The sequence below is a fragment of the Astyanax mexicanus genome, chromosome 1 (assembly GCF_023375975.1).
Source record: "Astyanax mexicanus isolate ESR-SI-001 chromosome 1, AstMex3_surface, whole genome shotgun sequence".
Classification (NCBI taxonomy): domain Eukaryota; kingdom Metazoa; phylum Chordata; class Actinopteri; order Characiformes; family Acestrorhamphidae; genus Astyanax; species Astyanax mexicanus.
Window position 1 is genome coordinate 11,226,849 of NC_064408.1, and position 222,161 is coordinate 11,449,009.

The following is a 222,161-nucleotide window of genomic DNA, read 5'->3' on the forward strand; positions in this document are numbered from 1 at the left end:
AGTATTCTTCAGTTCCCACTGTAAAATAACATTCCTGGTTCTGGAACCTACTTTTGTTGGTGGAAACACAGCAAATGGTTAAATATTACGTTTGCAAACCGTAACGTTGCTAGAAAAGCGCTTATAGTGCGACTGGATTTAACTCCAGCAGCATCCCGTGCCCAATGATGGCTCTGATGGCTCAGGGGATAAAGGATTTCCTCAGTCTGTTCATTGAGCAGCTCTGTGACAACAATCTGTTAAACTGAACACACTCCACAGCTTTATAATATGCCTGTCTTTGCCTTTCTTAGCAGCATATGAGCAGTTACTTTAAAGAGCTCATAGTTGATGAGTGTTAGTGCACAGAACAAGAGTCATACTGTGTTTATAAAGATTAGAAATGTTATTCAGCTTATAAGAAGCTTTAGACTTTACTGATATTTACTGATAAGGGTTTGAGCCCTGAGGTGTCACAACATTTGCACCGGGCCACACTGATGATTTAGATGTTTTATTAATTTTAAAAAACAATACTAATACCAAAAATAATGACTTAAAAAAAGTGTAGTTAAATGTTTCAGCCTTATCAATAACAATACTCACTTCTTCTGCTGCTTTCCTTTTCTTTGAGCTCAATTGCTTTTCCTATATAAGAGAAACAAAACATTAGTTATATGTGAAATAAGAAAATCTGGTTTTAGGTTAGTTTTTAGAGATGATTTAAAAATTCACTTTCATTTTTTTTCACCAAACAATCAATAGCAATAATTAATTAGCTTAACTTTTATTTGTGTCCAAAACTGTAATTTATATTGTGTTATCTTGGTAAACAGGAATATAAAAAAAATCATGAAAAGAGCAAACATTTACTTGGTTCATGCCTTGGGTTTCCACACATTGACTTATTTGAGGCCTCTGGAAAAGATAGAAACATTGGAAATTTTTTTATATTCTTACTTTATATTTATCCTATATACTTTGGAGACGGGATACTTTTTTGGACTCAAGTTATACACTGCCATGCCAAAAGTCATGGGACAGATGTGGCCCGCGAGCATGAAACAGCTGTCCCGTGAGGTTTTTTGAACTATAATGAACTATAATAAACGTTTTTCTGCCTGTGCTTGTCATCTTCTCATAATTGCGTTTTGTCCCGGCAGTGTCCCAATTCACTAGCTTGGTTTGATCCCGTGTGACAAGCGGTGTGTTTATTTATTTATTCCTTTCTTCTTCTTGGGTTTACCTGCTTTGAGATCAACTGTTCTGCAATTGGGTTCAACAACCCTCTGGGCTGGAGAGCTACTAGTCTGTAGCTACTACACTTCATTTTACAAAACAGATTTTTTTGTGGCAGCCAAACTTAATTGACGACCCCTGGTGTATGTCATTGGGAATGCCCACCCGTGCATAAATTGAACATTTGCCATCACGCTCATGGTAAGATGACATGAATTATAGGAGCTGGAGTGAGGCCTGATGGAGTGGGTGCCAGATAGATGGAACAATTATTTTCCAAAGTTATGTAGGTATTTGTTCTGGGAATGCGCAATAGAAGACATTATCATATTTTTGGAAAAATGCTATGTAATGAAATGACAGGGTGACTACATTTTCATTATTGATCTTGGCATTGACTGTGATGCCTCCACACACAGATTTATTGGGATTTCTGTAAATGAAATGCATTACATCTGTTACCTACTACTTCTGTTTATATAGCTCAAAAAATATTGCTCATATCAATATACTTTTATCTTTAACTTAAAATGCAGTTCCCATCCCGTGATTTTTGGCCTGTGAGTGCTTAAGGTTTCTTTTAGGTTGACTACTAGTTAGGTGTGGCAAACTGCAATATCACAAAAATGAACAATAAGAACAAACTCTTACTTTGATGATGCCCTGTGTTCTCATATATTAATTCATCTGATGCTCCTAAAAAAGACAGAAACATTGGAAATAAACTTAAATCAAACTGTTTCATTCATCTAATCAAAGAGGTTTTGACATCTGACACTTGGAACATCACCTACTTTTGCATGAGTGCCGTATACAGTAGAGTAAAACCACAAGCAAAGTGAGAACAGCAGCTCCTCCTCCTGCTAAGAAGAGCCACTTCTTTAAAAGAACACTGTCGTCATGGGGAGCTGAAACTGCAAAACACAACATGCGAATACAGAAAGCTTTGAAGATGGAGAATACAATTCATGCAGACATGTAGAGCACAGTCACAATATCTGCAATATGACGCTCCTCAAAGTGTGATAAATTCCTAAAAACGTACACAGTTCGAGTGCTCCACCTACGCATCTGATGCAAAATGTAAAATAAAAATATATAAAGCATGTTGCAGTTTTTCACAGTCACTTTGATGCATATCTCAAATCAGAACTGCTATGTGCCAATATGACTGTCACAGTTTAGCCCATGTCTGTCTTGTGTTTCTGCCCCTCTGTTTTCCTGTCATGTGTTCCCAGCCATGTGCTTTTGTTGTGTTTTTGTACCTGTCTCCACCCTAGCTCCGCCCCAGCCCTGCCCTAGCAATTAGTGTTCTCACCTGTGTCTTGTCTGTAACCCCGCCCCCTTGTCATCCAAGGAGGATCCAAGGTGTTTCTCACTCTCCTCGTGTATTTAAGCCCCTCTGTTTGAATGTGCAGTGTCCAGTCTTTTGTATCTGTGTCATCTGTATTTGCATGTACCAGTTTTGTAGTTTGTGTTCCTAGAATCTGTTTCTTCAGTCCAGGTCTGTTTTGTTAAGTAAGTGTGCCTAGTTTCTTAATTTTTTATTCTTAGTGTTGTTCTAGTTTTTCTGCTTTTTGTTTGTTGAGTTAAGCTTTTGTTCTTAGTTTTCTTAGTTCTTAGTTTTTTTGCGCTACCCGTATGTTTTCAGTTTTTTCATTTATCTTGTTTATTAATTAAAAATTTAAATTATATATCTGCACTTACGTCCATCCCTTCCTCATTCGTGACAATGACACGTTATAGCACGAACCTTGAGTGCATTATTGCAATTATACCAAAGTTCCATTATCACTGTTTATTAAAAGATTTTGAGTGCCAATATTACATGTTATAGCACGAACCTCAAGTGTATTATTGCAAATATACACTATTAAATATATTGTGATCTGCATAACCGAAGCAATTGATAATTTGGCAAACAGCAGAGAGTTGTATGAAATAAGTAGCTTTTTATATGAAATAAATGAGAAATGGCTTCTGTGATGTGCACTAGTGACTAGATTGGACAACTGGTTTTGAGAAATTCAATTCTGACGTAAGAAACGCTCCAAAGTGACAGGAAAAACTCAAGTAGATACAAGAAATACAAAAAGTAACATATTTGCTTAGTAAAAAATATTTAAAGCTGTGCGAAAGTGTCAGCGCACCTGCTACAGGTGTTGCCTGCACAGTGGAGCTGGGGGAGAAGCTGTTCACACTTCTTGTGTTGATACTAACTGAGGGAAAAGCAATGAGTTTTACAGCTCAATAAACAACACAAATTTTACCAGGTCTAATCAACATATATACACCAGCAACACAACTACCTATATGAAGAACTGTAAACAATTCTGGAAATGCAAACCTTTCTCTTACTAAAAATCAAATACGCCTGTTTTCAGGTTACATCCACTATATTTTACACATTATGTTATGCACAGACCACAAGTTACAGTCTTATTAAAGAAGAAAATTGAGGTGCTATCAAATAAATCCTCTGATTTCTTGAAAAACACTTTCCACAGTATTAATCATGTAAGTTTTGAATTATATTACTTTAGAAATTTGCAGTAAAGGAATGACCAATTTAAATAAATTGCCTGTTTGGTTGTATATAGATCAGAATTTAGACTCCTATAAAATAATAAAATCAAAGGGTTATCATATCACACCACTATATTTGTAAACATCTCATTCTCATGTATTGAAGGTATGTGTTTCAAGTAATATTACTGTAGAATTTTGGAGTAATGGGAGTTCAAACTTGGGAAAAATGTCTATTTGGTTTTGCATAAACCAGATTTTGGAGTCTTATAAAACAAGTCAATCAAACGGTTATAAAATGACACCATTAAATTCTTGAAGAAGTCTTTCTATACTATTAAATACATAAGTATCAAGTGATAATACTGTAGAATATTAAAGTAATGGGAAATCAAACCTGGGAAAAATGTCTGTTTGGTTTTGCACAAACAAGATTTTAGAGTCTTATAAAACCTGCATATTAAACGATTATTAAATGACATCATTTGATTTTTGAAGAAGCTTTTTCATACTATTAGTGGTATAAGTATCAAGTAATATAACTCTAGCATTTGGGAGTAATGAGAGGTCAAACTTGTGAAAAATGTCTATTTGGTTTTGCATAAACCAGATTTTGGAGTCTTACAAAACCAGCAAATCAAACGATTACTAAATGACATCATTGAATTCTTGAAGAATCCTTTATATAATGTTATTGTTATAGGTATCAAGTAATATAACTGTAACATTTCGGAGTAATGGGAGGTCAAACTTGGGAAAAATGTCCATTCGGTTTGGCACAAACCAGAATTTAGAGTCTTATAAAACTAGCAAATTAAACAGTTATCAAATAACACCATTACATTTTTAAAGAAGATTTTCTATACTATTATTGCTATGAGTATAATGGGATATTACTGTAGCATTTTGGAGTAATGGGAGGTCAAACTTGGGAAAAATGCCCATTTGGTTTTGCATAAACCAGAATTTGAAGTCTTATAAAACCAGCAAATAAAACAAGTATCAAATGACACCATTAAATCCTAGAAAAAGCCTTTCTATACTATTATTGCTATAAGTATCAAGTAATAATACTGTAGCATTTTGGAGTAATGGGAAGTCAGAATTGGGAAAAAGTCAATTTGGTTTCACACAAACAAGATTTTAGAGTCTAATAAAACCTGCGTATCAAAAGGTTATCAAATGACACCATTAAATTTGTGAAGAAGCCTTTATATACTGTTATTGCTATAGGTATCAAGTAATAATACTGTAGCATTTTGGAGTAATGGGAAGTCAGAAGTGGGAAAAATGTCCATTTGGTTTCGCACAAACAAGATTTTAGAGTCTCATAAAACCTGCGTATTAAAAAGTTATCATATTATACCATTACATTTTTGAAGAAGCCTTTATATACTATTATTGCTGTAAGTATTAAGTAATGTTACTTTAGCATTTTGGAGTAATGGGAGGTCAACATTTGGGAAAAATGTCTATTTGGTTTAGTATAAACCAGAATTTGGAGTCTTATAAAACCAACAAATCAAACTGTTATCAAATGACACCATGAAATCCTAAAATAAGGCTTCATATACTATTGCTGCTTTAAGTATTAAGTGACATTACTGTAGCATTTTGGAGAAATGGAAACTCAAACTTGGGAAAAATGTCAATTTGGTTTTGCATAAACCAGATTTTGGAGTCTTATAAAACCAGCAACTCAAACTGTTATTAAATGACAGCATTAAATCCTAGAAGACATCTTTCTATACTATTAAAAATATAAGTATCAAGTAAAATTAATATAACATTTTGGAGTAATAGGCAGTCAAACTTAAGAAAAGTGTCCATTTGTTTTTGCATAAACCAGAATTTGACGTATTTAATTATTGTTAATTTTTGGGGGGCATCACAAAGTATTTATGCTTAGGGCACCCAAATGGGCCCTGAATGTTCAGTATCTCTTACCTAAGACCATTTCCTGATAAGCGATGCTGCAGTTGATCCCGTTAAACAGTTCACAGCGGTACAGACCCAGATCAGATTTATTCACTTTATGGAGGAGGATGGAGAAGTTTCCAGATGTTGAGAGTTTAGGGAACGGGTTAATTCGTCCCCCTCTGTTATTCCAGAACATTACTACACCCTGCAGACTGATCTCCAGTAGATTATCCTCTGTTATATTTTTATAACTCCACACTGCTGCTATATCTGCAGTCAGATCTGACCCGAGGAGGCTTGAGTTGAAGTTACAGGGCAGCAGAACATCAGACTGCAGATCAGTAGAGATGTTGATGCGGTTTACGAGTTCATTTCTGCAGGTATTTTCACCTGTAGTGAAACAGAAAAGTGTATCTGTCAGCCCACCGACTCCACATTGTCTTTTTTTGCATATCTTTTTTTTTTTATTAAGTTTAACATCCTCCCACAGCTATTTACAATCTAACTATCCTACAGAATAAATGGGAACAATAATTTAGCTTTGTAGCAGAGGTGTGTGGGTCAAAATAAAATCATAATATTGCTCAAATAGGTTTCTAACTATAATACCATTTTAAAAAAGAACTATCTTTATAAAGTGTTTATACATAATTTATATAGGACTATTAATGGTTATTATTATGTTATAAATACATTCATAAACTACTTTATAAACAATGTATAAGGTTAACGTATTTAAATTATTATTTTAGCACATTTTTAGGATTTGCTCCGTTTATTTTGGCCTAATTAAATTCCAAATGTTTTATTTTTTACAGTTACACAGGCATTCATTTATATATATATATATATATATATATATATAATATAATCTGAATTTATTGTGTGCTTCTGCTACTGTATTTTTTATTAATATTTAAATGTATGCCTGTGTTACTGTGAAAATAAAATATTTTGAATTTGATTATACTAGAATAAATAGAGCAAAACCTAACTTTTTTAACATTTAGCCAAATAAATACATTATATACAATATATATATTTGGCTAAATGTTAAAACAAAAATATCAAAATTAAGTCACGGAAGTCACTGGGTTATATATTTTACCAACTCTTACATTTCCAAATATATATATGGTCTTGTAGATTTTTTTTCTTTGTCTTAGTGACTAAAATCGTCATATTGTGTGACATGAATGTTATTGTATATTAAATAAAAAACGAGAATAATGTAATAATGTAAGTCAATTCATTCTAATTCTTTATCATTACTATATAAAAGCTGTAATAGCATTTCCAAATATGTTACCTTTTGCAATATTTTTTATTATCTACCCACATAGGAAGACGTTTAATCGAATTCCTTCAACTTTAAATTATTTTGGTAATATCTTGTTATAAAAGTGCCCAAATTCTTGTAACCTTTGCTGGCACTATTACTCATATGTCACATTAAAGAGTTTATAATAAATAACCCAAATCCTTTTTTTTTTTATTATTCTGAATGTCACACCATATGAAATGGTGTCACGCCATATGATAAATCACACCACACAACAATCTGTACGCAAAAATCTGTATTAGCTGCATATAGCAAACATACAAACTTGGTTTGGCAAGTGACTGAAATCGTTTTCAGTTACAGCAGAATCACAAACTTTTTGAAGAACAAGTGAATTCTACTTAACGTGAACTTTTATGTTTAATGCATCATTTCTTTTTAAAATGAGAGAGCAAAACAATGATCGATCAGAAAGCTGATGATGTATTGTTAAAAAGAGTGTGCCACTAAACATTGTGATACATTTGGCTTCTACTTAAAGAAACAAACAGAAGAACCATGTTTATAATATATGGCTTTTCTGGTTTTGTGCTGAAGCTGGATGTTCAGGTGTGCTACAGTGGACTGCAGCTGCGTCAGATAGAACTTTTCCTTGCGTTCAGGAGTAAGTTAGTCTGAGTAAGTGAGTGAATCTGCATGAATAAGTGAGTGTTGCAGTATAAATATATTGCATTTGTAAATAATATACTATAAAAATGTGTTAAACGAATGAAACTTTTTGAACAATATCATCACAGTTTTTAACATATAACACATCTATAATTTACATATATTTGACACACTGGACCAAAAAAAGGCCACTTCATGTCAACATATATATATATATATGCATCATAAAATATATCACAAAATTCATGTCCGTATTCTTCGGCATAAACGGCAGCAGCAAAGACTTTTAACCATGGCCTGCACATTAGTACATAGATATTAGAGACTATGAAGGGACTCATATGTAATTAGGTAGTTTAGTAGACAAAAACGCTAGCTCAAGAGATGCTCCCATGACACAGAAGATGTTAAGCTGTAGCTGTTCTCTACATTGCGGTGCTTTAGCGAGAATGTCTGGTTAAATAAAAGCTCACTTTAAAATTCAAGCACTTTAGAAAATGTCAGTTTTCCCTCAGCAAAAAATGTCTTCATGCTCAGAAAAGATAAAAATACTCAGGAAATAAATTATTATATAAAACTAAATATAATTATGAATGTAAAACCAATGTAGAAACATCACTTTTCTGTTTCTAGAATGAAATAAAATAACTTTCCCCTTATTTTGCACATTATACATATTTCTTAAAAAGGTATTTTTACCACTAAATGATACAAAATAAGACAAAACTGACAACCATAATTAAAACTACATTGTAAACCAACACACATACTCAGATATTAGTAACTTACCATTAGTACGTAGAAAGTTCCACACAGAAAGGCACAGTATCCAATATTTAATGGCACAGAGCATCATTTTTCATGTAAAGCCGTGAAGATTAGAGATCATTAACAGCAGACAGAATAAGGTGGACTTCAGCTCGAGTCTGTGCCACAACTAAACTGAAACCACAACTACAAACTGAACCACTTCCTGAGACTTTTAACTGCTGGGGTGCGTTTCTAATGATGTGCATGTGAACGGTAGTGTTTTACCTTTTACACAGTGGAAAACTAAAGCCTGTTTTAGGGTTTGTGCACATCAGCTGCTGCAAAGAACAAAGAGTGTGCACTGTGCTTATCTTACTATTGTTTTATTTAGCTTCTATCTTTATAAATAAGTGGACCCCTGACTGAGGTTAGATGGGCTGTGGGTAGGAAATGTCTCGCTAAAAGATTCAGTGGAAAGTCTGTGGTTTCACGTGATCATATTAAATGTGCTAAATGAAAATAAAACAAAGAACAAGCTGAACAAAGAATGAATAATGTGGAGGATTGATTTGCACTGAAAAAATATATATTTATTGGCTCAACTTAACTCAGTCAAGTCATCATTTTGCTTTGAGTCGGTTAAGTTGTAAATATATAGAATTTTATTAGAAGTTTATTCAAAACTAAAGGAAAAACTTAAATCAGCTTCAGTGGCTTCCAAAAGTATTCATACCCATATACACGAATACTTTTGCACATCACACCTTTCAGATATTTTATTTGATAAAAAACTTCACTTCACACTTACGCAATACTTTGTGTTTGTCTATCACTTAAAACCTGAATAAAATAAAAGGTAAAATAAAAAGTTTGTGGTTGTAAAGTGACAAAATGAAATCTATATGAACAAACACTGAATAACTAGCCTGGGTCATGTGTAGTTCACTATAAAATCACATTTTTTTTCATTGGCTCAACAAGAATGTTTTCAGGTCTCTGAACTCATTTTATTGAGTTGTACTGGCCGGTAAGTTTACTCAACCTGATAATATTAGTTCTCCTGACTAAAACACAAAATCACTTTTTAGAGTGTACAAAATTAAATACTCATTAATTACATACTTGTATTTAAAAGTGCAGTTATGAATATAACTTAATTTTAGGAAATTGATCTACACCCTTCACTCCTCCCACTTACCCTATCTACATAAACCCTCTCTACCTGCGTGTCAAACTACTTTGCACCCACCTCTTCTCGTTGGGGTGCTTACCAGCAAAGCTGCCCTGAACTCCTACCACCCCCCTCCCCCGTTTCTATTTTAGTTCAAGGGCGTGAGAAATACTAGCAAAATAAAGACATATGATGAAGCTGTAAAGTTAACTAGTTAACCAGCAGCAGTTAGGTTGCTGAACTTTAGTGATTCACTGCCATAGCGTTATATCTATACTGGGTGCAGTATAGAGGGGAACAAAAGAGAAATGCCATTGGGCCTTGGTCTGTGATCTGTTTCATGTTTTTTCAGTCTAGGTTAGGGTGACCAGACGTCCTCTTTTTCCCAGACATGTCCTACTTTTGAGACCAAAAAAATGTCCGGGGGGAATTTCAAAATCATCCGGGATTTTGTTTGACTGCCCACAGTACAGTGCATTGTGATTAAAATTGCCACGGCGTATCATAAGCGAAAGCACATGTGTGTCTGCCGGTTCTACTTTCTACTTCTACCTTTCCTCTGCGGGGTACGTTCAGACCAAGAGAGCAGGCTTTTGACGGAGGAAACGAGGGACAGACTGAGCAGAAATGTGTAGCAGGTAGTAACGTTAGTAAAGTTAGGATTACACAGGGACTTTGAGGTGATGGAGGTAACGTTAGCTCTATTATATGAAAATGATGAGCAGTGGCTGATAAAAATAGCAAACGGTGAAGAATGAGAAGTGTTGGATGAGCAGCAAGTGTGTATTTTAGGCTACATCATTTAATTTTAGATATTTAGGTTAAAGGTGTACTGAAAGGCTGCATAGTTTGAGTTTTGTAGTCTATTTGCTGTGGATCAACATGTTTTAAAAAACACTAAAACAAGTGAAATAACAGATTTTAAAACTGATAAATGATCAGTTAACTTAAAAAGTAAGTGTAAAAAATATAAAAGTAATATTAGCAAAAGGTATGCCCACACTGAATAACACTGTCCTGCATTTTTTCAGTAATTCCCCTGATTCCATCACACCTTATTCAGATAATTAGCTCATTAACAGCCCATTATTGAGGTATTGTGAGTGTTTAAAAAGGAAAATAGGCCTCCAGGATATTTACTTTGCTAAGGGATAATTCAGTGTTTAGGTTGTTTCTTGGTTTTGTCACAAGAGGGCAGTAACATCGCTCTGTTCACTCTCAGTAAGAATGGTGAGAATGATGTAAATAAAAATAAAGGAAGCATGTGGTGCTGTTTTATTGGTTCTTTTGGTTTCTTTTTAGCGGTTCTGTTTGTTTCTTCATTATGCACGTACAGATTGAGTACAGTATCTGTATTTGCTCTGTCAAAAAATAATATATGTGATATAAAACTTAGTGGCCTAACCAAAGTCCTAAGCCTTATTAAGACTAGGACATAAAAAGGGCAACCAGGTGTAATAACCTATAAATATAGCTTAATTACAGTCTTAAACCGATTTAATTTTATTAAGCATTTGGTTACAGCTGCTAAAGTTAAAATAATGAGATACTAAACTTTCTCAGAGGTAAATTAACGTTTTATTTAACATATTATTGTATTTTTCGCACTATAAGGAGCATTGGATTAGAGCGCACTATCAATAAGTGTCTATTTTCTGGTCTATTTTCATACATAATGCACACTGGATTATAAGGCAATAGTAAGGAACAGGGGCGTCATCGTGTTTTAAGCTACACAGATTTCTATCCTGAAAACTGTTTATTTGGGTGAGTAAACAGCTTCAGTTTATTTACAGTAAGCTTAGATTTGCAGATTTCCTCTAAAGCTGGGTGCAGCAGCATTAGCATTAGCAGCTAACCGCTTGCACTAGTGATGGTTAGCATTAGTAAATGCTGCCTGAAAGCGCTACACTGAGGAACCCTGAGTGTTCCAGTAAGCTATTGTAACGCTAATACTGTTCCAGCCACGGTGCTGGAGAAACTTTACTGAAACTCCTGTATAACTCTATACTTCAGCAAAGTAGCTTTATTGCTCCTTAATACCTGACTGGTAGATTTTATATATACAAGGCGCAGTGGATTATAAGGCGCGCTGTCCATTTTTGGGGAAATTTAAGGATTTTAAGTGCACCTTATAGGGCAAAAAAATACAGTATAGTTTATTTTACACTTTGTATTTGAAATAATTAAGTAGAAATCATTTGATGCATAGTTCTTTACAGCATTGCATGTTTTTTTTTGCCAATTCCAACCTTAATTTTTGATGTTGGTCTGTTGCTAAACCCTCTTTTGCTCACAACTCTGGGTTTTAACCAGAACCCTGTATTTTAAAGCCCTAAATTGAAGCCTAACATGAGGCTCAGGACCTAGCATTGTCCCTCAATATGGCAGTTCTAGCTGATATGGTAAATTCCTCAAAGTAGCACCACTTGTGTTACAGCTGTGCTGAACTCATCAAGAGTTAATTACTTGAATTATTTGCCTCTTAATGTTGTGAAGAGGTAGAGTTGCTATACAGTGAATAGCTCTATTTGAGTAATGTTTTAATCCATATTATGGCAAAAACTACTCAATTAAAAAAAGAAAAAAAAAAATACTTAAAAAAAACTTTGAAATTTATTCTCATTTGCAGTCGCAAAGACCATCAAAAACCTCATGATGAAACTGGCTCTCATCAGGACTGCCCCAGAAAAGGAAGAGCAAGAGTGTCCTCTGTTGTACAAATAAGATTATCAGAGTTTCCAGGTTCAGAAACCCCAAGTTAACAGCTCCCTAAATGTATTTTGGTTTGTTTAACACTTTTAAGTTACTACATGATTCCTTATGTGTTCCTTATATTAGGCCAGGGGTCTCAAAGTTCCGGCCCGCGACGCGGTTTCATACGGCCCCTCACGGGTTAACAAAATAAACATACATCTGGCCCGCAATTCAATTTAATTATTTATGCTTTATTATGTTCGTTTTCATATTTTATCTTAACTTGTATTTTGGTGTGTGTGTGTGTTTTTTTTTTTGTTTTTTTTTTGCTTACGCTGCGTTGCCTGCTTTAGTAGTCTTCAGTAGCCTTCAACAGTCTAACCTTGCAGCCGTGGTGTGTCCACTAAACTCCGTAGTTATAAACATCCTGAGGTTAGCAGCGCGCTAACTGACCTGTTTATAATGTAATCCGAGCAGCGACTCCGTGACACTGCTCTAAACTGCTGCTGTTAGCTGCTTGGGCTGAAAGATGAACTGTAGAGAGCTGTATTATCCGGTTAGTGGGGTTATTTTATTTCATACACAGAAGAACTTAAAATTTTTTTAAAAACGCTCCAGACTGGCTCAGCTGAGCCCTGTAGCCCGTGGCTGGGCTGCAGCTCTGACTAAGCAAAGACTGCGGGCTTGTGGTGCTGCAGCTGCAGCTCCGACTAGTGGTTGGATGAGGAACTGCTAAATCTGAGGAAATGCTAAATCTGTCACAGCTCACAATTTTTGATTTTATATTTATTAAGCCTTATTTCAGTATCAAACGTTTTGATCAAAGTTAATATAACTTATAAATTAAAAGGATTTATGTTAATAGAGCAACAAGCAACCATTTTTCCATGCAACTGTAATATTTGATTGAATAAATAGTATATTGAGAGTTATTTAACATTAAGGAGTAATTACATTCATTTTGTATTACATCTGGTTACATTTTCTTATATTTATAAGTTACATCTGGCCCTCAGAGGACAGCCAATATGCCAATGTGGCCCTCGGCAAAAATGAGTTTGAGACCCCTGTATTAGGCCCTTTTACAGGGCATTGTTAAGAATTTACTGTGAACATTTAAGGACATGGGAGTAAATATGAATCAACAGCTCACCAACAAAGAGCAGTTAGAGTCTTTTTATTTATCAGTATCTATTAACACTGTAACACACCTAAAAGACATAGTTGCATAGTATAATTTTACACTGACCTTTTATGTACAGACATCTTTATCACATATGTTAACTAAAATAAATCCCCATCAGAGTTCTGATTAAGGAACCTGTTCAGTCTAGTTCCTCTGAGTGTTGGTGCTCTTTTTCTTTTTCTTGACGATGGCGTAGACTGGAGCATCAGGTGAAATACCTAGGAAATGAAAAGATAAAAAGACACCAGGATGTGAGTAAAGTAAAGTAATAAGTATTATAATCACTTCATTTTTTTAATTAATTAATTAATCAGTTAATTTTACCTTCTTCTTCTTTGGCATGGTTGTTTGTTTCTGTCTGAATAAATGTGTCGTATATAGGATTATCCAGTGTATATTCTGTTTGGAAAAAAAAAAAACATACAGAAGAACAATTAGGGCTCTATCTTACACCCTGTGCCACACATGTCAAGATGCTCATTGCTATCTTACACCCCGCCAGCAGTCTGTTTTCACACCTTACACGTGCATCCTTTAAATAGTGACAGAGTTTATAATTAAATCTACACTGATGGTCTGGTGGTCTGGAAATGAGGTGTGTTCATAGTACATTTCTGGTGTATTGCTATCTTGGCAGTGGAAAACAGGTGCCCCCCTGACTGATTAAAACCCTGACAACAGTCAATAAGCAGCCGCTCATTTCTCTCTTGGCAACACAGACGCATTACATATATATCCACAATCGTTACACACACACACGAGGACATTCTGCAGTGTACAAACTATTAACCATCAAACTTTTCCTTTAACAAAAAACAAAATATAAAATAAAATAACATTGCTGTTCTTGTGAATGACAGTTTCCTCTGCCAAGACGCACAGAAGCACTGCGCCATTAAAATACCAATCCGCCAAAGTCAGAGCGCATCTGGCTCTTAAAGGGAATTGCTAGTGAGATGCTGATTAGTTTATTTCGAGTTACACCCAAAACACACCCTTGATTAATTAAGAGAATTAGTACATGATATTTGTGTGCTTCGTGCTGCGCAAGCCAAACTTTTCCAGTCGTTATGATAGCAAAGACACACTGATCACTGATCACACACAGATCACTAAAATAGCACCCAATGTCAGTTAATATACATAAAAAGCTCTCCTGGATTAAACAGTGCAGCTGCCTATTCACCTATTCATTTGAGCAACAAACAATAAATGTGCCACTGGGTGCATATAAAATACAACTCTGTGAAGAGTCTTTACGATGGAAGGATGCCCCTCTCCTCCCTCATTACTGTAAATGCTTCATAGCACTAAGAACTTTGTTAAATAAATCTTTAAATATACTGTATATTTTTTTAATTCAAAGTTGTATCATTTCGCCCAAGAATTTTGTTTAAAAACAAAAAAAAACACAAAAAAATACCCTTTAATATTGTAATATTATTTGTAGGCCTATGTTGCACACCACTTGTATTTACATGTAATAAAGGTTTGGATTTAGGAACAATCCCTGGAAATGTTTATTTGTATTTATTTGTATTTAACTGTATGTATAATATAGAGGATAGACATACAAATATAAAAGCCTAATAAAATATTAATGTTAATGTATAATTTTGGATAATATATGAAAAACTGTCTGGATTGTCCCTTTGTGGAGTTATGTATATAACTTAATTTGGAAGATTGATCCACGCCCTTACTCCTCCCACTTTCCACTCTATATAAACCGTCACTTCCTCTCTACCTGCGCGTCGCACAACTTCGCACCCACCAGTCCAAGGGCGTGGGAAATTCTAGTGAAAAGCCTGTTATTACTGTGTCACGCTGAGTTTTTATCTCATATTTTGATGATAAAACACATCATATTGATGTGTAAATGTTACTAGTCCCGCTTTAGTATTGGGATGCTATTAGACATGCTATCAACACTCCACTCCTACTGCAAAATCTGTAGAGAATATTTGAGCTCCGTGGGATGGATTATCACACAACACCATTAGGAACCTCTAAAACTCCATGCTGAGATGTCTGACATGTTACATTACACACTACTACTGTATGTAGTTTGAATATTTTATATTGAAAAAAAATTATATATATATATATATATATAGATAGATAGATAAACATAAATTAAATAAATAATTTAACAATACATTCACTAAATAAATTCACCATTTTATTTTATGTTTAACTTTGTTTAAAAAAAAAAAAAAAACCTAGAATTACGTTTTTTTTTTTTTTGGGGGGGGGGGGGGGGTAAATGCTGTAAAATATTTATATACTTTAAAAACAAGGGTTTCTTCCAGATTTTCCAGATTTGCATTTCATGTGTATTTTAGTTTAGACAGCAACAGATATTTGTTAACAAACTACCTGGAGAAGTTGGGCTTAGCTCTGTGAATTTGGTTTAGTTTAAGTTTAGTTTACATGCCTAACAACTGATTAGATTAAAAATTCAGAAGATGGTCGTACAATTAACTTCACAATTTGTAAAAGATGAGTTCTTGTTAGAAAAATAAACACAAAAAGTATACTCGGAACTACCAATATGTCCCATTTAATTTAAATATCAGATATTCTGTTGATTTTTTAAAGCAAGCAACAATCGATATTGGACTCAGAAAATTACTCCTATATTTAAAATGAAATTCTGCGCTTCATCTTCTCACATGTATTTTTACTTTTACACTCAACCTGCTGAAATTTACATCAACAAAACTGTGTAAATCTCTGGTTACTTACGGCATTCGGTGTGCTCTGTGTGGGAGTGATGTAACGTACTGCACACACCCGTCTCTACCCGGGTATTTATGTTTCCTGCAAATAAAAGTAAAGAATAAAAAAATCACTCAAATAATAAATACATTACATAGTTTCTACATAAGTTTTAAATCGGTTCTCTTCACTTATAACACTGTACTGATGTTTCTATCCTAAAAAAGTAAAAAAATATCTTATTGAATAAACTGTCAATTTTGTGAAAAGACATTTAAGTGGTCAATATTTAATATCTAAATGTCTAAATTTATATTTAAATGTATATTAAATTTGTTTCCTTACAGGATAAATGTTTTGAAATGTATTTTGTAATTTGTGAGAGTATATTTGAGTGTGTATATATATAAAATACAATATCTTAATTTTGTCACTGTTACAAAAAAATTTATATCTTAACATTTTAACATGTCTGTTTATGATGTAGTTGGTAACTGTCTGTTGTTTTTTACATTGTGTCCAAATTTCATGATGAATGGACGAATAGAAATGCTCCAAAATTTCTTAAATCTTTTTACATTTAAAGTTAAGACGTTTTTTTCTTCTCTAATAGTAAAGGTTAGATTTTGGAGATACAGGTTTATATTCTCTGACAGTGATATATATATATATTTTTTGTAATTTCTAAATCAACAATTGAATTGAATTCTTTAGGAAGTTGTTTTAAGGAATTGTATTGCCATCGGCAGTGGTAGGTAGTAACTAGTTGTATGTACTTTTGTATGTTCTGTACTGCAGTTTTATTTTTCTAAGTATTTTTACATATACTTTTTACAATACTATACTATTACTAATACGTAATGTAAATGGATTTTCAGTTTAAACGTTTTTAGTTTTAATGTTGATATTTAATATTGAATATTTTAAATACTTTACATGCAAACAAATAAGAATGTTTGGTTGATTGTTGAAAAAACTTTTCTCCTTATTCACTTTATTTATTTATTTTCCTTTTTTTACTTTCAATAAACATCACATCGTTCATATTTTTGGTTTTGCGCGTTTGTCTGGTTGGTGTACTTTTCTCACCCATCTCCCCTCATTTAATTTTAGATCAAACTGCCAACTGACTTTTATACTTTTATAAAAGCCACTTTATCACCTTGGAAAGCAACGGCCTTCATCTAAGTACCTGTAGAGTCTAAACTGACGGCACTGTGTGGGTTTACCATTAAATAAACCCAATAATTTATATTTAAACAAGCACAATTTAATTTCATTATCAACAGACTTCAATTTAATATTAAGAGTCAGTTAAAAGGCTAGTTTATGACTTTTGTACTATCTGAATAAAGTGTAACCTATGAGTAACTTATTACATAGGTACTTTTTAAATTATTTTTTTAAATGATTTTTACTTGATTTATTGTTTAACAAGAATACTTTACAATATGGGCTACATTAACTAACAGTATTTACAACAAAATGCCTCAGCTTCTTCAGTGCACCATTTTTAATTAATGTCTCAGTTTATTATTATTTACCACAATTTTGAGCCACTAAAATTGAGCAATGTCTTTACTATAGTGTCAATAATTATATAATTGTAATAGTTATTTAACAATGCTTATTACTGTTGTTATACTGTTATTTGATTAACATTTTTGTATTTGAATTTAGGTTCAGGTTTGTCATTTCAACTCCTTTAAATAATCAAGAAACTAATAATTATATTTTTAAAATTCTGGATACATAATGTCTTACACTAATCAGTTTTTCTACAACAGAAACATAAAGGAAATTCTGCACTAAGTTACTGTATGTTATAAAATTTTAGATTCAGTTATCTTTACTGTGTAAACCACAGGTTATTTTAGTTAATGCAAAAAAAGATCATAAACTTATACTTCCAGAATGAAAGATAAGCAGAAATAATATAGGAAAAAATCTTCAGACTCACGTTTTGAGCAGAACCAAATGACTATCAGTAAGCTAAGCAGAACGATTCCTCCTCCTAGAGCTGCTGCTGTGATCAGCACTGTTTTTAAATCATCAGCTTTAGAATGATCTCTAGAATCTGGAGTAAAGTTATATTAATATTATTATACATGTGGTTTGATATTTAACAATAACTTCTGTAAACTTTTAACTTTACACTGTACTTACTTAAATGCAGCTCCTGATAAGCAACTCTGCAGTTGGTCCTGTTAAACAGTTCACAGCGGTACAGACCCAGATCAGATTTATTCACTTTATGGAGGAGGATGGAGAAGTTTCCAGATGTTGAGAGTTTAGGGAACGGGTTAATTCGTCCCCCTCTGTTCTTCCAGAACATTACTACACCCTGCAGACTGATCTCCAGTAGATTATCCTCTGTTAAATTTATATAACTCCACACTGCTGCTATATCTGCAGTCAGATCTGATCCGAGGAGACTCGAGTTGAAATTACAGGGCAGCAGAACATCAGACTGCAGTGGAGTGGAGATGTTAATCCTGCTGATAAGCTCATTTCTGCATGAGGTTTCAGCTGCAATTAAAAAATAGAGGTTTGTAATTGAGAAGAAGGTTTGAGGTTATAAAGAAAAAAACATTATCCATAAATACTCGTAAATCTACAAGTATAATCCAGCTCAAATCAAAGCTCAAAGAATACCTACTCACCTCTAACACAGTTAAAAACTAGCTGAATCCACACATGAAACAGGAACATGAAGCAGCTGAAGGCCATTTCTGCATCTGTATCTGCTGTCGGCTGGAAGATAATGACAATGTGGCGTAATGCAGCTCTTCTCCTCCTAACCACTTCCTGAATTTTGCTGCATTGTAAAGTCAGGCCACCTCTGGCCAAATTATGTACTTTGATGTTTTCTAAGAGTGAGTATCCTCTATAGACAGCATATGTCTATACATTTATACATTTAACAAATGTATGTTAAATGTACAGTGAATAAACAGATTTACAGCAGGGCAGGGCTTCCTTTGCCTACCAGTCATTTTATATTGAATGAGCTTTCCAGTGTGCTCAATCTTAGGTAGGTAGGTAGGTCGGTCGGTCGGTCGGTAGGTAGGTAGATAGAGAATATTTTCTATGGACATCATTTGAATGTTCAACACAGATTTTAAAATAATGTCCCAAAAGCTTTTATTGCGGATTCTTTGTGGACGTCTTTTAAATGACTATACTTGAAGTTGCAAAAACTTTGATTACAGATTCTCTGTGGACATTTTTTAAACATTTGAGATGGTTGTCAAAATTATGTCTATTTTAAACATCTTTTGAACATTACATGTAAATGTCCAACTGTTTTTTAATTCCTAATTAACTTGCAATTACATGTGGAGCAGAGAGGCATTTAAAATACTCTCATTTAAAATTTTAATTGCGGATTCTCTGTTGGCGTCTTTTAAACCTTCAACACGAATGTCAAAATGGCATCCTTTTAAAACCGTCTTTTAAACGACTATTATTGATGTTGCAAAGACTTTGATTACAGATTGTCTGTGGATCATTTTTAAACACTTGAGATGAATGTCAAAATTATGTCTATTTAAAACGTCATTTAAACATTCTCTGTAGATGTCCAATGAATAGAATAATATAGTTGCATGCCATTGACTATAAACAGGCTATAAACCGCACAAGAACAATAATGGAATAAGCAAGAAAGGCATGACTACATTCTGCAATGCAGCAGATATTAATACAGTATGAAGTAGTGCCAGTCACATACAAAGTGTTTAACATATAGTCTCAAACCTGTATTTTATACACATTTATATATACAGTATAAAAGCACCACATATGTCTTCTATAAAATTTTACATGAGACTTAAGATCTAAACTCAGATAAGAGCTTAGCAGGTGCATCAGTGAGCAGTCTAACACCTCAATCACACCTTCTGCGTTACTGTGCCTCTTCACACTTCTAGCGCATTCATTCTCATCTGCAGCACAGCAGTATTTACTCGCTCACTCGCTCGCTCGTTAGTTAGTTTGGCTGTTGTGTGAAAGGTTGAAAGGGTAACATTATAGAGTGCACTCCTTCAAACAAACATGCAATGTGTTCTTCATGAATTACTGCACTGAAGCATAACAGTGTTTTACTCTACTGTAAAACCCTGTATCAATATAAATGACAACCCAGCTAACAGAGAATAAATATAAAAAGCTTACCAACATTTAGAAAAGTTTCCAGGAAGGTTAACATTCTAAGAACATTTAGAAAACGTGATTTTGACAGATTAAATGTTTTAAGAAAATCTGCGAATCACAGATAAGAGACAAATAATGAGTTTCTCACATATATTACCGTATTTTTCCTACTATAAGGTGCACTTAAAATTCTTAAATTTTCCCAAAAATTGTCAGAGTGCCTTTTAATCCGGTGCACCTTTTGTATGAATTTTACCAGTCAGGGTGTAAAGAGCAGTAAAGTCACTCCACTGAAGTACAGTGTTATACGGGAGTTTCAGTTTAGTTTGGTAGCCTGCTAACCATATCTAGCACTGCTGGAGCAGAATTAGCATTAGAATCACTTTAAACCTTTTCCAGACTAATAGATCTCTCATATAATTATTTTATTTCTCATTTGTTCCTGAATCTCTTTGAATATTGGCATGATGTCTAGTTTTGAGTATCTTTTGGTGTACTTTGCTTTGTTAGGCCGATTTTATTTAAGTGATTTCTTAATGGAAACAAGTGTGGCAGTAATCAGGACTGGGTGTGGCTAGGGAAACTGTATTTAGGTGTGATAAACCACAGATAAGTTATGTTTTAACACTTTTTTGCACTTTTTCCCCCCTTAATAAATAAAAATCTTCATTTAAAAACTGCATTTTGTGTTGCCTTGTGTTGTCTTTTTTATTTAAAATTGTTGGATGATCAGAAACATTTAAGAGTGACAAGCATTAAAAAAATAATAAATTATTGTAAATTGTGGTTTTAGACCACAATAATTTATTGTGGTGACGGACAGTTCTTCTCCAGCAAGATGTACACCAACAATTTGTCCTCTTTTGAACTCTGGTATGTCACCCATAATGTTGTGTGCATTGCAATATTTTGAGTAAAACTGTGCTCTTACCCTGCTAATTGAACCTTCACACTCTGCTCTTACTGGTGCAATAATGTGCAATTAATGAAGATTGGTCACCAGGCTGGTCCAATTTAGCCATGACACCTCCCACACTAAAATGATGACAGGTGTTTCAGTTTTATTGTCCAACCCCGGTATTTATGTATTTGTGAAAAATAAGACAAACCTTAATTCATTCACTTCTTTTCTAAGTAAAAACACTTATTTAATCATTTAAAGCTATAATGATAAAATCATTGTGTAAAGGCTTTTTTTTTTTTGCTGTGATACAAAGATATATGCCTTCGATCTTCACCAGTCACTGGTGTCAGTTGTACCCGCACTGATGTGTAGACGTTTTACAGGGCAGGTGCAAAGCCAGAAGAATGCCCACATCCCCTGCTGCACCAGGTGCAGCAAAAAGTGTGAAACAGGATTCACACCGTCTGCTGCAGCGAGAGTTGACAAAAGACAATACGCTTAAAAATGCTGTTATAATCGTGATTTAAAATCCTACATTAAAATAAAAGCTTTATTTTACTGTAGGATTTTAAATCACGATTATAACAACATTTTTAAGAAGAACGCATGCAGATTAAATGAATCTTAATGGACATCAGTTGCATTTGCTCCTCTGTATAGGTTAAGTTCATATCTTGTGCAGGATTTTGATTTTAAATATAATATAATACAATATACAGTTGCAAGAAGAATCTTTATCTGAACCCTTTGGGATTACTTGGATTTCTGCATAAATTGGTCATTAAATGTGTTCTGATCTTCATCTAAGTCACAACAACAGACAAACACAGTCTGCTTAAACTAATACCACACACAAAAAAATATATATGTTTACATGGTTTTATTAAACACAACATGTTAACATTCCCAGTGCAGAGGGAAAAAGTGTGTGACCCTCTAGACTGATGGCTTTTCTAAGAGCTAATTGGAGGCAGGATGTGATGAGATTGGATGTGTTGGTTAAACCTGCCCTGCCCTATATAAAAAATGCACACCAGTTTTGAGTTATTTAATTTAAAGCATTATTTAAAATAAATAAAAATGTATATAAAATCAACCATACAGTGAAATATTCCTAAACTGGCAGAGGTGATAGCCAAGGAAAGTCTCTTTCAAATGGTAGTAGAACCGTTGTGGTCTCATGGGCCAATCATGAGTAATTTAAAAGCATTGCTTGATGTGAATCATGCCTCGCCCAAAAGAGCTCTCAGAAGACCTACATTCAAGAATTGTTGACATGCATGTTGTGTAGTGGGAACCACTTAGAAAAAAGAGGTATACTTAAAGTTCTATTTTACTTAAAGTTCATTTTATTAAGCAAACTTCAGTAAATTAAATATTTCTCTTAGGTGCACTCCAGTTTATTAACAATTGCACAGTATAAACTCATCTCACAAAGGGTTTTAAGGAGTCATTTGTTATTTTTCAGAAGATTTTTGAAGATTATTCTACCCTCAGCAGTGTAGGTCTTCCTTGGCCTACCAGTCCCTTTATGATTCAAGAGCTCACTATGTAAACTTTTTGATCGCTAAAAGAACCCTTCGTAAAATCCCAAAGTAGTAAAAGCTGTGCAATCCATATGCATCGACGAAGTAAATCTAAAGGTACCACTTTAAAATAAGATGACCTTTATAAAGGGTTTATAAATGGTTTACAATTAGTTTATTAATGGGAACTAATTAGATTGTAATAATCAGTTATAACACATACGTAGAAAGGGCAACAATGACCTGTTGTTTGCCAAATAGTAAACCCACAGCCATCTATACTGTTGCTCTTTCTATGTATGTGTTATAACTGATTATTAATCATTTTAAGGCATTTACAACCTAATTAGTAACATTAATAAACTAATTGTAAACCAGTTATATATTACTAATTAGTAACCATTAATAAACTAATTGTAAACCATTTATAAACCCTTTATAAAGGTAGTCTTATTTTAAAGTGGTACAAATCTAAATATAAAATACCTTTATTAAAACACAAAGTACATAAAATGTACCAATGCATTGTGGTCTTTCATTGTGAAAAAACTATATTTTATCACAACAATATTCTACATTTAATGTATTAGAATAGTTAAATACTAAAGTATATTTTCTCTTTATACCTGAATCTTTACTTAATTAATTTGTGTTTCAGTATACTTTAAAAACAGTACTCTATATATTCAGCTGTGCTAATTTATTACTGGTAATATACTTTTAAAGAAATGTATACCTAAATGTGACTTTTTTATGATAAAACTATACTTTTACAGAATGCACTACTAAGATTTCATTTTTGCACATTGAAGATTACTAGGTGTCTCTAATATTATATTTGATCATTAGTTTGATCCGAAATACACCTTTAACTGTACTCTAACTACTTAATTACACTGAATTTATAGTGTGTTAACTAATATAAACACAATCACAAACACAAACACAGTGTCATAATCAGACATGCTCAGCATTAAGAACATATTTATTTTCTTTAGAAATCACCACAATTAAACAGTCTATATATAAACATGGTCATTTTAGCTACAATATGAAGAACTGCACAAATCATTTATTGTACTAAGCTATGACAAATTAGAACAGATAGAGTAGGAATTTACTTTTAGAAGATATTTACTGTGGATTAAACATCAACTGTGGGTTTAAAACCTGTGTTGTGCTAAACATTAAGTGAATATTTATATACAATATAAACTAAAGCATTTACAAATTACTTTGGTTGATTAAAGGAAAATCGATACATAAAAGTAGCAAAATAACCTTCAGTGTCCCCAGTAAACAGAAAATATTATAAGAACATTTAGCAGTGATCTGATAAGGTTCCTGGAATGTAAGCCTGTAATGTTACAGAAATAATGTTCCAGGAATGTTCTGAAAACCTTTTGTTAATGTTATTAGAACTTTTCTCATATAATGTTCCCAGGTAGATGAATACCAACGTTTAAAAATGTTAAATAAAAGAAAATGTAACAGATTAATGTTTGCGGAACATTAATTGTAATGTTCAGAAAATGTTCTACTACCCAAAAATTGTTAGCTGGGTTGTTTCTTCTTCAAAAGAAAATGGAGCATAACCCTAACGGAGCTGTAAAACAGGCCAATTCCAAATCCCCAAAACTGTTACATCACAGTCTTCATTCAGCCCAAAACCCTGAGAGAGTTAAATCAAAGTCCTTATACAGCTCTGGGGAAAAAAAAATAAGAGACCACTTAAAAATTATAAGTATCTTTGATTTTACCAAATTGAAAAGCTCTGGAATATAATCAAGAGGATCACAAGCCATCAAACCAAGCTGAACTGCACCAGTAGTATAAGGCATAAAGTTATCCAAAAGCAGTGTGTAAGACTGGTGGAGGAGAACATGCCAAGATTCATGAAAACTGTGATTAAAAAACAGGGTTATTCCACCAAATATTGATTTCTGAACTGTTATTTCAGCCATTTCTCATTTTCTGCAAATACATGCTCCAAATGAAAATATTTTTATTTGGAATTTGGAAGAAATGTTGTCTGTAGTTTATAGAATAAAACAACAATGTTTATTTTACTCAAACATAAACCTATAAATAGCAAAATCAGAGAAACTGATTCAGAAACTGAAGTGATCTCTTATTTTTTTCCAGAGCAGTTGGCAGTTCTATTCACTCTTTGAAACACAGCCAGGGAGTTTCCAGTCATGAAAGATCAGCCTCTGATCCATTTTACTAAGAAGAGACCAAACTACTGAACCTGGATTATTGCTTCAGAAACATATCTTACATCACTGAAGAAATGTACCAAAAAAAACATGAACGAATGCACAAAAGCGAGATTTTTTATTTTGTTTTGGCTACTGCGCTTGCACAGATCTCTGCAACAAAAAGATTTCCCACTAGCACAGCAACGCTACACTGCTCTCAGCACAACCTTCAAGCTGATAGACTACAGGAAATGGGTAAAAATGCTAGGTAACAAAACACTGTGCAGAGAAATCAGCAACATTCCAGGTAAAACTTTGCAACTGTGGAGCAACTTGTTGGCATGAATCCATCAATATATATATATATGGAGCTCCATTTGTCCTCTGTTCTTGATTGGCTGAAGATCAGGACATCACACACCTGATGAGAAAAAATATATATAGATATAAATAGAAGATAACTACAAGTTGAGCAGCCTTACCACATGAATACTGTATTTTTAACTATATTTATTGTATATATTATTTCTGTGGTTATTTACCATCTTTCTTATGGTTGTCCGTCTTTCTTATTGTTGTCTAGCAGTGTGTAGAGGACGGTGGTATATACTGAGTAATCATCTGCTTCTTCTAGAGCAACAGACACAGACACACACAAATCAGAAATATTGCACACTCCCATTAGCATAGATATGTTCACAAGTACTGTTGCTGTTGAAATAGACTGTTGGCAGACTGTAAATAACAATGAGCATAGAGATTCTTTTGCAAAGTGTAAGATAGAGAGCTAAGATTTACATTTGTATTAAAATCTATAATCATTATAAGTGGTGTAGTGAAGCATTGTAACATTGAGATGCATCGCGATTGAAAAACAATGTAACAATGTGCATCCACTTTCTGTTTATTATAAAATTTCATGCAGTCACATTGTTCCAGCAGGTGCAGGCCGGAGAGCCAGTGGGCGTAAGCAAAGAACGGAGCATATATCAATAATTTTAGACTTTGTTTTGTCAATATTTTTCTTATTTTAACACTTTGTGATTTTAATGAGCTAAATTTGCTATATAAAACACTCACATTTTAAATTAACAACTTACAAATTGCAGATAAAAAAGTCATATTTTCAAATGTTCAGATTTTAAGAAATCAGAAAAAATCTAATTCAAATTATGCAAAAATGCAATTTTAGGACAAAGGCGAGAAATTCAGTAGTTACATTTGAATTGATGTATCTAAAAATGTAAATATCAAAACTTGGATCTTAATGAAAGGATCAGGGGTGGGTTTCCCGAAAACGATCAATCTTAGCGAATAACGAACGAACTAACGAATGACGTGAGTAAAGAACGAGCCAGTTCTGCGAGTGTTTCCCAAAGAGCTTCGCAACGCGAAAATTAACGAACGAGGTTAAAGAACGTCTTTGTTGACTCCTCCCCCAAAACAGCGCACTCAATCGATCCACAAATATCGATTCAACATTGCCAATATGCAGTATTTATTCACTATTACACCCTAAAAACGTAGAAATGTGTTGTAATCATCAATATTATACATATTCTGAAATTTAAATTACAAAAGGATGTACTTTGGCATTAATAAAATACTCCTAAAGATACATATGACTAAATAAATACTCGAAAATCTAATCTATTAAAAAAAATTAAACTTTTTTACTTTTTTAAAACTATTATTGTTAATATATATACATATATATTAATATATATTATACTAATATTATTAATAGTAATTTGGCGAGTAATATTAATTTATTATTATAATTATTAATAATAATATAAAAAATATAATATATAAAAAATATAAAAATAATATAATAATACATATACGTATGTTATATATATTATACCAACATGAGTATGCTCATCCAAATCACCATCTCAGTTGGGTTTAGGTCAGGGGATTGTTAAGGCCATGCACCTTTTTGTTTACTAGATAATTCCATATGCGTCAATTAATAGTTTTCATGGTTTTAATATTAATCCACAATGTAAAAAAAAAAAAAAAAAAAAAACATTGAATGAGACGTGTCCAACTTTTGACTGGTATTTATATATTTGTGAGCTGACACACCCCAGAGTTTGCCCAGATGAACGGCCACAATGTTGGTTAGAATCACCTGATTAAGGAATAATATTAAATATTACCTGCACATTCACCGATACCCTTTACAATATGCGTAGGTGTGATTAAAGACACCGCAGGCGTCCCCTGCACTGGACCTACAGTACCAGGGATTTTCCCAATAGCATGGAAATATATAATGTTGTGCTGTAATTCCCGGTCTGGTGGGAATTGTGTATATTTGCGTGTATTCCACAGTAACAGCCTGATTACAGAATCCACGGACTTGGTGACTTTGCAGCTTTGCTTAGACCGTGAGCATCATCTGCAGGAATCTGGATTTTAATAATGGGTTTGCCCAGTTAGACTACAAGCCACAGACAAATTGGCATTTTATATGGCATTATATGGCAATATAATATAATATAATATAATATAATATAATATAATATAATATAATATAACTCATTCACTCACTTACTCACTCGTCAACCGCTTTATCCGTTTAGGGTCGCGGGGGGGCTGGAGTCTATACCAGCCGGCTATACACCCTGGAAAGGCCGCCAATCCGTCGCAGGGCAGACAGACACAGACAGACACACAGACACATCCACTCACACACTCATACCTAAGGGTCAGTTTTTAATTTTTATCCGACATCCAATTAGGTCTTTGGACTGTGGGAGGAAACCGGAGCACCCGCAGACACGGGGAATATTATAATATAATATAATGTAATGTAATATAATATGATATAATATAATATAATATAATATAATTAATAGTAATATAATATAATTGCTTCAACCACGGAAATGAACATTTTTCTCCCTTAAAATTGGCGGTCCCTGGTGTTTAAGGTGCTGAACTGCAAGTAGAGATCCCCTAAAGAAGCTCTCTAAAAATAACGACTGGGTGAGGGCACTCGTTAATCTGCGAGCGAGTTTACGCAGTACTTTAGTTACGCACGGGTTTGGGAAACACTCTTTAATTAACGATCAATCTTAAGTACGAGTTAACGAATTTCTTAGCATTACGAAGCTTTCGGGAAACCCACCCCAGATCCTTTAATTTATTTATTTTTTAATCTGAAAATGAATACATCTATGTTTTTCTACAGTTTTCATCAACAGTTTGGGCTGGAAATTAATTACTTCACTATTAGCCAGTTTGTAGGTTTCTTAAGATTATTTGGTGCATGTTGTGAGGTCCACAGGTGTGAAAACACATTTATTAATTAGCAGTAAGACATTGTAGAAGTAAGACACTATAAATGCCCAGAAATCAGCATTATTCTTCAGGTTTTCAAAGGGTGGGAGGGTTTAGGACCACCATCTCATGTATACCAGCTGTCCCTGAGTAAGTGAACACATTCCTGCACAAAAAAAAATAACCAAGACTTTAGTGCATAAAAATACTTGGAAAGAAGATTCAGACTCACGTTTAGCACAGTAGTAAATGATAATGACCAAACCGAGCAGCACAGTTCCTCCTCCTCCTACTGCTCCTGCTGTGACCAGCCAGCCCACTGAACCAGCAGCAGCAGCAGCCTCTTCAAGTCCTGAAATACAGGAATATTAGTACTACCTAATTACGCTAACCTGACATAAGTCATGGGACAGTAAGTAATACTGTGTCCTGACTGTGACATGTCCCTTGGAAGCTAATTAATGCTGCACTAACCTGTGGAATATGTGTGTGGGGTCTCCTGCATTAAATGTGGATTTTCACCTTTTCATGAGCACGTAGACCAGTGTTCAGCCACACTCACAAGATAACACCTCACAACAATGTGGACATTTCTAAGTCGTCCCCTGAAGTAACACTATCCCATGACTTTTGGCATGTCAGTGTATTTAACCCTTTCCATTTCAGTATTGCCAAACAGCATCATGTTTTAGGTCACATTTCAGAATTACTGACTCTGAAAGCTGTATATTTATATATATATATATATATATATATATATATATATATATATATATTTACTTATTATTATTATTATTATTTTTTTTTTTAAGGTTTTCAGTGACCTAAACCATTATGCACTTTAAGAGCCTGAAGCTTAAAAGCTGCCAAAAGTATTTTAGTCTGCATTCTAAATACATTTGCCTTACTCTTAATAAACTTCAATAATTTAAAGCTGTAATTTATAAAGTACAGTTTTGGAGGTTGTGAAATTTGCTGTTATAAACCCAGACATTTTAAAATACCTTTTAAAATTTAAATGGAAAAAGCCAGTTGACAAATTTTCAGATAAAAAAAAAAAAACAATTTGATCAATTCAAAATCAAAATCTAATTTTGAAAACTGCAATTTTGGGTTAAAGGTGAAAAATACAGTAGATACATTTCGAATTATGTATCTAACATGAACAATTTATATATTTTTATATATGCTTTTTTTATCTCAAAACTGTATGGATCTGAATTTTCTGAATCTGAAAATCAAAATATCTGATATTTTTATCTGAAAATTAAAGGGTCTGAATTGTTTAAATCCAACAATAAAAAGATATTTTAAATGTGAAAATGAAAGTATCTGCTATTTTTTTAATCTGAAAGTATATAAAAAAATGCTAAATCTAAAATAAAAAGGATTTAAAATTTTAAAATCTGAAATTCAAAAAGGTATATTTTTTTCAAATCTAAAAATATACAGATTTAATTATTTTAAAGTGTATTTTTTTTAACAGCACATTTCACTACCTCACACATAAACAAGCATTGTTAAAATTATTATTTTTTTTAAATTACACCATTAAATGTCAGGTAAATTAAATATATAATATGTATTATATATATTAAAATATATATATTACATTAAATATATTAGGCAGATATATAATACGTCAGATTTAAGCTCCATATTTAGGTGCTCTAACTGTAGTTGTAAACAAACACTGCTTTGGATAAATAAAAAAATGATGCAAACAGATCCTTTACAGAAAACAGACATAAAAACACTGCATTATAACACTGAATTTCAATTTAACACTACTAAAAATATATATATATTTTAGTAAAGTATAATCCACAGACTTACTAAGATATATCTCCTGATAAGCAAAGCAGTTGATCCCTTTAAACAAGTCACAGTGGTACAGACCCAGATCAGATTTATTCACTTTATGGAGGAGGATGGAGAAGTTTCCAGATGTTGAGAGTTTAGGGAACGGGTTAATTCGTCCCCCTCTGTTATTCCAGAACATTACTACACCCTGCAGACTGATCTCCACCAGACTATCTTCTGTTATATTTTTATAACTCCACACTGCTGCTATATCTGCAGTCAGGTCTGATCCGAGGAGGCTTGAGTTGAAGTTACAGGGCAGCAGAACATCAGACTGCAGATTGGTGGAGATGTTGATGCTGCTAATAAGCTCATTTCTGCATGATGTTTCAGCTGCAATTAAAGAGGAAATGTTGGAATTCACAATTGTGTTTAAATAAAAATATCCTTATTTTTTCTATTTTATGGAGAAACAATTCAACTGAATTTTAGCTGCGGAACAAATTAAGGAATTAATAAATTACTGGTATGGATGGATGGATAGATAGATAGATACTTTATTGATCCCCGAGGGAAAATTCTAGATATTCTAGAAATTCTGGTACAGTTTTAAAAGATCACTGTAATGGAGAACATTCAGTAACAAAAGCTGTAAATACTGTATATCTACTAGACTAGATCAATTTATTCACCTAAACATTACAATACTATTATAGAAGATGCCAGAGGTTATTTTCAGGAGATTCTAGACTACTTAAATATGTCTTAAAGAGTAACTACACTCTAATACAGTTTACATTAATAGCTGAAATATGTTGCTCTGTAAAAAGTAAATGTACCACCATGCATACATGCTTAACAATTAGATGCAAATATTAAATGAGTTTAGATATTTGAACACAAATTTAATAATAAATTAAATAAATAAAATATATAAGTATATATAAAATATAAAGAAAGGTTAAATAAAATTAAAAATGTACTGTAAAGTATTCATACCCCTTGAACTTTTTCACATTTTGTCACTTTATAACCACAAACTTAAATTTATTTTATTTAAATTTTAAGTGATAAATCTCAGTAAAATAAATTGTGTGGTTGTAACGTGACAAAATGTGAGAAAGTTCAAGGGGTATGAATACTTTTGCAAGCCACTGTACATTTTTAGAGACAAACCCCAAAGCACTAACATATGTAATTGCAGCGAATGGTGGCTCTACTAATTAATGATATGGGGGGTGAAAACAGTTTGCACGTCACACTATTGAAAACCAGGTATTATTTTCATTTCACTTCACACTTATGCAATGTTGTGTTTGTCTCAATAAAATACATTTAAGTTTGTGGATGTAAGGTGACAAAATGTGGAAAAAATTCTAGGGGTATAAATACTTTTGCATACCACTGTATGTTCTTTATTTTTTTAAGTCAAAGCAGACACTGATTTTAGTAAACATCTTTTCATTTATTATTTATTATCTGTTCTGGGGCTTTTATAATGAGACTCAAAATGGCAGACTAGCCATAATGGCTAACAGTTAACAGGTGATGCTAATTGTTTTCTGAGCTAAATTACTGGCTGTTGTTTGATACTGGATGGATGGGGGACTGTGCAGGTTAGTTTCTGTGGTTTAATTAACAGAAGGATTCAATAGTAGGATTGGTGTGTGTGATGTTAGCCTTGATGCTACCTGTTTTCTGAGTTCCTGAGTTCAGCCCTTTTTTCAGTTTGGAGTGATTTGGTTAATCTATTTTATATGTACACTACTGGTCAAAAGTTTGGGGTCACTCAAACAATTTTGTGTTTTCCATGAAAAGTCACACTTATTCACCACCATACGTTGTGAAATGAATAGAAAATAGAGTCAAGACATTGACAAGGTTAGAAATAATGATTTGTATTTGAAATAACATTGTTTTTACATCAAACTTTGCTTTCATCAAAGAATCCTCCATTTGCAGCAATTACAGCATTGCACACCTTTGGCATTCTAGCTGTTAATTTGTTGAGGTAAGCTGGAGAAATTGCACCCCACGCTTCTAGAAGCAGCTCCCACAAGTTGGATTGGTTGGATGGGCACTTCTGGCGTACCATACGGTCAAGCTGCTCCCACAACAGCTCAATGGGGTTCAGATCTGGTGACTGCGCTGGCCACTCCATTACCAATAGAATACCAGCTGCCTGCTTCTGCTGTAAATAGTTCTTGCACAATTTGGAGGTGTGTTTAGGGTCATTGTCCTGTTGTAGGACGAAATTGGCTCCGATCAGGCGCTGTCCACTGGGTATGGCATGGCGTTGCAAAATGGAGTGATAGCCTTCCTTATTCAGAATCCCTTTTACCCTGTACAAATCTCCCACCTTACCAGCACCAAAGCAACCCCAGACCATCACATTACCTCCACCATGCTTAACAGATGGCGTCAGGCATTCTTCCAGCATCTATTAATTTGTTCTGCATCTCACAAACGTTCTTCTTTGTGATCCAAACACCTCAAACTTGGATTCATCCGTCCACAACACTTTTTTCCAGTCTTCCTCTGTCCAATGTCTGTGTTCTTTTGCCCATCTTAATCTTTTTCTTTTATTAGCCAGTCTCAGATATGGCTTTTTCTTTGCCCTGAAGCCCAAAATCCCGCAGCCGCCTCTTCACTGTAGATGTTGACACTGGTGTTTTGCGGGTACTATTTAATGAAGATGCCAGTTGGGGACCTGTGAGGCGTCTGTTTCTCAAACTAGAGACTCTAATGTACTTATCTTCTTGCTTAGTTGTGCAACGCGGCCTCCCACTTCTTTTTCTACTCTGGTTAGAGCCTGTTTGTGCTGTCCTCTGAAGGGAGTAGTACACACCGTTGTAGGAAATATTCAATTTCTTAGCAATTTCTCGCATGGAATAGCCTTCATTTCTAAGAACAAGAATAGACTGTCGAGTTTCAGATGAAAGTTCTCTTTTTCTGGCCATTTTGAGCGTTTAATTGACCCCACAAATGTGATGCTCCAGAAACTCAATCTGCTCAAAGGAAGGTCAGTTTTGTAGCTTCTGTAATGAGCTAGACTGTTTTCAGGTGTGTGAACATGATTGCACAAGGGTTTTCTAATCATCAATTAGCCTTCTGAGCCAATGAGCAAACACATTGTACCATTACCATTAACACTGGAGTGATAGTTGCTGGAAATGGGCCTCTATACACCTATGTAGATATTGCACCAAAACCACATTTGCAGCTTTCATTTACCACATTAGCAATGTACAGAGTGTATTTGTCTAAAGTTAGGACTAGTTTAAAGTTATCTTCATTGAAAAGTACAGTGCTTTTCCTTCAAAAATAAGGACGTTTCAATGTGACCCCAAACTTTTGAACGGTAGTATATATATATATATGTGTGTGTGTGTGTGTGTGTGTTTAATTATGGGTAAAGGTTGTGGATCCATTGTGTTTGTAAAATTGTGGGCCCTGTTTCAGTAATCTATAGCGCACCGGTCAATTGCACATCACACCTCTGGATTTAGAGCATTTGGTATCACAAGGACGCAAAAAGCACACCTTGTGCAGCTTGAACTGTGTAAAAGGCATGTACTAATTCTCCTAATAAATGTTTTGGCGCGCTTGTATTTTAACAGCATGGTGCTTTGAGCAGAGGATACAGACATGTGTGTTCACGCTGTGAAGGAACACCAGCAGATCATTTAAGGGAACAGTGATGTTATTTTATTCTTTATTCTTTTTATTGTGTAGGTACGGACAAGTGAAGATTGTCTGTTGTCTAGGTTTAAATCGGTCAGTGGAGCGCCTGTATTTTCTGCCAGAAATGTACCTGAACACACCTCACTTCCAGACCATCACACCCATCAGTGTAGATATATTCCTAAACTCTGACACTATTTTAATGGCGTGGGCTCAAGGCATGAAAACAGACTGTTGGCAGGGTGAAAGATAGAAATAAGCATTGTGATGCACTTTGTGCAGGCAGGGCCCTGTGTGTACTGAACTTCTCTTGTGTGTATTTTCACTCTCTCACAGTTTCACATGCACCCCCAACCTTCACTAGGTTATATGCTCCTATATATGCTCCTCTTACACATAAACAATTTATAGGGGCTGTAATATCTTAATCTAACTAAGGCAATGAAGTTGAGGATTCCATTTCGCTTCCTTTCTGAGACCAACAACATAAATTCCACTGGTCACTTCCACTAGCCTCTCTGCAGAGCATCTACCCCTACAGAGTCCACAGGAGAGCTGCCTCCATCCTTAAAGGCTTCACCTGGCCACGGCACGGACTGTTCACACTCCTGCCTTCAGGCCGAAGGAACAGAAGTGTGAAATGCAAGATCACTAGGTTAAAGAACTTGTTCTTCCCCATTGCCATCAGACTCTAAAACCGTCTTCAGAACTAAGCAGAGGTGGAAAAAGTACTGAAAAATTGTAATTAAGTAAAAGTACCCTGACTTTGCTAAAATTCTACTTAAGTAAAAGTAAAAGTACCCATCTAAAAATCTACTCGAGTAAAAGTAAAAAGTACTCAATTTAAAATTTACTTTGAGTAAAAGTTACATAGTTACTTTTAATTATTTGATGTAAAAAAGTACAAATCATACATTAAATATTTTTAATGAACTATTATTCCACGTAATAATTTGGACCTTTCAGGCAGGATTTGTTCAGACCACCCAAAAACATTTTCAAAAACAAGTGGTATAGGTTTCTATGATCCATTTTTTTTCTTTACTGTTAAAAAGGTATGTTCATATATGTGACTATAAACCGTATTTTTATAGTTTTATAGTTATAGTTAGTGCTGTGCGTTAACTGCTATTTACATGTTTTTTTTTACATCCAAGCAGATTGTTTAATGTTCCCAATAAAAAGTTAAAAACATGAAATCATACAAAAAACTGTTGGTCGGCGCATGCGCAGTGCCATAATGAAGCACATATCGATGGGTAGCAAAACTCGACAGAACACTGGTTCCCCCGAGCCCCGCAGACAGACCCCAGGCTACACAGCTGATTTACACAGCGTCTCTCCCGCTAACCGTAATAAACACTGCATGGATCAGCTGCACTGCCATGGAGAACAAAACTATTTTTTTTTTAATTCAGACAATTCGTTTTTTTCCCCCCCAGCATTTCATTATTTACTCAGCAATGTGGAGTCTTCCAGTGTAGCGAAGTAAATTACTTGTGTCAAAATGTACTTGAGTAAAAGTAAAATTACCTATTTTAAAAACTACTTTAAAAATTACAAATTACGCATAAAATCTACTCAGTTACAGTAATGTGAGTAAATGTAATTCATTACTTTCCACCTCTGGAAATAACTCAGCACTTTACTGTCTACACGTTTACATTCCACTGTCATTTCTCTGTGGCACAAGTTCACTTTACTGTAGTAAATGTTTATAACTGCACTACTGAGCTTTTTGCACTTTTGTGTAGATAAGTCATGTTCTTGCTTGTAAATAATATCCATATCATGTATTGCAGCGATCATGATGTCAGATTAACAGCAATTTAATATTTATATTTAGTTAGTTTATTATTTCTTGCTTTATTGTATTTTTAACTTTATGTGGTATCCTTAGCGAGTAGCAAATAAAGAATTTCACTGTATAAGGAAACTAGTTTTCTTACTTTGCAGATGTTACAGTTACATATTTCTGCACCTTATTCTCACCACACACTTATTAGTTCAAAAACAAGGCAATTCAGAGACCCCTCATTTATGGTCCTAAGACCAAGATCAGACTCGAGTTCTACAACATTAAGAGTTTTTACTTACCTCTGATTCCGGATAAAACAAGGTGTATCCACACAGTTAAGAATATGAAGCAGTTTGAGGCCATTTCTACATCAGTTTCTTCCAGACTAACTCTGCTCAGCTACCTGCTGTAAGATAATGCCACCCACAATATGCTTCTCTTCACACTTAGTCACTTCCTGACATGGTTAGAAGTGGAGATGCTATTATTACTACTGATAAAAGATTATTATTTCTTCTAATAAAAGACTTGCAACTACCTTAACCGACAATAAAAAAAACATTTAAAAAATTCAGATTCCCTTTGTAATTCCTGAATTTAGACAGCTTGTTTAAATTTACCTTAAATTGAACCTACATCACCTACCTACCTTATATCAATAAAGGACCATTGCTGGTGAGATGGGTCTTTCTGAGAAGAGGCATATAACAGGCATATAACAGCCTCTAGCACTGAGCTGTGGACCAGTAAAACTGGGTTTTCTTGAGTCATAGAGCTTAAACAAGTACAAGCCCTGTTCCAAAATGTTGGGACACATCTGTGTTATATCTGAATAAATGTAAAAGAGAAACATCTCACATATCCACACTTTATCCTCAATAGAGCATAGAACATACTTCAGATGTAGAAAATGAGAGGAGTTATAGCTGTAGAATAAAGTGGCCAATCAATTCCTTTTTTGTGCCTTTTTTCTTGTCGGAGGCTGGAACATGATACATGCGCGCATTGAGCTTGACACGCCCACAAGCGACCAGTGATGTCAGTAACGCGTTACTTAGTAAGGCGTTACTCTAATCTGACCCTTTTTTTTCAGTAACGAGTAATCTAACGCGTTACTATTTCCAATCCAGTAATCAGATTAAAGTTACTTATTTAAGTCACTGTGCGTTACTCTCTCTCTCTCTCTCTCTCTCTCTCTCTCTCTCTCTCTCTCTCTCTCTCTCTCTCTCCACCTCATCTCCTCCACACACACACACACACACACACACACACACACACACACACACACACACACACACACACACCGCTCCCTTACCCATTCCCCTCCGCTCTTCCCCAATCACACGCGTCTCGCTTTCTCCCCTGTCTATGGCAAGCCAAATGGGTCAGAATTCGTCCGGGTCTGACGGCGCTTAAAGCGTGCGTAATACTTAAAAAACGCCGTCCAAAACGCCGTGCAGGGCTTACTTTTACGCCTTGGAACAAATGCGAGGCGCCGCCAGGCGTTTAAGAGCGTGTGGCGGCGCCAGGCGCTTACATAATATGGCAAGCCAACTAAGCCAAAACGTGTGGGAAAGAAACGCCTCCACGCGTAAAAATATGACGTGTCCACACGTAAAAAAATCACATGTTGACAGATAAAGACGTTATCTTTTTACGTGTACAGACGTAATCTTTTTACGTGTGGAGGCGTAAATTTATGCCGTCTGTACATCACGTGCTTTTTTTCACCTGTACAGACGTGGATATATTACGTGTACAGACGTAAAAAATTAACGTCTTGGGATTTACTGTCCATCTCAAAAAGCCGCAGTTGCAATATGCAGCCTGTAGATGGCAACATTTACTGAGCTGTAGAAGCAGTCTTAATATGCCTGTACAACACCTCATATCTGCTAGGACAGATTAAAATGTGGATAAACAATTATTTTTAATGCCACAGTGCCCTACTCAGGGAACATAACATTCCCTACATTAACACACAAGAAATATAACTATTATTGCTAGGTGTAAGACAGATCCCACAGGGAAAGTCATATTAAGTCAAGTCGTATTATAGCGGCACAATTAACACTAAAGCAAGGCTGTTATTAAAAATGTTAGGTCTAAAAAAAAAATTAAAAAAATGAACTACAATCAATATAAACACAATATTTCAGTCCTAACTGTCCACACTTAAAGTCTTAACTTTTAAAATGTTATACTTTTAAATTGTAATTTTGCTTTTTTAAGCCCTACTAAACAACATTCGGTGTTCAGCCACTGAATTTAGTAAATTTAGAGTCACAATTTCTCTGTATCTTTTATTAGTTTCTTTTACATTTTTATTGTCCTAAAGCAAATCAAAATGACAAAATAACCATAGATTATTGTGCAGATGACTAGTACTACAAAAACTAATAATAATAATAATAATAATAATAACAATAATATGACTAATATATATACTATGAATTGCATTTTAATAAAATAGACATCCAAAGTATACAATACAAATAATGCTATATTCAAATATAGCTTTTTTAAACTGTTTTAGCATTCTCTGTTTTATAGATGTGAAGTGTTTTTATTGTTTTTTTTTCGTTTTGAGAGGATGGCGAGGAACCCGTATGTAATTTACTGTAATTTACCTTGTCAGTATGTGCTCAGCATCTGATTGAACATGATCTGACATTGCAAGCCTTGTGCAGTCAGCAAAAACTGTTCTACAATTCAACAGAAAATTTTGCAGAGCCATGATTGCACTGACCTAAAGGCAGGGTAAACACTATGGATATAAAATGGCGGGGGTTACATCATGTGAAATAGGGGGTACATCATAGACACATGATTACAACGTTTCAGTTATGTGGACCTTGCGTGCAGAGTGTGTATGAGTATGTATGGGGCTATGTCACGGTACGTAGACACTGCGTTGTAACCCACGTAAGCGTCTTATGAATATGGAATACAATACGTTGCATGACATCATGTGTTGTCAGGCTGCCTTATTACAATGCAAATGTATGCATAGGCGCGTTTACCGATTGGATGTTAGATGCCAAAACGTGTATACACGAACAGTTTTACCGCCTGTACACGTGATTTTTTTACGTGTGGACACGTCATATTTTTACGCGTGGAGGCGTTTCTTTCCCACACGTTTTGGCTTAGTTGGCTTGCCATATTATGTAAGCGCCTGGCGCCGCCACACGCTCTTAAACGCCTGGCGGCGCCTCGCGTTTGTTCCAAGGCGTAAAAGTAAGCCCTGCACGGCGTTTTGGACGGCGTTTTTTAAGTATTACGCACGCTTTAAGCGCCATCAGACCCAGGCGAATTCTGACCCATTTGGCTTGCCATACCTGTCTCTCTCGCGCTCGGCGTGTCTTTAGTTTCCGCCCGTTTTCGTTTTCCGCCCACTATCTCTTTATAAAGGGAAGAAAAGTTCCGGTGCTTCAAATGAACACTGTCAGAATTAAATCCTTCTCAGTAGGTCCGGACCCAGACCGCAGTCTGCAAATATGTGATCCCTGGTCTAGACCATATACACGGTTCTGTTTTATAAAACCACTCCTTGCTGCCCTGCAGAGAACAACAAGTTCAATGTTCAGTTTTACAGTGTTAAATATATCAGGTCAAAAAAGACTTTCTTTATGTTATATATTTTTTATAAAAACAAGTATTTATGTTTAGTAAAATCAAGAAAGACCATATTTTATTTTTTATAAAAAAAATATTTATGTTAAGTTAATTTTTTTATTTTTATAAAAAAAAAAACTTATTTTTTTTAGGAAATAGTTCAACTTAATAGAGATAAATTGTTGCTGTTAAAAATGCATTTTCCAATAAAGGGAGTATTGGCAAAACTGGTTATAATGTTTATGTTAAGGCGGCGGGAGGTGGTGTCTGCAGCTGCTGAAAGTAACTAATAAAGTAACTTGTAAAGTAACTTAGTTACTTTTAAAATCAAGTAATCCATAAAGTAACTAAGTTACTTTTTAAAAGAGTAATCAGTAATCAGTAATCGGATTACTTTTTCAAAGTAACTATACCATCACTGCAAGCGACAAACGCTGGGCGACACAAGCGACTCGACGCGTTCCAGTGTGAACGCAGAGTAAGTTGTATTTGCTTGCTGCATATAAAACTGTTCTTCAACCACCATTGTCTGCAGTAGCTAAGAAAAGAAAAGCCTCAGAACAATTAGTCAATCAGGAAAAGCAACCGTGTCTTTGTCAAATTGTGAAATAATATTCATAGCCTCGCCCACCTTGGCTTAGGACTGCCCACAGGCAGAGCTGAAGCAGGGCTGCAGCAGAGTTGACACTGTCTCATCAGCTAAAGAGATTACAGCTATGTTTACACCAGCCTGTTAACGTTAGCTACTTTGTGCAAATAATTATAGGTTTATCTCTGAAAAAATGTTGTCCTTTGGTTTTAGAGCTGTAAAATTGACTATAGGGGGAAGGCTGGTAGACATTCTCTGCTGCAGTGCTGTTAGCCAATCAGGGGCTATATGTGGGCATGTATGAATATTCATGAGCAAGAGCCCAAATCCTGTTTTTCTTCAGAGATCTCTCATTCAGTGATCTAAAGCAGGGCTAAATAGAAATACCTGAACACTTTCTTTCACAATAAATGGCTTACATGGCATTCATTCATACTAGAGACCATAACTGCTAACCACGCTAAGCGCTAGATCTTTTGTCGTTAAGAGGTAAGTATTATCAGACTGTAGTCAGAACTCTCAGGGTTCCCCAGTGTAGCGCTGTCGGACAGCATTTACTAGCGCTAACCATGGCTATTCTATAGTGAAAATCTGGAAATTTAAGCTTACTGTCAATAAAGGGAAGCACTTTATGTAGCCTAGAGAGAAATTTGTGTAGATTAACATCCAGCGCTCGTTTGACTTTTAAAGAAAATGTTTTTATTTTCAAGAATTACAGATTTGGAACCTTTACTTAGCTTAGCTTTACAGAGACCTGCTGAATTAGAAGGAAAATATGGTGACACCCCTGTTCCTTACTAGTGTGCATTATAATCTAATGCGCATTATAATCAGGTGCACTTTATGTATGAAAATAGACATTCATTAATAGTGCACCTTATATGGTGCTCCTTATCTTGCAAAAAATACGGTATTCATTCTTATTTAAGAGGAGATACAGTTTTCTAGACAACATATATTAAGGTGAATGCATTTAAGGAAGTTTGTGCCACCTCAGACTTTTATATAAATTATATAAATGATTATTCACAAAGTTGTCCAGAAAGTTGTTGTAACGGAGAGGAGGTGGCCGGATGCAATTGTAAGAGGGTTTTATTTTCCATACGGCAAAATAAACAAAGAACAAAACACTAGGGAGAAATATAAAGAAAAGGAAACTAAAACAAAACACTATGAAACAGAGAAGAACTAGAAGACTGAAACAAACAAAAAATAACAAACCAAGAACAAACTACATAAAGCAAACCTGGAACTCTGTAGACAATAGCACAGATGAACATCTAGACATGAATTCACAGGACAGCATGAACCAAAAAGCGCATCACAGAACAGAGGAGCACACGGGGTATTTATACACAGGCACACACTAGGGACACCTGTGGAGGTAATGAGGGGGGCGGAGTTACAAATGAGACAGGGGTTACAGATGACAAGGCGGGGCTAAGGCGGAGACAGGACCAAAACACAGTAGCACATGGCTGGGAAACATGACAGGTAAACAAAACAAGAGAACAGAGGACAGGAGCAGGAAGGAACCAAAAAGGAAAGACACTGGACAGACACAGGCTAAGGTGTAACAGTTGTGTCTTCTCATGAATGAAAAAAGAAAAGTATATATCTGTGTAATCTTTCCTCTAACACAGTCTGCTCTGCTTCAAAACACATTCCAAATCACACTCTGATATAATAAAGGGATGTAGATTGGCAAGAACTGAAACGATGTCTTTATGTCTTCGAATTTGAGTTCATTTTTGAGGTGATTTTCCATTAAAGTAGTGCAAATCACTGAATCAACTGGAATCAACAATGAGTGGGTTTGGAAAGACAATAAATAGTATGTTGTTTCCCTCTACAGTCCAGAGTGGGTAATTACCTGATTTTTTCCCCTCCCATAAATGAATGTAAATAATAATAATAATGATAATAATAATAAAATTTGACCACTTGCTGTTTTATAATAATGACACACTGTAGTTCTGTACCTGTTTCTCTGTATGAACCACCACCGAGCAGATATTATTATTATTTGGGTGATGGGTCATTATTTTCTGCACTGCAGTGATTAGCACTGAGCATGGTGGTGGTGCACCACAACACATTAGTGTGTCTATTTAATGTAATTGCTGCCATTTTTAGGAATTTTAGGAACTTATTGGCAACTTTCATCATCATTACCGTTGATCTAACATAAAACTGTATTTTTTCGCACTGGATTATATAGCACAATATCAATAAATGCCTATTTTCCTAAATATTTTCATACATATGGTGCCTCGGACTATAAGGCATATTTTATGCATCACTAGCAACTAGTAGTAAGGAACAGGGGCCTTGCCATGTTTTCCTTCTAATTCAGCAGGTCTCGCCGCTGGGTGGTGGGATCTGTAAAGCTTAGCTAAGTTAAGTAAACAAAACTGTAATTCTAAAAAAAAAAAAAAAGAACATTTCAGACGAGTCAAACCAGAACTGGATGTTAATCTACACAGATTTCTCTCCTGAAAACAGTTTTAGGTGAGTAAAGTGGTTAATTTATTTATAATAGAGCTTAGATGTACAGATTTCCACTAAAGCTAAACTAAAGCTGGAGCATTAGCGGCTAACCGCTAGCGGCTACCCGACAACGCTACACTGAGGAATCCTGAGTGTTCAGGTAAGCCAGGGTGATATTAGTTAGCAGTTCGTCCCACATAGCTTGTTTTAACACGTTAAACACGCAGACTACAGTCTGATATTCTCACCACTGAACAGCAAAAGAGCTAGCGCTCACCGCAGTTAGCGGCTAATGCTAATACTGCACCAGCAATGCTAGCTGGGGTTAGCTGCAGGCTACAGTCTGATAATACTCACCTCTGAAGGAGAAAAGAGCTAATGCTTCACATTGTTAGCAGCTAATGCTAACGCTGATGGAGAACTAAACTGAAACTCTTGTGTAACGCTGCACTTTAATGGAGGAGCTTTTCTGCTCCTTAATACCTTACAGGTAAAATTCATACATAAGGCGCAGTGGATTATAAGGCGCACTGGCGATTTTTGGGAAAATTAAAGGATTTTAAGTGATTCTTATAGTGCGAAAAATACAGTACTCAAACATTTAGATTGACAACATAAACATCATAGAGGTAAATGTTAAGTGTTAAAAATGTGTTTTCAGTACCTGCCTAGGGCAGCTTTGGAAAGCTGATTGACAGTTAAATCAAAGAGCCAAACTGTGTTCAGTGTAATTTTAAATAGTATATATATATATATTTAATATTTTACTAAACAACTTACATCTAATACACACAGTTAGTAAGTTAACACTGGCTCACTATATACAAGGAATGGCCTAATTTAAAGTTTTTAACCAAACTTAACCTGTTTTTTTGTTGTTTTTTTGCCATTTTATGTTGAATATTATATACAGATTTGCATACATCATTTTGCATCTTTTCATAAATGTTGTCTTACTTTTGAAAGAAAATAATAAATAAATAATAATATTTAAATTATTTGATGCAGTTTCATTAATTATTTTTTTTTTTTTTTGCATAAATTAAAATGTCTTACTTTTGAAAAAAATATATATATTTATTGAACATTTTTAACATCCCAGGAGACACACATTAACGAAGCACAATATGACTTTAATAAATAAGTAAGTAAATTAGTCCAGTACAGTATTTAAGTACAACATTTCTCAGGATTTCATTAATTAAATTTGTTTCACTTTTTTTGCATAAACTAAATAGTCTTACTTTTGAAAGAAAAAGCAATTACAAGACCACAATAAAAAATATTTAGTTAACTTTTTAACATCCCTGCAGACAAAACCAAAAGGCACATCATTTCCTTGGCAAATATTAATTGCATGCCTTCTATTTAGAGATACCTTTAAATGTTTAATTGATGCTAACAAAAATACATCTCAGTCAGAACTTGTTTTATAGAACCCGGCTGGATCTGTTTTCTCCCAGTTCAGTAAACTGCTCTTCTGTCTTTATTGACGATGGCGTAGACTGTAGTATTAGAAGAATTTCCTAAGAAAGAAAAAGATGAAGAGAAACTGAGATCTGAGAAACATCATCACATGTACTTTACTTACTTAATTTAGCTCACACTTATTCTCACCTTCCTCTTTTTCTGCACGGCTGTTTGTTTCATATATTGGATTTTGAAGTGTGTATACTGATTGGAGAAAAAAAAAAACACACAAAAATAATATAATTAAACAAATGCTTTAGACCCAGGCAACACTCTTATGGACATAGACTAATTTAAGTCCATCTTACTGCCACATGGGCCCCCAAATCCCCATGTGAGTGTACAACCATCACTGGCATCCATATATGGGGTTAACATATAACCCGTGAATAAAACAAACTGGCTCCCATTAAGGCTCACCATAAAGGCCCCGCATGGGTATGGTATCTAGGTAATCAGAAGATATGGCCTGGGTTATACATTTACTCTGGTCAGATGCCATTAAACAAAGGTGAACTGCTTACATTTTTGAGTGGCATAAGGTCACCCAAAAGCAGTGTGTAAGACTGGTGGAGGAGAACATGCCAAGATGCATTAAAGCTGTGATTGAAAATCTACCAAATATTGACTTTTAAACTCCTCCGGAGTTAACATTAGTATAGCTGTTTCTTTTAGAAAGGTTGTCCATCTCTGAAAAAAAAAATAAGAGAGCACTTCAGTTTCTGAATCAGTTTCTCCGTTTTTGCTATTTATAGGTTTATGTTTGAGTAAAATGAACAGTGTTGTTCTAAACTATAAACTACAGACAACATTTCTCCCAAATTCCAAATAAAAATATTGTCATTTACCGCATTTATTCGCAGAAAATGAGAAATGGCTGAAATAACAAAAAAGATGCAGAGCTTTCAGACCTCAAACAATGCAAAGAAAACAAGTTCATTTTCATAAAGTTTTAAGAGTTCAGAAATCAATATTTGGTGGAATAACCCTGTTTTTTTAATCACAGTTTTCATGCATCTTGGCATGTTCTCCTTCACCAGTCTTACACACTGCTTTTGGATAACTTTATGCCTTTACTCCTGGTGCAAAAAAATCAAGCAGTTCAGCTTGGTTTGATGGCTTGTGATCATCCATCTTCCTCTTGATTATATACGTATATATATATATATATATATATATATATATATATATATATATATATATATATATATATAGTAAAATCAGAGAAACTAATAATTTTTATGTGGTACAAAGTCTGTGGGGACAAGGTACCTCCACTAAAAATGTATCATTAATGTATCAATATAACAATAAAATAATTTAACACTTTAAAATTACTTTAAAATAAAGTATGAATATAAAGTATGTTTTTGGATATACAGTTTTGGGGCTGAAGGTCAGTTTATTATTATATTTAAGTTCAATACAGTCAAATGCATGAGTTTTAAAGTTTACAGTGAAAGATTTTAAATTTTAGAGCAACAAGACATCAGGAACTGTCCAGATACTTACGGTCTGAAGTGTGATCTGGGTTGTTATTATGTAAATTATTGCAGGCAATCTCCTCACGAGTATTTTTGTTACCTGCAAAATAAAATTAAAGAATATGCGAAAAATATATATAAATTTAGTTTTAAAAAATATTCTAGTTCCAGTCCCATATTACTATACTAACATTATTTAAAATAAAGAATGCTTAGGGTCATTGTCTTGCTGCATGGCCCACAATGAGAAATCAAACCAATCGAACGTAATAACAAATATTAGACTTGTTTATTGTTTATTAAACGGACCCGGATTGCATATCTGTGAATGGTAAAAGTTTGTGACCTATATTTTCAGTATGTGGTAGGCAAACGGGGTCAAATAGGGTCATACACAGAAAATCCGGCAGTATAAAGGGTAAGGCAAAAGAGAATTTAAAATTACAAAAAATAAATCAGCAATGGAAAAAGAAACAATCAAGAGGGCAAGGCTACAATTGGTAGTGATACACAAAAACGAGTCAGTAAGGGTGCTTTCACACCGTGGTCTGAACCAAGGTTCATTTGTTTGCTACATTTTATATATTTGGTCTGCCTATTTTTGTTTTCACACTGCAGTTTAGGGAGCGCACCAAAGACCTTTGTGTGATACTCCTACATCCTTTCATCATCACTTACGCATCAATGTGTTTTCCTTGACTTGACGCTGATTAGTTTTAGAAGGACATGCGTCTGACGTTGGCGTGTTGACAATTCAGCGGGTGGTTCATTCGGCGGGAAGCCTTTCCAGGATAAGGATAAAATGAATGAACAGTTTCATTTCGTCTCCATATTAGTGCTGCTATTGTGGTTTTTATACGAGCAGCAGCAACTTTAGGCACAGGTTAGTTCAAATTCTCTAGGTTAGTTTAAATTCGCCCAACGAACGTGCTTGTCCTGAAGCAACTGTATCCACGGCTCATTTTTCTTGCTTTTCCTGGATAATTTTCTTCTTCTGCTGCCGTTGTTGAGGAACGCCTGCTCAGCTTCCTGTAATTGGTCCAAAAGTTTGAACCTTGCAGTGACCTGACCATGGTTCAGAAGATTCGGACCGAGACCACCTCTCTTGGTCGGACAAAACCTGGTCCTAGTTCGCGGCCCCTTTCACACCTGCTACTTTTATTTGGACCAAACTGAAAAGTCAGAAAGTCCGGACCAAACGAGGCAGATGTGAAAGCACCCTAACAAAGGCAAAAAAGGAAACGTATTGTAGAAGAGCTGGCTAACTATATTTAATAATCAGCTATGAACAGGGACAACTGAGAGGTATTTATACTACACAGACCAGGTGTAGACAATTAGAAGCTGGGAGAGCAGGAACGACATAGCGTCACCTGATCAGCAGAGTCAGGAAAGTCCGGTGTGAGTGCATGCTGGGAATTGGAGTCTTTGCTGTGTGATTCAGAATCCAGAGCAGGCAGACTGACAGCATCAGGACTGACACTTTTTAATACATATAAAAAATTAATAATCTGAACTAAAGATTTTTAGTTGGCACAACTGTCTGTAGTTTTCCTCAAAACTTAAAAAATCTAATTCAAATGCCTTGAAATTTTTCGTTTTATATGCATTTTTACAGTGTGGGAAGAAAAGAATAATGGAAGTTATTGAAAGTAATATAACACCAGTTACTGTAATACTTTTACAACTCACAGACATGTAATATTGGATTATGTTCTTCAATAAATAAATGATTAAGTCTAATATATTGTCTCTTTTCTTTTATTTGGTGCTTCTCATGTTCTTTTAGGACTTTTAAGAAGTTTAAGGCCAAAGTTATGCAGAAATATAAAACATTAAAACAGGTTCACAACATTTCGAGCACCACTGTGACCAGAGTTTATGAGTTAGTCATCTGATACATGTGCTGTTTGGTGTAAACCACAAGCTCTTCAGTTCAAGTTCAAGATAGAACAACAACTTCTGCTTTCGCAGAAGCACCATAATGAAAAGAAAACAGAAACAAGATATGAACAAAAACACAGACTTACGTTTTGAGCAGAACCAAGTGATAATCAGCAGACTAATCAGCACAATTCCTCCTCCTAGAGCTGCTGCTGCTGTGATCAGCGCTGTTGATAAACCTACAGCAGCAGAATGTCCTGCAGACATCTTACTCAGATATATCTCCTGATAACCGATTCTGCAGTTGATCCCGTTAAACAGTTCACAGCGGTACAGACCCAGATAAGATTTATTCACTTTATGGAGGAGGATGGAGAAGTTTCCAGATGTTGAGAGTTTGGGGAACGGATTAATTCGGCCATCTCTGTTATTCCAGAACCTTACTCCACTCTTCAGACTGATCTCCACCAGATTATCTTCTGTTTTATTTCTATAACTCCACACTGCTGCTATATCTGCAGTCAGGTCTGACCCGAGGAGGCTTGAGTTGAAGTTACAGGGCAGCAGAACATCAGACTGCAGATCAGCTGTGATGTTGATGCTTCTGATAAGCTCATTTCTGCATGAGGTTTCAGCTGCAGTGGAGTAGAGCAGAGGTTATGGCGTTGTATAGCAGAATATGTGAAACGGGTTGAGGTTTGAGGTTGTATACAGCATAATAATCGTAACCTTCCTAAAAAAATATACTTTTTTTGCCTAAATGATATCGTCATGGTGTTGCATGGTCCCCTGTGGTAAAATCTCCTACACCTAAAATCTCTTCTAGAGAGAGAGAAAGACAGAAATACAGGGATAGAGAGAGAGAAAATGAGTGAAAAGGATTAAAAAAGAGTGATAAAGAGAAACAGAAAGAGAGAGGGAGAGAGAGCAAGTTTGAGAAAGAGAGATTGAGAGTGTTACACTTTAGCCTGTGTCTGTCTTACGTTTTTCCTTTTTTTGGTCCTTCCTGCTCCTGTCCTCTGTTCTCTCGTTTTGTTTACATCCCCATGTGCTTCACATGGCTCTGTTTTGTGTTTGGTCTTGTCTCTGCCTTAGCCTCACCCTGTCATTTATAACCCCGCCCCCTCGTTACTGCCACAGGTATCTCTTGTCTGTGCCTGCACATATACCCCATGTGTTCCTTTGTTCTCGGTTGTGCTTTTTTTTGTTTGTCTTTATGTAAGCTCTAGGCTTTGTATTTTGTCCCTGTCTTGGTATACCCAGACTTTTGTTTGATTTCTCTTCCTGCTGTTTTGTGTAAGTTAATTTCTGTTTTTTTTTTGTAGTTTATGTTTCTTTGTTTGCTTATTTTGCTTGTTTTATAGTCTTTGTTTCAGAAGCCTTAGTGTTTATTTTACTTACCTAGTGTTTGTTCTTTGTTTATTATTTGATTAGATATGGAAAATGAATGAGACCTACATTTTGTATCCTGCCTCCACCATGCTAAAGCGTGAGAAATAGTTTGAGGGAGAGAGAGAGATAAAAAAGAGAGAGAGAAGAGAGTGAGAGTGACAGAGAGAGCTTTAATAAAAGTTAAAGAGGGAGGTAAAGCGAAAGAGGTAAAGTGATGTACCACCAAAGCGCAAAAAGGGGGAAAATGTTTCCAGTACATTCAACAGGTATTAAACTAGCTGTGACCATTTCGGACAGCCAGTCCTGCCTCCAAGAATCTTAGACCAGTAGTTCGCAAACTTTTTAGAGCACAGAACACTTGCATCACACACATGCTTATTTATACACAGTAAGCTAGACAGGTAATCCACACATATACAGTACGTCATATCTTTCACCAGTATATTTGTTGTGTGGAGCTTTATGTTATGGTAAGTTGTTTGATTGATTATTGTTTTCTGGTTAATACAGTATTCTCACTAAAACATCTCAGATTGATTTAGACATAGAAAAAAAGAGTGCCAATCAGTGAACTATACTGTTTACTACCTTATTAAGATATATAACAAAAAGTTATTTAAAGTGAAGATTAACATTCCTCTATATGTGTAAATCAAGAGAAGTGAATGTGATACACAGTGTTTGTATGAAATTTTATATTATGCTGTGGACACAAAAAAGACTTACATCAACTATAAGTCTAAACATGCTACTAAAGACTATATATAACCAATAACTACCTTCCACTACCAGATCAGGAGAATCTCTCGCTATCTTTAATAAACTCCTGAAGACAGAGCTCTTCAAAGAGAACTTACTCTCCTAACACCTCTAACAAACTAACTAATTCTAACCTCATCTCCTTCTTCCTCTTCTCTACTCCTCTATCCCATTATTTCCCTCTGACCTCCTTAAGGCCCTATCTATAGATGCTTTATTTTTAACTTCTATTATTTTTGTACTTAACCTCTTCTATTATTTGCACTTCAATATTGTAAGTCGCTTTGGACAAAAGCGTCTGCCAAATGTAATGTAATGTAATGTAATGTAATGTAATGTAAAATAACCACTCACCTCTAACACAGGCTACAACTAGATGTATCCACACAGTTAAAAACATAAAGCAGTTCAAGGCCATTTCTGCATCTGTCACTTCCAGACTAACGCGCTCTGCTGTCTGCTGGAAACGAATGAAACCCACATGATGCTGTTTTTACCTTTAGCTACTTCCTGTAAAAGCTGCTGGCTAAAGTAAGCCCAGCACTTGCCAGTCAACAGACTATATGGTCTACAAGGTATAGGTATATATGTAGATCATATATTATGATTAACTGCCAGGCCTAAATGTTGATACCTCTGTGTTGGCTGTGTGCTCTATACGGTTCAGCCCACAGCATTTATTTTCTCCATCTAGATTTCTATGATTATTTTAGATTTACATTGTATTTAAATTAAATCAAAATGAGGATTAATGCAAATCTATTTTATTCACCTGAATTTGAAGTTAGACTTATTGTGCAAAGCAACTGATAAGACAAAAAAAAACATCAATTACATTGACTCACAGTTAAGACTTTAGGATTAGACTTATATTAATATATATATTTATGTGGTGATTTCTAATTAAAAAATGTGAGAGGAAGGGACAGAGAAATAGCAATATCATTTACACTCAAAAGTTGCATTACCTTATGTAGTCTTTGTACAATGTACAGTGGCATGAAAAAGTATTTGCCCCTTACAGATTTCTTTTGTTTTTCCATTTTTATCATACCTACGGCTTTCCGATTATCAAGCAAATAAATTTGTAAATTAACTGCGATTAATCACACTATTTGGAAAGCTGAATTCAATTCCACTAACCATAGTTAGGTCTGATTACTGCCAGACCTGCAGAATCAAGAAATAATTTAAATAAAACCTGTCTGACAACATGAAGCAGATAAAATATGTCAAAAAGCAACATATCATGCCCCGATCTAAAGAAATTAAAAAACAGATGAGAAAACAAATTCATTGATCATCTATCAAACTGGAAAATGTTCCGAACTCTTCTTAATCTTTGGGACTCCAGAGAACCACAGTGAGAGCTATTATTCACAAATGGAGAAAAAATGGAACACTGGTGAACCTTCCCAGGAGTGACCAGCCAACCAAAATTACTCCAAAAGGGCATGAACAACTCATCCAGGAGGTCCCAAAACAACCCAGAACAACATTTAAAGACATGCAGGTCTCACTCGCCTCAGTTAAGCTCAAGTGTTAATGATTCAATAATAAGAAAGGGGTTGAAAATGGAATCAATGGGAGAATTCCAAGATAAAAAAAACACTGCTGAACAAAAAGAACACAACAGCCTAGAACAATCTCCAGAAGTTTGGGTAAATATTCTGTTGACTGACGTGACAAAAGTGGAACCTTTTGGAAGGAGTGTGTCCCATTACATCTGGTGTAAAACTCATACTGAACATCATACTAAACGTAAAACATGGTGGTGGTAGTGTGTTGGTCTGGGGCTGCTTTGCTGCTTCAGGGCCTGGAGAACTTGCTGTAATAGATGGAACCTGCTTACCAGACAATACTGAAGGAGAATGTCCGGCCATCTGTTTGTGAACTCAAGCTCAGGTGTACTTGGGTTCTGCAGCAGGACAATGACCCAAAGCACACAAACAAGAAGTGCACCTCTAAACCGCTTTAAAAAACTAAATGAAGGTTTTTTAGTGGCCTAGTCAAAACTTATGTTTTCCTGTAACGTTTAAAGCTTTGTAAAGGTTTTAGCATGACAGTATATATATATATATATATATATATATATATATATATATATATATATATATATATATATACTTGAAATGAGAAATGGCATACGCAGGAAGGATATACTTGTACTACACATATTAATATAGTAGGAACTAAACACCACCATTATTATCATATATGAGGAGCAACTTGACTTGCAACAACATTAAATGCAACTGGTTTCACATGTCTTATCAGTTTGAAAGTGCTCTAGTTTCCAGTCACAAGTGATGACAAATGATATGCACATTTCTATACACAACACAAAAGCACTTTTATAAAGCATACGTGAGGAAACTAACACCCCGATCACACAGTCTGCATAGCAGGGCCTCTTCACACCTTAAATACATTCATTCTCAGCTGCAGCAGAGCAGCACTTTTTACTTTGGTTGGTTAATGTGTGAAATGTTGAAACGTAGGCTATATAATGATGCTCCATGGTATTTTTCAGAAGTGTCAGTGTGTCTTCAACTTGTTTTTGCATACTACAATTGAGAAGTTTCAGTTTTTTAACGGTGAACTTTCTGTCCCCGTACTTCCACTTATGTTATTGGTGTCAAAATGAAATTAGTCGTGATTCTAGGAACAATAACTTCCAGCGGTTAAGTTAATTCTACAATGCTAGAAAGATTTCACCTTCCTCTGTAGATCTGCTTTTCTTTGTTGGATGTGAACACAAAGCACGCTTCTAAGCCTTCAAACCTCTACACTGTAAATCCTAATAAGTTAAAGGCATACTTTCGCTAGGATTTCCTTGATTATTGAACTTTTTAAAGAAGTGAAATTACAGCTTGAAACTCACTGCAGCGCTGCATTGAGGTGTAATAGGAGGAATAGCAGTCATTTCGTGTCTGTACCGGAGCTCCTCTGAGCTCAAACCAGGCTCTGTAAGTTTTCCTAGGCGGCTGCGACCAACGCTCTCGAGAACTGCGCCTCTTTCAAAAACTGCGACCTGCTTTCCGACCTGTATGTAGTTCTAACAGTTCTACAAGAACTACAAAAACCCGCGATTTGGAGTTGGTTAGTTCTTTACAGAAGCTAAGTAGTAGTGATGAGCACAGCAGCTCTTTTAGATGAACTGAATCATTAGAATCCGTTCACTAAAAAGATTAATTCAAAATATTTGTTCTTTCGAATGATTCTTTTGGGCTGTTCGTTTGTGCTGTACTGGAGAAGACCAGTGAGTTCAGATTGAACCAGATAAAGACAGATTATAAGTAAATCAGTGGGTATTTCTGCTTTGTAAGGATCTTAAAATGTTAATAAGAGAGTTAAAAGGTTATTAAATCAACCAGAGTGTAAATATGTGATATATAAGTTTAGGGCTGGGCGATATGGAAAAAAATCTTATCACGATGTAGTTTTCCATATCAGCCGATATCGATATGTATCACGATATAAATCAAATCACTTTCTGTTACACTTAAAGGTTTCCTTTTACTCATAAGTGACAGAATAATGACAGAGTTATGGCTAAGCTCACTAGCAGGCTCAGAGCCTTGTGGACAGACACTAGGATGTTCACAACTTGCCAGGTGGGCACAAGGTGCTCAGACAGCATTTAAATTATTTTTTAAAAGTCATTATACATCCACACAGGTCCGGAACCAACCCACATGTTTGGCCCTTAAAACAAGTACAAGGGGACAAATATATAAACTATAAAAAAATTCAGACCCTTTACATAATATGTCTGTTTAAATTAAATTGCAATAGCACTTGGATTTTTAATAAAATTATATTTAATCAAAGGATTATTCCCCTCCCTGAATGCAGGCAACGACATAAAGCAAAATACAAGAGTATATCACAGTGTTCATTTTGACAGGTGATTTTGATACAATTTAGTCTTAGTCTTTTGACTAAAATCTATAATAGTTTTAGTTACATTTTAGTTTAATCAAGTTTTAGTCGAGGAAAACAAACATTTTAGTATAGTTTTAGTTTAATATATTTTGGTCATATAAAAAGTATGTATTACATATGTTTTACTGTTTTTATTTTATATTTGTTGTTATTTTGAGATTATTTACTGCTAATGTTTATTAAAATAATAGCCTTTTTAAATTTAAATTATGCTAACATTTAAATATTTTAAAGCAAGTGACCTGTAATGGAGGTGGGACAAATAAAATCAAGTTTCTGAAATGATTCACTTCTACTGCAGTACAGATTTATACTAACATTACTGGCTTTCAGTAGACTAGACGTACATTACTGAACAAATGTATTTAAATCTCATCCAGTTCAGTAACAGCAATGTTTAGCTCCGTTGAAATACAGCTACACAGATTATATAATCTTTTGAATTTAGTAAAATATACATATAGTTTTTAACATCTGTTAAAAACTAAATAGGGGAGAGCGGGGTAATGTGAGACATCGGGTAATGTGAGACACCCCTTGTATCATGGCAACTGAACACAATTGTGGTCATGTGACCATTATGTTGTCAAGTCCCTCCCATTTCCCACTACTAGGAAGAGGAAGTTGTTGCTGGTGCTGTTAAGTTTTGTTTTTTTCACAAAAAGGTGTTTTATGCATTAAAAAGTAAATTTTCTTGCTTTGAACTTAATCAACTATTTTATCAAAGTAAATTGATTCAGGTAGAAAAACTAATATCATACATGCTTATGAACTTTCAACATATCAAACCATGTGATTGATGCTAGTTGAAGATTAGCCTGATTTGCTAGAGATTATGTTTTTTTCTAAAATGGTAGCCGTGGGGTTAAGTGAGACAAATGCTGTGGGGTAAAGTGAAACACCGTCCCAGCCAATTGGACTTAGAATCATTGTGCAGGTAGGCTAGAGTGTGATTACATTGATAAGAGATTACATGACTATATGATTCTGTAGGTTAACTTTCCAAAAGCAAAATCTATACTAATGAATACTGTACTTTTTAGGAAAAGAGTGGTTTGGCAGATTCTTAGCACGTCAACATCTCTCTGTATGAACTCCTGAGGCAACATCCCTGCGAAGGGCTACAACTTTCAATAAAACAACAGTGAGGGAGTTCTTCGAAAATCTCACTGTAGTAATGGACTGGTGACAGAATCAATTCTTTAGCTGCATAAGTTTTATGGAGACTTTACCTGTAATTTTTGGCTTTGATTTCAATAAGGTTCTTCCCTTGTCTCTCATCTTTAATAGACACGCATTTGTTACAACATTTAATGTTAATGGTAGTTTAAAAGTGGAAAACATAAGTGGAACAGCATCCCCCCAACTGGTTCACTTTACCCCCTTAATTTCTCTGGTCTGTCTTAGTTTACCCCTGAGTTGGGGTAAAGTGAGACACAAGACCACTTTTTTTAAAACAAACATATTTTCATTGCCCTTTGTCTTGAAGACATTCTGATAACTTTAATAGCTAGGAAACATCCTGAATTAATTGGAAAAAAAATTAATTTTACTTATATATCATTGTAGCTCAGCTAGCAAGGGGCAAATGTAAAAATTGGCTCACATTACCCCGCTCTCCCCTACACAAAGTAATCACTGTATAAACAGAGACAGAGGGGAAAACTGCCCTCAGGGTTTTCTAACAGAACCAGTGAGGGTTAGGAAAAAAAGGGAAAGTGCTGCTTTTCTGTGTGTTTATGTACTAACCCCTCACTCCTGCTGAAGTTAAAGTTAATTTACACGGAAAGTGGATTAACACGGCTAAGGTGCGTTACCCACGGGAAACGCTGGGCTGCCTGATCTTGTGCTGCGCCTGTTCACAGCGCTACTTAAACGGGAAATAGAAAATAAAATTTATTGAATCCTATCGTCCGGCTTATCATATTTATCACGATATATAATTTCCTCAATAACTATCAATATCGTTTTATCGCCCAGCACTATATAAGTTGAGTTAAAGTGTTTGTTTTAACTGCTAAAGCTGTAGGCTAGCAGGCGGAAGCTAGCAGCGATTAGCATTTGCGATTAGCATTAGCGATCAGGTTAAATGTGTAAATATATCATGTTAACTGTAAAAATATGGCTGTTTGTAAGCTTAGCTTGCAGTAAGTTGCCCTTAAACTGAAATATACATTTTAGTCTGGGGCTTCTAAAAGCTTTTACTGATACTGTGCTTTTGTTTTAATATTATTTCATGCTGTGCTTGTTTGGTGGTGAGGGCTAAACAGGACATGAAAGATTTCAGGTGTACAAGTTTTCTAAGAGATTAAATATAATGGAATTTATTTGGGGGGGATTTTTTTATATAAAATGTTTACACACTAAATTATAATATATTTATGTTTGTTACGTGTGCCGCCATTTTGCCCGTGCAGCACTGGTGACGTCACGAGGTTGGTTGGTTGAAGATCCCAGGTACAGAGTTAGTGGAAAAGAGCTTGTTCTTTGTGGAGATTATGGATGAAGACGAAGCTGAACTAGGCTAACATGGAGCATTTACTCAGAGATCTTTCCTGTATAAACCTGAGCAGAACTTTTCAGATGCTTTTCTGAGAGCGAGACGTTTTGGAGGTGTCAATTCTCTCTCTATGTGAAGTCCGTGCAGAAACCCTGCAGCCCGTCCACAGCAGGTACTGTCATCCCGTTAACTAGCTTGTTTAAATACATTTAGCTATTTAGCATGTAAAGTCCAGAGTTCATTAAGACTGAATGAAACAAACATGATTTAACTGGATATTGAAACAGGCGCTGTTTGGTTGATAAACCGTTCAGTTTGGAAGTTAGAAGGCTTGCTGATTAGCTAGCTTCATCTAGTTAGCGTTAGCTAGTTAGCTAGTGTTGGCTAGCTATGGTAAGATAGCTAGCTAAGTAGCTAACGCTAGTGTTCACTAGCTATGTTATTTTTTAATTGTCAGTTTATCTAGACTTTCGGTAAGTTACCTCTCGCTGCTCAGATGGTCTGTACATCCCAGCTGTTCAGAGGAAAAAATTAAAACGGAGGAAAAAAGCCTCGGACTTCAGCTTATTTGTCCGGCACTAATGCTCCTGACTCAAATACCCTCTCCTCCATATAGTCCTGGTCTAGAAAGTGCTCGCTACTAACCCCTAGCATTGCAGCTAACTGGAGGATTCTCACGCTTTTTACTTTCTGATGGAAAAAGTAGCTTACATGCAGGTGGATTTTCCACTATTTATATAGTACAAAACAGTCTACTGTATATATGTAAAAAGAATTATATATAATTTCGTGGTCACGACAGTGCTGTATAAATTTATTTCACTCTGCAACTGTAGGGGGGCCCACGAGCACAAAATCTCATTCCTACCAAGTGGAGCTTTAAATCTACTCAAATCATTTGAGGTAATTTTTATAACATATCTACTGCCCAAAACATGTTTGCTGTAGAAAAATAAAAATATACAGGTACTTTTACTTTGCTTTGTTTAGAAAAATACTTTATTCTACTTAAGTGAATGATGCAAGCCAGGGGTGTCCAAACTACGGCCCGCGGGCCATTTGTGGCCCGTTTCCTTTTTTGGAGCGGCCCTCGCGGTATTTTATAAATAGAATGAAAGTTGGCCCGCTGTTAAGCAGGTTTTTATAATGTGAGATTCAAATTTTGAACGCTAGGCGTCAGAATCGGGCCAAAGAGTCGGAGAGGGTGCGCATTTCTAGCGCAGAAAAACGGGCCAAAGAGTCTAAAAGCGGAGAGGGTGCGCATTTCTAGCGCAGAAAAACGGACCAAAGAGTCTAAAAACGGAGAGAGTGTGCATTTCTAGTGCAGAAAAACGAGGCAAAGAGTCTAAAAGCGGAGAGAATGCGCATTTCTAGCGCATAAAAACGGACCAAAGAGTCTAAAAGCGGAGAGAGTGTGCATTTCTAGCGCAGAAAAACGGGCCAAAAAGTCTAAAAGCGGAGAGAGTGTGCATTTCTAGCGCAGAAAAACGAGGCAAAGAGTCTAAAAGCGGAGAGAGTGTGCATTTCTAGTGCAGAAAAACGAGGCAAAGAGTCTAAAAGTGGAGAGAGTGCGCATTTCTAGCGCATAAAAACGGACCAAAGATGGTGAGTAAATGAAATAATCAGGAAAAAGGTATTATTTAAAGTGGTATATTTGATTATTTGTTTTATTACAGAGTGTGGCCCGTGACTTCAAATATATTTCTCCTTCTGGACCCCAACAAAAAAAGGTTTGGACACCCCGGATGCAAGTGATTAATGAGGATGTTCTGCCAGGTCTCTCAGTGCTGAAACAGGACTTGTTCAGGTGTCTTCTTCACTGCTATCTCTTATTTCTCACCCAGTTTACGTACAGTGAGTCTTCTTGTTTAGGACCTATAGGGAGAAAACAAAGAGAGAAAGAGAGAGAGAAAGAGAGAGAGAGAGAGTATACTTAGTGTGGATTAACAATGTTTCTTTATTCGTAACGTTTTAAGTGAGTTATGTGAGCTATGTAACCATACACATAAGCCCTACACACACCTAACCACCACCAGGGGATAACCTCCCTGAAATCAACTTTTGCAATTTGGGATGTCTGGTGAGTGTAGTAACAAACCAGTGGTCATAATATTGTGGCTTGACTCTGTATGCTTCTATTGAACCCTTTGAAATACTCACTGCTCCCTCTGCTGGTCCACTTCAGTTTTCTAATCTCACTGTCATTTTCTGTAACATAAACCAAGAGTGAAAGAGTAACACAGCCACTGCCTAACAATATGAGCAAATTATATACATCTAATTAAATATACAGCACATATTCCATGTCCAAAAATGTTTAGACATTTGCTCAAATGTTCTTTTCAACTTATATGCAAATAAGAGGCCACTTAAAAATGATGAGTTTCTTTGATTTTACCAAATTGAAAACCTCTGGAATATAATCAGAAGGAAGATGGACGATCACAAGCCATCAAACCAAACTGAACTGCTTGAATCTTTGAACCAGGAGTAAAGGCATAAAGTTATACAAAAGCAGTGTGTAAGACTGGTGGAGGAGAACATGATGCCAAGATGCATGAAAACTGTGATTAAAAAACAGGGTTATTCCACCAAATATAGATTTCTGAGCTTTTAAAAGTTTATGAATATGAACTTGTTTTCTTTGCTTTATTTGAGGAAAAAAGAGAAAGTGTTCTTTATAGAAGCTACATCTATTAGGAAGGAAGTGGTGCCTGGACACTTTTGAACATATTTTTGCAATGACAATCAGATTGTATCATGGACAGGCAGTTATTTAGATAAAAGTATGGTCTCTGTACCGTAAACAGGCTCTTCTTTTCGGCGTCTTTTGTCTAAAACATAGATGATGAAAAAGACATGGTGGTAATTTTGGTAGAAAAGATTTTTAAAAAAGTGGAAAAATGTATAAAATGAGCATGAAATAAGACTTACTTTTATGAAAGTAAGTGTTCACATATAAAGGGCCTTCCGAATATCCTGAAAAAAAAAAGGGTAGGACGTCAATGGGACAAAAGTACAGTACTGTGCAAAAGTCTTTGAAAATGTTATTTTACTCAACAGTATGAGATTTCCTTGCAGTCAAAACACAATATGTTATTACAATTGTCATTATCATCAATAAAAAATGTATTTTGTCAACTGAGCTAACCATGCTGTTAGACCATCATCAATACTATCAATAATCTTACTTAAGACACTTGACCATAACAAGATACACTATATAGCACAAAAAAGTATTTGTTCTTCTGCCTTTGTACGCATAGGAATTTGAGTGAGATCCCATTTTTAATCCATAGGGTTTAATATGATGTTGGACCACCCTTTGCATCTACAAGCTTCATGTTTTTGGGAAGGCTTTCCACAAGGTTTAGGAGTGTATTATGGGAACTTTTGACCATTCTTCCAGATGGGCGTTTGTGAGGCCAGACACTGGTGTTGTTGGATGAGAGGATCTGGCTCACAGTCTCAAATGTTATTCATTTCCAAGCTATAAACTTGTTCATCCATGTCTTTATGAACCTTGCTTGAGTCATCCCCAAACTGTTCTTGCAAGAAATTGTCCAAAATCTTTTGGTATTCTGAGGCATTAATAGTTAATATTACTGAAACTAAGGAGACTGGAAACAACCCTATACCATAATCCCCCCTCAACCAAACTTTACACTTGACACGAGTATTGTTCCCCTGGCAACTGCCAAACACAGAATTACCCAGACAGAGAAGCATGATTCATTAATGCATTACCTTTGGCAATACAGTATATTGTTTTGTTATTTATTAACAATGTATAAGCAGTTTTGATGGTTTCTTCCTTCAAATCTGCCACTGTTGGCTTCAGACTGTTTACAGGTAGTCTAATATTTTAAGTATGGCTTGATTTTCTATTATTGATACTGTAAAGCTCCTTTGTGAAAGCACAATACAGCAAAAAAAATCATTTAATTTGACCTTTTAAGGTACTGGATTTATCATAAAGATATCCATTATGAATAAATGAAATTTACTTACTCCTTCTGCACTGTGTACAGAACAAACACACCAACAGCAGGAGGACAGTGACTGCAGCTCCAAGGAAGTAATACCAGTACTGTATTGAGCTGTGTACCTCAGAGACTGAAAAAACATGAAAAAAAGAGTATTTCAGAGATCACAGAGATCATGCAGTGCAGAGAACAACACAAGAACAACTCCAGTGTAAGTCTTTCTTACATTCACTCAGATTTTTAATTGATTGCAGACAGTATGAACCCAAGAAATGTTGTGGTTTGTCTGCTTAACATAATTGAATGTGTTAAATGACATCTATTTCTGCATTCCAGACATATTTTGGAAATGTATAATGAGAGCTTCAGCTCCGTGCGCCGCCATAACTGAAAATAACAGACATATCAGTGTTCTGAAGTCTCACACTTTGAGTGTGTGACACACGAACCTCAGCGAGTTCACACGCTCACACGCCACACATGGTGTTTCTCACGCTTGCCAATCCATCGGCTGTATATTATAATGTACTCTCGTTAAGCCAATCAGAATATAGATCGCTCTGTTGTTAGGCAGACCTAGTCAAAGAGGGTGGCGTTTCTGCCAGAGTGCTGCACTATGCTCTATGTATATATATGTCTATGTCATATCAGTTCAGTAATGGCGGTGCTCGGAGCTGAAGCTCACATTATAGGATGTAAACAGTGTTTTTAATAAAACTCTTGTGCACTTTTTAAGTTATTAATGCCTCGTTTTAAATGTCAGGGCTCTCCGGATTCTAGCAAGGAGGTATGGAGCTACTTTGAGCCTGGATAATGGTGGAAAAAGTGATCTATCGGGGGGAATTATGCCCCGTGTCACCCAGTCTGAAGGGTGTTTGGACAAACTGTTAAAATTTCTGAACGCTCTGGGAGAACAGAGGTGTGGTTTTTATCAAAGGTAAGTACTTTTTTATCATGTTTTACTACAACAAAAATCCACTTTACACCGGAGTTCTCCTTGAAGTGGTAAAAACTGCTTCCAACATTTTTTTATATATTTATATATGAAATGAAGTAAATCAGCCAAAATATTAAATATCCTGGGTTCATACTGTCTGAAATCAAATATCAGTCAGTGTCCCAAATTTTCCTTGTAAGCCAGTAAAAGCACAAATAAATAGAAGGCATATTTTTTTTCATTGTTTTTCTCACCTGTGCTCAAATATATCTCCTGATAAGCGATGCTGCAGTTGGTCCCATTATACAGTTCACAGCGGTACAGACCCAGATCAGACCGCTGAACGTTACGGAGGAGGATGGAGAAGTTTCCAGATCTTGAGATATTGGGGAACGGATTAATACATCCACCTGTGTTCCTGCAGGACTTCACATCACTCTGTAGCTTGATCTTCACCAGATCATCTACTGTTAAATTCCTGTGACTCCACACTGCTGCTATATCTGCAGTCTCATTTGCTCCAAAGACGGGTAGTGTGAAGTTACAGGGCAGCAGAACATCAGACTGCAGATCAGTGGTGATGTTGATGCTGGTTATTGGATGACTCGCACATGATGTTACACCTGGAAAAAGCCAAAAGACATATTTTATCATTTATTAGCCAATCAAACATAAAACACCATACACTGACAGGGTAAACGTCATGAAACATAAAAAAATAGTATTATGTCCCATGACTTTTGCCACGTCCTATTGTCCACTGCAGGAGGTAATGCAAATTCCCAAAATGGTACTCATGAACTTGATCTTTTTCAGCATTTTGACCATTTCTCATTTTCTGTTTAAAAAAATGCTGTAAATGAAAGTAGTCAGTTATTCAGTTAATTTGAGTTCTGTGTGGGTATGAAGGCCTGAGATTTTCTAAGTTTATATTAATACATATATATATATATATATATAAATAGTTGTTTTATTCAATAAACTACAGGCAAGATTTCTCACAAATTCCAAATAGAAATATTGTCATTTAGAGCATTTATTTGCAGAAAATGAGAAATGGCTGAAATCACCAAATAACAAAACAGATACAGAGCTTTCAGACCTCAAATAATGCAAAAAAAAACAAGTTCATATTTATAAAGTTTTCAGAAAGGGTTCAGAAATCAATATTTGGTGGAAAAACCCTGGTTTTTAATCACAGTTTTCATGCATTTTGGCATGTTCTCCTCCACCAGTCTTACACACTGCTTTTGGATAACTTTATGCCTTTACTCCTGGTGCAAAAATTCAAAGCAGGTCAGCTTGGTTTGACGGCTTATGATCATCCATCTTCCTCTTCATTATATTCCTGAGGTTTTCAATTTGGTAAAAAAAAAAAAAAAAAAAAAAAAAAATATATATATATATATATATATATATATATATATATATATATATATATATATATATATATATGTGTGTGTGTGTGTGTGGCTAACATGTCTATGTCACTGTATTTTGATTAGTAATCTTAATAGTAGTGTTTATATATATTTATTTTGGTCTAATGCTCTCTCTATATATATAAACACTAATTGTAATGTTATGCTTGATCAGTGTATGCCAAACATGGAAATTAAATAATTATTAGTAAATATTAGTATGTATGCACATAAATAATGTCATATCCCTACTAGAACATTAATACAAAGCAATCTCAACACACAGATTAAAAAAACATCCCTGAGATACAAATAAGTCAGCGACCAGATGTTTACAAAGTAACCAGGTGTTAGAAACAAGGCGAAGGTTACAGTGTAAACGTTGCAGCCAAGAAACCGGAAAACGCTGTCGCAGGTTATCATTAATACACAATTATTCACTCACCTGTCACTGGAATCCATAGGAGCATCCCCAGCATCCCAAATTCACACAGCATCGTCCCTCAGCTTTCATTTAGGAGTGGCTATTGTTTAAAATACTGTAGGAAGTGAAACTGAGGCAGGGTCTTATTGTGCATAGGAGATGCTGATCATTGATTTCCTGTAAGAGAGGTGTTGTCTGGGGGCTGATAAAGGAAATCCTGTGATGCAGCTAAACCTGCAATTCTGCTGCAATGCAAATGCAGTCAGATGTCCTGACAGAGCATCACATCACCTACATAACTTACATAGCTTACTTAAATCTGCTATATATATATATATATATATATATATATATATATATATATATATATATATATATATATATATATATATATATATATATATACAGTGAGTCCAAGAAGTATTTGATCCCTTGCTGATTTTCTTTGTTTGCCCACTAATAAAGACACTATCCTTCTGCACTTTTAATGGTAGATATATTCTAACATGGAGAGACAGAATATCAAGACAAAAATCCAGAATATAATTTTAAAGAATATATTTTAATTAATTTGTATTTCAATGAGGAAAATAAGTATTTGATCCCTCAAGCCTTTGTTTACAAGCACAGCGGTGAGACGTTTGTTGTAGTTAACCACAAGTTTAGCACACACACCAGGGGGAATTTTGGCCCACTCTTCTTTGCAGATCCTCAATAAATCATGAAGGTTGGTGGGCTGTCGCTGTCAGCTCCCTCCATAGATTTTCGATCGGATTGAGGTCTGTTGACTGGCTGGGCCACTCCATGACCTTAATGTGATTTTTCTTGAGCCAATCCTTTGTTGCCTTTGCTGTATGTTTAGGGTCTTTATCATGTTGGAAGACCCAACCACGGCCCATTTTCAGATCCCTGGCAGAGGGGAGGAGGTTGTCCCTCAGGATTGTGCGGTACATGGCTCCATCCATCTTCCCAGTGATGCGGTGAAGTAGCCCTGTACCCTTGGCAGAGAAACACCCCCAAAACATTATGCTTCCACCTCCATGCTTGACGGTGGGCACAGTGTTCTTGGGGTCATAGGCAGCATTTTTCTTCCTCCACACATGGCGGGTGGAGTTGAGGCCAAAAAGTTCAATTTTGGTCTCGTCTGACCACAAAACCTTCTCCCAATAACTTGGTTCATCTTTCAAATGATCATTGGCATACTTGAGGCGCGCCTCCACATGTGCTCTCTTCAGCAGGGGTACCTTTCGGGCACTGCAGGATGTGATTCCATTGTTGCGCAAAGTGTTGCCAATTGTTTCCTTGCAAACTGTGGTCCCAGCTGCCTTCAGGTCATTTGCTAACTCCTGCCGAGTGGTTGCAGGACGATTTCTGACCGTTCTCAGCCACCCCACGAGGCGAAATCTTCTTTGGAGCACCGGGCCGAGGTCTGTTGATTGTCATGTTATACTCTTTAAACTTTCTGATAATTGCACCAATAGTTGTTACTTTCACATCCAACACCTTACTAATCTTTTTGTAGCCCATTCCAGCTTTGTGAAGGTCAACAATTCTGACTCTGAGGTCCTGTGACAGCTCTTTGGTTTTACCCATGTTGGAGACTTGAAATCTGTGTGATCTGTCTGATTCTGTGGACAGGTGTTTTTCACACAAGTGATTAGTGAGAACAGGTGGCTTCAGGTCAGGTAACAAGTTGATTGGGAGTGTCTAACTGGTCTGTAAAAGCCAGAACTGCTAATGAATACTAAGGGATCAAATACTTATTTCACTCCATGAAATACAAATCAATTAATATATATTCCTTAGATTTATTTTCTGGATTTTCTTTTTAATATTCTGTCTCTCCATGTAAGAATACATCTACCATTAAAACTATAGAATGATCATGTCTTTATTAGTGGGCCAACGAAGAAAATCAGCGATCAAATACTTCTTGGACTCACTGTATATACAGATCTGGAAAAATTAAGAGACCACTTTAAATTTTCTGATTTTGCTATTTATAGGTTTATGTTTGAGTAAAATGACCATTGTTGTTTTATTCTATAAACTACAGACAACATTTCTCCCAAATTCCAAATAAAAATGCTGTCATTTAGAGCATTTATTTGCAGAAAATGAGAAATAAAATAAAAGAGAGAATGCAGAGCTTTCAGACCTCAAATAATGCAAAAAAAAAAGGTTCATATTAATTTCATTTGGAAACAAAGGTACTCAAGTTTTAACTCTGTAAGAGTTCAAACACCAATATTTGGTGGAATATTTTTTGGTGGAAAATTTAGTAAATCACTTAATATGGGGGGCATGTCTTTTGGAGTTTAAAGGAGACTTTAGATATTTGATATCAATAATTTATCACAAATATTGATATCATGTCGCACCCCTAGTATATATCCCGGTATACATACTGGTATATTGACTCAGTGGTAAGAGCACCGGGTTATTGATGACAGGCTTGTGGGTTCAATACCGAGGTTCAGCAAACTGCCATTAAGAAAGGCCACCTAACCCTTAGTGCTCCCTGGATGCTGCACTGCAATGGTTGCCCACCACTCAGTGTGTGTGTGTGTGTGTGTGTGTGTGTGTGTGTGTGTGTGTGTGTGTGTGTGTGGGTATGTGTGTGGGTGTGTGTGTGTGTGGGTGTGTGTGTGTGGGTGTGTGTGTGTGGGTATGTGTGTGTGTGTGTGTGTGTGTGTGTGGGGGTGTGTTTCTTTACTGCACAGATGGGTTAAGGGCCACGTTCCATCTGTGCATCGAGCTCAAATAAGATGAATATGGTTATTTTGTCTTGCTCTCTCTTGTCTTGTCAATATTAGTATTGTAAAAAAACAAACAAAAAAAACAAATAGTAACTAATTCTGTGAATTAAATGTATTCTTTTATATAACATATTATAATATAATAACAGTCACAACCAGTGTATCTTTATCACTATGTTAGTTTTCCACACAGACAAAGACAAAGCTTTGAGACAAAAGACTTTGAAATGTGTTGCAATCATTGTAACTGAATAGAATAACCGACACTTTCTTTAGAATAACCTTAAATGTTGAATGTTGAAACCACCTAAAATGTTGAAACTAGGATGTTCCAGCAGGAGACTGACCTGCAATTTTTTTATTATTATTATTATTAGGGCATGTGACGCTGCCTCGCCGAACCCCGAGGTCAGGGACACGAAGTCAGCGGGTAGGTAGTGACCAAGGGAAAAAAATGCAGTGGATCCAGCAGTTCAAATGGTGAGCTTTTATTTACATTGCGTGTGAAAAAAAAATCAAACAAAAACGGAAAATAAACGCAGTTAAAATTCCTGACTAGTTTCAGAACAGGTAAATAAACCAAGGCCGCAAGGCCATAGGTTCAAAACTCGGTACCAGCTCGACCTGCACCTGTGCCCCCTCTCAGCATCAGGTCAGTCATTACTGAGCCAGCCTCCCCAACCAAAGCTTACCCAGTCCCTCTTAATCAATTAGCCCCGCCCCTAATTTAATGGATCACACCATTTCTAGATCTACTGGGGAAAATAGCTAGGCTTCAGAGGTTCCAAACATAACAGACATGAAATTATAACTATTTACATAAGGCCTTAATAAAAAGAACGATTTTACAATTGTCGACATGAACATATATCAATGCTAACATTACTTTTTGATGTATTATCTTTTAGGGATTACTCTACCCTTTACCCCTCCCTGAGGTAGCCGAGGGCCCTTCAGCTTGCCCCAGAGACAAAAAAAAGGTATAAAAAGGTAAGTATAACAGGTGTTACAAATAGTTGTAACAGGTAAGTAATACAGGTAAGTATCAATAGGTATAAAAAGTAAGTAATACAGGTAAGTATCTACGCTGTAGATATCTACAGGGCAGTCAACCCCAAACTTCTGCTGTAATCTGCCCCGCCCCCGCCCATTGTGCTGTTTTTTTTTTCCGGAAGCAGTTCCCATGTGTTAACCCTTGTGTGGTGTTCGGGTCTGTTGGACCCGTTTTCATTTTTCATCAAATGATACTAAAAAAATATTTTTTCTAACTCAAACTCATTGGCATTGGCTCATTTTTTGTGAAAAACATATATCAAAACACATTTTCGATAAACACACACTGTACACCACCCCCCGCCCCCCCCCCCCCCCCCCCCACACATTTATATTACACAAAGTATGTTTGGCCAAGGGCTAATAAACATTGCTTCATTTGTAAATTTGAAACTAAACAAATTTTCTACTCATATCTGGAGTTTAATTCATTTTCTTTTACATTTTATTAAAAAACTAATAAAAAAAAAAGAGTAGCACTTTCAGAAAGAAATGTAACATAAGAAAGGTAAAGGTATATTGCTTGCAATTTAGGTGAAGTGAGCATGTGTAAAGCATTTTAATGTAAAATTGCTTAATTTTGCTGAATTAAATACAAGTAACAAAGTAAACGAGTAACAAAAATATGAACACCACACAGGGGTTAAGAATGTGATCTGGTCTTAATCCGACCCAGCTATCAAATATACTTTTTTAATTGAGCTTAACGGCTGATGAGGTGCAGATTAATCTGATATATTAGCCAGAAAGTATACTGCTGTGAACAAATGTTGATTTTGCTGCTGCTCCATGTTGTTTACAGACTAAGAGTGCGATACTGTGCAGCGTTCATTGTCTCACTGAAAACACTGTGTTTTACAGTGCAGCGGCAATTTTTCAGTGTTCTGTATTAAAGCAGCTTCACACTGCACAGATATATACACTAAAACACAGAATATTCTATCTATATTTACTTTCTTCTAGTTTCTTCTATCCAATTTATCATGCATTATTTATTCCAGAGCCCCATGTTGGCTTTATCTCCCCTCAAACATACAAGTATATACTAGTATTTTAATTTACACTTTTTGCATTTTTACATGTTTGCATTTTATGTCTCTTACATTAATTCTATTGTTTACATTTTATTATCCACTATAAAAACTTGTGTTCTAAAAAGCACAATTGTGATTAATCCCAATTTTCCGGTGGGAGGAAACACGAGGAGAACCAGATAGGGATTTGAACCCAAGACTCCAATGATGGGAGACGAACAACTAAGCCACCATGCTGCTCAGTGATGAGTGTATAAAGCAGGCATATGCAGAATCAAGACATGAGTACGGTAATACAAAGTGAAGTACCTATAAGAAGTCCATAGTTCTTTACTAGAAAAGGCTTATAGACAGTAGAGGGAGCCATTACACCATAATTTACAAGCTGAATTTGATTTTTTTTAAGTAAAAATGCATAATAATACATATTTATCATAGAAAAATATAAATTCAATCTAAGTCAATCTAAGACTTCTGTACATTCTAATCCAGAGGTTTTCAGTCCTGAGGCCCCATTTCCGATGCTCTGGTGCACCAGATGTTCTCAGGACATTTGTTGATAATGTGGTTTAAAGACAAGTTTCTGATTCCCCTTTTAGACAGACACACAATACTACTGTATATCAGCCAGACTGGGACTTAGAATCAGTGCCCTGATGGTTATACTGGTGATACTGGTACGGAAGTCCCATTACACGTTGTCTCCTGTGTGCTGCTCTGGCTTATCCAAGAACTTTCCCCTGGTGTAGATTTCATTTTCATACACAACTTCTGAAAAACAAAATATTAAGAAGTATTAGTATTCAGTCTAAATTGATACTGACATATCCTCTGCTGTCCTTTGCTTACGCCCACTGGCTCTCCAACCTGCAGCTGGTGATCAAACAATGCGACTTTTTCTGTTCTCAATGCTGTAGAGAAGAAAAAAGGAAAAAAAGAACTGTGGGTATTTACCGTCTTTGCTTTGGCAGTGCTGTAGTGTGGAATACACTGTGTCGATCGGACGATCAGATGTACGTCCTAAAAAATCAGACGAAAATATGTTGTACAACCTAATCATATTTTAGTATTTTCATAGTTTTAGTCTACAGCATTAGTATACACTCTCTGTCCATATGTTTACATATGTAGATACTGTAAACATGAACCTACTGGCACCCTGATGTCTAATACCAGTTGTATACCAGGCTAGAGGGTTATAAATCGCCCTATATAGAGTTGTGAAGATGGGGACAAAATGTGGTGGGGTGGTGATCATCCAACATCCTAATATCCTCCTAATCCTAATATCCTTGATTCCAGAAGAAACAGTGAATGAGCAGGTGTCCCATTACTTTTGTCCATACAGTGTAAATTATCCAAAAGAGCGCATTTGCAAATCTAAGTAAATATAATGCATTTAAATTAGAGCTGCACTATATGTCGTTTAAGCATCGTCAGATTGTGGGATGTTACTTAAGGCAATTATACACATCAAACAGGTCATGTTGCAATATTTTGTTTCTTGACACAAGAAGTAGATACACACTGCTGTCTCTGTGTCTGTGTGAGTGACAGCCTGCTGCTGCCTGAGAAGCACGAAGGGGAGGGGGAGCGCGAGGAGGGAGGGGCAGGAGTAAACACGAGGTAACTGAATGGCCTTCATTCACATGGTTGGGCACATTCTTGTAAACGCACGTGTTGAAAGCTGTGCACCTCAGTCCAGCACAGTTTTGCAGATATTTCCATTACAGCTGAATTCACACTTTTAATCCCAGAAAAATGCTCTTAAATACCTTAAAAAGCATTTTAAATGCCTGATTAAAGGGACGATTACTGTTGTTTTGCTGTTTTTCTCTGTTTCCCTGCATTGTTTAATATTGTGATATATATATATATATATATATATATATATATATGCTGTATAGTCGAAAAAAGAACATTTACAATGTCATTTTTTCCAATGTCGTGCAGCCCTAATTTCAATTGAATATTATCAGCATACAGTCCATAATAATGTATTTGGAAGTAATGTATTTGGAATGAAACAAAAACAAGTGTGTGGATATTTACCCTCTCTGCTTTGGCTGTGCTGTTCTCTGTCAGGAATATTCTCATATATTGGAGGATCACGTCTATTTCCTGGAAGATCAGACAACATATAAAATTTAGTCGTAATTTCATTAATCATCTTTATTCCACAGGATCAACACAAGTTGATGCACACTAGCACATACAAAACTCTAATCTGGTCTAATCTGATTGCTTAGACTTTCATATAAAAGTAAGATCAATATCTATTCACATTGTGGGTGGTAATGCCCTTTGTTAAATCAACATCACTCACATGATAACACCTCAGAACATATACAGGTGTGGGCGTTTCCAAACCACTTGCTGAGGTAACTCTTCATGACTTTCGGCATGCCAGTGTAATTAATGTATCATAAATAAAACTAAAGTCATATTATAAAGACCCATATCTACGGTCCAGCAGTCTAAAGCGCTGCCACTATGATTGGGAGATCGCTGGTTCGAATCCCAGTTATGCAGCTTGCCATTAGCTGCCCGAGCCCTGAGAGAGCACAATTGGCTTTGCTCTCTTTGGGTGGGTAGATGGTGCGCTTTCCCCTCATCTCACCAAAGGGTGATGTTGATCAGCACAAGACATCTGTGAGCTGCTGTATCAGAACCGAGTCGCTGCACTTTCCTCTGAGTGCACTGTGATGCTACTCGGTAATGCTGCATCAACAGCAGTTTAAAAAGAGGCGGAGTCTAACTTCACATGTATTGGAGGAGGCATGTAAAAGTCTGCACCCTACTTGTGTTGTGGTGTCATTGAATAGCAGCTCAATGAATGGGACAATCTTTAAAAAAAAAAAAAAAACCTGGATCTACTAAATAGAAACTTTACAGAAAAGCAAAGAAAACGGTGATTTCTATTTCTGTTGGATCATTATTTGTGAAATTAGAATACTATATAAAGATGATGAGATCAGTCAGAAACAATAGCCAATGTTTTTTTATGTGGTCAGTTTCTGACCGCCAGATGCGGTGGGTGAGATATTTTGGTTGACAGACTATTCTTACACCAGCAGTGGCACTGAGCTGTTTAAAAAAGGTCCCCGACAAAAACCACTGTTCCTCATACACTAAACCCACCAACACTTCTCTACGGAACTTAAAAAGTATTTTAATCTGCATCCTGTATATCTGAATTCTCCTGTTTTTGATAATCTTTAATATTTAAATAAATGTAAGGTTGTGGAATTTGCATTTGAATAAAATACACACAAAAAAATCTAAATTCGAATATACAGGGGTTGGACAATGAAACCGAAACACCTGGTTTTAGACTACAATAATTTATTGTGGTGACGGACAGTTCTGGTGGAAACAGGAGAGTTGAGGTGCACATTGAATTCTGCCGTGATTTGATCAGCCGTGGTTTTATGTTTTTTGGATACAATCCGGGTTAACACCCGAACATCCCTTTCAGACAGCTTCCTCTTACAGCGTCCACAGTTAATCCTGTTGGATGTGGTTGGTCTTTCTTGGTGGTATTGGCTGACATTACCCTGGATACCGTGGCTCTTGATGTATCACAAAGACTTGCTGTCTTGGTCACAGATAAGCCAGCAAGACGTGCACCAACAATTTGTCCTCTTTTGAACTCTGGTATGTCACCCATAATGTTGTGTGCATTGCAGTATTTTGAGTAAAACTGTGCTCTTACCCTGCTAATTGAACCTTCACACTCTGCTCTTACTGGTGCAATAATGTGCAATTAATGAAGATTGGCCACCAGGCTGCTCCAATTTAGCCATGAAACCTCCCACACTAAAATGACAGGTGTTTCATTTTCATTGTCCAAACCTTGTGTATACCAGATATTTCAACTCTGGCCTACATTTGTATTAAATTTTAAATAAATACATTTAAATGAATGGATGTGAAGTTGTTATGGTAACACATTATTTGGATGGTGTGTTATAGATGCCTCATAGAAGCTCAACTAACCCTACACCCAACTCTAACCCAAACTTTAATCTTAACTTTTTTTAAGGCTAAGTTTAGGCTTAGATTTAGGGTTTAGGTTAAGATTTGGGTTAGGGCTGGGTTTTAGGGTTGATTTATGGTTAAAGAGCCACTAAACAATAAACTATTTTTTTTTCCAATAATAGCTGAAATGTGTTGCTTTCAAGTGATGAGACATACTAGTTATTTGTTCCTAACCTTTAAAAAACGCTTTCATTGTGGTCATTTCTGCCTCTGCAGAATCCTCTCAGGTTTAGCTGTGCTATAGGCGTGTATGATGTGTCCGTGTACTTTGATATGCAGACACATTACAATATGCAAATCATTACATTAATAATAGCGTCCCCTTGCTGACGTCCAATCATCTGCATCTCACCGCTATCAGAGGCAGTCTGCTGCTGTTGCAGCTCAGCCAATCAGCTCTCCCACCTGCCCCGCCTCTAAACCCATACATCACCCAGTGCTCCTCCCATTTTTAGCCTTTTTTCAGATTTAAGCTGAAGGTGGAGTCATCTGTGAGGCATCTATAATGGACCATCCAAATGAAGTAATATTGGTGTTTCCACAGCAGAATTCAGCACCTTGTTTAAAAAAGCTCTGTACATTTATTTATAAACTCTAATATCATAATTATAATACTCATAATTTTCTAATTATTTTTTTTTTATCAAATTAATTTGCAATATGTAAACAGCAATCTCAACACACCTGTAAATTCAAATATTTTGTATATATTGTATATATATATTATTTATATATATTATATTTTGTAATATATTATTTTTATATACTATTAATATTTTCAACAGTATAATTATGTATATATATTGTAAGTGACATGTAATTCTATATTTTCCATATTTCTATTTCTATATTATTTATGGTTTTCTGCTACTGTGAGGGTCTATGAAATAAAAAAAATGTAAAAGTAAAACATTTTATAAATGTATTTTGGTATGCAGACACAAGGTGTTTGTCCTAATGAAACATTGTTTTGTGGACAGTTGGGATTAGAATGGATTTTTTTTTTTTTTTTTTTTTTAAATATGAAGCCTTGTGTTAGAATAAAGGAAATCACTGCATTCCAGCATGAAAAAAAAAATCAGTACAATCCCATCTATGAAACATGGTGGTGGTTGAATCATGGATTTGGGCCTGTTATCTTTGACTGCCATTATCTTTCAAGCACCATCACACACACACACACACACACACACACTGTATCACACAAGTATCTGTGCAGCTACCACACTGCATCTTCACACTTCTCATGGTTAAACTCACCACAAACACCTCCAGTCCTCGAACGCCCAGTTCCTGAAACACCCAGAATAACCTGCAGTCACAGCTTTGTTTATCACATTATCTAAATGTTTTTGAGGTTGAGCAAATAAAAAGCATTAAATATAGAAAAGATGATGATAGATGTATCTCAGCAACGAGCAATAAACAATAAACAGACTGATAAAGGTATTGGTAACAGTATTTAGTTGTCAGTAGTCACTGCTTTAACCCTCCTGTTAAATGTTCAGTTATAAATTTATAAGGAACAGCAGTAATGTTGCCAGGTCAAACTGTAGATAGAAAATAATATGTTTAAGTTTTATATGATTTATATGATAATGATAGGATTTAATTATCAGAATTTTTTATTATTTTGGCTATTTATTTTATTCATTCATATTTACACCTTTTATTAACCAGAGTGAACAAATGTACTGAAAATTGTTATTTAATAAAAAAACTTGGTTGACCTAGAGTTGTAGTTGAATTGATCATATTGACTGTTCTTTTTCTGTTTTCATTTTACATATATTATTATTTTTAATAACTGTGAAATAGTGGAGACAATATGAGAAATATATATATATATATAAAATATATATATATATATATATTATATATATATATATATATGTGTGTGTGTGTGTGTGTGTTTTAATTAACACAGCAACAAGTGTCTTCAGTTCCTTTGAAAATAAAACAGTATGAAGGATGTGATGCCAATGATGTCAAAAGTTATTTTCTTTAAGGGGCGGGGCTATTTCAAGATGACAGGGTGTACAGGATATTTCTGGACAAATACAAAAAGCTTATTAAGCTTATTAAAAGGCTATAAAAATAGCTAAATAAATTATTGAAATGTCAAAATTGTTAAATAAAATCTTCAAAATGTTAAGTTTTGTTTAACTCTTAACTTCAATATTATGAGGCACAACAGACACGACCAAAAAAAAGCCTCACATACAAAAAACTGTAAAATATAGAAAGTTTCTTTATAATAACGTTATACATTATATTTATCTACGTATACATTAAATATGAATGTGCTCCAGCTCTACAGTCATAGCTGAGGCTACAGTATACTGTATTATCTTCTTTTAGCTTTTTGGCACACTCCCTAAAACCTGAATCTGAATAAAATATTGATAATTATCTATTAAGATATATTCCAAATAGCCAGAACATTAGAACCACCTGCCCAATATTGAGTAGGTCCCTTTTATGCCACCACAACAGATTTTGGACAGGCACGGACTCCATGAGGTGATCTGTGGTCATTTTTAATGAGACTGATGTTAGCAGCACTTCACCTGTCAGTGTTCCTAATATTATGGCTGATTGGTGTAAATTGTACATGTAGCATTTTATTAAGTTGTTCCTCGTTATCTTCTTACTTTTTATTCTTGCCATAAAATAAAAAAAATTAATTACCCCACAGCTTTTATGGTAGAATCACGAGAAGTTGCAGTATCAAAGGACCTTTACCCGGTTAGGTTTCTTGTGCTTTTTGGAGCGATACATCGTATGATTTTTGTATAGCCAATGTTTTAATCTCTGACATTTCCTCGTAAGGATCCCTTCAGAAGTGTCAACAAACTTTTGTCAAAAAATTCAAACAGCTCTTTAGATCACAATTTTTTTGTAAAAAACACAAAAATCAGTATAATGACAACTCAGAGACGTTTCAGATGATATGCTTGTCGGACCTAAACAATTTATGCTTTTTGTAAAATTAAAGTACATTTTCTTCCCATAGAAATTAATGGGGTTCCCAACATTCCATCCCACGCACCAACTCAGTCTGTGCACCTAACACCTTCTCTATGCGTCGCTCCTCAGTACTGTCTGTGTATGGAGGAGCTGCTGGATAAACCAGCTATTGGGTAGCTTTCTCACCCATCTTTAACCAAAGGTTTTTAGACACTCCTCTATCAGCCAAAACATCAGCATTCCACCATTTACCAAAAGTTTTTGAGCTTTAGCATTTATCTAAAAGTTTTTGGACATTCTTCTATTATTTTGGATATTTTTCTATGGACATTCTTCTGTTAGCCCAATCATTGGCATTTCAAAATTTAGCCAAACATTTTTGGACTTTAGCATTTAGCTTTAGCATTTAACCAAAATTTAACAACCATTTTTTTCCAACATTATTAGCACACTTTTCCAAGCCAACTTAAAGTTTGTTCACTTGAAGTTTGTTCACAGTTGGAACTTTCCTTTCTAATTAAAAAAATTAATTGAATTAATAATTGTTAATAAACCCATTTAGTAGTAGTTAATTTGGGTATAATTAAATACAACACAGAAGCTTCACAAAGCTCCAGTATTAGTTGTGTAAATACGGCAGATTAAATAATAAAATATGCTGAAAGAAGACTCACGTTTTTTCCTGATGTAGAAGAGTAATATTATGAGCAGAAGAAGAACTGCTCCTCCTGATGTTCCTGCTATGATGGAGGTCTGGTAGAAATAAGGACTAACAGTAGAAAGACCTGCAGAATAAAAAATAATAACTTAAAAAATATATCAAATATATACTTAACACATATTTTGTCAATCGAAAACACAACTAATGCTCTCAAACACATTAAGAAGACAAGAAATTCATGAAATGAATGAAAATGCAAAAACGAACCAAGTTGGATTTCCTGATAAGCGATTCTACAGGTTCCGTTGAACAGTTCACAGCGGTACAGACCCAGATCAGATTTATTCACTTTATGGAGGAGGATGGAGAAGTTTCCAGATGTTGAGAGTTTAGGGAATGTCTTAATTCGTCCCCCTCTGTTCTTCCAGAACATTACTCCAGTCTTCAGACTGATCTCCACCAGACTATCTTCTGTTATATTTTTATAAATCCACACTGCTGCTATATCTGCAGTCAGATCTGAACCGAGGAGGCTTGAGTTGAAGTTACAGGGCAGCAGAACATCAGACTGCAGTTCAGTGGAGATGTTGATCCTAGAATCATGCTGCCCAGAACATGTTGAATTCCCTGGATAAAAAAAAAAATCACCATTTAAAATCAAATCATTCACAAGCCAGATTACTATACAACTAGGGCAGCAACAATTAATCAACATAATCATCCAGGTGTTGACTCGGAATTTCAAGTAATAAATTTGTGAGTGTAATGCAGTTCTTAAGTTGCACCTATTGCTGACACAGATGTGCAAATGCACGCTCAAACACAGCGTGTCTATTCTCTGTTTAGATGTAGTGCCAGTAGAATAAGACTCTCTAGAGCAGATAAATAACCATGAACCTAATGGCAGTGTAACTGTGTTCTCTGGAATGATGGAGCTCCATCCAGTACTTTTGGGATGAGGTGCAATGCAATCAAATCCTCACAGCAATTCTCCAATTCTCATCTAGTATAAAGCCCTCGTAGATACACTTATATTAAAAAAGCAGATAAAATCTTTTAAAAATCTATCATTTCAAAAGAAACAATGAATGAAGAATGTGTCCCAATACTTCTGTCCTATATATAGCCACAACATTAAGATCACTCATATACAGTACTGTGCAAATGTTTTAGGCACCTGTGGGAATTTCAGTAAAGGAAGTGTCTTATCTGTGGAGGAAGTGTTTTTTTTTTAGCTCAGTAAAACACTTACTTAGCATTACAATAAATACAAACAGCAGTTTTACAAAAAGCAGAGCTTTAACAGCCCTGTTTTCCTTAAAACATCCCCTAATCTCTCCTCCTCATCTGAGTTTAATAGAGTTATTTCTAGTTCTCATCATATTAATCAACACCTGGTTTGGTAAATTGGTAAATTTGGTAAATCAGGTGAGCTGCTGACGGAACTGAACATATATAAACACATGCTGGCTGAGGAGCATCCAGGAGAAATCTGGAATCTCTACACTTTGTTCTTCAGCTCGGCTCACAGGAATATAACATACTTAGATAAAAAATGAGACATTCTTGTTATGTTTTACAGTCTGTATGTTTATTTGCAAATCATATGTGGTCCTTTTTTCAGGTAAAAACACTCATATTGCTGAGATAAATGAATTAATATGATTTGCTTTGGTGCCTAAAACTTTTGCACAGTACTGTATACGATTTAAATATATGCACAATAATTTAAGGTATAAAGCATGGACACACCTTCTCATTCAGTGTTTTAATTTATTATATATATATATATATATATTTGATATTGTATTTGATCCCTTGCTGATTTTCTTTGTTTGCCCACTAATAAAGACACTATCCTTCTGCACTTTTAATGGTAGATATATTCTAACATGGAGAGACAGAATATCAAGACAAAAATCCAGAATATAATTTTAAAGAATATATTTTAATTAATTTGTATTTCAATGAGGAAAATAAGTATTTGATCCCTCTTGCCAAACACACTCAATACTTAGTGGCAAAGCCTTTGTTTGCAAGCACAGCGGTGAGACGTTTGTTGTAGTTAACCACAAGTTTAGCACACACACCAGGGGGAATTTTGGCCCACTCTTCTTTGCAGATCCTCTCTAAATCATGAAGGTTGGTGAGCTGTCGCTTGGCAACTCTGACCTTCAGCTCCCTCCATAGATTTTCGATCGGATTGAGGTCTGGCGACTGGCTGGGCCACTCCATGACCTTAATGTGATTTTTCTTGAGCCAATCCTTTGTTGCCTTTGCTGTATGTTTAGGGTCATTATCATGTTGGAAGACCCAACCACGGCCCATTTTCAGATCCCTGGCAGAGGGGAGGAGGTTGTCCCTCAGGATTGTGCGGTACATGGCTCCATCCATCTTCCCAGTGATGCGGTGAAGTAGCCCTGTACCCTTGGCAGAGAAACACCCCCAAAACATTATGCTTCCACCTCCATGCTTGACGGTGGGCACAGTGTTCTTGGGGTCATAGGCAGCATTTTTCTTCCTCCACACATGGCGGGTGGAGTTGAGGCCAAAAAGTTCAATTTTGGTCTCGTCTGACCACAAAACCTTCTCCCAATAACTTGGTTCATCTTTCAAATGATCATTGGCATACTTGAGGCGCGCCCCCACATGTGCTCTCTTCAGCAGGGGTACCTTTCGGGCACTGCAGGATGTGAATCCATTGTTGCGCAAAGTGTTGCCAATTGTTTCCTTGCAAACTGTGGTCCCAGCTGCCTTCAGGTCATTTGCTAACTCCTGCCGAGTGGTTGCAGGACGATTTCTGACCGTTCTCAGCATCATTGCCACCCCACGAGGCGAAATCTTCTTTGGAGCACCGGGCCGAGGTCTGTTGATTGTCATGTTATACTCTTTAAACTTTCTGATAATTGCACCAATAGTTGTTACTTTCACATCCAACACCTTACTAATCTTTTTGTAGCCCATTCCAGCTTTGTGAAGGTCAACAATTCTGACTCTGAGGTCCTGTGACAGCTCTTTGGTTTTACCCATGTTGGAGACTTGAAATCTGTGTGATCTGTCTGATTCTGTGGACAGGTGTTTTTCACACAAGTGATTAGTGAGAACAGGTGGCTTCAGGTCAGGTAACAAGTTGATTGGGAGTGTCTAACTGGTCTGTAAAAGCCAGAACTGCTAATGAATACTAAGGGATCAAATACTTATTTCACTCCATGAAATACAAATCAATTAATATATATTCCTTAGATTTATTTTCTGGATTTTCTTTTTAATATTCTGTCTCTCCATGTAAGAATACATCTACCATTAAAAGTATAGAATGATCATGTCTTTATTAGTGGGCCAACGAAGAAAATCAGCAAGGGATCAAATACTTCTTGGACTCACTGTATATATATATATATATATATATATATATATATATATATATATATATATATATATTATCCAGCCTATGAAGGAACACATAAGGGGAAACATGTAGTAACTCAAAAAATAACTAAACCCCCAGATTTTTTTTCTGACTCCACCCTCAGCTCAAATTTAAAATATGCTAAAAATAAAGGAAGGGGTAGTTTGAGAGGGGCACTGAGTGATGTATGGGTTTAGAGGCAGGGCAGGAGTGAGAGAGAGCTGATTGGCTGAGCTGCAGCAGCAGCATTGTGCCTCTGATAGCAGTGAGATGCAGAGGGTTGGACGTCAGCAGGGACTGGAGGGTATTATTGATTATCTGATCTGCATATTGTGATGTGTCTGCTTACAAAAGTACATGGACACATCAGAGGCAGAAATGACCATGTTTATAAAATTGTAATCAGGACTGGTATGTTTCATTACTTCAAAAAAAAAAGAAACATATTTCAACTATTAATGGAAAAAATATATTTTAGGGTTTAGTCCCTCTTTAAAGGTGTTGTTAAGGTAAAACATGCATTGAAACAGCAACAGCAGCCTCACCAACTAAAAGCAAAAAATGATCAGTAAATCTGATTAGTTGATAGCTATAAACGTTATTAGTTGCAACCTTACAGGAAACATTGTCTATTTGGAGTGGGAAATAAAAAAGGACGTTTCTCCTCAAGATTTATTTAATTATTAATGTTTTAAAATGATGTATTATAGCTGCTTAATATGATGAAAATAACATGTAATTTGACCAATTTTTACTTTTTTGTTTAATATATAGAGAATGTATTTAAAAATACAGTTCCAGGCAAAAGTTTGGACACACCTTAAATACACCTCAGTATTTTTTCATTATACTAAAAAATAATCCAAGCTATGAAGAAAAACATATGGAATTAATCAGTATACAAAAATGTATTAAACCAGTATATATTTTTATATTTTATATTCTTCTAAATAGGCACCTCTTGCTTAGATAGAGACAGTTTTGCAGATCTCTGCTGGATTTTCTCAGTCAGCTTTATGAGGTAGAGTCACCTGGAATTCAGGCTTTCAGTTAACAGCTGTGCTGAACGTATCAAGAGTTAATTACTTGAATGTCTTGTCTTTTAATAAAGTGTTTAAGAGCATCAGTTGTAAAGTAGTGAAGAGGTAGAGTTACAGGTATACAGTGAATAGTGAATATTTAAATAATGTTCTAATCCATATTCTGGGAAGAACTGCAACATATTGTATAAAACAGATCGAGGTTTTTATGAGATCACTGGTGATATTTGTAATTTTGTATTATAGTATACTTCATTACAGTATTTTTAGCCTCGTTAATTAAATGATTAGCTTGCATATTGGTTCAACAAAGAAAATACAAAAATCATCTCAAAGCATATCAGTCCATACCAGCTTATTTTGTATATAATATGTGTATTTTATATCTTCTAGAAGTAACTGGTGTTACATTATTAAACTTGTAAGAAATCAGAATTCATATTACCAATATCACTGATTTAAGCAGTTTGAGTAGTTGCACAACATCCTCATACCTCTAATGAGGCAGCGATTTAACAAAATCCTTCATTTTAACTGGTGCTACAGTCAGTGAAAGATGTTCAGAGGTTTTAATTACATAATTATAATAAAAAACACTGGGCAATATTAAATTTTCTGGATTTACTGAAATGCAATTCCCACTCTAAAGGGAAAAGAGCCCACAATCAACATAATACAGAATTGTAAGGAGTTTCACTCATTTACTCACCATGGACCAACACCAGGCAATGCCACCACAGCACCAACACGGTGAGGAACATCAGCAGCAGCTTAGAAGGCACCACCATTGTGTGTTTAACCACCACTCCTATCACCAGCGTGTGAAAAACAACCGGAGGAACTGCACCAGAGCAGAAATCATAGATCACTTCCTGAAAAGATCTGTGAAACCACAGAGGCCCAAGGCGTGTAGCCAGGAAGCTCAAGATACACAAATATATGAGTGCATTTTAAAAAGTGAGATTATCATTGAAAAGTTACTTTATTTCAATAATTCAGTTCAAAATGTGAAACTTATACATTATATAGCTGTATTAAACACAGAGTGATCTGCACAGTTTGTGTTGCTCACCCTCTAGTCCTCCATCGCTGCCCACAGGATGCTGTTAGCTGTATAATTCTGGTTGTTGGGTGGCACGGTGGCTTATTGGTTAGCACGTTTGCCTCCCAGCACTGGGGTCTTGGGTTCATATCCCTCTCTGGGTGGAGTTTCCATGTTCTCCCTGTGTCTGAGTGAGTTTCCTCTGGTTTCCTCCCACAGTCCAAAAACATGGAGATCAGGTAAATTGAATACTCTAAATTGCCCAGAAAATTGAATAATCTAAATTGATCTGGTGTGTATGTGTACGTAAGTTTGTGTGTGTGTGTAAGTGTTGGTGTAAATGTATGCATGACTGTGCCCAGATATGGACTGGCACTCTGTCCTGGGTAAATGCTGTAGTGCCCGATGCAGTCCTCGAGGTGGACGGTCGTTTCTGGTTGAGAGTACGCTGTGCGCTATTGGCTGCTGCTTCTCACCAGTGTGAGGATGAGTGCTGATGTGTAATGTGCTTAAGTGTAAAAACGTGTAAACTGTAAAGCGTCCTTGGGTTGAACTTCATTCATACTCTCAGTGCAGCAGAGACAATATATTAGTGTTTAAAAACTCCAGCAGCACTGCTACTGTATCTAATCCACTTACTGTACCAGCACAACACACACTAACACCTCATACACCACCACCACCATGCTAATCAATGTTAATCACTGCAGTGCTGAGAATAATAATAACCCACCACCCAAATATTAATAATTTTAATAATAGCTGCTATGTGGTGTTTTTTCTTTCGTGTAGGGTTTTGAATATTGCAGAACAGAAAGAAGGAAGGGAGGAGGATAATAATATACTATACTATATCTGGTATCAAAATGACTCATAGAAATCACCACTAGGAATTACAACTAAAGGGAATGTTTCTGTGCAACTAAACAAGTTAGGAACTTGTATTTGCTCTAACTATGCAAGAACAACACTGGTACCATAGAATTCTTCAAGAGCAATGAACAGAAAAGAAAAAGCCACCAAACCCCCCCCCCCCCCCCCATTTCCTCTCGAAAGAAACAGCAGAAGAGACAACGATGTTAACTTTCAGAAAGGTGGAGCGCTAATCCACTTTATTGATTGGTCTGAACTTTTTTTATTGTAATTGGCTGCTTAAGAGACATTGTGCGATACAAACATTGCGTTTCAACATCATGGGATACACGGGTTATTTCAAGTCTCGATTCTGAAAGGACAAAAGAAGAAAAATAAAACTGCAAGGTGTCGGACTGAAAGAAAAAGAAAAGACTAAATGATGCAATGATCGACTTTCATTTTCTTAAGATTCAAGTTTTCACCACCTTTTTTTTTGTCAACGCCATTGTAAACACTTTGCATCCCATTAAAACAGGATGAATAACATCGATGTTGAAAATGATTAAAAAAAAAATCTCAACATGAGCTTTTTTTTCCATTTCAGAAGTGAAATTAAATATATCAAAACGAAAAAAAAAAAAAAAAAAGCAGACAGGTTTTGTTTCTGGAGCGAAGCGAACGCAGAGAGGAAACCCAAACAAGCTTATGCTTTGAAAAACATCTGCTTTAAGTGTCTATAGCTGCTGTGATTACTGTGATTATTGTGATTACTGTGATTATTGATAGATCTTTGCCAGAGAACATACAGCTGGGTTGTACTTTCTTTTTTCCTGTGCCGATAACTACAACTGAGAGAGCACTAGCTGTTCATTACGATGTAAAATGTAAGATGTACAAGTGAAGCAGCGTCACTATGAATAGCCTTACTGTACCATAGATCAGAGCAAAGATCAGGTGATGTGTGAAACAAGCCCAGAAAATCAGCGGCAAGATTCATTTAACATAAAATAAAACGTATTTCTGAAGCGAGAAAAAGTCTGAGAAGAGTTATTGCAGCAACGTGAGTGAAATTGAACCTCTGCACAAGCTTGAATAACTTAGATTACAGGTAGTACGCTTTTAATCACCGTCAAAAGTTACTAAGCCACAAAAAAATAACAAAGAAAAAAAGTGCAACAACGGTGCAGAGGTGCATCCAACTGATGTTCGTTTGGTTTTTCCTTTCGTTTGGGTAGACGTGTCCGAGCGGAAGAGGGGAGGCAGTCAGCATGTTCATCATCAGCGAGAGAAAGAAAAAAAAACTAAACGAAATACAAAACAAAAAACAGCAGAATTTCTTTCAACAGAACGAATGAAAGAATGAACTGAAGCTGTAGACGAAAGTCACAGTTTGTTTGATTTCCACCCCAACATGAAGGAGACCAACTGCCCTCTCCAAAACAACACCAATTCCTCTAGGAAGGAGGGGAGGGAGAAAAAAACAACAAAAAAAACAAACAAACAAAACAAAACAAAAAACAGCAGAACATTTCGCACTTGTTAGCAACCACACAGAGCAACACACCAAAGCAGTTCAGGAAAGAAAAGAAAAGATTTAAAGAGAAAAAAAAAAAAAAAAGACGCCACGGCCAGTTCCACCACTGGCCACCGCTCAGCACAGGAGAAAAAAAAATACATAGAACTTTGAAGGAACTTTAAAAGAAACATTCAGCTTATATTTCTTCTTTCACTGGAAAAAAAAAAACGAAAAAACAAAACAAAAAACATACGGCTCCAACACCAGTGTTCTCAACTTGTTCACATGAACCCAAAAGGAGATGGTGTCTCTTCTTCTTCCGTAAACTTCAGCTTTTATTTTCCTGCAGGACTGAAAAAAAAAAAAAACTTTTTTCAAAACATATTTCAAAGCTTATGCACTGAAGCACCTCCATACAGATACGCCTGGTTCTCCAAAAACGTCTGGTGTTTCCAAAACGTCTGGTTGCCAAAAAAACACCTGGGATTTCCAAAAAAAAAAAAAAAACGTCTGGTTTCCAAAAACGTTCCCCCTCTCTTTTATCCACTGGTGACTCTGTCTCTGAAGGCTGTGGTCAGTCGGTGCGTCGACCGCCTCGACTTAAGTTCAAGTTCATCCTGTTTCTGCTGCCGCCGCCACCAACAACGTGGGTCGCTGCACATTTTTCACATTAAGAGAAAAAACTTAAAAATAAAGGAACGTCCACGTAATCTCAAACCAGCAGGGTCTGATTTTAAAAAGTGACGTTAAAACGCGGAGGAGAATCGAAGAGTCGAAGAGAAAAGTAGAAGAAGAAGAAGAAAAAATAACACACTGCAAAAGGTTACTCTATTTACATACACTGATTTTTTTTCTTTTTTAAAGACAAAAAAAAAGTATTTCTTTACAGAAATCGAACAGAAATTTAAGCAAACGAGTCCTTTTAAAGTGTTCTTTACATTGCAAGTTCTTCATCCTTTTATTTTTTTCGCTTTTTAACATTTTGTAAAAGTTCCTCGCGTCCACCGACAGGCGACATAAAGCTTCTGGAGCTTTCCTCCGTTACAAAGTTTTCTCCTGAAGACTCCTAAAGCCTGTGGGTGGCCCCCTCGCAGCGCTCTCTCTCTCTCTTTCTCTATATATCTCTCTTTCTCTCTCTGAACACCAGAGAGCGCTGAAGCACCAGAAACGAGTCCTCCTTCCCAGCGAATCCCCCACACCAGAGTGGCAGTGAGAGGGACCTGTAGAACTGGGAAGGTGGGGGCGCTGATGGGAGGGACACTTTTACTGGTGTGACCCCTAAGGACCAGGGAGGGGGGAGGGGGGCTGGAGGGAGATGGGAGTCGGCCGCCAGGCTCAGTCGTCGCTGTCCGACAGGGTTTCGTACTGTTCCGAGAGCAGAGGCTGCTCCCAGGCTCTGGCCGGACCCACGGGTGCGGTGCCGCCCCCTGGCTGCTGCTGCTGGGACTGCATGGAGGGAGACGGGCAGGCCATGGAGGTGGGCGGGGTGCTACTCAACATCTGCATAGTCAAAGGGTTATAGGGGAACTGCATGGAACCTGAAATTGAGAGAATAAAGAGGAAAAAAATAAATTAAAATGGAGGAAAAAAAAGGTAATTTAAACTGAACTGAACCTGAACTTGGATTTCTGCTGCCTAAACTATACAAACTTTGCGTTTACTTTATTTTAGGCAAGATAGAGTTAAGGATACAATCTGTGCTTAGAAGAACACTGACTGAATTGCACATGTCATTACACACAGTGTATTTAGTTAAACTGGATGTAGGATAGGACATTTTAAATAAAAATCATCAGCTTGGGACAGGTTTAAATTGTACTTTGTAAAAATCTGTTTCTATTAATATATTTTAACTGCAACTGCATGTTTTTCCCACCGAGTTGTTGGAGTAGCTTCACTAAATCGTACACTGTATGGAATGAGGGGGTTTTCATAATATTCCTGGCCATATTACTACTACTATAACAGTGACAACAACTACAACAACTTCTAAAACAACTACAACTGCAACTACAACTACAACCACAAAACTATACCATTACAACATTAAAGTGCAGAATATTTAGTGCATGCATAACACAAAGACACACCTGCCCACCTTCAACTAACTTTGAGTATGAAAATAAATGAATGACTATTTTTTTTAAATGCTGGTACTAGCTTATATTGTTGGGAGGGAGACAGTAATAATAGTGGTTTAGGTCTGGTAGCACTTTACAATACTTTACAATATATATTATAAAATAATAATATATAATTACAGTGTAGTTTTGGTGTTTTAGAATAGGAATATTTTAAAATATAACGAGTTACTGAGTTTAACTAAGCTGAGGAAGCAAGTGTGTGTGTGTGAGAGAGAGAGAGAGAGAGGGGGCAGAGAGCGAGAGAGACAGAGGGAGAGAGGGAGGCAGAGAGAGAGAGCAATGCTGTGTTGACAAAATTTGGAGGAAAGTGAAGCTTGCTGGATTAGTGTCTGTGCTAAGCGGCCCTAATTCAGCATCGAAAAACAGCGCAACAGTCAGATCGGCCACAAACACACTCACACGACCATATGCGTACTTTACAACATGGAATCAAACAAGCCTATTAGAGATCAATATGTGTGTCCGTTACACCGAATGCATACAGTAACAGTACAAAAATACTCAATAGACAATACCTATATTTATTAAAAAAATAATTACAAGTTTTAGTGTACGATATGATATGGCACACCCTCAGTGTCGAGATAAATATTGTATTTTGTGTAAATTGTATATATTTAAAAATAATGTTTTGTCATATATTTGTCCTAGTTTAGCTAAATCAGTACAGCTCACCTGTGGATGAAGGCCGGTCCTCCCAGGCCCAGCTCGGGGCCTGCCTGTGGTACTCCCCCTCTGAATGAACCGAGGACACAGAGGACGGCCGCTCCCCGCCCGGGTACACCTGCCCTGGGTTGGGGGACTTGGACTTCCTGCTGCTGGCTTTGCTCTGGAGCTTCTGCTTTCCAGCTGTGGGGGGAGACATGCATATCTCAGTATCAGTGCAGGTACTTATAACTCTCAGAACAAGATGTTATACTGTGTCATGAATGTATGATGATCCTGTGCTTATATATAAAGAGCAACACCAGTAAAATCTGGCAGCTGGTTGCCCTAAAAAGCCGCCACTGAAGCTAAGATACCATCAGTGATGTGGTGATGAGGTAGGCAGGTAGGTGAGTGAGTAATGAGGTGCATTTCCTTACAATATCTACCTGTGTTGGGGGAAGGATTGGCCTCCTGTCTCCCCTCGCCAACACCCCCAACTCCAGCTGAGCTGCCTCCCATTCCCCCTCCAGACTGGGACTGTTGCGTCTGCTCCTCCGGCCTCTCCTCCATGTTCCCCATCAGAGCCTTGCGGATGATGTCCTCCAGACCCAGGTTACTGGCCGGGTCACTGAACGAGTGGTTCCTGGGGTTCACATTACCTGTAGAGGGTGATACACAAAAGTAGGTGGAACTTAGGCCATGTAGATCAATGATAATTCTATTGCAAGGGTAATGGTAGGGTGTGGAAGCAGAATGGGGTGGGTGATATGGCCCTAAAATATTATCACGATATTTTATGGCATGATACTGAATTTAAAAAACATATATTTCAAGAAAAGACTACTGCAACAATATTAAAATTAAAATGTAAATTTAGTATTGCATACAATATGATATGGCACACTCCTAACTGAGATATTAAAAAAAAAATACAATAATTTTCATCAGATTTGTAACAGAAGTCAATGATCCAGAACGTCATGATACTAATAATGCACTCCAAATATCTCCATATATCCAGGATTAAAGTAAAAATGAATGATATATAGCAGATATATCATGGGTAATGAGAACAGTGAATTTTACTTTAGCTAAAAACAGTATATAAAAAATAGTAGTACCCTGATGTAATAAATAGTGGTGGGTAATATGGCACAATATTTTTGGGTAATATCGAGGCACATGTGGGAAAATTTCTGCTATGTGGGAACATTTTTACTTCAGCATTAAGTATTTATAACAGGATCACCTGAGAAACTAATCCCACCTGGATAGGTCTAAGGTTCCCATTCTACCTTAAATGGTGCAACATACCAGAGGAGGCTGCAGCATTTAAGATGGAAAGGAAAAATAATAGAAAATAAAAGTTAAAAAAAAAGCTCATTTTAGCTCCCCATGAGAGAGTAATTAAGGAATGGATAATGAACTTCGGCGCTCCTCTGCTATAGCTATATCTGTATCAAGGTGCATTAAAGGTTGTCCTAATTCCTAGAAGGAGGATTTCACCAACTCTGTTCTAAGGGGAAGGGATATATTCCAAAACAAGAGGTAGAGGTATTATAGAAAAACAGGATATGGCCTAAGTGTAAGCATACACATGTGCATAAAGATTGCTTGTGTTTAATGAACTGTGCAAAATATGTGTCATATAAATAATCTAACCAGCAGCATACTCAAGACATTTGTACTTACTTGAAGTTGTTACAGCTGGTATATTGAATATCTCTGTGCCTGGCTGTGCATTACCTGGGAAGAAGAAAAAGAGGAATACAAAGTGTTAATACAACATTTTTAGAGTTTACAGTTAAAGTTCTCATCTTTTATCATTTATACATTTTGCAGGGGGTCTCTAGTAAGAGTGAATGCTTTGTTAGCTGTTTTTGTGCTCATGTTTTAGGCTGTTTTGAGTGGATAGGGAAGAACTACAGGATTTCGGCTCTTATTCATGTATATTCACGGCATTCACTGCCCCTGATTGGCTAAATATCACAATTAACACTGTGACACTCCGAGCATGGTAAGCCGAGGTGGGTGAGGCCATAAATCCCATTTTATGGTTTGACATCAGTCTGAACGAGAGCTACTGCAAACCATCACTGATCATCAGTAAATTTTACATTTCATTTGTAAATCAAGGGAGCAGAGTCTGGAGGAAGAGTGGAGAGACACACAGTCCAAGCTGCTTGAGGCCTAGTGTGAAGTTTCCACCAATCAGTGATGGTTTGGAGAGACATGTCATCTGCTGGTGTTGATCCACTGTGTTTTATTATCAAGTCTAAAGTCAGTGCAGTTTTTTCCCACAAAATCTTACAGCACTTCATGCTTCCCTCTGATGACAACTTTTATGGAGATGAGGATTTTCATTGGCTGTAAGCCATAATCATATCCACCAACAATAAAAGAAATAAACACTTAAAATATTATATATATATATAATATTTTTTTTTTACGATGCACTAGTATATATAAAAATAAATAGACAATGTGGCTTATTAGCATTTAATGTTAGAGATGGTAAGAAGCATTGGAATGTAATACAAGATAATAGACAATACATCTTAATATGGCTTAATAATTATTTATCTTATCAGCCAGACAGACAGAGAGATCCTTACCAACTTCAGACTTGCGAAAGATCTCCTGCTTTTTGGACATCACCATGGGGGAGGTGCTCTCCAGCTTGGTGAAGAAGGAGGGCAGATAGCTGCCGCTGCCCGGGGAGCGTGAGTCCGTCCTGACACCAGAGAAAGGGCACATGGTTAAGGGGTGGAGGGTTAAACATCAGCATGTTGAATCAGGCGGCGTGGGGAATATTTGGGTGCCAGTCAAGTTTCCACTGGAGGTGTAGATACTAGAAGTGATGGATGAGTTTGAGATTACATAGATCACATGCTAAATGCTGTCCTCCTGATCTAGAGCCAGGGTGGGGTGAACCACAAGCAGCTGCTAGAGGGGTTACTCTCTTAGCTCACACACATACTTACTGTACCAGTCAAAAGTTTGGACACACATCTTCTGATTCAATGTGCTTTTCTTTCTTTTTATGATTTTTAACATTGCAAATGTAATATTGAGGTCTATATGGAGACTCTTGGTGAGATTTTAATCTCTGTGTCTTCATGAGGGAGAATCACCTGGAATAGTTTTCTCAGCGTCTTGAAGGAAGGAGTTCCTGGAGGTGCTGAACAATAGTTGCTGCTTTTTTTCTTCAAGCTGTGAAGCTCCAGCTCATTCAAAATCACCTCAAATCACCATCTCAGTTCATCAGGTTTAGATCAGGGGATTAATGTGGAGGATAAATATATATATATTTTTTTTTTTTACTGTTTACTACATAATTCCACAAGTGTCCCTTAATTGCTTTCATGTCTTTAATATTAATCTACAATGTAGAAAATAAATTAAATAAATAAATAAAGAGAAACTCTGAATGAGGTGTGTGCAAACTTTTGACTGGTACTGCACACATATGCCAAAAGTCATGGGACAGCAGTTTGTGCACTGATTGTGAAGTGTAACTTCACAGTGTGCAGTTTAGGAACACCAGGTTAGGCAACACCTGAATAAGCTGTGAGGTGTTATCTTGTGAGTGAGGTTGAACACTGGTCAGTGTGCTCATGGCAAGGCCACGTGAAATATGAAAGATGGAGTGAGGCCTAATAGTGTCATGGTGTCAGATGGACAGGATATTCCATTTCTGAAGTTTGTCACGTGTGTACTTGGTATATGTATGAGGCTACGTTCACATTTCCAGGCTGAAGTGACTTAAATCAGATTTTTTTGCTCAATGTGGCTCAGATCTGATTTTTTCATGGCTGTGTAAATGTGTCAAATCAGATTTTTTAAAATCAGACTTGAGTCACTTTCATATATGGTGCTAAATCGGACACGTATCCGATCCATGAATGTGAACGGTCAAATCTTTCACACATGCACCACATGCTTCTCTCTCATACCCACAACACATCTCTTGGTGCAGCTGTGCAGCTATAGCTGCAAAAACAGCAAAAGCAAACCACCTGGTCCTTTTTTCACCTCCTCAACCTGAGCATGAACTTCAGATCAGCTGTTTACTCTCCACTCCAGCAAAAGATGCTCCACATATGAGCTGCTAACTCATCCATTACCCTTTATAAAGCTACGAGTCGTCTCTCAAATATGAGTTTTTTTTGTTGGTGAAGAAGGCGACGTTTATACAGGTATCAATGTGAGCATGTGAGGCGATTTAGAGACAGATTCGTTCACATTACACACAGATACAGATCACTTACATTTGTGTTTGTGAACCGTCAATCTGACCTGATTTAAGCAATGTGGCTTCTAATATGAATATAGCCATAGAAGGCTAATATTACCACCCACAGTGGGCAGCACAATAGATGATAATGATCAGGACTGGCTGCGTCTTGCTCTGATAGAAATCACATTCACAATCAATCTAGGCGCGTTCTTTGGCTAGCTTCTGTCCTATGACATTTAGTAAGTTAATGTGTATTTATATAGTTATTTAAACATGAACACAGGTGTATAAACATACCTCTGCTCGGAGAGCTCCTGTTCACGTCTCTGGCCCTGGATCAGGCTGCTCTCCGGTTTCTCCAGGCCGGAGTAGCTCTGAGGTGGGGAGATGGGCTCATAGCTCTCCACCCCTCGACCTCCTACCCCACCAGCACGCTCTGGAGACTTCCCTGGCCTGAGGAACACACAGAAATCAGGTTTTAAACACACCAAACTGAAGACATCTAAGCTATTTGATATCATATGATATTGAAAAACTATATGGACACTGTTACTTCTGAAATCAAGTCTGTTGTCTTTGGACTTGATAATAAAACACAGTGGACCAACATCAGCAGATGACATGTCTCTCCAAACCATCACTGATCATCAGTATATTTTACATTTCATTTGTAAATCAAGGGAGCAGAGTCTGGAGGAAGAGTGGAGAGACACACAGTCCAAACTGCTTGAGGTCTAGTGTGAAGTTTCCACCAATCAGTGATGGTTTGGAGAGACATGTCATCTGCTGGTGTTGATCCACTGTGCACAGTGCAGTTTTGTTTTCCCACAAAATCTTACAGCACTTCATGCTTCCCTCTGCTGACAACTTTTATGAAGATGCAGATTTCATTTTCCAGCAGGACTTGGCACACTGCTCACACTGTAGCCAAAAGTACCAATTGGTCTTATATAATATTAACATTTTCTGAGACACTGATTTATGGGGTCTTCTTTGGCTGTAAGCCATACTTATCAATAATAAAAGAAATAAACACTTAAAATAGATTACTCTGTGTGTAATTACTGAATTACTGACACAAAGTAACTTTTTAAAGACATTAACATTTTTTGGGATGCACTAGTATGTAAAAAAAAGAACAACTGTGTAAGAATGTCCGTATACCTGGATCTCGGCTTGTCGGAGGCGTTCTCAGGAGACACTCGGCTGGGTGGTTTCTGATGGTGTGAGGAGGGTACGGGGTTCTCTGGGCTGTAGCGGTTCGGTCCTTTGGACCGCCCCATGGAGCCTCCTCCTCCACTAGAGCTTTGGAATGTAGAGGAAATTGAAGTGGAGGAGGAGGAAGAGGAAGGCAGTGCACTGGATGGAGGAGGGTCCTGGTTCCTGGCAAAGTCCTGCGTGATGATATGCTGTGAGAGAAACAAGCAGGTCATCAATAAACAGGACGATACTTACTGCAAGAATTAAAGCATTAAATATAAGGGCAAAAAAAAATATTTTAAATTATGTCAAAAGGGGAAAAACAAAAATAAATAAACATGTGATCTGAATGTGTCTCAGGTGTTCATTACTAGTACTTTTCATGCCTAAATGATGGTAAAAAAAATTGCAGTAACTAAAATAAAATGTATTAATAAACAATACAAATTAAACTCCAAGGTAAAATTAAGGTTGCTTTTTAACCAATACATTTCCATGATTTTTTCTAATTTTCATGACTACATGATTTTTAAAACATCAGTGCAGACATGGACAATAAAACCAAAAATTAACCAAAACTATAATCGAAATTGATATGATATAGTAGGCCTACAACGAATCTGATCAACATAGACACACAAAGTTTAATATTAAAATGCATGTCAGATCCTAAGAGCTCCACTGTGTAGGTTTAAATTACTGAATTAACTCTGAGCTGATGTATTTTTAGCTCAAAATAGATTTTCTCCATCGATAAACTGATGCAAAAAGATTTGTAGACCAAATTTCCATGACTTTTCCGAAACTTTCTGGGTATCTTTAATTTCCAAAACAAATTACACGACTTTTCCAGGTTTTTCATGAACGTACGAACCCTGTAAAATCTAATATGTTCTAAACTGCATGTAAGATTGGATTATGACTGCAGACAGTGTGTGCCTACCGAGATGTGGTCAGCCAGGGTCATGACACGGTGTGTCTGGGTGGAAGTAGGTGGCTGTGATGTCGCCGGTCCAGATTCCATCGGTGATCTGTACCGACCCATATCGAACCCTCTAACAGGACCTGGAACAGAGGTAGACAGAGAGACTTGATACAGGGTTCAGCATACACGCCCCTCAATTATCATAGCACCCACATTCAAAAGTAAAAGCTGGTGGCTTCACACGACTGGTTGTGCTGTATACATGAGTCCTTCAGTTATTGTGGCTTTCACCTTTCACATGACTGATCGGCAACACAGTGCTATTTGAAGAATTGCACGATTTTACACCATAAGAAATCACCAACTCATCTGGCTGCTCTCCAAAAACATGTTTTCTCGCGAGAACACACTAGAAATAAATGCACACAAGAACAAGCAATACCATGCCAGAGAATCTCTAGAGAGGAGAATACCCACTTGAAGTGAGTCCAAAATTAATGGGTTCATATGGAGCGATTGAGCAAAAAATCTGAGTTTATGAATGTCTGATCATTTTTTATTTTACTGAAATGTGTACTTATAACCTCAACACATATTTTTTGTAGATGTAATTTTAGCTCACCAACCACTCAGCAAGCAGTAATTTAGGCACTTTTTCTGCATAAAATCTGTTTTTAAAAACAAAAAAAGGAAATATACAGGAAATACACAATATACATTACTCTATTCTTTAAAATGAAATGAATATTCAAAAGAGGTACTTAGTCTTATTAGTTTAAATAAGAAATTTTAGCTTTTAGTTTCATTTACCCACTCACTTGCGAGTTCCCTCTAGCGTAACAAGCATTTCTATATATAATTAGGGAAAAAGAATGTTTAGATCACAATCTACATGAACGGCTCATGCAATGCAGAAGATGCGTTTTGGACCCATAGTTCTCTCTTTCTATGTGATTCCACTGGCTGTAGGTAGCCACAGCAGCTCTTGACTCAACTAAACTCTGGGCAATCAATGTAAAACTGTCTGGGGTAAAACCGTGCAGTGTGAATTAGGCATTAGTGCACTGAGGTATTGTTCACAGGGTTGTGGGTTTAATACCCATATCTGGTATGCTGCCACCGTTGGGCTCCTAAGCAAGACTGTAAACCTGGAGCAGAGAGTTTCAGGAGCACCATAGCATGACTGACACTGTGCTCTAATCAGTTCTTGCAAAAACAAGATTTTGCCCGATGGTTTAATATCAATATAACAGTATAACTCACAGAGCAATAATGTTCTATGAAAGGAGTGGTTTTTTTTTTTTTTTTATACCTGGGGCAGGCTGAGAGCTCTTCTCTGGAGGGAAGGCTCCATCACTTTTCTCCTCTCTCTGTGCTGGAGAACTGGCTGGACTGATCACCTCGATAGCACTACTACCTTGTGCCTCATAGCGGCTTGAGGGCACTGAAAGAAAGAGAAGCAAAGCAAAGTGTAAGAAATAAAAAGAAAAGACTTCAGAACAGGTCAGGTCAAATAAAATAGTGGATCACAAATATATGCAACAGCACTTATTTTTAATCAAATTTCTAATTTTTTCCTCTCCAATTTAGCTAGGCCAGTGGTCCCACCCATTCAGCTGCTACTCAGCTTTGCGTCTATACGCAAACTGAACTTTGTATTTGAACGAAATATCACCAAATCAATGTTAGTTCCTTAATTAGTTGGTTAAAGTTACTTACAGCTGCCAGAGGAGTCTGAGCTCTGCGATCCCCTCACCCGGGAGTCCTTGTCAGAGGCAATCTGGCGCGTGATGATAACATCGATGAAGCTGGCTGCGGTGATGGTGGTTTTGCCGTGGGTGCGTAGTTCCTCCTCTATGCGGGACTTTGTGGGCGCGGCTTTGTCTTTGTCACTCGTGCTCCCGCCGTCTGGGTACATAGGAAGGTTCTGCTTCCCCCCTGGAAGTGGCATGGCTCCGAAGGGGGACTGCATGGAGCGGCGCTCGGCCTCCTGCTGCTCGGCTGCTGCCCGTCGGGCCGCGCTGATGTCGCTTTCCCGCGGGCCGGCGCTCTCGTGCTTATTGTCCTTCACCTTGGCCACGTCCATCTGAGGGGCGGAGGCGGCGGCGTCCACCAGGGCGGCCAGAGCGTCCGCGGCAGTGTTGTAGCGAGAGTTGGCCTGGGCTGCGGCCGCTGCGGAGGGCATCTGCCTGCTCAGATACCAAAAGAAGAGCTTGAGTTAAAATATGTAACAAAATAATGAAAATCAATAAATTGAGAAAATAAATAATTAGAAGTTCAAGATAATGCTTGCATAGTGCAAAACTTACATCAGCGGAGTGATCACACTTTTGGTGCCTTGGAAGATGCTGGGCCTCTGCTGGACGACACCCTCCTGTGTCCTCATCGAAGGGGAGGGGGAACGCAGGAAACCACGGCTGCCGGGCCTGCCGGGCTGCTCTGCAGCTAAGAGAGGAACACATACAATTAATTATATATTAAACCATTAATAAATCTATTCCACTACTGTCAGACTTGAAACACACAATGTCACAATAAAACAAAGCTAAACTACACATATATTTGTGTTTTGCGCCATATCAGCAACATATTGGCTATTTTATGGCATAGACAATGTTTGTGACTTGAGCATCACAGACTTAAAGAAGCACTAGGTAGGATTCTCTTAGTAAAATTACAGCTTGAAACTCACTGCAGCGCTGCATTGAGGTGTAATAGGAGGAATAGCGGTGCTCTCGTGTCTGTGCCGGAGCTCCTCTGAGCTCAAACCAGACTAAATTTTCTGAGGCGGCCGCGACCAACGCTCACGAGAACTGCGACCTGCTTTCCGACCTTTAGTTCTAACAGTTCTACAAGGACTACTGGTTCATTCTTTACAACCTAACATACAGACACTCTGGCAGAGGCTGGAAAGAGGCTGAATATGTCTGTGAAACCCAGAAAACGAGAAAGAGAAACTAATCCGCCTGAAACATTTATTACACTCTACAACTTTAGGGGGAGCCCACGAGCACAAAATCTCAATCCTACCTAGTGGAGCTTTAAATCAGTGTCTTTATATGAAGGACTTCCAGAAAATTAAGCATTTTAGCTGAAAGAACCTTTCCAAATAGTTCTTTCATATTTGTAACCCTTATTTCTGGTGGTTAAAAGTGCAGGGCAGTCTATTAAGATGTGTTTAATAGTTTGAGGAGTTTCACAGAACAGTCAGGCTGGAGTCTGTTCACCAACCAGGAGGTGGCGGTGGGTAAGTGCAGTATGTCTAATTCAGCACCTAGTCATGTTCGTCTGATCATGTTCGTCTGAAGGAAGCTCATATTGCACTTAATATATATGTAACGGGGGATATTCAGTCAATACAGTCACACAAGCGACAAAAGAATCCCACAAATGTAAGTATTTCCCTTGTTAGAAATTAAGAAATTATATATAACCATTGTTTAATGTGTATTAATTGTTTTAATGGTTTAATGCCATTTTCTTTATAACAAGCAAGAAAAAACGCTTGCAGTTCATCTCAGTAGCTAGTAAGCTGGCTAACTTTACTGTTCCATCTTAAATGGTCCAACAGATGGCAGAGGCTGTAGCATTTAAGGTGGAATGTTAAAATGTAAAAAAAAAAAAAAAAAAAAAAAAAAGAAGGAAAGCTAATAAAAGCTAATTTTCGCTCCCCATCACAGAAAAATTAGCAGCTAGGTTGCTGAACTTTAACTTTCCACTGTTATAGTTGTATATCTATATCACGTGCTTGAAGTGTTTTCCCAATTCTTAGGGGGGAGTATTACAAACTCAAAAATAAGGGGTAAGGATACGAAAGAGAAATGGGACTAGGCCATAGAGAATCTATAATAATAAAAGTCTTACCTCCACGCAGGTATTCATTACGCTCGCGCTCCCTCTCTCGCTCCCTCTCTCGTTCCCACTCTCTCTCCCTCTGCTCCCTCTCTCGCTCCTTCTCCCTCTCTTTCTCCCGCTCTCTGTGCTCACGATCCCTCTCTCGCTCTCGTTCTCGCTCCCTCTCGCGCTCCCGCTCTACGCTGGCTACCAAATGGCTGGGATGTCCTGTGAGAAAGAAACACACACGCATGCAGACAGACAGACAGACAAGAACATAGGAGGTGGTCATTAACACTCTTCCTACACAACTTGCAATAGGAACCAAAGGATTGAGTGTGGTTAAGTCAAGCTGGAAAAACAGTATTATGTAGCAGTAAGCACTGATCAACACCCACTTGGCTGTAGTACAACAAGGGCCCGTGTGAAAGAGGAGTTTAGTAGCTGAAACAGGCAAGAAGACAGACAAGAAGAGCACTGCCGCCAATTCATATAAATATACCCTTTAATAAATTGGCAGTTAGCGATTCTGTAAATTTCTTATTTTGAAATATCAGAAATGTGTACTAAAATAATTACTGTTGTTTAAACTACCTTTGCTATACTAGAATTATTATTAATTCCTACACTAAAACTATTGGTTACAACAAACTGTGATGGCATGTGATCATAATTACTCAAATGACTTTTCAAATATCTAGTCTTAGATTAGGGTGGAGCAATTTTTAAACAGGATGCAGAGAAAATTCCTTAACCAGTAAGAGCCCAGACCCACTTCTGAGATGAAATAAGCAGCTCATTCATGATTTTCTGGCTTGGGACAGATGACTAAATATTTTAGGGGCAAAATCCTGATGTAACATAAACGATGGAATGCACAAAGCAATCCAGACTGTTCTCATACAGAGTTCCCCAATGGTGGAACAAACTACCTTCCACTACCAGATCAGGAGAATCTCTCACTATCTTTAATAAACTCCTGAAGACAGAGCTCTTCAAAGAGCACTTACTCTCCTAACACCTCTAACTAACTACCTTCTACTACCAGATCAGGAGAATCTCTCGCTATCTTTAAGAGACTCCTGAAGACAGAGCTCTTCAAAGAGCTCTTACTCTCCTAACACCTCTAACTAACTACCTTCTACTACCAGATCAGGAGAATCTCTCACTATCTTTAATAAACTCCTGAAGACAGAGCTCTTCAAAGAGCACTTACTCTCCTAACACCTCTAACTAACTACCTTCTACTACCAGATCAGGAGAATCTCTCACTATCTTTAATAAACTCCTGAAGACAGAGCTCTTCAAAGAGCACTTACTCTCCTAACACCTCTAACTAACTACCTTCTACTACCAGATCAGGAGAATCTCTCACTATCTTTAATAAACTCCTGAAGACAGAGCTCTTCAAAGAGCACTTACTCTCCTAACACCCCTAACAAACTAACTACTTCTAACCTCATTCCCTGTTCCCCTTCCTCCTTTCTTCTTCTTCTTCTTCTATCCCATTATGACCCTTTTGGCCTCCTTTAGGCCCTGCTAAGGGTTTTTACTTTTCGCCATTTACTGTTCTGTCCTCTATTGCTTATATAACTCTTCATTTTATAAACGTAAAAAATCATCAGCCAAATGCAATTTAATGCAATGTAAACTATTTACATAGTTGGAACAAAGCTGTAGAAGCAGACCATTGGCTCTTTTGGGTTAAGATCAGTGACACTGGGCAGCATTATTATTATATGTGAATTATAGGAGTCTGATAGTGGGTGACAGATGGATCAACATTACATTTCTGAAGTTGTGCACGCATTTAACACTCTAATCTAGTGTCAGTAGTCAGTGACCCATTCTTTAAGGGGAAAAAAAAAATGAAAAATATGGTTGATACTGATTGATATCTGTATCTGCAAATACCTAAACTTGGAGTATCGTGCCAGACATGAGAATGTGACATTGTGCCACCCCTAACATCTACATAAAGTAATGCAACAATGTAAAAAAAAAAAAAAAAAGCATAATTAAAATTATCAGTGAGGAGATCAATGTTGGCCAAAAATATTGACCACCAGTTAGCATATCGAATCGTCTACTAATATCAACTCGTACACCAAATTTTACATCAAGACCACACCATAACAACACAGTATCTTTCATCAAAATATAACAGTGAAACACTGACCATAAACCAAAAACGTAAAGCTATAGGTGAAGCAGGCAGTGATCTTATCATAATCAGAAAGCAGCAATCAAACCCACATCCAACCCTTCTACCACCACCATCACCATGATTATTAAACAGCAGCAAAATCCCCCACACAGACTAAAGTTGCAGTTAGTCTACAGTTTTTTTTTTTTCTTTTAGGGACTGCACTTTCCCGCACCAGTAAAGATTTCAGTGTCTTTACATACTGTAAAACAAGTCATAAAAATAACTATAAACTTGTGAGTACATGGTTTTTTTTTTAGCAGATACTTCAGGTCTTTCAAACCTGTGTCAACAGTCTACATACAGTAGCAGTCAAAAGTTTGAACACTTTCATTCAATTATTTAATTTGTTCATCCATTCATTCATTTTTCCTGCACTGTAAATGAATACTGAAGTCTATATCCAGACTATTAAGGAAACATAAGTTACTACATGATTACTTAAGTGTTAAACCAACCTCCTATGTGGGGAGCTGTTAACTTGCGGTTTCTGAGGCTTGTAACTCTGATGAACTTATCCTGTACAACAGAGGTAACTCTTGCTCTTCCTTTCCTTGGGCGGTACTGATGAGAGCCAGTTCCATCATTAGGTTTTTGATTGACTTTGCGACTGAACTTCATTTGCTAAAGCAATTTTTTTACTTAGTTGAGGAGTTTTTACCATAATATGGATTAGAACATCCTCAAATAGAGTTTTTCAGTGTATACCAACTCTACCTTTAGTATAAATCTGCAATGGCAAAAATGTTTAAATAATAGTTTAAGGTGTGTCCAAAAATGTCACTGGTACTGTACATGTTAAGAACATGCTGCTGCTAATTTTCCAACTAAAATTTCAATATTATAATAAAAGAATTGATTTTAGCCACGTGTTTGGGAGGTGATGGCAAAGCATAAATCGAGTAGCCACTCCCATCTCAATCATTTGCAGCATGCCCAGATATAGTTATAGATATTCTAATAGTTAAAATACATTACTTCCCCCCAAATAAAACAAATTCTGTCCAAACTTAACAAAAGCTTAAGAAAGGAAATGATCTATTTTTTTTTTACCCAAGAAGCTGAGGTGGTTGGAAACTGCAAGGCAGGCTTCAAGAACAGGTAAAGGTGGGCAAGAGCAGCAGGGAAAGGTGGGGGGGCAGAGCAGAAGGAGCAGGCGGAAAGTGACCTACGGGAGGCGCTACACACACAGCAGAGGAAATTCAGGAAGGGACAGGGTGGTTGGGAGTATGGGGGGAGGGGTCCTCACCTGGAGATATGGAGGCGGGGTTGAAAACCCTAGGAGGAAAAGGGGGCTGAGGTCCGGGGATGTACGTGATGCGGTCCAGGGTGGGGGAACCTGTTCCCCCGGGGTGAGGCAACAGGATGGTGGGAGGCATCTGGGCTAGATCAATTATACCTTTTACAGACAGAAGCAAAGGGCCAGAGGGTGAGCAACCACAACCAGGATCACTGTTAACTTCTACTCAAGAGCCAACACCCTCGAATGAGCACAGCAGCTGCCTGGACTAGAGACAGGCTTTTTAATTTGTAGTGATTTTTTTTCCCTTTTTTTTAATACAAATTACAGAAATCAGTTAGGGCTGAAAGCTGATCAACTGTAGCACTTAGCTTAGCTTCATTGCTATTAATATTAATACAAAATGAAGATTAGTAAGTTGTAGCATATGGTTAGATATGGTGCAGTGTGGAATAGTGGTTTAGGCAACAGGACTTGAGCCGAAAGCGACAATCAAATCCCCATTTGAGTAACTGCACCAGCATTTTACATCATATTCTTTATTCTTTACTACAACCCAAATCTGAAAAAGTTAAGACAGTATAGAAAATGCAAATAAAAAAGCACAGTGTTGTGTTGTTTGTGTCATGTTTAGTTTGGTCAACTTCATTTCATTTGTTAATTTATATTCATTTCTGCATTTCAGGCCTCAAACACATTCAGAGAAACATAGGAACAGAGCAATTAAAGGGCAATTAAGAGCAATTAAACCTCTTTAAGCACTACAATATGTCTTTTAGATGCATTTTTTAACAATGCAAAACAGGGTACTACGAAGCTAGGCTTAGCCCGTCTACAATACAGAATGTGTGAAGAGTTTTAAAAAGGCCTTAAAACGTGTTTACTGTAAGAACGATACAAAATAACACCCTAAACAGTTAATTGCTTGGCCTCCTCAGTACTAAAATATCTTATGAGAAGTATCGTGAGAAGGAATGGAAGTGTTTAATAATTGGAAATGCTTTACTGTCCTAGTTTTTATTTGCAATATGTTGCAAGCTTAAAATGCAGAAATGAAATCACAATCAACACGTATTTTTCGCACTATAAAAGAGCACTTAAAATCCTAATTTTTTTTCCCAAAATCATCAAGGCACCTTATAATCTGGTGCGCCTTGTGTATGAATTTTTCCAGTCAGATATTAAGGAGCAGTAAAGCCACTCTGATGAAGTACAGAGTTCTACAGGAGCTTGCTTCTCACCCCGGCTAGCATTGCTGGAGCAGCATTAGCATTATGTGCTAGATAGCTCTTTCGCTGTTCAGAGGCGAGTATATCGGACTGTAGCTTGCTGCTAACGACAGCTAGCACTGCTGGAGCAGCATTAGCATCACCTGCTAACTGCACTAAGCACTTGTAAGCTCTTTCATCAATCAGAAATATGTGTAGATTAAAATAAAACATGGCTTACAATCCAGTGCGCCTTGTGTATGAAAATAGAACAGAAAATAGACATTTATTGATAGTGCGCCTTATTATACGGTGCACCTTATAGTGCAAAAAATACAGTAAATATTTTATTATATCTTTTCACGGGACAGTTTTACCAAATATTTCCAACATAACTTCTCAAAAAAACTTAATATAATTCACTTTTATTGCCAGTATTTTAGACATTAATATCTGTGTGTTGAGTTATTTTAATGACACAGCAAATTTACACTGTTAAACAAGCTGATTACCTAAGCTGATACTACTTTACATTTTTGTTTCAATGTGTCATATCTTCAGTGTTGTCCCATTAAAAAAATATAATAAAATATTTACAAAAATGTGAGAAGTATATTCACTTCTGTAGGATACTGTATATTAAAGAAAGTTGACCAGACAAAACATGAAACTCTTCTTTGATTCATACTCTCTCTATACAATTAATGTCTAAAATATCAAAATAAGAAACACTGCATTCTTTTGCTGTATTTTTTATACTGTCTTAGATTTTCTTGGCATATGTTTGGTGTTGTATTTACATAATAATTTGATCAACTGTCACTGACATGCTAAATAACTTAACAAAACTATATATAAATAATATATAATTTTAATAATAAAAATTCTTTATGCTTTTAGGAGTGAATGCCAGTAAAGCCTGGAATGGCAGCTGATAAGGAGGAGCAGCCTCAGCCCTGGATTCAGAAACCAATTCCAATTTTTTTTTCTTTCTTTTTTGGTTCTTAGGGTCATTTGCTTCTGATCGTCTGGAAAAGGTTGCCACTAGTTCACACGAGCACAAGGTCTACAAACTACACCAATACATTTAAACGTGGAGCGTCCCCCTCACCTCTGGCTCCGGGAGGGTACGGGATGGCGAGCTGCTGCTGCTCCCGAGGCGAGAGCCCCCTCGCCATGTCGGGCCGTGGGATGACCTGCATCTGCTGGGAGGTGATGTAGTCGTTGAGGATGGTCTGCCGCGTGTTCTCCATGGTGTAGAGCTGGTAGGTGTTGGGGTAACCGGTGGGAGACGGCTGGCGCTGGAACATGTACGCTGCAGCTGGAGGAGGAGGAGAGCAGGAGAGGTTAACTGATACGGCTCTGTTGTTCTTTTCAATGACGTCAATGGAGAGAAACTCTGTCCAGCAGGATACTGTGATTATTCATGTGCCACATCTCATCACATTTAGTGATGCTAGCAAGATAATCATCATAGCTTTAAAATGCATCGCTACAGAAACAGCAGACACTCCAGGAAGATATCATCTTTCCATCTCACGCTTTGTGACGTCTTTAGTACAGTTCTTGCCTCACGTTTGTACCTATTCTTTATATTTTAATCACAGCACTCGAGCACCAACAGCTTATGAATTTCCATTTCCATTTCCATTCATAGTTCCACTGGGTTAAGTGCTGCTTACCTGGGTCAAGCAAGCGATGGTGCAGGGCGAGGTTGGGGTCTAGATGAGGGGGTAAGTGGGCTCGGTACACCTCTCCAGGCCCCACAGGCCTATGATGAGGGTCGAACGGGCTGTGCGAGGCCATCGGGTCGCCTCCGGAGACGGGAGACTTGGCTGGAACGCTGTCTCTCTGGGTCGGGGTCAGAGTGCTCTTCCTCTCATGAGATACAGGTTTGCCTGATGTTATCCCTCCTAAAAAAAAACAAAGCAAAAAGAAGATTAATAGCAGTGTCACCAGGGAAAAAAAAACATTATTAAATATGATCTTATGGGATAAAAAATATCGAAATATACTGCCTGGCCAAAAAAGAAAAGAAAAAAGATCTCATTCATATTTGGTTGGAGTGTCTTTAGCTTTGATTGCAGCACTCATTCACTGTGGCATTGTTTCAATAAGCTTCTGCAACGTTACAAGATTTACTTTTTCACTGCACAAAGTCTTCTCCAGCACATGTCAAAGATTCTCAGTGAGGTTAAGGTCTGGACTTTGTGGTGAACTCTCTCAATCCATGTGTTAAAATGATGATCTCATGCTCCCTGAATCACTCTTTCACAATTCCAGCCCCATGAATCCTGACATTGTTATCTTGGAATATGGCCGTTTTTATCAGGTCAGAAAAAATCCATTGATGGAATAACCTGGTCTATATTCAGTATATTGAGGTAGTCAGCTGACCTCATTCTTTCAACACATACTGTTGCTGAACCTAAACCTGCAGAACAACTGCAGCATCAACCTCACATCATTTACTTACTTACAACCAGGTGGAGACTTTTTTTTTTTGGCAGGGCAGTTTATATATCGTTCATCACTCAGCTCAAATGCACCTAATGCATATTTGGCAACTGAAATTGTTCAATCAAAAAATGCAACAATAACTGAAAAGGCTAAATTATTTATATTAAACAATGACATATATATGTATATAATATAATAAAATATATATAGTTTATTTTCAGCAGCGATGGCTGGCCCAACTCCTCCTCACTCCCCTGCTGCTGATCAGAGCGCTGCTGTACACAGTGCTGGCAGAGAGTGAGGGGGTGAAAATTGCACTGCTAAATTAAAACTGTGATTAGCATAGAACTACTGAGGTAAATCTATGACTAGAAGCAGACTGATGTAGACAAATGTAATGAATAAGACTGCACTGCTGAGGTAAATGTGTGAAATGTGGGGCAAACACACATTTTCTAATTAATTTAATGGTTTCAAAAATTGGTTTAAAAAAAAAAAATCACTGTATTCAATCTTCGGCCAAATGTACCATTTTGCTTGGATCCAGACACAATTTTACTTAGGTGCATCTTTAAAAGGAATGATATTAACGGCATAAAAGAAGCGAATGAAAAAAGTAAAGTATAAACTAGCTGAAGTCCATGAGAAAACTGGCATACCCTCCTGTGCCCGCAGCAAAGGCGATCCCCTGGAGATAGAGCTGGTGGCGTAGTTGGGGGTCCTGCGTGCATTGGCGTCCTCGTACATGCCAGGGCTGAGTTGTGACTTGTTGGCCTCCTGGTGTGTGGAGCGCAGCACTGAAGTGGAGTTGACTACGGATGTGTGGCGCACACGCTCCCGCTCCGAGGCCTTGGCGTCCTCGTACTTCATGCGCTCGCGTTCAACCGCCTCCATGGCGGGGTGCGGCAGCTTCCCCGGGCTGGTGAGGAGGGACTTTACGTTGTGTTTGATGGCCGACTGGTTCACAGCGCTGCTGTCATACTTCAGAGGGATGCCCTGGGGGAGTACACACAGAGGAAGAGCTGAGTGAAACTGTGCTGTGGTCCACAAACAATTACGTATGACTTTGGAAAACAGTTGCCTGTTTAACTATTTCTCCATTATCCTTATTTGGAAAACTTTTACATTAAAAAACTTTATTTAGCCATATATGGGCATTAAAAGCATTTATACCAACAAAAATGATTAACCACAGTTTTCTTCTTTCCGAATTTAACAGAAAAGGCTTATAGGACTAACTAGTAATTTATTTTCTGTAGTAAATGATAAAATGATCAGGACGTATCATTAGATATTAAGATAACATGTCTAGTTAAAGGACGGCTCTCGTCAGAAGTGCTTCTGCCAGTACGTTCCTATTTGGACTGTGGAGTGCATTATGGTATCTGTGTTTGTTTTGCCCCATTACTCCACCTGCTGCTCATTCCCCAAGAGTATTTTCATCCCAGACGTGGCCAGTACACAACAGTGATCAAACGGTGCTGCAGCATGGAAGCTAGCAAGCATGGCTGGTTCAATTAAACCTTATCTGCTACACAGCCTAAAAAGCCTCAGCATGTCTCAAAAAAGCTCAGTCATTAAAGAACGAATTTAACAAAAGTGCATATTGGCAGTGAGTTCTAATGGTGGAAAAGACTTAAAGCTCAAAAAGACTACAAGGCCGACCAAGAGCTGGCTACTTTTCTCCTGAACAGGTGTTTAAATTAATAAAAAAATTGAGTGTTCACATTTATATCAGTGGGCTGTGTGCAGCTGGGATAACAAGGTGGAGGGTACCCGAGACGGCTAGATAGGTTAGCTGAAACAGCTGATAGGTGGGTCTGATTAAGGTCGGAACACATTTTAACCACAAACAGTTCAAGAACTAATATGGGTCTCAGTGTGGTCGGTTGGTTCAAGATGACACCTGCTGAAACCCTCGTAGGCAGTGAGAGGAAAGGAACCCAAACCATACAATATGGAACTGCATAATTTTCTTACATCACATTAAGAATTAAGAAATTTTAGGCTTTTACCTGGGTAATAGATCCCTCCAGGACCGGGGTCTTGCGGCTATCCTGCATCTCTTTACGTGGGATCTCATGAATGGAGCGACCCATCTCTTTAATGGTGTTAACGCCCTCATAGGGCTTGCCCTTGGTAATTCCCCCCTCAAATGAACGGATGGGTGGGCTCTCCCTCTTAATCTGCTTGCCATACTTTGCTTCATCAAAAGCTTCAGATGATGTTCTTGGTGTTCCTGAAAGGAGAAGGACAAAAACAAAAATTAAATTGGACGATTAAGACAAAAAATGTGTATTCTGTGCACTGTAGTAGAAATATTAAATCAATTAAATTAAACCGATAAATTTCCATGTTTTTTTTTTATGACTTTTACATGCCTTCAAGGCAAATTTTCATGAACATATGATTTTTAAAACATCATTGCAGACATGGACAATAAAATCAAAAATCAACTAAAATTACAATCAAAATTGATATAATATAGTAGGTCTAAAATGAATCTGATAAAATGTTGACACACAACCTTTAATAATAAATCCTGAGAGCTCCATTTTATATGGCTAAATTGGTGAATTAAAAAAACACTGACGTATTTGACTCAAAATAGATTTTCTCTATTGATAAACTGAAACAGAAAGATTTGTAGACCAAATTTCCATGACTTCCATTTATTTTTCCAAAGCTTATCCAGGCCTGAAAAAAATTTAAATTCCATGACATTTCCAGGTTTTTCATGCTGTACAAACCCTGTATTTTAGAATATATGATAATGGTTTGGATGGTCTCGACACCCACATTTTCCCCAACATACATACATGGTGGAGTCTATTCAGTGCAATTCTACTCGACAACGAAGGACAACACTGATGAGGGGTTTTAACAGGGTTTCTACCAGATGATCAGAGAGCAAAGGAACAAACCTTGCATGATGGATCCTCCGAGAATGGGCCGGTCTTTAGAATCTGCCAGTGGGCTGTCTCTGGGTTGTGCTCTACTGATCAAACCTAAAAATAAAAATGAACACACAAAATATCAGATTACTACACATTCACAACCAATATCACTGTAAAGTACCAGCCCAACAACCACTAAGAACCATCTTTACCTTCATAAGGTGCAGAATCCCGTACAGGGTGACCTCTATCCATCATGTCATAAGTGCGCTTGAGCTCTTGACTCGTCCTTGGGCTCCTAGTACCTTCTCTGGGGTTCTTAATGGCTATGGACAAAAAAAAAAACACATTATTTTAGTCTTTTAGAGGTTGCAGTGTGAAATGTATGCATTCCCTGCTGCTACATATATTTTTCTGCCATTTTAATCAGCACTTTCACTGGCCATTTGTGACGAGTGGACGAGTGCAAACTTTTGTGGAATTCAGCCACAGCATTCTGAAATATAGAGCTTTTAGCTGATGCTCCCAATAGGCTTATAATACTAGTAATAGGGTCATAGCATTGCTCATGTAAAGAAATCACTATTTTATACCAATAACAAGCTCAAAGTAGCTCTACACTTCATCAGTAGAATTCTGACGGCCTTGACATTTAAAGTGAGGTGCTAAAAAGCTTTAAACATTCACAGAGTTTATTAAAAATTAGGGCTGCATCGATTAGTCGATATAATCGACAATTTGGGTTATTTAAAATTGTGGACTACAAATTTAATTGTCGAATAATCATTAATTTCAAACAGTCCTGCCTTACATAAAGTGCTGGGGACAGAAGTGCAATGGGAGATGGATAAATGGCTCACTTAAACAGTTTACACTGAACTTAATCTGTCTCTCCAAAAGTGCCCAAACACAACAGATTACATATTTACTCACTAAATATCAGTGCTTTTCACATTTAAACATCTAGACATTTAAAATTGCCTTTTTAAATCTAATGTTCAGCTGCTTCTATCATTTTTAGAGATGGAAGACATGGTCGAAATAATCATTGACTTAACGACTAATCGAAAAAAAAAATATTCATCAGATTAGTCGACTACCAAAATAATCATTAGTTGCAGCTCTATTAAAAACACTGTTTATACACACAGTACCTTCAGGTAGTTCTATGGCCGCAGCCATCTCTCAAAACTAAGTTACGATAACTTGAGTGAACGATTGAATATGGTAACAGATTGCAAAATTGATTATGTGGAAAACAATGAATTTCAGCTGTAATATTTCTCTATATTTCTCTATAATATTAATGCATTCTTGTTAATGTTGTAAAAATTGTGATTGTAGTAATGCTATGCCCCTATCACTAGCATCACAAGCCTGTAGGGAGCGTCAGCTAAAAGCTCTGTATTTCAGAATGCTGGTAGTGAACAGAGGTGGACTATTAAACAAAAGATAATTTTCATTATCATGTTTCACTACAACCCAGATCACCAGATCCCTCCTTAAAGAACACACATCAGATCAGAGAAAGCAGTATCTCACCATCATAGGAGATGAGATGGCCGCTCTTGCTCTCATAGATGACGTGTCCCTTGGACATTGCCTCTGCCCGGCTCTTCTCCGGGCTGGACAGGTCCTCAGCGGCCAGTTTAGCGATGATGCTGGACTGGGGCAGAGCAGGAGTGCCCTGAACACAGGAAATGACAAAAGAGGGCAGAAACATTATCAAAAAGAACAAACTGAAGAAATTAAATCACTGAAGACACTAATAAAAAACTATTACTTTTATAGCTTTAGAATTTCAGGCCTATAATTTTTCTATAATGAACCAAAAGCAGTTTAAACTTCACTTTAATTATTTTACAATTATTTCCTTGATTTTGTTCACAATAAGCTCATTTTAATGAATACCAATTATTTTTCATTTATGTTATTCAGCCTCATTAATAACAAAGTATATGTACATGTGTAATGGAGCCTCCTCTGAAGGGAAGTCCCTCTGGGCCTTTTCCCGTGGGGCCTCTGGCCAGATCCTGGATGGCAGGCATTGGTGCTCCTGGAGAAGAGAGGACAGATAAATAAACAGATAGAATAAATAAACAGTTGTTGACATATAACTGCATATTCAGCCAAAAGCACATTTAGCCAAGCCCAATAATTCCACTCTATTCACAATAAATCCACTCTATTTAATAAAGGGTAAAACCATTCTAACCAACAAATATGCTAAAACATAATTAGGAATATATTCTTTCTTATGTAAAGCTCACATTTTATAAATATATACAGTACTAGTCGAAAGTTACACACCTCTTCTCATTCAATGCATTGGTTTCTTTTTAAGATTTTTTACATTGTAAATTTAACATTGAAGACATAAAAAATATACAGAAACAAAAAAAGAATGCGTTTTATACTTTAGATTCTTCTAAGTATCACATTTCTCTTTGAGGACAGATCTGCACACTCTTGGTATTTTAATCTCAGTTTCTTCATGAGGGAGAGTCACCTGGAATAGTTTTCTCAGCGTCTTAAAGGAAGGAGTTTCTGGAGGTGCTGATTAAACAATAGTTGCTGCTTTTCCTTCACGCTGTGAAGCTCCAGCTCATCCCAATTAAATTACCTCAAATAACCATCTCAGTTCATCAGGTTTAGATCAAGGGATTAATGTGGATTTCTTTTATTTTTTACTGTTTACTACAAAATTCCATATGTGTCCCTTAATTGTTTTTATGTCATTAATATAAATCTACAATGTAGAACATTAAATAATGAAGAATAAATTCTTTTTGACTGTACTGTATATGTTTTTTTGTCTGACAGGAAAGATATCCAACTCTCTCATAAGTGCTACTGATAATTAGGTATCTGAACAGAAACGCACAGTGCCTCTCTGAGAGGGTAGAAGCTGATCTGATGGGAGGGTAAAGAGGGAACAGGTCAGAGCTTTTACAGATTGATTTGTGGCGGCTCATTTTAGTCAGCTCTCTGTCACCAGCGTGGCGTTTCTCTCAGGCGGGTGTGAACACAGCTCAGCACGCATAAACGGCTCTTTAGCTAACTCACACCTGGGATGTGGAGAGGATGAGCGCTCATATCAAAGTAATGATTCTGTGCTGTGTTTTAACACGACCGTATCGATTTTTCTGATGCAGTACAGATTAATATATAACAGAGTGTGACTCTGTGTGTGACTCTGTCTCACCTCTGACCACTCCGGGCTCGTAATGCGCTCTGGAGAGCAGCCCTTCAGCCTGACCCGTCTGCCCACGTGGAGAACACTCCTCTTGCTTTATGTAGGACACTGTAAAAACAAGAGAGAGACTCAGTACTTTAACAAAATTAACTACTAGTGGTTAATTAATGTCTTTTTAGATGGCTTTAAACATCATATTATGGTTCCAGAGATTTTTTTAGCTCTAAATAGACAGACATATCTTTATTTTGAGAGATTTTCTTATTTTATTAGTTAAACAATGATGAACTAAATAATATTTAACGACTTTGTCATATCTGTAAATGTTTGTAACTAACAATATTAAATGGCATCAGGCAATATTATGGCATCAAAACAGGGTCAAATGTTTTGAGAACCAAAGGAAAACGAGAGGATTATTATTTATATCAAGAACTTAAAATTTTTTGTTTGTAAACAAAATATTTAATATTAAATAGAGAATTTAATATCCGTTTTGTGTTTTTCCTTCATAACAAATCTGCTTTTGGGAAAACACAAAACGGAATATTAAATTCTCTATTTAACATTAAAAAATTTGTTTACAAACATGATTTTGAAATTCTTATCAATTAAAAAAATCCTCTCATTTTCAAATTAAAATTTCTTAGTTATGGATTATAATTTGGTTCTCAAAACATTTGACCCTATTTTTTACAATATTAGCTAATAATAGTAACAGTGATAAAACTTAGATCATTAAAATCACTACAACGTTTACATTTTGTACCGATAAACATTTGTAACCAGTCAATATTTAAACGTTTTCATTGTCTTTGACAATTTATGTTTATCACAGCCTACATTCAAATCAATAAAAAAAAATCTGAATTTAGAAATACAAGTTGATTAAATTACTGTCCAGGATCGTAGCTGTTGGTGTTCAGACAAAGATTATTTCTAGTATCGTGAAAACCATACCATATACCAGTGTAAAATTAACAAAATTAACAAACACAGCGCAGAGTCAGTGCATAAATACACATAATGCATAAAGCAATGTTTAGATCTAGTACAAAATTATTAGTACAATGAATTTCCTTTACTGTTCAAGCACAATTTAATTTTATTGCCCACCAAAATTTCTAATATCCAACAGATCAGGACTGTGGTGAATAGTATATGTTTATACTTCCCTACATCCAATCACAATCAGATTCACTCTATCTGGATGGAGAGATTTATCTGGATAGGGGTTTTATTGAACGATGAGAAGCCGGAATGAAAACCAGCTGAAATTAAATAGGAGTAACAAAGCTATTTTTATTTAAATGTAAGGAGTAGAAAGTTCAGATAATTGTGTGAAAATGTAAGAAGTAGAAGTAAAAAGTTGTCTGAAAATAAAATAACTACTCTAGTAGTAAAGTATAGATAACCAACATTTCTACTTAAGTAAGGAAGCCTTAAGGGAAAAAGCATTTGTACTTCATTACTCGACACCTAGGATTATATCCAAAATGAAAAAGGACCTTGTTATGTAATTTATTACAATATCCATAAAATACTGTTACACTGCCCAGTTCCACCATACCCCACCTCCTTCCCTCTCCCACTGCTTCTCTTACCAGGCTTGGAAGGGTCCTGTTGTCTTGGCAGGCCGAGTGAGATGGATCCTCCAGCGCTCTTGGCCCCCTCTGCCCCATAAACAGCGTGCGTGTGGGGGGGCAGATACGTGCCCGGTGTTCCCTATAGGAAGGGGAACAGCCAGGAATCAGAATACCAGGAAAACACCAGCACGCCCTGCCCCTCTGACACCGGAGAGGACGGCGATCCTGCAGCTGTACTAATACTCTAATACTGGAATGAGCTATTTGATATCTGCTGTCGGCAACAGCAATGGTGAAATCAAATGCATAAAAAGTCACACTTGGGTAGAAGTTATCTAATGTTTAGCCTTAGCTTTAGTAGACTGCCCATATAGACTGTATCCAGATTTATTTCTGAACAGATAAATTAGATTGGAAAAGTATATATTTCCCACACAACCAACATATAAATCTAAAAGCTATAGAATGTTTATTAGATGGACTGTACGTTCACACAGAGCGCTCTGGGAGCGGTAGCAGTGCGAACGAGGTAAAGCGAGAGGCAAAAAGTTCAACATAGGCCTGTCCCGATAACTATGTTATCAACTTATCGTACGATATATATATTTTTTTCAATCGTGATCATTTTTGCCGATGTCGATAACAGCCATTGGGTTTTCGCGTAGGTTTGTTCACATGAGAATGAACCTCTTGTCTAGGCGAAGACAAATCTGTCAGACAGCGACATCTATTGGTTAATCAGTGTAGTGCATGAAAAGCTTATGCACCAGTGACTGTGCCTCCACACACACTCAGAGCGGGAAGACTGTGTGTGTGTTTGTGTGGAGATGTGGAGATGTGTTAGCTTGCGAACGTATTCGAGGCCAATAGGGCTTTCTCAAAACTAAACAGCTTTAGAGGATGTTTAGAAGGTTTAGAGTGGTCCAGTAGTCCGAAGGACTAGGTACCACAGTTCCGGTGATTTTTTTTATAAAGGTCTGTTTAATATTTGGTGCCATTTTCTCAGAACACACTATATATTGTGATCTATAGTGCACAAATAAACATGGAACTGTTTATACATTAAAAAAAAAGAACCCAGTGCAAAACCATGGTTGATGGTTGATGAGCTGGTTGATGACCAGCTCTCCTTCACGCACCTTGTGGCCTCGGTTGCTCGATCCTGCCGCTTCACGCTTTATAACATCAGAAAAATTAGACCGTTTCTGACGCAACAGGCCACCCAACTGTTGGTACAAGCAGTCGTCATCTCACGACTCGACTACTGCAATGCCCTGCTAACTGGCCTCCCGGCCTGTGTAGTAAAACCACTCCAAATGATCCAGAACGCAGCAGCACGTCTGATCTTCAACAAGCCAAAACGGGCACATATCACCCCACTGCTCATTGAGCTCCATTGGCTACCAGTTGATGCTCGCATCAAATTAAAAGCTCTTACAATCTCCTACAAGGTGATGAACAGCTCCTTCCTACCTGCACTCACTCCTAAAGACTTACGCTACCTCCCGGCCGCTGCGCTCCTCCAATGAACGTTGCCTCGCTTTACCAAACAAACAATCACACAAAGCAATCCAGACTGTTCTCATACAGAGTTCCCCAATGGTGGAACAAACTACCTTCTACTACCAGATCAGGAGAATCTCTCACTATCTTTAATAAACTCCTGAAGACAGAGCTCTTCAAAGAGCACTTACTCTCCTAACACCTCTAACTATCTACCTTCTACTACCAGATCAGGAGAATCTCTCACTATCTTTAATAAACTCCTGAAGACAGAGCTCTTCAAAGAGCACTTACTCTCCTAACACCTCTAACTAACTACCTTCTACTACCAGATCAGGAGAATCTCTCACTATCTTTAATAAACTCCTGAAGACAGAGCTCTTCAAAGAGCACTTACTCTCCTAACATCTCTAACAACAAACTAACTACTTCTAACCTCATTTTCGTTCTTCCCCTCCTTCACTTTTCTATCCCCTTACTTCCCTTCAACCTCCTTTAAGCCCTATCTAAACAATGTTTTACCTTTAACTTCTATTATTTTTGTACTTGATTATTGTTTTGGACAAAAGCGTCTGCCAAATGTAATGTAATTGTAATTGTAAAAAAAAAAACATTAAACCATTAAATTTACATACCTGCAAAATTGATCCTCCCTGGATGAAGGCGGGCTTGTCAGTGGGTTTGGAGGTGGGAATGAGGGGGGGTGGAGATGGAATGTTGGCCGGTCTGTGGCGGGAGAATGTCATGCGCATTCCATCTGGAAGGGTCTGAACCACCTGGTTAGGAGCCGGCTGCAGGACTGCGGAAAGAAGATTTTGGGTGTCTAGTAGTTGTGCACAAATATTTGCGGACCAATTGCTGAGTAGCATCACAGCACACTCAGAGGAAAGCGCAGCGACAGATACATCAGCTCACAGATGCCTTGTGCTGATCTACATCACCCTAAGAGTGATGAGGGAAAAGGGCGCCATCTACTGTACCCACCCAGAGAGAGCAAGACCAATTGCGCTCTCTCAGGGCTCTGGCAGCTGATGGCAAGCTGTATGACCGGGATTCGAACCAGCAATCTCAGAATCAAGTGGTAGAGCTTTACACCGCTGGACCACTCGGCGCCTCCACAAACCAAAATTATGCATTTTATTCCAATATTGCAATAAAAAAAAATGACAGGTAAAAATAACCACTTATTTTATTTAAATCATATTAATAATTAAATACTCTATACACAAAGAGCAGTAAGCAATAATAAACTGATCAGAGATTTTGGTTGTTGTTAATATAGACAGCATCACTGCCAAAATTGCAATCTTCAAAATGGCAACTTCACAGAAAAAAGTAAAAACCTTTATTGAAAGTACAGCAGTGCTTTATTCCATAAAAAATGGGATTATTATGGAATAGTTCCTCCCTAGAAACTTAAGGTTTTTTGCTGTGAAAAGTATGATCATCTCTGCTGCAGAGAAGCCAACATTGATCCAAGAACATTTGAAAAGTTCAGAGCCAGAACCACTTTTTAATATTTTATATGGAGCAATACCATATATCTATTTCAGCAAAGTTTACACAAGCACAGAAAACAGTATCATAAAAGTGTCAGAAGTGCAAAAAGGGGTCAGGGGGCAGGTTGGAAAAAGGGGTCAGGGGGCAGGTTATGGCACACACTGAACTGAACGCACCCCGGCTCTTCCATTCACAAGGCTGAATACAGGTGAGACCCAGGTATAACTTCTAAAAGCTTCTGAACTACACTAAAAGCATCCAGCACCATTTCTCCATTTGCCTTATCCACTGCATGAGATCTGGTGCATCATAGGCTCTGATGAAATATTGAGACGTGAACTCTTGCACAGTGCAAAAAGCACCAATCACAATGGGATGACTGGGTATGAAGTGCGTGGAGATAATGGTATGCATACTACAGACTACAGAGCGTGTTAAATGTAATCAACAGCAGTGCATTATATAAGCGAGGGTGGATATTTTTACACAGTAAGCTCATGTGTAATGAATCAATTACACAAAACAGAAGCGTAGACCATTCCTGAGCCATCATAACACACTTTAATGGAGGGTCAAACATTGACTATGACGCACATCGAATGCTCCAACAGCAGTAAATAAGTAATTGGGCAGTTAATCAAAAATGAACATGATTGATTACTGACCCCAGATGCAGTATATCAGCCAAGACATGTTCGGTATCTCTGATGTGTTTTATTGGGGTTTATTGCTTCTCAGTGGGAGAAGCCAGGCTGATGTTGCTAACAAACACTAGCCTCATCAGTGGCCTTGAACTGTCTTTTAAAGGAGAACTCCGGTGTGAAATAGACTTGGGGTTTAGTGAAACATTATAACGAGTACAAACTTTTGTTAAATAGCCCACCTCAATTTACCCTGAGCATTCTGATATACAACACTTTTAGCCGATGCTCCCAACAGGCTTACAATGCTAGTGATAGGGGCATAGCATTGCCCATGCAAAGAAATGGCTATTTTTACACAATTAACAAACTCAAAGTAGCGCCACACTTCATTAATAAAATTCACTAAGAACTTTAAAAGTGCACATGTAGTTTCATCTCCGGGTGCAAAATTTATTCAGTGGAAATGCATGAATATTAAAGGGATATTTCCAGCAACAGCAATTATGACTCAATTTTCAGATGGTGGCGGTCGAAGAACTACCTGAATGTACTGTATTTACAGGTGCATTTTAAATATCAGCTGGTGTTAATCCGCAGTGTTATATCAAGTCTAAAGTCAGTGCAGTGTTTTCCTGGAAAATCTTACAGCACTTCATGCTTCCCTCTGCTACTGACAACTTTTATGGAGATGCGGATTTCATTTTCCAGCAGGACTTGGCAAACTGCACACACTGTAGCCAAAAGTACCAATCGGTCTTATATAATATTCTAATTTTCTGAGACACTGATTTTTGGGTTTTCATTTGCTGTAATTCACAACCAACAATAAAATAAATAAATGTTTAAAATAGATCACTCTGTGTTTAATACATCTATACAATATATGATTTTCCCATTTTAAACTGAATAACTAAAATAACCTTGAACCTTTGAACCTTACTAAAATTATTATTATTTTTTTGAGAAGCACTAGTTTAAACAGTATTGTTAATAAAATACATGGGCATTTTCAGAGCTCTCAGTGCCTCATTTTAAATATCAGGACAATCAGAATTCTACCAATGAAGTGTGGAGCTACTTTGAGCTTGTTAATGGTGTACAAATGGTGTACACACTAGCATTGTAAGCCTGTTGGGAGCATTGGTTAAAAGCGCTGTATTTCAGAATGCTTGGGATGAATGAAAATGGGATATTGTACAAACGTTCATACTCGTTATCATATTTTACTACAACTTAAGCCCATTTTAAACCAGATTTCTTCTTTAAAGTTCAACTGTTCAATCGTGCCTGATCATATTGGCTTGTTTGGATCAATGAAACAGGACCAGACTTTTCCATTTGCAGGCTTATCTACTTTCTTTCCAGCTGAATTTAGTTTTGTGAGGGGAGTTTCCAGGTCCTACAGAAGGCTGATAAGGGAAACAGGTCATGGGTTTCATGTTTTCATGTGGAAACCCATGACGGCTCAAGGCTTTCCTTCTGGAGAACAGGCTCAGTCACCTGGCACTGGAAATAGCAACAGTGAAACATGCAAATGGTTGGACAGCAGAGAGTTCCCAGTTCTCTGTCTGTGTGTGTGTGTGTGTGTGTGTGTGTGTGTGTGTGTGTGTGTGGGAGTGTTTTCCAAGATGGTTGCTGAGACAGTTACAGATAGGAAAATCATGCAGTCATTAGTCCATGATGAGCGGACCTCAGCTGCTCAATTATTAACTTTCATTTAATCCACATCCCTTGTACTACTACCGTACACTGTGGTAAAACATTACCCAAGTCCGCCCCAGACCATACAGTTCAGATTAATCAGAGATCAGTATTAACGTTAAGAGACCGGACACACATCTCTAAACATTAAACAGACTGCTGTAGTTATTGACCGATTATTAAACAGCATCTACGCCCACTGACACATCATTGAAAAACAGCCTTTGAACCTGCTTCTAAATATAAGCATGCAAACTAATATTTATCATTTAACTCTACTGTATTGTACTGGAAAGGTATCTTACAATACAACAGAGCTAATGCTAAAACCTCCAAACTATAACACAACAGTACTGACATACACCTCCCCCTAACTAGTAAAAGCATAACATGCAGAAAGCTTCGAAACACTACTAAAAACAACAGGGTTGTAAAAGGCTTGTAAAACTACACCTGACAATTCCCTCCCCATCAAGTTCACAAAATTAATATTTATATAAATACTACAAATTACATAAAACATACAAATAACGTAAAATACAGTGAAATACAGCGTTTCCTCTAATGTTAGGATTTTTTTTTAAAGAGGTGGCATGCCCACACTCCTCCTCTGGGCCCCTATGAAGGAATGAGCCAATGGGGAGCTGAAAAATGTCAGGTTTAAGTTAATTTTTATTCTCTTTTTACATAAACTAAATGACAAAAGGGTTAATTTCTTAGCATTGCTTTAACCTTGTTGTTTTTTTTTAAAGGTAAAGAAATTAAATGAAACCTTGTGTTCGGTATTTAGCATTTATTTTTGTTTTGATTGGAACAAAAAATTATTTCAGTGCATCCCTGATATATACAATCTAACAGAGCAGTACATTAAGGTAACATCTGACTGCTGTAGTAGATTCATTTAACTGTGTAACTTTGTAAGAAATATTTATAGAAAATATTTGATTACAGATCAGTCCACAATTTCCATACTATTCCTGTTATTTATTCAAGCTATAAGCTAATTGTAATACACTAAGACATATATACAATTGGGAACCATCAAGTAACCTACAAATGCATCTAAAAAAATTAGAATATCATTGAAAAGTTTATTTTAGTTTATTTTAGTTTACTTTATTTCAGTAATTCAGTTCAAAATGTGAAACTCATATATTATATAGATGTATTAAACACAGAGTGATCTATTTTAAGCGTTTATTTCTTTTATGGTTGATGATTATGGCTTACAGCCAATGAAACCCCAAAAATCAGTGTCTCAGAAAATCAGAATATTATAACATAAGAACAATTGGCACTTTTAGTGTCAGCAGAAGGAAGTATGAAGAGCTGTAAGATTTAGTGGGAAAACAAAACTGCACTGACTTTAGACTTAATGATAAAACACAGTGGATCAACACCAGCAGATGACATTTCTCTGCAAACCATCACTGATTGGTGGAAACTTCACACTCAAACCTCAAGCAGTTTGGACTGTGTGTCTCTCCACTCTTCCTCCAGACTCTGATCCCTTGATTTACAAATGAAATGTAAAATTTACTGATGATCAGTGATGGTTTTGAGAGTCGTGTAATCTGCTGGTGTTGATCCACTGTGTTTTATTATTAAGTCTAAATGCACCTGTAGTATGACGAGGAGTCTTCAATCAGGTTTGTGAAAACAGACACAATTAAAACAGATGACAGATGAATCAAACACTGAAACACAAACTGATGACCCCTGCTATATGATAACTGGTGAGATGGGTAGTGAAGGTGAGGGGAGCTGTTGTTACCTGGTGGGATGCTGTAGCGTGAGGGGTTGTTGGGATCTGGTTGGGGTGAGGCTTTGCTGGGCTCTCTTGGAGACAGCCTGTAGGGTGATCCTGGCCTGCCTGCTGCACCATGAGGCTCCTGCTCCACCGGCTTCATGTCGTAAGGTATGTAGGCAAACGGTTTACCTGAGGGAATGGAACAGAAGCCAAATAAGACAAAAGACAAATCACAAAATCAAGCACACAAACATGTGTACATATTATACATGTAATATCTATATATATTTACCATCAGCAGCCTCACCGCTAAACCGAAACAGTTCAAAGCCAGCACAAGCTTTAGCACTCAGCGACTCGAATACAGGGTGAGAAAGGCTTTGCGTGAATAATCAAGCACTTTGGCTAATGGTCATCACTATGAGAGCCTGCCCCAATGTTCCCTTTGCTTGACCGCCCCTGTCTGCCTCTTTAAAACGGCTGCGTTTCACTGTCTGTCTTATTTTTGCTCAGGGCCCTCGTGTTCTGAACTTAAAGACCTAGAAAGACTTAGAAAGTCCTTACTCTATTAGACTGTTGAGCCAGATAGAGAGACAGAGAGAGACATGCACTCCTCTCCCCCAAAGGAGTCTGGGAAAGAAGAGCGACAACACACACTCTAAGCATTCTACGGCAACGTGTGAGTGTGTAGAGGGCTGAATACAGTCCCAAAGGAAAGGTACTACGGACAACAAATGCAACATGTTCCAGATCTGTGGGTGTGTGTTGCGTAGAATGTCTGGGAAAAAATGGCTTCATAACTCTTCTATTACTTTTTTTTTTTTTTTTACATTTTTTTAAACAGATTAGAAAAACAAACTTTCCTTCTCTCACCGTCAAAACAGAAGACAGACAGACATGATGCAGAGAAAACATCTAATCGGTAAAAGAATGCAGAGTACCAGCTTTAGACACCAACTCAGCCCTTTGCTATTCATTACCAATCCATCTTCCACCTTATCCTCCTAATCTGTTTCTCTATTACACTATTAAAACATATTCCCATTACTCTCCCTATTTGGTGCTTGGACCCATTTGATCACAATTTAAGGTGTTGACAGATGATTAGCTCCTAATCAGTGCTGAATTTATCCCAAATATGTCCGTTCAAAACTTGCAAAACATACAAAACTTTTAAAACCATAACTGACTCATTCTTGACCCACTTGCCTTTCTTTACTTTCCATTTTTTCTTACTATTTAATCAAATTCACCCCATACTGCTTTGACCCCAAGTTAAAAAAAAAGAAAAACAACAGCAGACTTTACTGAAATTACCTGCTTCACATTTAATACATAAAAAACTAAGCTTTTTTACAACCAAGTATTCAGACATGAAACCCGTTTGCAGAAAAACCTTTAGGCACTTTATCATAAAAAATGTGGTGCTCTAGTACAATGAATAAAGTAATTTTGGTTTGAAATTATTTAGCAAATATGCAAATACAACTTATGTCTAAAAATCCTTTTGAAGCCTTGCAGAATCTTCTCACTATATTTACTTTCTTGCTCTCGCGCCAGACTGCTCTGACCAATCAGATGAAACAATGTGTTCACGTGGTTTATTGGCGTTTAGGTTTGTGCCTGTGTGAAACCAAATCAAACAGTGGGAGAAACGCTCCAAATAAACTCATCAACTGATCCGTACCATAAAAACCAACTACAGGTGTGAAAACTGCCTGCCCTAACAGACAGTCTGTCCTTCCCTGTGCTTAAACAACAGTGTCTTCTCTTCTTATATGGTTTGAAAACACTAGATGTTCAAACATTGCAGTGAGGATTTAGGATCAGGTGCTCATAACGGATGACTTGGATTCATTAACAACAAACACTTACCATCCCGATCCAGTACGGGGCTACGGGTGCTGAAGCGAGGACGGCGGTCTGCATCACCAGCCTCCTGCCGCTGGTTGTCCTCCAGGTGGGCAGACTCATGCACAGCTTTGATCTGGTGCTGGAACATGGCAAAGCCACTTAGAGGAGCTCCCACAGGGACCCCGGCTGGCCCGAAAGGACCAGACACCTGCAAAGGGAGAATAATACAATTACAACCTAAGAAGACCTCAAAAGCAGTGATAGAATACAAGAATAAAAAGCAAAGAAGGTTTAAGAGCTCTGAGATCTCAGAACAACTGAGGATACGTTCACACAGCATATGTGACACAGATGTGTTATCTGTGTATCACTGTAAATGGCAAAACAGATTTTTTTTTTTATTTAGTATTTATCTAAATTATTTTTTTTATTAATTTTTTTTTTTTTTTTTTTTACCAATTTTAGCTAGGCCAATGGTTCCACCCATTCAGCAGCTACTTAGCTGTATATCCCTCCCATCACTGGTGATGCCACAACACAAGGAGAGTGAAGAAAAGGACATTCCTCCATCGACACATGATGCAGCATTTCCGAGTAGCATCACCGTGTGCTAGGAGGAAAGCGCAGTGACTCGGTTCTCATACATCAGCTCACAGAAGCAGCCTTGTACTGATCGACATCACTCTTTGGAGTGATGTGGGGAGAAAGCACCATCTACACACCCAGAGAGAGCAAGGCTAATTGTGCTCTTTCAGGGCTCCGGCAGCTGATGGCAAGCTGCATGATCAGGATTCGAACCTGCAATCTTCCAAACATAGTAGCAGTGCTTTAGAACATGAATGACATTTTTTATTCTAAGTCTTGGATGAAGGAGATGAAAATGTGTGAGGTGATGAGAAAAGGGACCACAGCAGTGAGGAAAGTCTTCAGTGGTGGGATTACAGCCACATAAAAGATAAAATGTCCTCATAACAGGTTTTAGGGTGAAGACTGATCTGTTTCTCTAATGAAATGGCAGATCGCAGCCAGAAGAAATGTCATAGGAAGTGCCAAAGTAAAGGAAAATGAAATTAAAAAGTTATTTTTTTTAAAGAAACACAAACTAAAGAAGTGAAAGAACTTTAATGTGGATCTGTTATAGGTCACATTAAATACTATTTTAAAATCTGGTTTCATGAGAAAATCACATTTTGGCCACTTTTACCTGCTGTGTGAACATAACCACAATAGAAACAGAAACAATTTAATACTGTGCACTAAGAAACGTATATAAGCATTGTCAATCATCAGCATTATTAGCAAGATACCGAAAAACACAAGATTGTGCCCCAAGCTGACCCTCAATCTTAATTATATACTGTACTCACGTATAATCATAATCAAACATTAAAAAAACATGTGAAGAACATTTGAGAGGAAATGAGTGCCACAACTGTACCACACAAACAGCCAATCAGGGCCCACTTTGCACAGAGCTAAATCACAGAGGCCTCCGCTTGCCGTAACCACACCACATAAGCACCTCTGACACGGACGCTGAAGTTCTGGATGAAGCTGCAGCCACAGAGCACTGCTGAACAGAATTCTCACACTTCTTAGAGGCAAAGCACCACATGAAGCAGGCTTGAAAGTCTCACACATATACTTTTTGGTCATGTTTTTGATGTTGTTTTCACACGTGGAAGTATTTGATCATGTATGATCGTCTACAGTTTTAAAACCAAGGCTCTGAGAGACGTTAAAAAACAAACACTCAGAATAACCACATACAGCTCTGTACAAAATAAGAGATCACTTCAGTTACTGAATCAGTTTCTCTGATTTTGCTATATATAGGTTTATGTTTGAGTAAAATCAACATTGTTGTTTTATTCTCTAAACTACAAATTCCAAATAAAAATATTGTCATTTAGAGCATTTTTTTTTTTGCAGAAAATGAGAAATGGCTGAAATAACAAAAAAAAATTCATAGCTTTCAGACCTCAAATAATGCAAAGAAAACATGTTCGTATTCATAAAGTTTTAAGAGTTCAGAAATCAATATTTGGTGAAATAACCCTGTTTTTTATCACAGTTTTCATGCAGCTTGGCATGTTCTCCTCCACCAGTCTTACACACTGCTTTCGGATAACTTCATGCCTTTACTCCTGGTGCAAAAAATCAAGAAGTTCAGTTTGGTTTGATGGCTTGTGATCATCGATCTTCCTCTTGATTATATTCCAGAGGTTTTCAATTTGGTAAAATCAAAGAAACTCATCATTTTTAAGTTCTCCCTTATTTCTTTTCCAGAACTGTATGTGAAAACGAGCACTTGTATTTTAAGCCTTTAAGTTAGCTGTTAGCTGAGCTGTGGAGAAAAATACAGCAGAACAATCTGCAGCTGCTTTAAAATGCATACCAATGTCAGATTTTCCAGCATAGACATGCAAATAATATCCGATAATCCGATAAATTCTATAAGGGCCTGTCAGAAAACATTAATGCTTTAATGAGAGTGGTGCTTTGCAACCAAGACAGTGTTCAATCAATTGAATGCAAGCTCTGAAGAATTCAGCAATTAGCCAGAATTTCAGATGGACAGACTGATTTAAATCACTTCAGATCACAGATTTTGATTTCAGCAGCTTTTGATCCAGGTTTATCATTTGCTTTTTTTTTATTGGCAGAGGTGGCCTTAAGCGTGGCCTGGACTCACGTAGCGTGGCAGCTGAGCTGAGGGAGACCGGCTCTGGGCCCTGGCTCCGGCTCCGAGCCTCTCCCAGTCCCTGGGCCTGAGGCTGGATAAGGAGGGGTATCTGCTAGATAAGTAGGAGATGGAGCTAGGGGGACTGACCATGGGAGGGATGTTGGCGGCCCGCTGATGGAGCTGCTGTACGCTGAGATGGGCCTGCTTGGCTGAGGAGACAACCACTGAGCTGGGACCTCCGAGCATTGATGGCTTATCCATAGAAAAGATCCTATGGGAGAGAAAAGAGAGACAGAGAGAGACACAGTGTGAGTTTGATCAGACAGTATTGATCCACTGCACTTGACACTAAGCTGTAGAAAAGTATCCCCAAAAGAATGGGATGCTGGACCAATCACTCTTTAGCCCAGTGTTTCTCAATGTTCAGTCCTGGAGGCACCCAGTCCTACTACATATTTGCTTTAACGACACATTTGCTTTAAATCTGAAAGTACTGGTTAATGAACTAAAGTCAACATGCTCAGTGCCTAGCTAAAACTAGAGGGATATAAAACTCCCCCTGCAAATAATACCATAATATTACATACAGTAATAGCAGCTAATCAATTTATAACCAATCTATTCCATCAAGGCCAAATTAAACACCAAACACAGGGCTGTGGAGAAGTGCAACTGTGTTTTCTATCGTGATGGAGCTCCATTTAGTACCTATGCTGTAACTTTTGGGAAGAAGAGTAACATAATTTCAATTCTTTGTACGTGCTGTACATATACAGTATTGACGATACACATACTTGATTATGTCCTAGGCCTGTCATGATAATTATATGATTGACTTTTCGTACAAAAAATAAACGTGAGCATAATATTTGATAATGGTGATATATATATATATATATATATATTGTCTATTGTGTTTATTTGTATGTTTATTCACATATGTAACAGCACTGAACCATATTTTGACAGTTATGCAATACCAGACCAGTGCTTTAATAACTGTGACTCCATACGCACAGTGTGCACAGACTGCAGTATATTTTTTCAATCTATGTTTAAATAAAACATTGAATAATACTGCTTTATGACATTCTAATATTATGTCTGTGAAATTTTATATTCTTCTTATTGCAAAAATTCTTGAGATAATATATATCGCCCACAAAAATATCTTATTGTGACAGGCCTAGTAGCTGACCTTGCTAATGCTTGTGGCATGTAATAATAAATAACTCACAAGTGTTACATTCCAAATGCAAGTGGAGACACCTCCATAAACAGTCCATAACCTTGATTGTGGATGAAACATCTGTATCGACAAACTTACATATAGTCTTATCTATAGACTACGAAGTCTATGAGGGTTCAGGTTCTGATATCAATACAAACATTTCCAATACAAAACTGTAAACTCTTTAAGTCAGCTTTAATGTAACGACAACCAAAGACTCAGCTACTCCTGCTTTGGTACTAGACCTGATGCAACTCGCCAATGTTATCAACAACTTTGATTAGGGAAATACGCTGATTTGCATAAAGTGCAGTAATGTGTTGCAAAGATTAATCAAGTAGATTATTTAACTATTCGAGAAAATAATCTGTAAATCAATTTAGAAAATAACTGTCAGGTGCAGCCTTATTTCGAATCATTATATTATTCCTGATGTCACTGTCTAATAAAGGCAAGCTTTTGCCTTTACAAAACTTCCAAAAGACATCAAAGTGCATACGAGGCTTATTCGGAAACTGGTCAGCAGCATTTCCAACAATCTTATTTATTTATTGTACCTATAATTGTACAAATGGTACAATGGGGAACAGACAAACGTGATTTAAACGTGACGTAGGATAGGTCACAACCACTTACGGCAACTCTATTGTTAGACAGGCAGCACACAATGCTCCCAAACTGCCAGTTTGTGCAGTCCAACATCATCAGTTCTGCTTCAAATAGGAACAAATGCACTCCCTCACCTCTGTCGGTCTGGCTCGGCCTCCACGTCCTCGTCAGCGCTGCACGTGGCACTCGAGTCGTTATCAGAGTGAGCCTGTTCTCCTTGTTTCTCTGCTTTCTCCCTGGTTTCCGGCTCCATCTTCACCTCAATCTCTCCTCTCTCCCCAGCTGCCGCTGCCACCGCCATTCCACCGGCCATTTCAGCGTCCTGTGGCTCGCTTTTGGGGTGAACCTGACCCTCGAAGGCAGGCCGCGCCCGCTCTTCCTGGTTAGTGCCATCGCTTGCCGCTCCTCCTTCTGGACTCTTCTCCAGCTTGACCTGAAGATCACCGTAAGGAGGCTCCTGGGCTTTGGTTTCCGCACTGTTGCTTTTGGAGGCGGCAGGGTCCTGCTCGGAGGCGCCGTCCCCAGAACCGGAGTTGGGCAGCGGGTCAGAGGGTTTGGAAGGGTCGGCCTGAGAGGGAGATGGAGCGCTCTCCGTGTCTGAGCTGTTGTCTGCACCTGGTTCAAAAGAGAGAGAGAGATACAGAGAGATCATCAGATCATCATCTTGTTAACAGAATCAGGCACCCAATGCTCTCCAGTACCTATAGTACTATTACTGGAATTGGATTAGATTTATATGTGAAGGTGTGATGTGATTATTCTCACAGTGCATCAGATTTGAGTCATGTCTGTGAGGTTTTATGGACTGTGTGCTCGCACGTGAGCTCGCATTTTAGCTGAGCCAGTTATCCCACCCAATCGCTAGGACTCGCCCTAACAAATTCAAGGCTTTAAACACTAGGAGACACAGGACAAGAGCCTCATCTAATGCATGTGAAATCATTTGTCATTTGGCTCATTTTGAACTGCCACCAATGCAGAAACATCATATTCAGAGGAAAGCACTGGATCCCCAGTTCTAAAGCTAAAGCCAACAAAAGCCTGTGCAGGCAAACATCAATTATGAAAATATTAGTGTATGTTCTTGTTCCTATTCCTTACCATACAAGACATACAGAATAATGCATTTGAAATTATGAAAAGTGATGCATTATCCAGAATCCAGATACATTGTCTATTTAGCTTGAAGCATTTGTGCTTCCATCCTTATACAAAGTACATTTCAGTCCTTAGGTCAATTGATGCTTATGCACTGATTCTGATGTGCACCTAGCCAGAAATTTTAAGTTAAACTACAAAGCGACATAGACAAACTATTAAAGCCTGCACTGTAGACTAGGGGTGGGCGATATGGCCCTAAAATAATATCATGATATTTTGTGGTGTTTTCATGGCGATAATTATACTCTTTGCGATATGACAAACACAGAATTAAAAAAGAAAAAAAAATGTAAGAATGCACTACTGCAACAAAATGAAAATTAAAGTTTATTATTGCATATGATATGATATGGAAAACCCCTAACTGAGATATTAAAAAAATATGAGAATTTTATCAAGATTTGTAACAGAAGTTAAATGTTCCAAATGTCATGATACTAATAAGGCACTCCAAATGTCTCCATATATCCAGGATTAAAGTCAAATAAATGATACTCGACAGATATAATCGGTCTCTAGTAGATGTATAGTGGGAAATTAATTTTTGCTAAAAACAGAAAAAAGTAGTCCCCTGATGTGATAATTAGGGGTGGGTGATATGGCACAATATTTTTGGTTCACCATATAAAAAAAATGTTGGTAGCCTACGATACAATCTGGCACACCACTACTCTAGACTGAATGGTTTTTCCTCACTTCCTTCTTTCCTACATTTTACTCCTATATTGATAACAAACTGTGATGTCCAAACAGTGGTGTGTAAATCCCTACTAGACTCAAACGTACATTTAAAATGTCAGAAATCAAACACTAAACCTGCTCAAACAGCCTTGATTTCCTCTCTCAGGCAGCAGCAGAGTGAGCTGGAAGCTTGATCCATGGCTAACTCGCTGTACTTTAAGGGTGAACACACAGAGCAACCGCCCAAGAGAGAGAGACAGAGCAAAGCGAGAGCGTGAGAGCAAGACAAAGGAGGAAAGAAAAAAAAAGAAGCTGGATTTAACACAGGAAAAGCCCCAAGCTACTTCCTCTCTCCATAAAAACCCACTGCCTCCACATAGAGGTCCATTAGAACAGTCAAAACACAACAGCCCTTCCTCGCTCTGGCTTACGTCAAACCGCTCCACAGCAGGACCCGCCAGGGCATTCAGGGACGAGCGAGGACAGGGAGAGATGGAGAGATAGATAGAAAGAGAGAAGAAGACACAGGAAGAATAAGAAGAGAGCACTACACAGTCATGACGCGGACGCCAAGTGGTCCAGAGGGCTAAGTGCTGCTGCCACTATGATCAGGAGATCGCTAGTTCAAATCCTGTTCATGTAGCTTGCCATCGGCTACCGGAGCCCTAGGAGAGCACAACTGGCCTTGCTCTCTCTGGGTGGGTAGATGGCGCTCTCTCCCCTTATTACTCAAAAGGGTGATGTCAATCAGCACAAGGCTTCTGTGAGCTGATGTATCGGAAAGAAGTCGCTGCGCTTTCTCAGAGTGTGTTTTTGATGCTACTCGATAATGATGAATCAGCAGCAGTTTGACAAGAGACGGTGGCTGACTTCACATGAAATGGAGCAGGCATGTGCTAGTCTTCATCCTCCTGGTGTGTTGGGGCAGTACTAGTGATGGGAGGGGGAGTCCTATTGAGTAGGATGGGTAATTGGCTGTGTAAATTGGGGAGAAAAAAAAAATATGTATATATAAAAAAAAAATGACATGACACATACACGAGCTGCAGTACTAACAAGAGCGCTAGGGGGCAGTACAGCCACTCAGCAGCTCCTAAATAGCTAAAAGTTTTGAAGAAAGGCTGGTGGCTTTTGTTTGATGCACCATTTCTGCTGTGGAAAGTGCAAGCCTCTAGTAACACGCACACCACAGAGATGTAAACAGGTACTTTCAAGATTTATCAAGATTCCTACATGAATACGTGAGCAAACAGCAAGTATACCCCAAGCCTCAGAAAGGTCCAAACTGATGGGCTGAACGAGTAAACAAAAACACTGGACAGAAGCAGTGAGCCGGTAAAGAGATGTGAAGCAGTAGGAGGGGGAGAAAGGAAAGAGAGCTGAGAGGGATGAAGGGAGGGCATCATACCAGATCAAACGAGTTGTGGCGGCACTCGGCGTTCCTTACAGCGCACTTTCTTGAGTCTTCAAAGCCAAAGAACACTTATATAAGAGAGAGCCTGGCACTCAGAATTAGTCCAGATCCTTTTTCTCTTTCTCGCTTTCGCGCTGGCTGACTGGCTCGCTCGCTCTCGACCTCCCTCCTCATTTGATCCTCTCTCGCGCTCATTAGAAGTACAGACAGTAGCAGTAGTGGCCTTGACCTCCCTGGCTTTGTGATTATGACTGGGGTCTCTTTCAGCTCTTATCAAACATTTTGCCATGAAGCAGGTCAGCACTGCCTTTATAAGATTCTACACTGGTAAAAATGAAGATTCTTCGAATGGAAAAGCCACGGTAACAGAGTTAAGGTTTTTTCCAAAACTTGATTTTTTTCTAAACCCAGGAGCGTTTGCTCCACACATTTAAAACATTTGGTTGAGCCTAAAAATGTTTTTCGAATCCAGGGGCAGTCCAAAATATTGATTTCTGGTCCTCCAGAAATCTGCAAGGGATTCAGGGTTCCCTTCAAATTAAGAAAACTCTAGTTTGAGCCAGTCCAGGTGTGGGAGAAGGTGTTGGACTGAGTTAGCGGTGACGTTAACAGCTGGGCTCAGCAGGGTTGGAGCCACAGTGCTAACAGACACAGGAAAGCCAGACTCAGCAGTGTTGGAGCAGGTTAACCACTATGCTAACAACCAGGCTCAACACAGTTGGAGCCATCATGCTTACAGACACAGCAAAGCCAGACTCAGGAAAGTGGAAGTGGGTTAATCAATGCTAACAGCTGGGTTCTGCAGGGTTGGAGCTTCCATGCTTATAGACACAGCAAAACCAGACTCAGCAGGGTTGGAGCGGGTTAACCACTATGCTAACAGCCAGACTCAGCAGGGTAGGAGGTACAATGCTAACAGACACAGCTTTTGACCAGCACAGTTTGACCAGCACAGCAGTCTGGTCAAATTGCTCTATTGTACAAGTCTTTATGTTTCGCAGCCACTTCAAACACCTACTGGCAGAAATCGCATAAATCTCCTTTTTGCAAATTTAGGCCAATAGTCCAACAGTATTTTTACATGTGAATATTTCTGTGCTCACCTTCGCTGTCATCTGGGTTCTCCTCATCATCGTCAGCCGAAGCCGTGGCTACACTGTCGCTCTGTGATGCGTCCCGTTCACGTAACCGCCTGGTCACCTAGAAACACAAACATTATATTTAAAAACATGAACAGCTGAATTTCAAAGTTAGAATGTAATGGGAATAAACTGGGGATCACCCAAGCCCATATGGATTGATCATTGACCAGGAAGTCTGAAGCTGCTCACCTGCTTGTGCTGCTGCAGCAGGTTGTCCAGGTTGTGGCGTCTCTTGTAGTTGAAGTAGAAGTTCTTGCACTGAGCCTCACTCTTGGTTCCTACCATCTTAGCAATGGCCGGCCAGTTACGCCCATGTTCCACCAGTCCTGCAGAGTGAGAGAAACGAGTGAGTGAGGTAAGTGTGACTGGGGGTTACGAGCGTGACGCTTTGCATTTGTGCGCTACTCACTCGGAAAAAGAGTGAAGACAAGGGGGGGAAGGAAAAAGTGGGATGACAGAACGACTGGTAATGCTTTAAAACCTGACTTCCACGGAACTGGATCGTATCCTTGCTCTACTTTAGCTTTGTGAGAGCGCGTACGTTGACGTGATTTCCATAATCCCCAGCTAAAACTGGACCACTCCGCCACTAAATCCAGCTGAAGCAACCTCTACTACATGCCGAGGATATAAGCCCAGTGAAGACTGACGAACAGCCTGCACAAAGCCAACCCTACAGTATATAATCTAAACCTATACCGTGCCACTTTCTCTCTCGCTTTACTTTATCTCTTTAAGTCTGAAACCTTATGGACAGCAGTCATTTTTGAGACCCCTCTCAAGGGCCACTATAATGACAGTAATCCTCCAATCAGATGGCTGTTGATGTACTTGCTAACTTAAGGGATTTGAGAAGCGTAGCAAGTAAAAGAAAAAAAGGCTGATTAGCTTGATGATTATATAAAGCTCTGAAAAAAAGTAACCACTTAGAAATGAGTTTCTTTGATTTTGCCAAATTGAAAATGAATGATCACAAGTCATCAAAATTTTTGCACAAGGAGTGGCATAAAGTTATCCAAAAGCAGTGTGTAAGACTGGTGGAGGAAAACATGCCAAGATGCATGAAAACTGTGATTAAAAACCAGGATTATTCCACCAAATATTGTTAAATATCTTAAAACTTTATAAATATGAACTTGTTTTCTTTGCATTATTTGAGGTCTGAAAGCTCTGCATCTTTTTTGTTATTTCAGCCATTTCTCATTTTCTGCAAATAAATGCTCTAAATGATATTTTATCTAGAATTTGGGAGTAATGTTTTCTGTAGTTTATAGAATAAAAACTATGTTTATTTTACTCAAACATATATCTATAAATAGTAAAATCAGAAAAACTGATTCAGAAACTGAAGTGATCTCTTAATTTTTTTTCAGAGCTGTATATAAAGCCCGTTGGTTCTCCACCAGAGAAACAGTTAAAAAAAAGTAAGCAGTTAAAATATATTGCGAAGTTGCTCAAACCAACAACACACTGAAACAGCTGAACTAACATCAAATAAAGGAAAGAACCACAATGTGGTGGCATAGTGAGCTTGTGAATCCAGTGTGAGTCTTCAGCTTGCTTGACTGAAGTAGCATTTATAATAACTTGTGCCCTGTCCAGAGAGCACTCCTGCCTTGTGCCCATTACCTTTAGGATCTATACTCATCACAGCCCTGATGTGGATGAGAAGGTGGATTAATATATAATTGCATATCAATAAAGGCTCAAACGTGCAGGGCAGGGTGCCTACATGACAAGAGTGTTGAGAAACACTGATTTATACTATATGCACAGAAATACTGAGACAGCTGCTCAACAAACAGTATTAAAATATGAGTTTATCCTGTTTCTGTTAGGAAATAACTGTCTCTACTGTCCAGAGAAGTCTTTTGACTGCTGGATGACTTACACACCGCCTCATCCCCAATTCATCACAATTTTTACATAAAGATATTGGAAGACTTCTCTAAAGGGACTAGACCAACTATGCGTTTGCTGACAGATGTGTGACTAATGGGTGCAACTTAAAGGAGAACTTCGGTGTAAAATGGACTTTTGTGGTCATTTCAGTATTTCAGCATGAAAGCATGCATTTGTAATGTGTGTCAGCTTCCTGAATCATTACTACATCTCTGCCCTTTGTAAGAAACCAAAACCGTGTGATTATTATAGGTGTATTAAACACCTTTTCTTAGTGTAAATAAATGCACTGGGCACCGGCTGATACACCAGGAGTGTGTATGTATATATATATATATATATATATATATATATATACACATACATATATATATATATATATGTCTATGTTATTATCAGCACAGTGATGGCGGCGCTCGGAGCTGAAAGCAAGAGTTATGGGATGTAAACAGTATTTGTTAATAAGCTTCTTGTGCACTTTTTAAGTTATGCCCCAAAGCGGCTATTATAAAAAGTGCTGGGCATAAAGCACTTGACCTTAGAAAGCTGTAGTAGAACGGAGGTGTGCTATTCAACAAAGGTAAGTACTTTTCATCATGTTTTACTACAACAAAAGTCTATTTTACACCGAGTTCTCCTTTAAAGTAGCTAATCACATTCATTACAAGGAGTGTCCACGAACATATGGATATACAGTGCATGTTCTGCATATCTGTTTTTTTTTTTGTTTTTTTTTTAAACTTAATAAATGATAATCATCAACGCTGTGCTCCCATTATCAACCTCTGACAGTGGAACCCTCTCTATAGAGACTTCCTTGTCTGCTGTGGAACACAGCCTGCAGCTACAACACCAACATGTGCACATCCACATCACACACACACAGACAGACAGATGCATGCATGTGTAACACACACACGCAAACGCATACACAAAACCCAGTCTTCCCCACTTCCTCTCTCTTGGCAGCTTCACACTTCTCCTTTGTTACACAGCGGACAGAAAAAGAACAAAAAGATAGAGGAAGGAAACGGATGACCACAGTCTGCCCTCAGAGCAGCACTGTCAACCAGCATACACCGTGCTAAGCCCTGGAGGAAGCACTCTGTATGTGTGTGTGTGTGCCTGCATGTGTGTGTGGTTGTGTGTCTAAAGAGGCTTTACAAGAGATGGATATTGTAGCCTTTCAGCAAGGTCCTATAATAGAGAGAGTACTATACTTAAAACTTAAAAGTCTGGACAGCAGACAATCAGTCAAAATGAACTAAAATCATACCTAGATTGAAGGTGTGAGTGCATCAGGCTGCTCACTAACCTCGAACCTCGATGTTTCCTTCATACATGCATCAAAAATAAGAGGTCTTGAATCCAAAACTTTTCTTGGTTGTTTTATCTTTACTATGAACTTAGCAAAACACAAAACAAAAGATGGATTCCTAACTAAATAAAGTTACATTCCTGTTACAGTTACATGACGGTCAAAAGACTGTGATGCTCCTGGCTCGAGGCTCCTGAAGCCTTCTATGCGTCAGTACGCTTTTATAGTGGAGTTAGGAGCCAATCAGATTACAGCATCACATTAAAGCAATAACAAAAACTACACATACTCACATGCTAGAAATAGAACTAAAATTTCTGTTAAATGTTAACTAAGTATTACATATACACATCTACAAAAACCAAACTTTAAGCAAAACAAAGAAATGGCTCTAACAGAAGGGAAGGAGTAATCTTGTAAGTGTGTGTGTGTATGTGTGCGCACAGCGCAGGTTAGCATGGCTGCAGATGTTACACCTCACTGGGTTAAGGTTAGAGCTTGCAGAAGGTTGTGGGTAGACATGAGGAGGTATATACTCAAAGAAAGTGTGTGTGTGTGTGTGTGCGTAAGTGTGCGTGTACAAGAGAGAGAGATTATGGCTGGGTGAGTTAGATTACTGCTGTAATTTCTGCTGCCTTAACTTAGAAGAAACAAGAACCTGTTAGCATCATTCATACCACCAGTATTGAGCTGTGGAGCGGGGGAACTGTGTTCTCTGGAATTATGGTGCATCATCCAATACTTCTGGGTGGAGTTAGGGAGTAGGACGGTCTGCCTAATCAACAAACTCCAGACCTCACTAATATTTATGTTGTTGAATGCAGTCAAATCCTCACAGCAATGCTTCAAATTCTGGAAGAAAGCCTTCCCTGGATAGTAGAGACAGTAACTCCAACATAAGCATAGGACAAACTAATTAAATATCCTTGATTTTAGAAGAAACAATCAATAAACATGTGTCCCAATAGTTTTGTCAATATAGTGTATATGTTAATTTAATATATGTCAATATACATTAATGCACATGGAAATCTTATGTCATTTAGACATCTTCATTTAATCTAATCACCACATGCACTGTATTGCAAAAAGATACCAAATACAAATCAACAAATGCCTAAGCGTAAGTAAAGAGTTCTTGAACTGTAAGAACTTGCATCAAAAACAATCTCAAATGGAACACGTTTTAATTGGGCCAAATTTAGGTCTAATAAGGAATCATCCACAATGATATGTATATCAATCAACTCCTGGAGTTTTATCCTCCTCCATCTCCAGGAGAACACAAACCAGCCCAGCCCATGCCAGCCCAGCAGAGTGCGCCAACACCTCAGAATCATGTACAGATATCAATTTCCTCAAAAAAGCAAGCGTAACAACCAAAACAGACCTAAATAAAGTAATATGCATACAATTTTGGGCACCCCTGATCAATCTAAAAGATCCATAACTGTGAATAGTTCAGCGATTCAAGGATGAAATGATCTCCAAAAGGCATCAGGCTAAATATGATTATTCAAGACTTTTTAAGTGGCAAGGAAAAGAAAAGAAGCACCGGGCAATAGTTGGGAAACCCCAAGTAACTTGTTCATAATCATTAGGAACTAGGGATATTGTATCGTATGCAATAGTATACTTAACATTTTTAAATATCGTGAACGATATCATACTCTGAAATATCATACCATATCATCCACCACCACTAATTATCACATCAGGGTACTACTTTTTCCACACTGTTCTCATTTCCCATTATATATCTACTAGAGACAGATTATATCTGTCCAGTATCATTTATTTTACTTTTATTCCGGATATATGGAGATATTTGGAGTGCATTATTATTAGTATCATGACATTCTGGATCGTTGACTTCTGTCACAAATATGATTAATATCTTAAATATCTCAGTTAGGGGTGTGTCATATGTCATATCATATGTAATAAATCAATTTTAATATGAATTATATTGAATTAGTGTTTTTAATTCAGTGTTTCGTCACATTGCAAAGAGTATCGTTATCACGAAAATACCATGAAATATTGTGATATTATTTTAGGACCATATCGCTCACTACAATTAGGAACACCATAATGATACTATAAATACCAACATGATACCTCACAACCTCCATAAAAGACCTTTAAGAGGTAAAAGATTTTGCCAAACCCTCATAGTACCCTAACCTAATTAACATTAAGAAACAGAAAACAGAACAGCAATACAAACTAACTCTCACAGAAGTATTAAATACTTTAAAGATATTTAGCTGTCTACTAATAGAATATACAAGATGCTATCTTAAGAAAAAAAATAGTATGTTACTGAGTACTTAAAATTACTTCAGTCTCTTTTCATTCTTTGTCATTCATCAGGGGTGTTTAAAGGTTTGTATGCCACTGTGTCACCACAAAAATACTACTGTATCCTTACTCCAAACAATATACTCTCTCAAACCCTAACTCACACAGAAACATAGCTAACACCTTAATTAATCCTAATTAATCCCTTTATTTAATCTGTCTGAGCTGACCGTGTCCTTCACTTCTTCCAAAAGCCCACGAAGACAATCTCTCACACTCAGGGATGATGTGATTCACAGCTCAACAGCTTGCTGAATATTGTATTATAATAAGTTTAGCTGGTTTAGCTACACTGTCATCAGCTGCACAGCTGTCCTTGAGAAGCTATAGTGCTTCATAACAATGTCACATGATTTATTGACATGGTTTTACTATGTGATGTGGTGCAAGAAAATGGGCAATAGTTTTGACAGTTAGGGCGCCACCTAGTGGGACACCACTGCCATAATGATTTGGCATGTGACGGTTCACATTCGCAAATGTAAGTGATCTGTATCTGTGTGTAATGTGAACAAATCTGTCCCTGAAACGCCTCACATGTGAACATTAATACCTGTATAAATTTCGCCTTCTTCACAAACAATAAAAAAACCTCATATTAGAGAGACGACTCGTAGCTTTATAAAGCGTTAGCAGCTCATATGTGGAGCCTCTTTTGCTGGAGTGGAGAGTAAACAGCTGGTCTGAAGTTCATGCTCAGGTCGAGGAGGTGAAAAAAGGCCAGGTGGTTTGCTTTTGCTGTTTTTGCAGCTATAGCTGCACAGCTGCACCAAGAGATGTGTGGGTGAGAGAGAAGCATGCATAGCGCGATGTAGCGCCTGCGTAAAAGCAAAAAGATGCATGAATTCCGGTTCCATTTGACCGCTTACATTCATGCTGCATGTCCATGAATCGGATACATTTTCGATTTAGGACCACATATGAAAGTAACTCAAATCTGATTTGGGGGGAAAAAATAAAACGGATTTGGCACGTTCACACAGCCATGAAAAAATCAGATCTGGGCAACATTGAGCAAAAAAGCATATTTGAGTCACTTCAGCCTGGTTATGTAATCATAGCCTATGATACTATTGAAGACATTTTGCCTTTAAGCCTTTAATCTAGGATGTCAATCAGCCAGCCACCATGGCTATTATTTGCAGTGGTGTCGTAAATGACAAACTTGGACTTCTACAGACTGGATCCATATCCTCATTAGCAACATATCCAAGTTCTGTTTGTTATCCAACAAGATAAGGCCAACTTCAGCTGGCATTTTTCAGCAGGATAATGCTGGGATTTCCAGGAATGTCTTCATCAGATTGCAATACTTTCTCGGTCTAACCCTTGGTCACCACTGCTTACAGTGTAGAGCAGGATCTACAGGCCCAGCTGCAACATCTCTGGGATAATGTGCTGCAGGATGCCATAGAGAACTTGTATACCTCCAAGCCAAGCCAATATATCTCATCTTGTATCCAGGATTGAGCCCAGTTTTCCCACAATGTACTTATACTTTTACTCTAATACGGTAATCACTCAAATGTATAATCATTATATTCACAAAAAATGGTTTTTATTCCATTCCAACAATAATATAACAAAGTAAAAATAAGTAAAAAATGTAGAAAAATGCATCAGCCATGCAAAAGTTTAAAACACACAACATTACAAAGGCTGTAAAACCGTCAGAATATTGCAATGCCAATCTGATCATATCGCCCAGCCCTATGCTGATCTGATTATGCTCTAAAGAGATCATGGAAAGTCAGCACAAGCACCCAAAAACTATTAGAGCTTATCAAGAGTTTCCATCCCAAATAAGACTATATTTAAAAGCAGCTGAGCTGAGCTTCTGCCACTTAAACCACAGAAGAGCAGCAGGAGCTTCAGAAGTGCTTTATTTAATTATAGATTAGAACGAAACTGTCCTGCACTTTAGCTTCACTTTAGTGCACCAGCAATACATGCACCCACAACACACACTAACACACACACACAAATACACACTTACAAAAACAGGCAAAACGTTTACAGCACACACACATTTACACTTAAACAGTGGGTAAGATAGAAGATAGAGATCAGACAGAAAGAAAGGAGCAGAGGTTTTATGAGAGAGAGAAAAAAGAGAGCTAGAGAGAGATATGGACAGAGGAAGAGAAGGAAAATATAAAGTTAGCAAGCCAAGAGAGGAAAAGAAAGAGAGAAAAGTGGAAAAAAAAAAGTGAACTAAACGATCAGTCCTACCTTTTTTGGCGACCTCCATCTCCTCCTCGGTCCAGCGAGAAGTCTCTCCAGCCTCGACGGATCCTGCAGGAACACACACGCGCACTGTCAGCGTGACGGAGCTAGAGCGAGAGCGCCCGCTTGCGCGAGAGAGCGCGAGAGCCTGACCGCGCACCTTCCCTCTCTCACGCTCTTTAATCTAATAAAGTGTTTACATTCAGCGACTGCTCCCCCCACCCCCCACCTCATATCCTCCTCTACGTCTTACCCTCCTCCCTTCTTTATCCTCTCTTTCTCCTGCTCTCTCTCTCTCACTTTCCCCTACCCGCACTCGCTCACTCTCTCGGCCGTTCCTTTTGCTCTGTCTCTCTTTCCGTTCCTTTCATGCTCTTTCAGCGAGACCACCCCCCCTCCAGTCAGCTGATATGAGGCTAGACGGGAGTACACAAGCACCTCCCCCTTAACTCAAACTCTGGCAGGCAGGCAGACGCGCACACACACACACACACACACACACACACACTCGCGCAGCCAGTGTGTGTAATAACAGTAGCTAAGCTTCACTTTTTCATCGGAGCAACACTGCAGCTGCCCCTCCCTTCTTAATTTCCACTCAGCAACAGAGAGATAAAGAGAGAGAGAGAGAGAGAGAGAGAGAGAGAGAAAGAACAAGACAGACAGAAAAGAGAGAGAGACAGACAGGCAGCAACAGTGAGAGAGAGAGAGAGAGAGAGAGAGACAGGCAAAAAAGCAAAAGAAAAGTGAGAGAGAGACAGAAAATGCAGCAAGCAAGAGAGAGAATGACAATTAGAAAAAAAGACAAATAGCAAGCAAGCAACAGAGTAAGAAACAAACAGGCAATGGTAAGAGAAAGAGTGGAAGAGAATCAGAGAAATTTAAATAAAAGTATGAGAGACATGAAAGAGAAAATGTGAAAAAGACAAGTGTGTTAGTAAAAAATACAGAAAAGCAGAGAGAAAGCAGATAGAGAGAGAATGGGGAAAATAAAAATTGAGGAAAAAAGAAAGAAGAATAAAGAGAGAAAAAGAGCAATACAGAGGAAGATAGAAATGGGTGCAAGAGAAAGTGTGTTTAGAGATGGAAGAGAGACAGGTTAAAAAGAAGAAAGTAAGAAAAATAAGTGAAACAGAGAGGGAAAGAGAAAAAAAACAAGAAAGAGAGATGAGAAAGACAGCTAAAGCAGAGAAAAATATAGAGAAATTAACAGAATGAGAGACAAAAAAGGAGAGAAAAAAAGAAAAGGAAAGAGAGAGAGAGAGGTAAGGCAAGTTTAAAGTAATGAAAGGAAGGGAGGGGGGCACTTGAGTGTGACCAAACATTTGGACAAATATAGAACAGAGCGAACCTTTGACATTCACGCAAGCGTGTGTGTGTGTGTGTGTGTGTGTGTGTGTGTGTGTGTGTGTGTGTAATGTTTAGATGTCTGTACAGAATGTCTCAACTAAGGCAGCTCTAATAAATGCCTCTCTGCTGACCTACGGGCTACTGTGCGAGTTTCCCTCTGACCTCTGGACAGCCAAGAGTGTGTGTGTATGCTTGCGTGAGTGTATGCTTGTGTGTGGTTGTGCTTGTGTGTGCATATGTGTGTGTGTGTGTGTGTCACACAAACCCACTCTTACGTAATATTAAAGAGGTGCTTCTAATGAATGCGCTCAGCTACTTTAAGTTGCAGCCATTGCTGACCCACAGCCAATACAATAGGACTCTCTGTACTAGATAAACAAACATGAACTTATTGGCTCAATGCCCAACACCAGACATGAACTACAGTATTGAGCTGTGAAACAGTGGAACCCCGTTCCCTGGAAAGGAGGTCTTGATCTATTCAAGACTTTTGAGATAAGTGGGGGGGTTGGGGATGAGAGTGGGGTGACTATAGTTTAAAATCTTGACTGCACTAATGTATTTGTCACTGAATACAATCAAGTCCTTACAGTCATCCCTCAAAATATACGTTCACATTATCAGGCTGAAGTTACTCAAATCAGATTATTTTTGCTCAATGTGGATCAGATCTGATTTTTTTATGGCTGTGTAAACATGCCAAATCCGTTTTTTTTTTCTTCAAATCAGATTTGAGTCACTTTCGTTTGTGGTCTTAAATCTGAATGGTCCTAAAATGTGAATGATCAAATCGGAATTCATGCGTCTTTTTGATTTTACGCATGCACTACGTGCTTCTCTCTCGTACCCACAATGCATCTCTTGGTGCAGCTGTGCAGCTATAGCTGCAAAAACAGCAAAAGCAAACCACCTGGTCTTTTTTTACCTCCTCAACCTGAGCTTGTACTTCAGACCAGCTGTTTACTCTCTACTTCAGCAAAAGATACTCCACATATGAGCTGCTAACTCATCGATTTCCCTTTATAAAGCTACGAGTCATCTCTCTAATATGACTGTTTTTTTTTACTGTTGGTAAAGAAGGCAACGTTCATACACGTATCAATGTGCGCATGTGAGGCTTTTCAGGGACAGATTTGATCACATTACACACAGACACAGATCACTTAGATTTGTGAATGTGAATCGTCAAGATAGCCAAATCTGATCTGAGCAAAAAATCGTATTTGAGCAATGTGGCTTGTAATGTGAACGTAGCCTAAAATAAGAGAAGTAAAATAGAGAGGAAAGTGAAGGAAATAGAACGATCATAAGAAGAGAATAAAAAAAGAAAAAAAAAAACTGAACCTAAAAAATCTAGAGACAGTTACTCCAACAAAAGCAGGATAAACTCCTCAATAATAGGACTGCATGATATATAGTTTAAGCATCATTGCAGGAGGTGCGATGTAACTTCATGTCATGTTGGAATGTTTTAGATCTTGACACAAGAAGTAGATACACAGCGATGTCTCTGTGTGTGTGTGTGAGTGACAGGCTGCTGTTGCCTGAGAAGCACGAGGGGGAGGGGGGCATGAGGGAGAGGTGGGCAGGAGTAAACACGAGGTAACCGCATGTCCTCCATCCACATGGTTGGGCACATGCTTGTAAACGTGCCTGTTGAAAGCTGTGCACCTCAGTCCAGCACAGTTTTACAGTACAGATATTTCCAATTACATCTGAATTCAGGCTTTTAATCCCAGAAGAATGCTCTTATTTACCTTTTAAAAAGCCATTTAAATGCCTGATTAAAGGGCTGATTACTGTTGTTTTTCTGTTTTATTCGAGTTTTGAGTGCTTGGTGCTGACTGCATTGTTTAATAGCACAATATATATCGTCGAGAAAATGCCATTTGCAATGTAAAATTTTTCCAGTATCATGCAGCCCTACTCAATAGCTTTACTTTTGATAGAACTAGTGAAAGAGCAGGTATCCCAAGACTTTTGTCCATCCTGTCTATGTCACCCAAAAGGCTGTAACACAACATACACACTATAGTCAAGGTGCTGTGTGTGTACACATTTACACATACACACATTCACAGAAATACCCCCATAACTTCTTTCTCTCCTCCAGTGACCTCTGGATCTCTTATAAAGTAACACGCAAACATGACTAGAGCTGAAATCCAAGGGTTGGCGCGTGGCCAACTGGGTGAGACAAGCAGATGGCATCAGACCACATCCTCTCACACAGAGCGGGCATGACACAAATCCATCTCCCTCACACACACAAACACACACACACACACACATATATGCACACAGGTTGAGGTATAATGGAGTTTTAGACCAGTCCGATTACAGCACAGAGGGAGGTGGGTCACTGTGGTGAGGTCAGTACAGGCCGAGGCGGGGGGGGGGGGGGGGTGGGGGGGGACTGTGGATTATAATCAGGCCCAACAGTGACCTAAACTGGCCTTTACATGAGATAATCCATAAAAAAAAAATGGTGGAAAATTATTAAATAAATAAACTCTATAATACAAGACTCAAGATTCATAATCCAAAGCATTATTTTAGTGCTGTTTTACCCTACTGACCAAAATAACCTAAATCAGATGTTTCCTACTAAACATACACAAGGCCTTTTTTTTTTTTTTTTTACTGTTACTGTGGTCAAATGATCCAATTCTGTATTCATCTGTCCAAAGCAGATTGTTCCAGAACTCCTGTTCTTTGTCTAGATGTCCTTTAGTGAACTTTATTCTTGCCCTGATTTTTATTTATTTTTTGACAGAAAGGGTTTCCTTCTTGCAAACCACCGCCATGAAAATCAAACTTCTATTCTCATCTCTCAGAAGAACAATAGGATAAAACTATAATTGTCATTTACACTGCTATATCTTGTTATTCTGCGATGTGTATATATTTACTGCAATATTAAAAATAATTATTATAAATAATAGACAATTTGGATTTTTGTCTTTGTTCTCCACATTGCAAACCTAAATCACAGGGCCTTACATTTTAGATCTACATCAACAATAAAAAAATAAATAAAATAAAATAAAAAAAACTCCATGTCATGATATTTATAATGCACCCAGCGTATCCTAGATGAAAGAAAGTGGACTGAGCAGATATAATATTAGATGCTTCAAAGAAAATGAGATCAGAGCATTTTTTTTTCCTTTTGCACCAAGAAAAGCTAAAAAGTGGTAACATTTAATAGACATGTACAGATGCATCTCAAAAAATTAGAACATCATTGAAAAGTTACTTTATTTCAGTAAATAAGTTCAAAATGTGAAACTCATATATCATATAGATGTATTACACACACAGAGTGATCTATTTTAAGCGTTTATTTTTACAGCCAAAATCAGAAAATGAGATTATTATATAAGTCCATTTGGTACTTTTGGCTTCAGTGTGGGCAGTGTGCCAAGTCCTGCTGGAAAATGAAATCTGCATCTCCATTAAAGTTGTCAGCAGAGGGAAGCATGAAGTGCTGTAAGATTTTGTGGGAAAACAAAACTGCACTGACTTTAGACTTGATAATAAAACACAGTGGATCAACACCAGCAGATGACATGTCTCTCCAAACCATCACTGACCATCAGTACATTTTACATTTCATTTGTAAATTAAGGGATCAGAGTCTGGAGGAAGAGTGGAGAGACACACAGTCCAAACTGCTTGAGGTCTAGTGTGAAGTTTCCACCAATCAGTGATGGTTTGGAGAGACATGTCATCTGCTGGTGTTGATCCACTGCGATGTGTCAGGTCCAAAGCCGGTCAATAAAATCTTACAGCACTTCATGCTTCCCTCTGCTGACAACTTTTATGGAGATGGATTTCATTTTCCAGCAGGACTTGGAACACTGCTAATTTTTGGGTTTTTAATCGGCTGTAAGACATCTACATATGAGTTTCACATTTTGAACAGAATTACTGAAATAAAGTCACTTTTCAATTATATTAAAATGCGCCTGTATTGTATGGTTTAGCTAATGCTAATCTTGGTGACTGAATTGGCTTTTGTGCTAACCGTATCCCAGTCACACAATTCTAAACTACATTCAGTCTTGCTGCTACAGCAAACTTCTGAAGGTGAGTAATTGTCATCCACTGGTGGTCAGGAGGCATGAAACAGAACAACTGCCAGCATGGCCAGGTCAGACCGACCTAGCAAGTTCAGCCTATCAGCACATATCAGACAGACCATGTGCTGTGTAAAGAAGTTTCCAACAATATCACCACAGGACCTACAGGTATCTCCCACCACCGCTGATATGGATGTTCTACCATCAGAGCAGGCCTAAACAATATGGCAAACCATTTAAAACCAATATAAAGACAATATAAAAGCCACAGAAACCTACCAAAGAACCTACAAACTGCACACATTCAACTTGTCTAAACCATAATAAGAGCACTGCTGATAGAATGAGACACTCTGGAGCTTCTGTGCTTGAGCCCAAGGTCACAATATCCAACACACACCATCAGCTAGAATCATTTAAAGCTCCAGTTTGACACTGTAGTGAATTGGAACTGCATTCCTTGGAGTGACAGAGCTCAATCCAATTCTGTTGAGATGAGTTTTAGAGAAATTGTGATCTGTACTAATAAGATCACTGACTTTGAATATTTTGAATCTTGACACAAGAAGTAGATACACAGCGATGTCTATGTGTCTGTGTAAGTGACAGGCTGCTGGTGCCTAAGAAGCGAGAGGGGGTTGGGGGGCACAGGAGTAAACATGACGTAACCGCATGGCTTCCATCCACATGGTTGGGCACGTGCTTGTAAACGTGCCTGTCGAAAGATGGCACCTCACTCCAGCCCAGTTTTGCAGTGCAAATATTTTCAGTTACAGCTGAATTCATACTTTTAATACCAGAAAACGCTCTTATTTACCTTTTAAAAAGCCATTTAAATGCCTGATTAAAGGGCTGATTACTGTTGTTTTGCTGGTTTATTCAGGTTTTGAGTGCTCAGCGCTGACTGCATTGTTTAATAGCACAATATATATTGTTGAATAAATGCCATTTGCAATGTAATATGTTTCCAATATCGTGCAGCCCTACTCAATAGCTTTAATTTGATAGAACTAGTGAAAGAGCAGGTGTCCCAAGACTTTTGCCCATCCTGTCTATGTCACCCAAAAGGCTGCAACACCACATATACACTATAATCAAGGTGCTGTGTGAGTACACATTAACACACACACATTCACAGAAATATCCGTATAACTTCTTTCTGTCCTCCAGTGACCTCTGGATCTCTTATAAAGTAACACGCAAACGCATGAGATCACTGACTTGTAAAACATTTTAAATATCACATCTGCAGCATTGTTCAAAATGCCTGAGGCTAAATAAAGCTAATGTTACACTGCAACACACATAAACAAGATAACTGCATGCCTAGGACCAATTCAGTGAGAGAGAGTGAAAGAGAGAGAGAGGGAGAGAGACGGGGAGAGAGAGAGACAGAGAAAAAGAAGGAGTCAGCGAGTTTACCTGCCTCCCATTACCATCCCCATGACAACTGCCTCCACCTAAGACATGCTCCGTCACCGCGGCAACGTACAAACTCCAAGCAGACTCTGCACTGCTGATAGACTGAGAGCAGGAAGAGATAGAAGGCGTTCGGAGAGCGGACGTACGCATAAAGCAGAGAGGATGTTCGAGGCTTGTGTTGAGACGGAGTGAAGTGAAGGAGGGAGGAGCTGAGAGAAAAGAGGACGGACAGAGAAAAGCCTGAAATGTCAGAGGACCCGGCTGAGGCCAGCAGTCCTGATGGATCTAACAGACATGTTCCTGAAAGAGCAGAACGAAGTGGAAGGGGAAAAAAAAATTCTATGTAAACAGCTCTTCTTTCGTTTCCTTGGCTGTAAAAATCTCAGCTCAGAAGTGGGTCAGCGCGCAGAGCCTCGGCTCAAACCGAGCTCGTGTTTGTTTTGTCTCGTCCTCTGCGTTTTCTCATTTCCCAAAGTTTAACAGCTGGATCGTCCAAACACTCTGATTTAACTCATTCAGAAGACATAGAAAAGGACTTGGGAAATCATCGAAAATGGATATAAACCAAAAATCAGAATTGGACTGAGATAAATTAAATTTTTATCCTCATCATGCTATCATTATCAAGTTTAAATTATTTAATCACTGAGAAATGGCTGCAAAATCATCAAGAATAGCAGATAACTTCATGCTGCTCTTAATGCTGCAGACTGTGCTAAAGTAACATAATGAGGCTAAAAAAGCAGAGCAAGGTAGAGGTCCACAGTGAACACACACACCAGACTTCAGACTTCTACTTCTTAACCTGAGATTAAAAAAAAAAGTGGCTAAACATATTTAAGACCACCCACTCTATTCAACATGATCTAGTCCACGTTGGTTACATCCTTACTGTCTAAATTTATATTCTGGACCCTTAAAATCATACTACAGCATGTGGAGTCACATGACTCTGAAATGTCCAATCTTTAACATGGAGCAAAGCAACATGGGGGAGAGCTTTAACACAGGGTATTCTAAGCAAGTCAAGCAGATTATATTATTGTATATTAACCACAATCAAAATAAGTTGTTTATATGTTTATAAAATTATGATACTGATAAAGATCAAATTGCGATACACTAGCAAGAATCATTCTGCTGATACACTACTGTGTAATCCAGCAAAGCCAATAATTCAGCTATTCAATAACTTAACAACCAAAACTCATATTTTCAAAGATATACACATTTAAACAAAACAAAAAAAACAAGCCTTCCAAACTCCAAGTTTAAATACCTAAAAGCAACAATTTAAAAATCCAACATCCAGAAAATGAAAATCTCGCAATTCAAGCAATCCAAAAATATGCAGTCCAACAATGTGTGTTTGTAGGTGAACACACCTCGTGCTTGGGCATCCATTGGGGTCACAGGAGCGAGTTTAGCCACCTCTCGTGCAGGCTTCTGCACCGGCTCAGGTTTGGGAGGAGGGACAGGTTCAGGCAAAGCTGACAAAGAGAAAGAAAGAAAATTTTACATGAATAGAAACACATTCTTAACTTTCACTGTAAACATATTTAATTCCATGTCTGTGAACAAGTTCACAATATATCAAACTGCATCAAAACTGAGGTACATGGTTATGGTTGTCAGCAAAACTATGCTATATGGTTATGCAAAAGTCCCGTTACTTTTGTATGGATCATTGTATGGACAGCCACAATTTTTTAAAGTTTAGCAGCCATAAACTTTTAAACACAAATTTGAACAGATTTTCAGCAATTCCAGATGATTTTGCTGTGTAAAAAATTTGTTATATTGAACGGAATTATACATTTTAGTGTGTCAGACCGCAATAAACACCTATTTAATTGGCATAGAAAATATTTATATTACATGGAAATTCTAAACAGGTGCATTAAAAAAATTATATCACTGAAAAGTTACTTAATTTCAGTAATCCAGTTCAAAATGTGAAAGTCCTGCTGGAAAATGAAATCCAATGAAATCTCCAAACCATCACTGATTGTGGAAACTTCACACTAGACCCCAAGCAGTTTGGACTGTGTGTCTCTCCACTCTTCCTCCAGACTCTGCTCCCTTGATTTACAAATGAAATGTAAAATGTACTGATGGTCAGTGATGGTTTGGAGAAACATGTCATCTGCTGGTGTTGATCCACTGTGTTTTATTATCAAGTCTAAAGGCAGTGCAGTGTTTTACTGAAAAATCTTACAGCACTTCATGCTTCCCTCTGCTAACACAACGTTTATGGAGATGCAGATTTCATTTTCCAGCAGGATTTGGCACACTGCCCACACTGCTAAAAATACCAATTGGTCTTATATAATAGAATAATTTTCTGATAGACTGATTTTTGGGTTTTCATTGGCTGTAAGCCATAATCATCAACAATAAAATAAATAACCACTTAAAATAGATCACTCTGTGTTTAATACATCTATATAATATATGAGTTTCAAATTTTGAACTGAAGGTGAGTGACTGTCATCTACTATTTAACCGCCCTGGTGTTCAGGAAGTATGAAACAGAACAACTAGCAGTTAAATAAAGTAATGTTTCAATGATATTGTAATTTATTGGGATGTACCTGTAATATTTAAACACATTTCCCAAAACTAAGACATCTGTAACTTAAATGTATTTAAATGCATTACCTGGTTCAGGTGGAGGGGGCGGCGGCTCCTCTGCAGCCGTGGCAGCTGCCTCGTTGGCCATGGAGCGGGTGGTGATGCGGCCTTTGCGGCGGCCCTGGCTGTTGGCGGTCTTGCGGCCCCGTGGCGTGCTCTGCTCTTTGCCCTCCTCGTCCTCCCCCTCACACTTCTCTTTGTCTTTACCAATGTCCCTGAATAAAGCACACAGCCCACAATTAACACTCACACACACTTACTAATGTTTGCCTTCAGTTTAACACTCTAACACGGGTAACAAAAATACAGTAAAAAAGTTAGTTCATTTCAAGCCCAAGCTAAAGTTTATAGGCTCTATTTTACCAACATAAAGCGCTGCTTATGTTTTTGGAAACACCTTCTCTTTTTAATAAAGACAAGAGAGTCTTTGTTTAGAATTTACCACTGCGTATCGCAGAGTTTTGGAATGTCGCCTGAAGCCTATTTGGGCTAAAATCTATCTTTAAAGCCTAGATCATAAGCTATGTGCGGTCCCAAGCACTGATGTAACTGATACCAGGAAATATGAATGTGAACTTAAAACACGCTGATGGGATTAAGCAGCAGGTCTGGTCCACAAATTTGGCTTTATACAGAAAATGACATAACAGATTTGTCCGCATGTTTCTCTATAATTCCTAGACCGTTTCATTGATTAATTCCAGCCGTATTTCTGGAAGCATATGCCTGAATTTATTAATAGATCCACAAACTAACAGTATATCTTCACCAAACATAAAAGCTCAAAAGCATAAAATATTCTAAGTCTAGTGGCTTTGAGAAGTTACAATGGCATAATTAGACTGAGAAAAAAGAAATAAGCAGCTTCATTTCCTTCTCACATTAAGGTTATTGATGTGGGAATACTAGAGGCAACAACAGTAAAGCTGCTTAAAAATAAATCACACATTTCTTCTCAGAGATCTGTAAGCTTACACTGCCTTCCATTTAAACTCAGATGTAGGAATTTCTTAACAGGGGTGTGCCATATCACATTATACTCTATAATATTTCCAACAATTTAAAATCTCATGATCGCAAAAATATCCTGAAACATAGTGATATTATTTTAGGGCCATCTCCAGCTAGGGGTGCGTCATATCATATTGTATACAATAATATTGCCAAATAAACATTTTAGATAATTTTGTTGCAGAAGTGTATTCTTAAAATTATTATTTTGTCATATCACCAAAAAATGTATTATTGCAAAAATACACTGAAATATTTTGATATTATTTAAGGGCCTAAGACTAGAATTTTATATATATAATATAATACAGTTTATCATCACTTCTATCTGTGTGTCCCTTAGATTTTTTGTTGTTTAAATGCACAAAAAGCTAAATAACAGTGTTATCAACTGTAATCTATAAAAAAAAGGCAATCTGGAAAAAACATCAAAAGCAGGGCAATTTTTTGTCACAAAACACTGATAAATAAAAGTGTAACTGATACAAAAAAGCAGAATAAATGATCATGCTTATAGCTAAATAAATCATGTTTGCAGTCTGTAAACCATTTGTTCTTAAATCATTACTAGTTAAATCTTAGGGTATGAAGTCAACATTTAGGGTTATTCCATATATTACTATATCTTTCCCATCAGGACATTACAATAAAAAGACAAAAAATACAAATATTACAAAATAAATATGATAAAATGTGTGTGTAGCCAATACACAACAATGAATATATTAATAATTCAACTATTCTGACAGGCACAATAGATGTAAAATAGTATGATTGGTAATAAAGGTACTTTCCTCAATCAGATAAAGTACATACATATTAATTGCTTACTTATATATAAAAATCCTTGCCTCTCCAAAACAACTACTTTACACAAGGAGAAAAAAAACTATATTATTTTAAAGAGAAGTCAATGTGAAGATTTTAAACAGTCTGGTGGGCTTCTATTGGCCAATTTGTCCCTAATTTAATAAAAATGACTGATTCCAAGTCAAAAAATGAGGCTAATCTTTGCATGACAGCGGCACAAATGTCAGCATAATAACAAATTTCCCATAGTACTCACTTTGAGTCCTCTTTTTCATCTTTCTCCTCCTCTTCCTTCTTCTCGTCGTCCTCTTTCTTCTCCGATTTCTCCAACTTGTCCTCCTCGTTTTTGTCTTCTGACTTGTCTTCTTGTGAGGGTCGGGTTATCTGCTTTAAAAACAGAAAAGAAGAAACTTTTATAGTCTACTATATAAAAGAAATGTATAACTGTACAAATATCATATTAAGACATGGCACATAATTCACGTTCTAGGAGAGCAGTGCAGGGTGAAGGAACACGTACACTGTGTGACGCTGATATTTTAAGTACCAAATGTCAGGCTGTTCCAAGTAGACTAGAAGACCTTCTGATGGACCCTGTTTGTCCTGATCTGTGGTCAGTGCCACATAGCTAAAATCAAAAATACAAAAATACTAAATACTAAAAGAACTTAAAAATTAGTCGCATTACAGAAATTGTCAGCTGATCTTTAGCGCCAGATATCTAAATAATGGTTTAACTCTAAACAAGGTAGAATTTGTTGACCTCCCTCTCTCTCGCTCGCTCTCTCCCTGTCTCTCTCTCTCTCACACGAGTTAAATCTACCCAAACACTACACTTCCCTTTTAAGGAAACATAAACGCTAGAGCGAGCAATTTTCCCCTGCCTTTGAAAGAATGTGCTTTGACACAAGCAGAAAACCAAAGACAAGAATCTCCTAGCTGAAAAAAGGGCAAAAAATAAAAGGCAACCTGTGCTGACCTAGATCAGGCATGGTTCTGCGCTTCAAAGCAACCAGAATGGAAATGATCCAGTATTAGACTTAATCTTGTTGTAGGGAAAGCTTGCCAGTGCATCTCCGGCCTTATCACCCAGCGCCCAGCAGGTCTTAAAGCAGCAGTCCTCAAGATATTCTCTTTTAAACTGAAAGCAGTAGAATGGTGCGGAGTGGTGAGAGGACACAATATTGTAATAAATGGTGTCAATGTGCTTCTGCAACCATCCCTGCATAGCCAAACATATTTATGATAAAAACAGAGTGGTTTGGTAAGTTTTTTTCAGGAGTTCTTCTCTAGTTCTAGTAAACTAGAACTGAAAAGATCTATCAAGCTAAGAGAGAGTGGGACCCAAAGGCCCAATCCTATTTCTCTTTTGTACCCCTACCTCCTGTTTTCTAGTGTAATCCTTCCCCTTGAAAAAGAGTTACAAAGAAAAGGGTGAAATTATCCCCCTAAGAATTGGGACAATCCTTTCCTCTTTACCTGACACAGATTTACAGATATATAAAGAAGAGCTGAAATTTAGCATTTATTAACTTTTTTTTCCACCTGCTGTAGCCTTTGCTGTCTGTTGCACAAAATAAGGTGGACCAAGAGAGTTAAATAGCTAATCAGTTGAATTACTAACTAGATTTTCACGCTTGTTAGCGTAAAACATTGAAACAACACATTAAGTTATGGAAAGATTGTGGTTATCACACTTTTGAACAAGGATAATATTTAAATTTGTGGGTTTCTTTTATTGCTTCTGAAAAATCTGTTTGAACGATCATGTAGCCCCAACACATCCCCAACCTAAACCTGCAGAAAACAAGAAGCGGGACATCCTACCTCTAAGAGTGCACACGAAAAACAGATGGGATGGGCTAAGTGGTACGACCAAAGGGTGAAAGTCCTTTGCTCTAAAAGAAAACTGTACCACAATGCACCACCTGCTCAGTGCAGTAACACATTTCCACCAGATGTGTCCTAAAATAAAAAGCCTAATCATACAAACTGTCATTTTTAAGTGGCAGGATCAATGAGCTTTCCCATCATTGGTCGGTTTGTTGATCAGAAAAAAATGAAATTAATGGATCACAAACACATATGGCAGGCTCATTAATACCCAATAAATATGTAGAAACAATGAGTGACCTGAGGTTATTCAGGTCTGCAGATATTCTTAGAACTATATAAAAAGTGTCGCGAGAGGGACAGAAAAAGGCAGAAAGAGAGATAGAAAGACAAGAAAAAAGCAAAAAGAACAAGAAAGCTAAAGGATGGCCAGTTGGTGCACTATACAAAGATAAGATTAGCGCTACGAGGCCCTTTGATGATGTTCACATGGACAGGGTTGTCTGGAAGGACAGACCTCGCGGAGGCTCCCAAATCACAATAGGCTCATTGTTGACAATGCTCAGTTCAAAGAGGCCAAGAAAGCAAAGGCTTTACAGAGGGACTCGGGGCAGATCAGAGGAACATGAGGCGCTAGGCGGCCCAGTGACTGGGCTAAAGCTACACACGCTCGGATGACCCCATATGGAAAAACAAAAACAACACGGTTGATGCTGTGACCAGGCCCAGCCTTGAACAAACCACTCCCATCCTGCAGTGGACAAACTGCTGTGGAAGGGCAATGGCTAAGTGCACATCTTGGCACAAAAAGGATGGGAACCCTGAAACCTGATAGAGAACCTGGGAATCTGTGAGAAGGAAAAACCTTAGACGAACCTTTGGATGTGGCTTCCTATAAAGTGCAAGTTACCATTTTAATATGTTTTTAATATGGTTACTTAATTTAAAAACGCATGGTTCATTTTTTTCAGACTGGGATCCAAAAGCTTGCAATATTTTAAGAGTTAAGCTAATCCTGAAGGTTAAGTGCATTCAAGTTCAGTTTCTGATGCAGGTCATGTGACTCAGACAAACTTATCTTCAAGACAATATGTGCCAACCCAGCAAAAGGACCAACTCATCGCTGGACAAATTCCCTTCTTAGGAACACCACATAGTGTTCTTATGTCACCATATCCCTGGCACTTGCTGGACAGCACTGAGTAGTTAGCACCAGTTGGTCATCACCGCCAGACAGAGGCCACTTATAGTATTACTGCTTTGCAGAGGACAGATCTATGGCAGGGTTTCCCAATAAGGCTCTGATCAAAACCACAATCTCTTTGGTGGTTTAGATTCCTCATAATTATCCCATGGCAACAGGGGCAATTCCTGATTTACAGCTTTAGGCATTTGAGTGGCTTGGCTTTCAGGAGTCTGAGGCGTAGCCTAAGAGAAACCGGACTACTCTGCCTGTGGAAATGAGCTACACAAGCTCAAAAAACCTCTGCAGACAGGCAAAACGTGAATGATGCTGAATCAAGGGGTAAACTGGGAATTGGATACAGGCAGGACATTCCTGACACAGACAATAAACTCACAATGAAACATGAAGAACAAGGTGAAGCAACTAGGAACTCCACGGTGTACTTGTACCCCTTTGTCTGGGCTTGTACAATTGATGTCTCAGTGTTTTGGCTGGTCAAAAATTTACTACTAGAGAGGAAACTCGGAGTAGTCCAGTAGACTACGGTGCTCCCACTTTGAGCTAAGAATCGCTGGTGCGAATCTGGGATTATGCTGCTTTCCTTCAGCAGCCAGAGTCTGAGAGAGCACAACTGGTCAGAGAAGACATGTGCCAGTATTCAACCTGCTGGTGTTGCCGAAATTACTAGTCATAGAAAAGTTCCTATGATTGGGAATTGGGTGAAATAAATTACTATTTTAGAGATGCCAACTATCTGTTTTGGAACATTCTCTTGTGGGCAATTGCTTGATCCGCACACTTGCAGTCTTGTGACCTAGACTAGAGCATCAACAGGACCCCCATAAACAGGCCTTCATCTTAGCTGACAGTATGTTTTGGAAATGGAAGACTTTAAAGAACCTGGACACAACTGTCCAAAAAGAAACAATGAAAGCCCACAAACTGGAGAGAGTTATTAGAGATGCACAACATGGGACTCCGCCTTAGACAACTGGAAGTTGACAGACTTGAATGGGAAGACTGAGCCAAGAGAGGTCATAGTCTTCTGACCGGAAAGCAAGAGAAAGGCTCCCTAAGGCTGTAGTAGGACAAAAAGGAAAAACAATCCAATATATATATACCCATGATGAGATGCTAAAATGAATGTTCTTGTATGTTTACCCAACAGCACTCTACAGTTAGTGCTACTTTGAGTCCATGTTGATTTGCGGTGAGGATGTTTTTCTCTTGCATGTGTCAAGAGAGTAAGCGAGCTGCAATGGCCACAGGTTCTTTATCATGGTTTCTGGCACATATACAGGAACGGGGGGTGTCTCGCCCCTCCTCTCGCTGTTCCACGAAAGAGAGAGAGCTAAGGGAACATGGTTGCCTTAGCCAAGCCAAACAACCCATGCGGACACCAGATGAGGCCAAGGAATGTCAAAAGCTCAACTGTGAAGAGAGAGCATGAGTGGGAGAATGGGATCGAAGGAGAAAGAAAGTGAGAGACACTAAATAAAAGTGAAAATTGTGAAATCATAACAAAATGCAACTATTTAAAGAGGGACTTGAGAACGAGTGGAAAAATGTCCAAGTGAGTGAAGAGCTGTAATAATAAAAGAGCTTGCAGCGATGGGCTTGAGTGCCATTCTCGGAGAGCTCAAGCACCAGAGATGGGGCTCACGTCATCCATATATGGGTATTCGTGTAGACAAGCTCTCTACCACCACTTAGACTGCATTAATAAACCAGTACATTAGTAATAATAAATGGTAATTTTCACTTTGTATCAAGAGAGGTCAAAATCATTCTTTTATTCGCCATATAAAGACCTCACTTACTCAAGAGCTTGTTTTCTGGATGCTAATCAAGTCTACTTTTGCACTGTTTACTGTGTTTTTACACCTACACTGTTTAAAGGTGATTCGTTTGGCAAGGTGTGAAAAAGATAATCGCTCACGGACACAGACCCAACAAGTGCACCAGGCCCTTGAGAAGAGCTGGTCTCTCAGTCCAGTTTAAAACAACCTCTGTAGTGGTTGATTTGTGATCAGAACAGACCTGTGAGGAAACAAACCAATGCAGACTTCTCCAACCGCACAAATTTGTTAACTGAAAAGTCATGGTCTGAGGAAACTGGCTACATGTTTTTAGTTAATACCAAATCCCAGAGTACTGTACTGTGTTAAATTTTAATGTTCCCTAAAGTACTTATTAATGTATACAAATTTTAGCACAGCCTTTGAAGTTAATGATCACATTCTAACATAAGGCCTTAACACACTACAATAGGGAAAAAATCTATACACAGACTAAGAGCCTTAACACCATATCTCTGGTTGTAGTTGAGGCTGCAGTTCTGGTTAACTGCAAGACATAGAATGGCAGTGTTTGTGTTGGAATACCAGGATGTTCCAACTGGCTTCGTCCTCATTCCCCGCTTTTGCCAGCGTTCCTCCACACAGATGTTGCTAAAGCCCTTTTCACACTACACAATTTACGAGTCACTACATTGGCAGCACCTTTCACACGGCACAAATAGCCCCAGTGTTCTAGAACGAAATCATACACAACAGGCCTCAACACTCAACACAATCAAATTCAGATGGGAACGCTAAAATTAAGCCCAGGATAAAGAATTCTACTTAATAAGGAGTTTGATTTTGAAGTTGCGCAAGTGCGAAATATGGTTTGATGTTTTCGGAACGCTGCTACGAGACCTTTTTCACTTTGCGTTCAGCTGGAGGCTTGGAGTCTCTCCCTTTTCTGCTGATTCACCAGGCACATATTTGAGTTAGGAAATGACAGGCTTGTAAGCCAACAGCCTCCAAACGGCTTTTGGAAAGACTTTGCGATTCCAGCTCTTTCTGACTTGGTTCCACTGCAAATCCACATTCCAGGCTGAAAGGGGGTTTCTGTCTGCACAACTCTGAAGAAGTAACTCTTACTCACTCAGAAACTGTGAAACTTTTCACCAAGTAAATCTGTGGTTTTAAGACAATGTTTTAATTTATCTTTTGGAGATCTAAAAAACAGAATGACGTTAAATGTCAAATCATTGACATTTCTTAGGAAACCTAAAGGGTAGCAAAGGTACTTATACTAGTAACTGAATGTTGTTGTTTTTTTTTTGTTTGTTTTTTTTATAAATGGGATCTACCTAAAGGTAGATTTTTACTTTGAAACTTTTAGTCACGGCAAAGTCTATGGCATAGCCTGCACAAATGGCCTATGCCTTTTTGAGCATTTATAGTTGTGCGAGAGTTGTGGTGTCTGCATCATTGTACAGTTCACAGCAAATGAGAAGTTAAGAATAGAATGCTCAACAGAACAACCACAGTTGTTGAGGACTGCGTCGCTGCGGTCTGTGTCACGTAGCTGTATTTTAGGGGAGGTGCACATCAAGCCATGTAAGTATGTGTAGGCTGCAGAAACAGATTAAATGCAGAACCATAACCTGACCTTAACCAGCAGGACCCTCTAAAGCAATCAACAAAATTTAGTTAAAATTATAATCTCCCATCAGAAGGATCAAACAGAAGAGATGTCAATCTATGTTTACATTAAAAGGTTTACCTAATTTTTCACTTTCTAGGGCTTTACCAGTTACATGCGACACATGACACATGCAAAGTCAGCCACCACCTTCAGTGCATTACCACCTTGGTAGAAACTCACTCAAAGGAAAGCACCAGATCCCCAGCTCTAAAGCATCAGCCAAGAAACTCATCTTTAGGCCAGCATCACAATGGGAGTGCTGAGGGAAGAGCCCAGCGACCGACCCAGACAGTCCCTCTCCTGGGATGGCAAAGCAGTCTGCTGAGCTACTCTGATCCCAAGAAGTCTTTTATAAAGATTATGAAGACAAACATTTTCCACTTAGAGGACTGGAGTGGGAGCAGTAGAACTTCTTAGAACTACAACAATGAAAGGCTTTGGGTTTCTGGCATGTTTTAAAAAGCAAGGTTCATAATTCAAAAGGTTAACTGGTAAGGCAACGCTGGAGTGGCCTATGGCCTAAATTTCAGTTGGCAGCCAGATCCGGTACTAAGCGGCATAGGGAGGCAGGAGGCAAAAACACACCGCAGCCAAAAGTTCCTGAAGAGCCTACCCATTCCTTCAATAACAGTGATTATTGTTCTTGTCCTTCTGACCCAAAGTACAATAAACAGCTGGTCGCCTACGTTCAGAGAGGGCGGGAAGTGGCGGTTTTCTTTTTAGAGGGCAGGAAAGCTGACGTCTGTCTGTCTGTCTGCCTTGAGGCAACACTGCCATGTTCATCGAACCGGTCACATATTAACTTCACTCTAAGTGACCGACACGAGATTGGGGGAAAAAGACAGAACACGAGAGACACAAATGCAGACAGACAGGGGGCAGGGCGAGCCTAGAATGGTTTATAAACCAAAGAGCACAAGGGACAAAGTACACAAGCAAGAGGGAAGAGCTGAGAGCGCAGAAGAATACGAGACCCAAAAAGTAGAGAATAAGGCAGCAAAGTACACATCAGGGACGGCACTAGAGCAGGACTGTTGAACCACTTACTTACTTTCTCACTCGCACACACACACTACCTTCACGCTCATCTGTCAGTATCCGCCACTTGGGAAAAGTCTTTTTTTGGCACGTTTACAAATTCCGGCGCGGGAACCTCCGGAGCTCAGCTGTGCTGAGCGCAGCGGGAGCAGGAGCTGCAGGCAGGAGCAGCGGCAGCAGCACACGATCGCGCGCACACAGCATGGTGGCGGCCGGGCAGCCGCTCGTCCAATCTGGAGCTGCTGGCAGCCGGGAACCTCTCGCACTCGTCTCTGTCACGGCATGTTATTGGCCCACATAAGCCAGCTCCAGAAGCGCAATACATCTCTCTCACACGCGCGAGAGCGCACACATGCACGCAAGCTAGTCGGCTTTAATCTGGGTGACAGGGTCAGGCCAGGTGACGGGCAGCTCGGGAGCGCGAGAGAGCAAGAGTGAGAGAGGGGGAGTGAAAGAGAGAAAGAGAGAGAGAGCGAGAGAGAATGCAAGAGCGAGAGAGACTGGAGCCCAGCCCAGAAACGCAGTGCTGTTTTTGATTGGCACTCACAGCTGCTCTGCAACTTTCTAGCTCCTGTTGGAAAGAGCGGGACATACCACTGCGCAGTGCATGAACAGGGGTGTATACTCGCATCCCCATTAACAAGACACACACAGATACAGTAAGCAAGCATGCCTCGATCCATATGTGCAGAGCAGCTACAGTGCAATGCAATGTACACAAGTGACCTGCAGGGGCCATCGCTCTCAATTCCCTCTCTCTGTTTTCCCTCCCTTCATCAATGCCTTTTGTTTCCTCCCTCTTCACTCCCGTCCCCTCCCGCATGCTGAAGTGATCCCAGGGGACTCCATGCAAGTACAAAAAGCTCCAGCCAGAAGTCTGTTTGGAACAGAGCCCTGTCAGCACTCAGGAGCTCCAGCTGAGCTGAAGAGAACTGACACCGCTGTTGTTTCTGTGAACCTGTTTAGCAGAAAACAGGGAGGGACGGGCCCTCAACACTGGAGCAAATGCATTGCCCCGTTGCACTAAAAGCTAGACTTATTCAAACAGAACAAATAAATACTACTAAAAAAAAAGAAAAAAAAAAAAAACGCAGATACAATATAATAACATGTTGCTATGATGTATTAGATGCAGGCTGGGGCATTCCTAGGCTGGTGGTGGTTGCAAGGATGCTGTTAAATAGCTGTAGAGTTAAAAAGTATTTACTAAACTATGGCTAGGATACTGCTCGGAGGTTGCTCTGGTGTTTTAGATGGTTAAAAGGGAACTGATGGGTTGTTACTAGGGGTGGGCAATATTATATCGTATAAAATATATCGTGACACAGAAATATCATGATATTTAAAATCCATATCGTGATAATAGGGAAGTTCTGTCTTAAAAGTAGTCTATTATTTACTGTGAAGCTTTAAGTGAATGTATTGTATAATTGTTTTAGTTTGCAGTTTATATGCATGCACTAAATATTCTGCAATATTTTATGCTATATTATTTATTTTGCCACATTATGATTATACTGTTAAACTTTTATACTATATTCCTGAAATGAATGAATTATTTTTCTGTTTTCCTATATCGCCAAGTATATCGTTATCGCAAAAATATTATTATTTTAGAGCCATATCGCCCACCCCTAGTTGTTACAATAGTGGATTTAGTGGTTGTAAGGGTACTACTAGACACATTTGTTTAATTGCTCGAGCTCAAAATTCTCTATTAAAAGCAAGACTAAAATAAGTGAATTAATAAATGTAATAAAAATTATCATTGCCAGCTTTGCAATGAACATTGAAGTCAGCGTTGCAATTGTCCTATCTCTATTTGCTTGCTGCATAGGTAAGCATTTGTCCAGCAGTGCCGATGACAATGAAACCCTGGAAATGAGTGATTCATCAGCCTGTGGGACAAAGTCTGTCTGAATATTAAGCAACATTCTCCAAAAGAAAGAATCCTGCCTAACTCCGCTCCTGCACTTTTTAACTTTGGTGGAGCTGCACGAGGCATTTGATGAGTCAACATTAAACATGGCTGTACACATCAGTTCACATGATACTTTAATTCCAGATGCTGCTTTATCATCTTTTAGCTAGTCAACAAATGCATGTGTACAAACTATAGTGGATTTGGTGGTTGTAAGTTGACACATATTTGCTTGCCTATTAAAAGTAAGTCTCAAATAAACAAAAGTAATGAATATCCTTGTCTACTCTGTAAAGAACATTGAAGTCAACCCTGCAATTTTACTACCTCTCGCCACCTTTGCTTGCTGCATAGGTAATCGTTTGCCCAAATCAAATTTCATTTAATTTAATTGTCGTTTAGGCCACAAAGGTTGTTGCTGTGATATTTTAGATGGCTGCTGTGGTATTTCTCTTTTTTATACCCTATACTGCATAAGGTGCTTGCAAGAGTGCTGTTGAACAGTTGTTAAGTGTTTGCTAGATTATCGCTAGAATAGGGCTAGTTGGTTGCTCTGGGGTTTAAGATGGTTGCTAGGCTACCACTAGGCTGTTATTGTAGTGCCACTTGGTGGTTGCTAGGGTAATGCTATGCAGGTAATATGGTGTTTCAATAGGCTGCTAGGTACTTTTAGGCTGTTGTTGTCCAGATCAAATATCTAAATATTTAGTATATTTTAGTGGCAGCTAGGGTGCTACTAGAGTTGTTAAGCGTTTGTCATGTTATGGCTAGGATACTGCTAGGTGGTTGCTATGGAGTTTTAGATTGTTAATAGTGTATTGCCAGGTTGCCACTATGGAATATTTGGTGGTTGCGCTCTAAGGGGTGGCACCTTCTCAACTAATTATTAACTACACCTAGTAAAGATGACGAAAGCACACTGTGGTTAGATAGAGGCTATAAAAGTGTGATTAAAGTGATAAAAGCTTAAAATATTTTTCTGCCTGGAAGCAACAGAACATCACCAGCCCATCAATACTGGCAACAATATGCAGCTGAGTGCCATTCCCAAGGTCACAACCAGGATATCAGTGTTGATCTCTCCCACTCATCGTATCAATATTGCAAATTCAATAGCATAATATTTAAACAACATATCATGGACCCACACCAGATAGAGACACACTCCCTCCAACACTGAGACCATCATCCATTATAGAAGAGCAATGCGAAGACAGCCAGGGCAGCACGACATCACAGATGAAAACATTTGGGAAATCTTTAATATTTATGGGTCATCATACCGGGGGTGAGACGTGCTCTCGCTTCAACACGCAAATGCGCTCACACATGGCCAAAAATAGGCGATGGATCTCTGGTTGGTGTCCTCCACGGGGCGAGGTCAGAGCATGAGTAGGCTTGGACTCGAATCATCTTTAATTTAATTATTGATATTGAACTCCTAACATTAGGCCACATCTATCCAGTGACCCAACAGTCTTCGCTTCTGAACAGCGCAACAGCAGGAAACACAAAAAAAGACTTTATTATCCTCCTTTCACCCTGTTTTTAAATGTTCAGAACCTCACAGGACTATCACAGAGCAGCTGTAATTCGAGTGGTGGGTCATTGTCAATAACTGCACTGACTCTGGCACAAACAGATCAGATGCAGCAGTGCTTGTGGAGTTTTTGAACACTGTGTTAATCGCTCACTGTCCTCCACTCTATTGGACACTCCTACCTACAGTAGCTGCTCCTCCTTGTAGATGAGGGTTCGGCAATTAAGTTTGGCCACGGGCCAGATATTTTCCAAGCCATTATGTCACGTTCCACAAAAAAAAAAAAAAAAAAAAAAAAAACAGCCCAGAGGGTTGTTGAACCCAATTGCAGAACAGTTGATCTCAAAGCAGGTAAACCCAAGAAAGAAAAAAGAAAAGAAAAAAAAAAAAAAAAAAAAATCGCTCCTCACGCAGGATCTAACCCGTATCGTCAGGGTTGTGGTCCAATACAGTATCGCTGCCCTGGCTAGCGAAATGGAAAAAAAAAAGGCCCTTATAAGGAGATAGGGAGCCCAAGAACGGGCGGAAAAACGTGAACGGGCGAAAACTAAAATCACGCCGAGCATGACAGAGAGACAAGGGTGGATAGTGATTGCTGTGATAGTTTAGATGGCTGCTGTGATTTTTTTCTAAGGTTGTTATGCTATATGCATTGGGTGTTTACACAGGTGCTGTTAAACCGTTGTGAATTTAAAAAGTGTCTGCTAGATTATCGCAAGAATACTGCTAGTTGGTTGCTAGGCTACTACTTGGCTGTTACTGTAATGGCATTTGGTGGTTGCTATACTGCTATGCAAGTAATATGGTGTTTCAGTAGGCTGCTAGGTACTTTAAGGTTGTTTAGCAGATATAGCTTGGTGGTTCTGGTGGTGCCATTACCAAATATTTTGTATGTGGTGGTTGCTGGGGTAGTGCAATGCATTTGTCATGGTATTTCAGTTGACTGATACTAAATGTATTTTTTTTATCTTTTATTTTAAGGTAGAAATGCTACATAATGATGCTTTAACTGCACTTTGTACACTGTACACTACTGGATCAAGTCGTGGAGAACTTTATTGGTTCTCTGTAGTTGTTAGAGTACAGTGTGTCACACATAAGCCACAATATGAGGACACAGAAATTGATTTGGGATGTTACAAATAGTGCTTGAAAAGTCTTCTCTCCCTCTTTCTCTCTTTCTCTTCCCTGGAAATCAGCATGGAGCCTCATGGTTGTGGCAGGCAGATGAAACAGATTCCTAGTAAGCTGTGCAGCTCTCCATAAATCACAAAAGCCGAGCAAGAGGGAACGAGGAGGGTGGAGTACTAGAAAGCACACTGTCTGCTTTTCATTTAACCATATGAACAAAAACAAGACTTACTGCATCCTTACCATCTCTGAATATCTGTTTCTCCCACCAGCTGGACCACCATAATCACTCAGACACCTCCCATTCCTCCCATTTAAGTAGAGTGCAAAGAACTGGAATACTACTCTACTATTATAGAGTGCTCTAAAAACTAGGGGGCTTTTCAGAGACCTAGAGCAATCGGTCTTTATAATTAACACAACATACACAAATAAAATACTATATAAATGCACAAAAAATTTATAAAAAAATGACACCTACACCTCAAAAATCTAAAGCTCAGCCAAATCAATATGTATAGTGAGAAACTGTTCTAAAATAACATCACAATATTTCATGTTTTTCGCTGTCTTTTTAAAATGTTTAATTTTTTATTTAATTTTAAGAATATACAACTGCATCAAAATAATTGTATATTATTTGGTATACATATAAGAGTTTGATTCAGTGGGAACAAAATGTGTAACAAAATACAAAATAACAAATAAAAGTAATACAACAATATACCATGAACTAAAGTATAACCTATTTAGCGTATGTAACTGCAAACAATTAAAATTGTCTGCTTTTTAAGAATATTGTGAGATGAAGAACATTATTGTTTTGTTCTATAAACTACACGCAACATTTTTTCCCAAATTCCAAATAAAAACATTGTTATTTAGAGCATTAATTTGCAGAAAATAAGAAATGGCTGAAAATACAAAAAAGATGCAGAGCTTTCAGACCTCAAATAATGCAAAGAAAACAAGAAGTTCATATTCATAAAGTTTTAAGAGTTCAGAAATCAATTTTTGGTGGAATAACCCTGGTTTTCAATCACAGTTGTCATGCATCTTGGCATGTTCTCCTCCACCAGTCTTACACACTGCTTTTGAATAACTTTATGCCACTCCTGGTGCAAAAATTCAAGCAGTTCAGCTCAGTCAAATAAGTGTAAAAACACACACATACTAACAAACCCAGCTGGAACTTTTCAGCAGGACAATGCTCACCGACACACAGCAAGGATTTCTCAGAAATGTCTTCACTAGATTGTAACATGTCCTTTTACCTACTCGATTACCAGATTTAACGCCAATCAAGCATTTATGGGAACAGCTGTGACACCAGCTTCATCAACCTACGAGTGTAAAGCAGGATCTATAGGCCCAGCTGCAACATCTGTGGCTAAATGTGCTATACCCGACTTGTATCCAGGACAGATTCGCCCAACACACACAGTACTACAGCACCCTTTTAATTCCACTACAGTTTTACCCCATACACTTATATACCTTTTACTATAATATTGCAATCATCTACATATATCACCATTACATTCCCACACAAACTTTCATTCCATTCCAATAAACAACTTCTTTGTGTGTGATGTTTTTGTCTATAAGTACACAAAACACCCACAAAGATTATTGTACAAGTATCTCTCAAAACGCTCCACTGCCGCCCATTTAAAGTTTATTTAAGACCACATAGACCAGATCAATTCCAAAATAAATGTGAAAAATATCATGTTTTTCAAGTGAAAGCAGTTTGAGATTAAATATCTGTGTCTGTAAACCAAAGAACAAAGTCTCAGATTATTATCTCTTCGTTTTTTTGACCGAGCCATTAATCTGAAGTATTCCCATGCACTAAATTAATATCTACTGGTTAAACCGCAGCATAACTGGGTAATTGGATGATTTGCTAGAACGCAGTCTTGAGATGGACAGTCTGTCCGCTAACTTCATGGTGTCCATTCAAACCATAATGGCCTTGAGAATCGAGGAAAATGTTGATTGCTGAATAAAACATTGCTGACTGCTGAATAAAACATATGTGACTGACAGTGGGGATGAAGAGGGATTTAAAAAATGCATGTCATGTTTGTGTTTGTAGCTTTTTTGCTTTATGCTTCTGCCTTTTTTAAATAAGGAGCAGCAGGACTGTGAGCAGAAAATGCACTATTAGGGTCTTATTTTAGCCATCTATAGGTGAGCTGTCAACAGTAGCTTGATTTAGGGCATGTCAGTGTGTCTTTGCTATCGTAATGATGGGAAAAGTACACTTTGCGTTGCTCAAAATGTGCACTATAAAATTCCTCTAGTTCTCTCTCCTTCTTGTTTTACCTCTTTAGCTTCTTTAGCATCTTTAGCTTTTTTGATGTACCCTTCTCTCAGGTAGCTTCTGCTATTTGCCAGACTGTTATTGTGATAAAAAATATGTTCTTACTAACTTGCCTGGTTAAATTAACGGTTAAATAAAAAAAAAATAAAAAAAAAAAAAAATAAATAAATCTCTTAATTAATCATGGGTGTGTTTTGGGCGTAATATGAAATAAAATAATCAGCATGCCACTCGCCATTCCCTTTAAGAGTCAGCTGCGCTCTGCGACTTTGGTGGATTGATATTTTAATGGTGTAGCACTTCTGCACTTCTCAGAAGAAAAAACCTAGCCTGCTTGTTCATGGTGTGAAGGTGTGTGAGCAGGTCATTTTTGGTAACCAATGTTATTTTATTTTTTATTCTGTTTATTGTTAATGTAAAAGTTGGGTTTGCATGTTAAACATGCACGGCACACCTGCGTTGCCAAGATAGCAATGAACGTCTGACTGTTAACATCTTTCTAGGTTGTATGCAGTGTGTGTTTTTTGCTGCCAAGATAGCAATACAGCAGAAATGTATCTGAACACACCTCACTTCAAACAGAGACCACCACACCACCCATCAGCGTCGATATATTCACAAGCACCTTTGCTATTTGAACAACATCTAAATAAATTGTTCCTAGGGTGTAGAAATATAGCAATACAGCAATGAGCATCACAACAAGCTTTGTGCAGCTGTGTAAGATAGGGCTCTTAATGTGAAAACTTGTGCATTTGTGCTGAACAACTGGAATGAGTTAACTGAGGTGAAGTAGAAGGACTAGACAGATGGAGGAGGAGACAGGAAAATCTCCTTACATCATCAAAAATCACCACAGGGTGCAGGAGAGAGAGAGAGAAAACAGACAATATATTGTGTGTGTGTGTGTGTGTATGTGTATATATAAGAGAGAGAGAGATCTGTCTGCCAAGTCCAGACATCTTCATCACAACATGGCACACACCACTGACGGATATGAACACAAACAAGCAGAGCACACGCTGCTTCTGGCTTACCTGGTTCCTCCGCCGGCGGCTGCCGTAGTTGCGACGAACCAGCGTCTTATAGTTCTGGCTCTTCTTGGTCAAGTAGTAGTACAGTACACAATCCGAGACACACTAGAGGGGGGAGGAAGAGAGAGATTATCACATTAATAAGAGATTTAGTACACATCAAATTAATTAAACCTGTATTTAAACTCAGAGTACAGTGAGGGACACCCTCATTTACAGCACAGCCTAGCATTACACTTGAAACACAAAAAGTAATCTACAGCAAAGAATTATAATAAAATAATACAGCAATATTTATCAAGTCTTTTGGGAGCAAACAGTAAAAAAAAAAAAAAAAGTAATTTTCTTTGCTTATTTTAAGATTTTACTTTTTATTTCAAGTGTCGTCATGGATGATATGATAAGCATAAATAGGTAACATAAATTAAAATAAAAGAAAGAAAATTACATAAATAAATTAATAATAAAATAAGCACAAAAACAGGAATAAAATTGTACAGCTAAATAATAAATACATTAATTATAATTGCTTGAAAATAGTAACTACAAAGTTATGACTCAAGCAAAGGCAGTAAAAAAAAAGATCATTAATTAAAAAACATTTTAATTATAAGTGTAAATAAGAAACATTTTAGTTTCCTAATGTAAAAAGTTGTCCAATAAAATAAGCAAATTAACAAAAATAGAAAGAAAATGATTAAAAAAATAATAGTAAAAATAAACACAAAAGTGATACATAATACAACTAATTAAAAGCTAAACAATAAAATGTACACACTCATTAATACTCAAGTAAATGTACTCCCAATACAGAAGTCAATTACAATTGCTAAAATAAATGATAACAAATCAGAATAAAAACTCCAAATAGATCATAGGTATTTTAAAGCTGAGCAAAGAGAATACATTTAGAGTTAAAAATGGTAAGAGCAAATTTTGACTGGATATGATTAATGAATTAGTGATTTGTGCCTACTATTAGCAGCAAACATTTATTTAGCACAAATGATAAAACTCCATAAATCAATGGATACGAGGTGCAAAAAAGCTTCAAGAGCAACTATAACTATAGCCCTCTTTAAATATATTAATACAGTACATTGAAGGATAATATTAAGGGACACCGAATTGAATGTATTTGTTGAATGGAGAATGAAGGGAATTTGATTGTAATACTGTAAAGCATTGGCTTTAAAAATAAAGGTTACACTTTATAATAACTTTCATTAATATACCATTAACTAATGATCGATAACTTATTTTTCACATTTTTAGAAACTAAAAAACTGCTATCACATTTGTAAATAATAATGAACTCATTGGCCAAGTGAAATGCAATTCATATTTACTAGGGATTTATTAATGTTAAAATTCTGATGAGCTATATTTTCCTAACATTTTAATATGAATATCCATGCTGAAAAATAAGTGTCATGTGTGAGTATTTGTTAATATTTAAATTCTGATTAACTACTGCTTTGTTCACCTCTACTGATCATTAGTTAAAAATATATTAATGAAAGTTATTAAACAGTGTTACCAAAAAAATAACATACTGGGTTCGGCATTTAAATATATTAGTCCTAATTGTTCTTTGTGGTCACTGCAGCCACAGCACACAAACTGCAACAGCCTTAATATGAACACACTGCCTATATGACGTAATGACTCCCAAACTCTCTCCTGTAGGCATTTTTAAAACAATGAGGCAGTCAGTCTAGGACAGTGACCATTAAGGATGAGCATACTCAGCTGTCCAGCAATATATATAGACAATAATTGCCAGAATTGAATCTTACTGAACAATGAATGCAAAGTTAGCATTGCATACAAGTATAATACAATATATGTTCATGTACATCCTCTAATGAATGCATTCAGCTGCTTTACCCAAGTTGAACTCATTGCTGACACCCTATAAAAAAAGAAGCTCTGCCAAAAACAAATAGGACAGTCTGAAAGAGATAAACATGAACCCATTGACCCCATGCTTAATGTCAGGCGTGGGCTGAAGAGATATAAAGCAGTAAAACTGTGCTCTCTGGAATGATGGTTTACTTTATATTTACTTTAACACTGATGTACAAAGGTGTTATAAGTATTCCCATTCATTACTCTGTAGGTAGAAGTATACTGTAGATACTAGGGTTTAAAATACTTCAGTAGAAGTTGAAGCACAAACTCAAGCATTTTACTCTTTCAGTAAAAGTGTAAAAGTTCTGGTTTAAAAACTACTTTAAGTATAAAAGTAAAAGTAAAGTAAGGAGAAAAAAAGGTGCACTACCTCCCCACCTCTTACCCAAAACACATTTTTCTAAAAGCCATAATGACTATAATGTTCTATCAAAATGTTAATGTTAATGTTTTAGCAGCATATATGCTGATTGTAAATGAATGTATTTTAGTAGAATGTAAATATATTAAAAGAAGTTTAGTTGGGCTGGAGTTTGTCTGAAGTTCTCTTGAGTCTCTGGATGGATCATCTTCATACTAGACTACATACATCTGCTATGTTCTTACTGGAGTGTGTGTGTGTGTGGGGGTGGGGGGGGTCGTGTGAAGGTGTGATGGATCACAGTATAAACCAATAGGGTGTCGGAATGGTATATGTTTATACTTCTCTGCATCCAATCACAATCAGATTCACTCTATCTGGATGGAGAGATTTATCTGGATAGGGGTTTTATTGAACGATGAGAAGCCGGAATGAAAACGAGCTGAAATGAAATGGGATAATTGTATGCAAATGTAAGAAAATGAAACAAAAATGAAAATAAATTACTCCAGTAAAGAATAGATAACCAACATTTCTATTTAAGTAAGGTAATAAAGTATTTGTACTTCCTTACTCAACACATCTGCTGATGCATCTAAGTTTAACAAGTTCAAATCAAAAAAAAAAAAGCATAAAAGGTCACAGGGTGTAAAGTGGAGAGCTGTCAATGGGCTGCTGCAGATTTAGCTGTGACCAAATTCATTATATATATGTGTGTCAGAGAGCACACTGCCACAGGCAGGAAGCCTAACCCACAGAGAACGGAAGCACTCACCTTTCGCTCTAGGTAAGAGGCGATCAGGCCAAAGTTCTTCGGGTGCTGCACGAACCTAAAGACAAACAAACAGAGTGAGAACGGATTTGGTTTTACCTCCAAACAGAACACAAAGAACGCAAAGCAAGTTAAAGGTGACATTCATAGCAATGACACAGGGAGAGGAATGAAAATGAAAAAATAAATTAGTGTGTGTATTCATGATGCACTTTATCAGGGTCAACATGTTCAAGGTGTCCATCTGGCACTTTTCAAATCTATCAATGTGGCCTCTGCAAAATTGTTCAGATTTCTTTTGAAACATTTTGATTAGCACAGCAGACGAGCTTTAGAAAGTAAAACCCTTAAAAGCTTGTACTAACAGTCAGTTATTATGGGCTTTCCTAAGCGGACATGTATAAAATATTAGAGACAAAAACTCAATCATAAAAAGTGACTTGAGTAGAAGCTAAAGTTTTCTTTAAGCTCTTCAAACACTTAAAGCTGATGTCCAAATGAGAGAGAGAGAGAGAAACTTTGTTTTTACTATTAGTGAATGAGCTACTGAGCTTCCTCTTCTGAAGTCTCCATTGCTACACCAGCCGCTGGTGTTCAGTAAAACTGAGCCGGATCCTCTTTTAGAGGCTGTACGTGTGATGTAAGTACGTAAAGACGCTTGACGTGGCCAGAAGAACCACTGTGAAAAGCGTACTGACACTCCAGTTTTTAGAATGAATATATTAGGCTTAGCAGGGATGGTCGTTCCAGCACACTGGTACCATTAAACACAATATTTTATCCCTTCTCCACTCAGAAATGCTTCTGCTTTCAGTTTAAAAACAAAATAATACGGACTGCCACTTTAAGTGAAAATACTAAAGTATTCAACAATTTGGTACTTAAGTATTGCTGAAGTATTTTATAGTAAAATGTAGTAGTGAAGTACTGAAAGTAAAAGTACAGTACTGTATTATTAGTGTAATTATTACAGAAATCAGTGTAAAGTTAGCAGTGCTAAAGGCAGAACGGGAGCAGCGAGATCTTCTTACAAGATCAGCTTGATCTTTTAATTGACTCAATGACAAGCAAGTTCATCAAACCCGGTGAAACAGTGCAGAACATCTACCGCTCTGACTTTAGTGATAATGTGTTTCAATTTGAAATCCGCATTTCATTAAAAGAACACTTTGCCAACTGTGAAGCATGGGGGTGGAGGCATCATGCCTTAAGATTGCGCTACCACCAGCGGTATTGTAAATCCTAAATAGACAAAGGGAAGAATGTTGTCCACAAAGGTCCAAAACAAGCTGTAGAACAAAACAACCCAAGAATACTTCCACCTATAAAAGTTGAAAGACATTTAGCTGCAAAAAGCTTGCAGGATGTGACTTCTGCCAACACTTTGTTACTTACTGACTTAAATCCTGACTCTGTGAAGTGTTTGCAACTTCTGCAATGTTCAAATTGATTACTTTTATGCTATGCAAGACAAGGTACCAGTGCATTAGGCTTCTAATCAGTGCATTCAGCTCCTTTAAAGTTCCACCCACTGCTGATACGCAGGTTTTTACAGGGTCCATAAAAAGCTCTGGCAACAGAATGGGACCAGCACTGGCTGTAGTCATGAGACTGCATTCTCTGGAATGACTGAGCACTACCATATACCTTTGTGCATGAGTCAGCTGAATGCAATAATATACTGGCAGTAATGTTCAAACTCTAGAATTGTAGTCCTGGTTTCTTAAAAAAAAAAATGTAGATTAGCTTCTGTCTATAGTGTGGATTAAGCTAAGCGTTAGACTACAGTCCAATCCCAATTCAAACCTTGACCCAACCACATATTCCTACCCTTCTGTTTTGTGTGAACTAGGGGTTTGATGTACTGACTCGTGTTATTCTGGAGGCATATGGGGAAGTGTTAGGGCTATATGGTCCTTTAAACAGATATTTTTCAGAGGAACACTGCAAACAGAGGACTATGGGGGCTTTTCCACCGGTTCTGTGCTTTTCCACAGCAAAATCACAGGTTCTCGACCAGAAAAGTCACTGCTGTTCTGGCCCCACAATTTTCCTGGTCTGGAAAAAGCGATCCTGTGATGTGAAGCTGTGGTCAAAGGGCGGGGCATTTTAGCATCACTGTCACAAATTTGTTTACAACACGGCCACATTCACATACATAGTGAGTGACTCCTTAAACGAGAAGTCCGGAGTGAAATAGACTTTTGGTGTAGTAAAACATGATAAAAAGTACGTACCTTTTTTTAACAGCACACCTCCGCTCTCCCACAGCTTTCTGAGATTTTGCCCAGCACTTCATACAACGAGTTGTGATTATTATAGGTGTATTACACGCCTTCCTCAGTGTAAATAAAGGCAATGAGCTCCGGCTTCTATGCCAGGAGGCAGGCTATGTATATATGTCTATCATTATCAGTACAGTGATGGCGGCTCCCGGAGCTGAAAGCTAGTGCTATGAGATGTAAACAGTGGTTTTTAATAAACTTCTTCTGCACTTTTGAAGTTATTAATGCCTCGATTTTAATGTCAGGGCTCTCCGGATTCTACCAATGAGGTGTGAAGCTACTTTGAGACTGGATAACGGTGTAAAAAGCGATTTATCAGAGGCAAATTATGCCCTAAAGCGGCCATTGTAGAGTTCTGTGCAAAAAGCACAAACTCACTGTATCTCAGAAAGCTGCAGGAGAACGGAGGTGTGCTATTCAACAAAGGTTAGTACTCTTTATCCTGTTTTACTACACCCAAAGTCAATTTCACACCGGAGTTCTCCTTTAAAGAAGTGGAAACAGGAGACGGTTCTTAAAAGGTTTGCAGGAACCAGCACCAGCACTTTGTTGGCGGAAAAGAGGAATATAAGAATTAATGGCAAGATATAGTCACAAGCGGCCAAAGAAACACATATATTTGATTTGTTATTTTCCTTGTTAAGAATTAGGATAACCACTATAACACTGTAATGTAATGTGTTGTCTTGATGATTTATGGTCATTTTCAACAGAGGAATTAAGGAATGGACAATAATCAATTGCTGCACCACCTGCCCCCTTTCTAAAGACGTTAAATACGATAAAGCCCTAAAGGTGACTATTTAACCAGGAGTTACGTTGCTGAGCTTTAATGCTCCACTGCATTAGCTAAATATCTGTAACTGGTGCTTGAAGGGTTGTCCCAATTCTTAGGGGAAATATTACACTCAAAAACCCGGGGAATGGGCACAGAAGAGAAATGGGATTAGGCCTAAAGTAACAGTGCTAATGGTGAATCAGCATTGAAACCTCGTTTTAGTCGTTTGGCTTGGCATATAATGTGGCTCTGGTCTATAGTTCAAGTTTCTTATCATCTGCCAGTTGTGCTCTTTTGCTGGAGCTCCAGTTTGTGTTTGTCTGTTGTGGCAATCCATGGCAAGGGGTCAACAAGGGCACAGCTTAGATCGATTTACAGTAATGCCACAGGCATCCACTAATGCAGCGTCTGAGGTTGCATTAGTGGCAGTTTAAAAAGATGTGGTCTGCTTCATGTGACTCTCAATGTAGCTTTTAACCTCCCATCACTGGCAGTAGCGTGGGAGGGGGTGCCCTGGTTAAGGGGTGGGAATTGGCAATCCCGGAAATGATAAATCAATCACATAAATAAATTGACAGAAAGCAAAGAGCAAGCACGCAAGCCATGGGGCTCTTACATGGCGCTCAGAAAGAGTGATGCAAAGTGCACAGCAGGAGTGTATGACACGGACAAAAAAAAAAAAACAAAAAAAAAAAGTGATGTGCGATAAGGCTGTTGGATATTGTGACATTAATGGGGAAGCACTCGCCCTGGTTGAACCCATGTTTCAAACTTCTAAAACCTCTAAAGAAGTGATTGCATCATTATTCTCTCTTTTTCCAGACACTCACTTCTCCTTAAAAATCTCCTTCTCGTGCTCGGTCCAGACGTTCATGAACTGCCGGGACTTGTAGACCTTCATAGGATCATCCATGAGCCCATTCATATTGATAAACTTCACCCGCCGCTGCTCCGAGTCATACATCATGGGTGGAATGACTGACAGCTGCCTCATCTGCTTCTCATTGTTCTGATGGGTGGACGAAGGGAAAGAAACAGGAAAGGAGGAGACAGAAAGACCAAAAAAATTAATTAATACATACTTAAAATAAGTTTCTACAAACACAATAAACACAAACAAAGACAGAAATAATAAAAATGCTCTTTTGACTTCTTAATCTGTATTTTAAGATGAGAATAAATAATAAATTAGACACAAGTAACTTCTCCACTGCTGCAGTTATGGCAAATACCTTAAAATACTGCTGATCAAACTGCAGAAACACTGAATGGTAACTAATGTAGAAAACTGCAATTATGAACCCAGACTAGTTCTGACTCAATTAAAAAAATATAAATCACATTTCAAATAATTGTGAACATCCTGAAAAACTTTCTTTTTTTTAATGTAATATGAATCTTTCAGTTGTTCTTTATATTCAATCAGAATTTCGCAATGTATGTGCCAACAGAAATTCCCCAAATTACTTGAACTAAATTTTTTTTTACACTGACTTCCATTGAATACTACGATTTTTTTTCTTCTCTTGTAAAATTGCCATTTTGTGTGACTGCAATGCAGTGTAGGCTTGTGTATGAACAGACATGGTCTAATACTTATGAGTCAGAACTAGGGTTACACAATATACCAGCTGAGCATCACCATCACAGTGTGCACATGGGAAATAGTCACATCGCAGATTGCGCAATATCACACAAGACAGAATAAATAGTCAGGTTACAAATTGCTTAATATAAAATGTAAATCTATTTCTTATTTTCCATGACTTGACATGGAAGATAGAAACCAATATTGTTTATTTTTCTCAAGATTTTGACTACAATAATTATCACGTTGGATTATTAAATACTGGTAAAATGTAGTGAAACTGCCTGTCTTTTTAAATAGTGTGCTGTCTATGGGTGGCCTTATCAGGCACCTACCTCCTGTTCCGACAGGCCGTCTATAATCTCTGAAATCTCATGCTCGCTCCTCGCTATGGTGGCTGACAGCCCCGTCCCTCTCTGGCCCACTCTGAAAGACAAAGTGGAAAATGTTGTTCAGATGAGTTTAACAGGAAGGTGAGGAGGTGGGGTGTCAAAACAAGTAGAAAAGAAGTGAATAAACAAAACACAGCAATGTTTTTTAGCACTAATTCACTTTAAAGCAGCAGTCCTACGATTTTTCTTTCTTTTAAACTAAAATCAGTAGCATTTCTAGTTTGCCATCAGCTACCGGAGCCCTGAGAGAGCACAATTGGCCTTGCTTTCACTGGGTGGGTAGATGGCGCTTCTTCTAATGCTGCATCACATGTATTTGGAGGAGGCATGTGCTAGTCTTCACCCTCCTGGTGTTGGGGGAGTCCTAATGAGTGAGTTAGGTAACTGGCCTTTAAATTAGGGAGAGAATGGGATAAAAAAAAAAAAAAACAGCATTCCTTAGTTGGAGAAGAAAAAGTATTCTAATTAATGATATCAGTGTCCTGACATAACCATCCCTGCTGCGTTGTCTAATACACTCCTTCTAAAAACAAAGTGGTCTGGTAGGTTTGTAGCATATTGCTTTTTTACTCATGCATTTCTGTCACAATACTCAAAAACACTAATTTCACAGAGGCATGTAATTAATTTAACCTACATCAATAAAAAATATTCTTTTCACATGATCAGTGCAATTACACACTCTCACCAGAGAGGGCTCCAAATAGCATAAATCCCCACAACTTACGGATGGTCACTTTAAATCATAAGATAATTGAGATTTGTCTTTTTTTAAAGAAACCTATAGTGACAAACTATTCTTTCTGTGTTTTTTCCCACACTAAACATTAAGCCCCTACATCCCTCCATTCACTCCCTCTGTTTCTGCAGGATTTCACCCTTGCCTCCGAAACAAGAACAAACTAACTAGACTTCCAGTGACGCAAATAAATAAGCCTTTGAAGTGGCCATCACGGAGAATCTCAGCCAGAAGCCAGCTATTTCCTAACTTCCCCCTATACTGTTCCGGATGCGTCAGGCTTCTCGAGACTCTTGAGTTCTGAGAAACTGCCGCTGTGTGGAGGGCTGCATGCCCCTGCTTCCCTGTACAGTGGGCACACAGGTAACTGACAGTACCTGCAGGATGGGATCAGCACATGAATGGGCGGAAGTGCGGCCAACTAACAGCAGAGAAAAATAAACAAGCACAGAGACGGGAACAAAGAACCGATTTCTGAGATCTAGAGAAAACAGAAATCCCTGTATCTGGAGGATGAATGAGCAGGAAAAGAAAATAAATAAAAAGCCCCAAAGCAAAGCAAAGAAAATGTGAAAAAGTACCTTCCATTTCTGCATATTTGCAACATTTAAAAAAAAGAATCACAAAATCAACTTCAAAATTAGTCAAAGGCTCCACTGACTGTAAGCAACAGCTACTCTGGGAATAGCATGCTTTTTTTTTTAAGCTAAAAGGAACATTTTCTAAACATTTTTCAAGGTATATAACACCTAATACTGTTTTAAGTAAAATCCTGTTTAAATTTTACTCAATCAGGGGCTCAGAGTGGTGCAGCGTTCTAAAGTGCTGCCAGTATGATCAGGAGATTGTTCGAATCCCAGTCATGCAGCTTGCCATCAGCTGCGCATCTCCCAGCTTGTCCAGAAACACACATGTAAGGCATATCTTTCTTAAAGAGTAACTCGAAGCATGAAGTCTATTTCCGACAGTAGGAGCAGCCCAGAAACAAATTACATCATGATGCTTTAAAGATGTTGAACAAAGAACTATTTTTATTATAAAGTAAACAATGTAGCCTTTAAAAACACTATACTGTTCCCTTAATTTCAGAAAGTCTCCACACCCTGAGGTAGATTTGTAGGGAAAAAAAATGCTATAAAAAAATAATTTAAAAAAAGCTATGGGATCAAAAACGAGAGCAGTGGCATGGCTTAGTGATTCAAGAGCAAAGTAGAAACAAGATAATCAGATGCTTTTCTGATTTAAACAATAAAGGCAATAACTGGGAGAATTATTATTTGATGGCGCTTTTCCACTACATGGTACCTAATCTATATTTAACTCTACACGTGTATTTGTCTCTCTATGGTTAGCTACCTTAATGAAGATCAGTCATTACCTGTTCACCGAAAAAATAGCCAGCTCACTTGTTTCTACGGCTGCAGCACACAGTTTGCGTGCTGTTGTCTATACCTGGCAAATCCGGGTGTGGAAATGAGACTAGGGGAAGGCAGTGAGCAGCTTTGAAGGCCACAACACACACAGATTACCGTAATGAACTACACAGTTCAAATAAGAAAATACTGGCTGAAGCTCTCATAAGAGCAGTCAGTGCTTAAACTTAGCATGTTTGCTTAATATCTGATGACACATCCTGCTCATGTTATAAGTTACTATAAAAAAATATACTTAAATATACTTTAAATTTACTCAGTTGTCTCAGACAACCTCCAGAAGTGACTTGGCCTTACCGCGATATAATCCTGATACTAAACACTTTTTAGTGAAGTGCTCAGATATAAACAAGATCTAAAGGATAAGTATCTAAATACTGAGTCGTGGGGCTGCACGTAAACGGCCACACATTCCACGATACATATTTAACTGTATTCAATTAATAAACAACCCTGGTTAAACTGTTAATGTGTGTCTAGTTACTGGAACTCGTCTGAAGCTCTGCCTGCTCTAAATGTGCTGTTGTCGTCCGCTTGGCTCTGCAGTTCAGGGAAGCCCGGCAGCCCGTGTACCAGGAACCTCCCTGGCGGGACCTCCGACTTTGCCTCAGATGAAATCCTCACGTCTGATTGGCTAGTAGCTGGCCAGCCTTTTAATTTCCCCCTTGCAGGTCTGAACATCTGTTTACACACTGAGTTACATCACAGCAATCGATGGCTGATGCGTATCTTAGTCTGTGTGTGTGTGTGTGTGTGTGTGGGAGGTGGAAGGGTATGTATGTGTGTGGTGGAAGTCCAACGAGACTGTATGTCCACAAAACAGAGCCTGCCTATTTTTGAATTCTTGGAAGGGATTAGGTAAGGCAGAAAAGTCTGTATAAAAGTAATGAGGCTGACCTTTGGAAGCGTTCCTGCTGCTCGCGCTGTTTGCGGATCTCGGGGAACTGTCTCTCGTAGTACTCGCGCGTACGGCTCTCCTTGGCTTTGCGCCGCGGGTTGTTCTCCATGCGCTCCACTTTCTTCTCCCACGCTTCCATCAGCTGGTCGTATCGCTGACAGATCTTCTGCTCCTAAAAAAACAATTGAACAAGATTTCAGCCAAAATAAAATGCTGTCGATAAGTTTGCCTGCAGAAATACTCTGAATCTTTGGACCTAGCCCTGTTTACCCTATAGTTTTATCATCATCATCATCATCATCATCATCATTGTGATCTTTATTAATATTATTATTAATATTGCATCTATTTACCTTTTAATTATTCTACAACTCTTATTCCTAGCAGGCGTAAATGTCACATTTGCTCTTTTTCTACTGTGTTGATCTGGCTATTTAAAGGTGGGGTGCCATGTAGAAGCGTATTGGAGTTATGGGTTGGAACAAGGGTTACAAGGTGAAATATGTGATGATTTTCTTCTCTTTCTATTCCTTACTTCACCTTCTTTTCTCCTCCCCCCTTTTTACGTCCCTGTAATGTAGCCTTATAATGCATCCTACGTAATAGGTCATTAAACATTTGATTTAATTTCAGCCCAACTAAAAACAGCAGACATTCACCAATCATACACTGGAAATACCACAAAAACAGGCTGGGCAATAATTTAATATCAATATATATTTCACAACAGAAAATGTTTCAATAAAGGAGACATGATTATTTCCCCACCAATTTCTCTCCTCTGATACTCGTGGGATCAGACTTCACTTCTTTTTGAACTATCGATAATATAGCATCACAGCATGCTCAGAGGAAAGCACCAGATCCCAAGCTCTCCCAATACATCAGCTAACAGAACCCTGTGCTGACCAGCATCACAATGCGAGTGATGGGGAAAGACAAAGAGAGCATGACTAACTGTTTCCTCTCTGACTCCGGCTGCTGATGTCCAGCGGCACAATCTGGGATTCAACCGGCAATTCTCGGATCATCCACGGAGCTCATGATATAATTTTTAACACATTTCTGATATTTAAATATACATTATTTACAGCATCTTTATTATAATAGCGTCAATACCACTCAATGACACTGGCATTTTATTTTATTGACCCAGCTTAAAAAATATACAGGGACATCAAAATTTGGGTCACATAGTCCAGCTTTAAATATTAATAATTATCAAACTATTCGTCTAAAGGTGATACTAAGGGTTCTTCAGAGATAATATAAAAGAATCACTTTTGGTGCATTTATTAGTGAAAGTTATAAAAAAGAATAGAAAGTTTTGCTTAAGGTAAGCCTTAAGCCTCATTTAAAAAAAAAAAAAAGAGAGAAATAAAACGTACTAGCTTACTCGTGTTAATGAGCACTCTATGCTTAGAAAAAACATAATGGGCAACATTGGGGTCAGCAATATAAAATTAATGAGATCATGTCCATATTGTACACTAAGTTGATTCAATAATTACTGTGCCAGGCCTAGTTAAAAGAATGTGATGTAAAGCTTTTCTATCAACTAAAAGATATCTTCAATTAAAATGCTGAAAAGTTTTTAGAAAGACCATTTAAAGTACCTTTATTTTTAGGAGCATACATAAACTAAATTTGGATTAGTTTTACACAACGCTTCTCAATTTGGGATGGATATGACTGGCTGATTCATACTGAACAAAAATTGCAATCTGTGCAGTTCCCTCCCCCTCCATTAGCCAGGGTAGAAAGTCATACCCAGGCATACACACCTGCATTAGGCGACAGGCGCGACACTCAATAAAAATAACACAGCGCCCAGTCACGACTATTATCAGGTTTTGTAATTACATTACATTACAGCACAGACAATCTGAACAGGACAGTTTGCTGACAGAGCTCTGTGTTCAGCCAATAAGAGAGGATAATTAGCTCCAGGATTTTTATTACATCATATAGACTCAAATTACACTTTTAGAGAGCAAAAGTATCGCTCATTCGTAGTTTCTTCTGAAGAGTTTATCCTGCTTCTGTTGGAGTAACTGTCTCTACTATTCAGAGAAGACTTTCTACAGAGCTTAGCTGTGAGGATAACAAAAGCATTAGTTAGTTTACATATTTTTCTTTGCATCTTGGCCTCCCTTTCACAAAAATATCAGATTTTTTGTCAAAAGACATGGGATGTGATACTAGTACCATGAGGTATATGTCAGTGAATTTTCTACAAAATCACCTCATTCCCAATGGGATATCCATACTGAATGAAGCTCCATTATTCCAGAGAACACAGTTACACACTGATGTTACACTAATGTCATTTGTACTGTTTATAGGGATAGTATTAGGCTGGATTGCTTGGTTTTCAGTGTTGTATAGTTAACGGTCTAATGTTGGGTGCAAATGGTAGGGACATTCTATATCTGAAGTTGTGTGTTGGCATTTTGGTTTTGCTTTAAAGTGCAAAAAATACGGTAAAACTAATTAAACAAAAAAAAAACTGCAGAAATCAATCAAGTCTTTATTGACTAATTACAGTATCTCACAAACATGAGCACACCTCTCACGTTTGTAAATAATGGGACAATCCTAAAGATTTGACACTTTGATACAATGTTAAGTAGACAATGTACAACTTCTAAAAAAAAATTGCTTTTTCCTCAAAATAACTCAACACACAGCCATTATATTCTAAACCACTGGCAACAAAAAAAAAAAGTGAGTACACCTCTAGGCTTATGTTGTATCAAGGTGTCATATCTTCAGTGCTCTCCCATGAAAATATGTAATAAAATATAATAAACATATGTGATAATTTACAAAAATGTGAGGGAGACGTGAGATACTGTTCATTTCAAATAAAAGTGCCAATAATTAAATCAAAGAAAATGTTCTCACGTTCAGAAGAAGCCCTGAGCACAGTGCTAATTTTCGACCCAAATTATCACCATCAGGCACCGACGTGTCTGACGCTCATTACAATAGTGCAGTTATAGAACAGGAAGAATAAACAGACTAAAATAGGCTGCAACTGATATGATTGGTGAAGTGCCAGCACAACAAGACAGGGGAAAAAGAAAGGAGGTGGGATGGGGATAAACACCACACAGCGCTGGGATGACAATACAGCCTTGTGTTTCAGCCTCACTCTCAAGAACTCCAGAATTTCACCTTCCACTTGGCATCCGTCCATATTCACCCCACCCTATTGTTCATGGTCCAAAGTGTCGGACCAGTACAGTGTACTACAGAGCAACATGCACTACACACCTTAAATACACACACACACACACACACACACACACACACGTCCACACCCCCAATCTGTGGCCAAATGACTTCCACATGTGGTCCGAGCGGTATATTTAGACCAGGCTTTATTGCACAGAGGAATGCATCCAGTGCATTCAGAGACGACCCACTAGGCAGGCCCAAGCAACATGGAGCTTGTATGTTTGTGTGTGTGTTTGTGTACGTTTCGCTACCTGTGTGAGGGTAGTGGTACATTTCTAAGGACACATGAACAAGATTTTAGCCTGATTTCAACTGAAAACAGCAGGCAGTTATCAATCACACACTGGAAATACCACACAAACACGGCTGGGCAATAATTCAATATCAATATAGTCAATAGGGCTGGACGATATTGAAAAAAATTTATATTGCAACTGTCCTTTTTTTCTGTGATATATAAACACAATATTAAACAATGCAGGGCCCGGGACGTCACGAGCCCCGCCCCCACAGCTCAATCAAGAGCTGAGTCAGCGCAGAGCCCTCAAAACCCAAGGAAAACAGCAAAACAGCAGTAATCGGCCCTTTAATCAGGCATTTAAATGGCTTTTTAAAAGGTAAATAAGAGCGTTTTCTGGTATTAAAAGTGTGAATTCAGCTGTAACTGGAAATATCTGTGCAAAACTGTGCTGGACTGAGGTGTACAGCTTTTGACACATGCGTTTACAAGCATGTGCCCAACCATGTGGATGGAGGCAGCAGCAGCCTGTCACTCACACAGACACAGAGACAGCGCTGTGTATCTACTTCTTGTGTCAGGAATTAAAACATTGCAACATGTCGCGTTTAATTTAATTGCCTTAAGTGACATAGCACATACTGTAATGTGACTATTGAGCATGTGCACATCATGATGACTATGCTTAAATGATATAATGTGCAGCCCTAACAGTCAATGATAATTCTTGTCCAACCCTGATGTGCTGGTCCTTAATCTCTCAACTCAAATGATGGCTTTTGAGGTTAAGGTTAAGCTTAGCTGTAGTCATTATTATTACTATTGTTATTATTGTGTGAATAAAAGGTCCTCACAAGAATAGCAAAACCAAAGTGTGTGTGCATGTGTGTGGGTTTTATCTACACTGGGCTACTTCACATGAAGACAGATATCTAAATATAGCACATTTAACCTTTATAAAGGGAGTGGCACCCACCCTGCCATGGCCTTTACAGAGCTCATGTCAAAGATACGGTTACGGCACGGTTTTGACAGTTCATTTTTGCCTTTCTTGACTTGTAAGCATTTCATGTGGTGTGTAAACACTGATAAGCTTTCAGAACCCATGATTCTTCCCACTAGATCCCACAGTCCAAGTCCATATCTTCAAATGACTCTTTAAATGTAGGTCATATTTGTGCAGGTATCGCTGCACAGTAGAACAGTGTGCATCTAGAGCTGAACAGTATACATCAATATTTTTTCGTATCATGATACAATAACTTATCATATCAGCAATGTGCTTTAATAAGCATATTGAGAATCTAATTGGTGCTTAATTAGTGCAACACCAACCCAACTGTATGTTTTATTATTGTAAATTTGGTGATTAACAGTTTGTCCAGCTCTGGTAGCGCATGATTACATACACTACAGATAGTGGCTTTTATACTGTTCATATCGATATCAGAATTATATTATAATAGATCGAAAAAAGGAATATACTGTGATAGAAAATATTGGCCACTGCTCCAGAGTCTAAATCTATTCAATCTAAAAAGGCCCCATATACATATTTTTCTCTGTATTTTGGCTTCCTTTTCACACAAATATTCAAATTTTGGTCACCAATAATCGTATCTGAGCTTTTCGGAAATCTTTAAGATGGAGACTCTTGAAAGATCTACGAAAACGATGACTATAGCATCCACATTCAGTGCAAGAGACACCAGATGCATATCCCACAGGTCAGTACAGTGTTCTTAAGCTACCATATAACATGGTAAAGGACATGGGATGTGATAATAGTCCCATGTCCCATGATATCTGGTATGTCAGTGTATTTTCTACAAAATCTAAAATCTAAAAAAAATCTAAAATGACATTTCCTGCACATTTTAGAACACAATTTATGTACAATTAATTTGTAATTGTTAATGAAATTAACTATTAATTGGAAATATACTTAACGTGATCTAAATTGTAACACATCATATGTTGTTTTATTTTTTCTTCCAAATATGTCAAACTTGGCAATGATACAGCAACTGCTTGTTTTTTTTTTAAAACAAAAGTAAAGTGCAGTTATGGGATGCCCAAATCTATTTATAAGAAGGCAAAGCTACATAAAAAGGCACAAGAAAAACAAGAATACTGTGCATAATTCAATGATATAAAGAGATACTGGGATGGTTATATGAAATGGAATTGACTGGATTGTTAACTTGCAAATAAATTGTCATTAAGTGGAATTATGTGATATTAAAATGATACAATAAGGCAAGTTTCTGTCCAAGCTGTTACGCAATAGCTGCAGTCGGGGAAAAAATACCCACGGCGTCACTTAAGTTGGAGTGTGTCCATCCTGGAACCTAATTTGCCTGCATTCCTCAAACCTACCTCGAAGTGGAGCTTCCTAGGATCCAGTATAACACGGCGTAAAGACTCTTAATAAGAGCCCTGGGGTCAATGACTCCCGTGACATCATTAAAAAGCCTCCTCATGCTCGGCCGTTGCACGCACATCTAAAATGTAACATTTGTGCACGTCTTTTGTCAGACTGTTCTTTAAGAGCATGTTCTGAGAGGGTTCCTGGAAGTTTCCCTCAATCGGGGAATACAAACTCACCCTCTGCTTGCGTGCGTGGTTCCTCCTCTTGAAGAACAGAATCAGCTTCTTCCTCATCACTTGATTTCTGCAGAGAAAACAAGAAGAAAGGACACATTCACATACACACTCATTCATGCATTGGGAGCAGACCTAAACAATGCTCTTACTGTACACATCCTGTCTCGCTAGTCTGCTGCCATGGAAACAGGATAACAGCAACCAAAAATACATCACGTTCATAAATCAAAAAGCAATACATCATAATGTGGCCTACAACTACAACAGCCTGCCTAATTAACTCTGGATTAAAATCTTTCAACCCTTTTATAGAGAAGCTGCAGTAGTGCAACGTTGCGTCACAACATCTGCTGTATTATCAGTCTTTATTAAATGTACCAACAGATGGAAACTGGACTGAACTTAAAGTGCATAAAGCTTCCGAATACGGCTGTCACATTCATGGACTTGTGCTAGAAATTACTGTGATTAACAATATTATTGTCATTTTAGGTCCATTTTATCTCACTGATAAAATAACAATAGCATGATTAATGGAATTGCGTAATCGATAGACAGCTTAGAAGAAAAAAAAAATCCTCTCGTCCCCCAGATGAGCCCAGAATCTGTCCTGGGTAGACAATCATTTTTTCAGCACAAGTGATTAAACTTCCTAAAACTCTGGATACAAGGTGCAAAAAAGCTTCAAGAGCAGAAACTACAGCAGTGTTTAAATATATAAACACTGTAGCTTGAATGATATTAGTTTACACTGAACTGAATGCATTTTTGAACTGGAAAAAGAATTGTGGCTGATTTTAATACTGCAATTCCTCAAATGGCTTCAAAAATAATATATTGTAAACTGATATTAAACTTGTGTCTTACTCGTGTATTACAGCTTCTGAGAAATCGCTCTTTTTTTATACCGTATTTTTCGGACTATAAGGCGCACCGTATTATAAGACGCACTATCAAAGAACGCCTATTTTCTGCTATTTTTCCATACATAGGGCGCATCGCATTATAAGGCGCGTTAAGTGACACTAGAAAGGGTGCCTATATCAAAGTGAACAGGGGTGGCGCCATGTTTCCCTTCCCCCACCGGGGGTGGTCGCTTGCCGGTGGAGCGTATACAAATCTAGCTCTTTCAAAGTCAAACGAGTGCTGGATATTAATCTACATAGATTCCTCTCCTGAAAACTGTTTATTTGGGTGAGTAACGTGCTTCAGTTTATTTACAGTAAGCTTAGATTTCCAGATGTCCACTAAGGCTTGCTGCACCAGCGTTAGCATAGCTATCCGCTAGCACGCTAGCTAGTCACCTAAACTAGTAAAGTTAACCCAAACTTAAACGACAGCGTTACACTGAGTAATCCTGCGTGTTCTGGTAAGACAGTGAGATATTAGCTAGCGATTCGTCCCCCGTAGCTTGTTTTAACACGGTAAACAAGCAGATTACAGGCTGATAAAACTCACCTCTGAGAGAGTTAGCGCTTAGCATCTAGCTAATGCTAGCCAGGCAAAGCAGCACAGACTTACAGGCCGATAACTCACCTCTGAACGGTGAACGCTTAGCGATTAGCATCTAACTCTAATAATACTGCTCCAGCAGTATTAAAAGTGCTAAATTTAGAAAATACTGATCTCTGAACAGTGAAAAAGCTAGCTAGCTAAGCGGTTAGCATCTAGCTAATGCTATTGCTGCTCCAGCCTCGGAGCGGCACGGCTCTGCACGGAGTGTGTGTTTACTGCTCCTTACACCTGACGGGTAAAATTTAGATAATACTGATCTCTGAACAGTGAATAAGCTAGCTAATGCTATTTGCTGCTCCAGCCTCGGAGCTGCACGGCTCTGGACTCTGTATAGCACTGAAACTCTGTATAACGCTGCACGGAGTGTGTGTTTACTGCTCCTTACAACCTGACGAGTAAAATTTAGATAATACTGATCTCAGTGAATAAGCTAGCTAGCTTAGCGGTTAGCATCTAGCTAATGCTATTGCTGCTCAGCCTCGGAGCTGCACGGCTCTGGACTCTGTATAGCACTGAAACTCTCTATAACGCTGCACGAAGTGTGTGTTTACTGCTCCTTACAACCTGACGAGTAAAATCCATACAAAAGGCGCAGCGTATTATAAGACGCACTGTCAATTTTTGTGAAAATTAAAAGTTTTTAAGTGCGCCTTATAGTCCGAAAAATACGGTACTCAAACATTAAGTATTTTAGGTCCATTTATAGTGTTTATGGAACTATTTAAAATATTCAGTTTTGTACAGAAAGCTGTGTTAAAGATTTTTTTATTTTATTTTATTATTATTATTTTCTGCAAATGCAGTCTGATTTCTTCATATATTGTGCAGTTTTGTTGGACAAAGTAAACCCTATAGTAATTAAGGCCTTAGTGTTTTATATTATATGTATACTCTTTACAGGAGAGTAAGTCACAAACATATATAAAAGCCCATTTGTGCAAAAAATAAATAAATAAAACATAACAATAAAAAATAATAAAAATACTATGATCCATCATGAAACGTTCAGAATCTTGAAAAATACTGTGATATATATTTTTGGTCATACTGCCCAACGCTGAATATTTAGCAAACTATATTATTTGTCTGAAAACTGCTCACAAATAAGTAGAAGTCTGCTGGGATGTTAAAAATGTTGTGCAAATAAATGTAATGTTGCATCAACTTTTTCTTTTAAAACCAATACAAAAGTTCATTTACGCTATTTAATTTATGCAATAATATTATACAAAAAAAAATTACTTAGCATTTTTCTAACGCCAGCAACCATATAGAATGCCATAAGAACCACTTAGCAATACAACTGCAATCACATGGAAAATATCATAACCACCTAGCAACCACCCAGCAACAATTTAGCAACCACTTGGCAACCACCAACACTACTGCTCTGTACCACTTCTCCACCTGGAGATATTATATTGACCACCTAGCAATTAGGGGTGGGCGATATGGCTTTAAAATAATATCACGATATTTCAGGGTATTTTTTCGATAACGATATACTTGGGGATATAGGAAAACTAAAATAATTCATTCATTTCAGGAATATAGTATAATAGTATAACAGTATAATCATAATGTGGCAAAATAAATAATATAGCATAAAATAATATAATGCGGTAAATATTATTGCAGAATATTTAGTGCATGCATATAAACTGCAAACTAAAACAATTAAACAATAAATACACCTAAAGCTTCACAGTAAATAATAGACTACTTTTAAGACAGAACAGCCCTATTATCACGATATGGATTTTTAATATCATGATATTTCTTTGTCACGATATATTGTATACGATATAATTTGCTCACCCCTACTAGCAATACCATAGCAACCACAATAGCAACAGTCTAGCATCTCAAAGGAAGGGGAACGTACTTTAGCTTTGCAACCATTTTGCAATTCATTTTAGACATGTTTTCAGTCCATATCTTGCACACACACACCCTTTTTAACATGGAGTCTTTTCAGTAGCAACATCTGCAATGACTGTTTCTGACACTAAATTAAACTATCTGCAGTCTGCAGCGCAACTCCAGTGCTCTAGGAACTGGACCTTGTGGAAATAGCACGCTCTTATAACACACACACCGAGTGCATTTTATTTTGTGTATGATAAGGTGGCACAAAGATAAAGGTCTAACCTGGCTGACACAGTGCTTGCTCATGGAACTGATAAGAGCCAGACAACCTGACCTTCACCTCGCTGTGTACACACACACACACACACACACACACACACACACACACACACACGTTTCCTCCTGAGGCCATAAACACGCTCAACAAACTTGTTTGCAACCTTACAGTAAAACACACACACCTACTTTCTGTTATCTGTCTGCCCACATATAAAACTCTGCCCTCTACTTTTTAGTCTGAACACAACAGTACTTTTTTTTATATATGTGGTTTAGTTATGCGACAAAAACTGACCTTAACCTATATTATATATTGCCATCCTAAAATAATAAAACCTTTTTTTTTTTTTTACACTATGTTAATCTGTCAGTCTATAATTCATGTGAAATTTGTCATGATTGTACCAACAGAAGGCCTGACACAATAACCAGTATTCACAGACTATATATTTTCCCTAAACATAGCTGCTAAAAACGATACTGTCATCTTAAAAACAGTTTATTTTGCTATTATAAAGGCAATAGGTTTTATAATTCAGGATTAACCAATAAAAAAGCTACAAAATGAATTGGAATAAAATGCCTTCCACTAAGAATTAAAAAAAGTATTTTTGGCCTCTACAAACAAACACTAACTCATCCCTAATGCATTTTATTTTTACTCATTTTAAGCAGCAACCGTGATGAAATAATGAGCAGGTCAATAACCTTCATTATATAATTTTATGGCAGTTTAAAATGTTATATACTTATAAAGGCTCTTATGAGTGCACCTTTAACCCAAATGTATTCCACAAACTGACTAGATGTCCATTGTCAGGTCTCACTTCTTATCACATATATAAAAGCCTATAAAAACCACTAGAGCACAGGTCACGACCTAGAGGTAAAACAACGACCTAAAACAGCCCGAAATACCCATTCACTTTAAACATCATGACTCATGAATGAGTCAATTCCTTTAACAGATGCTGGTTCTAAGAATCTGCTCAAAATGAACATACTCAATAATATTAAAATTACTATTTTAGAACAAAATTCATTCTGTAAGTTCTTCTCTCTATGGAACACAAGAACCACATTGTTGTTAGTTGATATGTAACAACACAAACTCTTCCTTAGTAGCCCTTTAACTTTAACTAGCCCTGTAAAAAAGCAGATATAATTTCACAATTCTTCATTTTATTTTAATTCACATGACACCAACCATTAAAACCACCTAGCCACACTTCAGCAACAATTCAAGTCTCCAAACCATCACTGACCATCAATAAATTTTCTATTTCCTTCAGAAATCAAGGGATTTCATTTTCAGGCAGGACTTGGCACGCTGCCAAAAGTCTTACATAATATATAATATTCGTATTTTCTGAGATACTGACGTTAGAGTTTTCATTGGCTGTAAACCATAATCACTCTGTATGTAATACATCTATATAATGTATACGTTTCATATTTTTAAGGAAATTACTGAAATACAGTATCTTTTCAATAATATTTACATTTTTGGAGGTGCGTCCGTCTCTAAATTTCCGATTACACCTTATACAGTGCAACAGCAGTTACTGAGGCTGCTGCATTTAAGGTGGAAAGGAAAAGTTCAAACAAAAAGCTAAACAGTAGATAACTTCAGCTCCCTAGCACTGAGAAATTATGGTGGATAACTTGGATCAGTTAGCTGAACTTTACAGCTCCTCTGCTATCAGAACAGCCTGGCAGCACCATGATACTCGGAATTTACTGTAATTAATCTTTATTAGTTTAATGAAATCAAAATTCAAGATAACATGCCTGATTGTAGTATCCTGACCCTTTAACATCCGTACCAAGAAGAGAAAAACAAAAAACAATTCCATAGTAAATTTTATTAGCCTAACATTTCTCTCCCGACTGGTAGAGATGGCACCCACTAATCACAGGGAAGCATTTTAAGAAATGTTACACATGGTTTACTGTAAAAAAAAAGTGAGAAATATACTTACGTTTTAATGTTGTCATGGTATACTTTAGTATCTGATGGCTGGTTATATAGGGGCTAGAGAAAGAGAGGAAATGTATTCATATTATTAGTTACAGTACTTGAACAAATGTATGTATAAAAAAAAAAGTATGTAGACACGCTCATCAAGAATTTATTCTGAATTTTAGGGTATTAAAATCAGGCTTTTTTATTGGGTTATAGTCTTTTACGTCACTCATCTGTGAGGGCTTTTCTTTATGTTGGAACACTACGCAATGAGGATTCACCTGCGATGTTTATTTTGCAATGTTCTGTACTGATGTTAGAGGACGACGTTTCTTCTGCCACTCTAAAAAAAAGAAAACCTCCAGCTCCATCATTTTATAGAACAAAGTTCTTTCCTTTGCTCCTCAGCTCAATGCTCAATGCTGGGGGGCTTTATACCCCCTCTAACTGATGCTTGGCACTGGGCACAGTGGCATTAAGCACTAGAGCGTTCCGTTCTTTTGGCAGTTCTTTTCTACGGAGATTATAAGAGCTGTGTGCTGCTTCTGAACATAGTGCACCCTAAAAGCAGCTCAGTTTACTAATACAGAGGGGCGTTCACAAACAACAGAACAAGCAGCATCTGAACTGCTGGCAGACATTGCTAAACTCACCAGCTCCACTTTTGGGCCGAGTCCTTCGAAGATCTTATGGGCTTCTTCAGCTTTTTTCTGAAAAGAAAAGAAGAATGATTGTTTTTCAACCAACAAATACCATTTATTTCCACATAATTCAGATGAAAAAAAGAGTGAGAGGCAATCCATATGTCTTGTTAGCTGCAGCTGCGCGTGTGTGTGTTTGTGTACATGTACACACTGGTGTGTCATCATGCGTTGTCTGCCAGAGCGTACAAAGACCGCTTCCAAGCCCTTGCAGGCCAAACATGTCCCTTTCTTTCCTGATAAGCCTCCTTACTCTCAGGAACACTCAGCACTTTCTAATATATTTGGAAAACAATGACGACACTCTGAACAAACACACTGCACCAGAAAGACTGCACTGTGTACCAAGCTTAAAACACATGTAGACAAAAGTACATTTAATTTCTCTCCTGAAATGTAATTGTCTCTGCACTTCTAGATTTTGGAGCATTGCTGTAAGGATTTTAATTGCATTCCACAAAAAAAAAAAAAAAAAAGAATTAAATAGTGTAGGCCAGGATGTTGGATGGTCACCAGGGCTACAACTAATGATTATTTTGCTAGTCAACTAATCTAATGATTATTTTTTCGATTAATCGATTAGTCCACGATTATTTCTGAGATGTCCTTCACATCTAAACACCATAGAACAGCTGAACATGAGATTCAAAAGGTATTTAAATGAATGGATGTTGTTTAAATGTGGAAACTGCTGATATTTAGTGATTAAATATGTAATCTGTTGTGTTTGGCACTTCTGGAGACACAAACTCTAGTTGAGTATAAACTGTAAGTGAGTTATTTATATATTTACCCATCTCCCACTGCGTTTCTGTCCCCAGCACTTTTAACGTTTAATGCGGTATTGTTACAAATGAACGATTATTCGGCAATGAAATCTGTAGTCGACCATTTTAAATAATTATATTATATATTATTATAATTAGATTATATCGCTGCAGTTCTATTGATCACCATCCACCTCATCATCCTTAACTCCCCAGCTCATCTCAAAAGTATTAAATGGAGCACCAACTTTCCACACATAGTTCTGCTACTCTATACCTCTAGCACATTAGGAGGTAACCAGGTGCCAACAGGTTTGTGTTTAGCAGTCCCAGTATCTTATATTCTGTTGGCCATACTTGTCTAGAGACTACACAAGCTGTGTAACTACAAAGTAGTTAAAATGCATTTATCAGAAGGGTCCTCAAACATACAAATATAAAGGGTTGGTTTTAGTCCATCCTAGTTCTAGACTAAATGTTTCTTCCGCTGGGAAATATAAATTCAAAATCCTGTGGAGTCCAAGACTAGGCCTTATCCCTATCTGGTAAACTGCCCCAAAAGTCTACTGTTTTATTCGCACTATAAGGTGCACCGTATTATAAAGTGCACTCAATGAACGTCTATTTTGCGGTCTATTTTTATACGTAAGGCACACTGGATTATAAACTTTTAATTTAGCTAGTCATGCCTCTTGGTGGTGGTGGTGGTGGTGAGGGGTAGCAAACTAAGTTAATTAAAGCTACGCTAAGTAAACAAAACTAATACAAAAATTCTCTTGAAAACTATTTATTTGGGTGAGTAAAGCACTAGATTTGGGTGAGTAAAGTAAACTTAGATTCCCAAATTTCTCCAGCACCAAGATTGGTTTGTAGGTAATGCTAATTCTACTCCAGCAGTGCAGCTGGGATTAGGAGCAGGCTACATGCCGATAATACTCCCCTCTGAAAAGGGAAAGGGTTAGCGCGGTTAGCGGGTAATGCTAATGCTGCTCCAGAAGTGCCAGCAGGGGTTAATACTCACCTCTAAATGGGGAAATAGAAGTTAGCGGCTAAAGCTAATGCTACTCCTGCTCCCGTGCTTGAGAACTAAACTGAAACATCTAAATGTCGGTCCAGAACCCCCCATTATTTCATATATATATATATATATATATATATATATATATATATATATATATATATATATATATATATATATATATATATATATAGAAACGGATCACAAAGTGGGCCACAGAAATCCTAATCACACACGCACCATAGGGCTCTCAAAACTCAGACACGGCCAAGTGAGTGTGAGAGGACAAAAATGAATGTGTGCGGTTAGCGAGCGCGCACGAGCGGCCTATATAACAAACTCAGCTCTGTCTGCCAGCGCCGTAATGAAAAGTAGAATGTGTGCATGTGTGTGAGTGAGTGTGAATATTATTACAGTAACAGTGTAGACTGCACCTCGGCGCGAATGATGCATTGCACAGCGAGCAGCGGCAGCTGTTTAAATAGAAAGAGACACAGAAACGGAGGGAGGGATAAACTCGGAAATAAAAACGCCTTTCAGCGACGTGAAACACGGGCTGAATACATCAGCTACCGCGGCCTACAAGGCAAGGAATTATACATCTCTGACCCCGCTATTAATCTAGCGCAAACTGTGCAGCGGGGCTCCGAAGCCAGACTGTAGAGAGGTTACACACTGAACGCAAGGGCCAGAAAAATAATTGGTGCCACTTTAAAATAAGACTACTTTTATAAAGGGTTTATAAATGGTTTACAATTAGTTAAGTATAGGGCTGGGGCGACGCGTCGACATAATCGACGTCATCGATTACGAAAATACATCGATTTGCATAACGTGCGTCGGCGCGTCGTAAATATGTTAATTAACACGGTAACATAGAAGCATAGAACTATTATTTAATTAAAATGATTTTTAAGAACAGCTAAACACAGTTCTGCAAGTCAAACGCGGAGGAGTTCACGTGCGAGAGAGAGAGAGAGAGACACACACACACACAGAGAGAGAGAGAGAGAGAGAGAGAGAGAGAGAGAGAGAGAGAGATTGATTGATTCGCTTGTTCTGGTGAGAGCTCATATTCTAGTCCCATACATAATTCTGCAGCTCCCTCAGTGTTTTCTGTCGTATTTTGCGGCTAGCGCGAGCGCTTACAACTGACACCGCGGACCGCGAGGTGCTGCCGCGCTTGTGCCGAATCCGACTCTCTGCTGAATCTGACTCCCGCTTCGCGGACAGAATCGGCACAACACCCCCGCTGTAGAACTGCGGTAGTGAAAACAGCTACACAAAAACGCCAGCGGGCATCTAAAGTTTGGGAGCATTTCACGCAAAAGGGCAACAATGTGGTCCTCTGCCATATGTGCAAAAGGAGCACTTGAAGCGCAAACATCCAGGAGCACTATGTCAACAGGGTCACACAGTAAGTTACCGTTTACATCAGGGTCTCCGCGGGTGTCCTTAAAAAGACTTAAGGCTGTCTACCAAAGGTTTTAAACCTGCCACAGGCAGAAATTATAAATTTTTGGTTTATATTTGTGCATGGCATTTCACAGTTTCCAGAAACAGTAGCATTATTCATAAGTTCAGGTGTTTAGCTAAGCTAGCTGCCTTAAGTTATTTTAGCTAGCGCCGTCGGCGCTGCGGTGTTACACCGTTTTCTGTCACCGTCGGAATTTTGTGACCAGTGCTCACGGTTATGAGCGTTCATTGGCAAAACAGAAGCTTTCTATACCTACACCTTACCCTCAGCCCTAAACTGAACCGTTTTGGCCAGTCGGGGTAAACATTATAAACGAACACGTTTCGAATCGGCCAGTGCACCGGTCTGCTGAGAACTACTTGCCCGTGGTCACAAAATCTAGCGGTCACAGAAAACAGTGCAACACACGGAGGTGGTGTATGGGAGCTTATTCATTTTTAGCGTTATAGATCTAAACGTGTTGTACATGTAAGTGATTATAAGTGTGGGGTTTGGTTTAGTAGGCTTGTGTTGCTGTTGTTGTTATTATATATAAATATAGTATTTTATCGTTTGCTTTAAAACGTAAAATAATAATTATTTAAATATGTTTCTCAATAAATAGATTAGTCGACTAATCGAAAAAAATAATCGTTAGAATAATCGTTTAAAAAATAATCGTTAGGGACAGCCCTAGTTAAGTAATGGTTCCTAATTCGGTTGTAGTAAATGCCTTAAAAATCATTAATAATCAGTTATAACATATACGTAGAAAGGGCAACAATGATCTGTTGTTTGCCAAATAGTAAACCCACAGCCAACTATACTGTTGCCCTTTCTACGTATGTGTTATAACTGATTATTAAGGCTTTTTAAAGCATTTACAACCTAATTAGTAACCATTAATAAACTAATTGTAAACCATTTATAAACCCTTTATAAAGATAGTCTTATTTTAAAGTGGTACCAACATAATAATAACCATAGGTTATATTAAAGAGCACTTAGTCTCTTAACACCTCTAACACATTATCTACTTCTAACCTCATTTCCTTCTTCCCCTCCTTCACTCCTCTATCCTATTATTTCCCTTTGACCTCCTTTAAGCCCTATCTAAAGATGTTTTACGTCTAATTTCTATTACTTTTGTACTCTACTATTGTAAGTCGCTTTGGACAAAAGCGTCTGCCAAATGTAATGTAATGTAATATTAATTGTGTTGATTTATGAGGGTTAATCATCCATAATATGCTATGCTTTTCTAAAGTATAGAGGCACTCGAGGAGATATTTTGCTTTGTTTTGCACTGCACAGACACCTCATGGTTGTTATAAACATGTAGTTGCTAACTACAAAACAAAAATGACATTACTACTATAAGCAGGTTACAAGATCTAAAAATTCACTGGAGGTTACAAGCTATGCATAGCACATGTTTTAGAGCTGAAGGTAGTGGCTACTTGATTACCACACTGCCATCTAAGCTGTCTCACCTGACGTTCTGTATTAAAATTACATTTCTCCACATCCTCAGATAAAACTAATCCTGTTCAGGTTAAATAATAAAGTAATAAATTAATGCCTTCAATAAGACAAACAATTCAAATTTCCCCCTTACCTTCTATAAGCAATTCACACAAATGTAAACTAGCAGCTATGAGGCTTCCATTATTGGAGCTCCAATATCTCCAATCTCCGAAAACTAGACACACCACACACACAACACAGCAGCTGAACCATGGCTTTAATTACAGCTGAACGCTGAGCCTGGGTGTTTACGTGCTTTTCCCAGAATAAGAGCAGAGCAGAACTCTCCATCTCAAGACTCCTTCTGAGCCCAGACCAGACGAACATATGAACTATAGTAACCCTGCAGGCAGAGGAAAACAATCCCCCCTAAAACACCCCCCACCCCACTCACACACACCTCCTCCTCCTCCTTCCTCCCTTCTGTAACACATGCTAAATTTCAGTGATTTTTTTTCTTCATCTGCTCCCTTCAACCTCTGCTCTGGTTATGGGGAATCCCCTGTAGGATGGTCCCACTTACAGAGGAGCTCCGTTTACTGCCTGTGTGTGGAGCCGAGTGGGGCTGTAACTATCGATTAACAGAGTCAAACCAATTCCAGACAGAACTGAAACAGAAAAAAAAAGACTATTCTGATGAGCATTCCACACGGATTCTTCACTGCTTGATATGCTGCATGTGAGCAAGGCTTTTTATTAGCCTTATTGGAAAAATGCATGCTTTTCTCTCTGTTTTGGCCTTCCGTCCTCCTGTCTACTTAGAATGAAGGAGAATTTTGGAGATTTTTTAAACAAGATTTTCTGTGTTTTTTTTTTTTTTTATACAGACAGACAAAGTGAAGCTTCCTTAAATCACCATTATGTGCATTTTAACATCGAATCGCAGCTTCAAAATCACTGTGATGCTCCACTGTCCATTACAGAGGCCAGCGTCGCTGCTGTTGCTGTCTCAGATTCGCTTTTCACTGTTAACTGCACTACGGAACTCTGGTGAAGTGAAATGATATGACAGAACATGTTTGGGTCAAGCTAGTAGATTAACAAGCTAGTAATGTTATTAGTGAGAGTCTAAGTAAAGTGGAACCATTTTACACATCATGGACAAAACAGATACTGCAGCTGCATCACCTACAAGTGGAGAAGCCACTGTATATCTGGCCAAGAGAACCTAAAAAAAGGGCTGCACCATATTGGAAAACATTTACATTGCATATGTTCTTTTTTTGACGATATATATCACAATATTAAACAATGCAGGGCCTGTGACGTCACCAGCCCCGCCCCCACCCGGGCACTGTCTCGCGTCCGGATTGATCAAGAGTCAGAGCTAAACTCAAGACCAGATGAATACAGCAAAACTGTGAATTCACAAACTGTGAATTCACCTGTAACTGGAAATATCTGTGCAAAACTGTGCTGGACTGAGGTGCACAGCTTTCAACACCTACATTTACAAACACGTGCCCAACAATGTGGATGGAGGCCATGCAGTGACCTCCTGCCCCCCCCCTTGTGCTTCTCAGGCAGCAGTAAACTGTGAATTCACAAACTGTGCATTCACCTGTAACTGGAAATATCTGTGCAAAACTGTGCTGGACTGAGGTGCACAGCTTTCAACACCTACATTTACAAGCATGTGCCCAACAATGTGGATGGAGGCCGTTGTGGTGGTCGTACAACGTTTAAGGGTTAATCCCTGTTTTAAGGCAAAACTACTCATGTACAGAAAAAGCGTTTCTTCTTGATCATCCTCTTTTTTAGACTGTAAAATAAATAAAAGACAATGTGGAAATAAACACGCCTCTGTAAGAGAGGCGAAAAGAATAAGGTATATTTTAAAGTCCAATTATAGACACTGTCTACTAGCAATTAATCATGAAGGGCCATTTTAAATGAATTAATCTGAGAAGCCTTATTGATATGAAGCCACCGCTGCATCCTCACCCTCAGCCAGAGTCCATAGAACAATACTACTCTGTAACAAAGACCAAGAACCGTTTCATCTCCCTCACACAAACACATACAGGAAGACCGTGTCCCGCCAACCATCACTCATATTACAGGCATGCAACATATGCAGTCTGCATGCAAAGAATAACCCAAACACACTGAACTCCCCAGGGAGCCGATGGCAGAGCACATCACTGAAGCATAAAAAAAAACATGCTTTCAACATGTGAGCAACATCTGGATCATGACCATGATCCAAACAGACCCCAGAGGCAGAATACACTTACATGCATTCACATTCACTGCCTGTTTCATTAGTTACATTTAAGCACTTCTATACGATTTTGTGGAACTGTTGTGAGGATTTGACTGCACACAGCAACAAGAGTCTTAGCAAAGTAATAATCTTGCAGATGAGGTCCAGAGAACACAGTTCTACTACTGCTCCACAGCTCAGATAATTGCATTTATTAAAAGGGGTGTCCACCTTTTTTATATATATATATATATATATATATATATATATATATATATATATATATATATATATATATATATATATTAGGGTTGTCACGATACCAAAATTTTGACTTCAATACCGATACCAACTGTAGTATCACGATTCTCGATACCAAAACGATACTTGGAAGAAAAAAAAACAATAAAAATATCTGAACATAAAATGTTTATTTTTGACTGAACTGGATTGAACACTGAACAATCGGTGCAAACGTTTTTATTCTAAAATGAAACATTTGTACAAAAAAAAAGTTTCGTTATTATAACCTTAACTATAACATAATTATCTAAACACTTCCTAAAAACTAAAACTAAAACCAGAGGTAATGGTAGCCTGACTATGTGAACCTGACGGGCGGGCAGAAGTTAAGTTCTGAATAAGGAAAATAAAGAGACAGAAGAACATTACAATGTTATGTTCATTTTAACACTCACTGCTCCGTTTTATTAATCAACCGTTTACCGTTTTTAATAAGCCCATGTTCAGTGTAACGATCAAGCAGGCTACGTGCCTGACCACAGATTTGCGATGGAAACGCGAAAACGTGAAGATCTTGAGTTCATGTTTCACAGCCAATGGGATAATGGAGAAATAGAGAAAAACACGGGTCCAAAACAAAACTCCTGCACACTCCTCTCCGTGTTAACGTGATTTACTAGCAGTCGCTAGTAAATCTTAGTAAAGCTACAGACAGAGTGTATCTTGACTAACTCCACTAACCTGTCGACTTCTCAGCTCTTTGTAGAGATCAGGGTGCTTGTCTGCTAAATGAATGAGCGAAATATGATCAGAATTATGTTAAATAACACTAACATAGAAGCATAGAACTATTATTTAATTAAAATGATTTTTAAGAACAGCTAAACACAGTGCTGCAGGTCAAACGCGGAGGCGTTCACGTGCGAGAGAGAGACAGAGAAAGAGTGAGAGAGCGAGAGTGAGAGAGAGAGAGATTTGCGTGTTCTGATGTGAGCTACTCACAGGTAAAGGTTCTATTTTATCTCCTCGTGCTCATATTCTAGTCCCACACATAATTCTGCAGCTCCCTCAGTGTTTTCTGTCGTATTTTGTGGTTAGCGCGAGCGCTTACAACTAACACCGCGGAGCGCGAGGTGCCGCCGCGCTTGTGCCGAATCCGCTACTGAATCCGACTCCCGCTTCGCGGACAGAATCGGCACAACACCCCCGCTGTACAACTGCGGGAGTGAAAACAGCGCTAATAAATAAAGTAGTTTAGTTTCACTTTCAGTTTTCGTTATTTTATTTAAAAATAAAAATATCAATAAAAAACAGATGCCTACATCTCAGACTATTTTCCCACACTTCACTCCTCGCGCTCGTTTTGTCCACAAGTCGCGGACGAGAGACATCTGTTATTTTAGCCGTCGCCATTCTACACTCGCTGCTGCTCTGCTGGCTTGCGCGTGAATCGATTCATTTGTTCAGAACACTAAGTTTATCTGAATCCTGCCACACCGACTGCTGCGGTGTGAATCAGTTTTCTTATGAACTGAATCAAATCGCGCCTACTAATTTGACTCATTTGAAGCTAGTGACTGGGCTATATACAGTATCGAAAGCATCGAACGCTAAAGAACCGAATCGTTTGTGATGACGTAGTATCGAAAAAGAATCGAACCTTCGGTACACCGTGCAACTCTAATATATATATATATATATATATATATATATATATATATATATATATATATATATATATATATATATATATATATATATATAAATAATCGCACTGAATCCCTAAAACTAGTTGCTGATCAACTATACTTTGGGTTAAGTGCTAAAACCGTAGGTGGTGCTAAGGTATATAGGTAGTTGTTGTGTAATGATACGATATCCCAGGTGGTTGCTGGTTGCTATGGAATCCCAGGTGGCTCCTACTGTGTTGCTAGATGGTTGCCATGCTGTCAATATATGGTTGCTATAGTGTTGCTATGCAGAGATCTGTATATAGGTAGTTACTATGATAATGCTAAGTGATGGCTAAGGTGTTGCTGTGTTGTTACTATGTGATTGGTATAGTGTGGTAGGGAAGTGTTGTTAATATAGGTAGTTGCTATGATAATGCTAAGTGATTGCAATAGTGTTGCTGTGTTGTTTATAGGAGGGTTATACAATATCCCAAGTGGTTGCTGCTAGCTGGTTGCTGTGGTATTCCATGTGGGTCCTACTGTGTTGCTAGCAGGTTGCTTTGTTGTCACTATGTGGTTGCTATGGTGTTGCTGAGTTGTTTGAAAGTGGGTATAATTTTCCAAAAGGTAGCTATTGTGTCATCAAATGATTGCCAGCTGGTTGCTGTGGGATACCAGATGGCTCTTACTGCATTGCTAGCTGGTTACTATGTTGTCACTATGTGGTTGCTATATGGTGTTGCTAGATGGTGGGTGATTTGATGTCCCAATAGGTTTCTGGTAGCTGGTTGTCGTGGTATCCCAGGTGGCTCCTACTGCGTTGCTAGCTGGTTACTATGTTGTCACTATGTGGTTGCTATGGTGATGCTGGATGGTAATACGATGTCCCAATAGGTTGCTGTGGTATCCCAGATGGCTGCTACTGTGTTGCTAAGAGGACACGAGATGATTGTTGCTTAGTGGATGCTATGCAGTGTGTGGGCATTTGCAAATCTGTTACTTAAAGAAGCTTCTTAAAGACGTAGCCTGAGCAAGTGGCCTACGCTGTTGTGAGCGTCTATAATTGTGTTTTGGTGTGTCTGCCATGCTAACATTGCAATCTCACTGGCAGAAAAATAGTTACAAAGTTTGCAAAACATGCAAAAGCAAGAAGACAATTCTCAGTGAACCAACCACAGGCTAGCGAGTAAGCTACAGAGTATGGTATATGTATGACATAGGTAGGCTACACATAGGATAGGGCAAAGTTTGGCCTTTAGAAGGGGTATCTACAAACATTTGGACACTGGACATGAGGCAAGTCATTTAACTGTACTGAAGCTCTTACTGCTTCTTTCAGCTCTCGTGCAGAACTACAGAAACAAGCTTCGCATGGCTGATCAAGTAGAGATGGGACCGATCCGATACAATATCGGTATCGGGGCCGATATTGACGTAATCCGACGAATCGGATATCGGGCGGGCGCTGCCGATCCACTTACCGATCCATATTCCAGTCCACAGCTTGAGCTGGACAGTAAACCCGCCGTAACGTTAACACAAAACGCATCCCTGATCAGGATTCCAGTTTAACAGTTTACCCTGAACCCCCAGCAGCTTCAGTCTGCGGCTGACTGAGTAACTTTAGCTGTTTATCTACAAAAAAAGTCCATTATCTGGAGAGTTTTCACTTTGGAAACGCTGTACAGCAGAACGGTACACGTAAAGTCAGCGTCTGAGAGGTAAACAGATTAACACCAGCAGTCTGTTAGCCTAGCTAGCACTGAACTGACAGCAGCTGCATTCCGGTGTTGTGAAGGTATGAACTACAGACTGGAGTAAACTATATTCATAATCCACATATCCTATAAAACCACAGCATCTACAAACAATAACCAGCACAAACACACCCATCTGTTATTAAAAAACAGTCATTAATTTAGTTCGGAAATACAGTTAGCATTGCCACTTAGCCGTTAGCCATCTCCATTAAGATCTGCAGTCTGTTAGCCTAGCTAGCAAAATCATTCCGGCATTGTGAATGTAATAAATAACTATCTTAAGTGAACTACAGCCATAATCCACATCTAATATCAAACCACAGATCCTACCAATCCTCTACGCTACCTGTCAAAATAAAAGTCTCCTGCACAACCGTTGCAAAAAATGCCCTGAATTTAATATTTAACGTATTTAATATTTTACTTTTTTTTATATTTAATAAAAATTCAAACATTTTATTTGAAAGGAAACTATTGTGTAATTGCATATGAAGTGTGTCAAATAAATGACTTTTGAATGCATTTACATTAAATGCACCTGTGGATACTCTTAAAAGGGCTGTGTGGTCTGTTTCAGCCTCATTATTTAACCTTAATCATAGTACTATTAATAAACTAAAAGTATCGGTATTTGTATCGGTATCGGCAATCTTATATCAGTTTTATATCGGTATCGGATCGGAGCTGAAATAAGTGTATCATCCCATCACTATGATCAAGTACTTTTTGGGCTAAAGTGGAAAATTCATGCCAATTTAATTATGTTGCAAACTGTTCTTCTACACACAACATCCATCTAAAAGAGCCCTCTCTTTCAGTGAGTTCAGTGGTGTAGCGTGCTAGTGAATGGGGAAGAGGTTTCATGCAATATAAATGTGGTAGAACTGTGACCAAGTCACACCTATAGCATCAGCTTGTGGTTGGGTACTTTCCGAGTTTGTTACCAGCACAAAAATAAAAAAAAGTAATAGCACAATGGTGAAACTAGGTCATAGTTGCGAAAGGCTTTCGTGAAACTGTGAATGTGTAAGACTGAGCATGAGCGTGAGTGCACTGTGACATCATACCCGGTTCTCGTCGTAGATGATCTGAACGATGCTCCGGTGCTTGTGTTCCACAGGTGGTGGAGATACTGGCTTTTCCGGCTCCACAGGCTTAGCTGCTTCCTCCTCCAGTTGTTGCTGGGAGACAGATAAACACAGAGCACTCCATCACCATCGTCAAAATCACCATTGTCATCATCAAGCATGCATGAACAGCAGAAAGCAGCAAAAATAAACAAACAGGACAGCATGCAAAACCTTGTGCCTCCATTTTAGCCATGTCTGTCTTTGATATAGGGCTGCACAATGTATCGTTTCAACATAGATATCACAACGTGCACAAGTGCCATTATTAAAAATATTATATAGACTTATATAGGCTGTTCATATATATTCTCAAACACATCTATGTAGCGTCAGTCAAGGTGGAAGACAACTTGCTAAATGCGATTGAAAGGAAATGTACTAAAAAGTCTTGTTTAACTTCTCTAGCAGGCTCAAGTAACATTGAGTGATAGCAAAAATAGAACTTGTCGCTAACCTTAGCTTGTCTAAAACTACGGCTCGTTTTGGAGCAGCCACATTTAAGGTGGAAGGGGAAAATGCTAAGGCAAACTTGCTCGCTAAATGTTAATGAAACAAATTAATTAAGAATTAAACCTCTTGTTTAACTACTCTAGCCGGCTCTAGGAACACTGAGTGAGAGAAAAAAATAGCATTAATGATAACTTTTGCTATGTTAAACTAAATTTTTAAACTACAAACTAGAAACACTGATCGTTTTACATGACAATATCTATCCCCATAAATTATTATATCTACATTCCATTTATTGTACTGCAATCATTGATACAAATATTGCATTATTAATACTATAACATGTAGACTTTCTGTATTACTTATACTGCAATAAATAACATAATTTAGGAAGATGATAAATCCTGCACCTAACATATGGGGTTACGCATAGAGCCCATTCCCTTCCCTTATAATCCCTACTCATATATATTGCATAACAAAAAAATATCACAAATGTACATCTTTGCAAATAAGTGCTTTTAGTCCTTCTAAAAACATTTTAAATCCAGTTAAATATCAGCCTACAAAGATGCAAACTAACAGGCATAATATGAACATTTCAACTACATAGCTATAACTAAAATAAGGATATTTCACCATTTATTAAAAAAGTATCAGAGAAACCAATTTAAAGCCTAATTATATGGACTCTCAATGGCTTATACGCAAAAATATATTTAAAAAAAAGGCATGAACACGGAAATTAACAAAGCAGAAATGCATAGTCATACACTGTAGCTGGTGTTCACAGAAATAATGACCTATATGGATGCTGCAACATTTCTATGAATTGGTGTGAAATAGCCTAATTAGGTCAACTGCACACATGACCATGCAGACATAGCTCTGGAAGAGCTGCCTGAATTACAACACTTTCCTTAAGCTTTGTGAATCACAGCCCTTTTTTGCAGTGTTTATGTTTATTATTAAAACCAAATCACCAGGACTATTAAAACAAAAAAGGTATTACAAGTGGTTGCTGTGGTGTTGTTAGATTGTTCCTAAAGTATCCAAGAAGGTGCTAATAACTGGTTACTAGGTGGTTGCAATGGTGTTGCAAAGTGCTTGACAGGTTTTTTTTAGCTATGAATTTAGTGAGTGTTCCAAAGTGGTTGCTATGGTGTCGCAAAGTGGTTGCTAAGGTATCCAGGTTGCTGCTATATTATTCCTAATAAATGCTAGATGGATGATACAAGGTGACAGCCTTGATATTGTAGGCAGCTTAGTGCTAGGGTGCTTCTATGTGCCATTTCCTCCTCACATTTAGTTCTGATGGACTTTTCAGTGTTTAGTATTTGAATATACAGAGCTGGTCTAGTCTCGGCATGCGCGTGTTGAGAGTATACTTAACACAGATAAAATGCATGTAGATGTGAGGGAGATACACAGAGAGATAGATCCTGGGAAAGTCTTTTGAGACAAGTATGAGTGGGATCAAATGCAGCAGGAAAAAAAGAAAAACAACCACAAAACACACACTTTTCCAGCCAAACCCTGGCTTGGTATTCCATGCCTAAGGAATTCCAAGGTGAGGAAGGAGCAATGAGAAAATAAATGAGAATCTCTCTCGGTTAAAGGGCGGATAGTACATTTTAAATTTTAACCAATACATTTCCTTGACTTTTTCATGACTTTTCTATGTCTCAAGGCAAATTTTCATGACCATACGATCTTTAAAACGTCATTGCAGACATGGACATTAAAACCGAAAATCAACTAAAACTATAATGATGAACAAAAATATTTTAAGCAATGTTGACAAAAACTTAAATATTGAAATGTGTGTCAGATCCTGAAAGCTCCATTGTGCAGGTTTTAATTACTGAATTAGCTCAAAATAGCTTTTCTCTGTTGATAAATGGAAACATACACTTGTGAAAGGCCTGGAAATTGCTTTTTTTAAATTCCATGACTTTTCTAGTTTTTTTTAAGACTATACGAACCCTGTAGAGAGGTTTACTGTCCACCGCTAATCATACATAGGGGCATGTTGTAGTTCTATAATATGTACAGAGTGTATTTCTGTATCTGTTTTTCTGTACACTTTTTTTAATATCCTTCTTTCAACCTGTTCTACAATACCCAGGACACCACAGCAAAGAAAACCATCACAGAGCAGCAATTATTATTATTTGTGTTGGTACGAGTGGATCAGACACAGCAGTGCTGCTGGAGTTTTTAAACACAGCTGTGCAGCATCAATATGTGTGTATATAAAAGAACAAGCAATCCAATAAGTATCATTAGCTCTCACTGTGTACTTAAGTAACGAGTACGTGCGAGAGTTATTTGCGTTCGACACTCCAGTATCTGCCTTCGCCTTCAAACAGAGCTGGAATAATCAGCACACACACAGGGAAGGGTGATAAGCTCCTCCTGGGAAGACTACATTGCCCACAAGGCTTAGTGCTAAATGTAATCCTCTCACGGGAGGTCAACAAGCCTTTTCCTCTGGGGTTGGACGGGGACAGTAAAGCCGCTCCTGGATGAACCCTCGGCGCTGCCAAGTGTCCTTAATGAGAGTCAGGGAAGACGGGGGCTCAAACAGAAGATCCAACAGATGCTCAGTCTGCTCACCTGCTTCTTCTTCAGCTTGAAGATCTGCTGCTCAACCTTGGCGATCTCTCGGTCCACGCGGTCCATGCTCTGGATCAGCTCCTCTTTGGAAAGCTTGGAGGGAGAGGCATCCTGGTCCTCCCCCAGGGACTGCAGGCCTCCTGGAGACGAGGCTTCCACCTTCATACTGTACTGAGTCTCCTGAAGGAGCATTAGAAGCATTAGAAACAGGGATATTCTTTTGGCACAGCTTAAAATAAAGCCTTCTGAATGTGTGCATGTAATGTAATGTGTGTGTATAAAGGTTTTGAATCAAATATAATTTGTGATAGTTATTTGTGCTTGACTTATTTACCATTTATTTGCTATATACATGAATCAACTCTTTACTGCTAACTAAACATATACATATGTTGGGGAACCATGTATTCAATGTATTACAATTTTATATTTTTAGATGTATATTTTCTAGTTTTATATATTTTTTATATATTTATTTATATATGTTTGGTATATTTATGGCACTTCTGTCATGTCCTTTGCACTGCTATAATATTGTAACTATTGTGTTATTAATAAAGCTCATCTTACTTTACATGCAAAATGTAATTATTATGTAATTATAACGTAATTATTATATTATGCATTTAGTTTTTCAATAATGACAGTTAAAGAATGACTGTCATCACATCAGTGACTATTTAAAATACATTTAACCAATCATTTTACTGTTTCTTACAATAAAAATGATCTTGCCATTGATCTTGACATTAAATGTTAATTTTTCACATTCATTATTATTATCACGATACACAATGTATTTACAAGTATACCTCAAATATCATCAGTGCTAAAACAGGGTTCATACACGTTTTAACCAATACATTTCCATGATGTTTTTTAAATGACTTTTCAATGCCTTCAAGACTAATTTTTATGACCATCCAATTTTTTAAATATCAGTGCAGACACGTACAATAAAACCAATCAAAAAATCAATTAAACACATAATTAAAACTGATTACAGTAGGTCTAAAATAAATCTTATAAAAATGCTAAAACACAATCTTTAATAATAAAGATTCTGAGAGATCCTGAGAGCTCCATTGAGTAGAGCTAAATTACTGAATTAACTCTGAGCTGATGTATTTGATAGCTCAAAATAGATTTTCTCCATCAATAAACTAAAATTTCCATGTTTTTATCTAAACTTCCTGGGTATCTTTATTTTTCCAAAACTTATCCAGACCTGGAAATTGCTATTTTTATTTCAATGACGTTATCAGTTTTTTCATGATCATACGAACCCTGTACACTGACCAACTGCATGTTTAATTATAGTGTTTTATTAGCATTGTAGTTCTGAGATACTAGGTTTAGAAAAGAAATTCAGATATTTAGTAGCTATTGGTGCATTTGGTCTACATATGGAAATATTATGATAACTTGCAGATCATTAAAATACACTGTGAAAAGCTTTTTACTTGATCACGCGTGTGTATGTTTATTCCTGAATGTGAGAGTTTGCTTCACCTTCTTGACCTCTCCAGCGGTTCTGAGGCCGTCTTGTATGGCATGGGGAAGTGGCAGAACCATGCCTGCAGGAGGGGGGCGGGGCATGTGGGGTTCAGGAGTGCCCTCGACTCTGGGCCGCTTAGCCTCCATGGACTCGTGCTCAGGCTGCGCCGGCAGTGGGTGGAACTCGTAGCCATGCCTGCGCTCTGGAGGCCTGCAACACACACACACACACACACACACACACACACACACACACACACACACACAGTTAGGAACAAAAACCCTTACAAACCAAACTCCTGCAGGTAGCATCAGGGTGCCTTTGAATATGTGCGTGTCCCTCACACACCTACAAAGACAAGGTGATATGGTGTGTGTGTGTGTGTGTGTGTGAGCGAGAGAGTTTGTATTACCTCTCAGTCCCAGGGTGGAATTCTGATAGCAATGAGGGTCTGCGACGCTGCTGCTGGTCCTGCAGATGAGAATTGCGGTATTCTGGAACCGTTAACTCCTACAAACACACACACACACACACACACACACACACACACACAGCACAATCAGAGAGGAAGCAGACCATTCTCAAAACAAAAATACTGGCACCCACTTATGAGGGCTTGGGTGCATTTTAAAATGAGGGTAACATAAAAGAGTTGATCCTTAAATGTGATCCTTAAGATTGTACACATTTTTACGCATGTTTTATTTTTTTATTATATTCCTACAAATATGGTTCTGAAATACTAGATCAGAATTTTCCATTGTATATTTGCTGACATGACAAAACACTGAAAAATATATATTTTTTAAACTTAATGTGTTTCACAACAAAACAAAAATATAATCGTTTCAAACATTCAGTAGAACTAAAAAAAAACAAAAAAACTGTAAACTAACCAATACCATGATTTTGTATAAAATAAAAATGTAAAAAAAAAGAGGCACAAAACCTAAAATTTGATCCTTAAGATTGTACACTGTTAAACATTTTATATATTTTTATTTATATATTTCTAGTAGTATGGTCTAAGAAGAATATAGTACAATTCTGCAAGGATATATTTGCTATATGAATATAACTGTTTGATTTGACAAAACACTGAAAAATATATTTTTTAAACTTGACAAATGTGCTACTTCAACAAAATAACATTAAAAAATCAAGTTTTATGTAGTATAACTGTCCTAAACATTTTGTTTGTAACAGAAGTCAATGCTAAAGAATGTCATGATGCAAATAATGCACTCAAAATATCTCCATGTATCCAGGATTACAGTAAAATGAATAACGCTGGCCAGATTTAATCTGTCTCTAGTAGATATAATATAGAATTTTTTTCTCTTGCTAAAAACAGAAAAAAGTAGTACCCTGATGTGATAATTAGGGGTGAGTGATGTGGCACCATATTTCAGGGCATAATATCGTTCACGATATTCAAAAATATTGGCGATATTGTTGTGTACAATGCGATGTAGCACACCTCTAATAAATACATTTGTTTACATTAAAATATTAAAACATTAAAAAAGTATTTTATGAGAAAAAAAAATGTTTTTGAAATGCTGAGAACATACAGAGAGAGAGAGAGAGAGAGAGAGAGAGAGCGCGCACAAGCGAGTGAGTGAGCAAGCAAGAGCGAGAGAGAGAGAGCAGCCTCTCAGTGAAGGTCAACGAAGTTCATTCTGAAACCCTGAGGCAGTGTGTATATCTGCCAAGCACGCACACCCCACCTGACTACAGAGACACGTACACACACACACACACACACAACCTTGCTTTAGCCGGTAGTGAAAGTCGACTCTCTGAAACACAGATCACAAACAAGTCTACACACACACACACACACACACACTGACTGCTATCTTCAACCGATTCATTACAACAGGTTTAGCTGACGAAAGGAACCACAAGAACCAGCAGCTCGCTAAACAACGAGGCTAAATTAGACTCAGCAGACCAACCTACAGACTGAGACAGAGCCAAGTTACTGCTAACTAGGTGTGGGAATCACAGGGCATCTCACAAAATACATCACATTACAATACGATAACGATCCCACAATAACGATGATATATCACAACACGATTATCTACAATACTTCACAGCGTCTGTGTTACTATAGAGGATAAAATACTCCTAAATAATCAAACAACAGGAATTCACAGAATTTCACAACCAATATTCCTCACCACAGATTTTCCATATTCATTTGATTATAGCGCCACCACATGGAGTAATGAAGCACTAACTTTAGGAAGTCAAATTAGGGGCAACTCCTAGGTCACATTCACATTATCACATTAGGCTGAAGTGACTCAAATCTGATTTTTTGCTCAATGCAGCTCAGATCAGCTTTCTTCATGGCTGTATGAAAGGGCCAAATCGGATTTTTTTAAATCAGATTTGTGTCACTTTTATATGTGGTCCTAAATCAGATACGTATCCAATCCGTGGACATGCGACATAAATGTGAACAGTCAAATCTGAATTCATGCGTCTTTTTGCTTTTACACACTAGCATTAGCGCTACATGCTTCTCTCTCGTACCCACACTGTATCTCTTGGTGCAGCTGTGCAGCTATAGCTGCAAAAAACAGCAAAAGCAAACAGCCTGACCTTTTTTCACCTCCTTGACCTGAGCATGTACTTCAGACCAGCTGTTTACTCTCCACTCCAGCAAAAGATGCTCCACATTTGAGCTGCTAACTCATCCACTGCCCTTTACAAAGCTACGGGTTGTCTCTCAAATATGAGGGTTTTTTTTTTTTTATTGTTGATGAAGGCGACGTTTATACACGTATCAATTGCGTATGTGAGATGTTTTAGGGACAGATCCATTCACATTACACACAGATACAGATCAATTACATTTTGTGAATGTGAACCGGCAAAATAGCCAAATCCGATCTGAGCAAAAAATCTGAATTGAGCAACATGGCTTGTAATGTAAATGTAGCCTTAGGGAGTTTAGAGCGCTTATGTTTCAATAAAACTATTGATATTTAATGACACGTATAGATACTGATACATTGCCAAAGCCCTTCTGCTCACACATCTCAAGAATAAAACCAGGAAATACAGTAGAAACTGACTGGCAGGAGTTCCATAAAATTTTCAGACTTATTGCAGAGGTCAGAAGTAGGGCTGTGCAGTATATCTGAAAGCATTTAATACAAGATATAGAAAAATGCCATATGTAACATCCCAGCCGCATTGCAGGTTATAGCCAAAAAGATTGAAAATGGGACCTCTGTGTAAAATATGTCTCAGAAAATTCTTAATTAAGGGAGCAGCATGAAGACTTTATCAATCTAATATCATCTAACTAATAAGTATATAGATCCGTTAGATATTTACTATTCACATATATTTGATGAAGTTTCATCATATCGTGTTTAGCCATATTTCCAAGCTCTTCTCAGAAGTAATTAAATTGCAGCAGGGTTGAGTGCTTGGTTAATTTTTCCATCTAGACAGCCTAGCGTGACTAACTGCAATTAGGAAAGAGTGATATGATCAAATATGAGGGATCAATAAACACTCAACTATGTTATTAAAAACAGCTTACAAAACAGCATTAAATACTGCCAAGACTGTAGTTTGTTAATAGCAGGATAAGGTTGTCAAGCAACAATCAAATTACATTACATACGTGTTGTTTTTATGTGTGAAATCAAAGGTACATGTAGTATATTTTAAAACAACAACAAGGCTCCATCAATCACCCTACATACTATAAACAATGCAGTAAGAACTACTCAGTAACTTCAGTAAAGCACTCAGCAAAATACAGTAAACTGTTCAAGAACAACTGTGAACTGTTCAGCGACTACAGAAAACCACGCAGTATGTTGTAGAAACTATTCAGCATTTACTGAAAACTATGCAGTACCTCGCAGGAACTATTCAATTACTGTGAACTGTTCGGCAACTACAGAAAACTATTCAGTACCTCACAGCAACTATTCGGCATTTACTGAAAACTGTTCAGTACTTCACAGGAACTATTCAACAACTACTGTAAACTGTTCAGCGACTACTGTAAACTGTTCAGCGACTACAGAAGAGTATTCAGTACCTTGTAGGAACTATTCAACAACTACTGTGAACTGTTCAGCGACTACTGTAAACTGTTCAGCGACTACAGAAAAGTATTTAGTACCTTGTAGGAACTATTCAACAACTACTGTAAACTGTTCAGTACCTCACAGGAACTATTCGGCATTTACTGAAAACTGTTCAGTACCTAAAAGGAACTATTCAGCGACTACTGCGAACTGTTCAGTGACTACTAAAAATTTTGGAGTACGTTGTAGGAATTTTTCAGCATTTACTGAAAACTGTTCAGTACCTCACAGGAACTACTCAGCATTTACTGAAAACTGTTCAGTACCTCACAGGAACTGTTCAGTGACTACTGCGAACTGTTCAGCGACTACAGAAAACTATGCAGCATGTTGTAGAAACTAAATTTACTGAAAACTATTCAGTGTTCTGTGAACTATTTACGGACTACTGTAAACTATTCTGCAACTACAGAAAACTATTCAGTACCTTATAGCAACTATTCAGCAACTACTGTGAACTGTTGAGCAAAAACAGAAAACTAAACTACTGGAAACTTTTCAGCAACTACAGTATACTGTTCAGTACCTATTGTGAATTATTTAGGGACTATTATACACCATACAGAACATACTACGGACTACAATAAACTACTCAATACCTCAATGTAACTATTTAGCAACTATAGTGAGCTGCTTAACTACTGACATTTAGTGAATAATTCAGCACCAACTGTAAACTATTCAGCGGCTACTGAAAACTATTTAGCAATCACATTTAACAATTCAACAATAACTAAGAACTAATTAACTACTGAATACTATTCAGCAACTACTCTGAACTATTCAGTACATCTACTACAGAGAACTATGCAGCAATAACAAATAAATGATAACTAATCATCAACTACTGAATACTATAAAATTCAGTACATCATAGGAACTATTTATCAACTACTGAAAACTATGAACCATTGTGAACTACTTAGTATTTACTGTGAACTGTTTACTACCTACAATTATCTTTCCAGGGTCTTGTGGGAAGTATTCAATAACTAGTGTGAACTATTTAGTGACTATTCTGAAAGTATGTTGTGTAATTATAACCAAAAACTCCACATGAAAGTACCCAAGGGTGAATGAGGTTAAACGAGTTGTAATCAGAGGTTAAGGGAGTTTCTGCCACTTTCCCGCCACCGTGCCATGCAACGGTTAGCTGGAACACCCTGTAGAAAGGGCGACCGTCTGCTGGCCCTGCATTCCTGTGGAACTCCCGTTCTCAGAACTCTGTAATCAAATTTAGCAAATAAACTGCCAATGACCTTCATGGCGAGCGCTAAAAGCTGCTAAGCCAGTTGATCAGATGCGTCTCCTATGCCCTGGTTTGGTGACTGTCGGGGTTAAAATGAAATACTCTGAATAACCCCAAATAGAGGTTGTTCATTTGCTTAGTTTAGTCATATTTTTAGAAGTTTAAACCCTTATGAAGGCCAAAACACCATTATCAGTAGGGTCATGGGGGAAAAGCACACTATGAAAACAAATAAGATTTACTCAACAAAAACGTAGAGCAATATCAGAATCAGAAGAGTGACAGTAATAATATTATCAGAATATTTAAAAGACATTTTGACTATACACAATATTAATTTATGACAATGACAGATTTTTAAACTGATATTTAAATACTTTATGCATAGTGCAGTCATTTTATTCAGTTTTTCATAGAGATGCACCGATGCTGGAATTCTGATCCGATGCCGATATCCAAATATTACACATGTATATATCTGCCGGTGGCAATATATCGATACCGATATAATTCTGATATCATTGCACAGCCCTAGTGTTTAAATGCACATAACCCAATTTAACAAGATTTTTTTTTATACTCTGAAATGAAAAACACCCGTATCAATGTGGTTTAATCACTGATGCTGTCCACGATATGCTTATAAAAAGTATATTTTCAATACAATAAGAACATTTATCATAGCCTAATAAAATATTGTCACAGTGCCCAGCTCTGTAATAAATGAGTATATTTAGTTTATTAGCACTGGTAAATATTGCTATTCTAAGATCTTGGTGAAAAATGAATGAAACACTGGATTGAAACAATGTCACAGTGAATGTGTGCTGCAATCAAAGCTAAAGACGGTCCAACCACATATTAGTGCGTGACCCTTTTTTTGGTGGCGACTTTCTTTTTTTGGCCAGACAGTGTATGAAAAATCACTAAACATCTGATTTCGCTGGTAAAACATTCAGACTGGGATTTTTATGCTTGTTTGTAATGGGAGTGTGTAGAATCAGCTATTTCTGTCCTTCTCTTTTAATGAATACTCATGCACTTATTAACAGATGGTGTGTGGTGACTAAACATCAACAGCAGCAATCACTTTATCCACTCCTTGCACAACCTCAGACCAAAAGCATTACACATAAGTAGCATCACAAGGCTTTTACAATAGAAACTGCCTCTGAACAAACTGTATTGCTTATTAAATCAGTAACTTATTTTACTTTGATAAATGAAAATCAAAAAAGATTACATTCAAATAATATTCTAACTACAAAAAATGTCTAATAAGACATTTTTGTCTAAAAAGGAATATAATAGCTCAAATCTTTGTACCTCCAAACAAACAAATATACTTAACTTAAAATGTAATTTTGGAGCATTGCTATTGGCCCATTCTTAATGATAATTTGACAATGTAAGAATAATTTAAATAATGTCAAAAAGAGAAAAGTTGAACATGAAAGGACTGTGTGCTGTTTTTATAATAAATTAAAACAACAATAGGGGACATATGGCAAAAATACAAAAATAAATAAATAAATTTGATATCCAAAGATTAGTACTATATTCTGTAGTCAAAAAGAACTACTTTTCAGACAAAAGTCCTGGCAATATAGTCAATAAGCTCTACAAAAGCATACTTTTTAAACACACTACCAAAATTGATCACAATATGAAAATCAGCATTAGAAAGGGGGAAAAAAAACTATTTTTTTGGACAATATATTGTCTTAGAAATAAATTAGATTTATTTTAATACATAACCACCAATAAAATGTAATGGAAATAATATTACAGCATAATAAAGCAGTTACACTGTTTTAAAAGGACAACAACATTTAATTACTAATTATTAGGGAGATAATTGTGCCGTCTGCTTTGTGTGTGTGCTTTTGATGCATTAGTCATTGTATGATGTGAAAATGTAAAATTATATTGAAAAATGTCAGCAGCAAAAATAGGCCATGGTAATTTATTGTATGGTAAGTCAATAGCGTAATTATTGTGATGGGCATAATCAGCATATTGCCCACTTTTGACGTGTTTATTACCAAAACACAAATGTATAAATGTGAAATAGGTTAAACGTAGGGTATGTAGAACTCACTCATTCCTATGTACCATACATTTTCATAGAAGTCTGAATTAACATTCCTTTGTCCAAAAAAAAGAAAAAAACAGCAGTGCGTACCGGTGGATGGCGCACAGGGCTGAAGGTGTACTGGACTGAGTGTGGTGGGTAGCGGCTCTGCTCGCTGCTGAAGCTCCCCTGGCTGGGGGGGAAGCCAGAGCTGGACATGCTGCTGTTGGAGGCTGGAAGCTCAGACTGAGCCTAGAGGCCGGAGGCCTGGAGCCTGAGGCACGGAGGCTCGCTTATGGGCTCGACACCAACATAGCGGCACTGTCAACGCACCTGAAAAGAAAAGAGAGAGAGAAGGAGAGAGATTAGCACACTGACATGAGCCAAAGAGCTTTGAGCTTCCCTAGCTGACTGATCTTTCCATGACATTGCAAGTCCTGAGAGGTTTATGATTCACAACGCACCAAAGCTGCTGCCTGGAGAGCTCTGCAGCGCTAGCTGAGCTGGGCAACACAGCAGTCAACCAGTATACTGCTGCTCAGAATCTGTAGAACAGATAATTTGCATTAGAGGCTAGTTTGCACCTTTTACTGGCCATATCTAGGTCTTCACAGAAAACTGTGTAATGCATGATCTTCACTAGGTGCTTCTACAGCAGTATTGGACTAAATATCAATATCTATATGTACTGAATTTGCAATATATCCCATTGTTTTCACTTGTGACACATTAATACTTGGAATCAAATGTCAATATTTTTATTAACACACAGGATCTCTATTTCCCCTTAGTTATTGCTTCATTACTCAATGTGGTGGTGATAATCTAATGAATAGGGTAAACCTGTGATGATAAAGAATATTGGTTGTCAAATTTGTCCATGAATCTGTCACCAATAAATCCATAATTCATGATATTAGCTTATTTAAATAAGCACATTTCAGCAACACAGAAGCTGTGAAGTATCACAAAGAATTGTCTCACAATATATTAGGGCTGCAACGATTAGTCGATATAATCGATCAGTTGATTATAAAAATTTGTCAACTTCAAATGTTTATTCTTGACTAATCATTAATTGGCCTGCGTCTCAAAAAAGTGCTGAAACACAACAGATTACATATTTCCACACTAAATATCAGCCCTTTCCACAATTAATTGCATTAATATGCCATTTTCAGCTGTTTCTATAATTTTGAAGCCACAGAGAAAGCTAGGAACAGGAGCTGTACTCACAGCAAGCAGAGATGAAGGGCATGGAGAGTTGACTAATCATTAATCAGAAAAATAAAAGCCAGATTAGTCGAATACCACAATAATTATTAGTTGCAGGCCTACAATACACTGAGTAGCATCGTTATTCTGGGCAACGTTTTGTGATATCGTATCGCAAGATGTCCTGTGATTTCTATTCCTAATCATTACATTGTTTTAGGGCCACATCACCCACCCCTACTTTCAGAAATCTGTAGAACAGACAATTAGCATTAGCTTGTTTGTGAACTGTAATGTAAGCTCTTCACTCTGTGCTTCTACTATATGTTTTGCAAGTCAACATAGTAAGATTTCATTCTGGTAACATTTCCTTCAAATTTTCCTTATTTATTGACAGTTTTTTAGCTTATGTTTATTAACCGTTTATTAACATTTAGGGTTTTCACAACAGCACTTTTTCAGTCCTTCCAGACCGGCTTCCAATTTATTGGGGCGGGTGTGAATTAGTAAATCACACTAAGTTGTGGACCAATATAACCTCAACAAGACCCACAAGAGGAGGTGGTCTCAGTCTGGTCCTAAACAAACTCTGAAGCGGTTTGTTCATGATGGGAACATGATCCAATTCACGCCTCTGGTAAACAAGTCATGAAAAATCCCAAATTATGATTTCATATTCTGATTTTCAGACCTTTCCAAAGCTATAATTAGATATACTGCAATATTTAATTCTGTTCGTTCATGTCAGACAAAGTAGCATTGTCGGAAACCAACAAAGAAAAACACACAAACACAAGTGTAGCGTTAACATACTTAGCAGCATCTATTGTAACTCACATTATTCAGTTTCACAAAACAAGCAGCAAAAACAGCAAAATCACACATCATACACAGCTGATACCGTGAAACTGTGATATACACTGCCATGACAAAAGTATGTGAAGTGTTACCTCAAAGGATGCTTGAAAATGCTCACACGTGTACACTGAGAGTTGCTATTTTTTGAGGTGCTATCTGGTGAGGCTGAACACTGGCCAGCATACTTATGGCAAATCAACATATATTCTCGAAGTTGAAGCAGGGCTGGATAGTGGGCACCAAACGTATAGCACATTTCTCAATCCACAGTGTCACGCCTGTCCTAGGAATACATTACCACAAACAGTGGGTGGTAATGTTTGTGACCGATGGTGTCTGGCAAGAATTGGCCAAGTAAACAGACGAAGCAACTCGGACAGAAAAATCATATCCATATTCAATGCAGGAGATCCAAAACACATATTCCACAGGTCAGTGCAGCGTTCCTTAGCTCCAAATGGCCAAGGCAACAACAGTACTGGCTGCCCCATGTCATGTCCGTGTATATGGGGGGAAAAATGTAATTTAGAATTGGTAAGGAGCCAATCAAATTGCAGACAATTCAATTTCACTGCTAGTAGGCATTGGTGATATTACTTTTAAGGCCATATCGCACAAACCTATAGAGCCTATTGGAGAATTCAACCAAAACCACTCAGCACAAGACTAGAATCAATGCTGTTTGCTGTTTTCAAAATGAACAGAGGAAATTGGAGGTTTTATAGTGCGCACACCCACGCACACACATACACACAAGCCTCTTAAAACGATCCTGAAACCTCACAAGCATTGTTCGCCAAATACACACACAAAGAGATTTCTCACCAATATTACGCCATTTCTGACTTCATACTCAAACCAAGAAATGGCCATCTCTTCGCCGTTATGACCAGGCTAAATGTGGTCATCTTTTATTGCAGACTCAGCAGGAGAGGCTCTGCACACGAGTCCTTTCCAAAACAACAAACCGAGACGGGGTATTCTCTTACACTATAATCTACGACTCCAAATCCCCTTCATCCATCCATCTATCCGTCCGTACATCCCGTCCAGCCTCAGTTCACTTCATCTCTCTGCAGCCTTCTATTTATTCCTCCACTTTACCTCAAACCCATTCTCCAAATCATTCATATCCTGCCCAGCAGACGAGGCTGTAACATGAGCTCCAGCTCCAGCCTCCTGCTCCCAGTCTGAACGAGAAAACTTATGAGAAGGAAAGAGAGTGTGAAGAGAAACATATGAAAAGGAATAGAGACTGGAGGGGTGCAGGGTGTCAACTGCGAGCATGGCTCCCCTCCATCCTGCAAGAAATGAGGATTTGTCAGAAAAATCTGCTGCACTGATGGCATTCAGACGCCACTGTAGGGAGGAATTACAAAAATGGCGTCTGCTTTCCCTTTTCCCTCCTCAGTCGCAACACTTGGACATCATCTCACCGCCTAATAAAATGCCATGACACTTGACACTTTCTACAAATCCAAACAGCACATTTCAGAGTGGAGTGGATTAGAGGTGTAATAAAAAACTGATACACTGAAGTATCATGATATGATACTTTGCAACACTACATTTTCTCAAAAACATACTAATGATTTCAATGAACAGTTTGTATGCAAAGATATTGCAATCAGTCCACTAGTGCTTATACAGCAGGGTAACGTTTTTACATTTAAATGTATGCATTAAATTACATTTAATATTATGTGACAATATTCCTGGGGATCCAATGCTGTGTGTGGGTGAGCATTATCCTGTTAAAAATGCCAGTTGGGAGCCCTTACACTAAAGGTGCCAGAAAGAGCCATGTATCACTACTAGGGGTGCTCAACTGTTGTATGCGATGGCTTCCCAAATCACCACACCAGAATTTAGAACAGTGTGTCGTTTCACAGCAAAAGTAGGATTGAAGCGCTTACCACAAGACTGCTATACTTAAACCCAACCAGAGACAATATGATTCCAGTACACAGAAAGAAATCTTTTCAAGTTATCGCACTTGACATCATAATATTGGATGATTGCTATCACACTTAAAATAACTGGATAGAGCTATACTATTCCTAAAAACTCAATTCCACTGCTTCACACATCAGTGTTTGGGGGCTTTATGCCCCCCTTAGCCCACATTTGGCATTAGGCATCTGTGTCAGCAATGCATGCACCTTAAAGTAGTTGACTAGAATCATTAGTAGGCATGTGGTATACACAAAGTGTGGTCATATTGTACATGTATCATCAAAAGTGTATCGAAAATTCAGCGCAAATGACCTCAAACAAGCCAACTATAAATAAAAAAAAAAAACAACATGTTTCATGTTTCAATATTGTAGACTCAAGGTTCATACACCTTTCACAAGGTAAAATTCAAGCACTTTCAAGGCCCATTTTCACGTTTTTCCGAGCTGTGGTAAATATATATATGAACGTGAACCTGGCAACTCTAAGGAACACAGGACAGACTGGAAGCTAGCAGGTCTCAAACGCACTCTGTTTTGAATCAGTTGGAACTTGGTTCCCCTTTAAAGAGCTGTTTTTCTTTATTTCAGTCACTCTTCCTTTCTTTATAATGCTATAGAATAATAAAGTTATTAAAATTTTTATTTTGCCATATAAAAAAAAACGCACATTTTATTTATTTATTTATTTAAATAAAATAATATTATTTTTCTTTTTTTATTTAAGCAAACTTATTTATTCAGATACTTATTTTTTGTAAAGTGAATTAAGTTAGAATTTCAAGCACTTTCCAGGCCTGGCATATAGAATGTTAAAATTTAAGCATTTTCCAGGATTTCAAGCACCCGTGCGAACCCTGTAGACTGCTGATTGGCTGATAAGCATCGACAGCCCACTAAACAAATAAATTACATACCATGGAAGCAAATTTATACCATTTTCTTAATGTACTTTTAAAAGGGATTTAAAGTTAAGTATCAAGCATTGTTCAGCAATTCTCAACAAATCAGAATATTGGTATTAAAACGTTTTTTATGAGAAAGGTCATTGGGCTCAGCTGTTCTTAATGCTGAGTCTGTTTTTTTTTTTTGTTTTTTTTTAGCAGTCAGTTATGCAAATTATATATTTTTGCCAATTCCTGAATGATTTTGCCACTTCTCCTCTGATAACCGAAGCCAGCTGTGGGGGAGGACAAGCTGGTCACAGAGCAGTACAAAAGGGCAAGCAGCGTGTCCAATGTCTGCTGGGCACCGAATCAGTGAATGCCCTCCAGCACCTGTGGGCCTCTTACAGAATTTCAGCTCCAGTTCAGCTCAGAAGACGACATCTTAAACCATAAGCCCACTGGCACTGCCAGGACTGAAAGGACTAGCCAAGGTAGCCTAACTTTAGGAGCTGGACCACATCAAGAGACATCAGAGATGCAGATTATAAGTATGACTAGATAACACCACCATATGCTGGAATTTTCAGCTCGCAAAACTGTTCTGGGTACTTCATGAAATTATCAGTACAGGGACAAGCAATACTAGCACTGTGCTGTTAAGAATACATTCAGATAATTTTGTGTATTTAGATTACATTAGTATGGTAATACTGGGCTCAAGATTCAATATTTTCTGCAAAACCCCTAATGAACTGGGTGGGACAAATATGACCATTTTAAAATAGGAGGTTAAATGGCACTACATGTTAAAGGTTCTCAATAAGATCCTTTCGACCAATAGAGGTCACACTAGAGCACCAGCAGCTTAGACCAAAACAAATGTTTAGTATTTAGCCACATTCCTTCCTCATTAAGACACAACTGTCCCAATATAAATGTAATATCTATACAGGAACACTGCAAAAGTGGTGCAGCAGTGTAAGCACTGGCCCAATAAGAAGACTGGCTGTTCGTTTCCCAGTGATGCCACAGACATTCATGACCAGAAATCCAAGGCTACATTCATATTACCAAGCTGAAGTGATTCAAATCTGATTTTTGCTCAATGTGGTTCAGATCTGATTTTGTGAACGTGCCAAATTCGATTTTCTTCCAATCAAATTTAAGTCACTTTCATATGTGGTCCTAAATCAGAAAAATGTTTGATGTTTTCTCCTCCTCGACCTGAACATGAACTTCAGACCAGCTATTTACTCTCCACTCCAGCAAAAGATGCTCCACATATGAGCTGCTAAAAAACTCATCCATTTTCTTTTATAAAGCTACGAGTCATCTCTCTAATATGATGTTTTTTTGTTGTTGGTGAAGAAGGTGAAGATTATACACATCAATGTGCACGTGAGGCGTTTCAGGGACAGATTCGTTCACATTACACACAGATACAGATCACTTAAATTTGTGAATGTGAACAGTCAATATAGGCAAATCCGATCTGAGTTTTTGAGCAACGTGGCTTGTAATATGAACATTGCTCCCCCATCAGCCAATGCAATGCCAGTACTGGTGAATAGTGTTCTCATCCAAGCGTGTTAAGATGTCCAATGACTTTGTTGTTGCATTTCAAAAATAAGTCACTGACTGGCTTTATATGACTTTAAAGCATACAGTCACCCTCACAACCAATTTTATATGCCCATTTTTCGCCCCATTTTTATTTCTAACCAAATAAAATACTCTAAAATGATTTGGAATACAAGCATTTTGCATTAACTTTCACTGAATGTTAAAAAGGTGTTTTTTGTCATATAGTTACAATATGTCAGCCTTCCACACTGATGGGAACAGTCATTGCTATATTGTGTGAATTGCATTTGAGATGAAAGTCCGGTTGGCACCCAGGAAACCATGTAATACCCAACGCAATACTGTATAGCAAACAAAACAATGAGCCAGACTAGCTGTTTTCTATGCAAAGACGCAACAGACATTGTTGTCTAGCAGTCAACACAAACCTCCAAAAACTCAGTCAACGTGGCAGCCTGCCCCTGCAGGACTGTTCTGCATGCTCGCTGCTCTGCCTGGCCACAGACACAGCACAATAATTATACGTCCTGTTAAACTACCACAGTCCTGGTGCCAGCAGATTAAAAAACTCTCAGAGAAAAAAAAAAGCAAAAAGCAGTGTGCAATAAAAAATAGCATTCTACCCCTTAAACACACTCGCACAGGCTCTCCAGATGGCAGGACTGGGTGAGCTGCGAGTGATGCAGCATTTTCGTCCAGAAACATCAAGGACGATGCCCGTTTTACTGCACGTACATGTTTACAATGTTTGTGAAACATTGCAGAGCTACGTTTAAAGAGCCCAAATCAAGAAAAGCAGGATTCTAAATGAGAAATAAAAGCATCTGATGTGCGTAAACATGTTTAACCTTTAAAATTGTTAGCTCAGTCACAACAAAACAACTGCTTAGAAATGTACTAATTGTACTGTAATTGTAAAGAACATAATTTACATACATTTACTCACCCTGAACTTTATAAGAAACTCCTGTACAGCTACTAAAGGCCTTTTCATACTTCAATGTCCATCCCAAAGTCTAAAGCAACATTAATATGCATTTACATTGCATAGAACTTGGTCCAGCCAGTTTCGGGTCCACACTTGATTGGTTTGTAGAAAAAGGGCGGGTTTAGAGAGTTGCTTTTATAGGTGTTGCTAAATTCTGCCTCTATAGCAGAATAAAATTGCCTCTGAGAGCTTGACGCAGCATAAAGAGCATTCCTTTTATTTAGATTCCTTTTATTTCTGTTCACAAATGAGAGTTAATCTACAGTTACAGTAAATATAGCAATCACCAGCGTAATCAGTTACTATAACTGACTACTGACTAACTATACTGTTGTGTGATAGTCCTCTTTCTTCTTCTATTGCTTAATGGATGGCAACAGCCTGCATCAACTTTGTATAACCGGTCCAAAAGTCCAAACTTTCCTAAAACAAGAGCTTTCACATTGAAGATGAACGAGGCCATGGTTCATTTGTTCCAGACAGAGACCACAAGTTTTGGTCAGCACCATTTACACCAGCTATTTTGGTTCGGACCAAACTAAAAATTACAATGGTCCACACAAGGTAGAAGGACAAACATTAGGCAAGTAAATACCAACCAATCACTCGTCACTTAAATTCCACAGACGATTTGAGTATGTGCATCTCTACATGACCACAGTTTACCCATCCTCTAACGGCTACTTCCTGCATGATGATGCACCATGCCACAAAGCAGAAGCCACGTCAGATTGGCTTCACGAAAATGACAATGAGTTTAGCATAATTCAGTGGTCTCTCACAATCAGCAGATCTAAATCCAATAGTGAACACCATTGGGATTCACTAGTATGGTAGATTCACAGAATGAAAGTACTCCTGAAAATATGCAGACATTGAATGAGGCAATCATGTTAACATGGGCCAGAAAGGTGTGTTTACATGAAAAGGCTAGTATGTAGGGCTGCAACTAATGAACATTATAATGACATACATAAGTTGATTATTTCTGCAAATAGTCTATAAGACAATGTCTTTTTTGACATAACCTTAAACATTTAGTCAGAAGTTGGTGAAAGTTCCAATGGATAAAAGTGTTTGTATACCACCATTTAGGCAAATGTTGTTAGACACAGCTCTACCACCAAATGTTTTAGTATTCCACTGTTAAGCTAAATGCATTTGGACTCGAACATTTAGCCAAACGATTCTGGAAACAGCTCTATTAATGAAATGTATTATACTCCCAAAATATAGTGTTTAGGGACTACAACATTCAGACAATAGATTATTGACACAACAAGGCCAAAATCTTCTGCACACAGTTTGATTAGTGAACTATATTTAGCCAAAATGTTTTATATATTTGGATATATATAAATGTTTTTGTACTCCCAACATATAGCCAAATGTTTTGGATGACTACAACATTCAACCAAAACATTATGGACACAACAAGACCAAAAGCTTCTGCATACAGCCTGATTAGTAAAAGGTATTTGGACTCCCAACATTTAGCCAAATATTTTTGGACTACAACATTTAGCCAATAGATTATTGACACAAGAAGACCAAAACCTTCTGCACACAGCTTTATTAGTGAAAGGTATTTAGCCAAAATGTTTTATATATTTGGACATCTATCCAAATGTTTTTGGACTCCCAACATATAGCCAAATGTTTGTTGGATGACTAAGTTACAACATTCAACTAAAACATTATGGACACAAGACCAAAATCTTCTGCACACAGCTTGATTACTGAAAGGTATTTAGCCAAAATGTTCTATATATTTTGACATATATCCAAGTGTTTTAGACTCCCAACATATAGCCAAATAGTTTTGGATGACCACAACACTCAACCAAAACATTATGGACACAACAATACCAAAAGCTTCTGCACACAGCCTGATTAATGAAAAGTATTTGGAATCCCAACATTTAGCCAAATATTTTTGGACTACAACATTTAGCCAATAGATTATTGACACAGTTCTATTACAGCTACAAACCAAATGTTTTTGGACTTATAGTTGTATACACAGCTGCATAGCAAAATATAAGCTATAGTTTATAGTTTTTTTCCAGCATTATGCCCAAAACAATCCGGACACAGCTCTATTAGCCTAACATATGTGCACCTCAACATTTAGCCAAACGTTTTGGACTCCTAACATTCAGCAAAACGTTTGCAGGAGCTGCACTTTCTAGCTAGCTAGCTGTTAGGTTAGCGGTTAGCTTGCTACCATTATTTGGCAGGCTAGCTAACCTAACTAGCTAACGCTGGCGAGCTTAGTGGGTGATGCTAACGCTAACATACGGTGGCTAACGTTTAGTTGTTTAGCTGGTGTACTGCCGGACAACGCGTGTCTAAAACGCTACGACACGACCTGCAGCCTTCAGTTTAAACGCTTAAAATACACATACGCGTTCAAACACAGATTCAACATATTTTCTAAAACGTCAATTTAGTCAACAGAGCTCGCTAGCTTTCCTAGCTTCACGTTTCACATTTGCTTTAAAACCCGAGTCGCCATCTTTAGCCAGCTAGCTTAGCTAAGCTAACAGAGACTTAACGTAACTTTAGAGATAGCTAGCTAGCTAGCGTTAGCTTGGACTAGCTATCTAAATCCGCAGCTACGTTATCGGCGTTTACCTCAGGATTTAACCGATTAATTCGTTCCAAAACACGCTAGAAAATTAGGTAGACTCACCTCATGTCCGTGTTAGTTCCCTTAGTCGGTATAAAAGGCGAATTAGGTGGAATAAAACGTGATTTTCCGCGCGGATGACGGACTGTGTGCGGGGCGCTGCAGACACTGGGATCTGCTGCACAGCACTGGGTGAGCTAGGCTAGGTTAGGTTAGTTAGTTATTGGTCCTCGCAGCACTACCGCCTCTACAGCAGGGCTACACTCACTTTCAGGGCTTTCCCACCAAAGACTCTCTATCTGATCTATAACTCCAATAAATCCTTATTCAGTCTCTACTTCAACATTTACACTCCCCCGAAACACCCGTCTGTAATGTGTTTTGTGTGTAGCAGTTAGGATAACGCGGCGTGACGTGAAAAGTTTCCCCACAGGCGCCCTATCGCTGCTCCAGCCCCTCCATCCCCACCCAGAGCATTTAAACTACCTACTGGACATAAACTACAGCTTAATCAGTACCAGTACTAAATATCCTCAATTATGCAGGGATATTAAACTATATTTAATTACAAAAATATATATTTAATCATTAAATAAATATGTTGAAGACGTTCTCTCGATTTAAAAATTCGTTCCATCGACTTATTAATGCATTTTCTAGTATAATAAACTGTTTTTTTATTTATTACAGCTTATTTATTACACTTCTATATTACTTGAAGTCGTTACATCCGTTTGATTAAGTATTTCAGTTAAACTGAATGATTTTGTCTGCCTCACATTAACAATCCGTTCCCTCAGTTTCATAAATCTTTCCCTCACTTTAAACTTTTTTTCATCAGTATGATACATCTTTCTATTAGCTGAAAAAAAGTTGTTTCCCCAGTTTAATTAAGTATTGCCTTTAAAATGTATTAAACTTTCTTCCTCAGTTTGATAAATCATTCACTCAGTTTGATACATTGCCACAGTTTAATACCTTGTTTCCTTAGTTTGATAAAGTATCCCCTCACTTAAATAACGTGTTCTCTCAGTTTGATGAATTGTCACCTCCCTTAACTTGTTCCCTCATTTCAATAAATATATTCCTTGGTTTAATAAATTGTTCCCTTAGTTTGACCAATTCTTTCTATTGTTTAATAAATCGTTCCCACCATCTGATAATTGTTCCCTCAGTTTCATAAACTGTTCCCTCAGTTAACAAATTGTTCCCTCAGTTTGATAAATTGTTTCTATAGCTTAAAAAATAATTCCCTCAGTTTATTAAATTGTTCCCTCAGTTTGATAATCGTTTCATAAATTGCTTGTTAAGTTTATTTAATTGTTTCCTCCGTTTAATAAATTATTCTTTCAGATTGATTAATCTATTTCTTATTTAAATAAATTGTTTGCCCAGTTTGATAAATTGTTCCTTCAAATGAATAAATCCTTCCCCCAGTTTAATACATCATTTGCTCAATTTTATAAATTATTCCCTCACTTTAGTAAGTCATTGCTTGGTTTATCCAATTATTAACTCAATTTAATAAAGTATCACATTGGTTTTTATAAATGATTCCCTTTAATTTCATAAATCATTCTCCCACGTTAACAAATCATTCCTTTGGTTTTAG

The 222,161-nt window shown here is 37.7% G+C and overlaps 3 protein-coding genes and 3 long non-coding RNA genes across 13 annotated transcripts; all 6 read right to left on the bottom strand.

Annotated features, from left to right (window-relative positions):
- Positions 1 to 13,405: 13,405 nt before the first annotated feature.
- Positions 13,406 to 18,220, bottom strand: LOC111191286 (uncharacterized). The gene is made up of 4 exons (XR_002649426.2): positions 18,101 to 18,220; positions 16,168 to 16,242; positions 13,744 to 13,818; positions 13,406 to 13,637 (listed from the first exon to the last, which is right to left on the bottom strand). It is a non-coding gene; the product is annotated as an uncharacterized LOC111191286 (long non-coding RNA).
- Positions 18,221 to 25,285: 7,065 nt separating this feature from the next.
- LOC125783320 (uncharacterized) lies at positions 25,286 to 28,712 on the bottom strand. Its single transcript, XR_007426092.1, has 3 exons — positions 28,450 to 28,712; positions 25,469 to 25,556; positions 25,286 to 25,347 (listed from the first exon to the last, which is right to left on the bottom strand). It is a non-coding gene; the product is annotated as an uncharacterized LOC125783320 (long non-coding RNA).
- Positions 28,713 to 43,385: 14,673 nt separating this feature from the next.
- Positions 43,386 to 45,290, bottom strand: LOC111191285 (uncharacterized). Its single transcript, XR_002649425.2, has 3 exons — positions 45,182 to 45,290; positions 43,817 to 43,873; positions 43,386 to 43,725 (listed from the first exon to the last, which is right to left on the bottom strand). It is a non-coding gene; the product is annotated as an uncharacterized LOC111191285 (long non-coding RNA).
- Positions 45,291 to 56,669: 11,379 nt separating this feature from the next.
- On the bottom strand, positions 56,670 to 62,597 carry LOC103031428 (uncharacterized). Its single transcript, XM_022665751.2, has 7 exons — positions 62,426 to 62,597; positions 60,814 to 61,182; positions 59,648 to 59,752; positions 58,571 to 58,615; positions 58,438 to 58,470; positions 57,797 to 57,844; positions 56,670 to 57,511 (listed from the first exon to the last, which is right to left on the bottom strand). Exons 1-7 carry the CDS (start codon positions 62,475 to 62,477, stop codon positions 57,459 to 57,461), a joined length of 705 nt encoding a protein of 234 aa, XP_022521472.2. The 5' UTR covers positions 62,478 to 62,597; the 3' UTR covers positions 56,670 to 57,458.
- A 4,104-nt stretch (positions 62,598 to 66,701) lies between these two features.
- On the bottom strand, positions 66,702 to 81,444 carry LOC103031226 (uncharacterized). Its single transcript, XM_049466425.1, has 7 exons — positions 80,081 to 81,444; positions 75,190 to 75,549; positions 74,936 to 75,046; positions 72,552 to 72,584; positions 69,303 to 69,371; positions 68,205 to 68,270; positions 66,702 to 68,021 (listed from the first exon to the last, which is right to left on the bottom strand). Exons 1-7 carry the CDS (start codon positions 80,157 to 80,159, stop codon positions 67,942 to 67,944), a joined length of 798 nt encoding a protein of 265 aa, XP_049322382.1. The 5' UTR covers positions 80,160 to 81,444; the 3' UTR covers positions 66,702 to 67,941.
- A 48-nt stretch (positions 81,445 to 81,492) lies between these two features.
- On the bottom strand, positions 81,493 to 220,919 carry ncor1 (nuclear receptor corepressor 1). Of its 8 annotated transcripts, XM_022665738.2 has the most exons (49): positions 220,613 to 220,919; positions 210,895 to 210,975; positions 210,542 to 210,763; positions 203,393 to 203,490; positions 202,995 to 203,190; positions 201,483 to 201,662; positions 198,351 to 198,464; positions 186,586 to 186,642; positions 185,949 to 186,001; positions 180,304 to 180,370; positions 174,215 to 174,387; positions 171,089 to 171,179; positions 169,996 to 170,174; positions 166,106 to 166,160; positions 163,059 to 163,160; positions 147,823 to 147,953; positions 145,773 to 145,960; positions 144,497 to 144,601; positions 136,261 to 136,323; positions 128,634 to 128,770; positions 128,406 to 128,502; positions 124,181 to 124,661; positions 122,216 to 122,477; positions 119,542 to 119,728; positions 117,691 to 117,855; positions 112,707 to 112,870; positions 110,587 to 110,707; positions 108,992 to 109,090; positions 107,751 to 107,842; positions 107,329 to 107,473; positions 105,999 to 106,112; positions 105,814 to 105,897; positions 104,905 to 105,128; positions 103,549 to 103,885; positions 102,112 to 102,342; positions 101,541 to 101,750; positions 99,231 to 99,380; positions 95,806 to 96,003; positions 94,251 to 94,386; positions 93,661 to 94,133; positions 93,254 to 93,385; positions 91,960 to 92,081; positions 90,981 to 91,225; positions 90,114 to 90,269; positions 88,192 to 88,310; positions 87,269 to 87,322; positions 86,014 to 86,235; positions 85,604 to 85,777; positions 81,493 to 84,322 (listed from the first exon to the last, which is right to left on the bottom strand). In XM_022665738.2, the coding sequence occupies exons 3-49, from the start codon at positions 210,647 to 210,649 to the stop codon at positions 84,120 to 84,122; spliced, it is 7,494 nt and encodes a 2,497-aa protein (XP_022521459.2). In that variant the 5' UTR covers positions 210,650 to 210,763; positions 210,895 to 210,975; positions 220,613 to 220,919; the 3' UTR covers positions 81,493 to 84,119. The 8 variants fall into 8 exon arrangements, with proteins under 8 accessions (XP_022521459.2, XP_022521465.2, XP_022521460.2 ...); XM_022665744.2 differs by lacking the exon at positions 210,895 to 210,975 and having other exon boundaries at positions 86,023 to 86,235; positions 93,661 to 94,130; XM_022665739.2 differs by lacking the exon at positions 210,895 to 210,975 and having other exon boundaries at positions 93,661 to 94,130.
- Positions 220,920 to 222,161: the final 1,242 nt, after the last annotated feature.

Bases quoted from the DNA above. Each gene is read 5' to 3' on its own strand.
- LOC103031428 (XM_022665751.2), bottom strand. From the start codon at position 62,477: ATGCTGTGTGAATTTGGGATGCTGGGGATGCTCCTATGGATTCCAGTG. The intron at 58,616-59,647 runs GTAAGTAAATTT...TTTTTTTTTCAG, and splicing joins CTGTACACAGTGCAGAAGGA to GATATTCGGAAGGCCCTTTA. The intron at 57,512-57,796 runs GTGAGTATTTCA...TTCTCCCTATAG, and splicing joins GTGGACCAGCAGAGGGAGCA to GTCCTAAACAAGAAGACTCA.
- LOC103031226 (XM_049466425.1), bottom strand. From the start codon at position 80,159: ATGGTGGTGCCTTCTAAGCTGCTGCTGATGTTCCTCACCGTGTTGGTG. The intron at 75,047-75,189 runs GTTCGTTTTTGC...TTTATTCTGCAG, and splicing joins TTATCAGGAAATCCAACTTG to GTCTTTCTACTGTTAGTCCT. The intron at 68,022-68,204 runs GTAAATACCCAC...TTTGTTTTTCAG, and splicing joins GCACTGCCAAAGCAAAGACG to AAGTTGTGTATGAAAATGAA.
- ncor1 (XM_022665737.2), bottom strand. From the start codon at position 210,649: ATGTCCAGCTCTGGCTTCCCCCCCAGCCAGGGGAGCTTCAGCAGCGAG. The intron at 163,161-166,105 runs GTGAGTGCTTCC...TCCCCCCTCTAG, and splicing joins CCTCTTACCTAGAGCGAAAG to TGTGTCTCGGATTGTGTACT. The intron at 94,387-95,805 runs GTAAGACTTTTA...TTCCTCTCTTAG, and splicing joins TAATGAATACCTGCGTGGAG to CTGCAGAGCAGCCCGGCAGG.